Raw genomic sequence first — 288,358 nt, 5'->3', positions numbered from 1 at the left:
ACCTTCACCTTCTATGGGATGGTGCATTCCGGGGCGTTAAGATTATTTTCTGCGCTGCAGCGCCACCTGGTGGACGGCGGAGGAACTACCATCTTAAATCCCAGCCGGACCCGAATCCTGTGCAGAGAACGCGCCGCTGGATCGCGAATGGGCCGGGTAAGTAAATGTGCCCCACTATGTCTGTCTCTCTGTTTCTAGCCTTATCCATATTACCTCACAAATAAGCTATCTTATGCTCATTGCCTTTATTAACCAATCAAAGCTCAGAGCTCATATCATTGACCTGTGGCAAAATGTTATCCAGTCACCGCACAGCTTTCACCTGCCAGCAGACAATGGCTCCTGTATATGTTGGTTAATAAATGTATTTTGGAAAGTGCAGGGTGAAAATTTTGAAAACATTTTGAAAAATCTGTATGGATCTAACTAGCCATAAAAGCATGAATGAGCATTATGACATTGCACTGATGGGCAAAATTAAACAATGTTTGGATCTTATGACTTTCAAGCTCCATATCTCACCATCCACCAAAGCTTTGAATGTGAGACTTCCATCATTTTAAATATCCGACTTTCAAAACTGTTAGAATACTTCTTAGCATACTCTTAATCAGATTCAAGTATGTCTGATCCCAGGTCTCCTATACTCTTTTCCAATGTTGACTTTTGGGTATGAATACAATTTCTTTTAATCTCTATCCACACGTATTTGATTAGATTGAGGTCTGAGGACTGTGGGGACAAATCAAGCAACAATTTAATTATCATTGAACAATTTATTTGTAATTTTCCTACCCATAATATTCCATTTTAAGAACAAACTCACCTTGTAGGATCTGGTGTTACAGGTTAGCACCAAAACCATCATCCATACTGGTATCAAACTTCCTTTAGCTAAGAAACAACCCATATCATCAGGCTTCCTCCACATCAGGATTTCTTGATCCCTTAACCTCCTTTTCTTTTGAATCTTGAAGACACATATGTACCCATCAAAGCCTTTCATAGTTTTTTTGCAAACCGAGCTGACGATTCTTATGATATTGAAATCAAGGTTTCTTCACCTTTTTACAGGCCACCATTCGAGACTTGTTAAATTTGCTCTACATGGTGCTTGGATGTCTGTGATCTCACTATTACAAAGGATATGAGCCCCCATGCTATTGTTGGTCGCACCAGAACACGAGAAATGATAGATCTTGTGATGAGCCTACATGTTGACTCTCCACCTCTTGTCTTTGGAATGGATGGACTTAATTTTGTATTCTTTTCAATTTCTCTTTTCCTGGGAAATCTTCTTTAACCGGGACTAAACATTATTATATTTTTGTAGATTGGACATTTTGGAATGGAGAGAAACCTAACATGTTTATGATTTTTACTGTTTATTTATATACAGGGAGGTTAGGAATTTTTAGGTTTTTTTAAAATTTAATTTTATAAACTTTTTTTAATTGATTTTTTTGCTACTTTTCAGACCCGCTAGGGTACATCAACCATAGATTGCCTGATTGATTCTACCATATACTGCCATACTACAGTATGGAAGTAATTGGGGATTTTTCACATCTATTGCAATTTGCAAATCGCACATTGCAATAGATAACTTAAAACATGACAGCCTTAGGTCTTTGTGTGACAGAAACTGTCATAGCAATTAATTGCCGCTCCCTGATGAAATCACGGGGAGTGACGATCTGAGCCAAGATCTGAGCCAAGATCTGAGCCACTGGCTCTTTAATGCTGCCGGCAGCTTTGCCGGCGGTGATCGATGGGTTACTGGCACCGATCGCAAGTGTTTCCGGTAAGTAATATGTACCTGCAATATGCAACAAACACGTGAGCCCTCTCCAAACACTTTCAGCCAATGTGTAACATAGTAGTACATCAAGCGTCAGTAAGAGATTAAGGGCCATAACTTTTTGTGTGCTACAGTAAAATTTTTGCGTTTTTTTTCTGGGACACATAGGGCTGGTTACAACATAAAGGTTTAAAGTTTTCATTTTTAGTTTTATTTGGGGATACACATGGAAAAATGTATAGTACTGTATATATTTTTTAATTTTCAAATATCTCAAAATGAACATCATTAATGAATTACCTATTTTGATATATAATATGTATTGTCTCGGGCAAATGGCTTGACTATGGTGATGTTTTTTGTAGTATAGATAGTTTTTTTTATAATATATGTTTATTATTATGGGAAATGTGAAAGTATTTTTCTGAATATTTTTTAAAATATTTTTTTTTGTGTTATTATTTTATATGTCCCACATGACATGATAAAAGACCCCTGGGGGACATTTACACTATTTTTTTTTTTAATATTTACATTTGTTTTCTTTTCCCTTGTAACTGGGGCATCTATAAGAGCCAGTTACAGGAGGACGGCTGTGAATGGCTGATGTTGATCAGAACTGTACTGGGTCTGATCCAACCCAGCAGCTCTGATTAACCCTTTTAAACCTGGAGGTCATGTGATCGGGGAGTCTATAGAGCTGGCGGCAGCGCTTTTTGTATTGCGCTATTTCAATATGATGCAGTGAGGACTGGGAGAAGCGGTAAAAAACAGCATCTCCCTTCTCCCTAGGGTCTCTGGGTGTCTCTGAGTCAGAAATGAGTTAAGGATTGTGAAAACAGAAACAAAACTTGACGAAAATCTTCATAGCTAAGCATATGCCAAGTAGTTAGTTGCAAGTCAAATTTATATAAAAAGATAGCAAAGGTGCTTGTCTGTAAATGATGGTAGTTTCCCATTCAAAAGATGAAAGATCAAAACATTGTTACCTTTTTTTTTCCATCAGTGTATATACAGTGGGTAGATTCAGAAAAGTTTTGCTCATTAATGTATACTCTGCACCCCATTTCGACATACAAAAACAGAAATATATTTTTGCTAATTTAACCCCTTAAGGACGCAGGGTTTTTCGGCCGATTTCTCGCTCTCCAACTTCAAAAATCCATAACTTTTTCATTTTTCCGTGTACAGAGCTGTGTGAGGGCTTATTTTGTGCGTAACAAATTTTTCTTTCCCGTGATGTTATTTATTTTAACATGCCGTGTACTGCGTAGCTGAAAAAAAATTCCAAATGTGGAAAAATTGAAAAAAAACGTCACGTGCGTCACGTTCTTGTGGGCTCAGTTTTTACGACTTTCACTCTTCGCTCCAAATAACATGCCTACTTTATTCTTTGGTTCGGTGCGATCGCGGTGATACCAAATTTATATAGGTTTTATTGTGTTTTAATACATTTTCAAAAATTAAACGAATGTGTACAAAAAAGAAAAAAATTTTTTTGCCATCTTCTGACGCTAATAACTTTTTCATACTTTGGCGCACGGAGATGTGTGAGGTGTCATTTTTTGCAAAATGAGCCGACGTTTTCATTGCTACCATTCTGAGGTCTGTGCGATATTTTGATCATTTTTTATTTCATTTTTTATGTTATGTAAAAAGGTGTAAAAGTCGCATTTCGGACATTTGGGCGCCATTTCCCGCCTCGGAGGTCACCGCCGGCCGTAACCGTTTTTATATTTTGATAGATCGGGCATTTTGGGACGCGGCGATACCTAATATGTTTGTGATTTTTACTGTTTATTATGTTTTATATCCGTTCTAGGGAAAGGGGGGTGATTTGAACTTTTAATATTTTATTAATTTTTTTTATTTTTTAAACTTTTTTTTTTCACTATCTTTTAGACCATCTAGGGTACATTAACCCTAGATGGTCAGATCGCTGCTACCATATACTGCAATACTTCTGTATTGCAATATATGGCATTTTTGCAGCACATTCATTACAATGAGCCACTGGCTCATTGTAACGAATCTGCAGCTGCCAGATAGCCTCGTGTCAAAAGAAGACACGAGGCTACCATGGCAACCGATCGCCGCCCCCCGATGACGTTCGGGGGCGTGGCGATCGAAAAAAAGATGGCGGCGCCCGCGCGCCGCCGTCTTTTAAATGCCGCCGGCGACTTTGCCGGCGGCAACGGGGGGGTTAATAGCCGCGATCGGTGCTAGCACCGACCGCGGTTATTAGCGGTGGGGGTTTTATGCATTTTGTATGAAGAGGACTCAGCCCTTGAGCCCTCTTCATACATCCCTTATACCTCTGCGCCGTAGAGCTACGGCGCAGAGCGTTAAGGGGTTAATAAAGCAAGAAAAACTGAAACATCACATGGTCATAAGTATTCAGACCCTTTGCTGTGACACTCATATTTAACTCTTTATGTTGTCCATTTCCTTCTGATGTGCATTGAGATGGTTCTACTCCAGCTGTGTTTAATTAAACTGATTGGACTTGATTGAGTAAAAGCACCTTTTGAGCTAGTACAGCCATGAGTCTTCTTGGCAATGATGCAACCATTTTTTTACACCTGGATTTGGGAATTCTCAGACATTTGTCCTTGCAGATCCTTTCCAGATACTTCAGGTTGGATGGTGAACGTTGGTGGAAATCCATTGTCAAGTCTCTCTAGAGATGCTTAATTGGGTCTAGGTCTGAGCTCTGGCTGGGCCAGTAAAGAATGGTCAGAGTTGTTCTGAAGCCACTACTTTGTAATTTTAGGTCATTGTTTTGTTGGAAAGTGAATCTTCGACCTTGTCTAAGGTCCAGAGTACTCTGGAAGAGGCTTTCACTCATGATATCTCTGTCCTGGGCCACATTCATTTTTCTTTCAACTGCAACCGGTTGTCCCTGCAGCTGAAAAATATCCCCATAGCATGATGCTGCCACCCCATGTTTCACTTTTGGGACTGTATTAGAAAGGTAATGAGCAGTAACTGGTTTTCTCCAAGCATACAGCTTAGAATTAACACCAAAAAGTTCAAGCTTTGTCTCATCAGACCAGAGAATCTTATTTTTCATAGTCTGGGAGTGTTTTTTGTAAACTGTATGTGGGCTTTCAGATGTCTTGCACTGAAGAGAGGCTTCTGTCACACTATGCCATAAAGCCTTGACTGGTGGAGAGGTCATCCACAGTGATCTTGGGATTTTTCTTTACCTGTTTCGCCAAGGCTCTTCTCCCACAATTGCTTCGTTTGACTGGATGACCAGGTAAAGGAAGAGTTATGTTAGACCACTGTGCTCTTTCAAGCCTTGAGTGCTGTAACCTTGGCCAGATCTGTGCCATGCCACAATTCTGTCTCTGAGCAAATTGGGCAGTTTCTTAGACCTCATGATTCTCAGGTGCATTTACATGAACTATAAGCTGTGCGGTCTTATATAGACAGGTGCGTGCCTTTCCTAATGAAATACAATCAGTTTAATTAAACACAGCTGGATTCCAATGAAGGAGTAGAACCATCTCAAGAAAGTTCAGAAGGAAATTGACAGCATAAAGAGTTAAACATGATTATCACAGCAAAGGCTAAATGCTTATGACCATGTGATATTTCAGTTGTTCTTGTTTAATAAATTAGCAAAAATATCTACATTTCTGTTTTTTTCTATCAAGATGGGATGTACTGTAAGCAACAAATAAGAAATAGGCGGCAATAAAACAAATAGTGAAAAAATGAAGGGGGTCCAAATACTTTCCATAGCTACTGTACTTCTGGAGATGATAGTATTTAGTAGGGTTTGGATGTTAGATCAGTATTTTTTGACATATGGATAATCCCATAGTTTAATTTAAATCTTTCTCTTTTGCATTATAAATAGATGTTCTCTATGAATAGTATCAAAGGCTGCATGAAAATAATGCAAAAGGTATCAAAAGTTGGAAATGAAAGTGGAATTACAACTTGAAAATGCCCTTAAAAAGGATATTTTACCACCTTCACCAATTCACTCTTTGCATCCTTTAATATGCTCTTTTCCCCTTGATTCCAGTTTAGTTTCTTCTGTACTGAAAGGAAACATGATCCCTGTGAATATAGCATAAAAACAGACAGACATGTATATAAATATACAGATAAAGTTTTGGGGGTCTTTAAGAAACCCTAGCCTTATGGCAGCGTAAGACCAAGAAATTGCAATGCTGTAGTATATGAATTCTACTATCAATAACTTTAGCAAGTTTCATTTTCTAAAAGAAAAACCTCTCCTATCATACTAGAGAAAAAGTAGACAATCATTTTACCAGCTATTTCCCTTGACAAAACGAGAAATTTTCTCACAGGCATCCTGTGCAGTCTATGATAGGAGTGGGCTGCAAAACTGACAGTGCCTCAGCAGCAAAGAGAGCTCATAGAAAAAAATTGTGAGATGAGCACAACCTTTCCAATCCCCTACATGAAGCTGATAATTAATAAATGAACCACCCTGGGATGCCTCTAAAGCTTTCTCTGATGACATATCTGTCGTGAGCTCGGCAAAGCATTAAATGGCCATTTTCTGACAGAATGACTTCACTGCCTTGGAGCCTTATGACTTTGTGTGTAATAATTTTTTCTATGTTTTATTTTTTATTTTCTTTTTTTCTTTTTTTTGCTTTCTCTTTCCCTGGTTGATAGCTCTAGTTCATTTCAGCCTATTTAATTGGGCCCCGGATGAATTTAGTCGACAGGGCCATTCATCATGTGGCAGCCGCTAGCGGACAAGCCCAAAGGGAGCATGGCTGACAGCTCCACAAGCTTAGGATGCTGCCTGGCTGTGGAAGTTCACATATTTGGGCATTAGTGCAGCTATTAGTATAACAAGCTTCGTTTATCCTTGTCACTACCACTTCAGCATTTCATGTAATCATCTAAAATGTAGATTACTGCTAGACAAATGGGACCGAGCATGAGAATCCTGGAGGAGAAAAAAGTGACAAGGATTGCTTGTTAAAAGATCTTTTTTTCTCTCCCACTATTTTCAATCGTTTGCAATATGAACGCTTTGATTAACCTCATATTCACATTATTTCAATTGTAATGGTTTAGATACTACCCAACCAAAGATAGAAATTCTAAACCAGTCAATAGCAAATATTGAAAATATTACATAAGGCCAATCTTGCTTTCTTACATTTGTTTGTTTGAACATGAGTCTATATTAATGCTAAATACAAACCCCTTCAATTTTACTGTTCTTCCATTGGTACAGAAGAAGTAGTCATGGAAATAACTGAAACAGCAATCTGCTTTATAAAAATCATGGTCCCCTACAGTTTTGTCATCTCTCAAGTTATATCTATGATTCATATCATACATTTTGGGATCTGTCTTGCTGTCCCACCTGGCGGGAAATATGCCCCAGGAAATTAACTCTATCAGGATCCTCTGGACGCCATCAGAGTTGATTAAATTGATATTGCAGAGCCATCAGCTCTCTGTATTATCTATGTGCTTCTGCTAATGCTGTCTGTAGCAGAGCTGGCAGGTGTAATGATGTCATCACACAGCAGAAGTAGAGGAGAGAAGAGAAGAGCTGCTATGTGGAAATGGGTAGAGGTGAGTATCTGTGTTTATTATTTTTTTTCATTAAGAAGCCTCAAAGAAAGAAGGTGGTGAGGAACCACAATATCAGGGGAAGCACCTGTGGAGATATAATAGGAGAAGTTGCTTGGCAGTCACAATAAGAGGAGGAGCTGATGGGGGCACTGTTGAGAGGGACACAGTATGAGGGGCTTTAATATGAGGGCAACTTGTGGCACAATATCAGGGGGGCTTCAATTTGAAAAGGAGAAGGTTGCCACAATGTGACAGGGAGCTGGGGAGACACAATGGGGCACATGTATCATAGTTTCAGCTAGGTAAATTGTCTTTTTTTTGCGATTTTTCTCATTTTAGCGACTTTTTTAGCGACTTTTGTTGGCACTCTTCAAGTGCACCTCGGTCTGTACCTTTTGCAGTGTGCCTCATGTATCTTAACTTCCCTGATGTTCCGTGCGACTTTTCACCTTTTTTGCGACTTTTCTGCGACTTTTTAGGCGCAAATCTGCACCTGGTCCAGGGCCGGTGCAGAGGAAGTTTTTTTTCAAAAAGAAGCCAAAATTTGCACCTGTCAGGATAGGAAAAACTGAACATGTATCACAAGTAAAAAGACAGGATCATACATAAGGTGCAAAAACTAGCCGCCAAAAGTCTCTAAAATTCACCTCAGAGAGACCAAACTATGATACATGTGTCCCAATGTGAGGATGATATGGAGGGCACAATTTCAGGGGAGGGGTCGGGCTACAATGGGAGGAGGAGAAGGGGGCCACAAAGTGGCAGGGAGTTGGAGGTATACAATGAAAGGGGGGATGGCGAGCACTAAGGGGTGAATTATAGTGTGTAGGGTTGGAATACGGTTTGGAGCAAAAGGCTCAATTTAGGGTGAAAGTTGGTAGATGTGCTATTAACAATACAATAAATGGACACTGTTGATGACACTGAAAAGAGCATAAGTGTTTCCTTGGAAAAAGAAACTTAGGTCCTGGGTATCTATCTACATATTTACCAACCCATAATAACAGGAAGCAAGTTGTTGTACCATGTAATTTGTGATGCCTACGTGATTTATTCAACAGATGGATACTGGTTTGAAACCTTATTGTTTTTCTTCCATGTAGGGATGATCACCCCTGTTTTTCTTTGTTTTGTCATCATTATTTACGTAAAATTTAAGGTTATATTTTACCATTTGTTAAAATAAAATTCCCTAAGTGATTTTAGTAAATTTGTCAAAAAACATCTACCATCAGTTTTACAGATGGAAGATGTGTCCTACTACTAATAATGATGTTCCTCAGGACTTCTTTAATTATTACTTTATACAATGCGATTGCAGAAATATAGAGTTATAAAAATGATGGTACTCAGTTTGGGGTGCTCCAGCTTTGTCACCAGAGCGCCAAGTCTTTTAATTAATTTATAAAACCCCCCTTTCCGATACAAGTCCTGCCCATCCACAGAGCAGGTGTCGGGTGGGAGTATCGGAATGGGGAGAGGAAATAAATTAAAGACATCTGTCCTCAGGAACTTTGCAGTTAAGGAAATAAGCATCCTGGCGGTCAGTTCAATTAAAGTCAAGCAGAAAATATTTATATCTGTATCCACCTGTATCTGATGCTAGTTTCTGCTTTTATTATTGCGGTTTAAATTTGTGCATTTGCTTTACGTATAAAGTAATCTTAGGAGATAACTGACGATTTCACATTATATCTACAAGCCCAGCACCACATGAAGATTCAAAAAGGTTACCCAAAGTAGCAAAACCAATTTTGCTGCGTATTCTAACATCTCAAAGGGAGTTATGTTAGTTGGATGCATTTTCTGTTAATTTTTTTTTCATGCAGGTGAAGTAGTTCACCGGTACCGGTAATGTTTACCTCTTATTTATGTTGTCACTCAATTTACTATTGGATTGCATTAAAAATGTTGCAAATAAATTAGCAAAGGACTCCACTTTCCTCCTGGCGTTGGTTAACTAGTAATAAGATCTGACATTAGGGTGCAACTCAAAAAGTCACAAAAACACTGCAGACTAGAGATGAGCGAACATACTCGTCCGAGCTTGATGCTCGATCGAGCATTAGCGTACTCGTAACTGCTCGTTGCTCGGACGAGTATTTCGCCCGCTCGAGAAAATGGCAGCTCCCGCCGTTTTGCTTTTTGGCGGCCAGAAACAGAGCCAATCACAAGCCAGGAGACTCTGCACTCCACCCAGCATGACGTGGTACCCTTACACGTAGATAGCAGTGGTTGGCTGGCCAGATCAGGTGACCCTGGGATAGACTAGCCGCTGCCCGCGCTGCTCGGATCATTCTCTGTCTGGATGCCGCTAGGGAGAGAGCTGCTGCTGCTCAGGGAAAGCGTTAGGGTGTTCTATTAGCTTACTGTTAGGCAGGAGTGATTCTAAAAGAACCCAACAGCCCTTCTTAGGGCTACAATAACGTTATAATTTTTTTTTTTTTTTATTTGCAGCTAGTACCATATTGTGAGGAATTAGCAGGGGGACTTGCTACCGTTGTGTTTAGCTCTTAGTGACACACATATCCACCTCAAACACCAAAGTGGGAAAATTTATTAGGGGTTTTAGTAGAATTAGGCACAGTCTGCCAGTTTCTTTTTATTTTACGTTTATTTTTTTCATAACTCAGCGTCATCTCATCTGGCATAGTAGTGTGCTGTAATACTTGGCTAGAAAATAGCCATAGGAGAATACAAACGTCTTAATTACGCCTACAGTAGCGTTATATATATTTGATTTCTGGTTGATCTGCTGGTGGCTGTACTTGCTGCAGTGCATCTACTATCAAATTGGGAGCAATTTGGAGTCAGACTTGCGACCACTGTGTTTTAGTGACGCACATATCCATCGCAAAGACCGAAGTGGGAAAATTTATTAGGGCCCGGGGTTGTATTTCAATTAGGCACAGTCTGCCAGTTTCTTTTTATTTTACGTTTATTTTTTTCATAACTCAGCGTCATCTCATCTGGCATAGTAGTGTGCTGTAATACTTGGCTAGAAAATAGCCATAGGAGAATACAAACGTCTTAATTACGCCTACAGTAGCGTTATATATATTTGATTTCTGGTTGATCTGCTGGTGGCTGTACTTGCTGCAGTGCATCTACTATCAAATTGGGAGCAATTTGGAGTCAGACTTGCGACCACTGTGTTTTAGTGACGCACATATCCATCGCAAAGACCGAAGTGGGAAAATTTATTAGGGCCCGGGGTTGTATTTCAATTAGGCACAGTCTGCCAGTTTCTTTTTATTTTACGTTTATTTTTTTCATAACTCAGCGTCATCTCATCTGGCATAGTAGTGTGCTGTAATACTTGGCTAGAAAATAGCCATAGGAGAATACAAACGTCTTAATTACGCCTACAGTAGCGTTATATATATTTGATTTCTGGTTGATCTGCTGGTGGCTGTACTTGCTGCAGTGCATCTACTATCAAATTGGGAGCAATTTGGAGTCAGACTTGCGACCACTGTGTTTTAGTGACGCACATATCCATCGCAAAGACCGAAGTGGGAAAATTTATTAGGGCCCGGGGTTGTATTTCAATTAGGCACAGTCTGCCAGTTTCTTTTTATTTTACGTTTATTTTTTTCATAACTCAGCGTCATCTCATCTGGCATAGTAGTGTGCTGTAATACTTGGCTAGAAAATAGCCATAGGAGAATACAAACGTCTTAATTACGCCTACAGTAGCGTTATATATATTTGATTTCTGGTTGATCTGCTGGTGGCTGTACTTGCTGCAGTGCATCTACTATCAAATTGGGAGCAATTTGGAGTCAGACTTGCGACCACTGTGTTTTAGTGACGCACATATCCATCGCAAAGACCGAAGTGGGAAAATTTATTAGGGCCCGGGGTTGTATTTCAATTAGGCACAGTCTGCCAGTTTCTTTTTATTTTACGTTTATTTTTTTCATAACTCAGCGTCATCTCATCTGGCATAGTAGTGTGCTGTAATACTTGGCTAGAAAATAGCCATAGGAGAATACAAATGTCTTAATTACGCCTACAGTAGCGTTATATATATTTGATTTCTGGTTGATCTGCTGGTGGCTGTACTTGCTGCAGTGCATCTACTATCAAATTGGGAGCAATTTGGAGTCAGACTTGCGACCACTGTGTTTTAGTGACGCACATATCCATCGCAAAGACCGAAGTGGGAAAATTTATTAGGGCCCGGGGTTGTATTTCAACTAGGCACAGTCTGCCATTTCCTTTTTTATTTTACGTTTATTTTTTTCATAACTCAGCGTCATCTCATCTGGCATAGTAGTGTGCTGTAATACTTGGCTAGAAAATAGCCATAGCAATAGGATAGCATCGTTTGGTTTTAAAAACTAAAAAACACAAAAAAAAAACAAAAAAAAAAAAAAAGGTAAAAAAAAAATACAAGTTATAACTCTCATTTTCAAAATGTTTAACCCGAGGGCTAGGGGTAGAGGACGAGGGCGGGGACGTGGGCGTCCAACTACTGCAGGGGTCAGAGGCCGTGGTCCTGGGCGGGGTGAGACACCACCTGCTTATGAGGGAGCAGGGGAACGCCGCAGAGCTACACTCCCTAGGTTCATGTCTGAAGTTACTGGGAATCGTGGTAGAGCACTGTTGAGGCCAGAACAGTGCGAACAGGTGATGTCGTGGATTGCCGACAATGCTTCGAGCAATTTGTCCACCAGTCAGTCTTCCACGCAGTCCACCCATGTCACCGAAATCGGCACTCCTCCAGCTCCTGCACCTCAGCCTCCTCCCCCCCAGTCTGCCCCCTCCCAGCAAAATTTGCCATTTGAACCGGCATACTCTGAGGAACTGTTTTCTGGACCCTTCCCACAGTCACAAACCACTTGTCCGGTTGCTGCTGAGCAATTTTCCGATGCCCAGGTTTTCCACCAGTCGCAGTCTGTGGGTGATGATGACCTTGTTGACGTAGTGGAAGAAGTGTGTAAAGAGGTGTCCGACGATGAGGAGACACGGTTGTCAGACAGTGGGGAAGTTGTTGTCAGGGCAGGAAGTCCGAGGGGGGAGCAGACTAAGGGAGCGGAGGATGATGAGGTGACAGACCCAAGCTGGGTTGAGAGGCCGGGTGAACACAGTGCTTCTGAGACGGAGGAGAGTCCTCGACCAGAACAGGTTGGAAGAGGCAGTGGTGGGGCCAGACGGAGAGGCAGGGCCAGAGCTGGTGCATCAGCGCCAAATGTGTCAACTAGTGAAGCTCCCGTGGCGAGGGCTCCTGCGGCGAGGGCTAGATTTTCAGAAGTCTGGAGGTTCTTTAAGGAAACACCGGATGACCGACGGACTGTGGTGTGCCACATTTGCCAAACCAGGATCAGCAGGGGTTCCACCACTACTAGCTTAACTACCACCAGTATGCGCAGACATATGAATGCTAAACACCCCACTCAGTGGCAACAAGCGCGTTCACCTCTGGCCGTGCACAACACTGCTCCTTCCCCTGTGTCAGCTGATAGTCAGCCCCCTGCCCAGGACCCTGCCACAAAAACCCCATTGTCACCTCCACGATCCTCCACAGCATCCACCAGCGTTCAGCTCTCCATACCCCAGACGCTGGAGCGGAAACGCAAATATAGTGCAACCCACCCGCACGCCCAAGCCCTTAATTTGCACATCTCCAGATTGCTAAGCCTGGAGATGCTGCCCTATAGGCTAGTAGAGACCGAGGCCTTTCGCAGCCTCATGGCGGCGGCCGCCCCTCGGTATTCGGTCCCCAGCCGCCACTACTTTTCCCGATGTGCCGTCCCAGCCCTGCACCAGCACGTGTCAGACAACATAATCCGTGCCCTGACCAACGCCGTTTCTGACAAGGTCCACCTGACCACGGACACGTGGACGAGTGCTGCCGGGCAGGGCCACTATATATCTCTGACGGCACATTGGGTTAACTTGGTGGAGGCTGGGACCGAGTGTGACCCTGCGGCTGGTCATATACTGCCGACGCCGAGGATTGCGGGGCCTACCTCGGTCCAGGTGTTTGAGGCCTACTATGCCTCCTCCTCCTCCCACCCCTCCTCCACCTCCTCCTCCGAACGACCATCCGTGGGCATGGCGCCATCAGTCGGTAGCTCTAGGCACAGCAGCAGTGCCGTCGCTAAGCGACAGCAGGCGGTGCTCAGACTGCTGAGCCTAGGCGATAAAAGGCACACCGCCCAAGAACTATTACAGGGCATCACGGCGCAGACTGATCTGTGGCTGGCACCGCTGAACCTGAAGCCAGGCATGGTTGTGTGTGACAACGGCCGTAACCTGGTGGCGGCTCTGCAACTCGGCAGACTGACACATGTGCCATGCCTGGCCCATGTGTTAAATCTGATAGTTCAGCGTTTCCTCAAGACATACCCCAATCTGTCTGATTTGCTCACGAAGGTGCGCCGCATCTGTGCGCATTTCAGGAAGTCCAGCACAGATGCTGCCACTCTCAGGGCAGCGCAGCGCCGCCTCCAACTGCCCGCTCACCGACTGTTGTGCGACGTGCCCACGAGGTGGAATTCAACACTGACCATGTTATCTAGAGTTTACCAGCAGCGCCGAGCGATTGTAGACTGCCAGATGTCAACTTCCACCAGAACTGGTAGTCAGGTCAGTCAGCTTCCTCAAGTCTACAATGAGGAGTGGACGTGGATGTCTGATATCTGTCAGGTGCTGAGTAACTTTGAGGAGTCAACACAGATGGTCAGTGGCGATGCCGCCATCATCAGCCTCACCATCCCGCTGCTTGGCCTGTTGAAAAACTCTCTGGTCAGCATGAAGTCGGAAGCTTTGCGCTCCTCACAAGAGACAGGGGAAGAAGATTCCCTTGTTGAAATCCAAAGCACCCTTAGGTCTGTTTCTCAGCGCATATCGGAGGAGGTGGAGGTGGAGGAGGATGAGGAGGAAGAGGAGGAGAATGTTGGCGAGACACAAGAGGGGACCATTGTTGAGTTCTACACTGTTGAGCGTGTATGGGCAGAAGAAGAGGAGTTGGAGGAGTTGGAGGAGGAGGAAATGGACAGTCAGGCCAGTGAGGGGAGTGAATTCTTACGCGTTGGTACTCTGGCGCATATGGCAGATTTCATGCTAGGCTGCCTATCCCGTGACCCTCGCGTTCAAAGAATTTATTCCAGCACCGATTACTGGGTGTTCACTCTCCTGGACCCACGGTACAAGCAAAATCTTTCCACTCTCATCCCTGGAGAGGAAAGGAGTGTGAGAATGCATGAATACCAGCAGGCCCTGGTGCACAAGCTGAAACAGTATTTCCCTTCTGACAGCGCTAGCGGCAGAGTGCGTAGTTCTGCGGGACAAGTAGCGAGGGAGAGTAGGCGAGCAGGCAGCTTGTCCAGCACTGGCAAGGGTACGCTTTACAAGGCTTTTGCCAGCTTTATGTCACCCCAGCAAGACACTGTCACCTGTCCCCAGTCTCGGCAGAGTAGGGCTGATCTTTACAGAAAGATGGTGAGGGAGTACGTAGCTGACCATACCATCGTCCTAAATGATCACACAGCTCCCTACAACTACTGGGTTTCAAAGCTGGACATGTGGCACGAACTGGCGCTCTACGCCTTGGAGGTTCTTGCCTGCCCTGCCGCTAGCGTCTTGTCAGAGCGGGTTTTCAGTGCAGCTGGTGGCATCATCACCGATAAGCGTACACGCCTGTCGACTGACAGCGCTGACAGGCTGACGCTTATCAAGATGAATAAAGCATGGATTTCTCCTAATTTCAAATCTCCAGCAGGTGAAGGAAGCTCAACCTGAATAATTTATCCACTCCTCCTCCTCCTCATTTTCCTCCTTCTCCTCCTCTTTCTACAGTAAAGCAGAGGAAACTGGCTGTTTTTTGACAGGGCCCACTGGCTCTAGGTATAGTACTTTATGCATTTAATTTTTCTGGAGGGCCACCGACACGGTCCTCTGTTTTAAACAATTTTTGGGAGTGCCACATACAGGCACTCAATCTATTCAATTTTTCTGGAGGGCCACCTTTCCGGTCCTCTGTTTTAAACAATTTTTTGGGACTGCCACATACAGGCACTCAATCTATTCCATTTTTCTGGAGGGCCACCTACCTGCTCCTCTGGTTTAAAAACTTTTTTGGACTGCCACATACAGGCACTCAATCTATTCCATTTTTCTGGAGGGCCACCTACCTGCTCCTCTGGTTTAAAAACTTTTTTGGACTGCCACATACAGGCACTCAATCTATTCCATTTTTCTGGAGGGCCACCTACCTGCTCCTCTGGTTTGAAAAATTTTTTGGACTGCCACATACAGGCACTCAATCTATTCCATTTTTCTGGAGGGCCACCTACCTGCTCCTCTGGTTTGAAACATTTTTTGGACTGCCACATACAGGCACTATCCAAATTGAATTGTCTCCATAGCAGCCTCCACATGTGTCTCCATTGCTACCTCCAAAAGTCGTCCATATAGCTGCCTCCATACATCGTCCCTTTATCAAATGAGGTTTGTCAGGCCGAAATTTGGGTTGTTTTCATGGATTCCACATCAAAGTTGTTAACTTTGTCGCCACCCTGCTGTGTTATCCACAAAATACACTGGCAAACTTTTACCATTTACGGATATTATTTCAGCGCTTCTTGCGCATCTGTTTACATTCCCCTCACCCGCCATATCCTAAACTTATAAGAACGCTACTACACTTGATCTTATACAAAAGGTTCTTAGAAGTGCTGTTTGGGGAGTAGCCTAGAGACAGGGGCTTGGATTGGCGAAAGCTCGCCTAGCAGCGGAGCGCCAGCTCCATGCGCATCATGCGCTTCTTGCGCATCTGTTTACATTCCCCTCACCCGCCATATCCCAAACTTATAAGAACGCTACTACACTTAACTTGGTGCAGGCTGGGACCGAGTCTGACCCTGGGGCTGGTCATATACTGCCGACGCAGAGGATTGCGGGGCCTACCTCGGTCCAGGTCTCAAAGGCCTACTATACCTCCAAATCCTCCCACCCCTCCTCCACCTCCTCCTCCTCCGAATTACCATCCGTGGGCATGGCGCCATCAGTCGGTAGCTCTAGGCACAGCAGCAGTGCCGTTGCTTAGCGACAGCAGGCGGTGCTCAAACTGCTGAGCCTAGGTGATAAAAGGCACGCCGCCCAAGAGCTATTGCAGGGCATTCCACATCAAACTTGTTAACTTTGTCGCCACCCTGCTGTGTAAGCCACAAAATATACTGGCAAACTTTTTTCATTTACGGATATTATTTCAGCGCTTCTTGCGCAGATGTTTACATTCCCCTCACCCGCCATATCCCAAACTTATAAGAACGCTACTACACTTGATCTTATCCGAAAGGTTCTTAGAAGTGCTGTTTGGGGAGTAGCCTAGAGACAGGGGCTTGGATTGGCGAAAGCTCGCCTGGCAGCGGAGCGCCAGCTCCATGCCAAGAACCAACTAACATAGTTTTAACTGCAGCACCTTTAATCTACTACTAGTTCACTGCCTCCATACATCGTCCCCTTATCAAACGAGCTGTGTCAGGCAGAATTTTGGATTGTTTTCATGGCTTCCATGTTAACTTTGTCGTCACCCTGCTGTGTAATCCACAAAATATACTGGCAAACTTTTATCATGTACCAATATTATTTGAGCGCTTCTTGCTCACCTCCTTTGGTTCCTCTCTGCTACCCATTGGTTTGAAGCCTGAGTCCATTTAGGGTATGTCGCCATGCCACTCTCTAGCCTTCCGCTGCTGCCGCTGCCTCTGCATGCCGTCCCCTATAGTGTCAGGGTCAATTATTGGATGTTTTAGATGCTATCTAGCTTCATTCTGTCACTCTGTCATGGCCATGCTGTTGGCCATAATTTTGGCATAATGGTGCATTTAAGCAGCCTCAGAGGCATCCATGCATGCTGCCCCTGCTGTTTCCTGTCCATTTCCGTGGTGTTTCCATCCTTTTCTGAGGTTCCCAGGTGTTTGGCCAAGCTTCCCTGTGCAGAGCCTTGGTCCCCTTGAAAAATGCTCGAGTCTCCCATTGACTTCAATGGGGCTCGTTACTCGAAACGAGCACTCGAGCATCGGGAAAAGTTCGTCTCGAATAACGAGTACCCGAGCATTTTAGTGCTCGCTCATCTCTACTGCAGACCATTAGCCAGATTTATCAAGATGTCTAAGCCACTATGATCAAACTGGTGTACAGAAGAGCTCCTGAAACACTCTAAAAGACTGGTGCACAATTCCAGCCTCATGATAAAAACACCACTTAGTATTTTAAAAGTGCATTACTTTCCCTTCACAAAAAGTCCATCCTTTGCTGAAGTTTCGAGGTTAAGTTCCTGAAAGAATTTCTAAGGACATAATGGTAACATACTAATTCTGTTTTATGCATATTATAAAGTTTCAACTTTTTTCCTTTTCTTTAATGTTTGCTCTTCATGTCTACAATCTAAAGAAATGGGAACAGTGCAATGACTATCATACATTTTGAGCAAAAATAGGTCAGATGAAGTCAACTGCTTTATACAACTGGTTGAAAGTAATGAGACTGCAAGCAAAGACCCTTGAATTAGTAAGTTGAACAGCCCACATCACAAAGGAGACACTTTGTGTTAAAAAACCCATAAAGATCATTTTATCTTTACTAATAGATTAATGCATATGAGAAAGCAATGTGACATTTTTCACATAACATCAAACACCTCCAACACTTTCCTTTCATGCACAACTGAGCAGAATAGAGCAGAGTTCTAAAACCAAATTCCACTTAATAAAATAGTAGATTTCATATTAAAAATAAAATGAAAAAATCTTTGTTACAATGATGATGTTCTTATTATTATAAAAAGTAGCAAAAGTGACACAATGTTACAAGGACTTACATATAAGATGCATATTATAAACAGTATGTTACTTCCACACTGTAATAACCTTACTGTAAAAATAACTTCCACATGTTGAAAGCATGAAAGGCAAACGCTAACATGCTGGTTCAAAGGTCAGTAGGCCAGGATTGGACATGATACTCTACCAGAAAAACCTAAAAAACATGGTTATTATTTACCCGTAGCCACAGGGTTACAGATGTACTCATTTGAAACCTTGTCACTTATGAGATCCCTATGATATATCAGGGGCCACCAAGATTATAAATAACACATGATAGGTGGTGGCCTATAAAGGTAGTTGTCCAGCACAAAAAATTGGACCAGCTCAGAATGGGACAAAATAACAAAAGGATATAAGTCTGATACTAATGGTCATTTTACGTTGTTTGAATTTCCTGTTGCAGTGATGACCTTCCAACACAGGTTCAACCAATCCCTGGCTGGAACATTGACCACTGTTAAAACCTCCATAGTCGTGTTTTAAACTGTGCACATTAAATAAAGTTAATAGTGAAAATCCCAAATGTTACTGTTATAATAGCAATCAAATAATATACAAAGCTAAGACTGAGAGAATCCACCTAGAAATGAACATAAAACAAAACAAAAATAGAATGATACAACAGTGGCATATCTCATTGCTGAGGCAACGCCTTAAGAAAATCTTTAGTATGTAATAAATAGACCAGCAACATTAACAACTTTTCCATTCATGAATTTCCATCCCCTTTAACTGAGGGCCTTCCAGGCAGGTGGTTATACCAATCAAATTACTTAGTAACTAACACTTACTTAATGTCTGCTTTATGTTGGCATGATTATTTCATCAAATCTTACATTTTGAGTGTAATGGTCAGCATTCAAGTGACTTTGAGAGGTCTAAATAATTGATCAACCCTTTAAATTTCCACATTATACAAACTATAACCCTCAATGTATGTGAGAGAACTTTTAAAAAAAGAGTTTACCCTTTGGGTGTTTCACCATTAAAATAATAGTGGTGCCATTTAGAAAAGATAATGTTTTGGAAAATACATTCATTTGCCCCAAAAATGACACATTAAAGAGGACTTGTCACCCATAAATTCAGCACTAAGCTCCTAGTGTTTAAACAAAAGCCACAGTATTAAAATGATAGCGTTATCGGAAACCTCGGCGGAGTACAATGTAAACGCTGGACCTTTCTCAAAGCGGTCCGACGTATTCATGGGGGAGCGGGATTGTGGGCATGTTTAGGGGTGGTGACTGCCACATGACGCATGGCAGTCACCTTCGGCCTATGGAGCGTGCAGGGCGGTCCGGAGAAAAGGTGGTCCAGAGAAGAATCATCCTTTCCCCACAAGGTGAGATCTTGCCCCAGAACAAGGAAGATTGATGGTCATCTAGTATTTCTTCTATATTCTAATAATTGTGTGAACAGTTGTTGTCTTCTCATCAAGCTGCTTGCCTACTATCCTGTATCCTATCGAAGCCCTGTGGAGGTATACAATTTTTCCCTGGTATCCTTAGACAGCTGTTTGGTCTTGCCCATGGTAGAGAGGCTGGAGTGTGATTGATTAATTATGTGGACAGGTGTATTTTATACAGGAAACAAGTTCAAACAGGTGCAATTAATACCGGTAATGAGTGAAGAGTAGGAGGAGCTTCTTAAAGAAAACCTAACAGCACTGGGAGATCCAGAATTCTTGCTCGTTGACAGTGGATCAAATTCTTTATTCATGCAATAAAATGACAAACTGTCTCTTAGAGTTGAAGTTTACCTGAAATAAAAATTACAGACCTCTCCATTCTTTGTGGGTGGAAAAACTTACAAAATAGACTTGAGATCAAATATTCATTTCCCCACTGCATATACAGGGGTTTATCTTCTTACTATTGTGTTTTATGATACTAATTAAAGGTATGGTTTTAATCCTGTCCCGACGCCCCCCGCCGTTATAGTACAGCGCACAGCGTGTCCCGATGCATGGAGAAGGCTCACCGGCTGAGCCCTTTCCATAGCCGGTAAGTCTTTGCTGCATATTGCATATCCAGTCAATATGCGTAGCTGCTGGCGCTGCCATCATGGTGACGATCATTGTTTCCTGTGACATCATCGGGGAGCGGCGAACGGTTGCCATGACATCCTCAGGTCTTCTGAAGACCCGAGGCTGTCTCGTTTTAACCCATTCATTACAATGTGCAATTTGCACATTTTAATGAATGAGGTGGAAAATACCCATATACTGCCATACTGTAGATCGATCAGACAACCTAGGTTTAAAGTACCCTAGGCCAGTGGTTCACAACCTTTGTAATGCTGTGACCCCGCAATACAGTTACTCATGTTGCAGTGACCTCAAACCATGCGATTTGCAGTAAAAACACAATAAAATCGTGTCTCCAAAGGCTTTAGGCGACCCCAGTGTTTTGATCGTTCGACCCCTGCTGAGGTCACGACCCACAGGTTGAGAACCACTGCCCTAGGGGATCTAAAAAATAGTGAAAGTAAAAATGTAAAAAAGTTTTTAAAAAATGATAATAAAAAAAAAATGGAAAAATAACAAACAAAAGGGCCAGGTTGTTAAGAGGTTAATATTGATTAAATACATTTCCCTGTTTGAAATTCATATTTCATTTTTTGGGTGAAATTGGCTGGGAATCCACAGAACCAAACTGTCTTTATTATGCTGTTAGATTTAGGTTATAAAATTAGAAGTTTCAAACTCTTTATCCAGAATGACTAAAAGTAGAACATATTAAAAACATTAGCTTTCTGTCAGCGATTCAACTTCCATTTAAAATGATAGGATGTGCTCTTGCTAGTAGCAAGAATTAATAAACTACGAGGTCATGGAAATTTCTTGCTCTTTGGGGATTGCAATTCTCACTTCATTGACTAAAAGAATCCATTTGATTAGCTGACTTAAAAAGGTGTTAAGCTAAATACATTTAGTATCCTTGCTTGAAGGATTAAGTCATGTAAGAGCTTGAATTTTGATCAGAGGTGAAAGGAAGTATGACAATGTTTGAATATTGATATTTAATCTTACTCTGTGCTGCATACATGTATACAAAATAGATCCCAGTTTCAGTGTATTCTAAGTAGTTTTCTCAAAGAAAAGGATGGACTTAGTGTTAGAAGATAGAAAGAGGTGCATCTGTAGACAATTATATTACAGAACAACTGGTAATTTGTGACAGATGTGTATATGACATTTATAATTATATAAAAGAGATTATAGAATCTTATTTTTTTTAAAGTAAAAAAAAAACACATCAATATAAAGCAGCAGCAATGCATCAGATTTATTTAGAATTTCCATAGAAATCCCTTTATTTTGGTGATATTTTTCCATAAGAATTGGTTTATCTTCAGCCAGCCAGGAGTTTCCAGTGAAAGGCATCAAGCTTTGGGATCAGACCCCTCAAAATACAGTTATTGCAGCTGTGTCTCCAACAAGCAAAATACTTGCTTGTTCAGTGTTTTCACATTTAGCTTGCCTGGTTTAACAGGAAGAAGACCCTGAAGATCCTGGAACTCCTTGATTAATTTGCAGGGGTTGAAAGGGTGGAATAACTCCACCGATCCAACATCTGGAAAACTGGCACCAGAGCCAAATACGCAGGACTGCAGATTAAATGTGTCCAAGAACAACAAGGGGGCACACATCTGCTCTGAGTTGAGGACTAGTTTCAGATTCATAAGCAGAATGACCACCTCTTTATATTCAGTTCAGAATTCCTTTACAGCTGCCAACTCAGATATAGACATGGCCTCAGGCCTAAGGATTCTCTTCTTGGACCAAATATCAAAAATGCATGCTTTAAGCTTAGTCAGTCTCAGACCAGACTGCTGACTATGTTAATATGTTAAAAGATCCGGCTCTTTTGTCTCCCAGTTAAAATTAGAATATCTTTATTGGTACATCTTACACAGAAAAAACATCAGTCAAGAGGCCAACATGTTTCTGGTGCTTGCAAGCGCCCTTACTCATGGCCATGAGTAAGCCATGAGAAAAGGTACTCCCACGCGCCAGAAACACATTTAACTTTTGACCGATGTTTTTCTGTGTAAAATATACCAATAAAGAATACTACTTTAAACAGGGAGATGAAAGATCTGGATCTTTTGACATGATTTTCTGATTTCTTGACCATGGCGATATGGATTGATCCGTGGTCTTGGCTCTATGATCGGAGGTGAGTTGGTTCATTTTGCCATTATACTCAGACTACTGACACTCTGAATGTTTTTTCCTTTGGCCTGGATATAGTGGTCCAGCCACAGTGTTCTACAGTATAGTTAGGGGTGACCACCCAGCTATGATGGGTCCACCAGGCACAACGTGTTGTTGCTCTCTGGAAGGGATGGTAAGGCGTGGTGCACCTCAATAGGAAATAAGTCCAGGGAGTCAGGTTCTACAGTGAACAGCTTCCTTCTTTACTGAAGAAATTCGGATGCAAAGCAATGCAAGAAAATCAAAGAGCTGACTGATCTCATCTCCTCCCTGAGAAGAAGGGTTCTACTCTGAGGAAAGGCCTGTCCATCTCTTCCTCTGAAACCTGGTACCATGGTCAAAGGCTAGGAACCCAGGGTCTATGACTGCAAGACACTAACTGCAAGACCAGGAGAGGAGTGGTTACATTTCAGCACAAATACAATGACAAAGTGTTCTCCCATAGACTTCCATTGAATCCCCATAAAATTCCATGCTAGCAAATTCCTTAAGTGTAAGCACCTTTCCAGACAGCACCTGTCATTCTAAAGTTCAAGATGTCTGCTTTTCTGTAAAAAAGTTTGTTTTATGCTGAGGAAAATTCCACAGTCACTTACAGTATAATGGCACATGAATAAAAACTGTGTCCTTATTTATATATTTTTTATTTATATGAAGTAATGACATTCCTCAAATAGTTAATGTTCAATATAAATATGCAGCACTAGCACCCATTCATTAATATTTAGCAAAGCAGTACCCTCATTAAGTCTGGAGTCCACCATTAATCAAAGCAGCAGCACAGCCTTGCTCACTAATCTTTGTGTAGTCAGCAGTGCCACCCATTCATTAATACATAGCATGGCAGCCCCATTATTAATATAAAGTTAGTAATAATAACCCACTTATTAATTAATATAGAGTTCAGTAGCCCCTCAGCTTCTATTAATGAATATACTGTGAAGCAGGCCCCCTTATTAATATACTGTCCATCAGAAGCTCAATTAAATATGTACTGTTCAGCAGGAGACCTCCTTTATTAATATACTAACAAGCAGCAGTCCCCCCCTTACTAATATACTGTCTGGCAGCAGACAGGCCCCAACCTTATTAATTTGTTGTTCAACAGAAGACAGACTCAAACATTGCCACCAACTGACTAAAAAGTGTGTCCTGATGATAAATTGGTTTCTCCACCTTCTCTCAAAGTGTAAAAAGACCCCGATTTTGAAGTGCTTGCAAGGGTCTAATATTGTGGTGATCCAGTAGTCGTCCCTCTGTCAATTGTAATTATTCGTTTGTCACTATGAAAACAAGGCAGCAAGTGTCTGTCCATTTCTACCAGGGAGTTGGAGGGAATCCATATCTCCTTTTCCATGACATACTGCCAGGGTGTGGCAGGGCCATTTGCCTGGTCTTTTCAATTTCCCTCCATCTTCTCTTACCCTTTTTCCTGTCCCATGAGTTCATTAAACACCTCATTGTACTCATCCTTAGCCAATAAAAGAGAAGTAACTCCAGAATGCATAGTAACAGAATGACATAAAATAATCATCTTTCAATGGTTGAGGTCAAAGTTACCAAAGGGGCTACTCCCTACATCATCAAGAAAACAGTCATGGGTTTCAATGCTCACATAACTTGTCCAACCAGTTCCACCAGTGGTATGTTGCCTATGTGCCAATGTAAGGGTTCACCATTTCACTTCTGCAGGTCATGAAGTGGCTAAAGTGCATGCAGGAGGACTTCAGTTTAAAAACCCCTGCACCATTCAGGGTTCATGGGTAAGCTCCCCTTGACATAGTGTAGACAGAATGTTGCTCCCAATGTCAGTCAACACAGTTACACTTTCTTGTAAGGAGTCCATCACATGGAAAGGGAAAGACTGCAGGCTTAGCATCTTGGCCAAGTGCACTTTCAGCTTCTATGCCATTGGATGGGTGTACTTATGTTTCCTAGCAAGAGTAGTAACAGATAGATGCAGGGAGTGAAGTAGCCCTGACTGAGAGGTGCAGCACATTCTGCCTCAGTCTGCACCACTACATCTTTGCCAAGGTTTTCCTAAGCCATTGAATAGTGTCCCAGCATGTGTTGAAACAGGTAAGCTAAGCATCCTGTCAATGGCTCCCCTTATGAGCACAAACCCTATATGTTACAAAATTTGAGTCCTCAGTTGACAATGAAAAATTTCCACGTTGCATAATAAGGAATTTTACCCCCACTAGTGTTTAAGGACCTCCAGCCACTGCCCCAATGACCTCTTGGTTTGGCTACAGGGAGGCTCCAGTGTAGAACGAGGTCTAGCCCAGGCATGTTTGACTTCAGCTCTGCCACCCTTCTGGCTTACAGGTGTGCTACCACCCTCACCCCTGATGATGATCAAGAGGCACCATCTTGCCTTGACATCCCTATGCGGTCTGCAACATCATCATAAACAACAAAGAACTTTCTCCCTCAGTCTAGTGACACTGTCTCTGAATGCCTGCTCTTAGGCTTGAGAATGCCTTTATAGATAAGGCAAAACGTTGCATTGATGGTGGAATAAATATTTAGTTATTACTACTTATGGAGTGCTGCTTCATCCTCTCTCATCGTTTATAACTTAGAGGCAGAGTGAGGGCCCAGAATCTTTTCCTGGGCATTCCAAGTAATTGTGGTGTCTGGCTCAAAAGTCACTTGAGATGGGGTGGAAGACTGAGCCAAGCACTCCATAAATGCATCATTGGTCACCAGGATACAACTGCTCAAGGAGTCTGACCATAAGGCCTATTGCTATAGCTCTTATCAACCCCCCTTCTTTTCCTGTTGCTTCTGCTGGCTTTATCAACCTCCTTGCCCTCCCTGTCTCTTTGGAGGACCCAGCAGCCTGTCTGTTTGACATATTAGACTGCCCCAAAATATATAATTATGTAATGGTAAACTGCACCCAGGCAGATGGATATGTCCTGGAACCAGATTTCAGTAGGATGCTAGATGCAAAAACTCTGAATCCTGGTAAATGACACTGTGTCCAGGAGACAGGGAGGGATCTGACCAACCCAAGTGCATGACAGCAGTTGCTTGGATGATCCCTGCTAGACAGTTTACCAGGGTCGGCTCCAGGTTTCAGAAGGCCCCTGGGCGACAGAGCCTGGACTTGCACTTTACCTTCAGATGGCTCCTCTGCTATTCTGGCACAACCTGTTTCTGGTAACTCCAGCTGGTGCCAGCTGCATTTTTGTGTGAACCTCGGCCAGACGACCAGTGTGCCATGAGAGTGCCATAGGAGTGTGGACATTTGGCTGGCATGACCAGAGCACTTTCAATTTGGGAAGCTGAATGTTACCTGTCCTAAAATTGGATAATATCCTGATGGTTTCCGACACTGTTACTAATCTTTAATTGATGAACTAACTTTACTCACACTTCCAATGTTTCCATCACTTTAAGGCAGACTTATTGCAAAAAATTACTGTATATTACAAGTTAAATGTATCTAAACATTGTCAGAGCCTGTGTGGGACTTTATAATAATCCTTATTGTGTCACATTTGTGTGAACTGGGATCTAGTATTAAGTAGTACTAAGTACTGTTTGAGCTGGTAGGGGTAGTAGTGCTCCAGAATTGAGCCTGTATGGGTTCTAAAACTGAAGGGGAAAGGACTGTTTCTAAAGATCATTCACATGAAAACAATACTCGCAACTATGAGCCAAATCAGCAATGAATAAGGGCCAAGGCCGGCTGCATGTGGTCAGTATAACTAACTGTCTGTATTCCCCTACTAAAAAACAACATTGATAAAATTTGTGATTTGCACAGTGGTGGTAGAGAACAGACTAGAAGAATCTGAGGATACCCCTACTACTAAAGGAAAAACTGTAAATAATTTATTGAAAGTTTATTTATTACAGATGAAAAATTTACAAATCTGAGTTGCAGATACAGAATAGCAAAATCAGTGTAACAATTTGTAGACAATAGGCTTTCCAGAATATGATGAATACCAATCAGATAGCCCTGTTCCTGTACAGATCCTAGCACCAAAACAACAACAATAATACCAATGGGGGTATATAGGACAAAAGGTCAGTCCACAATCACAGACCAAAAGCTGCTTATTGGGAATAAAATGTCAACAATCTTTATTATATACAAATTACAGCAATCAAGACAACAATTATTTAAAAAAATTACATAAAAGATTCCACAAAACACAAAAAAGAGTGTGGTGGTGGTCCCAAAACAAGTCAGTGTAAACATATATCCTCTGTAATGACCAAGTATACAAGCCAGTTATTATGCAAATTCATATTACCCACCCGGGCGTGACATAATGCAAAACTGCGGTAGAAATGCTTGACCACCACCACAGCACCCCGACGCACGTTTCGCCGTTGCTTCTTCCTGGGGGTGTCCAGAATATGTGTTCTTTTATGGAACAACTCAAGGGCGTAACTTCAGCTGTAGAAGCCATAGCAGCTGCTATGGGGCCCGCAGTGTTAGGGGGCCCTGGCATCCAATCTGACACTCTAAAGAATAGCAGATGTGCACCATTATGCACATATTATGCTGCATATTGCACCATGGCTACATTTATGAGAAATTATCTTCACACAGGAACACTTTTTGTTAATAACATCCAATTGAAGAAATATTCACATATGGGAAACGAATTAAATTAAATGTGAATGCCCAGATGGGAATACCCCTTTAATATAATATTATTCAACAAGCAATGTTATCCAGGCAGATAATGCAGTCTAAAAGTGATGCAATATAATATTCAACAAGCAATTGAACACCGGCAGATAATGCAGGGCAATTCATACTAACTTAAAGGGGTATTCTCGTCTGGGCATTCACATCCAGATTAATTAATCTACCATATATAAACATTTCTTCAATTAGATGTTATTAAAAAAAAATGTTCCTGTGTGAAGATAATTTCTCATAAGTGTAGTAATATGGTCCCTTAGAAACAAGACTGTGTCCCTAGATACGACCACGTCTGCTGGAGGGATTGCACAAATGAACAAAAAGTTTTTGTACATGAAATGTCCGGGAGTTACTGCGTGTTCCGCAGCCGTCCTGTAGTAATGATTGCTGAAGCCAGGTGGTCAGGCAGGACTGAATAGCGCATGTCTGGCCACTGCTCCTGGAGTGTGACGTGGTCGTAACCGAGGAAGCTATCTCGTTTTTAAGGGACAACATAATGAGAAATTTTCTTCACACAGGAACATTTTTTTTAATAACATCCAATTGAAGAAATGTTTATATATGGCAGATTAATGAAACTGAATGTGAATGCCCAGATGAGAATACCCCTTTAAGGGGAAGGTGACCCCAATATAAAATTATTCAATGATCAGTTGCACTTAGGCAGATATTGCAGTGTATTTCACACTAACCGAAGGGGAAGGTATCCCCCAAATAATATTATTTAACAAGCAATTGTACCTTGGCAGATATACACTCACCGGCCACTTTATTAGGTACACCATGCTAGTAACGCGTTGGACCCCCTTTTGCCTTCAGAACTGCCTCAATTCTATGTGGCATAGATTCAACAAGGTGCTGGAAGCATTCCTCAGAGATTTTGGTCCATATTGACATGATGGCACCACACAGTTGCCGCAGATTTGTCGGCTTCACATCCATGCTGTAAATCTCTCGTTCCACCACATCCCAAAGATGCTCTATTGGATTGAGATCTGGTGACTGATTTGTAAAGCGCTACGGAATTTGATGGCGCTATATAAATAACGATTATTTTTATTATTATTATTGTGGTTATAAAGGGATGGACATGGTCAGCAACAATACTCAAGTAGGCTGTGGCATTGCAACGATGCTCAATTGGTACCAAGGGGCCCAACGAGTGCCAAGAAAATATTCCCCACACCATGACACCACCATCACCAGCCTGAACCGTTGATACAAGGCAGGATGGATCCATGCTTTCATGTTGTTGACGCCAAATTCTGACCCTACCATCCGAATGTCGCAGCAGAAATCGAGACTCATCAGACCAGGCAACGTTTTTCCAATCTTCTACTGTCCAATTTCGATGAGCTTGTGCAAATTGTAGCCTCAGTTTCCTGTTCTTAGCTGAAAGGAGTGGCACCAGGTGTGGTCTTCTGCTGCTGTAGCCCATCTGCCTCAAAGTTCGACGTACTGTGCGTTCAGAGATGCTCTTCTGCCTACCTTGGTTGTAACGGGTGGTGATTTGAGTCACTGTTGCCTTTCTATAAGCTCGAACCAGTCTGCCCATTCTCCTCTGACCTCTGGCATCAACAAGGCATTTCCGCCCACAGAACTGCCGCTCACTGGATGTTTTTTCTTTTTCGGACCATTCTCTGTAAACCCTAGAGATGGTTGTGCGTGAAAATCCCAGTAGATCAGCAGTTTCTGAAATACTCAGACCAGCCCTTCTGGCACCAACAACCATGCCACGTTCAAAGGCACTCAAATCACCTTTCTTCCCCATACTGATGCTCGGTTTGAACTGCAGGAGATTGTCTTGACCATGTCTACATGCCTAAATGCACTGAGTTGCCGCCATGTGATTGGCTGATTAGAAATTAAGTGTTAACGAGCAGTTGGACAGGTGTACCTAATAAAGTGGCCGGTGAGTGTATTTCAACATGCCAGAGTCAGATGCCAAAAGACATAAGCCAGACACCCCAACAGAAGCTAGAAGGGATTATAGACCCCTAAAATCATAGGCAGCAGCTTCAGCAACAGCAAGATTGAACAGCCTTTCTTAAAGGGGTATTCCAGGAATCACCATAATTCATATACAAGTGGGCACTCAAAATATAAGCTAATGTGTAATTAGTTGTTATTTAAAATTTTGCTCCCCTTAGATGAAAAACCTGATGACATAGACTGTAATGAAGAATTAAAATGCTACTGGCCCTTTAATCAGTCCGTTAATTTCCTCTGCGCGGTCCGTTGCAGGACAGAAGATGGCTGCTGGTCACATGTCCACATCACATGTCCTGTACCTGCCTGGGCATGGTCATGTGATCACCACTACGTTTGGCTGTAGTGGGTTGGTTGCAGTGCATCCAGTATGGCCGGTGTTGTTGTGATGGCAGTTACACATCATTACTATGGTAACAGTGCAAGAAAACCTGTTATATCATCACTGGGAGCAGAGCACAAGTGGTAGGAGGAGTTACTGAGAACTAAAGGATCATGGAACTTGTAGTTTCCAGTAGCAGCCATCTTAGTGATAACTCCACCTACTTTAGAGAGGCCATAAATTTTGTAAATCATAAAATCATATTATTTTAGCTCCGTTTTGTGACTAATGACATTCAGTATTGTTGTATTCATTTATTTATATCATCATAGGTTTTTGTGTCAGACGTTCATATTCCCGGAATACCCCTTTAACCTTGATACTCTAGTTAGTGCAGGTGTAATGATTCTTTACACAATGCAGTGCTCTGCCAGTGCAAAGACAGACACTATGGGGGTCATTCACTAAGAGCCGATTCGCGTTTTCCCGACGTGTTACCCGAATATTTCCGATTTTCCCTGTATTGCCCCGGGACTTTTGCACATGCGATCGGATTTTGGCGCATCAGCGCTGGCATGCACGCAACGGAAATCGGGGGCGTGGCTGAATGAAAACCCGACGGATTCTGAAAACCCGCCGCATTTAAAAAACAAAAAGTGTCGCGGAGCTTGCACTTACCTTCACCAGGAATAGGCCGGTGTACTTGAGTGCATTTCAGCAGACATCAGCGCAGCAGCGCCACCGTGTGGACGTCGGAGGAACTACCTTAGTGAATCCCGGCCGGACCCGAATCCACCGCAGAGAACGCGCCACTGGATCGCGAATGGACCGGGTAAGTAAATCTGCCCCTATGATTTTTTTGGCATACTTTAAAACTGTTGTGTTCTACCTTCCACCCTCTTAGAGTCTAAACTGTGTGCCACAATGTGGTGCAAGGCGTAAAAATATTTGGCGCAATGGCTATTTTCCTTCTGACCATGCCCCTTTTTTGGGAGTCCCTTTTCACAGGCCAGGACCCCTTAGTTAAACAAGTCAGAAAAGTGTTGAAAAGGTCTAAAAGCCTAAAAAATGTGGAGGAAAAAAATTTCTTGTGTAGACTCCAATAGAAATCTTCATACATTTTCCCCAATGTGTTCATATCCACGTTCTCGTTTTCTTTTTTTTCAATGATTTTTAATTCTACATGAAAATGTAACTTTCCTTTTATGGGACTTTCATTTTAATATATTACTTATGAAAATATGTACATTTTTGCATTTATTTATTTGTTGATGTTTTTGTGACCTTAACCCCTTCCAGTACCTGAACTGTATGTGGGGGTAGTAAACAAACTTGTAAAAATTATGATATTTTCACATCCAACTTCACAAAAACAGGATAAAAAATTATTATTTATTATTAAAAAGTAATATTTATCTACATATGATACCAATAAAAAGTACACTAATCTCTAAACAGCTATGTAAACCATTAATACATGGTGACACAAAAACAAGCGAATTTCTCAGTTCTGTAGTCTGCTTAACAATTCAACCATTATAAATAGGTTATCGCCATAGCTATGGTGACCCTCAGAATAAATATAACATATTGGGGCACATTTACTAAGGGTCCAAATCGCGTTTTTCCGGCGGGTTTCCCGAATTTTTCCGATTTGCACCGAATTGCCCCAGGATTTTGGCGCACGTGATCGGATTGTGGCGCATCATCGCCGGCTTTTACACGACAGAAATCGGGGGATGTGGCAGTCAGAAAACCCGATGGATTCGGAAAAAACAGGGAATTTAAAAAAAAAAATTGTGTCGCAAAAATAGCACTCACATACACCGAGACAGAGGAGGTGGTGAATTCCGGCAGACTTCAGCACAGCAGCGACACCTAGTGGACAGCAGGCGCACAATCTTAGTAAATCCCGGCAGAACCCGAATCAGCGTCGGAGAACGCGCTGCTGGATCACGACTGGACCAGGTAAGTAAATGTGCCCCATTATTGGTATGGTGAATGACCAAAAAATTAATGATTTTCTTAACCCCCACCTGGAAAGAATTAATAAATCAATTATAGCTATTAAATCCCTCTGATGTAATTGAAAAGTGTCTCTCATCCCACAAAAAAATAAGCCTCCATATTTTATTGCCTATTAAATGTGACAATGCAAATCTGCTCTGAATGATGCTCCTTCCATATGCCCTGTAGTAGGCCTATACAACAGTTTACCAACACACTACAGGGAAATTGGGTATCAAACTTTTGTCATTTAATCTTTTGTGAATGTTTAATTTTTGGCCAAAATTAATGGATTGTCTAAAACAATTGGTAAGACAATTTGTCATACGTTGAGGGCCTCTCAAATCACTTAAAGCAAAACTGTAAAGTTATTTGACAAAATATATTTTAGTACAGCTGGAGGTAGCATTTCTGATAGCTGATAGCTATTTGTTAGAATTGATGGGAAGCACAAGCAGAGTGAAATTAGTGGTTTTTAGTGGTTTTCTGACAGGAGAAGAGGAGAAGGAGCATCCGGAGGAGGTAGAAGACGAGGCAGATGACCCAGAAGCACCGTGGCAGTATACAGTGGAGATGGAGGCCGGGAGTCCCTCAGAGTCACTTGTGCAGATGGCTCGCAGCATGCTGCTTTGCCTAACTAGTGACAGATGAATAGTCAACATCCAGCATAGGCTCTCCACCCACTTGGACCCTCGCTACCAGTCCAAAAGTGAGTGCTTTTTTTCCAGCTGCGAGAGGGAGGAACAACTGGCATACTATAGAGAAATACTGTGCAGACAGTTGGCCACTGCCTATGTGCAACATTGTGCATCCTCTGTCAGATCTGACCAGGCGATTCCTGGCAGTCATCACTCACGTACTACTGCCAAGGCTGCTGTGGGGAAATTTGGGGTAGTAGCTGTAGCAGTTTCATCAGCAGCAGCTTAAGTCTGGAGTCTTAACCCGCCAATTGAGGAGGGTAGCCGCAACCAGCAGCAGCGGGACTAGAGCAAAACCTGCACCAGCAGGTTGTGGCCTACTTGGTCTGCGTTCTACCACCCCAGGTAGAGGATCCCCTGGACTACTGGGCAGCCAAACTTGATGTGTGGCCGCAACTTGCGGAATTTGCAGTAGAGAAACTGTCTTGCCCGGCCAGTAGTGTGGCATCAGAGCGGGTGTTCAGTGCAGCAGGGCCATTGTTACCCCAAGGAAAACCCACTGGATTTCAACACACCAATGCCTTATGCATTAGATCAGCCATGACGCCTCCCCCAAACGTTGAGAAATGAGTCTGGATTCTAACTACCTGCCTCAGCCACTATTCTGATGCTGCCACCACCCTGATGCCACACATCTGCTGCCAGTTGCTCCATCTGCCTCCCACCACCTTTGCCAGGTACTGGAATTGTCACCCACCTCCACATTCTGTCATTGTGCCACTTTCTGACCTCCTGCTGCTGCCGGCACCTCCACACTCTGTCATTGTGCCACACTGTGGTCTACCATGTTGCTGCCACCACCAGAATTTGTCATTGTGCCCCTCTCTGGTCTCATGCTGCTGCTACTGCTGCAGCCCACCTTTACACACTGCGATTGTGCTACTCTCTGACCTCCTGCTGCTGCCGCAACCTCCACATTCTGTCATTGTGCCACACAATAGCATACCATGTTGCTGCCACCACCAGAATTTGTCATTGTACCACTCTCTGATCTCATGGTGCTTCTGCTGTCTCCCCCGCACTCTGTCATTGTGCCACTCTGTGGCCTACCATGTTGCTGCCACCTTCAGAATTTGTCTGGAGGTCTCCGACCTCATGCTGCTGTCGCCACCTCCACCCTCTGTCATTGTGCCACACTGTGGCCTACCATGTTGCTGCCAGCTCCAGAATTTTTCGTTGTACCACACTGTGACCTCATGCTGCTGCCACCACCTCCACACTCTGTCATTGTGCCACTCTGTGGCCTACCATGTTGCTGCCACTTCCAGAATTTGTCATTGTGCCACTCTCTGAACTCCTGCTGCTGCTGCCACCACCTCCACACTCTGTCATTGCGCCACACTGTGGTCTACCATGTTGCTGCCACCACCAGAATTTGTCATTGTACCACTCTCTGGCCTCATGCTGCTGCTACTGCTGCCGCCCACCTACACACACTGTGATTGTGCCACTCTCTGACCTCCTCCTCCTGCTGCCGCCACCTCCAAACTTTGTCATTGTGCCACACTGTGGCCTACCATGTTGCTGCCAACTCCAGAATTTTTCATTGTGCCACTCTGCGGCCTACTCATGCTGCTGCCAACTGACCGCTGTCTACCTGGAAAACCCTGTGATTTCCATAACTCTGTTTTCACCCTCCACCCCTCTATGACGTTACCACTATGTAAAGCGGACACTGACGTCAGTGACGTCAATGCAAAATTATTGCTGACACCCTCTCCACCCTTTTGGAAGGTTTCTACATGTATCAGCATTTAACAGAGTAGGTTCTGTCGTAATCTATGGAATCATCTGATGACAGTTTAAAAAGAGTGCACTCTTTGATGTTATAGTTGGGTCTTGGCACTCAGCTCAGTCCTTTTGAGCTAGCACAGATGTTACCTTGTTAGGCTGCGTTCCCGCTTCACTTATTTGGTCCAGTTGGCCCCTGTAAGTGCTCATGGAATTGAAGAGTATAGCGATTCAAAGATTGACAGCTGTCATGTGTGTGTCATACTAAAACACAGCATTGTTTGAAGACCAAACCACGCTACCTATGCATATTTGAGCATGACACAACGTTCTACAACATCCTAGAGGCTCTCTGCAGCCAGGAAATACCTGTTTTTTAATGTGATTCGCCATGATTTGATTCGGGTTGAATCGAACTTTGTCTGAAAATTCTGCAGACTCAGCGAATCAAATTTTTGAAAAATTCGCCCATCTCTGGTCACCTTGCTTGTTTTTAACTATTCATGAAATATGATGTTTTAATTTTGTAATTAATAATAATGTGTAGCTTTTTATACTGGAATTTCCTCTATTTGTATTCTGTGGTTAAATGTATGTCTTTGAGAATGCCACGTAGGGCATTGGCATTATTATATAGTATTGATTAACGAAGATGTAACACCAATGTTGGTCTTGTGTTGGTGTATTATATCTGCCTGAAAAGCAGAGAATTTAGAACTTTGAAAATGTAGAATTTAAAAACAAATGTTGCCAAATTTTTTTTTATAATTTTTCACAAAAGATATTACCCAAATTTTTCAACTAATTTAAAGTACAATGTGTGACCAGAAAACAATTGAGTTTACTGGGGCTATCTATATATTGAGGGGGGCATGTGCTAGGGTTATCTATATACAGGGGACAGGGACTTCAGGTCCCTGGGAGGGGGACCCAAATAATATACCCAGCTAGGGGCCCCAAAGGAGTGCAGGTCAGAAAAAGCTTGTATGCAAGTCAGAAGGTGACTGGAGAGGGATCCTGTCAATCATAGTGGGTTTACTTTTAGGGGCACATGTATCAAACTTGCCTTGCCTTTTTCTTTCATTTTTGAGACTTTTTATGGCATATGGCATCTCCTTTCAAAGTTTGCCATTGTGTAGTTTTCTGCAGTGTTATCACCAGAATCCAGATGTGAAAGTTGTTAAAAAGGTGCAAAAAAGTCGCAAATCTACAGCTGCCCCTGACCAGGCATAGAAAATAGCTTAAAGCCAAATGCAACTTTTTGTGACTTTTTGCAACTTTTGATTTAAAAACTTGCAAATTCACTTAAGACCAAATGCCACATCAACAAGAAAAACAGTAAGATACATCTGGCTTCAGAAATCCAAGAAAAGTCCCAAAAAACAGACGGACAAAGCCAGACATATGCTACATGACCCCTTAGAGAACCACAGCAGGGTATGCAACAGACACAGGAGTGTGGTAGTGTTCACACTAACAAAATGGAGGAAATTTTTTTCAGGTCAATAGGGAAACGGTGACATGACAGCACTATGGGAAAAATATATACCGTAAAAAAATTTTTTGAGGGGTATTCTTAGTAAAAGAATTAGCACATAAAAAGAACACAGAACAAGCTAAATAAAGATCTGTCATGGACCAACAAGTTCAAAGTGGAATAGGTGGCAAAAGGCCATAGATGAAAATGAAGAATATGTATATACTAAACATAGCTGGAAATTATACTACAATGTTGGGGAATTAAATGTTGGCGGTAGAAAACTCGCAAACATTATTAAAAACCAAAGAGTGAGGTGTATTTTAAAAGATTAAGGTAGACAAAGAGCATTCTGTTAGAGGTACTTAAGTAGTAAAAAAAAGTATTACTGGCCCTTTTTTATTAAAGGGAACCTGTCATCAGCAATTGGCCAAATTAGCCAGTACCAGTATATTGTCAAACAGCGTAACACCTTCTAGCTTTTGTTTCTTTCATGGCCAAGCTTGGTGACATCATCGATAAAATAAACTTTGAAGTGAGATGTAAATTGTTGTATAAAGTCAAGGAGGCAGAGATTGTAACACTGAAATCAAGGTGGGGAGCTATGAATGTCTGTGATTGACGTCATGCATAAGACTTCTGGAGATCTGGTTAGTGATATCTATGGATGCAGGACCTTTTATTACAGTGAAGTGGGCTTTCTGAGAAAGAGAGTGCCTGACTTCAGTGTTAATATCTCCCCCTCCCTGACTGTATGGCAGAGGACATATGATACTCTAGGAGCCCTAACACTGGCACCAAGATTTTGAGAATCTCCTCCTTCATATGAATCTAAAATTGTGTTTATGGTTCCAGAAATCCACAAATATTCACATTGAAATTTACCCCCCCCCCCCCCCCGACGGTCACTTTAACAGTTAATATCTTCCCTTCCCTGGCACCTAGAAACATAATCCTGGATTCATATGAAAGAGGAGATTGTAGGTGTCAGGGCCAGCTTGTTAGCCTTCATGCTGCAGGTAGAAGCTGGAGGAAGGTGCGTAGAGGATCTTCTCACAGCTCACATATAAGTAAATATTGACTTTATCTTTAGCTAAATTTTGAAAAGGGATAACTGATGTTCATGTTATTAACCCCCGTCCCCCACCCTAAAAAATTTGAACACACTTGCTTATTGTCATGTATGAAGTGATTATTATGGGGTTTTTTTACACAAAGGAGGGAAAAGATACAAATGACATTCTCTTCCCCTAATGTGGTTACAGATCCAGAACCTGTTCAAAAAGTTACATGTACCACGAAAAACTCTCACACATTCAAAGGTTTTACTAAACACTATTCCTCCAGTATCTATACCTAAGTTATGGTGTTCTCATTCAAATTTTTATGAAGCATGTAAGGTTCCATTATTGAGCTGCTAATACAATGGCACACATATTACACCCATATTTTCCATTTGAGTTACCCAGTGTAAGGAAGTGTACAATAATATATTTATAGAAAGATCAGTGCAAATTTCTTTAGAAATATATATATTAACTCTAAATCTATTACATTTAGGAGGTGTCAAGCAAATATTTTCTAGCTTGAGGCATATATTTTGCCATCAAAGTAAATTTTTGTGCATTTTTTTTATACAATTTTACACTTTTAATCAAACTTGCATGAAGGTGCCTATGTGTATAAACTTCTTAAGGCAATTTTGAAAATGAGGCAAGTGTCTGCTTTCAGACAATATATGGGTTGTTGGGGTTTGGTAAAATTCTTTATGCTGTAATTTCAGTTTTAAAAATTAGATTTTGATTTTTGAAATTCAAAATGTTCTACTTTTTCCACACATAGTCATAACAGCAAAAAAAACTTGATAACTAACATTAACCCCTTAAGGACGCAGCCATTTTACAGCTTAAGGCTCAGCCCGATTTTTTGGATTCTGACTTGCTTCGCTTTATATGGTTATAACTTTTGAACACTGTTACTTATCAAAACGATTCTGAGATTGTTTTTTCCCCACATGTTGTACTTCATTTTAGTGGTAAATTTTGGCAGATAAGTTTTGCGTTTATTTACAAAAAAAAGAAAATATGATAAATTTTTTGAAAAATTTGCCATTTTCGAAATTCTAAATCATTGCGTTTCCAGGCAGATAGATTTACCACCTAAATAAGTTGCTGAATAACATTTCCCATTTGTCTACTTTACATTTTCATAATTTCTGAAATGTCTGGATAATTTATTTTGATGTCACGCGGCTTACAAAAAGAATATCGCTTTTCCGGATTTTCAGAATTGACTATTTTGGGGATAAATACAGTTTTGAATGAAATTTTACATATTTAGCATCAAAACCCCCTATATAATCTACCCATTTTCAAATCTGCACCCCTCAAGCTATCAGAAACAGCTTTTACGAAGATTGTTAACCCCTTGAGATCTTCATAGTAATTGAATCAAAATGGAGGTGAAATTTAGAATGGTCATACTGTTCCCTTATACGTTCATTTAGCACTAAAATTTACACATTTCCAAAATATAAAAAGAGAAAACCCACCATACAATTTGTTCTGCAATTTCTCCTGAGTACAAAGACCCCCCACATGTGGCTGTGACTTGTTTTATGGGCGCACAGCGAGACGCAGAAGGGAAGGAGAGCCCTGCAGCTGCCAGGATTTTAGTTTCCTCATTGGCCCCTTTTGAAGGCTATAAAATTTTCGCTTTTTCGTTATTGGGGCCATGTGACGGCATTTTTTTTGCGGGATGAGATGCTTTTTCCATTGTTACCATTTTGGGGTTGGTATCACCTATTGTTGAAAATTTAGGAACTTTTTTTGAGAGCAGGAGTAGAAAAGCATCAATTCTGTACTGGATTTTTGACTTTTTTTTTTTTGGTGTTCACCGTATAGACTAATAATCCTGTTATCTTTATTCTATGGGTTGATACGATTACGGGGATACCAGACATGAATATATTTTCTTACGTTTTACTAAATTTGTCAAACAAAACCCTAATGTGGGGAAAAATCTATAATTTTTGTATTGCCATCTTCCAAGTGGCATAACTTTGTTACGTTTTTGGCTACGGAGCTGGTTGATGGCTTGTTTTTTGCGGGACATGTTGTAGTTTGCACCAGTATCATGTCTAAGTACATATGGTTTTTTGGTCGCATTTTATAGCATTTTTTGTGGGATTGAAAAGGTAAAAATCATAATTTTTGGAGGGTTTATAACAGTTTTTTTTTACGGCGTTTATCGTGGGGGTTCAATAATGATTTACTTTTATTCTACGGGTTGTTACGGACGCGGTGATACTATATATGTGGGGTTTGTGTTATGATTTAGACTTTTTTTTTGAGTTATATGTCTCTTTATATGTTTTGGGGGTTTTGGGCATTTTTAGTGATTTATGACTTAATTTTTTTATTGAATAACTTTTTTTTTTACTTTTTTACTTTTATACCATGGTACATGAACAAGAAATCCTCTGATTGCTTGTTCATGATAATATTCTGCAATACTGATGTATTGCAGAGTATTATCAGTGTCAGCCTATGCACTTGCATAGGCTGGCACTTTGCCAGTAAGATGACGTCACAGACGCCATCTTACTGGCAATTCTTGCTAGTAACTCTGGGGTCCAGATCGGACCCCAGAGTTACTATAGCAACGATCGGCGCCCCCCGAAAACGGTTCGGGGGGGCCGATCGTGGGGGAAAGACACCCCAGATGCTTGTTAGATGCCGCGGTCGCGCTGACCGCGGCATCTAAAGGGTTAAGCACCCGCGATCGGAGACAACTCCGATCGCGGGTGTTACACTGGGGTGCCGGCTATTAGTTACAGCCGGCACCCCGTGTTTCCCGATGCCGGTTCGGCTCTGATCCAGAGCCGAGCCGGCATAGGCGCCGTGGCGGATATATCCGCCACTGAGCGCTAAGTCACTGCGCTCCGTGGCGGATATATCCGCCGCGGAGCGTGAAGGGGTTAACCGAATGTCTGGTTTATGTCTCCATGGCCTTTTATGCATCCTCTCATTTTTGTAAGATGTTATGGGGCTTTGAACTTTAGGTGCGATTTTTCACATTTTCATAAAAAACACAAAATAAAAAAAACACATAATCATAAATTACCCCATTATAGAAACTTAACCGCTTAAAATATGTAAAACAACTTTCTTGAAGTTTGTTAACCCTTTAGTTGTTTTACAGGGGGTAAAACAAAATTGTGTGCAATTTTAAAATTTTCATTTTTTTGGCTAAATGAATGTGTTTTTCAAAAAATGTACAAATTCTCAGTGCATAAAATACCAAAATGTTCCACAAAGTTTGAGACCCAATTTCTCTTGAGTATACCAATACTTTTTGGCAATACTTTAAGGGCTTATTTTTTATGTTTTGAGTTGTCCTTTTCAGTGGTACCATTTTAACTTTTTTTGATCACTTTTTGGAACATTTGTGTGAAGAGATTTTTTGAAAAATGTATATTTAAATGACATTTTTGGCAAGTTTTACTGATTTATTGTACCGATTGTTACAGACCCATACCAAATATGTGGGGTTTTCTCATGATTTTGTGTTTTTTTGTACTTTAATTACTTCTTTTTATTAAAAAATGTGTTTATTAAGTGTTTTAAATGTTTTTTTACTTTACAGGTTGTCTTGAATAAGCGATGCTTTGATTGCTTGTTCAAGCTATTATTCCTATAACACTGTGTAATACAGATGTATTACACTGTGTTATGTAGCGCACTAAGCATGCTCATCCTCATCTGTACTTTATGAGCAGAGGATCACATGTTCACATACGTAAAAAAGTATTGGAACCCAGGTCTGGTGGGAAAGAGGCAAATATGTTTTCCAGGTTGGGATCAGGAAAACAGTGCCTCTTAGGTACCTTGAAAGGCACCCTCCTTTTTCAGGAAGCCAAAGCAGTATATCTATTCCTTATGGAACACATTCTCTCTCAGGGACCCCTGGGCTCCCTGTAGTATCTTTCTATTAGACCATGTCAGACAGTGTTGTACCTATGCAGTGCAGTGCATTATGAAAGAGATCAAGTGATCTCCAGTCAGTGCCTTCTTGTGGGGCAAAGTATCATGAACCCCAAATACGAACAAATAAATACTACAAGTCTTAATACAAAAAATATGCCCACACACAGCCACAATAACAAATTGGCAACAAATTCCAAAAGTGGTGACTTGAAAAGAGGAGTTATAGCTTGTAATAGCTTGATGAAAAAAATTAAAAATCGCCTGGGCAAGAACATGGAAAATAGATGCGGATATACAAGGTTAAACACAGTCCCTTAATTTCAGTGGCTCAAAAACCGTGCCGTACAAGTGTGGTGCTGTGGGACCCCTGTTACTTGAGCTGAAACGTCATTGGGAATCATTGGGTGCCAGCTCTGATGGCAGGTGTTAACGGTTTTATTCTGCAAATTTAGTCAAAAATTTAGAACAAAAACAAATATCAAAATATGGTATTGCCGTAATGGTAATGACCAATAGTATAAAGGTAATGGGGCACATTTACTAAAAATAGTGCAAACTGCACTAGGTGTAGTTTGCCTATGTAGTGTGCAGAGGACTCCAGATTCACACATTGTGGCGCCCATTCTTCATGAATCTGATAATAACTGCACTGCCTTGACATAGTGCACTAATATTTTTTGGTGTCTTCTTTAACATAGGGTGTGCAACACATTTCTATAGGACTTTGCATGATAAATGTGCCGCACTGTCTGACTGTGCACTGGAACGTCCCTTTTGACGAAGAATAGTGCAGCCACTACACAAAAGGGTCGCGTGCCGATATTTCTTAAACACATGTGCAAGCAGTTTGCACATTAAAGAACGTGCAAAGTCCACCAGAAACTGGTGTAAGGTATATAGTAAATGTGCCCCAACTTGCACTCAAACAAAATTTTCATCAATAGGACATAGCCACACCAAATTATTATCACTGAAAAATGCATCTTAATCTGCAACATGGTCTTCACATGGTGGCTTTAATGGAATAACAAATATTTTATAACAAACGTACACCACTGAAGAAATTAAAAACAGCTGTATCGTGTAGGGCAAAAATGGCTGCTGCATAGCCCTCCTTCTCTACTGTGCCTTGCTGTGCACCCATACAAGTAATCTCCACATATTAGGTGTCTCCCTACTTGGGAGAAATTGCATAACAAATTTTAAGATTTGCTTTCTCTTTTCATCTTTTGTGATTGTGTAAATTTTGGGGCTTAAGGAATATATTAAAGACAAAAAAGAACATTCAAAACGTCACCTTTATTTTGTTTTAATTATTATGAAGATCTGAAAGAGTTAACAAGCTTCCTAAAAGTTGTTAATAGTTTGAGGGGTGCAGATTTGAAAATGGGGTGATTCATGGAGGGTTTGTAATTAATATATATTTAAAAAATGTAAATTCAGAAATCTCCTTAAAACCAATATTTGATTTGTAAGCAGTCTAACTTCATAATAAAATATAAAGACATCTTAAATATGATGAAAACATGAAGAAGACATATAGGAAATGTAAGTTAGTAACTAATTTGGGTGGTTAAATTATCTGTCTGAAAAGGAGATAATTTAGAATTTTGAAAATGGCACATTTTTCAAAGTTTTGCCAAATTCTAGTTTTTTAAATAAATAAACACAAAACATATGAACCAAAATGCACCACTAATATGAAGTATGTGTCACGAAAATACAACATCAAAGTCACGTTGGTAGGTTAAAGTGTTCAAAAGATATAACCATTGTGGGAGATTTGGCCCAGTAGAGACCGTGGTAGCGGGGTGCTGTGATGCAGTTCACGACAGTGACACCAAGGTACAGTCCAAAACAGGTCTAGCCTGTGTTTATTTCAGCAGGAATCAAAATAAAACAGCCTTCACATTCAGGCATCAAAACAAAATAATATCCTACCCGTCAGGGTACTAACTAAACAATGGTTCTCTGACTCACCACTAAGAAAATCACTTGGCTGCTCCAGGCACAGAGGTCAAGGCTGCGTGCTCTCCAGCCTCCTTTCAGATAGACAACACTCTCAGCACTGCTCAGCAGTTTTATGCAGGCTGATTAGGTTGTTCCCACCACCTGTGTCCAAGGTGCTGGACAACACAACCTCAGCACTAAGGCCTTGCATTATAGGAAAACCTAGGGGAAACATACCGCCCATCCACAGTTAACCCCTTCAGTGTCTCACATACCCTCCCCCTCTGGTTTGACCTTGTGGGGGCGAACACTTTTCAGACTCAACTATACTATAGTTCTTCCCAGGGGGTGTGAGCTTGTGGCTCAGGAATGTCACAGGATGTTCCTCACCCTCCACTAATTGGGACAGGACAGCCCGTAAGCCCACGTCAGAAGCGTCAGTCTGCACAATAAATGTTTTGGTGAAGTTAGGGGTGATCAGTACCGGTCCCTCCCACAAAACCGCCTTAACTCGCTGAAACGCCCCCTCAGCCTCTTCACTCCACTTTACCATTACCGACCCGCTACCCTTGGTCAGGTCAGTCAGGGGTGCCGCTATTGTCGCAAAATCGGGAATAAATCGGCGATAATAGCCTACTATGCCTAGGAAAGCCCTCACTTGCTTCTTGCTCACAGGTCGTGGCCACTGCTGTATCGCCTCCACTTTATTTACTTGGGCTTTGATGACACCTCGCCCAATACGGTACCCCAGGTAACGGGTGCACATTTTTGGGGGTTCGCTGTCAACCCTGCTGCCCTCAGGGAGTCTACCACTGCTTGTACCTTGGCTAGATGACGCTCCCAATCGTTACTATAGACTATGATGTCATCCAGGTAGGCCGAGGCATATCTCCGGTGAGGTTTTAGCGCGAGATCCATTAACCTCTGGAATGTGGCGGGAGCCCCATGTAGCCCAAAGGTGTGTACCACATACTGAAATAGCCCATCAGGAGTAACAAAAGCCATCTTCTCTTTAGCCCTGTCAGTAAGGGGTACCTGCCAATACCCTTTCGTCAGCTCAAGGGTGGAGAAGAACCTAGCCTGTCCAAGTCGTTCTATCAACTCGTCAACTCTGGGCTTAGGATAAGAATCAAATTTGGATACCTCGTTCAACTTCCTAAAGTCATTGCAGAACCGTAGGGAACCATCAGGCTTGGGAATCAACACAATAGGACTCGACCAGTCACTTTTAGACTCCTCGATAACCCCCAGGTCTAACATCTGCCTGACTTCTTCGGATATGGCTAGCCGGCGCGCTTCAGGGACCCGGTAGGGTTTTTGGTGTACCCGGATGTGGGGTTCGGTTATGATGTCATGCTTGATGACTAAAGTACGAACCGGTAACTTAGAGAACACATCAACGTTTCGGAGCACAAACTCCTTTGCTTCCTGAATCTGGGCCCTGGAGAGGGACTCCGAGATCCGTACTTCAGGCACCTTGGCATCAGGTACACCTACCTCCGGTGTCACCTTCTTGGGGACAGACTCTTTTTCTACTCCCACGGCTATCAGGGACTCTCTTTCCTTCCATGGCTTTAGGAGGTTCACGTGGTATATCTGTTAGGGTTTCCTCCTCCCCGGCTGAGATACCTTGTAGTTAACCTCCCCCACTTTCTCCATGACCTCATATGGACCTTGCCATTTCACCAAGAACTTACTCTCAACGGTTGGCACCAGAACTAACACTCTGTCACCTGGGTTAAAGGCCCTTAATCTGGCTGATCTATTGTAGACCCTACACTGGGCCTCTTGTGCCCTTGTCATGTGCTCCTTTACAGGGGGCATTACTGCCGCTATGCGGTCCTGCATAAAGGAGACGTGTTCAATCACACTACGGTGGGGGGTCCTTTCCTGTTCCCAGGTCTCCTTAGCTACATCCAAAAGCCCACGTGGGGAACGGCCATAAAACAGCTCAAAGGGTGAGATGACTAAAGTCTCCAGAGGTCCCAAAACACTGGTAAGTCTCTACCGATAATAGCCTCATGAGACAGGGTCCCCATCACCCCCACTTGATAGGTAATAGTACCACAAGGTGTATGTAGGTTGATGACAGCAGTGGGATATTCGCGAGGGTCCCCATGTATACACAACACTCCCACTTTCCGCCCACTGTATAGTCCAGGATCAACCAAAGTTCCCCACACCAGGGTGACCAGACTCCCTGAGTCTAGCAAGGCTTCCACTGTGTGACCCCCGATTGTGACCATACACACTTGAGGTTCTGCATCCGTGACCGACTCAGCTGCCAGAACCGGCCGGGCAAACAGTGACACTCTCCGGGTCTGGTTGCAGTCCATTGGCTCCACTGACAGTGGACAGTTGGCAGCAATATGGCCCATTTCATGGCATCGCCAGCACTGGATAAGGCTATGACCTCTGTCACGAGCCTCACTGGGTTTCTGTGTATCCACGCCCCCCAATGAACCCCCTCCCAACCTGACCTGTCTCCCCTTTTCCGCAGTAGCAGTCTTACCAGATGGTTTGGTGACCCTGTCACTGGCACTGCTTCGTGTGAGAGAGGTAAGTAGAAGATCCTCCGTAGCCCGATATCTCTCTACTAGGGACACGAGTTCCTCAGCATTTGTGGGACTGGCCTGTCCAACCCATCGCTGGTGCAGAGAGGGCAGAGAACGGGTGAACTTGTCAAGAACCACTCTCTCTACCATCTGTGCTGGGGTGCAGTCCTCTGGTTGTAGCCACTTCCGGACAAGATGGATCAGGTCATGCATTTGGGAGCGTGGGGGTAGCTTTTCTGAGTAAGCCCACTGGTGGACCCGGCTGGAACGATCTTGAACGGTGACCCCAAGACGAGCCAGAATCTCCGCCTTTAGCTAGGGGTACTCACGGGCCTCCGTTTCACTCAGGTCGTAGTAAGCCTTCTGCGATTCGCCTGTCAGGAACGGTGCCAGGATATCTGCCCACTGCTCAGCTGGTAACTCCTCTCGCTCAGCTACTCGCTCGAAGACAGTGAGATACGCCTCCACTTCGTCGGTCGCCGTCATTTTTTGTAAAGCCTTTTGTACTGCAGCCCGTGCGGAACGCTGGACAACCGGGTACCCTTGCAAACCAGTATGGGACCCTTCAGTAGTCATCGCTTGCGGTGCTGCCATAATGCCAGAAAACTTTTCCATCATGAGCTGGAACATGGTTCGGGACTCTTCCTGCTGCTGGCGGGTCCTCTCCTCCTGCAACTGGAACATGGCTTGCTGCTGGTGGGACCTCTCCTCCTGCTGCTGGAGCATGGCTTGCTGCAGCTGTCGATTAGCCTGGGACTCTTCCTGCTGCTGCTGCCAATTAGCTCTGGCCTCCTCTTGCAGGTATTTAATAAAGTCTTCCATCTTGGCTGTATCCTGCAATTTGCCTGCTGCTTTCACCCAGGCCATGCAATGTTGCAGGATGTAGCGAGCCTTTCAGGTGTGTGTCTTTTGAACTGCCAGCATCCTCCACCATATGTGGGAGATTTGGCCCAGTAGAGACCATGGTAGCGGGGTGCTGTGATGCAGTTCAAGACAGTGACACCAAGGTACAGCCCAAAACAGGTCTAGCCTGCGTTTATTGCAGCAGGAACAAAATAAAACAGCCTTCACATTCAGGCAACAAAACAAAATAATATCCTACCCGTCAGGGTGCTAACTATACAGTGATTCTCTGACTCACCACTAACAAAAAAATACTTTGCTGCTCCAGGCACAAAGGTCAAGGCTGCTCTCCAGCCTCTTTTCAGAGAGACAACACTCTCAGCTCTGCTCAGTTTTATGCAGGCTGACTAGGCTGTTTCCACCACCTGTGTCCAAGGTGCTGGACAACACAACCTCAGCACTAAGGCCTTGCATAATAGGAAAACCTAGGGGAAACATACCGCCCATCCACAGTTAACCCCTTCAGTGTATCACACCATATAAAGTGACACATTTTAGATTTGGAAAAGTAGGGTTAAAAGCCATACGTTATCCATGGTCATACAGTTTCATGGCTCACGGCTCACACAGATCTGATTACTGTGAAATCACATGACAATGGATGGATTTTTATCCGCTTGGAGTAAATGATGAATGACAGCAAGCAGATATCTAAAAATAAATTAGATTATATTATCAAATTAATAGAGACAATACTATTTGCTAAAGGAAGGAGGGCATTACACTATGTAGGGCACTAAGAGGATAGGGTAAATTAACTAAATTAATTTTAATGGAGGTGTAACTGTACATCGTAGTGGCCAGTATCTTTGCACACCACCGCATACAACTTGAGGGGGGGCCTGCCAAAGTTTAGCTAATGGGGCCAATCAATCAATTCTAGTTATACCCCTGGGGGATGTCAAAGTCTTTTTGCCTGAGTTCACTACTGCTTTCTTTATTTTTCAGAATTTACCAAATTGTAGATTTCAAATGATTTTTTTCTGTTTTGTAGCTTAAGTATGGCTTGTTTCACCTACATGGAGAGTAGTCAAGCACCACACCTCCAATCCACTCCAGGATTATTATTATTTTTTTATTTTTTACTATGAAGAAGTCCTTGCAGCCCAGAAAATGTTCTCGCTATTTCAATAGAAATTTTTGGTCTTAATTTCTTGGTTTGGTTTTGTGGTAAAACTGACCTTAGGGTCCTAAGACTTGGAAGTAGGCATCCCATGTACTGATGTTTCCAGCAATAACTATGAAGCCCACATGGTTACAAATTTAGAATATAGCTTTCTACTAAGTCGTATTTACAGAGTATTAAACACATTTTGAGTATTTACCAGAAATATCACTTATGAATATTGTATAGAAAAAGTGGTTTACAATATACTGATAGATTTTATAATAAAGATCTTAAACTGAACACAATCAACTTTAATGAAGCAAGTAAAATAACTCTTAATTTTGTTGCCTTCAGCTTGATTTTCTGCTTGACTAGTTTTCTTTAAGACCTCTGTAAGGATGCCAGCTCATCAGCTTTTATTGTTAATCACAAACATAATTTTGTAAGTCCAAATCATACAATTCTTTATTGTGTTGAATATGATAAGCAAGTTAATGAAAATTTTGCACTTAGGAGCTTTCCCTTGTGTCAGAATGCACGTTAAGACTCTTCCGTAAATGACTCCTGAAATCATGTGGTTTCCTTTCTGTATTTAATGTAGACTATGATTATGTATGTACTTGTTGCTTACCCTAGAAGGCTGAGTATTGACAAGGGAATATTATCAAACTCTTTCATTTTAGCATTTAAGAAGATACAGTAAGTCAGTAGAGACAACATATAGTGCCACCGACATTTCTCATTAAATCTCTATGACCTTGAAAAATAATTCTTCAGGGTATGAGATTTTTAAGGATTGTTTAACATAGTTATTTACTCAAAAATATAACTATGGATAAGATGATTTGGTGTAGAAACACACTTTCAAAATAATTTCAACGTTACTCAGTGTAGCATCATGATTAGAGATGAGCGAGCACTAAAATGCTCGGGTACTCGTTATTCGAGACGAACTTTTCCCGATGCTCGAGTGCTCGTTTCGAGTAACGAGCCCCATTGAAGTCAATGGGAGACTCGAGCATTTTTCAAGGGGACCAAGGCTCTGCACAGGGAAGCTTGGCCAAACACCTGGGAACCTCAGAAAAGGATGGAAACACCACGGAAATGGACAGGATTTATGGGCAACAGCATGGCCATGACAGAGTGACAGAATGAAGCTAGATAGCATCTAAAACATCCAATAATTGACCCTGACACTATAGGGGACGGCATGCAGAGGCAGCGGCAGCAGCGGCAGGCTAGAGAGTGGCATGGCGACATACCCTAAATGGACTCAGGCTTCAAACCAATGGGTGGCAGAGAGGAACCAAAGGAGGTGAGCAAGAAGCGCTCAAATAATATCGGTACATGATAAAAGTTTGCCAGTATATTTTGTGGATTACACAGCAGGGTGGCGACAAAGTTAACATGGAAGCCATGAAAACAATCCAAAATTCTGCCTGACACAGCTCGTTTGATAAGGGGACCATGTATGGAGGCAGTGAACTAGTAGTAGATTAAAGGTGCTGCAGTTAAAACTATGTTAGTTGGATCTTGGCATGGAGCTGGCGCTCCGCTGCCAGACGAGCTTTCGCCAATCCAAGCCCCTGTCTCTAGGCTACTCCCCAAACAGCACTTCTAAGAACCTTTTGTATAAGATCAAGTGTAGTAGCGTTCTTATAAGTTTGGGATATGGCGGGTGAGGGGAATGTAAACATCTGCGCAAGAAGCGCTGAAATAATATCCGTAAATGAAAAAAGTTTTCCAGTATATTTTGTGGCTTACACAGCACGGTGGCGACAAAGTTAACAAGTTTGATGTGGAATGCCCTGTAATAGCTCTTGGGCGGTGTGCCTTTTATCACCTAGGCTCAGCAGTTTGAGCACCGCCTGCTGTCGCTTAGCGACGGCACTGCTGCTGTGCCTAGAGCTACCGACTGATGGCGCCATGCCCACGGATGGTAATTCGGAGGAGGAGGAGGTGGAGGAGGGGTGGGAGGAGGAGGAGGTATAGTAGGCCTGAAACACCTGGACCGAGGTAGGCCCCGCAATCCTCTGCGTTGGCAGTATATGACCAGCCCCAGGGTCAGACTCGGTCCCAGCCTGCACCAAGTTAAGTGTAGTAGCGTTCTTATAAGTTTGGAATATGGCGGGTGAGGGGAATGTAAACAGATGCGCAAGAAGCGCTGAAATAATATCCGTAAATGGTAAAAGTTTGCCAGTATATTTTGAGGATTACACAGCAGGGTGGCGACAAAGTTAACAAGTTTGTTGTGGAAGCCATGAAAACAACCCAAAATTCTGCCTGACACAGCACGTTTGATAAGGCGGCCATGTATGGAGGCAGTGAACTAGTAGTAGATTAAAGGTGCTGCAGTTAAAACTATGTTAGTTGGTTCTTGGCATGGAGCTGGCGCTCCGCTGCCAGGCGAGCTTTCGCCAATCCAAGCCCCTGTCTCTAGGCTACTCCCCAAACAGCACTTCTAAGAACCTTTTGTATAAGATCAAGTGTAGTAGCGTTCTTATAAGTTTAGGATATGGCGGGTGAGGGGAATGTAAACAGATGCGCAAGAAGCGCTGAAATAATATCCGTAAATGGTAAAAGTTTGCCAGTGTATTTTGTGGATAACACAGCAGGGTGGCGACAAAGTTAACAACTTTGATGTGGAATCCATGAAAACAACCCAAATTTCGGCCTGACACACCTCGTTTGATAAAGGGACGATGTATGGAGGCAGCTATATGGACGACTTTTGGAGGTAGCAATGGAGACAATGGGGGTCATTTACTAAGGGCCCGATTCGCGTTTTCCCGACGTGTTACCCGAATATTTCCGATTTGCGCCGCTTGTACATGAATTGCCCCGGGTTTTTGGCGCACGCGATCGGATTGTGGCGCATCGGGGCCGGCATGCGCGCGACAGAAATCGGGGGGCGTGGCCGAACGAAAACCCGACGTATTCGGAAAAACCGCCGCATTTAAAAACCGAAAATGTGTCGCTTGGGGAGCGCTCACCTTCACCTTCTATGGGATGGTGCATTCCGGGGCGTTAAGATTATTTTCGGCGCTGCAGCGCCACCTGGTGGACGGCGGAGGAACTACCATCTTAAATCCCAGCCGGACCCGAATCCTGTGCAGAGAACGCGCCGCTGGATCGCGAATGGGCCGGGTAAGTAAATGTGCCCCAATGTGTGGAGGCTGCTATGGAGACAATTCAATTTGGATAGTGCCTGTATGTGGCAGTCCAAAAAAGTTTTCAAACCAGAGGAGCAGGTAGGTGGCCCTCCAGAAAAATGGAATAGATTGAGTGCCTGTATGTGGCAGTCCAAAAAAGTTTTCAAACCAGAGGAGCAGGTAGGTGGCCCTCCAGAAAAATGGAATAGATTGAGTGCCTGTATGTGGCAGTCCAAAAAAGTTTTCAAACCAGAGGAGCAGGTAGGTGGCCCTCCAGAAAAATGGAATAGATTGAGTGCCTGTATGTGGCAGTCCAAAAAAGTTTTCAAACCAGAGGAGCAGGTAGCTGGCCCTCCAGAAAAATGGAATAGATTGAGTGCCTGTATGTGGCAGTCCAAAAAAGTTTTCAAACCAGAGAAGCAGGTAGGTGACCCTCCAGAAAAATGGAATAGATTGAGTGCCTGTATGTGGCAGTCCAAAAAAGTTTTCAAACCAGAGGAGCAGGTAGGTGGCCCTCCAGAAAAATGGAATGGATTGAGTGCCTGTATGTGGCAGTCCAAAAAAGTTTTCAAACCAGAGGAGCAGGTAGGTGGCCCTCCAGAAAAATGGAATAGATTGAGTGCCTGTATGTGGCAGTCCAAAAAAGTTTTCAAACCAGAGGAGCAGGTAGGTGGCCCTCCAGAAAAATGGAATAGATTGAGTGCCTGTATGTGGCAGTCCAAAAAAGTTTTCAAACCAGAGGAGCAGGTAGGTGGCCCTCCAGAAAAATGGAATAGATTGAGTGCCTGTATGTGGCAGTCCAAAAAAGTTTTCAAACCAGAGGAGCAGGTAGGTGGCCCTCCAGAAAAATTGAATAGATTGAGTGCCTGTATGTGGCACTCCCAAAAATTGTTTAAAACAGAGGACCGGGTCGGTGGCCCTCCATAAAAATTAAATGCATAAAGTACTATAGCTAGAGCCAGTGGGCCCTGTCAAAAAATAGCCAGTTTCCTCTGCTTTACTGTACAAAGAGGAGGAGAAGGAGGAAAATGAGGAGGAGGAGGAGTGGATAAATTATTCAGGTTGAGCTTCCTTCACCTGGTGGAGATTGGAAATTAGGAGAAATCCAGGCTTTATTCATCTTGATAAGCGTCAGCCTGTCAGCGCTGTCAGTCGACAGGCGTGTACGCTTATCGGTGATGATGCCACCAGCTGCACTAAAAACCCTCTCGGACAAGACGCTAGCGGCAGGGCAGGCAAGAACCTCCAAGGCGTACAGCGCCAGTTCGTGCCACATGTCCAGCTTTGAAACCCAGTAGTTGTAGGGAGCTGTGTGATCATTTAGGACGATGGTATGGTCAGCTACGTACTCCCTCACCATCTTTCTGTAAAGATCAGCCCTACTCTGCCGAGACTGGGGACAGGTGACAGTGTCTTGCTGGGGTGACTTAAAGCTGGCAAAAGCCTTGTAAAGCGTACCCTTGCCAGTGCTGGACAAGCTGCCTGCTCGCCTACTCTCCCTCGCTACTTGTCCCGCAGAACTACGCACTCTGCCGCTAGCGCTGTCAGAAGGGAAATACTGTTTCAGCTTGTGCACCAGGGCCTGCTGGTATTCATGCATTCTCACACTCCTTTCCTCTCCAGGGATGAGAGTGGAAAGATTTTGCTTGTACCGTGGGTCCAGGAGAGTGAACACCCAGTAATCGGTGCTGGAATAAATTCTTTGAACGCGAGGGTCACGGGATAGGCAGCCTAGCATGAAATCTGCCATATGCGCCAGAGTACAAACGGGTAAGAATTCACTCCCCTCACTGGCCTGACTGTCCATTTCCTCCTCCTCCAACTCCTCCAACTCCTCTTCTTCTGCCCATACACGCTCAACAGTGAAGGACTCAACAATGGTCCCCTCTTGTGTCTCGCCAACATTCTCCTCCTCTTCCTCCTCATCCTCCTCCACCTCCACCTCCTCCGATATGCGCTGAGAAACAGACCTAAGGGTGCTTTGGCTATCAACAAGGGAATCTTCTTCCCCCGTCTCTTGTGACGAGCGCAAAGCTTCCGACTTCATGCTGACCAGAGAGTTTTTCAACAGGCCAAGCAGCGGGATGGTGAGGCTGATGATGGCGGCATCGCCACTGACCATCTGTGTTGACTCCTCAAAGTTACTCAGCACCTGACAGATATCAGACATCCACGTTCACTCCTCATTGTAGACTTGAGGAAGCTGACTGACCTGACTACCAGTTCTGGTGGAAGTTGACATCTGGCAGTCTACAATCGCTCGGCGCTGCTGGTAAACTCTGGATAACATGGTCAGTGTTGAATTCCTCCTCGTGGGCACGTCGCACAACAGTCGGTGAGCGGGCAGTTGGAGGCGGCGCTGCGCTGCCCTGAGAGTGGCAGCATCTGTGCTGGACTTCCTGAAATGCGCACAGATGCGGCGCACCTTCGTGAGCAAATCAGACAGATTGGGGTATGTCTTGAGGAAACGCTGAACTATCAGATTTAACACATGGGCCAGGCATGGCACATGTGTCAGTCTGCCGAGTTGCAGAGCCGCCACCAGGTTACGGCCGTTGTCACACACAACCATGCCTGGCTTCAGGTTCAGCGGTGCCAGCCACAGATCAGTCTGCGCCGTGATGCCCTGTAATAGTTCTTGGGCGGTGTGCCTTTTATCGCCTAGGCTCAGCAGTTTGAGCACCGCCTGCTGTCGCTTAGCGACGGCACTGCTGCTGTGCCTAGAGCTACCGACTGATGGCGCCATGCCCACGGATGGTCGTTCGGAGGAGGAGGTTGAGGAGGGGTGGGAGGAGGAGGAGGCATAGTAGGCCTGAAACACCTGGACCGAGGTAGGCCCCGCAATCCTCGGCGTCGGCAGTATATGACCAGCCGCAGGGTCAGACTCGGTCCCAGCCTCCACCAAGTTAACCCAATGTGCCGTCAGCGATATATAGTGGCCCTGCCCGGCAGCACTCGTCCACGTGTCCGTGGTCAGGTGGACCTTGTCAGAAACGGCGTTGGTCAGGGCACGGATTATGTTGTCTGACACGTGCTGGTGCAGGGCTGGGACGGCACATCGGGAAAAGTAGTGGCGGCTGGGGACCGAATACCGAGGGGCGGCCGCCGCCATGAGGCTGCGAAAGGCCTCGGTCTCTACTAGCCTATAGGGCAGCATCTCCAGGCTTAGCAATCTGGAGATGTGCACATTAAGGGCTTGGGCGTGCGGGTGGGTTGCACTATATTTGCGTTTCCGCTCCAGCGTCTGGGGTATGGAGAGCTGAACGCTGGTGGATGCTGTGGAGGATCGTGGAGGCGACGATGGGGTTTTTGTGGCAGGGTCCTGGGCAGGGGGCTGACTATCAGCTGACACAGGGGATGGAGCAGTGGTGTGCACGGCCGGAGGTGAACGCGCTTGTTGCCACTGAGTGGGGTGTTTAGCATTCATATGCCTGCGCATACTGGTGGTAGTTAAGCTATTAGTGGTGGAACCCCTGCTGATCCTGGTTTGGCAAATGTGGCACACCACAGTCCGTCGGTCATCCGGTGTTTCCTTAAAGAACCTCCAGACTTCTGAAAATCTAGCCCTCGCCGCAGGAGCCCTCGCCACGGGAGCTTCACTAGTTGACACATTTGGCACTGATGCACCAGCTCTGGCCCTGCCTCTCCGTCTGGCCCCACCACTGCCTCTTCCAACCTGTTCTGGTCGAGGACTCTCCTCCGTCTCAGAAGCACTGTGTTCACCCGGCCTCTCAACCCAGCTTGGGTCTGTCACCTCATCATCCTCCGATCCCTCAGTCTGCTCCCCCCTCGGACTTCCTGCCCTGACAACAACTTCCCCACTGTCTGACAACCGTGTCTCCTCATCGTCGGACACCTCTTTACACACTTCTTCCAGTACGTCAACAAGGTCATCATCACCCACAGACTGCGACTGGTGGAAAACCTGGGCATCGGAAAATTGCTCATCAGCAACCGGACAAGTGGTTTGTGACTGTGGGAAGGGTCCAGAAAACAGTTCCTCAGAGTATGCCGGTTCAAATGGCAAATTTTGCTGGGAGGGGGCAGACTGGGGGGGAGGAGGCTGAGGTGCAGGAGCTGGAGGAGTGCCGATTTCGGTGACATGGGTGGACTGCGTGGAAGACTGACTGGTGGACAAATTGCTCGAAGCATTGTCGGCAATCCACGACATCACCTGTTCGCACTGTTCTGGCCTCAACGGTGCTCTACCACGAGTCCCAGTAACTTCAGACATGAACCTAGGGAGTGTAGCTCTGTGGTGTTCCCCTGCTCCCTCATAAGCAGGTGGTGTCTCACCCCGTCCAGGACCACGGCCTCTGACCCCTGCAGTAGTTGGACGCCCACGTCCCCGCCCTCGTCCTCTACCCCTAGCCCTCGGGTTAAACATTTTGAAAATGAGAGTTATAACTTTAATTTTTTTTTTAACTTTTTTTTGTGTTTTTTTTTTTTGTGTGTTTTTTAGTTTTTAAAACCAAACGATGCTATCCTATTGCTATGGCTATTTTCTAGCCAAGTATGAAAGCACACTGCTATGCCAGATGAGATGACGCTGAGTTATTAAAAAAATAAACGTAAAATAAAAAAGGAAATGGCAGACTGTGCCTAATTGAAATCCAACCCCGGGCCCTAATAAATTTTCCCACTTCGGTCTTTGCGATGGATATGTGCGTCACTAAGCGCAAAACACAGTGGTCGCAAGTCTCACTCCAAATTGCTCACAATTTGCTAGTAGATGCACTGCAGCAACTACAGCCACCAGCAGATCAACCAGAAATCAAATATATATAACGCTACTGTAGGCGTAAGTAAGCCGTTTGGATTCTCCTATGGCTATTTTCTAGCCAAGTATTAAAGCACACTACTATGCCAGATGAGATGACGCTGAGTTATGAAAAAAATAAACGTAAAATAAAAAAGGAAATGGCAGACTGTGCCTAATTGAAATACAACCCCGGGCCCTAATAAATTTTCCCACTTCGGTCTTTGCGATGGATATGTGCGTCACTAAGCGCAAAACACAGTGGTCGCAAGTCTCACTCCAAATTGCTCACAATTTGCTAGTAGATGCACTGCAGCAACTACAGCCACCAGCAGATCAACCAGAAATCAAATATATATAACGCTACTGTAGGCGTAAGTAAGCCGTTTGGATTCTCCTATGGCTATTTTCTAGCCAAGTATTAAAGCACACTACTATGCCAGATGAGATGACGCTGAGTTATGAAAAAAATAAACGTAAAATAAAAAAAGAAATGGCAGACTGTGCCTAATTGAAATACAACCCCGGGCCCTAATAAATTTTCCCACTTCGGTCTTTGCGATGGATATGTGCGTCACTAAGCGCAAAACACAGTGGTCGCAAGTCTCACTCCAAATTGCTCACAATTTGCTAGTAGATGCACTGCAGCAACTACAGCCACCAGCAGATCAACCAGAAATCAAATATATATAACGCTACTGTAGGCGTAAGTAAGCCGTTTGGATTCTCCTATGGCTATTTTCTAGCCAAGTATTAAAGCACACTACTATGCCAGATGAGATGACGCTGAGTTATGAAAAAAATAAACGTAAAATAAAAAAAGAAATGGCAGACTGTGCCTAATTGAAATACAACCCCGGGCCCTAATAAATTTTCCCACTTCGGTTTTTGCGATGGATATGTGCGTCACTAAGCGCAAAACACAGTGGTCGCAAGTCTCACTCCAAATTGCTCACAATTTGCTAGTAGATGCACTGCAGCAACTACAGCCACCAGCAGATCAACCAGAAATCAAATATATATAACGCTACTGTAGGCGTAAGTAAGCCGTTTGGATTCTCCTATGGTTATTTTCTAGCCAAGTATTAAAGCACACTACTATGCCAGATGAGATGACGCTGAGTTATGAAAAAAATAAACGTAAAATAAAAAAGGAAATGGCAGACTGTGCCTAATTGAAATACAACCCCGGGCCCTAATAAATTTTCCCACTTCGGTCTTTGCGATGGATATGTGCGTCACTAAGCGCAAAACACAGTGGTCGCAAGTCTCACTCCAAATTGCTCACAATTTGCTAGTAGATGCACTGCAGCAACTACAGCCACCAGCAGATCAACCAGAAATCAAATATATATAACGCTACTGTAGGCGTAAGTAAGCCGTTTGGATTCTCCTATGGCTATTTTCTAGCCAAGTATTAAAGCACACTAATATGCAAGATGAGATGACACTGAGTTATTAAAAAAATAAACGTAAAATAAAAAGAAACTGGCAGACTGTGCCTAATAGAAATCAAACCCCTAATAAATTTTCCCACTTTGGTGTTTGAGGTGGATATGTGTGTCACTAAGAGCTAAACACAACGGTAGCAAGTCCCCCTGCTAATTCCTCACAATATGGTACTAGCTGCACTACTAGTGCCAGCAAGCCCAGCCACAAGCAAATAAAAAAAAAAAAGTATAACGTTATTGTAGCCCTAAGAAGGGCTGTTGGGTTGTTGTAGAATCACTCCTGCCTAACAGTAAGCTAATAGAACACCCTAACGCTTTCCCTGACCAGCAGCAGCTCTCTCCCTAGCGGCATCCAGACAGAGAATGATCCGAGCAGCGCGGGCAGCGGCTAGTCTATCCCAGGGTCACCTGATCTGGCCAGCCAACCACTGCTATCGACGTGTAAGGGTACCACGTCATGCTGGGTGGAGTGCAGAGTCTCCTGGCTTGTGATTGGCTCTGTTTCTGGCCGCCAAAAAGCAAAACGGCGGGAGCTGCCATTTTCTCAAGCGGGCGAAATACTCATCCGAGCAACGAGCAGTTACGAGTACGCTAATGCTCGATCGAGCATCAAGCTCGGACGAGTATGTTCGCTCATCTCTAATCATGATACTTGATACTAAATAATACTTTGCCTACTAATGAACCCCCAATCAAAAATATAACATCCTTTCATTGTCTGAACTTAAAATTTTTGAACACAAAAATTGGAATCAGAATTCAGCCCCCTGTTTTTCTGATTGCTGTGTCCTGGAAGTCAAACCCTTAGAGATTTGACATTGTTGGTCAAAATCTGTATTGGAATGCTCCGTGGTAGTTTTTGGCACAGTTTTTGACAAGAATTTTTCTAGTTAAAGATTTCTACTTTATTTATCCCCTCAATGTTCTTTGAAGTACATGTACAGGATGGAGATTTGATTATGAATGCTAAGTGCAGTAGATGTATGGCACAAAGCTGATGCTGGTTCAGCTCAATAATGGAGGTGAACTGGCATTGGTAACTTAGTGTACAGTGAAACATGTTCAACGTGACTGTGGCATTTAAACTGGATTCTGGGGTATTGTTCTCTAGGAGTGGTTGATCATTGCTATAGCAATTGTTTGTTCATGCCCTATAGGGGACTAATTAAAAAGTTATGTTTTAAAATACATTTTAAAAATGGATAAAAATGCTCAAATGACCCCTTTACTTATGAAAGTTGCATATAATAGGAAAACTGTGAAAAACAAAACACAGACCAGAAATATTTAGTATCACTTTGTCTGTAACGCCTTTTTCAATAAACGTAAATTATTATTGAGCCTGCATAATAAACAAGACAAAAAAAGACAACCATACCTATCTCATCCCCCAAAAAATGCAATAAATAGTGATAAAAATGTATCTACTCCAGAGGGTACTGGTGTAAAGTAAAACATGTCCTACAAAAACAAGCCCTCAACCAGCTCAGTAGACAAAAAAATAAAGGTGTTATACATATTGAAAGACAGCATGCAAAAACTAGATTTTTCCCTACATTAGGTTTTATCCTACAAATTTAGTAAAATGTAAAGCATATCTAAATATGGTACTGCCTTAATCTTTCCCAAATATAGAGTAAAGGTATTATATTAAGCTATAGGGTAAACACACAAAAAAATTTAAATCAGTTACCCTCGCATGGTCACATTAAGGGAAAAACTAATATTTTATAGTTTACAAAAGTGCATCATTAAATAAATAAAACACTATATATTGTAGGGCAAAACTGGATGCTGCATGGCACTCCTTCCCTTGTGCACTCAGCTGTGTGCCAATGTAACAAGCAACATCCAGATATAGGGTGTTTCTGTACTTGGGAGAAATTTCATTAGACTTCTGTTAAAATCCAGGTCCAATATGTCTTTTAAATGTACCATAACAGTCTTCCTCTATATCACTGTGCAAAGTATGTGTAAAAATTGGAAAAACACACTGTTTTTCTGCATTGTAGTTTGTTGACTACACCAACAACAGTGAAGAAGGCCTCAAGGGGTGTTGGAAAGGTGAGTATTGAGGTATTTTTTTTGTGCTGGGCATACTGGGGGCAGGCGCTAGCTATATACTGGGATCAGGGGGCTGCTATATACTGAGGGGCATATGTTGGCTGGCTATATACTGGGAGGCATATGCTGGCAGGCCATATACTGCTGGAGGCATGGACTTTCTATATACTGGGCAGCAGGGAAATGGCTGGCTATATACAGCGGGCATGTGCTGGCAGGATATATATTAGGGGGAATGAGCTTGCTGTATACTGGGGGGCATGGGCTGGCTAGCTATATACTGGGGGAAAAAGTCTGGCTATCTATATACTGTGGAGCAGAAGGCTGGCTATATACTAGGGGTATGGGCTGGCAGGCTATAAACTGGGGGGCATGAGCTGGCAGGCTATATACTAAGGCCATGGTTGGCACGATATATAGTGGGGGCATGGGCTGGCAGACTAAATACTGGGGGCATGGGCTGACAGGCTATATACAGGGGGCATGGGCTGGCAGGCTATATACTGGGGGAATGGGCTGGCAGGCGATATACTGGGGGGCATGGGCTGGAAGGCTATAAACTGGGGGACATGGTCTGGTAAGCTATAAACTGAGGTCATCGGCTGGCAGGCTATATAGTGGGGTCATTGGCTGTCTGGCTTTATACTGGGGGCATGGGCTCGCTAGCTTAATACAGGGGTCATGGGCTCGTTGGCTATATACTGGGGGTATGAGACCAGTGAATTCCCCACCCTAGGCTTATAATCAAGTCAATAGGTGTTCCTAGTTTTTTGTGCTAAAATTAGGTAACTCAGCTTATACTCGGGTAGGCTTATACTCGAGTATATACGGTAGGTCTTGAAGCAGCTCACTGGTTTTATGAGGCATTTCTTGTGTTGCACCTTGGTAATGCTGATATTTTCACTTAGTGGCAGGATTGCTTTCTAGTTCCATACTTCCCTGTATCATCGGACTTCTATAGCTTGATTTCTTTTTCACTAAGGATGGGACAAATTTTATGTCAAGAGTAGATTTCATTTGTGAAGCATTGCAATATGTTTTGACACATAATACATTCAGACATAATAACTTGTGGTACAGCCAGAAGGTGGGTTCCACTATGGGGATACCTGTCTCCTGTATATATGCGCACCTCTTTATGGCCATATTTAAAAACAAATGTATCTTTTCTAAAAGTGTACAAACGTATTGGGGATGACATATTCATTGTATGGAGAGGATCAGATAGATTGTATGAAGAGATGGTCCACTATCTCAGCACAGAGCATGATATGAATGTGCTTTTAACTTTTAACATGGGTGGAAACTGTTTGGAATTTTTGGACGTTTTAGTCGAAATACAAAAAGAGAAGTTGGAGACCCGAATGTTTAGGAAAAATACCTTAAAAAATGCATTACATCGTTTTCAAAGCTACCCTATGGTGAATTTATTAGACTAAATCCCAAGAGGGTTTTCTTGTACAATACTAAATTGGATATGAGCGACTTTTTACAGACTGTACCATGAATTAGAGCCAGATGAGAGAAAAAAATGGTAAAAAAAAGTTACAAGAAGGGTCCTATTGATATATTTGCATTGTCTTTAAATTATGAATTTAGAAGTATATAGTAGATCTAATATCTCCATTTTATACACCTAGGTATGCATCACCTGCTATCTTTTTCATAAAAGCCCCATTATAGCCTTTTTCATCCTAGCCAAAAAAAAAAAATAATGTTGTTGAATGTTTTTAAGCTATAAATAAGGATGCACTCCTGAAGAACTGTGTTACCTACATTCTGGCCCCAATTTCACGCCTTAAGGAAGAGAGTATGCGTGACTCGGCCCCCCTACTGGAGACGGACCTGTCACATCTGCCGAATGCGCCGCTGCCATCTTGGTAAATGCAGAACATCGTCAGCTTACAATTAAGATGGATGTGGGGCAACGGAGTAGCGATATGATAGATAAGGAGTTGCACACCTATCAGCTGTTTAATCCCTTGAGGATGCAGCCATTTTGTAGCTTAAAGGAGTATCCCCATTACAGCTAATTATTGTTATTGTTTGTATTATTAAAAGTTATACAACTTTCCAATATACTTTCTGTATCAATTCCTCACAGCTTCAAACAGCACTTCTAAGAACCTTTTGTATAAGATCAAGTGTAGTACTGTTCTTATAACCAGAGGAGCAGGTAGGTGGTCCTCCAGAAAAATTAAATAGATTGAGTGCCTGTATGTGGCAGTCCAAAAAAGTTTTCAAACCAGAGGACCAGGTGGGTGGCCCTCCAGAAAAATTAAATACATAGAGTACCTGTATGTGGCACTCCCAAAAATTGTTTAAAACAGAGGACCGTGTAGGTGGCCCTCCAGAAAAATTAAATACATAGAGTACTATAGCTAGAGCCAGTTGACCCTGGCAAAAAATAGCCAGTTTCCTCTGCTTTAGTGTACAAAGAGGAGGAGAAGGAGGACAATGAGGAGGAGGAGTGCATACATTATTCAGGTTGAGCTTCTTTCACCTGTTGGAGAATGAAAATCCAGAGAAATCCAGGCTTTATTCATCTTGATAAGCGTCAGCCTGTCAGCGCTGTTAGTCGACAGGCGTGTACGCTTATCGGTGATGATGCCACCAGCTGCACTGAAAACCCGCTCAGACAACACGCTAGCGGCAGGGCAGGCAGAACCTCCAAGGCGTACAACACCAGTTCGTGCCACATGTGCAGCTTTGAAACCCAGTAGTTGTAGGGAGCTGTGTGATCATTTAGGACGATGGTATGGTCAGCTACGTACTCCCTCACCATCTTTCTGTAAAGATCAGCCCTACTCTGCCAAGACTGGGGACAGGTGACAGTGTCTTGCTGGGGTGACATAAAACTGGCAAAGGCCTTGTAAAGCATACCCCTGCCAGTCCTGGACAAGCTGCCTGCTCGCCTACTCTCCCTCGCCACTTGTCCCGCAGAAGTACGCCCTCTGCCGCTAGCACTGTCGGAAGGGAAATACTGTTTCAGCTTGTGCACCAGGGCCTGCTGGTATTCATGCATTCTCACACTCCTTTCCTCTCCAGGGATGAGAGTGGAAAGATTTTGCTTGTACCGTGGGTCCAGGAGAGTGAATACCCAGTAATCGGTGCTGGAATAAATTCTTTGAACGCGAGGGTCACGAGATAGGCAGCCTAGCATGAAATCTGCCATATGCGCCAGAGTCCCAACTTGCAAGAATTCACTCCCCTCACTGGCCTGATTGTCCATTTCCTCCTCCTCCAACTCCTCTTCTTCTGCCCATACACGCTGAACTGTGAAGGACTGAGCAATGCTCCCCTCTTCTGTTTCGCCAACATTCTCCTCCACTTCCTCCTCATCCTCCTCCACCTCCTGCGATTTGCGCTGAGAAACAGACCTGAGGGTAGTTTGGCTATCAGCAAGGGAATCTTCTTCCCCCGTCTCTTGTGACGAGCGCAAAGCTTCCGACTTCATGCTGACAAGAGAGTTTTTCAACAGGCCAAGCAGCGGGATGGTGAGGCTGATGATGGCGGCATCGCCACTGACCATCTGTGTTGACTCCTCAAAGTTACTCAGCACCTGACAGATATCAGACATCCACGTCTACTCCTCATTGTAGACTTGAAGAAGCTGACTGACCTGACTACCAGTTCTGGTGGAAGTTGACATCTGGCAGTCTACAATCGCTCTGCACTGCTGGTAAACTCTGGATAACATGGTTAATGTTGAATTCCACCTCGTGGGCACGTCTCACAACAGTCGCTGAGAGCGGGCAGTTGGAGGCAGCGCTGCACTGCCCTGAGAGTGGCAGCATCTGTTCTGGACTTCCTGAAATGCGCACAGATGCGGCGCACCTTCGTGAGCAAATCAGACAGATTGGCGTATGTCTTGAGGAACCGCTGAACTATGAGATTTAACACATGGGCCAGGCATGGCACATGTGTCAGTCTGCCGAGTTGCAGAGCCGCCACCAGGTTATGGCGTTGTCACACACAACCATGCCTGGCTTCAGGTTCAGCGGTGCCAGCCACAGAACAGTCTGCGCCGTGATGCCCTGTAATAGCTCTTGGGCGGTGTACTTTTTATTGCCTAGGCGTTAAGTAGTTTGAGCACCGCCTGCTGTCGCTTAGCGACTCCACTGCTGCTATGCCTAGAGCTACCGACTGATGGCGCCATGCCCATGGATGGTAATTTGGAGAAGGAGGTGGAGGAGGAGTGGGAGGAGGCATAGTAGGCCTGAGAGACCTGGACCGAGGTAGGCCCCGCAATCCTCAGCGTCGGCAGTATATGACCAGCCCCAGGGTCAGACTCGGTCCCTGCCTCCACCAAGTTAACCCAATGTGCTGTCAGCGATATATAGTGGCCCTGCCCGGCAGCACTTGTCCACGTGTCCGTGGTCAGGTGGACCTTGTCAGAAACGGCGTTGGTCTGATGATGTTGTCTGACACGTGCTGGTGCAGGGCTGGGACGGAACATCGGGAAAAGTAGTGGCGGCTGGGGACCGAATACCGAGGGGCGGCCGCCGCCATGAGGTTGCAAAAGGCCTCGGTCTCTACCAGCCTATAGGGCAGCATCTCCAGGCTGAGTAATTTGGAGATGTGGACATTGAGGGCTTGGGCGTGTGGGTGAGTTGCACTGTTTTTCCTCTTGCGCTCCAGCGTCTGGGGTATAGAGAGCTGGACGCTGCGCATGGAGACATTGGTGGATGCTGTGGAGGATTGTGGAGGCGAAGGTGTGGTTTTTGCATGGGAGGTGTTTGGGCCGGGTCCTGGGCAGGGGGCTGACTAGCAGAGGCAGCAGATGACACAGGGGAAGGAGCAGTGGTGTGCCCGGCCGGAGGTGAACGGCCTTGGTTCCATTGAGTGGGGTGTTTAGCATTCATATGCCTGCGCATACTGGTGGTGGTTAAGCTGGTAGTGGTGGAACCCCTGCTGATCCTGGTGTGGCACAGGATACACACCACAGTTTGTCGGTCATCCGATGTTTCTTTAAAGAACCTCCAGACTTCCGAAAATCTAGCCCTCGCCACGGGAGCTTCACTACGTGAATTATTTGGTGCGGATGCACCAACTCTGGCCCTGCCTCTCCGTCAGGCCCGACCACAACCTCTTCCAACCTGTTCTCGTCGAAGACTCGCCTCCGTCTCAGAAGCACTGTGTTCACCTGGCCTATCAACCCAGCTTGGGTCTGTCACCTCATCATCCTCCGATCCCTCAGTCTGCTCCCCCCTCGGACTTCCTGCCCTGACAACAACTTCACCACTGTCTGACAACCGTGTCTCCTCATCGTCCGACACCTCTTTACACACTTCTTCCACTACGTCAACAATGTCATCATGACCCACAGACTGCGACCGGTGGAAAACCTGGGCATCGGGAAAGAGCTCAGCAGCAACCGGACAAGTGGTTTGTGACTGTGGGAAGGGTCCAGAAAACAGTTCCTCAGAGTATGCCGGTTCAAATGACAAATATTCCTGGGAGGGGGCAGACTGGGGGGAAAGAGGCTGAGGTGGAGGAGCTGGAGGAGTGCTGATTTCGGTGACATGGGTGAACTGCGTGGAAGACTGACTGGTGGACAAATGGCTAGAAGCTTTGTCCGCAATCCACAACATCACCTGTTCGCACTGTTCTGGCCTCAACAGTGCTCTACCTCGAGTCCCAGTAACTTGTGAACCTAGGGAGTGTAGCTCTGCGGCGTTCCCCTGCTCCCTCATCAGCATGTGGTGTCTCACCCCGCCCAGGACCACGGCCTCTGACCCCTGCAGTAGTTGGACGCCCACTCCAACGCCCTCATCCAATACCCTTACCCCTAGCTCTCGGGTTCAACATTTTCAAAATTAAAGTGAAAACTGTAAATTGTTTTTGTGCATTTTTTGTATTTTTTTGTGGATTTTTGTGCATTTTTATTTTTGGTGGTTTTTGTGTTTTTTTAATGTTTTTGTATTTTTTTTAACAAAACGATCAGAAGAAATCACACAGCGAACAGAAGATGATGATGATTGCTATGGCTAGTTTCTAACCTACACTGACAGCACACAACTGAATTTTGTGCTTTGCCTGTGATGACTTTTAGTTTTGAAAAAAAATTTAAGTAAACAAAATTCAGCAGACTGTGCCTAATTCAATCAAACCCCTAATAAATTGTCCCACTTAGGTGTTTGAGTTGGATATGTGTGTCACTAAGAGCTAAATAGAACGTTCGCAAGTCTCCCTGCAAATTCCTCACAATATGGTACTAGCTGCACTACTAGTGCCAGCAAGGCCAGCCACAGGCAAATAAAAAAAAATAAAATATATAATGCTATTGTAGCCCTAAGAAGGCCTGTTGGATTCTTGTATGGCTAGTTTCTAACCTACACTGGCAGAACACAACTGGATTTTGTGCTTTGCCTGTGATGACTTTTAGTTTTGAAAAAAAAATTAAAGTAAAAAAAAAAATTGGCAGACTGTGCCTAATTCAATCAAACCCCTAATAAATTGTCCCACTTAGGTGTTTGAGTTGGATATGTGTGTCACTAAGAGCTAAATAGAACGTTCGCAAGTCTCCCTGCAAATTCCTCACAATATGGTACTAGCTGCACTACTAGTGCCAGCAAGGCCAGCCTCAAGCAAATAAAAAAAAAAAAAAAATATATATATATATATATATATATATATATATATAACGCTATTGTAGCCCTAAAAAGGCCTGTTGGATTCTTGTATGGCTAGTAGTTTCTAACCTACACTGACAGCACACAACTGGATTTTGTGCTTTGCCTGTGATGACTTTTAGTTTTGAAAAAAAAATTAAAGTAAAAAAAAAATCGGCAGACTGTGCCTAATTCAATCAAACCCCTAATAAGTTGTCTGAGATGGATATGTGTGTCACTAAGAGCTAAATAGAACGTTCCCAAGTCTCCCTGCAAATTCCTCACAATATGGTACTAGCTGCACTACTAGTGCCAGCAAGCCCAGCCACAAGCAAATAAAAAAAAATATATATAGCGCTATTCTAGCCCTAAGAAGGGCTGTTGGGTTCTTGTAGATTCACTCCTGCCTAACACTAAGCTAATATAACACCGTAACGCTATCCCTGCAGCAGCAGATCTCTCCCCGACGGCATCCAGACAGAGAATGATGCGAGCAGTGCGGGCAGGGGCTAGTCTATTCCAGGGTCACCTGATCAGGCCAGCCAACCACTGCTATCGACGTGTAAGGATACCACGTCATGCTGGGTGGAGTGCATAGGCTCCTGGCTTGTGATTGGCTCTGTTTCTGGCCGCCAAAATTCAAAACGGCGGGAGATGCCATTTTCTCGAGCTGGCGAAGTATTCGTCCGAGCAATGAGCAGTTACGAGTACGCTAATGCTCGAACGAGCATCAAGCTCGGACGAGTGTGTTCGCTCATCTCTAGTCAATACCATTACGGGGATATCACAATTTAATGGGTTTTTTTTGAAGTTTTACTAAATTTGGCAAACAAAACCCTAATTTGAGGAAAAATCTATCATTTGTGCATCGCTGTTTTCCAAGTGGCAAAACATTTTTTATTTTTTGGCTACAGAGCTGGTTGATGGCTTGTTTTTTGCTGGAGTACATAAGTTTTTTGATCACTTTTTATAGCATTTTTTGTGGGATAAAATAGGTAAAAATCATAATTTTTGTAGTGTTTTTAACAGTTTTTTTTTACAACTTTCACTGTGTGGGTTCAATAATTATTTAATTTTATTCTACAGGTTGTTATGGATGCGGTGATACTATATATGTCGGGTTTGTGTTATGATTTTGACTTTTCTTTGCCTTATATGTCTCTTTATATGTTATGGGGCTTATGGGCATTTTTATTTATTACTTTATTTTTTATTGAATAACATTTTTTTTCTTTTTTTTTCCTTATTATTTCCACAATGGAATATGAGCAAGCATTCATCTAATTGCTTTTTCATGATAATACTCTGCTCTACTCTTGTAGCTGTGTAAGCCTATCCACATGCAAAGGCTGACACTGTGCCTTTAAGATGAAGTCATAGACGGCATCTTTCAGACACTGCCTGCAGACAGCCCTACAGCCCTGGGGTACTGATTGGACCTGAGCTGGCATCAGCTCAGCGTCCAATATATCCTAACCGCGCTCAGCATCCGATATAGCAGAAGCAGAGAGGGAAGGGTTTTTTTTTATTTTTATTGATACTACCATACAGTATAGGGCACATACACCATTTATTTATTTCTTCATGTGCTCCTGTATAAAGTATATGCTGTAAAAGTTAATTCTACATTTTTGGCTAGCAGGTCCTAACATCTTTAAAACAAAGTCTGCTACATGAATTTGCTACAACCATCTGAGGAGCCAATGGGGCAAAACTACCATCTGTGGGATTATAACCATCTTAATCATCTTACGTATGACATAAGTCTGTGTAAGTAGTGTACTGACCACAAAGTATAGTAGAAAGACCACTTTGGGACCCTCACGGACCATAGATAACTTACCTAAATCACATCCACTACATTGTAACTGTACATTTCAGCAGCTGATTACAACTGTTTTGAGATGGTGGACCAAGAGTTCTTATAGTTAGATGTGCAGTAGTCACAAGACTGTATTATTAATAATAATAATAATAATAATAATAGAAATAAGTTGTGATCTTCAGTGAATATTTAAGTTATATGCCAAAATTAGTCAACATTTTTTACACATTTCAATTCTATTTATTATATAATCCATACATAATTTGGCACATTTTTGTGAAATTGTGTATTTTTCACAACTTCAATTTATTGTGAGCTGTTCAAAATTTCCTTTATTAATAACTTTTAGATTTTAAAATAAATATAGAAATATACATTTTAAACAACATCCATTAGGGTACTTTTATGCATATACACACTCTTATTTTTTTTCTACATTTTACTGATTGTAATAATATATACATTAATATTTGTCAATGTGGTAAAAACCAGTCGGCACTTGGCTCCTTTCCCTCGTGCTCGTGGATACACTTTAACAATATGGAAATTAAAAAATCCCGGCACCTTGAGGTGAAAGAAAAATTCCTCCTTTTATTTTGTGGAGCATGTAACGAATCAAGTCAGCTGATGAAGGCTCAGGAGAGCCGAAAAAACGCGTTTTACTGCATGACTTGTATATACTTGATTTGTTACATGCTCCGAAAATAAAAGGAGGAATTTTGCTTTCACCTCGAGGTGCCGGGATTTTTTCATTTCCATAAATATTTGTGTTAACTAGGCCCTTTTTTACTTTTACAAGCCCATTAGTTCAACATCTCTAGGGTATATTATAGAGAAAACACCACACTATACCAAAATGCTGCATTAAAGCAAACCAACCATTAGAAATCTACCTATTAAGGTAAATCTTATTGTGGGTTCCTTGTAAACCTCTAAACCCTAATCTCTATTTCCTAATCATATGATAGTTTCTAAGCTAAACTACACATTATCTAGCTAATATGCAAATTATGAGCAGAGCCTTTGTTCCCACTCCCCGGAGAGGCTATTCAACACCCCAGTAGCCTCTGCTGATAATTTGCATATTAGCTAGATAAAGCATAGTTTATCTTAGAAACTATCATATGATTAGTTAAAAAGAGATTAGAGTTTAGAATGTTACAAGGAACCTACCTTCATGAGTAGATTTATGATTTTCAGTTTCCTTTGCAAAATGTATCACTCTATCTATATAAAATAAAACTGTGAAAAAGAGCCATACAATTCTCTTTGCTACAAAACTTTATGAGTAAATTCAGCCTAAATGTGTAACGCATTATTATTATTAATTATTAATGTGATAAATAAAAACTAAAGTGATTATAGTTAACTTTGCCTAATACTTTATCAAGGATAGTATCTCTGAACTGTTTTCTTCTCCTACAGTGAGCAGTATTTATGAAAGTCTTTTCAAGTCTGTTTACAGCATACAAATATGCCCGTGAGCCTTAAAAAAACTCTTTTATAGACTAAGAGAATATTTGACTTTGTATGGAGCTTCTACTATCCAGTAACTATATAGGGATAAGTCCCATTTTCCTCATCTTTCCTTATAAATCAACTGTCAACTAAGCTTAAGAAAGGGAAGAAAAAAGGACACAGATTTTTATTTTCCACAATCAACCTTAACAATTATGATAATAGTGTGGAGATCTCCTGGGAGTGTCACCAGAGCCCCTCTGTTACACTGTCTCACCCTCCCACCTCTGCTCCCTCAGCACTTCACCCCTCCCTCTGCTTGATGTGATCTACAGCAAGAAGGGACTCCTATAATACCCTTCAGTAGCCCTTTAGCCCTTTAGACTAGCATAATTCTAAAAGTTGATTTTAGAAGGAAGTCATGAATAACAAATCTAAGAAGATTACCAGTCACGGTGCCTGGATCTATGAGTAAGTGTCCCTGGTTTATCTTGCTTAATTTTGATGGTAGATTTCCTTTAAGTATATTACAAAGTTTACTGTTATCATGTGCGCTATTTATGCATGGAATTTGGCTTAAAATTTTAGCTACTTTAACATTTAGTTAAATTAACACTTGATCTAGACAAAGCAACAACTGTATGTCACAAGGACATCTGATTGCTTCTCATAGAGGAAAGGTCTTGGAATTGTACAAATTCTAGTGATGGTAGAGGTAGAATCCAGTTTACATACCAGATAGGTTCTTTAGGTTTGTACTTCAATTGAGTTTTTACACCTGGGCTGACATTGCACTGTAATATCATGAATACCTATGGTATTCTTAACTATTTAAATGCTTATTTCCTTTCAATGCTAGAACAGAACAGAGTAGGCGTTTGTGAACTTAAAAAATTACTTTTATTTTCCGAACCAATAAAATTATGGTAAATATTTACAAATAATTATCTCACATAAAGATTACATAAATTCCATTGTTCACAAGTAACAGTCACTCCATTGGAAAGACACACAGATATAGAATCTACGCCAATCTTATTGCATGTTTTTTAAACTAATCTAAAAAAGTTGCAGTCAACCATTTAACTTAAATAAATTCACAAATTTACAGACAAAATAACCTGGTTAACAAAATTACTGGCCATCCCAATCCATAAGATAAAAATAAACTGTAAAAGTGAAACATCTTTGGCAAATTGGCACTGCTGTAAATACATTCAAATATACACACAAAGCAACGCACAGCACAAAAAAATGAAACACCAAAATTTAAGTAAAATATTTTTCCTACAGTAAAAAAAATACAAAACATCCACATTTTAAGTAGAATTCTGTATTTTTGCAGGGATAAATAAAATCCCAAAGATTCAAAGGCATATGTTTTTTTTTCTTATTTTCTAGCCACAAGTAAGCTTTATCTTTGCAGCTATGGGACTTTTGAAATTGGAGATCCTTAGTTTAAATGAAAAAAAAAAAAGAGAAGGAAATTGCTTCCCAATAAAAGAATTCCACAACAAAAAATGGTAATACATTTTATATTTTGAAGAAGTTTAAGAATGTACAAGGCCACTAGAAAGTGAAAACCAGGTTACAATACTCTCATTATGAGGCTTGATATTTAAGGAATTGTACAGGACTAGAAATCATATCGTCCACTGTTGTTTAACCCTTCTTGAAAAATATGTAGAAAGAAAGCAAAGCTGCAATATGCCAATAAATAGCCTGTAGATGAGAGTGGCGCAGTTGCAGGGGAAAATATTTTTTTTTTCTAACCTCATTAACCCAAAATTAATAATAATGTAAAATGTACATATTGTAAATATAGGATATTCAGCTATTATTGTATTAACAAGAAGGAGCCATAGGCAATGTGTTCCTAATACTTTCCTATGGGTTATTGCACAGATTTTTTTGTTTTGTGATTACAAACATACCTTGTGCCATGATAGTTTTAGAAGTGGGAGTGATACTCTATATACAATGAACAATTTACAAAACAAATACACATCTCCGAAACTTTGCAGGTATGATTGACCGAAGGAATGAAGGAATGGCTTGACGATTGAAATTTGTCATTTTTGCAATCAGAAATGAAAATTGTGCACTATATTGGTAGATGTTTGTTTACATTGCAGTGGGTCTTATACAATAATCACTTTATATATTACATTACCATTCTATATACTTATTTTTGGTAAAATCTCATTAACCTTTTCTTACTGTAAACGGAAGCAGTTGATTATAAAAAAAATCTTGCAATTTTGACACGTCCTCTGATTTTTTTTACCTATGCCGCTCTCTTGTCATGGTTATAAATTTAAGAATTTAGCATTCTACCACATCATAATCATCATCTGCATTAATCAACTCTACGACCCTGTACAAGGTACCACGGCCTGTCCAACATGTATAGGTTTGTAAAGATGCCATTGTATAAAAACAAAATAATACTTAATAAATATCTTAAATGGGACATTTACCTACTCCAATTCCAATGGATGGTTTTGGTTCAGAGTTGCCCTTGATGATTTGCATCTGCCCTAATATGAAATATTATATAATTAACCTTTAAATAAACCTATAAATATACCCTGTTCTTGTTCAGGCCTTTATATGAAAAGTAGGAATAAACTGTTCAACCCGCTCGAGGCATGCACAGCATCATGTATCCAAAACTTTTTAGTTTCTATGAAAAATTATAAATATGAGAATTTGAAAGATATACAATTAAAATTACATTAAATTATCATTTGTGTCAGAGACTTAAGCAGAATATAGCCTATCATTTAATATATGCCTGGCTGTTACTGATTGTACCAGAGGTCAGCACTAAAGAGATTATTAACCCATCAAAACTTTAACATACAGTAGCAATTCTTAAAGGGGCTGTCCACTTTTTAGCAAATAGATCTTATTGTTGGTATAATAAAAACTTCAACGATTTTTCTATGTATCAATTCCTGACTGTTTTCTCTGCTTGCTGCATTTACATTACTTCTAGCATATAAAAAGAGTTGTGTGTTTTTATCAACAGGAAGTAAACAATGAAGCTTCATCAGCAAACAGAGATCTAAAAAACACTAAGGAATTAACATCCCTTTAAGTGTTGAATGGAAGGTGAATTACAGTATTTTATTGATTGTTTTTAATCATAAAAACTTTGGAGATATGGCCACAATAAATTGAGCTTGTAAAAGGGCTGGAGCTCCGTGCACCTTGCTTGCCTTGGGGAATGTGGCCAACACATGTGCCATGTTTCTTAGCTGGAAAATGGCCATCTGAAAGTGGCTTAAAATGTGGTTTGACAACAAAATTTTTCAGTGTATTACTAGAATCAAATCTGTCAGATGTAACATTTGTTTGAACAAAAACTGGACTGTTGCTGTGCCAACACTGATTGGTTCTTTTCAATGTATAGTAAAATCTATCATTTCATAATAAATCACATATAATACTGTATTCTCAAACATTTAACAACTGCAGGTGGCACAAAGTCACAGGTCATGAAGTCAAAAGTCATGATAAATGCAGATTTATCAAAGTGTCTGCTGCTAAATGAGAAACATGCCCCATAATTCTGATGCATACTAATAATTTTGGTGCCATGCCCCATTTTATTAGACCTTGTCCCTTTTGCAGTGCTAGTCATACAGATGTCTAAAAACTGTCTAAACCTTTGCAAATGTGCTGCAAGGCTTTTTAGACTTTTTTGATGCAAAATAAGACAGATTTTTAATAGTAAGGTTGCACTTTCATGTAAAATAACACATATTTAGACATTTTCCATCTGATTTTGGATGCTCTATGAACCTATTAACCCAATAATCATTCTTAGGTAATGGAAGCTTTTGGATCTGTATGTCATTCACTTTTCTGCTTATGAAAGTGGCATTCAAACCAACCTCCAGAAATCTGGATGTGAACTGTATGGAATGTAATCTTTAACACATACAATATTTCTGACTTATCCAATACCTCCTAAACCTCCACAATTGACAGTGCATAATATCCGCAGACAGGAAGTCGGTTTTTGTATGTATTACTGTAAGACTCACATCAAACCAACCTTATTAAGGAATATACAAATTCACTTGCTGTCCATATATAAGACATTGGAGTTTGGCACATATGTCTGTTTGGCACATCTGATGACGAAATGAGTTTATAGAATATCATGAAATTTTCTAATGGGTTCATAAATATTTTCATATTTTTTGTGCTTGTTTATAGAATGGTCATACAGGCAATACATAGGGGTCATTAGCTTATGACAAATTCCCTATTAAGACAACAAGGATTCTATTTGGCATGGGGTCTCAGCTCATTGGAAAATGTTATGAACAGTGATAATGTGGCCAGTTACAACTCATTATTTCTGATGGAAGACTACTAATTTTTTTCTGTCAGATTCTGCCCATAGTCTTACAGTGATACAGTAAGACTGTCTAAACTTTTATGGATCCCCCCTCTACCAAACCAAGCCAAGAGGATGAGTTGCAAGCATCGGGTGTACAGGGAATACCTGTTGTTAGACCTCCATGTTCTCAGCATTAATTTTGGTATCTTAAAGGGGTCATCCAGAGGTTTGAAAATATGTCTGCTTTTTTCCTAAAACAGGTCCTTGCTTTCTTCCAAAATCAGCTCCTCTCCAACCATAGGTAGTGTATGGTATCACAACTCAATTTAATGCAGCTGAGCACAATACCAGCATACCCATGGTCAGAAGTGGAGCTGCTGTTTACCCATGTAAACGGGTATACCCTCTTTAGACATGTGGATATTACCTCTGAGACCAATGTAAGAATAACTCTAAATAAGCTACACTTAAATATAGGGACTGGAAGAATTGGCTATGGGAATGTCTATTTCTTCACAGGGGGGTTGTGGAGGGTTATGTTGCAGCATAACTGGGCACATTATAATCGTTTATACAAATATTTCTTCAGCTGAACTGATTGGTTTCTACTACATAATAAACTGAAATATTGTAATGTTTGCATTTCATAACAATTTATTAGAAAGTCATTAAAGAATAGGTAAATACAGTAGAGGGTTTCCTATAAACACTTTAGTATAACAAGCAATCTTCTGCATTTGAGACCATGTTTGCATGTTTCAATGTAATAGACCTTTCTCCTGTTCAAATATCAGACATCTCTTGGGTCTTCACCCACACTCTTTATGGGAAGCAGCTTCATAAAAATAAATAATCCATTTAAATCCATTCCATGCTGCTTTTTATCTACATATAAATAGATAGGAGCTCCGGGATTTGACCTCATATGTAAGCTAACTAGATGCATTGTGTGGTGTTTTGTCTCTATTTGCAAATTCATTATAAAAGCAGGCACCTTCACAATGGAAGAGCAAGTGGGATTTTTACAATATAGTTAACGTGGAACAAAAATCCCATGCTGCAGAGCTTTCACAGGAATCACTGCACAATGCGATGCCCCTTTCATGATATTAGGACAGACTTAACCATATACAAGATAAGGGTTTCAAGGATGAACACAATACTGGAATGCAGACTTTCTTTTACTTCAGTATTAAATCCTTTATCTATTATTTGATTAGCGGGAGTGTGTCACCATTTCTTCTATTTTTTGCCTCTCATTAGGAGAGCTGCCATCTTGTCTGTGCTTTTTCTCTAATGTGTGAACAGCATTTGGTGATATGCTTCACAGCAGCCTCATGGACACTGGAGCTAACTCATTAAGGTCTATATGGCAATAGTTTCCTAAAATTTTTCTAAAAACATGCCGGACATAAAAAAAATTTGTTTAAACAAAAAGGCTTCTTAGTGACATGTTCCCTTTAAATAAAGAATTGAATTTAAGGTGATGTTCCCTTTACATCAGTTTTATGTAATTCATGTAATACGGATTCATTTTGGAAAGTCTTAAAATACGATAGTGGCCTGTTTATATAGCACAAAAAGAACTTTCAGGCCCATGAGGCTCCATATGAAACTTCTAGTCAAACCCCTACAGTTTTTATCCAGACACCCTCAGAAGACATAGTGCAGAGACAGCAATAGTGGACTAAACATGCCATTTTAGATAAGACTTATTTGTCTTCCATGTTTGATTATGCCACATGATGGGAAATATGTGTTGTGCATTCATTTCTGTGATTTAACCCATTAGTGTAGAGGGACATTTTGTAAAATGGAACTTGCAAAATGTTCCCTTTCTATTACAAAACATAGTTTTGCACTATATACGGATGTAATGAATGTTTACAGATTTGGCAAATGGTTGCTAGTAGGAAATTTCATAAATTATGATAGATTGACAATCCTTTCATGACATAAATATTATAAATTCAAAATATGGTTGACTGTGTGGTGCAGTGATTGGACAACCATATTATAACACAAATATTGGGATATCAGCCTCATATGTAGCCATGATGCTTGGTAACCTGGTTTAATGTTGGAGTTTAAAGCTTACTGAATTCTGTGAATCAGTGCAGCATTGTATAAAACAAACACATTAAGTTACAAAGTGTATCGTATCGCAGTGTATGCTAAGCCACTCTCATAAATTACACAAATGAGCATGTTATTTACAATGGTGCTGTATATGTGATTATGTCTTTCTAGACCAACGACGCATAGTCTCATGTTGAAATCAACAATATAAGCAAGTTAATTGCTTAATTGTTTTCATCCATCTCCGTGTAGCAAAATCAGGATATCATTCCAATATTCATTAGGCTACACATAGTTCAGTGAAGTACAGAAAAATAGAAACAATTCCAAATAAATTCCTAAGAAAGAAAACAAGGATGGAAAATAAATTATTGGGTAGTCCAATGTGTCGGTTCTGGTCCTTCTTCTCTTCATGAGATATTATAGTAATTTCGTTAATATGTTACAATTCCTACAAATGGTGTCATAAGTGCTTATGTTCCCAACGCATTCTGTCAGTGGCGATCATAGGCAGTGGCAGCAGCAGGGGGCGCTGCTCCTCTTGCTGCACTGTAATAGTATGGAGAACCTGAAAAATATGTAACAAAAAACACAATGATTATTGGGCAGAAAATGACAAAATAATAGTGGGAGGCAACCAGATTTAGACTTTATGGACCTAACAAACTAGTCCCACTATTGTTGCAAATTGTACTGTTTTGCATTTATCCTCATTGTTATCAACTGTTATCCTTATTTTTTCTTTATAAACAGAGTACAACAAACTTGAACATTATAAAGTCCATAATCGAGATCTGTTGCATATTCAGTAGCAATAAATGTGACCAAACAAGATAGTATTGAATGAAAGACATTATTTATAACTTCAATTCACCAATTTGGATATTGTAAAGACAGAAAGACCTCTGAATTACCCAAGTGCTGGAAAATACTTTGAATTAATGATTAACTGTCCCAAAAAGATGTCAGTTTCCAGTAAATAGTTACATACTTTGTTATTGAATATAAGGATCGTGATTGATACATTGCATTCTTCCCATAATTTACAGTGCAATTACTAATCAATAAGTGCTCAGCCATAGTTTATTAGAGCATCACACCTACTGAAGCATTTTCGACTCTCTATATAGTTTTTCAGGGCAAAGGAATGTCGAGGTCAAAGCTATATTCTTTTTTCAAAATTCCATTAGAAAAGTCCAATTGAATAAAAGGTTAAATATTCAGCTATTAACTTTATTGACTCTCTGCTGCAAATCATCTACATGGCAAAAAGACTAACATAAAATTAGCTTATTGCCAGATAGAGAGGATGACATATAATAGGTGAAAATGTAATGCTAAAGTTAAAGTAAGAATAGGCAAAAGGGAGACTGACAAGTCAATTAATAAAACCTGAAACAGCACAAAATATAATGCCCTTGTTACAGTTACTATAATTGTTTTATTTATTTTTATTTATTTTGTATTTGTTTTTCTAATTTGTTTCTTATTACACCAGCAAAAAAAGAGGTAACTGCCAAAATTCAATATAATCTGCAGGCAGTATGTTATAGAGCAGGAGAAGCTCAGCAGATTAAAATATAGGTATGCAAGAAAAGCTAAATAATAACTTGCAATTTATTTATTGAAACATCTGCTCATTCTTTGGTTAGTATTCAGAGGAGGGGTCCTGATCAGTGATGACAACCTTCCCTATATGGCTGTGCATACATAGATAACTGTCAATTATTAAGGATCGCCCACTAGGCTAATAAGCTAAGAATGAGCTGGATATAAATAAATGTATAATTAACACGTTATTGAGTTGTACTTAACAAACTATAAATTAATCTTAGATAAATAATAATGAATCTGTATTTATACATACATTAAAAAGTTATAACATAATCAGATTAAACAATTGGAGTGAGGGCCCTGCTCGGCAGAGTTTATTATCTATTACAATCTTTTCAGCTCATCCCACTCTGTAACATGTTGTGTGCAAAGATAACTTCATAACCAATTAAAAAACCCCATGGCTCTGTCTAAAATAATTATCTAGCTATTTTGCTGTTGCTGAGCTCTGCATATGGACAGGGTTGGCACTGCTTGTGTTTCTTCCCTACACAGGAAAACAGACCCCGGCATTGCACCAGTTGTCGGGTAAAGCATACTCTAGGAGAGTCTGGTTTCCAGGGCAGTGGACAATTCAGCACTAAAAAACAAAGAATAGGCAGGCAGCAAACCGAAAAATTCCAGGTAACAAGCCAGAAGTTGCTGTAGGAAGCACACAGACACAGAGTCAGAGCAGGGGGGTCTGTAGCAGAATACAGAGCCATGGAGTATAATCCATTCAGGAAGCGGTGCTGGGGTCAAACAAAGGAGTTCAGACACAAGCATTATTGCATATCATCGGTGGCCACAGTAGAACCCCAACCATCAGGCACCTCCCAATGGGGGAGGGTGCCTTTTATCTCCAAAGTGGTGCACAGCTTGTTAAAGGAACAAATTTGATGCATGCTCACTGGCCATTTAAGTATCAGGAATGACACACACTCGCCATTATGACCCAGGAACCACTCCTATGGCACACAGATTTATATTTATGGCCCAGATGTCTCCTCACTTCTAGCCAGAATTCCAAAGTGTCAGTCATATCCTCCTTTTCTAAAACTCAACATGGACAAAACAGAACTAATAATCTTTCCTCCTTTCATAAGAGAATTATAGATGCACCAAATTTATAAAAAAAAGAGTCAACTTTTATGCCACTTTATTAGTGGAGTGAATTGTATTGCTATATCTGGTGTAAATAGGTTAATTGAACCCACTGTTCCACCAATATTTTGAAAGTGGAGTGAATGATGTAAAAGTTGCAAAACAAGTCCTAGAAAGGCACAAAACCTTATTTCTTACTGTTAGTAGACAGTATTGTGGAGTGCAGGGATTGTTACCAAAGACAATCTGAATACAAAGCAATGATTTATTGGTAACACAAAAATGTTATGCTATAGCTACCACCATATGTTCTTTTTTTTAATGCAGACTTATATGTACGTTGCACCATGCTAGTTTAATCACCATTTAGGTATTATTTGTTACACATTTTGCAGTCCACTACTAACTGGTAGTGGGGCCGATCTATGACATTTCAGACGTACATCATGCCCAGTTACATTTACTGCGAAGGACAGAAACATTTTATCAAATGAAATCTTCTATGTTAGACATCAAGTTGGGAAGTAATGAGTGGAATGGTAAAAAGGTTCTTAGAACAAACCAGCATGAAATTGAATCATTTTTCTTCATTAGGCAACACTTGCCATTATCTAGGTTCAGCATGTGTGTTAACCAGCCTTAAAAATATCCCACAGTTCATGACTGAGCTTCCTATCAGAACACTACCAATGTACGCGAAGGCTGCAGGCGTCCTGCAAGAACGTCACCTTAAATCAAGGCTTTTCCACACTTCAGCAACTTAAAGTTTTACTTACATCAGTAGCACCTGAAGGATTTGTACCTTTCTATATAGGGTTATTTTACAGAGGAAGCATTTATTGTCACATAAATAAAATACAAATTTCTTATGGTTTATAATGTGTCATTGATGACCTTTTTGTATGCTAATATTAGCCTCAATAGGAGGCAAAAATTCTTTAATCTGTCAGTAACAATTTAAACCTCATTTTATATGTTTTATATTAGAATTGTAAAAAGCCTGATAAATAACCCCCATAGCATTGAATGGTATTTTTAACATCAGTACTACCTGATATAATAGCAAAGGGCAATTTATCAGAATAATGCATAAATTTAAGATGAAATATGTTCCTAAAGGACATCTGTCAGGTATATTTGGGTCTCTATGTCCCACTGTTAAAATTTAAAAATATATTGACCTCCCAGCTTACTGTTGCAGCGCAGTTGCACAGTAAAGCCAGCATACTTCACTGCGGCTTCACTGTGCATGTGTTGTTGGTATACCGCTTGCACAATAAAACTGGAGTGTACTTTTCCCGGCTTCATTGAATTACTCTACAGGCGTAGCGGGCACCAGCGATGGGTCCAATGTGCCTAATTAGACTCATCTCTAGGTAACAGAAATCAGGTAAGTATAAAGATTGTTTTCTAAAGCAGGCATATAGACTTGCTAAAGGGCAATTTGGGACACTAAACCACCCATCTATGAAGTCTATAGTGACCTGATTCAACTCGACAGGTCCTCTTTAATAATTACAAACATAATAGTACAAATTTGAGCTTCAAAGAGTCACCCAAAAAACTTTTTCAATTTTTGGGGAACACTTGCACAAACATTTAGCAATGATTGCATATTTACACCACTCTAACAACTGAGACATTTTTAAAAAGCCAAACAAAGTCCCGAACATTGTCTCATTGTCACTCCAAGACAAACATAAACCACATTTATCATACCGTTAACAAATTTGACACATCTTGAAGTCAGCACAGTCTCCAGTAAAATCAACTTTAAAAAGGGTGCCTTCAAAAAATTCTCCCATTAGAGTATTTTTTTCTTTCAGGAACAGATTCCTAATTATTTACTTTTTTACTGATTTAAAATATAATTAAAAATTAATAAAAAATACACTTGATTTACCCAAATTAGGTCACATAGTTTTTGTCTTGCTATAAATCTTTAAACCTCTTAGGCAATAATAATAATCTAGCAGAGTGATGACAATTAATTGGAATTCTTACTTATCTCATTTGTGAAAATTATGCTGAAAAAAATCCTAATTATTTTATGCAAAGTCAAAGTGGACTAATTTTTGACAGTCGTGTTAAAGGTGTTAAGCGTATTTTCCTTTGATAAGTGTTAAAGATGTCTCAACAATAAACGCTTGTGTGGCAGTAACTGTGAGAAGAGGTTAAGGTTCACTCTCTAAATTCAGGCTTTCATTAACAACATATTCATGCACCTTGAACAAAGATTCTGTCTGAACATATGCATGTCGACATTTCATTACCGTAAATGTATAGAGGTATAAGTAAAGATACATTTTCAACTCTAAAGGAATTTTCAGAATGAAATAGCAACATTATACTAACGAGAAATAAGAAGTTCTATATTTCATATATTTATTATCTGGAAATTTTCACAAATAAACTGAGATATATTTAAATTTCCGCTTAATGAGGAAATTAAACTCAGGGGGTATTTATTAATCAAATAGGATTCCAGGTGGCATGTAAGAATCTACATTTGCCATCTGCTCTGTAGAGCATATATGGTTTTTGTACTGCTTAAGAGATCCAGCCTTGTTCCTATTGGACAACTCAGCTGCAACATGGTGAGGCATAATTAAATATTGAATTATGCATCTTATGAATGAATGATTGATACTACAGAAAATTAGCAAAGGCTCATGAAAACAATGGCACTTAGAAAATTAATCCTGGTTGCAGTTATTGATCCTTTTATTTTTTTTTTAGTAAAGCAGTTTAAAGATTTTAAATTCAACGTATGTTTTTATTTCGATATCTATGGAAAAAAACCTTATTACACAGTTTTCTAGTTGATGGGGATTTCCCCGTTACGAGAGTAACATAGTGACCTGTTTTATGGAAATATCCATTGGTATAATATATAATGGTATCAATTAATATTGACAAAATTCATGAAGGAATATTGGATGATTTAAATATACAGTAGATTAGTCATTCCAAACTTTTAAACTATCACAAATCTAAATTGCTGTAAGTATATAGTAATAAGAGCACATGTATTTCCTGGATGAAACCTGTCAGCTAAAATCTCACTGGACAATGGATATTTATTTTTAATCATGATGAAATAAAGAATTAAGAAACATTTTCAACTACAGTGATGGGAGAAGCTTTTGTGACTTGAAAAGAATAAGTAATTTACCTGAATTTTCTTTTCACAATCTTCTATATTACAAACCAATTATCAGATACCTTAAAGGGAAATCCTATACCGAAAATCAGGGTTGCAGCTATTTCCATGAACTACCATAGAAGTCAAAAGGGAAAGCAATGCATTTACAGCCATCTTTCTTCTTCCTAGAGCTAGACAATAGCTGTCTTTGGACAGCCATTCCAGAAATACATGCACATCCTAGAGATGGCACTTAAATCCATTGGACTTAAATATCTCAGATAGGAAATCACTCATGAGGTTGAGGAAGGGCATCATCACCTATAAACAATACATATATACCTATACACCCTTTAACAACTTTAGTAAATGTAATATATATGTAATGCATGTGGTATTACATTACATGTGTATCATCAAAAAGATGATGTAGGGTGGCCAGTGTCATCAAACTGATCAAATCCAGTACATATCCCATTCAATTCAACGCTGATCCAACTAATTAAAGAAAACCTGTCATCTGCAACTGGCCTAATAATCCACTACCAGTATATTGTCAAACAGCATAACACATTTTAGTTTTTATTTCTTTTATGGTCCAGTGTGATGGCATCATCCTGAAAATCAACTTTGAAGTGAGCTGTAAATTGGTTGTATGAAGTCAAGGATGCAGAGAGTTTAACCCTGAAGTCAAAATGGGGCGCTCTAAATGCCTCCTCCTCTGTGATTGACATCAAGCATCAGACTTCAGGAGATCTATTTAGTGATGTTGCTAGATGCAGGACCATCAATTACAGTGAAGGGGGCCTTTTGAGGGAGAGAGAGATGGACTTCAGTGTTTAATCTCCGCCTCCTTGACTTTACACAACCAGTTTAGATTTCAATTCGAAGTTGATTTTCTAGCTGATGCCACCACACTGGGTCATGAAATAAACATTATCTGGAAGGTGTTCAGCTGCTTGACAACTTTCTGGTAGTGGTTTATTAGGTCAATTTCTGCTGATGGGTTCCCTTTAAATCCAGCTAATAAATTAAATCAAATAAATCCAACTATTTATAACATACAAGACACTTAAGTGTTTCACATTTGTTTATAAAGATTGTCAAAATGGCTGAGCAGCATAGTGAAATTGGATGTTTTATAACCATAGATGTTGTCGCTTGGTGCTGTCTGAAGAACTGGACAATCTGCATGTCCAGAATAGTACATTTTATAGTCCTATGAGATATCTACACTTGCTAAGACAAAGACATATTGGAAAGTTTAGTACATACCTAATAAACCGGGATTAGGGAATCTCCATGAATCATTATATGATGAATACTGTGGATGGCTGTATGGACTTCCAGAAAAATCACTCCCTACAATGTAAATGGGGAAAAAAAATATTTTTCTCAGACACAGGAAAATCAGGAAAAAAATTGCCAAATTCTGTTAGTATTATAACTAATTATATAGTAAAACATAACAAACAAAATATAAATAGTAAAATAGGTTTTTGTTTCATGTTCTTCATATTATTATTTTGCAGATACAGAACATATTGTGAATCAAAAAAATTAAATGTACAAAACAGAATAAAAACAGAAATCAGTCTAAAACAGGTGACCCGAATGTTGCTGCTTGAGAGACCAATGAGCGCTGCTATCACTGGTGGCACCGCTCATTGGTATAGGAGGCTGGGCAGCGGTAAGCACGTTAGACAATGTCTACTCTGGGGGTCTCCAGTATTATAATCTGCTCAGATGGCCTCATTTATTATACGTCTGCTCTAGGAGTTTCCTGTATTACAGGTCTGCTCTGTGGGTATCCATATTATTATTGTCTGGGACCTATTAGTTATTGTACAAATTAAGTATTTGGTTTCTGGGTGGCATTTGTAGTGGTCTGTGGTTATTGGCACATCTAGGGTCCTGGTTACTAGTGCAGCCCTGCTTTAAAAGTTTCAAGAGAAAGCAAAGTCATCTACTGAGCAGCATTGGAGATGCTTAGATGAGAAGCTATAAGGGTCTTGTACCAATATATTTAGAATCAAAATAGGGACCTAATAAAGTTTAATGCCTTTTGAAGTTCAGTTTGTTAGGTTATGTACATACAGTCTTTGATAGGTCTGTCTTCTTGCTTGATCCTATTACTTGATCAGAGAGTGCATGAGTGATGGACGTTTTGGATACTCAAAGCTGTCAGTGCAGTGATGGGGAAAGTAGACCTCGTTTAGTTAACCTCCATCCATCCTTTGACACATACATAAGTTTGTCTGTAGTAAGTCTGGCTCTCCATAGAGAATATGAATTTCTAATGAGTATCCTCCAAGAGGACATAGATCATATTATCATTTCTGGATTTTTGAAGTTCTACCACTATCTAGACTTTTATACAAAATCAAAAGCCCCTGAGGTTGCTATTGTTTTAAGCCAAACTTGAGTAGTGATAATATTTGTATAAACAGATATACAGTAAAAGTACGGTAGGAGTTCCTCTCACACTAGGATTAGTTTTAATATTGGAGGGGATAAAAGAAGAGATGATAAGGAATTTTAGTACATAGGATTGCATTTTTTACACCCAGTCTGGTAGATCCGGATAACCAGCACTGGGTTCTCTATACACGTGGTATGGATGCAACCCTGTGTTTTTAAATCACACTTTTTTGTTCATCATTTATTAATCTGATACTATTTTTACTCCTTGGTTATGGTGCCTTAGGGCTTCTTAGCCCCCTCTTGTAAAGTTTCAAAAATAACCTACCAATTAGAGACTTCCCACTCCTTTTTTTGGCTTCACATAGGATTGCATGACACCAATACCTGCTCAATGAGTTTTACAATCAAATCTCCCAATAATACATGACCTGAAGTATATTGTTAAGTCATAATGAAAGCTTAAATAGGAAAAAATACACTCCCATATGCATAGGTTGGGGACCAATGGCTATGTACACATGTCTTCTGTGTTTTTTTATTCCATTTTTTATAACAAGATGCATTTAAGTACAAAGCGTAGTTTAGGAATTATCCTTTTCAAGTCTAAACACTTCCACATGGACATCATTTCAGACAGGCTTGTATTTCACTGTTCAATCTCCTTTTAACTTCTGTACCAAATTTCCCCTCACTGACTGCTTCTGCAAACACACATTTCTAGCTGTCTCTGGGGATACTCCATTGCCTGACAAGCTGAGGCTTCCAATTCTCTAGTTTTTATGCCTGAGTAGTCAACTGTCAGCCTTATGCAGTGTGGGCTAGCCAAAGCCTTAAGGAGCATTCAGCACCAACAACTAAGCAATTCTTCTGCCTACACACCAGCCGTTTCTTACCATACACTCGCTGTTCAGTGTTTTTATTCAATGTGAGGCTTGTAAGAAAAACTAGGGGTTTCCAGGGTTAATAGTGAAGTGTCTCGTGCACAAAATATAGCAACTATAAGCAATCTACAGGTAACAGAATGGCACCTAGAAACACAAAACATGGCAACATGTTATTAATCTAGATGTGGCCTGTAATTCAAGACTGAAAGACAAATGATATTTATATTTAACCTACGCAAATGTAACTTTTTGAAAAAGTCTTTCAGGTATAAAAGTATTTTTCAGTTAAATGATAAACTCACATTATTCACATACAAAACAATGAAGAAGGGGGGTTATTATGGCTTGTATAGCTGAATACCGGCTACTATTCTGCCCTCTGCCATGTACCTGGTTGGACAGGGAGCGGGTGGTGCCAAGTCATGGTATAGGCCTATGTAGGGTGCAGGCTATAGCACAGTTTTAACCAGGTGTAACCTGATATAGATCTAAGATGCCGGATCTAGTGTGGGCCTAGGGGTGGGGCAAACATTAATAGCTGGCGTACAAAGCATATATATCTGCTCCAGTATCTTCAAATAATTTAAGGCTCAGAATTTTGTAATTTATGACCATATTTAGGACATCCCAGTAATAGCTATGAAATCTAGCTTGTATATTTAAAAGTTTCTTAATATCTGTTTCTTAAGGGAAGAGCTGTACCCCTCAAAAGCTCACATCACCTATTGATACAGCAACAAAGTTCATTGCCAGGTTCTTAAAAAATTAGTGGCACCGATCCAAATACGTTTTCCCCTCAGTAAAATGTATCTGTATTTTCAAAACATATTATTGATGCATCTTTTCTAACAAGACAGTTTAGATACAGCAGCTTAGCTTTATATATAGTAGTGGTATCCATAACAGTTCAAGGCCAGACTTAAATAGTTAACTCATTATAAACTCATTATGAATTATTAATGCCCCCTCTCATTTTGCCCCCATTTATAGTGCCCCCGGTACTTATGCCTCCTTTTATAATGACTCCTCTCATTAGGCCCCCGCTCTTTATGCCCCCATTTATAATGCACCCCCATTATTCCATTTATAGTGCCCCCTCTCCTTATGCCCCTTTTTAAAATACTCTCTCCATTATGCCCCAATTTATAGTTCCCCTCTTCTTATGCCCCTATTTATAGTGCTCCCTGCATTATTCCATTTACAGTGCCCCCCTCTCTTTATGCCTCCTTTTGTAATGCTTTCTCCATTATGCCCCAATATATAGTGCCCCTCTCCTTATGCCCCCTTTTATAATGCTTTCTCCATTATGCCCCAATTTATTGTGCCCCTCTCCTTATGCCTCCTTTTGTAATGCTTTCTCCATTATGCCCCAATTTATAGTGCCCCTCTCCTTATGCCCCCTTTTATAATGCTCCCTCTAATATGCTCCCACTTATAGTGACCCCTGATTCCTATGCCCCCTTTCATAATGCTCCCTCCATTATGCCCCAATTTATAGTGCCCTTCTCCTTTTACCCCCTTTTATAATGCTCATCTTTCTGCTCTCTCCCGTGGCAGATGTCTTGCAATAAAGGCGTGACTTGGGAGCAGTGTATTACTCCCTGCTCTGCCTTGGCACAAGCTACAGGCAAATGCAGTAGTGCCCCACACTCCTCGCTACCGCATCCCCTGTGGCGGGCACGCAGGCGCAATAGTGGTGGGCACGTGGGCTGCTCCAAGTCACTCAGTGGGCCGCACATTGCCCCGCTCTATAATATTAGTTGCATATCTGATAATACAGTAAGAAATGTGACCACGATAACAATCAATATTCATGTAAATAGGAAGAAGCAGCACTGGGTCCCAGATAATATTGAGAGACATTTATATATTTCCTTATTTTTTATACAATTTTTCAGGTTTTTGTAATATACTTAAAAAGGCTTTCCTGCAGAATTTTAAGATATCTGTTGTCATTATGGATACAAGCAGAACAAATGACCTGTGTTTCAGTTATATTCTAAATTCAATATGATTTTCCACCAGATTTAACGGGAATACCACTGATGAATATGCAATCTAAAGAATGACTCTTAATTTACACAAGAATCTGTAGACACTGTAGCACTTTAAATCCTGTGGGGTACATTGCATGGACTACTGACAGAGTAACTTGAATCTTATCATGGGAAGAGAGGGCAGTGTGAGCAAAGTATGCAATATTTTACTAGAATGAAGTATAGAATTTTTGGTGCATAATTTGCATAATTTTTGGTGAAGTTGAAGACACTGACCTTTCTCCATGATGCTGCACCCTTTTTACAAGGCCATTACTCTTTTCTGGTACAATAGTAGTAAAACTGCCTAAAAACTGCATAATTTATTATTTTTTTAATCAAACAACGCTTTATTGATGCTTATATCACAGAAGAAGGTACAGTGTCACATTATGAAAATATCGCAGTCAAGTATTTTACCAGAAACAATTAAAGCAACATGTTCAATCCCCCCTTCCCCTGCAAGCATAAAAGTTATTTTAGTCAATTTTGGGCATTTAAACAGATTGAGAAATGTACATTTTTCTTTTAGGTGTTATTCTTTGTACTTTTATTACACATTGCCTTTTCTTTTTTATTTAAAGTAAATCTATCAAAATCAAGCATGATATACCAGGGACTCTTACTCATAAACCTGGGCACTTTGACTACTCTTAATACTCTTATTTTTGTTATCATGGCCTCCTTCCTTCTGAAATCAGCTTTTAAAATTATGCCAATGAGCCAGAAGGTAGAATGTTACTGTGTAGGAGCATAATTCCCCCTTCCCTTTGCTCACTCAGCACTTCATCCTGCCTCTGCCTGCTATAATCTCACACAGTGGGAGGGGGGAAGTGTTCATGCATAGAAACGAAAAGTGTCTTTTTAACAGGATATTCCTAAATGTAGTGCTTCAAACAATAATTAAGACAGACTTTGGGAGCGATCATTAACATTGCAGATTTATGAGATTCTGTCTTGAAGATGTCTAGGTACTCTTAGTGCCACTTACGGTTTATTAAATATTGCACAATAGTGTATCCTTCTAGAATTTCTAGAATTAGATGACTTTGTATTTGCTTTCTAACATTTTCCTTTGTAAAAGTAATCATACGGACCATAAATTTGTTCAGCAATTTCCAATAACAATCATAATCTTGGGAGTTAAGTTATGCTTGAGTGAGTGGAGAATCAAGCTAAACAGTGCACTTAGCAACTAAATTTACAGAAGCAGCTTGTGTATTACATTAAAAAGTGCATAAAGAAATAGCTCTTTAATGTTCAAATATCTGCATCTATAAAAAGTGCTATTTGCTGTAAAGCATGACATAAATTATAGTCAAACATTAAATGTCTATTCTCCGAACAAAGCGCTAACTACACTAAACACTAAATTGCCAATGTTGTTAGTAAGGGAACTATAGCTAATATATGAAATGTCATTCATTTGAAGATGTCCTTAATTAGTGTTTGTACTGTATATGTAAATAGGGCAGTTACATTCAGCTCTATTAAATGTAACAAGACAATCCTCTCCTTAAAGCATAAGTATATAGATCAGTATAGCCCAAGCATATAGTGAGTTTCTAAGTCTAAATATTAGACAGCTGCTATATTTACAATTACTACCAATAATAATTGTAATAATAATAATAAAATACCCATTTTTGTTATTAGCTCATGAATTAAATGTTCATTTGATCAAAAAGAATTTTAAAGATTTACTGGTAAAATATCTCTATTCCATCCTAAAAATAGAAAAAAACAGCAGCACAGCAGCTGATGGTCTGGATGGTATCCCAAGGAGTAATCCAGAAATCCTCTGTAATATAGCAGAAAGCAGGCAGTACTCCAATAGATATGGTGAAACAGTGGCTGTATTCCCCTATACAGCTACGTTTCGGCCGTTTCAAGCCTATTCCAATTACAGAAATCTTATGTACAAAGGGACCACTATTCATTCACACATGTATGGTATATACTCTGTGCACAGAGTTGCATGATGGCTTGTTTTCTGTGTAACAAATTGTAATTCCGCATACTGGGAAGTACTTTCCATGTACTGAGAAACGGAAGATAAATGTTATATGTAAACATCCAATATGTGGCCATGAATGATAATATTTTAAGGTTGGAGTTGGCCTATAAAAACGACCCCCGCCCATGTGGCTAATGAAAAGTAGTCACTGATATTGTACAGGAACCAAAAGAATGTCAGCTGATTTCCCCACCAAATTTCATTTGAAAATCTATTGATTTCTTTAAACAGGATAGCCAGTAATTATTATAGAATTCCTATCCCGTTTATGCAACGCCAAAACAGCCAATCATTGTGTTTTGGTCACTGCTGAATCAGAAACTATCTTGAGGGTTGGACATCATTCAACCCCCCCTTCATGAACAACTCATTTAAGCTTAACATTTACGGGTGATAGTTGAAATGCTATGAACAATATTGGTCATAGCAGGTTGGATTTGATGAAGTGATGTCTTTTTCTGACCTTATTTACTATGATACATCCTATATCACTTTTGCTGTTGCACCAACAAATGTCTTCAGAATGTACTTATTTGCTTGTAATATACATCTCAACAAGGAAAGCACAAATAAAAAAAATTGCTAAATATCTCTGTAATTTTTATGCAATGTATTAAATGTGCATGAATATCTTTACATTTAATCAACATTTATTGAAAACAAAGAAAGTAAACAAGTAATTAATGACACAAAGCTGATCAAGCAGGATCAGGCAGGTCAATCAGAAAGGCAACATATTGGAGGTAGATGCACGAATTTGCAACTTGGAGCATGAAGTCGAGATATAATAAAAAGCCTTCGCAAGTAGGTGACCATTACAATTATGTCAGTATATTAGCAAAAAAGATCACAAATATAAAAAGAAGGGAGGCGGGAGAAGACACAGGAAGGAAATGGGAAGCACAGAAGGTTGGGGTCCTGGGGGAATGATATAAGGAAAGCCAATGATTTAAGAAACAGGTCTTGAAATTTCTGGGAACATTGAAAAGTTTCCAATGGAGTCCATGTCATAATTGTCTTACCCTCTTACCAGTAACCAGATGGTAGACATTAAAGACCTTACTCCAGAAGGGTTGGAGCATAGAACAGCTCCACCAAATATGAAGCAGGGTACCCACCTTCGCACCACACCGCCTGCACACATCAGACACCTGAGGGAAGATTCTATGAAGTATACCATCTGGACAAGATTTTATAACTCTTTTCCTGGGCTCTACAGGCTAGTGGCATCTTATGGGAGAAAAGGAAGGATTTTTCCAACTCTACGTCTATAATTTTAACAGAAAGTGCATCTTCCCAAGCCCTAAAAAAAGCCAAGCCTACCTAGGGTAGCATCCACAATACACATTACACCATATAGGATTGAGAACGCATGGGCTTCCAAAGCTGTAGGGGAAGATCCAAAAGCATTGCGATATGGGCCAGCAGATATGTAAGATGTCAGCTGTCTATGTTCCAGCCACAACATGGGAATGTCTTGGTGAGAAGTCTGCATAGTCTCCAAAGGAAGGGCAGAAGAGCCATCAACAATCTGGCCTAGTCTATTGTCTGAGGTGGCTTCCAAACAGTGAGATCTCTGCCTACCTACCCTGGGAGAGAAGGCTGGGTTGTGAAACAGCGGAGTCATGGAGCCTCTCATCCTGAAAATAACATTTTTGGGAACTAGCTTGTCCCAGGTGGAGAAGGAGTAGGGAGAAAACAAGAAGTGGACAAAGTCTAGAGGTGGCAGTTTTGAGCTGACTTTATCTCATAAAAATGAAAGCAAATTAATCAAATTTACATTCTCACTGTCCTACCCTATGTGTACAGCAAGCAGCAGAATAATTCACTATGACTTTTTTGATGTCTAGTTTTCAGTCCCTCTGTATCCTCTTTTGGTCCACTGACCAGCAGGCAACGCACACGTAGCAATTGTGCGGCTCATCGATCGCCCTCATCAACAGGGCACGCAGGGCTGAATCTGTGATGCTCTAAGCACCCCATGTTCGGATTGCATGGACACAGTCGTGATCCATTACATTCTACTAAAGTGCATTTGCACTTTATACCTGTTTTTTCAATACTTAGGGGTGGCTTGGGTATATTTTGCCCATTCAGGAGGTGTCTTGTTTCTGCACCAACTACAGTGCACAACATGGTAGAGAATTGTATGTACTTCGGTACAATTTTAATTGATTTTAGATATGTGTTTGTGTTCAGTGTTTGATACAAATAAAATTTGTTATGTTTTTCTGAACCCATTATGTCAGTGACACACTACTTTTTCTGGCTTTTTGATTACTTGTTTTGAGTGTGTCGACCATTACTTTTACCTGGCGTTACACTTTGCTGTGCAAGGTTCATTTTTCTTTGATTGTCCATTACATTCTACTCTCATTATTGCTATGAGATTTAGTGGTCATTTATCATACCCCTGATGAGCATTTGTAGGCAAAACTTGGCATGTAGAGTACATATTGACCTCGTACTAACACTTCTGTGCATATCTGACCCCCAATTTTAGAATCTTTGATCCCCATATGGGCACACTATTATCTCTGTCTCTCTTGGTGCTATAGCCTAGGGATAGTTTGCCGATTCAAGGGACAGGTTGTGGTCGGGGTGGCAGCTGTTTAGGGCTGCAGCTATGAGGTTAGGACTTTTAAGGCAACTCAGGCCCCAGCCACTACTTAAGGGTCTGTTTAGGTTTCCACCCACATTATCTGTTCCAATGAACCCCGGAGCTTACATGTTATACACCCCGCCATACTGTCTCTCCTACCCACTTTTCACCAGACCACGGTCTGCATTGCACCTCAATCTAGAGTATTGCCATACACCTGCATTCCTGACCTCCTGAACCTTCATGGGCAACATTGGACATAACCCACCAGGTACGTGTTCTTACTGGTGATTAGCTGTTGCAGCATCAGGTTGATTGTGCCACTGGTCAGACAGTTTTCTCTGTTGCTGGTTTGTTAACTGTTTTTAGGAACTCATTATTAAAAGTTAAGTTTTATGAATTTTGAAGCACCGTTTGGATTTTGGCTCTTGCATCTTGTGGCGTTGACCAGGCTGGGGGTCTACACCACTTCCTTTTTGTACTTTTTGTATCCTCTTTTAAAGAGAATAACGTAACAACAAAGTTTATAAAGCTAAAAAATATATATAGCCATTCAGTTCAGCTTTATCATTCTAAACTCTCACAAGCTGTTGCATAACCAAATCAAAGCTGATCTCTGGTTTGGTCAAAATATTTATTTGCAAATCATCCAGGAAAGTAGAGAGGGGCTGGTGACTGTGTTTTGGACTGTAAAACTCAAATACTTGAAAAGTTAAAATACAAACCCAATACAGAAATAAAATTTAGCCCATTGAATCCTGCATCATCTCATTAGAATTCCTTAAAAAGTCATGTTGCATATTTCTCTTTTCTGATCCCTTACAGCTGATCAAACACTTATAACCTACTCTGTGGATAGTAAATAAACTGCGATTTAGGTGGAACCTATAACCAAGCTGCCGGCCATGTAAAGGTTTTCTGACTGCTAGATCTTCCAACTTAAAATTCCCCCTGGGGCACATCATCAGGGAGTGACGATCCGTTCCCATGGCATCATGGAGTCTGTATGGGAATCCAGGATTGGGCAGGATCAATAACACTGTGCCAGAGGCATAGTGTTTTAGATCCATAGCAGATTCTCTATATACTGCAGTATTGTTGTACAGTACTCTGGTATTTTGCAACACATAAAAATGTAATAAAAAGTGATCAAATGGTCATAAAGTCTCCAAAATGGTAGCAATGGTCCCACAAAAAAAATTACGACTCATAAAGGTCTGTATGCCAAAATATGAAAAAGTTATTAGCGTCAGAAAAATTAAGGAATTTTAAAAAATCTAATACAACATAACCAAACCTATAACTATACCTAGAAATTCGGTATCCCTGTGATTGTACAACCCAAGGTGGACACAGTGAAAGCCATAAAATCTGTGTCCACAAGAAAATTGCGCAAATGTGTTTTTTCCACAATTTCATTACTTAATTATTTTCCAGCTTCCCAGTAACCGGCATGGAATATGATATACTGTCCCTAGGAAGTACAGTTTGTTTCACAGAAAACAAGCCCCAGTTCTTTAAATGGAAAATTAAAAAGGTTATGAAGGTGTCTAGTCAGATTCAGAATTCCATAAAATAAGGCAAACCTACCACTTTAAAATAATGACAGGCTGTATTTCATGTGGAATGTCTTACATAGATATGGATATAAATATAACATAGACTTTATTATTATTAGTTTATATTATTATTATTATTATTTGAACCAGATCAAATGAAATGTAAAATAATTATAATTTCCATAATGCAATGAGAGGGAAAACTATAAAGCAAACTATGCAAATATTAAAAATACTATTTTTAGTATTTATATAATGTTTTTTTACAGCTAGAGTTATGTGTATTAGAATATAATGAGTAGGTTTCTGGCAACATAATTGTAAAAGTTTTAATACTGCTTTATTGTTCAGTAGGCATTAATGCAGAAAATGTCACTTATGAGTAATGAGTTGGAAGTTATGGAGGATATACCTTGCTGTGAATTTGCTTTGCTAGTCTTGACCTGTATGGCCTCATATTAAAATTTAATGTTGCCTTCAACATATTTTGTGGTCATTGTAATGAAAACTGTACAGTATACAAAAATAGCTTTAGTATTAAACATGAATACAAAAAATTAGCATTTAAGGGTAATATATGTTTCACAATGAACACAAGTACTATAAATATGCCATATGTGTATAAAGAATAAGGAGATCATATAACCTAGTATCACAATATATACCTTCACAAATAACTAGGAATTATGAACAGGTTATGGGTACTGACCTCTGACATTTACAAAGGACTACTCCCAAAATCCCAAGGTCTGTTACTTACTATTGACATAATTACGACAAATACACAACCTGTTGCTCCAGGATTATATCTGCTCTTGCTGCATACTCAAATAGAACCCGTCAGGTACATTAACCCTCAAAACTAAACATATTTTCAGAAACTGTCTGTAAACTTACACAATCAAGTAAAGCTGCATACAAATCACCTGAGATGAGTCCAATGAATCATTATCATATTCAGCTTTCCAGCTTATGTGTGGGATGCACAGTCACACCCCCTAGTGCTGTATAATGGTGTGAGGTATAATGGTGTAATGTCTCCTCCATGTGCTTCCTGGTGCTGACGGCCACACCCCATGCAGCCTGTGTGTATGGGATACTCCATACACATGACTGACAGCCTGTATAATGGTGTGATGTATAATGGTGTAATGGCTCCTCCATGTGCTTCCTGGTGGCCATGCCCCCTGCAGCCTGTGTGTATGAGATACTCCTATACACATGACTGACAGCCTGTATAATGGTGTGAGGTATAACGATGTAATGGCTCCTGCATGTGCTTCCTGGTGCTGGCGGCCTCGCCTCCTGCAGACTGTGTGTGTATGAGATACTCCTATAAGATATATCAGTGTGTGTTTCACACGTATGGCAAACTGTATGTCAGGGCACAACAGCGAGTCACCTCCCGATCTCACAAATCCACAAGATGAAGATATCAAGATGAAAATGTTTTATGGAAAACATTTTTTGCACAAAATTCAAGTATTTACCTGTGGAAAGCAGAGAAAATGTGAAGTATGAGGCAGTGGTAGTAATTGCTTGTATTGACTATGAGATACTCCTATACACATGACTGACAGCCTGTATAATGATGTGAGGTATAATGGTGTAATGGCTCCTCCATGTGCTTCCTGGTGTTGGTGGCCACGCCCCTGCAGCCTATGTGTGTATGATATACTCCTATACACATGACTGACAGGGGGAGGAGAGGGGAGGGGTAAAAGTGGTGACATCACTGCCTCTGACCATGTGACTAGCCTGATTAGATAATGAAGAAAAGATGATTTCACAATGATTAATGTATGAATTGACTAGATAAAGGCTGGAATCTTTGTGAGCTGCTGTTGTGGTGACATAAATAGTGACAGAGACCTGATAACAGTTGTTCTTTAAAGGGGTATTCTCATCTGGGCATTGACATTTAATTTGTTGATGTGTTATGATGCTTCATTTGAGTGCAGGTCACTGCTGAAGCCAATAACGGGTTTTGCAGAGCCCACAAACAATAGGTCACTAATTGGTCTTAGCAGTGACTAGATGTTTTTGAACAGGTCACTGCTTATAATATGTATTTTATATTATTCTGCTTTCTATACTGGAGCACATATCAAAACTTCACCGACTCAGGGGAAGTACCTAGCAGAGCTAGTATCCTGCTTACAGAGGAAGCTGCCCACCACAAACATCTGCAGTTAAACTTCAACAACAAGATGAACTCCTCCAGATAATAGAGATGGCTATGACATTACATTAGAAAAGTACAGAAGGGTGTTACTAATTCAGCATCAAACAACACAAGACATATGCTATTCGTTTAAATATTATGTGATATCATACGTAATAAAGAACTGTATACATAAGACAGTTGTGCAGAGAGTGTTTTTCTTCATAAACACTTGTGTGTCTGTGATAATCACATAAGGCTGTGGCCGTTATAAATTGGACTCATTTTGGGTCAATATATTTTAGGTCTGCTTCAGACAACCCTAACAAAGGCATATTGCATTTTATCAGATTGTAGATGTAAGAGAAGCAATGCTTCAGCTAAAAAAAATTGGGCAATTGTTTTTTTTTTATGACAATGCATATCATGATACCACTTAGTGTACAGCATATATTTAAAGGAAACCCACCACTTCCGATGGTGGTTATAAGCTGCAAATGCCATGCACCAGCTGAGGGTGAAACAAAATAAGCAAGGTGAATACAACTATTCACTGAAATCTCAAATATAATACAGAATATTGATTTGTATGCAGATGTTGATTATGGAAAAAATCCAATCTGATAAGTTGAGATGCCTAAATTCTGCATATTTAATGTTTACAATTTAATGAATTTATCACATTAGCTGTAGAGAATGGTATTGTTAGCAGAAGAACTAAACGTGCCAGTCCCTTGGGGACAGTGCTGCAAAACCAGTGGGTCCATTTATTTAACTGTGAATGATAACCCCTTGTAGAGATAACAATGCTCTCATATAGTTGACTGATACAAGCTGAGCTGTCATTCATAAAGTGTCCCCTGCGGCTTCTCTCGATGAGAATTCTGAAGGGTGGGTTTTCTGGGCCACTTCTGTCAGAATCTCAAAGGAAACATGGCAAAGAGTGTGGGTCTGACAGCTCGGCTGCTGAATTAGGACCATTTGCATGCTAATTTTCACCATGCTTAGCTCCCTGGCAGATCTGGAGCAAGGAACGGCTTCTGCATGTTTAGAACAATGCTTGACTGATCTAGCTGCGTTAACGAGCAAATTATGGTAATTTTGTTATTACAAATGCATAGAGATTTCCAAAGAGTAGAGAAATGCACTGTTATTCTGTTCTTCCTTCCTCTCTCTTCTAAGCACTGAACCTTTTGTTTATACACACTTTGCTTTGCTTACTTATGTTTAGATTGCTGTAATGCTTTACAAAGCTATGGGTTTTTTGTTCTAGTATATTAACTGCAATGAACATTCATAACTACAAGAAACTTACACCACATTGATTCACTCTTTATTGACCAAAAAGGGAAAATATTGCCATTATAAATAGAATTTGTTATATTAATCCAAAGGTCAAAGGATTTGTGTGAGGGCCAATGGATAAAGACATGTTATTTGTTCTACTAGAGAAATGCGTTTGGATCATAAATTGGGAATCAGTCATTATAGAGGTCAAATAATAAATCAATGAAAATGTTTCCTAGATACAGTGCTTGGCCAGGAAATCAATAAGATCAATTGAAAGCTTATTCATTACTATTAATGACCGCTACAACTGTTATTCAAGATGATACTTAAAGGAAACCTACCACTTGAAGTGGCCGGTATAAGGGGGAACTACCGAGCACCAGCTCAGGGTGATCTGGTGCCGGAGCTTAGTTTTGTTACTGTTTTAAACCGCAGTAACCGCACCATGCGCGCGACGGTTCTCGGTAGTTCCCCCTTATACCTTTAATAAGTTCCAACAGTACGTAATTCACTTCTCAGAAACCTGTAAGAACAGATATGGAACCTTATAGTGCACCCACTTAATTGGCTACACCAATTTACCAATTTACTTTAAACAGTTTTCTGGGATTACATTGTTGATGATATATCAATAGATACTCGGTGTATCACACTACAGATGGAGCCAATTGCAGACAGTTCTATCTATAGTGTTGTGCAGCCCCCAACAGTCACCTACTAATGACTTATGTATATAAGATGGCGGCTGATGGCTGGTTCAAGCAGCAACATTTTTATTTATTAAATTATTTGTTCTGTTCCCTTATAAAAATGGCTGGACCACCATACAAACTCTTCCTCATCCTCATAGACTGTAAGATATTGTTCCATATGACTGTTTGTACTCTGCAATGTAGTATTTAATTCGTATATGTCTCCTATGATTTGTAAAGCGCCACGGAATATGATGGCGCTATACAAATAAAAATTATTATTATTATTATGGAGGACCACTTAAAACATCTGTTTCCTTAATAAAAATAAATGTGATCCTAACAACATATAAACCACACTCCAACCTTCCCTATGTATAAACATAAGTCATATACATATAAATATATATATTTAGCCTCTTTAGCCACTGCCAAAGAGAAATTTTTCATATGCATAAACAGTTAGGAGCCGAATCTTCAAGATCCTCTTCAACAGAGAGTGGTCCTTCTTCTGACCCAGAAAAGATCTGTACCATCCATTTGGTGTATATACTGTTGATGCATATGAAAAATTTGTGTGCCCTAATAAAAGAGGGTGTGGCTTCTGTGAAAGAGGTGTGCACAAATTATAATGCAAATGCACCAAAAAAAGGCACAATGTTTGGAGTTAAGAGTCTTAACCTGTGACAGAGTTATGTTCCAGCATCATACACTTTCATAAATCTAGTATAATTTAAATCCGTCCAACTTTTCAACAGTTTCAATAAATATCTCCAGCATTATCTTGTTCTGGTCAGTTCCATACTGTAATGTACAAAGCACAGAAATTGTATGGAAGCCTATGCACCATACAAAGAAACCAGTACTATAAGCAATACATTATAGTGAGAGGGCCTTGTTTTGTTTCTCTGTCCTACAGTGCCGTACACACCCCTAAGTTCCAGAAAAATTTTGTGTTTTTAAATGATCTGTAAAAACATTACTTAGAACCTTTTTTTATTTTTTTTTTTACAAAGGTCCCATTATGATACAATAGGGTCCCATGAAAGTGTTTGAGCTTTGCTTTACATCTTCTTATAAAGTGGAGGTTATTTAGAGCTATAATAGAGAATGATGCAGAGCTGTGTATTAATAATGGGATTTTCATAGGTTCTTACTTTTTGTGTCCTCTGGTTTTTTATAATCATATGGGAAAACAACTATTATCGACTACAGGCGATATAAACATCTCTGCCCACAGACTGACAGCCAACAGTAGCTTGCAGGTTACCTCATTGAAGGCTTGTCATTATGGTTTACTGAACAGCTGTCATCAGCTATGTTGACAACCTTTCAATGACTTCAGATTAGATTCACACTTCTCCTGGGGGCCAACATAAGTGAATTGTAAACTAGCATTTCTTCTGCACCTATGCCAAGATTCATGGCCTAGGAAAATCTCATAGTAAAATATTATTCTAATGTGATGTTCCACTTTCAGGTGGCAGATCCAACTTTATTTCTCGTATTTTGGTATTGTGTTACAAATGATTCAATTCAGAACTGACATAATATAAAGTGCAGGTATTTTGTTGTGCAAAGCTTGACTGTGTCTTTTTTTAATGTCTGGATTACAGACACAAACTCTAGATAGTTTTACTGAATTCTACAAAAATTCAATGTTGCAAAACTTGCTATTGGCTTGTAGTCAGAAGTGTGCTCGGTACAGATCTTACAGTATGTTAAAATATGGCCATTTGACAACCCTCTGAGCATACCCGCTGGCAATGACTTATATGACCTGGACAGGTGGATAATAATAATTATAATCTTTATTTATATAGCGCCGTCATATTCCGTATCACTTTACAAAGCAAGGGGACATATACAAATATAATATTGTATTACAAAGTACTAACTGTCATATGGAGTGAGGGCCCTGCTCGAAAAAGCTTACAGGATCAGGCAAAACAGAAAGTTGAGACACTTTGATACACATCAGTGTTATGGTTAGAAGTCCCAAATTGGTGCGTTTTGGCCAACATTCATTTAATATACCTGGACACCTTAATAAAACTCTACAGTATCAGTAAATACAAATCTCTATGATTCAAAGGCCTTTGACACTGCTATGGAAAATATATGTACAACTATTTGGGAAAATTATTCATTTGTTAAAATTTGACTACATATTTACAAACTATGACGTGTTGCAACTGCTACTTTTTTAGAACCACCACACCCCATACTACTACAAAAAAAACTTTGATTGTCTTTATTCAATGCATCTATAGGATTTCTATGAATGATTGTTACAAAATAAAAGAAAAGTGTGATACAAGAGTTCCAGTCATGAATGAAGAAAATGATGAAATGATTTGCCTCAGTCCTTCAGCATGGACACATGTCATATTATTGAGGCACTTTGCTTTGAATTCAAATTTTTCTCCCTTGCTTAAAAACATACTTCTCAATATAACTTGTTACATTGCTACATTTGTTATTGCAAACTCACCAGGCACCATTCCTGTCAGCGTTGGAGCAGAATAGCTGCCCTGTCCAGCAGGGGGGATGTGCGGAGGGTACCCAGGGAGGGTTGTGCTTGCCAAATCACGACCTAGAGAATCAAGCACAGCAAATCACAATGCGAAATCTCACAAATGCCAGGCATGCTTTTAGATCTCCCTTAGAGCTGTGAGCTCTGCCAGCACATTTGTCATCAGTGCACAGTGTGAATATCAAGATATCTTGATATTCCTGGTAGGAAAACACATTACTTTCTTTGTATCTACAATATTGCTGAAAATGTGTTACATAGTACATTTGAAAAACGATCATTGGAAAAAAGTATAGGCCACTCACAAGTTTCTATTTTTCTACTGGATGCATATTGGCTAAAGAGATGGGATGTATGTGATGCAGGCTTGTAATATATAAGCAATTTTTTCATGTAGCAAAAGCCCATAATCTTGATACACATACTACAAACAAGGCAGAGACAAGCAGCAAATTTGTAAACGTGTAATATGAAAAATATGACATTAATATAAATATTTTACTAGTTTATAGTTTGCTTGGACAAAGACACTCCATAGAGCTACATGGCGCACGGCGCAGTATTACGGCCGTATATACGTCCTCCATACGGCAGTGTGAATGTAGCCTTATACTGTAATTATATTTAATTAAATTTTGTTATTTTGCTCTGTAAGGACATAGAAAGGTATTGAGGGGTGGTATTGGGGTGTGGAGGGTTGTATGGGGGTGAGGATAGCTCAGTCGAACCTCCAGTGCAGCCAGATACATGAAGAGGCTTTGTAACTCAATGGTACAATTTAATGGTAAATTTTGTTTAATGGGGTGTCTGCTTTGAAACTGCAATTCAAAGAGCCTATATGATTGGGGGCTACAGCTATAGAGGGCCTGTCAATAAAACTGTTAAAATGAAAATTAGTGAAACATGCCATTTAAATCATTTAGTTATAGTGTATATTATTTCCAGTCATAATTGATTGTGTATTTTATAAGATTGTTATAAAATCTTAATGTCAGATTTAATGAAGTCTAAGAACAGCTTTTTGTAGATTCTTATAATAATCTAGGTAGTAGATTTGCTTTCTCTGATTAAATCCTATATTGTCCACAAATAGGATAGCTTGCTTTGGACATAATTAACAGTAGCCATGAGCAGTATGAGAAGTAATGACTTTGGGAAGCACTGGACGCACATGCTGATTGGGTGCCAGCTATACTGAAAATGTATAAAACTATGAATATAGTTTACTCACCAAGATCCTACTCTCCTCCCAATTATTTTAATGCATAGCATAGATGGCACAAAGTCCATTTGTAACAATTTTGTTATCTTAATTAGTCTCCACCATGTTAAATCCGAGGGCTTTGTGCCCGTTCTATGAGCAAGGTAATGCCACAGGTGTGGGCATGAAATCAATAACGAGGCATGGCATTCGCAGAGGGCATATGGGTCAGGCAGAACAGGCCTTAAATTAAACATTGATAAGCAGAACACAATTATCCATCACGTTTAAGTGACTGCATGAAATTAGCAGCCAGGAGAATGTGTCAACCGGAGAAGAGAATTTGCAGTAAAAATTGTGCGACTCAGGATGTCCACTGTGACTCTTGCTTAAAAAAAGCGGCAAGTACCTTAATCTTTTATATAAGCCATAAAATTCAGATTAGGAGAACCACAATAATGTTGTCTCCCCAGGAGTTGCTCTCCACATCCACATTTTTTTTCTCTGCAGCTTTGCTATGTGTAGAACACAATGTACAAATCATGCATAGGTAAGTTGTAGCACAATGGAGGGAGTTGTCATTTGCTTCATGTCTCAGTCCTGAACCTTTAATACATCTTTTTCTTTCCAATATGCAGTAAAATAAGCCAAGCACGTCACATAAAATTGAAATGCCCATGTTGTTAGATTACAATCAGTGAGTGTACAGTGAATAACACCTGCAGGGTGCACATGGGGAGACAATATCTACCTTTTATTTTTATGACAATGGAACTGTAAGTAGATCTCAGTATTCTGCTCCTTGTTGTGATAGCCTTTAGCTTAGTAAAACTGTAACATTCTCTAAAATAACAATTTAAGAGAGCTGGTAATAGACAGCTATAGATGTCAGCACTGCAGGTTTACATTTAGAGTGCATTAGCCTTATGCTTATGCATGTGAACATCAGGACAAATCACAAAGTTATTGAGCAAATATTTGGTTTATGGAATTTAGCTAAGTTCATCTATACATATGGGAAGTACAGTGAGATAGAGGAAACGTACTATACCCCTTGGGATATAAAGGAACAATTTCTATTGCAGAATATCTGCTCAAGTTTAGGGTTATCCTGTAAAATTGTCCATTAAAAAGATTTTGCTGTATTTATAATGATGTGGAGCTGATTTACTGTGGTGTCAGAATTTTAGTGCACTGTGTCAAATCTGTTATGCAGATATGTATAGATTATATATTTATAGATTACAAGGCATATTCTTTATAATAGGAAAATAGGTCTAATTACTGTATATTGTAGCAAAATCTATTGTCATCAGAAAACCAGACACTTTGAATAAAGGGCTTAAACGACAGAATGTTATAGAGCAGGAAGTATCAACTCAGATCGATACATATTTTAACATATTTATTCACTAATATTTCTGTGCTTTGACAGTTCTACAGTCATCCAGGCAGGGGGCAGTCATATTTGCATGCCTAGTCTTACATAAAAGGCTGTCAGTCACTGGTAGGATCCTCCCCTGCACAGATATACATATTTCCACAAATCTTTATATCAAGCTGCTCAGCTTCTCCTAGTCTATGACATACTGTCAGATTTTAGAGTATTTTTGTCTGAAAGCAATGTAAGGCTCCGCTCACATTAGCCAATTTGAAGAAGGTTTTCTTTCATTCTTTTTTACTAAAAAATCATGTGAAGCAATAAAAAGAGTTTCACAATCTTTTCTGCCATTTTGTGTTTTAAAAAATCAAAAACTGCACCAAACTACCCTGTATGAACAAGGTCTAACAGGTACAATTGATGTCTAAAAATTGGATACTATATAATGTCAGCTACAATACATGGAAATTGTAGTTCCATTTTCACTTATATATGTTTCTTTTTAGGATCTATTATGGATCGGTAAAATGGCCAAGTAATTGAGGCCTTAGTATTAATATTCAGACTCTTCTACCAAGTACAGAAACAAAATTGGGCATATTTACTTACCTGTCCCTGCGCGATCCCCGACGAGAACGCACTGCATCCACGATTCACTTACAGCGTGCGCCCGATATCCTGCATGTGTTGCTTCCCTGATCAGGTCCGCTGGAGTTCATCTTCTTCCAAGTGCAAAACAGTGCAAAACGGAAATCATCAGGAAACCCGACGAAAATGCAGTCCAAGGACCCTTAGTAAATGTGCCGCAATGTGGACATACCCGGTACTTACCCGGTCCTGTCGCGATCCCCAAGTTGCGGTCTCTGACAAGGATTCGGGTCTGCCGCTATTCACTAAGGTCGTGCGTCCAATTTCCTTCATGTGTTGCTTCCCCGCTGAGATCCGCCGGAGTTCACCTTCTTCTTCCTGGTGCTTGATCTTGCGACACAATTTTGTTTTTAAATTCTGTGTTTTGTCCGATGCGCCACAATACAATCGCGTGCGCCAAAAACCCGGGGCAATTCGGTGCAAAAAAGAATTATATTCGGGAAACCCGACAGAATCCCGGTCCGCGGACCCTTAGTAAATGAGCCCCAATGTGTCTATACACATTGGCCCAGATTTACTATGCAGTCTTCGCAATATTTGTCAAGACACAAGCTGCCAGCCTGGCTATCCTATCCTGGTTCTTAGACAATTTAGTAGAGTATACTTGCCATGGCAATACATGATTTTATGTAGCTTAGGCTTGAATAAAGTACTATGCTAAGCTTGTGTATACTTTTCTTCTTAAACAAAGAAATGACTTTTTATTAGATTAGTCAAGCTGAAATTTCTCCCATGGAAGTTAGTCTTAAAGAAATTGTTTGATCACTTTTTAAAATTACAGTATCCAGGGTGAGGTTTTGTGACAGGGAAAGTAAAATTTTAACTTTGCAGGACGGCCGCTTCTTGATGAATAAAGCTTTGGAGATTTTAGGCTCCATTTACTCCTCAATCTAATTTTGTCCTTCGATGCACATTATGCCTGAAATGAGATCTCATGTGGCTTGATCAGTGCTCCAGCACAGGCAGAGGCAAAGCACTCACCTCTACTGTTGTTGTCTTTCTAAAGGAAAGCAATACTTTCATAATAGAAACACAGCAGGACCTAGAATAAACTCACTCTTGCAATTATCCAGATAGATGTTAGTTAGATAAGAACAGAAACTGACTATATTTTATCTATGCATATCATTTACTATATTGGAATACCTTTATAACGGTGTGATTTATACAAGAAAAATATTGAAGCCATAGTCATATATTGGTGCAATAAGATCTAAGAATAAAGAGAATATTCATTGTTCAGGACAAAATATTGAAATGATTGATTAATGATCGGATCAATGCAGAAATATTACATAAACCTATCAAAGCTCACTGTGAGGTAGGTAATAAGTTGACACAGTACTATATGTTTCACCATATTTCCAATGTAATGCTTCCTGTGATATCATCAATTCCAGTGTTTCAAATATGAGTATCTTTTTGTATTAAAGTCACAATGCTTGACAAAACCTTAGTTGTTTGAAATGCATAGCCACAGGATAGCCTAGAAGGATAATGGTTAAATACTGCATATTATCGCAGAGCAATCTTGGATGTTGGACCCCCACAATTGGAAAAAAGGGTGACCACAGGATCTCCATATCAGCTCTGGACTTTGGTGTGTTCTGTTAACTGACTGCAAGCCCTATAGTGAATGGAAAACAGAATGGAGATCTGTCCTGTGCTCCACAGACTCAACAAGGATGACCTGACTGTAATGCCATTTTATTTTTCCACATACAGATTAGATGGATAAGCTTATGATAGAATAAAGTGTCAAATATTATATGACGAAATCAATGGATCCAAAAGTCACAATTGGAGGCAAAACTGTCCAGATAAGACTTAAATATAATCTCTAATTGTATAAAAAGGAAGAAAATCAGTCTATGTTGTTTAACTAATTCTACTGCATGGACATCTGGATAATCCTTTTACTCTTGAATTAAATTAACCAAACTGAGCGGTTTGACAATCTTCATTATAACCTCCATCCTACTCAGCCGCAGACATTGAACTACGCTGCCATAAAAACTGTGCTTCATACTTTTTACATAAAAATAAAATACTTTAACCAAAGTGCTACATTAACTTGGGCCATTTAAATTCAAAGTCTAGATCGATTACAGCACAAATTTATTTCCTAATCCAGGAGGCATTAATGTGCAAATGATACGTTCTTTAAAAAAATATCTTGGCTTGAAAGCTAATAATGAATAAGAATTGCCTTCTTGCAAAAAATCTATAGAGCATACAAAGTTGGTGGGGCAAAACTGAAGGAAAAAATTCACTTTGTTCCTTTTTTCAGAACTAATCTAGCATATAATGGAATTACACAGGGGTTTATTGGTCCATTTTCTGTAAGTGCTGACAAGTCTAGTTGAAATCTGCAACTTAAACTTGTGCAGTTTAGCAGAATAGAATTGCAGAGAACACATCTGATATCTACTTGTTTCACATGTTGAGCAACATTTGAAAACCATCCATCCAGATATTCTCATATACTGTATAATCCAAAATTGGCCAACTGGCCAACTTAGTATCTTAAAATACTTGCTCTTGGAAGACTCAATTGTGTTTTTGGGAAGCAATTAAACATGACAAATATAAGTGACTTGATTTTACATAAAACATTTTTACTATATTTCATTGTGTCTAATAAGCCACTTGTAGCTCTTAATAGTTTTGGGTAATAGTGGTACCAGGGAAGCAAAAACATTGCTAGAGCATGGGACAATGGTCAAAAACAAAATGACTTAACCATTTACTTGATAAACTTCTAAACAATCTAAAAATATTGGTAATTCCTCCTTTAAATATCAACCTTTTAAATCAACCTAGATTACTTTCTGTGAAGTATTCTCTCCTTAACACAAATTATGACAATTTAATACCATAAATAAAAGTCTAAGAATTATGTACGAATAAACTGGGAAACATCTAGTGAAAATAATTTAAGGCACCAGAGACTCTTATTAAATACACTATTATGTTGTATCTCATCATTAAGAAGCAATGTTTTCACAATACAAACCAAGACAAAAGCAGAGTTTTGTCTGTACTTCAAATTTAAAGGGGTTGGCCACTTTTCTTCATGGCATGTGTGGGACAAGATATTAGGTAAATTTACCAAAATACATCTATTAAAAGTTATGCACCGCTTTCTTGATGTGTAAATTTAAGCCTCCTGTCTTTTACATCATCAGTTGGACATTCCTGTCACTAAAATGGCCGCAGATGGAAGGTCATGTCATTTCTAACTGTCCACGAGAAACACCCTGCCAATACCTTATGATAATATTCATAAAAATAAAATTAAGGTCCTGGCAGGGTGATTTCTGATGGGCAGTTAGAGATCAGATTGGGGCCATTTTATGGACAGGAATGTCTGATAAGGTAAAGACAGGAAGATTCGCTTTACATTTTAAAAAAGGGGTTCACAACTTTAAATAGATGCAGACTGGTAAATTACCTAATATCCAGCCCAACACACGTACATACACATTATAAAAACCATGTGATAAAGTGGCTAACCCCTTAAAGTCCCCATGGAAGATCTCCACTTTCACACATCAGAAAACTCAGCTCACCAACAGGGTTCACGTACGAAAGGGACAGTCCTCTCTATGTCCCACGATATTAGAGGAACAACTAATGCTGTCTATGTGACAAATAAAGATGGATGCCGATTTTGCAAAGACATTGGAGTGCCCACCTTTCTTCTCGACAACCCGGACAGGCTGGGTCCGACCTCTAAGTTTATACAGAAACAATCTCCACCAGGTCAGACCATTTAAACCAGGTTTAGATTTCAGCTATGGTCTATGCCGGTTTTCTGTTGTGCAGTTGTTGAGCAGATACTTTTTTTTTTTTTGCTGTGTCTGTATATGAGTTATTGGTGCACTCTTTAACATTTTTTCTACCACTATATAAGTTCTATTACAATTTTCATAGATGAAAACACCAGGCAAATTACTGTATATAGAGTATGCTGTATTGAAAAAGAGGCAGTCCACAGCCCACACAAACTTTATATTTTATTAAATACTTTTTAAACCACGATCATTTCAGTGTGACCAGTTAAAACACACTTCAGACACAATTTTAAGCTATGGGCTCATTTACAAAATGAGGCACTGCAATCCATAACAATCTCAGTGCAGTTATTTTTTCACAGCAATTTAAAAACAAAAGCTGAGCTTTGATGGGCTACAACAAAAAGTGTAAGCACATATTTGTTGTTACAAACCAACAATCACGATACCATCACTTACTGCTCCAATAAAGATCAAAATCTGAATTCCCTTTAATAATGTATTTGTATGTATTGGCCAGTATTCTTTTTTATGAATTTTTATGGCTTTTACATTTATATGTTTGCAGCTACTATGTTAAATGACTTTGAATAGTTTTTTATGGCCTGGATTCTCAGTCCTGTCCCCCTTTTTGAGTTGCAAACATGGAGGCATTGGGACCACCTACAAACTGAGTGAAGATGTTGCCTTTTGAAACATTGAAACCATGGCTGCCCTAGTGCTTTAAGAGTATAATACTAACTGTCCAATAATACCACTGTTAGTTAATATTTAGTAAATTCTAAGTATTTTTATTTTAATAAAACAAATTGATAGAGATAATATCTGTGATACCTACATTTTATCTGCACAAGGAGGTTACCCTTTGGATATCACATTACAGTATTACCATTTCATTGTGTATTCCAAATACACATTATATAATAACATACAAACATAGGTTGAAGGGCAAGTGGCTATCTGAGTTTTCTCGATTTTGGCTACAAGTCAGTGACGTCAGGATTTATAACTGTATTAAACTGTATGACAGTCAGCCATGATAAATCAGTTTCCCCTTCTTCTCAAATCACAGACAATAAAAGGTTTAGCAGTGAAAGCCATTCATCATAATAAAGACCACAGACTTTGTAGTCATCAATTTCACTCACATGCTTAATACACTGGAGAGACTGTTAGAGTTTTAGCAAAAGGGAAAAAAGCAACCACGAAAAAAGATTGATACAGGAATAATTACAAAGGTCAAACAAAGATATCCTTTAGGAAGCAAGTTTTTCTTTGTGGTACATAAAAGGCCCATCACAAACTTAATATGAGTGTGAAAAATAGACTTTTCTACATTATACAACATTGTGACCTTAACTAGATAGCAAATAAATATTTAGTGCATATATCTATAAATAATCATCAAGATATAAGTAAATAACAAAAAGAAATAGGTATAAACATTTTGGGTCCAAGGCTAGAAACCTGACCATAAGCTAAAATATACTTTCTGGGTGAATATAGTATCAATTTTTTTTCTTTTATTTCAAAGATATGAAAGAGGAAGCCAAAAACCATTGGACGATCCAAGACGAGGTCTACAATGACAAGTCACAGCAATCCACTGTATTCCTATAGGTTGGAATGCTGTGAGTGAACATCTGTTTGGAGCTGCTGTGTATTTTCTTGCCTTTTAGGGGTGAAGATTTTTTGGACTTGCATTACAAAGAAAAGAGAATAGCGAACAGAGCACATCCTTCTTGTCCTGAGTTCACTATTAGGGGAGCTATAGTTTTTAGTGTAGGGTACTTTCTAAAAGAGGTCACCTGATCATGAGAGAAAAATAGATAGATTTCTGTAGGTCATATAGTAATTCTAGTATTTGTTTGACCAGGACGTATGAGAACCAACACATACCCATAAAATACATAGGGATTCATGAAATAAGGGAGGTGTGAAAGTATAAGACAGTAAGTGACGTGTCTTTTATCAACCAGACACAAAACAAGCTATTAAAATTGTCAGTTGAGCCAGTGAAACCAATTAAGGTAATGAAAAAGATTGCTCATGGCTGGAGCAGCTGAAACTTTGCTGCAAATTCTGATTCATAATCCAAAATTGAGAACATTCTAAAATTGTCAACAGAGTTAACAGGGTTAACTGCTAGACTATTTTGAATCTTTTAACCTTTTACTGTTTTAGAACTAAACTAAGGGGTTCTAGGTGACAATAACCTCCACAGTGTAACTGCCCACAGGCTTTCCAATGTTCACTCTACTGCAATTATACTATTGTAGGTGTAGATGTAGGTGTAGATCTCACTTATGCATCGTAAGCCTAGCAAAGTTGCAGATACTGGCGGAACCATGCATTAGGAAGTTGATAATCTGTAAGTCACTGTTCAAAGGCTTTAAAATATTCAATTTGAGCATGTAATATCCCCTCAGGCTTCCCAAGGAGAGAGGCAAATGGAAAGATTTCTGTTAGGGCTTAATTTCACCAGAGGGAGATTAGGGAGTAAATGTGGGAATACCAAGGGTATGTTTGGCTTTGGACCAGAACTTCTCCATAAGGACTAGTGTGGGAATGAGGCTAATAGGACAGTCCTCAAAATTAACTTCCAAAGCATAGGTTGGGAAACCCATCCTCCCTCTTAGTAGTAGGTCAGTGGAACTCATTGTGTTTTCTGTTCCCCTGTTAACAAGATGAGAAGCCAGGAAAACCATGGATTGGGGAACACACATGTCTTTAATAGGCAAGGTGTCACATTACTCCCATGGTAAGCAAGACGCCTATGTGGGTCAGGATTACTTCCTGTCATGCCCACAGCTCACATCATGCACTGACTAAAACCAATGGTTAGTGGGGGTGTGCCTCAACTTACCAAGTATTGAATAATGCTAAGTATAAGACTATCTAGTCTAACATTATACATTGTATTAGAAGTTCACACTAGAACAATGCACCAAAATTCTGGGGCAGATTTACTTACCCGGTCCATTCGCGATCCAGCGGCGCGTTCTCTGCGGTGGATTCGGGTCTTCCGGCGATTCACTAAGGCAGTTCCTCCGCTGTCCACCAGATGTCGCTGCTGCGCTGAAGTCCGCCGAGGTCCGCCGGAGTGCACCATCCTATACCTGGTGAAGGTAGGCGCAAGTCCCGCAACACCATTTTTAAAAAAAAATGTGGCGGTTTTTCCGAATCCATCGGGTTTTCGTTAGGCCACACCCCTTGATTTCTGTCGCGTGCATGCCGGCGCCGATGCGCCACAATCCGATCGCGTGCGCCAAAATCCCGGGGCAATACAGGGAAAATCGGCGCAAATCGGAAATATTCGGGTAACACGTCGGGAAAATGCGAATCGGGCCCTTAGTAAATGACCCCCAATGCTTTTTACACAGGTTGCCCCAACTAAAGTTATGCTCCTTTTCCTGAGAAAACCATGACCTGTCTTTTAAGTCATAAAAGTGTCTGAAAACAACGTAAAATATTTGTTGAATGCAGCACAAAGGGGTTTTTTGCCCTAGAATTCTGGTATATCCCCCACTGTATTTTGTCAGCACATAAGAGAACAACCTAAGGACTTTATTATTTAAAAACTGTGTTTACGCCATTGAAGAATTACATTTTTCACATTTCATGTTTCAAATTATGAGCTTATAGTTTAAAAATACAGTTAAAAAAATTAAAAAGAAACATTTTTATTGAAGCTTTATGAGGAAAATGGCAGCAATCTAAATCGTTAACTATTAGATGTATGACTCAATATTGTCCAAATTCCACCATATGTAGCCTATTATAATGTCTTATTTGGTTTAAATTATGCAATTTAATTCTAATTTATATAATTTCCTAACAAATGAAGAACAGGGCAGAGAAAACAAATCTAAATTAGACACATTGAAGCTCTTGAGTGTTTTTTCAGACAACAAAAGACAAAGCAAAGTAGCCAAGGGTAAAAAGGGCAGAACAGACATAAAGTATGAGCAATAATATTTTGGAGGCTCCATTCATAGTATGCTAAATAGTTATAAAATGTTCTGCATACTTTGACACCTGAAAACTCCCAATAAATGAGAGGGCATGTATCAAGACTGGGCAGGATATCCTTCTGCTGGTATCGATTTAAGTAAGCTTTCACACCAGTTTTCTCCACTGGAGGACAATGACCCCGTGTATTTCCCACTATGGCACTATGGTTGTGCCCTTTTTTTAAAAAAAATAATTATGAGGGTAGTGAAAAACCTCCATTTGCACAAAATGTTTTGCAGAACTGAAGGAAAAAAAGACACAAACCCATACATAAATGCATTCTAAGGGCTTATTCCCAATTTTTTTTTCTCTTGCTGGAATCAGTTATTTTCAATGGTGCCTTATTGAACCATTATTTTCTATGTGCTTTTTCGCACTTCAGATTTTTTTCCAGAACAAAGGAGGCATAACAGATGTGAAGAGAGTATAAAACTTGTTTAGCTAGGAAGAATGAGATCCAACTCTACCCATGAACTACATAGTGATTGTCATGAAATATGGAAACTGAAAAAAAACAAAGACATTGGGGGAGATTTATTAATCTGTCTAGGACAGAATTCCATCGTAGTTTGCACTAAAAAACTGTTTGTACCACATTTCTAAAGGATTTTAGACAGTTTTCTGGCTCTCCTACAACTAGCTCGATGAAAGGGGCATGACACCAGAAAAGGGGGTGTGGCCTCGCGCCATAAAGGTACGTGCGCCAGAAATACTGCTAACCTGGCAGAATTGTGTCATAATTTTCTGGCATAAAGTAAGCCAACTAATAGGAGGTGCAGTGTATGACCAGACAGTCTAATACTAGGACAGATTTATCATCCAGCACCAGACACTTATATAAATCTGGTGCAGAATAAGACTATCTAGTCTAACTCTGTACTGTCTAAAATTAGGACACTTTTAATACATCTGCCCCATTATATTAAATAGAATAGACAGATAGCTATTAGATACATTAATACATGAAAATTAAAACAAAACATCACTAAAATATTGTTAAAAAACTATGGACAGCATTTACAGTATAATACAGTAATTCTTGAGGTTGCGTGAGGTGAAATAAAATTAGCTATTCACTATCATGTATATTATGGGCCTCTATGGTGATAGGTCCAGGCCCCTAATTCTCCTTTTTAAACAGAGCTTTTATTATAGATATAGATATTATTTTAGATAGATAAAAACCACTGCCCTTATAGAACCTGGCTTTGGGGTGGTCCCAAAGCTACTTTGGGTCCTCTGGACACCATTAAAGGACATCTATCACAAGGATGAAGGATTGTAAAGCAACCACACTGATATACCGGTGTGTACCCCTTCCGGCAGGATCCGCTCTTCTTTTAGCTTCTTATGTCCTTGTTTCCAAGAAAAAAAGTTTTAAAAATTATTCAAATGAGCCTGAGGGGCTTCAGGCTCCATTAACACCTATGGAGACTGGATCCCCTTAGGCTTGTTTGCAAAATTCTGAAAGCTTTTCTTTGTAAAAGGGTGGAGAGTGGGAAAGGCAAAATAGGAATCACGGCATCTGCATTGGCAGTTAAAATTAGTTCCTTTATTCAATCGTGTTAAAAAAAATAGATGCTTATCCATAAAGACCGCCTACTTTTTGTCTTGTTCCTGTGAATCTGCATCTATTTATTAACATGACTGAATAAAGGAATAATAATGAACTTTTACATTTTTAACAATTATTTGTACGATAGCTGGATGAAACTATATACCACATATTTGCTACACCCTGTTCTATTGGTAAGATCTACCCATTCTTTTTCAATATTGTTTACCAGCATCTTCCCAAGTGGGTGCAGTTTTTGTCTTTATTGTCTTTAATGGCATAAATAGCTTATTTCATTTTTACCTTGCAATTATATTAAAAGTTAATAATCCAAGCTCTGTGCTTTGGACTAAGCTTCTTGATGTATTCGCCGCATCAGTGGGGGGGGGGCGTGGCTCAGTGTATGATAAATTCCCCCAATAGTATATATATATTAAATTAATAGAGAATTAGATGCATACATAGTAAAAAGATAAATAGACAATTCTAGGTCATACATATAATGGTAATTGAGGTGCTGTTATGAAATGTTTATTTAACAGTATAGATATTTCCTTGTAAAGAACAATCACCTCTGTGGTATTATAAAAGTGAAAGGTACAGTATTTAGCTGTGCGTAATGATCATCAAAAATGGGTCATAAAAGCCACAGGTCATATGAGGGGCTACTGTTCTAAAATAAATTGCCATTACAGAACTGCAGTACTTTGGCTCTTTCCCAGAGGGTATATCAGGGTTAAAGAGAACAGATCATTATCTGGCATGTTAAACTTTTTTTTATCTACGTGGATAGAATTTTATAGAGTAATTCTCCTACATTCAGGAATAGCTTATCACCATAAACAGCCACAGTATAAACATTTCTAAATATACAGTAAATTGTATTAAGCAGGTGCAAACGACATCTAAAAATCATCTGAGTGCCATCCATTTTTAGAAAGAACAGCACATAGCTGCATTAATATCAATACTTTTCAACGAATCAGTGCCATCCATTAAAATGTAGAATATGTCCTAGTCAGATGCATTCACAGATCACTGATAGACTATTGTTTATCAAAAACGGTTGCCAAACTGATGGAAATTGTCCACGAAAAACCGAAGCTAATGAAATTCGGCATATTGATGTGTTGGTGTGTTTCAGAATGTTGACTCTAACTTTGCACACTTTATTTTTGGTGCATTTGCACCTCTTTTCTGGAAGTCTCACACTCTTTGATTAGGACACAATGCTTTGTTGTACTAGTCATAAAACTGCCTAAAATCCTTGATAAATTATGCACTTCAATTTTTGACAGGTTTCTGTCCTAAATGGATAATGTGGTTGTGAGTAACATTGGAGCCCCGCAGGGGACTGTTCTTGCCCCGTTTCTATTTACGGTTTACACTGCAGATTTTCAAAAAAATAGAAGTGAGTGTTTCCTGCAGAAGTATTCGGATGACACTGCGATAATAGGGTGCATAAAAGGGGGAGATCTGTCTGAATATTGGTCGACCATTGACCTGTTCTCGGAATGGTGCGACACAAATGGCTTGGAATTGAATCTATCTAAGACCAAGGAAATGGTAATCAGTTTCCGAAAAGAACGTGATACCGACGGTGAGCCTACAAAGATTAGGGGTGTCGCAGTGGAACGTGTCACAAACTATAAGTATCTGGGTGTTTATCTGGATGATAAGTTACTGTGGCATATAAATTCAGAGAAATTGTATAAAAAGGCGACCGGGAGACTGTACTTTTTAAGATCGCTCAGGTCCTTTGATGTGGACCGTAGGATGTTGCTGTCCTTTTACCAGTCTGTAATTGCAAGTGTTTTATTTTATGCAGTGGTTTGTTGGGGAAATAACGCTCGCACGTCTGACTTAAACAAATTTAAGAAACTGATTAGGAAGGTGGACTCAATTGTTGGCACTAAGACAGAGAATTGGGAGTCAGTCTTGTGGGCTCGTATGCTCTCCAAATTTAAGTCCATTGTATGTAATGAGAAAAACCCATTACATAACACACTGATGGGTCAACGTAGCACATTTAGTGATCGGTTTCTGCATATGAAATGCAGAACGAATCGTTTTAAAAACTCCTTTATACCTAGGGCAATTGTATTGGTTAACATGGGCAAGTAATTAATATCTGTAACCATGGTGTTTTTTCTCCTTTTTAACTTTTTATTGACTTTTTTATAATAATTGTTATTAATTATATGTATGTTGTATCTTATTGTTTTGTATATGTGTAATTGTGATGATGAATGGAGGTGTTGCTGCTGTCGTTGTGACAAGTCAATTTCCCCTATGGGGACAATAAAAGTATTCTATTCTATTCTATTCTATAATGTTGAGCACTTTTGTGTGCAGGTGGCCTTTCAAGTCTCTTGTAGTATCAATGCTATATGGTAAAAACCAAGAAGGACCATACATTTTAGATTTGACCAACAGCTATCTTACCTGACCTCCCGATATATATACATTCTTTAATTAGTCAGTCATTGAATGTGACTTGAACAAGGAGAGGGGGTAACTTCACTACTAAACAACACTAGAAGTGGCTTATCTACCTGTTTGTCCAATACCCCACCAATGAAGAATAGTCATGAAGCTCACATACACAATCGAAGGTCAGCAGCCCTTATCATGCTCAGGAGTCTGGCCAATACAAATGTAGTATGTATGGCTCTTTAAAAAATAGTGTGAATTTTATGTATACTTAGCAACTCTGAAAAGCAGTGTGACATGGGAGTGAAAAGGAGATGATGGATACAAGGACTTATGTTGATACTCCATGTTGATGGTGAAGAACAGAGATTCACTAACAAATAAACAACCCATCCATTGTTTACATGGTTAACTATTGTTTTTTGTCAAGAGGACCGTCCTATTCAAAAGGACCAAATCTCTGTTCACTTTTTAAAAAAATACCTCTTAAATCCCTATGATCTATCATCCATTGAGTCTAAACTTTCTTTCTGTGCTGTAATACATGTATTGTGAAATATTCTTGTAAAAGACATAGACAAATACTACAAATAATAAAGAATTATAAGTAAACTGCTATTGATCACTAGCCGGAATTATTAATACAAAGAAGTAAAAAGTATAATACTGTGAAGGATAAGGGAGAAATAGCCGCAGGGAAAAGCAAGGAGATTCTTTAAACTGGTAATAAATCCCAGTCTGGAGGCTTTTTTCTGTTGAAGGATTTCTTGAAATTTCCTTAGAGTATCTTGCTTTAAAAATGTTGGATCAAATTCTGATGTCCCATAAGAGTGCAGTAATTTTCTTCATTAAATTCTTTAATTGAATATCCATGCTGTTCATTCCGCGCACCTTTGTCACATTCAATTCTTAACTTTATATAAATCTGTCACTACTTTTCATATCATGACGATCCGCAATAAAGGCAGAATTAGTATTATCATAAGATGATATAAGTGATCAATTTCCCATACTTCATTGGAAATGGGTAAAGACACTAAAAGGAAATGGGTAGAGACCTTTTAGTGTATGGTATGTCTCATTTCTCTATCTTGACCCCAAACCTGTGAAGCTTTGTATCCCCTTTATTGTTAACATAGAAATAGCAACTTATCTGCATGCACAACTATGCTAAAGTAAAACTGAAGGGCCATGACCCCTTAATTTTGCCTACCCAAAGTCTAAGTCACCATTGTTTATATTAAGGAAGACCTCTGTTAATATGTCTTATTTCACATAATAAGGTTTGGTTTGTGGGAAAGGCATATTGGACAATGAGTCAAGGTCCCTACAACTGCACCTACTGAATCAATCATAAAAGTTTACTAAGCCCTTGCCGTCTATGGACTTTTACCATCTTGTATTTCCATTTTTCACTCCCCACCATCAAAAATCCATAACTTTTTATTATGTAAGGAGCTTACGGGGGCTTGTTTTTGTGTACCAAATTGTACTTACTAGTGGCATAATTTTTATTCCATGCCATGTACTGGGTAGTTTGAAAAAAATTTCAAATGCGGTGACATTTTCAAAAAAATGCATTTGCGCCATACTCTTGTTGGTTTGTTATGGCTTTAATTTTGTGCTCCAAATGACGTCTCTACTTTATTATTTGTGTTGGTATGATAAGGAAGACACCAATTTTATATAGGTTTTATTAGGTTTCAAACCGTTTGTATGAAAAAATGGCCTTGCTTTGCCATATTCTGTCTCCTATAACTTTTTCATACTTCAACATGTGGAGTGTAAGGTTTAATTTTTTGTGGAACAAGCTGATGTCTTCATTAATACCATTGTGGGGACTGTATGACCTTTCGATCATTTTTTAATTATTTTTATGTGTTGTGAAAAAATGGTTCAATTACGGGGTTCAACACCAAGAATAACTGTTTTTATGTTTTGATAAATTGGGGCTTCTGGGGCACGATGATACCTAATATGTTTATGATTTTACAGGATGTCCCCTAATTAAGGACACCCAACTTACAGACTCTGCCCACTGTGACTTCTGGTGAAGTTCTCTGAATGCTTTACTTTAGTCCTAGACTGCAACAATCAGCTGTAAGGTGTCGGTAATGAAGCTTTATTGATAATCCTTGGTCCAATTACAGCAAAAAATTTTGAAAATCCAATTCTCACTGGAGAAAAAATGTTTTGCGTCTGTATCTACAATTACAAAATATACAGTTTCGACTTACATACGAATTCAACGTAAGAACAAACCTATGGACCCTATCTTGTATGTAACCTGGGGACTGCCTGTATTTGCAATTTAAACTAGTTTGTTTTTTTACTTTATTTGTATTTCTGCTAACAGCAGACCTCTTTCACAGATCCTGCTATGACAGCCATGGGACCCTCTTTTAGGGTCATGGCTGTCATAGCAACTGCCCAGCGCCCTCCGATGATGTCACAATGGGTTTCGGCCTGATCATAGATAGCAGATAGCAGATCATTTACACCCTTTATGTTTGCAGTGGACTCAGCTTGTGAGCCCACTCCATACATCTTTGACAGGCATGTGACGTACAGATACGTAACATGTCGTTATGTTAAAGGTGCACTAAAAACAGTTGGTGCTCTCTGTAGGAGCATTGCAGGAGGTGCCAGATTCATGAAGAATGTGCATCACTTTTTATGAATCTATCTATCTATGAGTCTGATTACTTTTGGCCTTACAAGAACCTATAACTTGAGTTCTTATGGCTCTGTCATAACCTACTACAGCATGAGGTTAGAGATTGACTCAGGCAGCCATGTGAATAGTCACTGATGTCATTACCACAGGTCAAAAACTTGTATTTGTTTAATTTAATTTATTTTTTTTTTTACCATAAAACCTCTTTAAATATGATTAAGTTGAGGAACCTGATGTCGACTGTGGATTAATATTACTAAATTTCTAAATCAAATTTTCTTATAAAGTCATTTACAGATAAATATTTTTAACACAGTTTTGAGAACCAATAGGTAATTTCTATGTTTTGGACTATCCAGTCACTTTCTCTTAGTGTTGTCAAACATTACTCATTTTAAAAGGTGTAAAGGTGCCTTAAAGCCTTGAGGGATATGCAGAAAATGTAGCCTTGTTTAGGTGCAGGATGATAACACCTCAGTGGTATATCTCATTAGCATAATTGCAGTGCAATCTCCATAATTATTCTCGCATGTTTTCTGCATGCATATGATTTCAATGAGACTTTATCTTAATTAACATATGCATGTCTTCATTGGACCACTACTGTCACATTGTGGCAGGAAAGTGATTGTAGGTTGTGTTAGAGGTCATTCCATCAAGGCATTTTTTATTTCACACATGGAAACTTCACACCAGCTTCCTTTAATATGGTGTAATTGCTATAGGTCTATTGTGTAATTATGTGTTTACTACACTATCACAATAAGGTAAAAAGTGCAGTTCCTGAAGAAGACTCAAGCATTTCTATTCAATAAAAGAAAAATGGATTAGCTATGTTGTGTTTTTTGTAGGACCTGAGGCAACAGTGCATGACACTGGAGGGTTTATTCATTTTCACAATGGGATGAGATTTCAATATTGGGGAAAAAAAGTGGCATTCTCTTCTTTATAAAAGATTAGGTCCTCAAAGCCGGCAAGAGATTTTTATCTGAAGAATTTAAAATGCAAGGAAAATCCCCAAAATACTCACTCAACCTACAAAGGGAAACTTCGATTCCTTCAACTTTAATGGTTTCCTCACGTCTCTTCATACATGAATACCTAAATACGCCAGATTTATCTCTGTGATAATAATTCTAGAACAGTGTATGAATATCGAGTCCTACTTTAGAGTGTTCATCACAATGTGGTACACATTCTTTTTTCTGACCCAGAGAATATTAGCACCCTTTTCCAGACACTTGCCCCTTATTTTTAGAAAAGGCATAAAATCCTTGATAAAAATGGGACAAGGCACCATTTTAGACTTTTTTATTATGCCAGACGTCTTGCAAAAGTGAGTTAATAAATTCCCCAGTTTTAGGCCGGTTGTACTGACATATGATGTAAGGACTCCCTTTCACTGGCAGAACTGGCAGACTGTCATACAGGGATTCCTTGCATCATATTTCGGTGTCTAGCCAGCCATAACCAGAATCATATTTCAAATTATTTTCAAATATTAAATGGCCATTCACTTACTTTGCTACTGATGCTGTTTTCATTCCTCTATTGAAGAACCTGAGTATTTTGCATACTTTTGCCCAGTCACTACTACTACCACTAAAGATCCATTTCACATGAATAATCAATACTTTTCAATAGGCATTTGATATCAGTATTAATAATTGGTATCTGTATGTTGCTGTTGGTCTCACAGTCCTCAGACATCTATGCTCTTGACCTGGCAAAAGCAAATGTTATTGTATGTTTTTCAGGCTCTGCTAATTCACAGTGACTGGGGATATAGTATACACTTGGGTTTCTCAATCTCCGCTGAAGTAGTTCTGTGATAGTGTCAGTTCCGTTCCCTCTCTGTCCTCTCAATGTGATAAGAAGCACGCTGAAGTCAGCAAGCTGCGGCTGGAAATGCATCTGCAGGTAATTAATAACAATCAAACATCTTGGAAAACTGCTGACTGTGGCTGTAATGAAGTGGGCTCAAGTCATTGCCTTGCAAATAGAGAGCGCGTTTATGAACCGTGGCAGCAAGAGGTTTTTTTTCTCACTCTCCCCTTTGTAACTTAATATTTAATGAAGTAGAAAAATACAAACAACATATAAAGTTCTTTTAAAATGAACTTTTTACCAAATAGGAAGTATTTGATGACCAAATGAAGGAGTAGCAATTGGAAAGAAATGTAGATTTTTCTGGATAAATCCAGAAAAACAATTATACATATACATTTTTCATCAGTTTGCAATACAGATTTGTTATAAATTGCAACAAAAACTGTCTGGATGCTTGTAACACATTTACCAAAAGTTTTAGACAGTTTATAAAAGCTTTTCATACATGGGGCATGGGGTTTTCCATGTATATCCTAAGTTGAACCATACCCTATAGCACAAGAAAAATAAAAAAGTGGCGTTATTTAGACAAAAGTCCACATAGAGGCCCACTTTTATCAAAAATAGTGCAAACTGCATTATGTGCAGTTTGCCTGTCGAGATTAGGTACTCCAACAGAGCATATCAACTTTTTTTTTGGTGCACCTTTAACATAGAGTGAATTCTGTCGGACACTGCATGATAAATGTGTTGCAAACTTTGACTATGCACCGGAATGTGCAGAATTTTGTGTAGCTTCAGATATAGTGCAGCCGCAACACTTTCTAAATACATGTGTAAGGAGTATGCACTGAAAAGAATGTTTAAAGTCAGACAAAAAAACAGGGCAGGGGCTTTAATTAATGTGGGCCAGATGATGTGTAAAGCTATACTAGATGATCTAAAACCTAGATGGATTTATCATCCAGCATTAGACATATTGGAGGGTGATTTATCATTGCTTGTACACCAGTTTTCTTGCCCTGTTCCTGCGCAGTAGCTATAGCCTGGGGCAAAATATTGCCCTATAATCAAAGAGAATGGCAAAAATAAAATTACATTTAAACAATGATTTCATTTTAGTTTTAAGGAGTAAAAAGGAAAAAAAATGTTATACCTTTCTTTTAACATGGAAATGATTTGACAGGAAGGCAGGATAAAATTCCTGAAGATTTTAAGCATGTCTTTTTTGTTAAATTTATGAGGAAGTATCAAATATGTCCACAATAGATGATTCCAAAATAGATGTTTTCTATGTATACAATGTCATCATCGTATTGCAACCATTTAAAGAAAAACTATTTGTTTAACTGGTCCTCTGCCCAGAAACTGTGATCCCCCACCTTAATAGGATACCACTATGCAGTAATATAGCAATACTGAGTAATCAAATATTAGTTGAGTGTCTAAACTGTGCTACAAAAATGACAGCTATTATTTAATTGGTTTCTATGGGTAAATACTTGTTCGCCCACTGTGCCACATTATTAAATGAGCCTCTGTATTATCTAAGGAACTAAAAGAATTATCCATTAATTAAGCCAACTATGTTTAATTACTGTGGACTATCTTGTCAGTATAACTACACTCTGGAAATTGCTACTGCTATTCTTTCTCTAAATAAACCAAATTGCCTCTTCATTCCCAAAGCTACAACATATAACATTTTTCATGGGTAAGAAACTGAACATGCCAAAAGAATATGGCAAATATGGTATCATATTTTGAAAGGGATTTCACAGATAAAATATTGGTAACCAATTCACATGTTAGGTCATCAATGTCAGATAAGTCTGGGGCCTACATTAGTTACCCTATAAATCAGCTGCCTCTGATCCCAGAATAAACAGAGTCAAAAGTACTATACAGTTCCATTTGTTGTATTATGACCAGTCCCCAGAATTTCTGCCACACACCCAATTGAGTGAACCACACCTGGAATCAGCTTTTAAAAGCGCGTCATGAGTGTTCTGCCCCACTGATCTGATATTAATTACTCAATAAATATCATTAAGCTGGAAGACTTATGTACTGTATCACCTGGCCCATCTATCTTAATTCACCCTACGCTAAATGACCTAGTAAAGTTGACTTTATGGTTGTCATAGTCATTTACTTAGGTATCGAATGAAAGGCTATCATAATCAGCTGGACTTTTGAATTACCTGTTACAATAGGGTATGATTGGGGCCCAGGAACAGTTCCTCCTAAATCCCCTGAAGGTGGACTTGTTAGACTGGATTTCATTTCATCCAATCCACCAGTTAGAGATGTCATGGTAGAATAATCTGTTGTCTAAAAAACAAAAAGAAAGAGGAACTTAGTGAAACACAAAATGAGAGAAAACTAACAGAAAGTCATCAACCTATTCATACAAAGAAAGTTATTAATTATATAAAGATCTGGTTTGGTAAATATTCACATAGCTCAAATATGTTACTGCCATTCAGTTCATTTCATTTGAATGAAGTTGTTTGGATGGTAAGTATAAATTTGAGCAAGGCTCGAAATTTAACAGAAGCATATGTTTCTGCAACAAATCTGTTGTCTGAAGTTACTCTGATGCTACACAAATAAGTGGAGAGTAAAAGCTTAAATTATAGTACTAAGCAGCTTTCCAATCCTCTAGTCGTAGCACCCATTTAAGTAGGTTTCCTGTGCCAGCTTTACGATGAGTTTAGGAGCTTTTGGTAACTCAGATTTATCATTGTGAGTTTAACAGCTTGATAAAAGTGGCTTATGAGGTCTGTATTGGATATGAGACTTTTGTTGAAAAGTCACAGAATTTAGTGCAACCCAGTATTTCCTATGCCAGAAGGAAACTGGAGTGAATTTGTGCCTAAATTTGCTACTTTTTGAAGACACACTTCATCTGTCTACCACAGCTGGATTCACTTGATAAATCTGGTGTAAGTAGGCTAAGTGAAAAGTAGAATAGATTGGCAAAAGTTGCAAAAAAGTCCCAGATTTTTGCAATTGACAATTGTATGACAGAAAACTGGTGTATATAATAATGTTATATAATTTTATAATGTTATTTAAAAATAACTATGCTTAACAAGTGAAGAAATCAAGCACATTTCTATTGTCTTGTTTCAATTCAGTCAGAGACAAAGACCACATGGCACAATTGAATACAATACTAGAGAATGGAGTCATGTCTATGGAAGGTGTGAATCACAAATTAGATGCAGAGAGGAGAAACAGAAGTTCCCACTGGGAGGTACAACAAAATGTACAGCAACTAAAATACTGACTGCCAATCTCAAATTAATTTAATTCAATTATACATTTTTAATAATATAAGAATCGAATACACACGAGTGCCTGCCTTAGCCTCAGGTTTCCCTAGCCAGTTTTACTATTAAACACCAAATCCGTTCAAAGGTTAATACTATACGAAATGGTCCAGAGCAAATGAATATTACAATATGAAAATATCCCACACATACATATTTCTATAGAAAATAATCAATGACATTTTACTGAAACGATAAGACACATAAGGAAAGGCTTGTAAGATATTATAAATAGTGCATTGTACCTATCCAGTTTGCAATACCACATTATTATTTTTTTTAATAGTAGCGTATACACTTGAGTACAAGCCAAGTTTTTCAACAGTAGGCTTATACTGGAGTATATTAAAAAAAAAAAAAAACTTAGTACTATGGTGCTTTCCGAAGCTAATCTTCCTTTCAGCTTCCAGTGCAATAGTGTGGTCAGAAATGTGTCCATGCACTCTGCCCACGCACACTATGATGCAGTGGTGTTGTTGCCTGATGACATCATAGTGTATGCATGGGCATAGCACATGGACCGGTCTCTACCCGTGCTGTTACACAGGAGGCCAAGAGGGTAGAGGAGCTGCAGGGAGCACTGGAGGTGAGTAATACGTTTTTATTTTTATATTATGAGGGTAATTGCAGGGCATTTCATTACTGGGGTAGGCTGCTGGACATTTAATGAATGAGGGGAGGCTACTGGACATTTAATTAGTGGGGTAGCTTGCTGGGCATTTCATTATCGGAGGGGACTGCAGGGAATTTCATTACTGGGGGAGGCTTCTGGGCATTTCACTAGTGAGGGAAGGCTACTGGACATTTCATTAGGGAAGGAAGGATGCTGGGCATATCATTAGTGAGGGGAGGATGCTGGGCATTTCATTATTGGGGGAGGATGCTAAGCATTTCATTAGTGAGGGAGGCTGTGACCAATGCATTTCCCACCCTTGGTTTTTACTCAAATACATTTTCTCCGTTTTTTGGGGTTTAAATTAGCGACCTTGGATCATATTCTGGTTGGCCTATATTCTAGTATATACAGTCGAGACATCAATATCTGCCGAGTGGGGGTGGGTGATACCTGGTCCCAATATCTGACCTGGGACTTCTAGTTCCCACACAGAACGGTTGCCCAGAGGGCTCACTTCTTATTGGAAGCCAGTTGTCACCCACCCACCCCCATTGATCAGATGATTGTGGGCTGTGTATATACATGCTTGACAATACCAGTTATTACAGGATAAATATTTTAAAAAAATTAATTCCAACTTTTTACAATTACCGGGAAAGCACAAGAATACATAGCTAATATCTTCTACAGACAACCAACATGATTGGTGTATAACTATATTCCACTTTTCTACATCTAGATAACAGAATATCCCTATTAGCCAATGAAAAACATTTGCCAGCTTTATCAGATAAAACTTGATGAGATGAAGATGAAGCAATAAGCACCAACTGTATGACACTTTGCAGAGATCCTTGTTCTAGGGGTTTGGTGGATGGGGACTTCAGATATGTTGTAAAAATGACAAGCAATAACTCTAAACATATAGAATATCATTTGACCTTTTTAAACATTATACCTATATTACTTTTTATGGATTACAATGTATTTGTATAGCATTTCCATATTATATAGAGAGCGAATTCATAACCATACCTTATAAGCATGTATTCATTCACTGCCAGGTCATTGTGTTTCACTATTTAACCTATGATTATGTTGAAGAACATAGGCCATGATGATAATTCAAGCCAATGAGAGTCTTTAATCCCACTTACGCTATTGCTGTTGATGTTACTATTCCTTGTCTATTTGAAAACATGGCATCCTTATGTTACAGCAGAGCCACCATGTTCACAAAGGTTTTTTTTTTTTGCCGTTAGTCAAAGTAACCTCAGATTACTATGAAAATCCAACTAGTACAATCAGACCTCATAACTCAAAAGGGGATTGAAAATAAAACCCACTGAAATTGCCTCAAAATATACCTGCTCTAGCTCCTATTCTTCTAATATTATACATATAAATAGCTGTATTTCCATCCTCCTTTTGTTTCTCATTTGTGTTTAATATCTGCATGTAAATGTCTGAAAATAGCATCTGTAATTGAGGATTATGAAGTATAGCCAGCTCCTGACAGGCTGCTAAGGAAGATGGATTATCCTCATTTTTCTGTAAATTTTGTCAATTTTGGAATTCATAAGCTATCAACACTGATCAAAATGTTACTGCACAGCTGTGTCAAAAAAGGGAGAGAGAGAGGGAAGCGAAAGTGGTGACGTTCGCTCCCTTGTTCACTGAGAAGATTGGTTCTCCTTTCTACTTAAATACCAGCCCTCCCTTTCACCCACCCACCTTTCCCTGCTTGTTTAATGCATTACAAACTGGATGGGAATCATTCCCAGCGACTTGTTATTTACCTAAAAAAAGCAAATAAATAAAATATATAAAGAAATTGAAAAGAACGCAAATACTCTGCTGTGCCTATTCAGATCACAAAGTATAATTTATTACATTTTCTCCCCTCTTTATTTATTCCTAAGTAGTAAACACAATTTCTATTCAGGGGGTTTATTATGTTCAACTCCTACCAGACAATCACTGCACACTAGAGGCAATTGTTTAGACTCTTCCTCTCAATTTTCCCATTACTGGGAGTAAGTACTGTTGGGACTCTTTAATAGCCCGACTGCAGCCCATATCAATAACAGATGAGGTTTAATCGTCCAACACAAAAATTATTTAGGCTCAGAAAGGACATTCAATGTCATTTGCATAATGGCATTGCTATCCCGCGCACCTAACCCGTCGTGCATAAACAAGGCCCAGGGACCATAAATAATAATAAATCATGACGTCCCTGCGTCTCTGGCTGTAATAGGAGCCACTCTTCGTTGAAATTATTTCACTAGAAAATGGGCACTGTAATTTTTAAGACATGTGGCATGCCACAAGGCAGTAAATCTCTAGCAAGCACACACATATACGATGAAAAGACAGTCCTGTGAGCACAAAGCTGTGTGAATGAGAGATGGAAAATATTTGCATTTGCAGTTTAAATTGGCTTCCGTGAATCAGGGCACAGGAAAGAAAAAAATAGAAAAGGAATTGACAAAAGTGGTGTGCGTTTGATGGTGTTATGATGTGACATTTGCCTAGCTAAAGGATTCATGGCAAGTCTTTTAATTTGCAAATGCAATAAACAAAAAGGAAAATTACGGATACAAAAATTCACAGAGGGGCATTTTGCTGCATTATTATTAAGTAGGATTAAAGCAAGAAAAATGGTTTCTTAAAGAATTTAGGATTAGAAGTCTTTACTGGCCCATGGCTAACACATTTCAATGGCATTAAAAATACCATGCTAACGTTTGATATAAAATGGATTTTCTATCAAAATCTTTTTGCCCTTTTTGCAAAAAAGTAACAATCCCTGGGGATAGCTCAGTGTAGGGAGATTTACTGAAGAATGATTGAATTACTTTATCAATCTTTTTTATAGGATGACCCACTGATGTAATAGGTAAATGAGCTAAAAGCTAGTGTCCACTTTGTCTACAGTGCCCCCACTGAGGAAAGTGAGTATCACATGAAGCAAAATGAAATTATTGGCTGTCCTTGTAATGCACAGACATGGTAGATATATATATATATATATACACTCACCGGCCACTTTATTAGGTACACCTGTCCAACTGCTGGTTAACAGTTAATTTCTAATCAGCCAATCACATGGCGGCAACTCAGTGCATTTAGGCATGTAGACATGGTCAAGACAATCTCCTGTAGTTCAAACCGAGCATCAGTATGGGGAAGAAAGGTGATTTGAGTGCCTTTGAACGTGGCCTGGTTGTTGGTGCCAGAAGGGCTGGTCTGAGTATTTCAGAAACTGCTGATCTACTGGGATTTTCACGCACAACCATCTCTAGGGTTTACAGAGAATGGTCCAAAAAAGAAAAAAACATCCAGTGAGCGGCAGTTCTGTGGGCGGAAATGCCTTGTTGATGCCAGAGGTCAGAGGAGAATGGGCAGACTGGTTCGAGCTGATAGAAAGGCAACAGTGACTCAAATCGCCATCCGTTACAACCAAGGTAAGCAGAAGAGCATCTCTGAACGCACGGTACGTCGAACTTTGAGGCAGATGGGCTACAGCAGCAGAAGACCACAACGGGTGCCACTCCTTTCAGCTAAGAACAGGAAACTGAGGCTATAATTTGCACAAGCTCATCGAAATTGGACAGTGGAAGATTGGAAAAACATTGCCTGGTCTGATGAGTCTCGATTTCTGCTGCGACATTCGGATGGTAGGGTCAGAATTTGGCGTCAACAACATGAAAGCATGGATCAATCCTGCCTTGTATCAACGGTTCAGGCTGGTGGTGGTGGTGTCATGGTGTGGGGAATATTTTCTTGGCACTCTTTGGGCCCCTTGGTACCAATTGAGCATCGTTGCAACGCCACAGCCTACCTGAGTATTGTTGCTGACCATGTCCATCCCTTTATGACCACAATGTACCCAACATCTGATGGCTACTTTCAGCAGGATAATGCGCCATGTCATAAAGATGGAATCATCTCAGACTGGTTTCTTGAACATGACAATGAGTTCACTGTACTCAAATGGCCTCCACAGTCACCAGATCTCAATCCAATAGAGCATCTTTGGGATGTGGTGGAACGGGAGATTCGCATCATGGATGTGCAGCCGACAAATCTGCGGCAACTGTGTGATGCCATCATGTCAATATGGACCAAAATCTCTGAGGAATGCTTCCAGCACCTTGTTGAATCTATGCCACAAAGAATTGAGGCAGTTCTAAAGGCCAAAGGGGGTTCAACCCGTTACTAGCATGGTGTACCTTATAAAGTGGCCGGTGAGTGTATATATGTATATAACAGAGTTTTAGAACTATTTAAGCATCCCATCTTATATCAGTCATTCAACAAAGCTATGACCGGTCAATTACAAGTGACACATTACCCTGAACCCCTGAAATCTTATTTTTCTGATGCTGTATTTAGGCAAATGTCATTAAGGAGCTTCTTATAACCATGTGAGGTCTTTACCATCCGCCTGTTCCCCTTTACTAGGTATTGATTCAGGCTAACTCTTAAATGTGTATTCCCACAAAAAATACTCAAGTTAACAAAATAACACATGCTCTAATTCACTGTTATTAACAAAAATACAGCATTTCACAGATATAAGTCCAACATGTCTCTATCAGTTCTGGTGTACACAATTTCAGTCGCCCCTGGATACGACCCTAAATCTTCTGCAGCCATCTTCAGCAGCCATCTTCTCTGAGGCTTCACAGACCTTTTCTCTCTCTGCTCCCTCTGCAAGGGCCCCTCCCCTTGAATTCCAAGACAGAGCTCTCACTGATACACAGACACTATGTACACAGCATGAGGAGAACGACAAGCTACAGACAGATAAGTTCTTTATCTGGGGAGTGGAGGCTCATCAGATCTGATAGTATGTGTAGCAAGAGCTGGAGAGTGTCAATGTGTGTAATATGCATCTCATGGATCTCATCATCTCCCATCTCTGATCTGTCTCATCTCTCTTTCTATGTGTCAGATACTAGTGAATGTTCAGAAGGTAAATGAAAGTGTATATAAACCTGAACCCTGATAATCTAACCACATTGTCAGCTCATAGCACTAGATGGATCATAATGGGGCTTATTTACTAAGGGTCTGCACGACACCCTTTCATCTGACTTACCAACATTTTTGGGTTTTGCATGGCTGTGACAGGTATTTAACAGGGGTATGCACTGGCATTGTGTTGCGCGTTCGGATTTTGACGCAGCTGTGCTGGGTTTCATGCGAAAATTGGGAGGCATGCTGTCAGACGATCTGACTGATTCAGACTAAGCATGGGATTTAACTTTCAAATCATGTCACAAGACAATGCACTTACATGCACCACAAAGAAGAAGGTGAACTCTGTCGGACCTGAGCGGGGAAGCGACACATGCAGGATATCAGGGGCACAATCTTAATGAAACGCAGCAGAGTGCATTCTTGTTGGACAATGCAGTTTCAGGGAACTTTATGGGACAGGTAAGTAAATGTGCCCCAATGTGTCTGCTTAAAGAGTTGCTGCACACACACTGAAATTTTACACTGACCATCACTGAGTGATAGGAGCTAAAACAGCAATAGAACTGAGTATAATTGTTAAGTAAAAGGTTTAAAATGATCTTTATTGTGTTAAGATTATTAGGGGATTTAAATTTGAGAATTTTCTTTCATGGGCAAACCCCTTTAAGGAAAATATCAGATTCTCAGATTTTTCTCTTTTGGCTATTGAGTACTATTTTCCACCGACAGGGAAATATTACTCTCTGGCTTTTCCTTAGAAGTATACTGAAATTACAACTTAAAACCTGTGTCAAAAGTTCTTTTTTTATATCAAGCACAATGTGCAAGCAAAATAAGATTATTAATTTTTTTCACAAGCAATTATATGAAGAGAATTGTGAATACTTGAATTAAACAACTTCAACAGGTTAGATCTGCAGTCTGGTAAACATAAAAAAACAGCTAAAAAATATATCACTTTTTAAAAATGGATTCTGAATGCTCATAATGAGATTCTCATAAAGCTGTGGTTCCCCTTCTTACGATCTTCGTTATAAGAATCAGTATCATTCCAGAAAACACACTGACCATGCTAATGATAATATTCCCATATGCTAATATTGTAATTAAGTATGGTTATTTTATATTTTAGTTTGATGCCTTAGGGAAGCAGTTTGCCAAAATACAAACATTTTGTTGCCAAAAAATTAGAAATGCTAAACCACTTGAGCTTTCCTCATGTTCAGCCCATAACGACATAATAAAAATCAAGCCTATCAGCATTGCCATAATTAAATGTAGTTATATCATTGATGGAGGTTGAAAATAGGTCCAGCAATTCCAACCTTTAGCCCTACACATCCAGAGGAAAGTCAAAGCCCTAGTAGGGAGACACAATAATGTCTAAGGGAGACACAATAAAGCCATATTGGAGTACAAATTTTCTTACTGCAAGTATAAAGTGTAGAACCAAATGACCACCATAAGTGAGGGTTTTGTAATTGTTTTTGATGGTATGAAGTCTCTCTATGTTCTCATTTTCCAATATAAGCAGTTTTGACAATTCTGGCAGTAGCTAGAATGTCAAAAGTGTAAACACACAAAAGTATTTGCACTGTGCTCAGCTCCGTATAAGGGGCTTGTTTAGTCGTTATAGGCTCTTTCATTATTTTTACATATTACACTGACCATATGGTTTTTTATATTATAGAGGTTGTGAGCAATTACAAAAAAGGTATTTTCTCTCATCCAGGAAGAACGCTCCACTTGTCCATTAGTTACGCCTGGTAATAAAATATCAGATACACCCCATTGACAAGAGTGGTGCCATTCCTGCTAAGGAGAAAATCGTAATACAGTGCAATATACATACATTGCCTGAGGCATTAAATTGTAATAAAACAAATATAAAATAAAACCAGATGTTTTAAATGAACAATAGTTCAAAATATGCTATGTACAATTTATCAAATCTCAGATTTGTATTGTTTCTTCTTTAGTTAGATCTTGAACTGCAGCCTTCCCATGGCTACCTAACCAGTGGTCTGCATAATTTATCCTCAAGAGATTTTATAAAATATTTATAAAATACATTACATTTGTTAACAATACAACCAATAACAAAGAAGGAAATACAAAAAAAATTCAATAAAATTGCCCTTGTTGCTTAAAGCAACCAATAAGAGCTCAACTTTCATTTTTATGCGGCAATAACTATAAAGTTATAATGTATAAAGTTGCATAAAGAATAATGTTGCAACGATTCTATCATATGCTCTTGACCTGAATACTAAATGACTAAATAACCTCACTTAACAAAATAATAGCAATCTTAATAGCATCCTAAATATAAGAAAAAACCCACTAGAAAGGTACATTTACATTTCGATGCAACACAAAAATTCCAAATCTGAACAAGTAAGGATACAGTAAGTACCCTCCCAGCTCACTTGTAAGAGTATGTGGACTTACCGAGGTTCGGCTGTTGGGCTCATGATGAAGAGCTAGTCGAAAATCGCGCCACTGAGCTGTCGAGCCGCCAGAAAACTCAACCTGTTCCAAACGAGGGAGCCAACGGACCTGCTGAAACCATAAGGTAATGTTCAGAACCAGATCACCCCACTGTGATCGTGTTCTGATCGTGTTCTTATTCATTTTTTTATGGGAAATCCTACACCGAAACATTTCATTTTGTGTTTTTTGTTACCAGAGATCACATTAACATTTTTCTAACAAATTGAGTCATGTTGTGGTATACATGAAGCTTAATACTAAACATATTCAAACTTAAAGAAGCGCTCCGAGTCATAGTTTTGTCATTTGATCAGGAATCAGACTCTGCAACTGACACAGAATTGTATGTGTGGATAGGAAGTTAGTTTCTCTATTCATTTCTGTGATGAATATAGGAATGGACTTCTTGTCCATAAATAAGGTGCAGCACCAGTTGGAGAATATGGCTGTTGGTTACATGAGAAAAGATTACACCGCCTAGAGTGCTTCAAAAGTGTTGCATTGTATTGTAAGTTTAAATAAATATATAATTTTAAACTCACTATGCATGATTATTATTGCATGTAGCTCTGCATAATAATATCAAAGGGTCAACAGTGACTTTTAGGCTTCTTTTGACTAATAATACATTTCATATTTTGTCAGTAATAGGGCTCACCAATAAATTCATATGTACATAAAATAAGCAACACATCGAGTAAATGCATTAGGACCAGAAATACTGACTTCTTTAAAGTCAGTTCCATGGCATACCTAATATTAGGAAAATGTTCTACAATATCCAGGCACCATGCTCTGGATATTTCCCTTCTTCGTGATTTTTCTTGAGAGTTTTGCACAAATAACAAACTTTATAATGTATTTGACTCCATGAAGATCCTACACTTAGCAGGAATTATTTTAATATGGCCATAGTTTTATGAATAGGGTACACATAGTAATAGTCTTTAGGAGTGGCAAGTCATCCATGAGATCACAATCAATGAAAATCACTAAGAGACAGAGATAATCGCAGAGTATAAATGCGCCTTTAATGGGGACATAACCAGGCTAAGTGCCTAGGGCAGTATGTAAATAATGCCCTGGGTGGTTGCAGAAGGGTTCAGAATCATCGATTGAAAATTAGAGTTCAAGATGGAAATTAACCTGATGAGGGATTGTAGGGCTGGAAGTATCAGTAATATAGGAAGTATTAGTTCCTACCCTATAAACTCAACACATGAGACAGCAGCTCAAACAATAGTTTATACTTGGGGTTTCCAGTCAACAAATGTAATAGTAACACTTAGTTTGCAGTTTATCATACATTTTTGCACATACAAACAACCTCAACCTTGAACCTGGATAATGTTTAATATTTGCTGTTATACTGCAAGTTATACTGTTATACCCACTGGTTGAGCTTAATGGAACAAATGTGACCATATAAGTTGCAAATAATTCAATGTTCAGTCTTCAAAGAATGTGTATGACTTGTGTACATTTTTAGTGATGTGCTATCTAGGTATAAGCATTGTAGAATTTGAAGGCCATATTACAGTGTCCTATTTTGATCATTAGATATGCTCACAATCAAAATGTTAAAAATCTAATTAGAAATCAATTGTTATCACAAACAATGTATAATACAGCAACATAGGGAACCAGGGACTCTGACTAAAAATTAACAGGTCCTTTTTTTAAGTCTGCAGTTCATTAAGCAAGTTAGCAGGCCTGTAAGTTTTGCAATAGATTTATCTATTTTTTTTATTTATATTTAAAAAAACAGCAGGAGGCAAGTCAATATTCCTTCTTCAGTATCTCAATATCCTTACTCCAGTCTTTTCAGAAATGAAAAATATCTAATTGTTTACAGCAGCTCCTCGACCTTTTAATTTGCCTTAGAATGCATAGAATTGCAGACCAAAAAGCTTAAACCACAATCTATTAATATTTCATCTACTGTGTCTATTGAAATGCAATGCTATTCTAAATAAAGCTTAACAAATCAAATAATCCCTTCAGCTAAACAATATACATATATTACTGGAGATTGTTTCTGTGCGAGGCACGCTTTGCATACAGCAGTATCAGCTTTCAGCAATTTGTTAGCATATCTATTGGACATACTTCAGTTGTGTGTCGCTTAAGACTAGATCGCTACAGAGCCATGCCACTACTTTGCAGGTCACATTCAGCACGATTCATTTGACCTACTGTCAATACCATTTGAAAGCCATTAGAAGGTCTACAGCACATTAGCTGGTGAAACGGTCCATCTCATGACATGGAGAGAAATCTTGGATTACAAATGAGGTGTCAAAGCAAGTGTCTTCTCTTACATGACTACATTTTTGTGTGTTTCCACATAATGCTGATATTTAAATATTGGTCTGCTGGAATTCATGGCCTCTCTATATTTTTATACTACCTATCTACAACTACAAACTCTAGACTCAAGTTAATAAAATATAGACACATGTATCATAGCTGAATATATTATACGCTATTTATTTTACAGTCTTTTAAATTTATACAGTACTGGAGGCTACACAGAGGATCCCTGTGTCCACAAATAGGTTTATGAAGCTCCATATTTGGTATGTTTTCATGTTCAGTGGTATGGTATGACCTCATATACTCGTTACAAATCAGAAGACGCAATGTCACCATAGTGTAATTTATTTATTTTTTTACGTTTTGCAATTATCTAAATATCATAGTAAATAAGGTTAGAAAAAGAGATCAGTCCATCAAGTACAACTTATTAATTATAGATTATACCATGTTGATCCAGATGAAGGCCTGCAGGGCTGATGCCCATTGGCCCAAAGTAGGGAAAAATTCCTTCCCGACCCCAAATAATTCCTTCCTGGATCAACAAAAACTACTTACAAAAAGATTTATTCCCATAAGATGTGATATTATTGCTCTCCAGAAAGATGTCCAGGACATGTTCATTTTAACAACCATTATAACCTCCTTCGGCAAAGAGTTCTAAAGTCTCGGTGCTCTAACACTAAAGAATCCCTGTATATGGCAATGGTAGAACTGCCTCTCTTCTTGGCATAGCGGAGGCCTCTTGTCCTAGCCACAAGCCAATGTATAAAAAGATCTTTGGATAGATCTCTGTACGGCCCATTCAGATACTTATGCATTGTTATGCGGTCTCTCCATATTCGTCTGAATAACCCCAATCTTTACAACCTGTCAATCTTGTAAGTCCCTCATTCCCCTAATAATCTTTGTTGCTCTGCACCTGTTCCAATTCTTTTCATATACTGATGCCCAAAACTGTACACAATACTCCATGTGTGGTCTGACCAGTGATTTGTATATGGGCAAAACCTCTGGCACTGATTACTAAAATTAGGTTTATTATCCACCAATGCCCCCAAGTCATTTTCTCCTTCAGTTTTACCAAGAAATTTACCATTTTAAACATAATTATTATTTTCATTTCCTCCACCCAAATACATTTTCTTACATTTATCTACAGTAAACCTCATTAGTCATTTGTCAGCGCAATTTTCACAAAACCCTCTGTAATATTATAATATCTGCTTCTGTATTAATGTACAGATTATAGTATAACAAATATTAAAACACTACTGTTTAAACCCTCTATAAGGTAATTAATAAAAAATATTAAAAAGAAGTGGCCCCAATACTGACCCCTGTGGCATCCCACTGGTAATTTCATTCCAATCTGAGGATGTTCCATTAATGACAACCCTTTGTTTTCTCTCCTTAAGCCAATTACTTACCCAAAAACACAAATTTAATCTGCCAACTTTTTATATGGCACTCAAATGCCTTGAAAAGGTCCAGATATATAACATGTTCAGCTTCACCAAGGTCCAGTATAGAACTTACCTCCTCACAGAAGGCAATTAGATTAGTCGGACTTGACCGATCCTAAATAAACCTATGCTGATGCTGTGTTATAAAGTTATGTGAACTGAGATACGAGCATAGCATCTCTCAAATATTTTCCCCACACCTGATGTTAAACTCACAGGTGTGTAGTTTCCAAGATTACTTTTTGACTGTGTTTTAAATATTTGCACCACATTTGCTATGAACCAGTCCTGTGGAACAGAAGCTGTTCCTTTTTAAAATCTTAAAATTTTAAAAATAATGATCCTCACAGTACATAATTCATGCAGTACCCGGGGGTTTATCCCATCTGGGCCTGGAGATTTGTCTTAGCGGTTTTGAGGTGGCACCGCACGTCTTCCTGCCTTAAGCGGCAGACATTTAATGGAGGATTAACATTATTCTTCCTCATGTCATTTACAATAATTTGGTTGGAGTTACACTTACAAAATGCACCTGATCTGCCTCAGATACAAATTCAACATAAGAACAAACCTAAAGCCTAAAGAACCTACCGTATATACTCGTGTATAAGCCGAGTTTCTCAGCACAAAAAATGTGCTGAAAAACGTCCCCTCGGCTTATACACGAGTCAAAAAGTCATACATATACTTAAAAAATATTTTAAAAAATAATGAACTTATATACTCACCCTCCGGTGGCCCCGACGTGCAGCGCTGCTCCCCCAATATATCCGCGCGGGTCCTCTTCTGGCTTCCGCGCCCGTCTTCTTTCTTCTCTAACTTCGTGCTGGGCGCCGCCATGTTTTTCTCCCAGGCGGCACCTAGTATGATGTCAGCGGCGCCCAGCACGAAGTTAGAGAAGAAAGAAGACGGGCGCGGAAGCCAGAAGAGGACCCGCGCGGACATCGGGGGAGCAGCGCTGCACGTCGGGGCCACCGGAGGGTGAGTATATAAGTTGTTGTTTTTTTAATGCTGGGCAGGCTGGGCTGTGCTGTATACTACTGGGGGCAGTGCTGTATACTACTGGGGGCAAGCTGTACACTACTGGAGGCAGTGCTGTATACTACTGGGGACTGGCTGTATACTAATGGGGACTGGCTGTATACTACTGTGGGCAAGCTGTATACTACTGGGGGCAGGCTGTATACTACTGGGAGCTGGCTGTATACTACTGGGGGCAGGCTGGCTACATACTGGGGGAGGGTCTGTGACCAATGCATTTCCCACCCTCGGCTTATACTCGAGTCAATAGGTTTCCCCAGTTTTTGATGGTAAAATTAGGGGTCTCGTCTTATACTCGGTCGGCTTATACTCTAGTATATATGGTATATTGTACCTAACCTGTATATATATATGCCCCATATATATAGAAGAAAAAAGTTTTGGGTTCCAGCACACAGGAATCGGCCAAGTCTTTTGTATGTGTATACAGGCAGTCCTTCTCGAGTTACATACAAGAAAGGTTCTTTAGGTTTGTATATAAGTTGATATTGTATATATATATATTATAATTGTAACTCCAGGTTTTGTCCCTATGACTATTGGATTTTCTAAATTTTGTCTCATGGGAACAAGTATTATCAGTAAAGCTTTATTATAGGCACCTTACAGACATCCATCTGCAACTAGGGGTTGTGTGTACCCTGTGTTGTTGGATGTCCGGGACCCCCTGTATGTATATAAAGAATTGAGGTGTTCAGTTAAGACAGTACACGTATCTACTTGTAAAAAGTTGCAGGCTAGGCATATTGAATAAGAAAAATAGGTTATCTATATTAGATTGGTGGTAACCTGGTCTCACTTCCATCCTTTCCACCAGTATGATATTAAGGATTAATTTGATACAACATTTTATGCCAGAAACCCCTTATGAGAAAATGTTAGCAAACAACATCTCCTAAACCAATATACTGGAATGGAGTGGCACAGGTCTCAAAATTTGCTAAGACATTGCTGCAGACTCCCGTCCCAGCTGACGTGGGCGGTAGGCGTCAAGTTAAAGTAAGAAACTGCACTAAAACTAAACTACATCAAAACTTACCAACTTCATCAAAACTCACCACTAGCTATCATACTTAATATAATATTTACATTACAAAGTTATGGTTATTTTAAATATTCAAATTTACAACTTATTTAGGACTTCATAAAATTAGCATAGACATTCTCATTTAAGTGCAGAAGCAGCATGTGCCACATGGTACGAAATCCTTTAACCTCTCTTGAAGGGCCGAGGTCAAGGGCAGAGCTGACATGATGAATGAACAACTCTGGTCTGTTAGAGAAAAATTACTTAATCCCTAAAGACAAGCCGGTTAGACACATGCATGATGAGCAAATGTCACTGCAAGTCCACACAATCGCTGCTAGAAGATGACACTGTACCACTATCACCTGCCACAAGCCAGCATCTTAATGTGGACGCATTCCTAAAAAAATCTGTGCTGTTTAACCCTTGTTGACCTATGAACTTGATGAAAGGTCATGTTGATGACACAATTTTCCCAGCTGTCTTTCTGTCTTTGTCTATCCAGCTCCAGACCTCAAGCCCTTTCTATCTTGTAGCGTATTGATCTGTTGGCAGCAAAGGGCTGGATAATTAGCCAGGAATTAGGGTTTCTATTACAGGCAGGAGCTGCCCCAGCTGATTTATCACCTGAATAATTTACTGTGATTGAAAGGAAATTAAAATGAACTCCATTTGACAACTGTGCGCCTTTATGGGCTTTAGTGAAGACTCAAAAGCCAAATTAATAGCCTGTGTTGCTTAATAGTCTACTGAGAGTAAATATGGAAGGATTCCTCGCTGCTAGCTCTGTCTCGCTCGCTCTCTCTCACTCTTGCCGGGAATAAAAGGATTTTCTGTAGAATTCCAACAAATTAGCAGCCAAACAAAACAGTTTATTTGTGTGGTCAGATACAGAAGCCACTCTAATTAATACAAACAGCCATTCTGCTCAGTAATGGCAATGCCCTGAGATGATGCCCAGTGGTATACTCAGGCTACCTTAGATGTAACATAGATTGCTAATAACACAACTGTAGGAAAAGTATAAAATGATATCATTAGCAAGTAATGATATATCAGCTATTCACTAAGTATATATAAAAGGATGAAAGGCTTGTAGATTGTACAGTGATCCAAACTATTCTATGAATATTACATAATGCCATCATTATAGGGTTGTACAGAACAATTTTCAACATAAAGAAGAGCTGACTTGAGGGCAGTCACTAAATACATATTAAAAAGTCACACACAAATTTTATTCATCAATAAAAACTCTGACTGGAGCTCTTTCTTATTCAGTTCTTACAGTTCATTATATACATATTCTTCTCTAACGCATGCCACCTACACTATATACCAGTGATGGCGAACCTTTTAGTGGCCGAATGCAACCCAAAACTCCCCTTATTTATTGCCAGGTCCCAACCAAAGGCAGTAACTAATTGTTACTTGTTCTTTAAAAACTTTCGATCATATTGGCCTCCACAGGACAAGATGGAAAATTTGCATCATTTTAGCTTCTTTCCAGTGTCCCTTTGTACACAGAGAATCGTGGGGCCAGCAGGAGGTCCTCCAAAGATATTTTGTCCCTTTCTACTCATTCTCCCTCTTCCTACAGTCCCAAGTAACATAGTAAGTATCACTTTTATATATGACTGAAAGCAGCATCTTTTAAGTTGCTTTGAACTGCAGGAAGATTCTTTGAGTCCTGCCTGATGTGCTAGGGCGATGGCCCGGGTGTCAATAGAAAGGGCTCTGAGTGCCGCCTCTGGCACCCGTGCCATAGGTTCGCCACCACTGCTATATACAATCTGATCATCTCGTTCTGCTATTTAACATGCTGCCTGAAGGTCAGTCTCTATGTGCAATCTGCTCAACTCCTTCTACTATATAACATGCTGCTTGCAGGTCTGTCACTATGTACGACCTGATCAGCTCATTCTGCTATATAGTGTGCTGCCTGCAGGTCTGTCATAATGTACAATCTTATCACCTCCTTTTGCTATATAATGTGCTGCCTGCAGGTTGGTCCCTACATACAATCTGATCAGTTCCTTCTGCTATATAGCATGCTGCCTGCATAATAGGGCACTTCAAAGAATATGCTCAGTTCCTCCTGCTCTAATGAGCTACATGTAGACAGGACACTATGCACAGACACTGGACTCCATTTTCATGGTACCATATTACATTTCTACACATATCATCTAACACTTCAAAGAATTTCACATATGACTATATACTCACCATGGCTTTTAATATGTCTCTAGACTATACAAAGACAATTAATTTTTCTATGTATAAATATTCAAAGAGGAGAGGGGTAACATGAGTGACATCACTGCCTCTTACCATCTGACCCACATCATTTGCATAATAAAGAAATGATGATTTTGCAATGATTAATGTATGAAATAACTAGATAAAGGCTGTGATGGGATCCTTGTGAGCTGCTCCAAAAGGTAGTGGTGACAGGACAAGTGACACAGACCTGATGACAGGTGTCCTTTAAAATACAATTTTGAGCACAACAGTTCTGAATGCACCTTCCTCATACTTAAGGAGGATTGGTGAATGGAAATGGGGTGATGTGGTGTAATCATTTACCAGACACAGCTATATACATTTGGCACTGGATTTGTTGGGTATTAATATATCACTATTAGTACTATACACATGAATGGAACTGGGAAAAATTCAGGGCAAATGGAAAATCTACAAAAAAAAGTAGGAAATGACACTATAGTGCCTTGCTTTGCCACCCTGTTCTATGGCTGACATGAAATAGAGATTTGCTTAGTGAGTGCCGCTTTTCTGGTCTTTTTTACTATTTTTGGATGTTCTTTTCTTCTGAAGCTGAGCACCACATAAAGTCTTCTATATACCCAGTGATTTCAAGTGCCCTTGCCATTGAACATTGTTCACACATCTAGTAGTGCCGACTTACCACTGAAAATGGTAGATCTACCAGCTTTGAAAACTGACTGTTCTGGTTTCACACTATTCCATTAGTTATGTTGTTGTTTATTAGTTATTCCATAAAAATGTAAGTAGATGATTATTCATAGAGAACAAAATAAGATGTAGTTGGAACCATGCTTTCTCACCATAGAATAATTACATTTTATCCAGAGTCTATTAAAGTTGCTGGATAACATTTGCACTATATCTCACACATAAAAATCAATAAAAAGAAATCTTACACGTGTGTTGAAGGATGTGTAATCTTTAAACTGTCATCTAAAATTGCTTGGTTTAAAGTAAGCCACAGGATAAGTTCTTGAGTCTCTATTAGGCCAAGTTGGATTAAGGGACGAGACTTCAAGGTTTTAGGTTTAAGCCATTTGTAGTTTATATCAATATACTCAAAATACATTTGCTATTGTGCAGCAGATATGTATCAGCAAAAACCAATCTTCTATGAGGTGGGCTTAATGTATTTTGTAAATGTTTACTGCAGATTGATAAATATTAAATGTATATCTAAATATATACTATATATAAATTTATTGTACATAGATTAACAATTAAAGTCCTCAAAATTCTTATTGTAGTATAGTTAACCGAATCAAACTATGTGTCATAATGATTTCAATTTGTCAACATCATAAACTTGTCTTATCAGACTATAAATTTGCATTCTTTTCACAATACCTTTGAGCAAAACTAAAAATTCCATCTTAATACTGCAACAAGGTATGGCTACTCACATTGAACATAGTAACTGGAGTTTCAGTATTTATGCATGGTTTATTGTAATATTGGCATATCTGGAATCATGAAGGGATTTTGTCCCTAAAATGAGAAAATTGCCTTATGCCTTAGTGAGAGAGGGTAATGACTATTGAACATTGCAAGAAGACAGGCCAAATACACTGAATGATGCCTTTTTTTGTATCTTTATAAACTGTGGTAATACACAAATGTCATGGGCCTTCCTGATCTTTATCTATAAATCTAGCAATAAAAAAAACTATCCTGTTCCAACCCAAACAATGATTAAGAAGTGTGCTGTTACTGCAAGCATACTAAACCTCGGATATTAATCAGTTATATTGTTTAAGGGTATTTTTACACAGTTATTGTCAGCTGTTTAATCATATTAAAGGGGTTTTCCGGAAATTAAAAAATACATTTTATATATGGTTGGTAGGACTGTAAAATTTAAAGTGGTTGTGCACCCGCACAACTGCTACAGCAGGAGTTTCAGGCAGTAGCAGGTTCACTGCTGTGGTCATGATGTCACCACCTCTGTATACAAACAGGTGGTACTAGGGATGAATAGGAGTGCAGAGAGAGGTGAGCAGAAGTGGTTTATTATCTTCACAACCCCATGGTGGCCCCTAGTTACCACCTACAGTATTCACTTATGTTAATTTGTGTCTTTTCTATGTTATCCTTTTCCTTTGTTATTCCTTCTAGTAATTTATGAGAAGGTAGCCAAACGGGTGTCGACAGTGCAAACACTGTAAGACAAATGGTGGGAATTAAACAATGGGGGTCATTTACTAAGGGCCCGATCCGCGTTTTCCCGACGTGTTACCCGAATATTTCCGATTTGCACCGATTATACCTGAATTGCCCTGGGATTTTGGCGCATGCGATCGGATTGTGGCGCATCGGCGCCGGCATGCACGCGACGGGAATCGGGGGCGTGGCCGAACGAAAACCCGACGGATTTGGAAAAACCGACGCATTTTTTTAAAAAAAGTGTAGCGAAAATTGCACTTACCTTCACTCAGCCCGGCTCGGTGTATTCCAGTACGTTCCGATGCTCTTCAGCGCAGCAGCGCCACCTGGTGGACGTCGGAGGAACTACCTTAATAAATCCCAGCAGGACCCGAATCCACCACAGAGAACGCGCCGCTGGATCGCGAATGGGCCGGGTAAGTAAATCTGCCCCATTGTGTGATGATAAATTCTGGTGCGGTATAAAACTGTGGGCTCCTTCTTTAGACCTAGTTTAATTTGGTCTAAACTGTGCAACAGAATTTTTGTTGCAATTTCCAATGGCCAAGCCACTTTTCAGCAAGGACACCCCCATTTTCTGAAGGTCACACCCCCTTAGTCGGACAAGTAAGAAAAGTTTTAAAAAATGTGACGCATGGTATTTTAGATGGATATTTTGTGCAAATTCAACAAAATTCTGCGACAAGTGTGTTATTATGTTACCCCCAATGAATTGCTAAACACTCATCATCATAAATTACTAAATGGGATAAACAACACAGCATATAGTTTTATAGTGTTATGTAATATAAAGTTATATGAAAAGATGATCCCGAATTCTTATTCCTTGGAAAATACAAAAACAAAAAACAGACTTGTCAGGTGAGGTGACAGGTGACATATATAGGTACTGGTGAGGCCTTTAGAATTCTTTCCTATGGTGAGCCCAAAAACCCCAGTCTAAGATTTTCTCAATCACCTCAGATTATTGCATAAAGTGCTTGCATATCTCTTATTCCTGCAAACTGTTTTATACCTTTCTTCAACAGAATTGCTACTTCATTAACAAGACATATGGTTACAGACTAGAAAAAACTGACTAGTGAATGTTACAGTAGTAGTGACAAGATCAGTTGAAAATTTGACCCGCTTCCTACTCCCATCTCAAGAAAACACAGATTCAGACAGAGGCGAGCGAGGGCAGGTTCATGCAGTTTGATAGCAGCAGAAAGCAGCAACCTGTCAGCAGCTTGATTCTGCCAGAAAGTGGAAGAAAATTTACATTTCTACAAATTCTTAACCTACAGCTAAAAGAATATTGGATGATTAATATGCTTTCTTCATGTACCCCGAACACAGCATTTTATAGCTGATACATTTTATTAAGAATGCCATTATAGCTTTTCTTCCAGATGACTATGTTAGCAGAAATAATTTGTCTACATATAAAGATGTATTATAACAAATAGCTTTCCAAGTCTTTTCAGTCATCAGTATCAAAGCCTTGAGCAGCTACACAAAAGATGGAGATTCCGGAAATCAAACGGATAATCAATAGATATTGATTCTGTAGGGGATCGCTTTGCAGCAAGACATATAGGTATCCAAGAAAACACATCTATAGAAAACACCATTATTTCCTCCATTACTGTCATTAAATGATGTCACTGCTTACTCGATAACTCTTCTATAGACCTCAGAAAGTCAGTTTAAGTGCATAGTAGTCAAGGAGCAGCAGTAGAGCATATTACTAAATGCTGTTACTAGAGCTCAGGCAAAATGGCAGCCCCTATAATTTATTACATGTACCTCCAAAGCAAAATAGCCAAATTTGCGAGGATTTACCCTGTTTTCAATTTATTTTTGAATTTTGGGATGTAAAGAATCTTTTCCCCAAAAAATTCCACATTTTCATTTTCAGTATTTTCCCCCTGTAACACTACTTCAACAAAAATAACATAAGATAATTTTCAAGTGGGTTTTAAATGCAAGCCCGCTTGTAAATTTATCAATTTAATCCATGTCGGTGATCTCTCCTAGGAACAAATCAAGTTGTTAATCTCATAGTTCCGCTTAACAAGATATATTGATGTCGCAATAAATAGGAAACATTTAACCATTAATTTTTCATTTTGCTTAAACAGACTACTACAAAGCAATGGACCTCCGAAAGAGTTAAATTGAAGAACTGAGAAGATTATTCAAATGTATGCGATTATTTTGAGAGAAATAATAAAAATAAAATTGTGGACTCACTTCTTAGGTGAGTATTGGGCAAAAATGTATACCCCTGATACCCCTGCCAGTGTTACTGGAATAATATGTTGGGCGCTAAGAGTCCTAGCCTAATCTCTATAGGTAGTCAGTGCAGTCAAGTAGCAGTAGCTTGCAGTCAGGGTATAATATATGTTATAGATCCAGGGTACAGTGAGGATTAAACCAGTTCCCCTATATTTCTAACTAAAGCTGAAACTATATATAATTTATTTGGACAAGAATAAAATTTTATAATCAAGAATCTCTTGGAGCTAAGTACAGGCAGTCCTGAGTGTACTACAGGGATGTTCGATTTGTAATACAGGGACAATCCCTTTAGTCTAACATTAATACATTAAACACTGAGACCCCCTATTTTACTAGGCATCTGTCCTGTAATTAGTAATAAGCACATCCGAACTTAAAGTCCGGAGTTCAGGTGCGTTAATATATCTGGGTGACACGGGATGCAAGCCCACCCTGGTCCCAAACTTAAGTTCGAGTCCATGGTTTGGTTTGGCACCCAAGCCTGTAATTTTATACACATTTTTGTACAATGCTAAAAAACAAAGTTTATTTTAGCTATTGAATAATAATAAAGGTCAAGTTTTATAGCACCAGATATGTGCATTGTCCTTAACTTTCAATAATTGTATTTGAATTTGTTCTGTGCTGTAACATCTTAGGCAGCCTGTGCACCGCAGTGCCATCTACAATTCTGGAATGTGCGTGCATTTTCACTGTCCTACAGCTAATAAAACACACAAAATGCTTTGATTACACAGCTCTCCAGCGACAAATCCTAAAACTGTCTACAGGGAGCATTGTAGTGTGAGGAAACATCCCTCAGTATGGAGCTGGGGAATAGTGTCAGGGATGTAACATGGAAATTTTCCCTCACTAAAGGGTCAGAATGATTTTACAACCTCTGCTGCCACAACAAAACTAACCCTTACAGCAGCCCTGAATCTTTTCAAAGTGTCTCCTTATTTTATATGCTATGGTTACAGCTATGTTGACATTGCACACAAGATAAGCAGGAACCGATGGAACTGATAGCATGAGGTTGCTAGTGAATGTCATCAGAAAAGGGGAGGGTACTTGTGGGTCCTTTTCAACACCCATAGCATTGTAGGATATGTGGCTTTAGCATGTACTGTCATCTAGCAGCCAACCCTAGACATTTGGTATTTTCTCACAGGTCAAAAATAATGTAGGCCAGATTTGTCATATCTGCCCAGTGGCGGATCTTCATAGAGGGGGTATAGGCAGGCGCCCAGGGCCTTTGGCTTGCGAGGAGCCCATACCCGGGTCCTATATGAAGATCTGATATGAGTATTTTTTTTTTTTTTAAATCTATACCTACCTCCGGCTTCTTCTTCTCACCCCTGTGGCTCAGTCTTCTCCTTCTGGCCTGGGCAGAAAAACTATGTCGGGGCTGTGTCACGGCCGTGTGACGTCATTGTGTGCACGCGCTCCACACAGGCAAGAAGAGGGGAAGACAGAACCATGGGGCTGGGAGGAAGAAGCCAAAGGTGAGTATAGAGGTTTCTTTTTCAAGAGGGCCTTTCTGTGGACATTTCATTAGTGTGGGGCATCTACTGTGGATATTTCATTAAAGGGGAGATCTGCTGTAGACATTTTTTAAAATCAGCATCTGCTGTAGACATTTCATTAACAAGGGGCATCTGCTGTGGACATTTCTGTAAAAGGGGCATCTGTTGTGGACATTTCATTAACAGGGGCATCTGCTGTGGACATTTATTTAATGGGGGAATCTGATGTGAACATTTCTTTTAAAGGGACTCTGCTGACGACATTTCATTAAAGGTGTCTCTACTGTGGACATTTCATTAAAGGGGACTCTGCTGTGGACATTTCTGTAAAGGGGAGCTTTGCTCTGGACATTTTATTAAAGGGGCGCTCTGCTGTTGACATTTCATTAAAGCGGGCATCTGCTGTGGACATTTAAATAATAAGGTGCGAACATTTTACTAAAATAGCGGATGCATTTCCTACCCTAGGTCTTATACTCAAGTTAATAACTTTTCCCAGTTTTTTTGTGGTACAGCTAGGAGCTTATACGTGAGAATTTACAGTATGAGGAAGAGTTCAGCTGCATAGAGCACAGAGGCTGGACCAGCCAGGGGCAGCAGTCCACATCTCCTACACTATCTGGGAGATCTGGTCTGGACGGTAGTCCGGGTGGATGGTTTCATGCAGTTAGGGAACATGTTTGGCTTTCCTAGATATATGGATTATAAGAGCATGTTTGAATCATTAAATTACTTTTATGAACAGTATAAGATAAAGAATATAGAGGATATAGAGTATATAGGGGAATAGAATAGTACTTAAGTCCTAACATCTGGACACATGTGGGTTTAGTTGCTGGCCCTAGTCGTGTGTGCAGCGCAGGGCCCATGGGACACTTTAAAAATAAAATATTTTTCAGTTATGTTTTTTATTAAAAACAAATGTCATCTTTTTCTGTTAAAACATGCATCTTATAACAGTAAATAAATACGTAGATATCTAAATAAATTGCTTTAAGATACTTACTATTAAGTCATAATGAAAAAAAGATGAAAAAGCAAAGGTTCATGTAAAAGCCTAATGATATATAAATCTTATATTTTAAAATTAAAATCCAGTAGACAACACCCAAAAAATCAGCCATATAGAAAAATAATTAAATGGCACATAAAAGCAAGATATATTTTCAACTAACAAGTATATATTGGGAAGGTACATTGTAAATTGGCATTTTACAGGACTTAAACCATGGTGATATGTTTTACAACATGGTTACTTTTTTGACTCTACTGTTTTTGTGCTTAACAGTCTCTGTTGTTCATATTTCCATCTTTCTGTGTAATTTAATGAATTTAATGTTTTAAATGTATTGCTAGAAATTGATTGTAGATTTATTTATTTTCATGGTTCATCAGGGAGTCACACCCCCGGAAAAAGATGGAGAGAATATAGAAATTGTTATTAAAATAGATATAATACCTGTTCTGGTTTGATGGGTTCACTAGTAAAGATATCCGTGTAATGTTGCCTTTCAAATACCCGATCCAACACTTCTAATTGTTGTTGAGTAAACAGGTCTCCTCGCATTTGTTTTCGGAGAAAGTCTCTTCCTGGGAGAGAATGGCCATTTGGTACTGGAGATTCCTGAATGCCTAAAAAAAAATAAATATTATTTTGATATTATTGGACCAAAAACATACCATCACCATTTCCACATGGGGTTATTTTTGAATTTTGAATTATTCAGGAAATTCATTGAATCAATCATTTTGTACTGATTGTACTGAGGTGCAGAATAATATAGACATAATCAGATTGGGTCTAGGGCGTGCAATGTGATTTACTCACACCCAACTCATGTGCTAAGCATTCTGCCGGAGTGCTTAGAAACTGGAACTGAACTGATATGCTGAGGCCAGACATTCAGACAAGCTTACGATGTGAGTTTGATGCAAGTAAATCACATCCCACTCAATTGTGGGAAAGGCCTAAGACAAGCATAAGCTAAATGAAACCATGATGTACTATTGTACAATTCATTTAGACAAGTATCATTTAATTGTCTTAGCTAAATTGTTGTCTTAATATGCACAATTTAAACAAACAAATTGGAAGTGGAAATAGGTGGAGAATTCATTATTGTAATATATAATAGACATTTTATTATTGGAATGAATTGTTTGTATTACCAGGAAGTCTCTGTCTTTATGTACATTTAGATTTTTTGTATAAAATAAAGCTCTGCAGATTTTTTGTATAGTATTGATAATGTGCCATACACCTTAAATTGCTGTCAGAAAATGCTCATTCAGCAACCGCTATTACTAACTAATTCCCAATTTACATGTACACTCAACCTCACCAGCAATGCAGGTGCCATAATTTGGAAGAAGGAAGTAACCCAAAAACCAGACCCCACTGGGGTCGGGACTTGCTCGGTTTTTCTTCTCTGACCTTAAGAAAGTTCCAAATATAGTTGGAAAATGGGTTTTGTGCTGGCCAGTCCATCAAATAATACATGCACCACATAACAATCCCCATAAAAAATCATCAACAAGAGGCACAAAAACTAACTGGTCCACCCCACTGTGCGTTTGTTGAAAAGTGCAGGCCTCCCAGCTTAAATTTGAAAATCGTTCCCCAAACTTTTTCTGCCTTAGTCTATGTGGACTCTGCACATTGCTGTGTGTGGGATGGCCAGAAGATCTGCAGTTTCTCACAAAGCACTCACTACTAAATTAACAATGCAGTGAGATGGACAGCATTCTGGTAAGTACAGGAAGTGGACAGGAAGAGGGCTTCCTGTCTACTTAGGGTGAGATATGAAGATACACGGAGCTGTCAATAAAAAGGAGTTGTAGTTCACTAGCCTGGAGAAACATTACTCTTATCATATCAGAAAAACGTCTGTAATTAAGATACAGTGCCAGACAATTTTAGGTGATATGTGGAGGACTTTACCAGCAGGTATTGCTGGTATGAGGGGTACATTTCTGATGACAAGTCTTCTTTAAAGTTAATAGCCTTCATGCTACATCTAATAGATTTTTATATGAATGCTTTACATTACTGTGGGGAATGACCTGCTCTTTAGTAACATCCTAGTTGCTGATCTGTGTAAAGTGTCACAGATAATGTGTAATTAGTGGAATTACCTGAGTAATTAGCACCTTCCTCTGTGTATTGTGCTCCGTGATTACATGTGCTTAGTGCTATCGATACTGAAAGAGATACAACTGTAACAACAAAGCATCTGTTTCGACTGTCTGACTATGAATATACAGAAAAAGAAAAAATTATCTGTATAACTGCAAAAAAATTGCTAAATGTTCTTGTGGAAATCCTTGTGGAAAGCTCATGTTCTAGTCATGGTAAAACTGCAGTGATCATGTGAATTTAAATGTAGTTAATTCTGTTTTTTAAATACTGGCAGTCCCTGGGTTACGTACAAGTTTGTTCTTAAGTTGAATTTGTATGTAAGTCGGAACTGTATATTTTAGAATTGTAACCCCAGACAAAATGTTTTGGTCTCTGTAACAATTGGATTTTAAAAATGTTGGATTGTCATAAGAACCAGGATTAACAATAAAGCTCCATTGCAGACACCTTTAATAACTCTTATAGGTGTTTGTTGCAGCCCAAGGCTAAAGTACAGTAAATTGGCAACATCCAGAGGTCCATTTGTAAGGGGTCATCTGTAAGTCGGGTGTTCTTAAGGACCACCTGTACTTCATTTGAATGTAAAATTATGATCTTAAATAGTTAAAGTGATGCCTGCTTTTGCATTTAAGTCTTTTGGAGTATCTGAGGTTTTTTAGATTTTCTTTGAAAACCTTCACTGATTTATGGTCATGACTGCCACAAGGCTGTTGCAGCCAATTAGTTCAAATTTGATTATTTTTCCAACAAATTTCAAGGATGCCATACATTATTGTTGGAATTTCTTTACAAAGTTACACACTGCCTCAAACCAAACTTACAAGCAAAAGTGATTTTTTTGTAACAATTTAAGGGGTTATATGAGTTTTAAAAAATGGTCTAAGGGTAGAAATAGAATAAAATACCCTTAAGTTACCTATTAAATGCCCCTCAGTTCCAGAGTTCACCACTAGTCCTGCAGTCATGATGTCAAATATATAATTCCTGTAACTGGAGCAGGCAATCACTGGCTTCAGTGGTCACCACTACAATGTCTTCTATATAACAACTTTGCTTCTGAACCAATGGCGACCACCAGACGGGCATTTGGTGGACAAGTACCAGCTATTGTAAAATTTACTGGTCATAGCCTATTTTTCAAAATACATTGCAACCCTTTAAAATTTCAAATATTGAAATAGTAGATCTCAGTTTTTTTCCTGTATATTTGGTGGCTATTCCAAGAAACCACTTTCTGTAGTATTAGGTTTAAATCAGTGTTTAACACACTATTAACTCAGTACAACACACATATGAACATTAAATCATCCTAAGGACACATCACATGTTGAAAGACTCTAATACCAATAGTCTCCAACTATATTACTTTGAGCCTCAGATAATTGCTTTACTTCACCGGAATGTGCCGACTAATTAAGATGGATGCTACCTATGCCGTTTAGAACCTTAAAAAAAGAAATGAATTATTGCAAAGAGCAAAAAGGGTATTTTGGAATGAGGTCCAATTTAATAGGAGTAATTTGCTTTAACTGTGCCTTGAGATGTTGTAAGATCATGTTCCATCACAGTAATAATTACATTGTGCTATATGTGTATATTTCACGATTTCTTCCAAACAAAGAGACATTCGGCTCAAAGTAAGAAATTCCATCTTTAGAAATGTAAACTAAACACAGAAAAATAGGAATTATTCCTGTATATGGAAAGTGGGTGAAATTGTGTTTCTAATAAAAAAAAATCTATTTAGGAAAAATTGCCTACAGTTACAGTGGTGTTTCAGTACACTAACAATGAATGTGGCACCATAATATGAGATAAACATAACAGATACATTTATAAGATGAGGTTGTCCAACAGTGGTTACCAGGGGACCTGTAGGTGTCTTGATTGGTAAGTTAAAAGGAACCTGTCAGGCACATCTAGCCCTCCAAACCAAATGTTCTACCTTATTTACTGTAGTAAGTTGCTCTGCATGATGATATTAAAATGAGATAGCGGCTCATGTGATTTATAAAATAAACCCCCTCCCATACCCCTCTGCATTGTAATCCTGTGATTTGAGTCGGTCAGGTGTTCCTGAGCTGTCCTTAGTCGGGCTGCAACACCCCCTTCTTCCTCTGTCATACCCCTTTCTGTGCAGGAGGGGTGCAGGAGGCATATTTACAAGAGGACAGAGGAGGACTCAATTCACAAGATTACAATTTAGAGTGTGGAGGGGGGGGGGCATTTTATAATTCACAGGAAACAATGACTCATTTCAATATCATCATGCAGAGCAACTCACTATAAAAAATTAAGTTTGCAGGGATAGATGTGTCTGACAGGTTCCCTTAAAGATTTATTATTTACTCAATCAAGTTAGACATCAACATTATGATACCGATTCCTGTGTGCTGTCTTTTGATTACAGGTGGTAAATGTTTGGAGTCCTCAGCACAACCTAGCCTCTATCTTCTACCATTAAAATCACATATTTCTGAATCAGTGGTCTGTAGTGAATTGAGGCAGCAGCACTACACAGACATTTCTGATCCTGGCAACCCAGCAAGTCAGTCCTGCCCTCATAGGGGATTGTCTCCCCCTGTAACAGGCTGTTATAGAGGTTCCAGCTACACTTGGAAATTGTTTATGTCTTCCAGTTTAGTATATTAGGAAATACATATGTAATTATAAAATATGAAATCATAAACAATGTTAAAAAATGAATCCAAATGTAAAAAATGAATACCCACAATAAAGCAAAACATCAGCATAGCTTCCCCAAACTATTATGTATAAAACAACTTTACTACAATAGGGAATCCATTTGTAAAATGCACTGTTTCAAAATTTGCTAATTGATGACAAAATAAAGTGATAAATAGCTGCCATTCTACTCAAACACTAGATTATGCAAGGCTACCCGCAGGCTTACAGGCTTAAAAAAGAAGACTGTGTATCATTGGGTATGTGGTCCACTCATGCACCAATGACAAGAGAAAAGGATTGCCTGCAAACATGAGCAGGAATAGGTTCTGCTCGATAATTTGTGGCTTGGGCAGTCGGCTCATGCACAGGGCAATGGAATCCATGGCTGTGTGTATGAGCCCACAGAAGTAAAGGGGGATTTGTGCTAGCTGTTGAAACAATGGAACAATGGTTAGCACACGTGTGCATGCACCCTAATGGCCAAATCATTTCCTTGCCATTTCTCTCATTGTTTTGCTGGTCAAAATAGGTGCAGGTGGTGCTTAGTAAATATGTCTAATATGCCCTGTGCAAATATCCAAATCAAAGAAGAATGCAATATGCAACATCTATATTCATGAAACTAATTTACTTACAGTCTGTAAATAGATTAAATGAATAAGAATGACGTGCTGCAATTTTTTTGAAAATTTAGAGTCTGCTAATTTAAGCACCTTAAAATTAAACATTTTTGTTTTATTTTGTACAAATTACCGCAAAGAAAACTTTTTTTTTACTTCTGACAAAGTCTTTTTTTATAGTGAGATATTAATACTTTTGAGATGCCTTCTAACATTTTATGGCATACAATATCAGACTTATAACAAAGAAGTAGGCCGGGGCCAATGAAACAGTTAAAATGTTTCAAATTCCAATATAAAACTAATGTGTTTGTTGCAATCGCACAAATATTTTCAAAATAAATTACTTTGTCTCTTTGAGATCAGTGCGATTTGTTGCAGATCAAAGAAAAAAGAAACCAGGGAAGAGGAAAAAAACACAAGCTATATCATCAAAAATACTTTTCATTTTGAGGTGATATCTCAGCTCTTCAAAGCCACTGATAGAGTTTCAGCTCATTCTCTTTTATCCATTGAAAGCAGCCGGAGCCAGCAGCAGACTGTACTAGATTGTATTCCCCATAAGATGGTCAACGATATATATATATGATCTTCAACCTCTATTGATTGACCAATTTCACAAGCAAAGACTGGTGAAATGAAGCTGAAATGAACACCTTGCTTTAACTCATTGAACCTATCAGGCCTGAGTTAATCTCACTGCCCAGTGTCTCTGATAGAATTCAATTGATCAATCATGTTTTGGTGATAGTACCATTTCACTGCTTTATTGCTTCTTCATTTCTAGGCTTGACCTGTTATATATATGAGGACCAGCTCTACACCTAAAAGATGTACACAGATCATTGTCTGTGTGTCAGGAGTGGTTGCCTATCCATGCATATCTGAACCCTATGTTAAAAACAAAAAATGAAAGCAATAAAATTAATTATGGCACATGTTCATGCATCAATCTACAGTAGATGTATTTTGTGTTAGTTTAATACACAGTAATTCTTGTTACATTCTATGTAATAATTTTAAATACTCGATTATAAATATAGATTTCTTTTTGTTCCATGACAGTCAGTCTTAGTGAAATACAAAAAATGTATCAGAATGCACATAGGCATAATAAATGTGGTACATAGGAAATCATATTTACACCACACTTTCAGTATCACTTGTCACTTTTAAAATCTGTCACAAATTTCAGCACAAATCTGCAGCATTAGCATCTTATGAAATGTTCTGCTCTATGGTCTTAACTTAATTTTATCAAGCACCACACTCCTTTTGGTAAGTTTGGCACAAATTAGTCCAATTATCTTCTTTACTACCTATGACAGCTCAGTAGATGTGGAACAATGGGGCCAATGTATTAACACCTTTAGGGCTCTTTCACATTGGCGTTGATGTTCAGCTTCAGTTGAGCATCTCTTCCATTTTATCTCCGCTGTGTCTTCATTTTTCTGAAGCTTTAACGTTGCTTTGAAAACATCACACTTGGTTTTTCAGCCTCATCAGTGAAAAAAACAGATGTTGCATCTGTTTTTTTTTAGTGGGACCCATAGGGGCACATTTACTAAGGGTCCGCGGACAGCATTTTTGTCGGGTTTCTTGACTTTTTCCGTTTTGCGCCGCATTTAACTGGGGTTTTTGGCACGCGCGATCGGGTTTTGACGCCTTAACTTCCATGCGACACAAATCGGGGGTGTGGCTGTCGGACATTCTGACTGATTCGTACTAAGCGCAGGATTTAACATTCAAAATTGTGTCGCGAGCCATGCACTTACATACACTGGGAAGAAGGAGGTGAATGCAAGAATTGGCCGCACGATCTCAGTGAATTGCGGCAGCTCCGAATCCTCGTCGGACAACGCCCCTCGGGGATCGCGACGGGACGGGTAAGTAAATCTGCCCCATAGACTTGCCTTCTATGATCCGCATCAGTGAAAAATCAGGACATGTTTCATAATTTTTTCCTAGGACAACGGATGAGTGAAAATACAAGCCTATATTAAAACCCATGGAAATCAATGGCTTTGTGAGGCATTTGTGAAAATCACTGAACCACAGACTTGCAAAACATTGCCAATGTGAAAGATCCATAACACCACAGCCATATCCGTTTTTGAATATCTGTTTTATGACCACCAAAGGGTATAAAGCTTGAAAAAAAAAGTCCAAATGTTGTGCAATTGACATAGTGTAGTTTCATAATTTTTTAATAGAAATCTGTCCAGAAAAAAGTGAAAGTAAGTCTTTAAAAGGGCGATAGTTCTGTGATTCGAGTTGTCTCCAATCAGAAACCATAATCCTGAGTCTCCAAGGTGTGCCCATAGCATCTGCCCAGCTACTGAGGGGCTGGCATTTTTAAACAAACTATGACCACCATACATGTAAGTCTAGGGATTAGGTGTAGTGTGTTAGGCTTAATAATCACTTATTCTGGCATAGCTTTGTCAAAATTATTAAATGGTGCACACATATAACAATATCCATGCACTAGAACACAAAATCTATGACAGATAGGAGTTATCATAGATTTAATCTGTTTTATGCCCGTTTCCTGGCCTATCCATATTTCTATAAAGTGGCATGTTGTAAGTAAAGGCAAGGGTGTTAATGGGGCTCATTTACTTACCCGGCCAACGGAGTTCACCAGAAGTTCATTGTCTGACCGGAATGCACTGTGCCGTGATTTATTAAGATCGTCCGCCCATTATCCTGCATGTGTCGCTTCCCCGTTCAGGTCCACCGGAGTTCACAATCTTCTTCCTGGTGTATGTAAGTCTTTGATCTTTGAATGTTAAATCCCGATCTCAGTCCGAACCATAAGGATCCTCCGACGGCACACCCCTGACTTCTGTCGCATGAAAGCTGCCACAGATGCACCAAAATCTGATTGTTGCGACACAATCCCCTGCTAAATACCTGTCCCAGTGGTGGAAATCCCTAAAACTTTTGGAAGTCCGACGAAAAAGCGATTAGCGGACCCTTAGTAAATGAGCCCCAATGTCTCCGGTGGTATTGCCAAATGTCTGTTATCCCATTAGCCTACTGTAAAAGTTCTATAGAGCTGGATTTCTCTGCCAGAGACTGTACTTCCTTTTGGCTCATTTAATACCACTTTGTTGTCTGGATGTTTTGTTGATTAGACTCTTGCCAAGTTCTAGATTATAGGTTTGTCCTTATCAGCGAGGTTAATTCAGTGCAGACATGGCTCTAGTCTGCAGGGATGTCATAGAGTATATTTTATATTGCTTGCTTAATTTGACAGTTCACACCAAGTCTGCTTGTGGTTGTTCCTTTTACTTGAATAATTTCTGACAGTATCATTGCAGCCAGCCATTGTCTTTGTAGTAGAAAATTAATATTGTTAACATGTCCATAAAATATGTTCTCAATGGTTGGGGTCCACACCAAAGATAAGCTGTTATCAGCAGCTGAAGTTGATAATCAGACAGTGGAACAATAAGCAGGCGGCTCTATCCACTGTATAGTGATGAGGACAGGTCATCAATACTAGAAATACTCATCTAACCCCAGCCACTGGAACTTACATGAGGCGGGGTTCATATACTTATCCTGCCCCACCTTTCATTGGGCTGGATGAAGGTACACAGGGATCCCCCATCCATAATCAGTGGTGATATTAAATGGCCAAGGGAGAAACAACATGAGAGTGATGCTGCATTTCTCGAGCCAAGATATGGAAATATATGCAAGGGATATATATTTGATATAATGATTTCAAAATGTTAAGTAGACATAAATGGTTAAAGACAGATTATTATTATTGCCATATTCCTCTATGACTATTATTGTTGTGGATATACCTTTTTTTATAAACTTGGATCCTCTGGTCCTTTGCCCAGTCTTTGACTGCTGGGCTCCACACTGAAACACCTCCCTGGAGTTGTTGAGAAAAGCTGGCATCCGTTGTAACCATAACAAACACAATTGTTCTCAGCAGTGCTCCAGCAAATAGAGTCATTAATTACGGTCTCGCTCTCTCTCCAGCCCGCCGTTGGCTGGAATGGCAATCAATGCGAAGCCGCTCATTGCCTTCTCTCAGGGAGTGGAGACAGATGCCATGAAAACTAACGGCAGACCAACAAGAACCCTGCCAGTAAGGCAGCAGTAAGCTGTACCTAGTAACAGCCATCATGCTGCTTCTGTGTGTGTGGCTACATTTATTTGGGCTGCATCAGCCATGGGGGAGGGTATCCCATTAAGCGATTATTTTTATCTTATAACGTCAATTTACTTATACTGATTGGCTTCCTGCAGCCAAATATCAATTAAATTGCAAATGCCTGAAAAGCCTTATTTTCACTCTCCTTTTTTTCCAGCTCTGTGTTCTAACATAATTTAATTCATATCTGGTTCTATATCTGAAAAGGAAATCTTCTGAAATGCCATTTGCCCTCTGCTCAGGCTAGCAGTAACTACATGTTCTCCCCCAGATGCTGTGCACACCACTGCGGCCAATGTTAGCATCGCTCAGCTGCTTGGACTAGGATATTTGTAATTTGGTTCTTAAATAACATCCCATATTGTTGTGCATTCATCTTTAGCTCATTAACTCACTATCCTGTTAATGTTCCCTCCCTCTTCTTATACTTCATTTTCTAAGGATTAGTTTATTAACCAGATACACTTACGTGATCCCCAGAGAATGACTTCTAATTTTTCCCAATTTTTTTTCCTGTTTAAATTGATCATCAGTGCACAATGTAATGTGTTCTAAATGATGTAAGTAGTTGTAGGCAATGGAAAACTGATTCATGTATATGTTGTAGGGAAAAAAGGCAATCAGAGCTACATCTCTTAATTACAACATACATTCATTGCCAGTACTGACTTTGATGCTCAGGTCGGCAATAAAATAGTAAATAAATACATTACAGTACAAAGAGGACAACAATCTTAGAGGAAATAACATATTATTTCATCATTAAGAATTGAGATTAGGTTTGGTCATTTGTATTCTTATTTATTCTTAAGAGCAAAAAATGGTCAATGAGAGGACAACATGTTCTTGAAGGATACATTTTTAACTCTCTGGAACATTATGTGAATTCACTTCTATAAAGTGGAGGAAAAAAGTTTTGGGGGATTTTTTGAGCCAGGCGCCAAAAGAACGTGTGCACAAAGGGGGGGGGGGGTTTGTGGGGGATGTTGTGGTGGAGTTGGATGGATGGTGGTCCAGATAGAATATGAGGCAAGGAAGGAAAAATGCGGGGTTGAATAGATAGACGCGCTATGTCCAAAATAAAGTAATAAGGGTTTTATTAGTACTAATACTACTAATACTACTAATAAAACCCTTATAACTTTCTTTTGGACGTAGCGCCTCTATCTATTCGACCCCACGTTTTTCCTTCCTTGCCTCACTTCTATAAAGAAGATAATGGGGGATATTTATCATACGCTGGCGCTCGTGCGCCAGCGTATGATAGCCCCGCCGCTGCAAATTCGCAGCCCGATTCATGATGAGGATTCTGCCTCTTCATGTATCGGGCTGCCAGCTGCGCAACCGCTGACTTTTCACGTATGAAAAGTCGCCGGCAGCAGCGAGTGCGCAGGCGCGGGGACAGTAACGCCCCGCGCCGGCCGACTCCAGTCCGGCCGCGCCTCCCGCTCGGCCGGCCGCGCCCCCCCCCCCTTCACGCCCCTTCACGCCCCACTGGCGTGAAGGTGGCGGATAGTGAAAAATAATCGCAAAAGCTAGCAATAAGCTAGCATTTGCAATTATTTCAGGGCCTCTGCGCCACTGGCGGTGCGCGGAGGTCCTGATAAATATGCCCCAAAGTGTCCAATAGACCTATATTTCACTATGTCTATTGTGTCCAATAGACCTATATTCATATATTAGGCAGGCCTGAAACTCATAATGCAGGCTATAAAGACATATACAATGTGTAAGATGAATCCATTCCATTCAGTTCATACACTGTCCGAGCACCACCTATGTAGGCAGTGCCAACCACAGAACAATCTTCCAAAACATTGGCTATATAAAGTCAAGTTTGTGGTACATGGATATTTGAGACCTTGTATGGTTCGCTTTATACTGGCTAGAGGTTTTTATTATTCAGTTTTTAGTGAGCATTAAATCTATTGAATATGGGCAATACACAATGTCAAGGGTACAAAATATATGAACATGTGGTAACTGCATCTAAAGACGTTACTATAAAACGTTACTCTAGGTCATGAAAACATTAAAATGATTGCATTAACTAAATGTTTTACCAATTAAAACCAGAAAGTGAAATTTATGGTTATTGACAGCTATTTTTAACATAATTTAGGATTTTTTGTTCAAAACGTCCAACAAATTTCTTTAACATAAGTTTAAGTTCAACCTGATGTTTTATTTCATTGCATTAGAAATGTTCTCGATTATTAAAGTAATAAAATGATCTATTATCAAAATTAATAATGACAAATATACTCAATATTCTCAATATATTCTCCATATTTATATTAGTTGAAATTATTTTGTTGCTAAAAGTGTAAAGACATCTTTCATCTCTTCTAAACTAGATTTTGTGGAAAATTTTTATACAGCAAAATATTTTCACTACTTTTTCTTAATGACGCATTTATGTGAAACGTTAATGTTTACCTAATGCCATGTTGAATTGTGTTTCGCAAACAAACACTATCCAAACATTTCATCTGTCTATTGCACCTTCCCAAGTGAGTTACAGAGCATTTGACTAGATTTCCCAGTGGGCCCTCAATATATACCACCAACACCTAATGAACCGTGTAAATCAAACAGAAAGTCTAAAGACTATGCTGAGAACTGTCATTCCAAATACAATTTTACATAAAACAATATACACACCAGATACATATACTCTGTAATGCTATTGATTCTATGGGAAGACCTACTAACATTAGAATGCATTAGGTGCATTAAATTATTGGTATTACTAAAGTTCTTTCAGTGTTAAATAGATTTAAATTCTAGATTTCTTCCAAAAGTATGATCATGTTGTCCCATTGAATTTGTGTTTTTAAAGTCTCATGTATTATTAAGAGCACATTGATGCTAAATTAATATATATGTAAGTACCTTCCACCATTCTGCATCTTTCAGAGATACTCTACCCAGGTCCCTTCCGTTTAAATAGCTTCTCTTAGTTACTGCCTCTTTCATGGTCATACTTGCACAGATACTTTGACTTTTGATTGGCTTTGTTGAGTTATCCAGAATGTCCATTTGAAGAGCATCCACAATACTGACAACGGGACCACCATTACTATAACCATCTTGAGGAAAACAGTATGTACCAACCTTACATTGCATGCTGTTGTCACTACAATTACACAAACCTTCATAAGATGCAAAGTGATGAACCTCTCTATATTGCACAATTATATAAAACCAATGTAATTCGGGTTTTGACCAAAACAATAATAAATGTTATCACTTTTTCTGGTAGTAGTTTATTCCCTTCTATTTCCTTTCCACAATTATTGAGGCTGTCATGGTGCCTGAGCTCTACTAACAGCATTTTGTAATATACTTTACAGGAGCCAAATGGACCTAGGTAGCAATGGTCTAGTGTCAACCTATTGAGGTCTATGGAGAATTTTCTATGTATGCTCTGTGCAAATTAGCTGTGACATCATCAAATATTACCAATTGGGGATGTGAATATGGTGTTTTCTATAGAGGTGCTGTCATCTATCTGTAATATAAATGAGAGAACTGCTGTATGGAAACCCCCTACAGAATTAGAAAGTGTCAGTTCACTATAAGGCTAAGTGGGCAAAGTTAAAATTCCAGTATACTACTATTTTATAATGTACAGATAGTGACAAGGGTTTTCACCAGTTATACTATTATGTTTTTTTTACAAAGTTATTCTATTTTGTTTAGGTTATTTAAGACAATAGATTCTATGGGGCAGATTTATAAACGGTTAATACACATGAAAACCAGCATACCAGCCTATTTCCCCATTAGGTGGTAATGGACCTCCTAGTGGACCTCCACACCAAGTGGGCATGGAAGACCGTGAAGAGGGTGCTCCCAAATGTAGAGTGGGTACCTGCCCTGCACCTTTGCACTGGCTATGGCTGATTCCCATTCAGGTGTAGGCAATGGTGCAATACCATGCCAGGCTGGGCCTGACATAAATCTGCCTGCCAGCACAGCCATCTGTCAGAAATATTAGGAGCGTAGAACCTCCTGATTAATCCAACAGATGCAGGGGGCATACTAAACTTGTGCACCAGCGTATGATAAATGTGCCCCTATGTCTTAAATTTTCTAATGACTTGAATGTACTTGTGAATTGTAAAATACTGCCTAAGATTATCTCTAAAATATACATCAAGGTTCCATGTAACTGCACCAAATATAACATACCATATTATGAAATTCTATCCTTCCAGGAACAAGATGATTTTGTGTGGATTGTATTTGGTTTTGAATTAAACTGAATAGAACTGAATATAATTTTAGTGATCTAGATTGGAGATTAATTTTGACACGGAAATTAGATTTACCACTGTTCTTACTATCTTTCTGACATTTAGTTATTCATTGGTGTGTGCACGTAATGCACCCAATAACATATCACATTATTCCATTGTCATACATATTTGTATTGCTCTATCTTATTAGATAAAGTAGACTACCAATCCATAAGAGGTAAAAGTCAAGTCTTATCAGCCACATCTGAAGTGGAGAGCATTTATGTTTCATGAAAGATTTGTGTTATCAGAGAGGTGAAAATATTATATGGAACTAGAATAATCATGAACTGACAAATATTACAACTTCCTCGCTGCAAGGTATTGTATAAACCATATTTCTATTTCTCTCAAACGACAGCAAATTGCTATCAATTTGATAAGATCTGATTTAATTTCAGTTAGATCTTTCACTGAGACTAGAGTAAATAAAATCTTAGTATTAGAAAGGAAATTGTGTTTTACATAAAGGTTTTTTATTTTTACCAACAATCAAGTACCTAGAATAGACTGTCAATGTACAAGGGAGTTTTTTATTGTAATGGGAAGAGCAGTAGCGTCTAGATATCCAAAAGAAGCATCAATCGAGTTTTGTAGCAATTAAATCTAGAGTTATAGTTTCATTGTAGATAAGGTTGGTAAAAGACACATGTCCATCTAGCCTAACCTACAAATCATAAAGTTTTGATTTAGAGGAAAGTAAAAAAGAAATACAAAGCTGTTGCCAAATGGCCCAAATTAGGAAAACATTCCTTACAATCTCAATGTGACAGTCAGAAAGATTACAAATTAAATTAATTAAATGTTTTGTTCCCATAACATGTGATATTTTTGCTGTCAAGAAAGGCATCCAGGCCCCTATTGAGAACACATTCATAGTATCAGCCATCACAATATGGATAACCCAGCCATTCTTTTTAACATATGGACAATGTTTAATTTATATAGTTATTGAGAACATTAGTTTGCATTAGTATTTAAACATCTTGCCTATTTTTGTAAAGGTAAAAGAGCACTTACAGATAATGGGGCACATTTACTTACATTCCTGACAAGAATCACAAGTAAACGTGTCTGACAAGAATGCACTGTGCCATGATTCACTAAGATCGTGCGCCCGATATCCTGCATCTGTCACTTCCCCGCACTGCTCCACCGGAGTTCACCTTCTTCTTCCTGGTGCATGTAAGTGCATTGTCTTGTGACACAATGTGAATGTTAAATCCCGTGCTCAGTCCGAATCAGTCGGATCGTCCGGCACGCCCCTAAATTTGTGTTGCACGGAAGCCAGCACAGCTGCGACAGAAAACGCGTGAGACACAATCCCAAAGCAGATACTTGCTAAATACCTGTCCAAGCTGTGCAATCCCCGAAAAAAGACGAACAGTGAAAATGCGATCAGCTAACCCTTAATAAATGAGCCCTGATAGATATTTCCAATAGGTATCAAAGGTATTAAGGTTTATACCACCCATTTTCCAGCACTTAAGCTACTTACAACCTATCAATAGTATAGTTCATTATAGTTTATCAATGTTATACACCAGTTGCAGCCAGAAGAACAGCATAGTTCTTTTCAAAGTGAACGAAGGTTAAACCTCAAATATGGCTGGGATCAATATTACAAACAGTGTTTGGTTCTTTTAGCTCCAGCCATAGGGTATAATTGTGTATCTACCAGAGTGATGGGTGTTGCATCCCCAGAACTATTAATGATCTTCTGAAATCTTTAGGTTAAATGTTTTGTTTTTCTTATTTGTTTTAGGTATTTCAAAGGGCAAGCTCAAAACACACAGTATTAACAGGAAGTTCTAACATATTAATGTTAAACGGTGACGGCCCCTCCCCTCTCCAACGCAATGCATGGCGCACGGCGCCATAACACGGGGAAAGATAAGACATGTCCTATCTTTTACCCATGTACAGAGCAGTACGATGCCACATGTGTGCTGCACCGTTTCGCTCCATGTGAATGTACATACATATATGTACTATATGTATATGTGCTGCGGTATATATGTCCCCCAATGGTCGTGTGAATGTAGCCTAATTGTGATTCAGGGAAGTCAGAGAAGTTGCAGCCGCATAAGAATGCAGCTGGTTACAATCCCATAGTACATATATATATTTGCGAGCCAGTAAATTCTAATATATATCTGCAAGCCCGATAAATAAAGCAAAATATTTCTGATTATAATCTCTATCTTTGCAATACAAGCTATTGTATAATGCTGTTACAAATATCATAAGGACATCAGTCATGGTTTACTAACACATAACAATATCTGAGGTAGGAAAAATATTCCAACCATCCCTTAACCATTTGGTGTGAGGCAACACTGGAGAAGAAGCAAATAAAACACATATCTCCCATTGACAAACATCATTCTTTCTGGAGCTGATCCTTTTTCATGATCACTTTATCATTTAATGGTAGTTTTCTTGGCAATTCCACAGAAGGCAGAATCGCAATTGTGTGCATTAGCACTCTCATAAAGTGAAGATAACGGGGGATGGAGTAACTGGCGAGCACCTGGGAATCATCCAGGAAGATCAGGAGGCTTTTGTTTGTTTTCTATCTATCTTTTACCTCCCCAGCCTTCACATCAGCTCTCATACAGTTTTCTATCCTACTTCTATTTCCTCAAATTGCCATTACGCTTGCCATAAATGAACATCAAGAAGCCAACTATATACTGGAATAAATAAAAGAACAAAAGATAGAAAAGAAGCGGTGAAGACATTGAATTATCCAGATCAATATCCTTTCTCTCTCTTTATATATATATTGCACAATAGCTAATTCATTGCTACTGGAATGAGGTAAATATTACCAGAGAATTACGGATCATACTGCCCTTTTTTATGGCTGATTTGCTTCAGTCTGGTGTACATTTTTCATGAATGCTGACAACCCCTTGTCTATGAGAGACAATGGCACTTTCTTTTGCCATACTTAAAAAGTTTTATATATTACCAAAACATAATAAACATATTGTAGGCTATAAGTGCTAAACATCGATATGAAACTCTACAAGTAAATACTGTAAAATCACCATTTGCATTTTCTTTAAAGAGGTTGTTTACAACCCCAAGCAGCAAAATGAAAATATGAATAAAGAATCATTGCTTACCTACAAATTATCCTGTAATGCATTCATGTATGGGGCCACTACATCTAATAACTGACCTTAATGCCAAACTATACACAAACAACCTTGGAAAGTTCCATGGCAGCGGAGGATAAGTCTGCAGGAAATGCTAGTAGAAAATGATACACTCATGATGCACCATGCACATTCTTCCCTATTTGTTTATTTTTACTATGACAAAAGTTGAAATCATTTTTTTATTTTAAGCTATAGTGAGTACCCCACCAATGAGGCGCAGCACAGCTGCACAATGGGATTTATCTGCAGGCTGAAGCCCTGTATGGATGTGTATATGTTATGTGTACATGCTGTATATGTGTCTATATAGTGTATGGTGTATGTACACTCACCGGCCACTTTATTAGGTACACCTGTCCAACTGCTCGTTAACACTTAATTTCTAATCAGCCAATCACATGGCGGCAACTCAGTGCATTTAGGCATGTAGACATGGTCAAGACAATCTCCTGCAGTTCAAACCGAGCATCAGTAGGGGGAAGAAAGGTGATTTGAGTGCCTTTGAACGTGGCATGGTTGTTGGTGCCAGAAGGGCTGGTCTGAGTATTTCAGAAACTGCTGATTTTCAAGCACAACCATCTCTAGGGTTTACAGAGAATGGTCCAAAAAAGAGAAAACATCCAGTGAGCGGCAGTTCTGTGGGCGGAAATGCCTTGCTGATGCCAGAGGTCAGAGGAGAATGGGCAGACTGGTTCGAGCTGATAGAAAGGCAACAGTGACTCAAATCGCCACCCGTTACAACCAAGGTAGGCAGAAGAGCATCTCTGAATGCACAGTACGTCGATCTTTGAGGCAGATGGGCTACAGCAGCAGAAGACCACACCGGGTGCCACTCCTTTCAGCTAAGAACAGGAAACTGAGGCTACAATTTGCACAAGCTCATCAATATTGGACAGTAGAAGATTGGAAAAACGTTGCCCGGTCTGATGAGTCTCGATTTCTGCTGCGACATTCGGATGGTAGGGTCAGGATTTGGCGTCAACAACATGAAAGCATGGATCCATCCTGCCTTGTATCAACGGTTCAGGCTGTTGGTGGTGGTGTCATGGTGTGGGGAATATTTTCTTGGCACTCTTTGGGCCCCTTGGTACCAATTGAGCATCATTGCAATGCCACAGCCTACCTGAGTATTGTTGCTGACCATGTCCATCCCTTTATGACTACAATGTACCCAACATCTGATGGCTACTTTCAGCAGGATAATGCGCCATGTCATAAAGGTGCAATCATCTCAGACTGGTTTCTTGAACATGACAATGAGTTCACTGTACTCAAATGGCATCTACAGTCAGCAGATCTCAATCCAATAGAGCATCTTTGGGATGTGGTGGAACGAGAGATTCGCATCATGGATGTGCAGCCGACAAATCTGCGGCAACTGTGTGATGCCATCATGTCAATATGGACCAAAATCTCTGAGGAATGCTTCCAGCACCTTGTTGAATCTATGCCACGAAGAATTGAGGCAGTTCTGAAGGCAAAAGGGATTCCAACCCGTTACTAGCATGGTGTACCTAATAAAGTGGCCGGTGAGTGTATACTGTATGTGTGTATATGAGTTTATAAATGTGCGTGATTAAATAAGCAGGAGTTTACATTTTTTTTATTTTTGGGGAAGGAAGGGGGGGGCATGCAGAAGTCTGCTATGGACCCAGCCTCTCCTAGTGTTTGCCATCAAATCAAATCAAAAATGCCACCCACCCCTATATACTGAATAGGAAAAGAAAAACGCAAATCTGTGATGAAAATAAATCAATTTTTTTAGAAGCTACATAGTATTGGTCCATAAAGTGAAGTGACTGTCCATCGAATAGACCATATGTATGTGTATGTGTGTAAGAGATAGTGGGGGAAAGACAAAGTGGGAACAGGTACAGAAAACTGGCTGCAAATTACTCTATAGGATATGTTATTTTAAAAATAGTGTAAGAGGAAATAAATCAATCTTTGGGGGACTCTGGTTAACCAATTATTGTATTTTTTTGCACATATTAATAGTAAATTTAGTTTATTGTGGTGCTTCTCAGAATGGCAGTTCCTCTTCCGATCTGCAGTCAATAGTTTATTAGCCTTCATGCATAGGCCATTCATGGCACTTTCTCTGATTTATACCTCAGTGACAAGTTATTTTTTATAAGCCTTTCTAAAAGTACTCCAGAGGAAGTGTTCATTCACGACCATCTTGTCAGAACAAAAACAACATATAATATTATGTACATTTTATTGGCGAGAATAAAAATGCTTTGTTGAATAGGGATATTTAGACAGAAGCTATATATAATGTCAGTACATGAGGATTAATACCATGTTTATCTTTCATATTTCATATCACACGGTAATGCTTTGCTAAAGCAGAATATGTTACACTATAAACATAAAGAAGTGACACTCTTGGTGGACATATGTAAGGTGACAAATTCATATGGGCTTAATCGAAAAATTGTCCAATAAGTGACCTCCCTGACATGTCACTCTGTTTATCAGATGCAGAAACTGACATTCAGAGGGAGCATTTTACAAAAGAGATTGATTACTTCTGAGCCTGTGCCAAACATGAGTTGGGTATCAGGCTTCTGTGCGCAATGGAAAATCTATACCTCTCCTATAAGTTAAATGTATTAGTTTAAAGGGTTGTCCACTTTCAGCAAATAATTGTTAGAGTTCATCCGTGTGTCCATCACATGAACATGGACAGATTTGTATCCATAGAATCTTTCTATAAGGCAGCAGGCAGAATTCTAGAAAACTGTTAGAAAATGTTATAACTTTTCATTACACAAACCATATGAATTATTTTCTAAAAGTGGACAACCCCTTTAAATCACTAGTCTCTTAAGGTTGATGGGCCTGGGTGAACTCCCTCAAGTTTGGCACCTGAGATGATCACTACCCAGCTCTGCTAACTTTATCAAAGTATGAAGCTGGTGGGCAAAATCACAAAAAACAGGGTGTAGAATCTCACTTTCCCCTAGCATGCAAGGCATTTTATTAGTCTCACAAATCTTTTAATGTCAATTTGCCAGGTTCTATTTCTGATTGTCCGGAATTGTATCCTCTAGAGAACTTGATTCTACGTGTGTGGAATATAGTTACTGTAAACTGTTTAGGACCTCATCGTGGAGCAGAAGCATCTCTGCATTCATCTGTAAATTTTTCAAACAGCTTTCCACCAGTATCTTAATGTATATTTCTTTATGAAAGTTACATAGAGCTGTGAAAATCAATCAAAAAATTATTCAAAAAAGTAAAATTCTATGGTAGCTTTTGTAGACACTGTAATGTTTTGCCATTTTTTGACAAACTTACTGTGCAGACTTCATCCGCCCCCTATGTCAATCTTCCATTATGTGTCCTCTCTCAGAAAATAAAAACAGCTGATCTCCCACTAAGTCACATCTGCTCTCAGTCCATATTATAACAGGAGAAAAAATGACACCCTGAACCCTATAAACCAATAAAGATTGTACGATTTGGTTTGCCCCTGTTGTTACCAAGCAGGCAACCCACTGGGTTAAAGGCTGGTGACATCTGTTTAAAAAATGCCAGGGGTTAGAGGAACAAAAAGGTAATAAATCAACTCTATACAAGTCGCTCTGAGGAATTCATAATCTTTTCCACTCCAGCGTAGAATGTGTATACGAGTATAGTAGCAAGTAGGAAAGCCTGATGCTTGCCTGATCCATGCTCCTGTTATAATAATATTAATCTTGCCAAAAGTAAATGTTCAGTATAAAGAGCTATACGGCTAAAATTATATTAAAAGCAATATTACCAGTCACAAAATTCACAGAACAAGCACAACAGTAAAAATGTACAATATTTAATGACAAGAATGCTAGTGGGTCAGCCTATTCTAAAGATTAGGTACAGAATTTGTGTAGAAAGACTGCATTCAGTATCCTGATTTCTGATTGTATCTGTGTTTGAGAAACAATTGTTGAGTATTTGAGCACAAAGCTCATTCAGGAAGTCTTTACACTCAAAAAATAACCTGGGCAATTAAACTTTACTGCCCTCTGAGGTCATTATGAGCCCAATTACCCTTATCTAGCTAATAATAAGGTGTATGGGTAATGGGCTAAAACTTTCAGATCTTTTGGTGTTTAAAATGGTTACTCCAATCTACTTTCAAATTACAAGGGGCATAAAATTTCTTCAAATGTAGTGAAATATAATTTTCTGTACTCTGCAGGACATGTATCTATATTTCTGCTAGTTTATTTGTCCCATTTTTGCAACTTTTGCTGTCGTTTTTCAAGTACACCTTGGTCTTGTGCAGTGTGCCTTATGTATCTTTATTTTCCAGATGTTCTGTGGGACTTTTCACTTATGTATCACTTTTTTTTTGTGACTTTTTAGGCTTAAATCTGGACCCTGTTTACAATATGTATGCATTAACACATTGTTAACATATGTGTTAACACATGTGTTTGTTAACCCTATTCTAACATGGGTGTTAACATCCTGTACATTTTGTAAACGCCATGTTCACAGCAATGTAATTAGACAAATCTCCTCTTTTTAGCTGTTGTGGTGTGTTTGAAAACGCATGTGTTAACACCACGTGTGACCGCAGCCTTATATGTCGTCATCTCCCTGGGGTGTGACTAGAGTGCTTACCCCCTTCCCGCACCCTGACGTAATTCTAAGTCATAGGATGCGGGTAGTTCCCGCACCTTGGCGTAGAATTACGTCATGACGATTGCCTGGGCTCAGAATCAAAACCCATGCAATAACCACGGGATTCCTGCAGTACGCGGTAGCCGGGATCCCGCAGTAACAGCTGGGATCGTGATTATCGCTATCCTGTCTGTTTAACCATATAGACGCCGTGGTCATAGTAAAACATTAAAGAGTGAATATCACCCAAAAAAACACAACATATTTGGTATCACAACATCCGTAACAAACCGTACACTAAAATAACATTTTCATTGAATCCGTACGGCAAATGTTGTAAAAGAAGACGCCCAAAAACTTCACAAAAATTATGAAATTTTCACATCTGAAAGCGCATAAACACTGACCAAAAAGTAACATTACCCTGACATGATACTAAGAAAGAATACAGCTTGTCCTGCAAAAAATAAGCTCTAAAACAGCTCTGTAAAAAAAATACATATAAACGTTATGCCCATTGTTACATGGCGATGCAAAAACAAGCAAATGAGTTCTATATTCTGCAAAACGAATTAACCATAAAAAAGCAATACAAATCGGGTATCGGCGTAATCGTGATGAATAATAACACATTAAGAATTAATTATTTTTTTAACCACCACCAAGAAAGAGTTAATATAATCTGATTATAAGATATTGAAACCCTTGTAAATGAAGTACCTGAAAACTGGATCACATCCACACAAAAAAAATAATCCCCATATGCCCAAATTAAAAAAAAAAAAAATTGTAGCCTGTAAAATGTGACAATGCAGATCTGCTCTGAATGGCGCTCCTTCCATTCTCTGCCCGGCCGTGTGCCCATACAGCAGTTTACCAAGACATATGGGGCATCCTCATACTCAGGAGAAATTGGATATCAAACTTTGTGGAGTTTTTCATCATTTAATACTTTGTGTATTAATATAATGTCTAAAAAAATTACAGCTTGTAAAGCACACCTCCATTTTGTTTTAACCCCTGTGAAGCATCTAAAGGGTTAACACATTTCTTAAAGTTGATTTTTCACACAGTGAGGGGTTTAGTTTCTAATATTACATACTTTATGGGGTTTTACTGATATTTAGGACTCTGAAAGTCACGTAAACCTGAGCAGGTGCCTCTAAATAAGGGTTTTGTCAATTTTCATAAAAATGAGAAAAATTGCATCCAAAATTATGAACCTCCTAACAACCTAGAAAAGAGAGAGGATCCATAAAAAGCCATGCCGATATAAAGCAGACATTTGGTAAATGTTAGTTATAAAGTTACTTGGGAGTTATGACCATGTGCCTGAAAAGCAGAAAATTTTGAACTTTGAACATTTATAATTTTTAGAATCTTTTGCCAAATTTCAATTTTTTTACTGAACACAAAAGATATTATCAAAAATTTTCTATTACTTTGAAGACAATCTCAAAATCCCCTTGATATGTTTAAGCTTAACACAGGGCAAATTTAAAAAATCAGGCCTGGTTCTAAGGCCCTAAAATGGCTCAGACCAGAAGGGTTTAAAAATGCAAGACATGGCCTCAAATCTAAAATCTACAGTAGTGTCCACTCCTGCATATAACCCCTCACACGGCTTGTGTCCATATGGATTTGAGACATTTGCAACAAAAAGTCTCAAAAAAAGCTAAATGTTGCGCCTTCCAGGATAGGCAAAACTAAACATGGATCACAAGAAAATGACATGATCATACATAAGGTTCAAAAAAGAGTTGCCAAATGTCTCAATTATACACTAAAGAAAAAAAACCAAGACACAAGTCCCCCCCTTGTGTTCTGTTTAATAACTAAATATACCATTTTACACCTTTTTTCAATGAGCAGTAAAATGTAGCTCAAAATGATTGGTCCCAAAAACAAGACACACATTGATTCCCATACCTCAAATTACCTCAAATTCTATCATAACTCAAATTTTGTCTATTCACTTTTGGGAATATTAGATTGCTCCATTTACCAGGACATGGTGAGGGGCGGCTTATAGGACATCTACCATCAGTTTCACTGATGGTAGACTAGTCCTACTAACAAGCTACTGATGAATCATTCTTCTCAAAATGTCTTTTATTAAAACCCTTGGCAATACAGAGTTATAAAAACTATGCTAATCAGTATGAGTTGCTCTAGGTTTAGGTCACCGAAGCACCATATTATAATTTGTTGACTCCCCCTTTACTCTTCGAGTCCTGGCTAGAAAAAAAGTGCTATAAAAGTCTTGTTCATGACTATTTATTTGTTAATCAGTAACCCTGTATACCATTTTGTTCTCAAGACCAGAAAAAGACTCAAGCCAGTGATAAGCTGCAGCGATCACATGACACATCAGGCCGCACAGTGCGAGTGCACAATGTTGACTTGACCTCAACTGCAGACTCTCTGTACCAACAGAGATAAGGGATGAAAGGAGCCATCACATTGAACCATAGTGGAGAACAACATTATTTATAGTATAAGTTCTTTTGTTTTTTTTTACAAAAGAATTAAGAATTTAAAATTAATTATAATGGAATATCTCTTTGACCTAAACCACACTAAAAATTAAATGGTCCCCAGAGAAGCTCTATAAATATGAACCTCACAGGCTCAGTATGTATCGTTCCATGTCTATGGTTTAAAAGTGCCTATACATTGTGCATGCCAGCGGTGGTAAATGCATGTGGGAAACAACTAATGCCAGGATGTACCTGCTATTTTACATAAAAAAAGAACAAAGGGCAACTTATGTTTAGGTGCATTGTGTACAGGCACTGTAGTATGTAGAAGGATATCTACAATGTTCTCTTCTTGACCATCCTAACAGAAGAGAACTCTGAGAGGTGTGATACAAAACGCAATGCTGAATATTTTTCACTTGTCACTCATTGTACACCTGGGCTCTGTGACACTGCATCTCCTTGCTGGATACCATCACATTTAGCCACATTGTTTTTACAGTTTCTGAGAATTGTATTAAGTGTCAATTTCACATACAGTAAGAATAGTTAAATAGGAAACCCCCGGTAGCCAAATGGTGTGAAGGAAAAAGGTGTGTGATTCTTTTTTCTTTGTACAGTCAGAAATAACACATACAGTAAGTATTTCATATTTTGGAATATGCAACAGGAACTAGATAAAATGAACACTGGAAGATCAAAAAATTCTATGGTGATATTTTCTTACGAGAGACTTGAGGCCAGAGCCTCAGTTCAAAAAGGCAAGGGCCAGTTCACATCTCAGTTATTTCAACAGTTATGGTAGTCTTATCAGTTCTTTTGAGAGAAACCATGAAGTAATCAAACACTTATAGAAGGTGGAAATCTAATCAAGTGTAGCTACTGAGCTCTGATCTGCCCTGGCATTGGATTTCTACACACATTTTCTAGACAAATAATATGTGTATTTCAAATAATAGAACTGATAGTGTGTATATGATATGACTATACTGTAGCTGAGGAAAGATGTATGATAATCTCCCAGGACCATACATGATTACATATCTGTGTAGGACAGTATGAAGGAGAATTAACTCCATGTAATTTTTGTGTTGTGGGAAATACTTTTTAAAGGGGTTTTCTGATATTAGCATTTAATTAATAGTTACTAAATAGATGTTTCATAAAACATAGTCCCCAAGGATAGCCTAACTGGTGTTAAGAGATCACTTATCAGTTCCTATGTCTCATCTCTATAGATGAGACATCTATATGCAACACCTACTCAGGATGGGTTGTGGTGCGATTAGTCAGTATTGATGACTGAATAGGGAAATCCCTTTAAAGGGGTATTCCCACAAAGACAAGATTCTTAAATAAACTCAAGATAACAAAATAAAACATTCTTTGATTCACTGCTATTAACAAAAATATTGCATTTCTTAGATATAATTCTAACCTGTCTCTATCAGTCCTGGTGTATACAATTTTGGTTACCCCTGGATCTAACCGCAAATCAGAAGGCTAGGGTTGGATGGCAGATTGTTCTCCTGTATGACTCTGCAGTGAGCTCCTCTCTCCATCGGCTTCTCCCCTTGCATTCCAAGATGAGCTCACACACAGAGACTTCCTGCTGGCAAACAGCAGCGTGAAGAGAGACAATCTACAAGCTACAGACCGGTAAGGTGTTTACTCAGGGGAGGGGGCAGAAGGCACAGCAGAGCTGACAGTGTATGTTATGACTGAGATAGCAGAACTGAGAATGTCATAGTGTGTTATATGAATCTCACAGATATCATCATCTCTCATCCCTGATCTGTCTCATCTCTCTATTTCTATCTGTCAGATACTAGTGAATGTTCAGAAGCCAGACAAAATTGTATATAAACCTGGACCCTGATACTCCAAGCACATTGTCAGCACACTCTATATCACAGCACTAGAGGGATCATGAAGCGTCTGCTTTAAGAGTCCCTGCCCACGCTCTGGATTCTTACACTGACCATCTGAGTGATAGGAGCTAAAACAGCGATAAAACTGAGTAAAATTGAAAAGTAAGGGGTTGAAAATTAGCTTTATTGTGAAACATCACTAGGGGATTGAAATTTGAGAATTTTCTTTCATGAGGAAGCCCCTTTAGGGTAGAATTGTGATTAATGCAGGCCAATTTTGCACCACTTGGGAGCTAATAAAACTCCATGAAAACACCACTGTCCACTAAATAATGTGCCATTTTTTAAGGGATTTCTAATAGGTCATGATAAACCTGATAAGCATGACATGCATTTTTACTGATCTGTAATAATCATGATTGAATACAAAAAACTTTTTTTTACCTTCATCTCTCTTGCGTTTGTTACTTTCTGCATTGGATGATGTAATTCCCAGAATTCCACTGATGGAATAAGAAGAACCTGCTGAGTCTGTGCTTACAGAAGAGACCTGAGTCACTGAACCAGTTGAAGCTGCAATGAGCAAAAAATATGTTAGTTTGGGAAGGTGAACAAGTTTATGGTGACTATGCTTGACAGAAAAAAATGTTTGTACCTAAAGGGCAGTCTAATTTTATCAAATATGAGCATTGGTTCAGAAAGCATTCTCATGTCTGTAGACAAGGATTGAATAAGAACAGGAGAGTAATGCTTTCAATACCTAGAGAATATTTCACTAGATGATTCATCTCTGTAAAAAGATTCGACTATCCAGTGATTGTCTATAAATAGTTAAGTCATTAGAACTTTATCAGCTTCTCCATATTCATCAGCTGTCAGCCTGAATATGGACAGAAATCTGATTTAGATGAACTGCTTAGCAGAGGGAGAAAGGTAGGAAAGAAACAGGAAAAAGAAAAATGTTTATTTAACCCTTTCATGGACGGTCAACGTAAATATACATTGGCTGGTCATAAAGGGGAGTATGGAGCAAGCTCATGGACTGAGGCATCTCCATATGCTGTTGGTGTCAGCTGTATTACACCGTTATTATCACAGATGTGATACTAACGGCTCATGCACCTGCATGTCCATCGCATGATTCTATCCATTGGAAGCAAACATAGAAGCTTTCAATAGAAGACAGCAAGCGTAGATCTAGAAAACTGTGAAGAATTGATACAGAAAGTATATTTGAAAATTGTATAACTTTTTCTTATGCAAACAATATCAATTATTTGCAGAAAATGGACAACCCCTTTAATTAATGGGAATCCATTCTCTGGATTATTGGGGGGGGTTGTCCGTTCTCATGGTTAGTGAGGGTTGCAAACTAGGTACTACTCTTTTTATAAAGGATATTTCAAATGTTACTATTCTTGTCTGCACTATTCATTTATGCAATCTGGTAAGAAAGTTTTGGTTACACTTGTAATGAATTAGAAATCCTCAGTGATACTCGACTTTATTGTGGAATGTGCATGGTATTTATACACAGCCCATGCAGTATACTGCCAATGTAAATTGTTGCTGGGGTAACTCAAAAACAATGTCCCTGTGGCTATGCGGAAATCCACCTTGTGTGTCCATGGCATGATACTACACAAATTACAGAGTTCAGTTTCTCTGTCCTAATTTGCATAGTCCATTATTTCAATAAAAATGCTGTGCCATGTATGTGTTGGTATTTGTCATCAGGAGCAACTTTCCACAGCCAAAAGCTTACTAAAGGGAAGCCATATTCTGTTAGGTGAGGATTGCTACATACATTATTCAGCTTTCATTTCACATTATTTTTGAGACAAGTACAAAAGATAAGGAGGTATATAAAATAAAACATTGTATACCTAGAAAGTTCAACCCAAGTAGTGTCCTTTTACCAGCTTGTGCTTAAAAGGCTCCACAACTGATTATATATCAAGTTGGTATCAGAAATGGTAGAGATCTTCAATCAGTAAACACTAGAAGGAGAGCTAGCAGGTGGAATTTAGAAAGTAGCAACAAATGCCATTTTTCTTTTTGTGTGCAGATCTTTGAGTCAGAGGGATAACTAACTAAAGTATTGCTTCAGTGAACCCTTTGTATAAAACTCCTCATTGCTGACCCTGGTTCGTCTCCAAAGGGAGCAGCAAATAAGTCTTTGGCACAACACAGAATGTTAAATAGGATGAAGGTATAAATCCTCCATCCTTTTGGGGAAACCCTTTTAAGAAGGATTACCGAGACAAGACTGCATTGTACTGATGTGTGATCATCAATTTGCATCTATAAAGAGGTGTAAAGTTAAGAGAATATCCAGCTTCTGCCTAATCTTTCCGCAATTCTATTGCTTTGGCAAACTGTTTTTTTTTTTAAGATTTGTTTAAAGCAACAGCTAATATGTCAATAAACACTGCCCACAGCTTCATAGGGCACTGCCATGCACGCCTATAATATGTGCCGCATTACTAGATGGAACAGCTGGTTAGGTATAACATATACAGTATGTCCAGACATTCCATCAGGCAGCCATGACTTTCCTCACAGTTTATAGTTAAAGAGATGCTTTACATAGGGAAATACATTACAGAGTGTGATCAATTGTTTCCTAGGAGGGGGCAGCATAACATAGAGACATCTCAGTAGCAATCATTCCTCTGCCTGTAGTTTCCAGAAGACAATTAAAAAGTCTAAATGCAAACAAGTGCAGATAGACATGTTACATTGCCGATCAACATTCGCCCACCCTTCATCAGACAAATAAGTAGACCCTTATCCTTGTAAACTATTAATTACAATTTCAACAAAGAGTAGTGCTCATGCTCTCACACTTTGTAATCCAATTTAATGTGCAGAATGTGTTATTAAGACATACGGTGTTAGAAAAAAAGCATCAGTGGTAGTCTAATCTGATTTTTTGGTTCTTTAAACTAATGTTGAAGAAGCTATAATTGGTACTGCACACAAAAAAGAATGGACCAGTAATGTGTATGTGAATTACATTCCCATACAATCCAATGGCAGGATCATCCAAAAGCTGAATGTATATGATGTATAACACATTTTGATTTCCAGGGGTGTTAAAATACATGTAATCATTTTGGAAGCCTTGTTAAGATACATGTACCAGAATTCAGAGTCAAAAGACTTTGTGCTACTCACTTTTGACAAGTGTCTACAATATTGCACCAATATTCCTTAGAAAATCGGTGTAGAGTACCGTAAGTTAAGCAAAATGTGGTGTAAAGAATAGAAAACATGTTTAGTCAACTTTGCCAAATATATTACACAATGTGAGCTTCTGTGATGCAATTTTGCAATTTTAAGACACTACTAAGAAATCTCTCAGATTCCTTCCATATTATATGTCTCCAATTTTTGATAAATATTTTTTGAACATGGTAGCCATGAAGACTTAACGTGAATTTAATCAGTATATGGGCTATGGCATATCTAGATGTAAAATGGTGATGTACATGTGCCTTTTTGTATGTTCAAGTAATATTTATAAAAAATTGAGACATATAATATTGATATACGGTATATACTCGTGTATAAGCCGAGTTTTTCAGCACAAAAAATGTGCTAATAAAGTTATATGTTTAGAAATGATTGAGTGTGGTAGTGCATTCAACCTATCATATACACTTATAAAAATAATATATAAAAAGTGTTTTTTAATCAGCATGTACAGTAAATGGGAATTTTAGTGGATGGGACCCCAGCTTCTAAACTTCTTGTATCCCTGGCCTCATTATTTACATTATATTTTTTTTATTTTAATATCAATATATAATATTCCATATATCTATTAATATTGCTTTCTTTTTATTGTAATGTATCATTGTTTTGCTGCACTATTATATAATAATCTTAATTGTCCAATATTTATGCTGAAGTTCGCATATCAATTAAATCTCTACATAAATACTGCTAACAACAGTTTAATCTTAAAAATGTTATAGAAAACTTTTCCCACCTCTCTACTCAAGAGTCTAAGTGCAAAAAGAACAGGGATGAATAAATGATGGAGAGGGGAGAGGAACGTATTTAAACTAGTTACTGGCTAATGATGCATAAAATGTTATGAATAAGTATGTATTTTTTGATTTATTACTTTAATTATCCAACATACTATGGTCCCCCGTTAGCGTTTTTGGTGTAGATTTCAATTTTCTGTCCCAGGGTAAAATCTATTTATCATAATAATCAGTAAAACACAAAACCCTTTAACAGTATTTATAAAATTAATTTACCATGTTCAGCCCCTGGAGGATGACAAAAGAGTTTGATTTCTGGAGAATGGGTGTGTAGCCGGGTTTTATGTAAAATGATCTATCCATGGAACACATATTCTCCTTAGAGTAGCACTACAGGTTCTTACCTATGCTGTGGTTTGAAGGTGGTACTTGCTGGTTTGTGGGCTGCTGAACTTTTGTCCGGATGATCCTGTATTCAAAGGAGAGATATCATTTAAACTTTTTCTTGTAAAATATAGCAAAATAGCTAAAAGATAGAAATCTACTTTTTCACTCTTTTTTTCCTGTTGCTTAAAGAACACCAACATCTACTGTAGTAGTAGATGCAGTAGACAAAGAGCACACAAGTGAAATTCTTAATTTCAGACACTCAAGCTCTAAGGTCCTTTTGCTGTAGAAGCTAGAAACTAGAGTAAAACAATTCAAACACTGGAACTATGTAAACTCCACGTATGTAGATGTGGTCCTTGGACAGATTTAAACACAGAACCCTAGTGCCCCAAGACACAGTATGAACCACTGCAGCAGTATCGCCCATAATAAATGATTACATCAGGGTCGGTTTTAGACAAAGTGGGGCCCTAAAATAAAACAATTTTATGAACAGTCACAGTCAGTAAGAGGCTCCCTCTAGCCCTGCACAATAATAACACTTTCCAGTATGGTAAGGCAATCTGTAATATGGGACTGTAGGAGATTTTTTTAGGAATTAGACATATGATAGAATTGAGTAGTATCTTTATTTGATGATAGAAGATAAATATGAAAGATGATATAGATTCATAGATTGATTTGGAAATATAAACTAGAATATATATTGATAGCTAGATAAATGATATAAGATATATAGGTAGATAACTAGATAATAAATCTAGATTAATAAATGGTTAGATAGACAGATATATAGATAGGGAATAGACAAATTATAGGAAATTGATAACTTGACAGATCAATGCTAAATGTATATAGACAGGAGATAGATGATTATCATTCAACCAAGGGGTATTAAAATAGCAATAATCCTCTGACTACAAAAGTACCAGGGGTCCCCCTTAGGGCATGGGGCCCTGGGCAAATGCCCAGTTTGCCATCACCTAACACCGTTCCTGATATTAATTAATCAAATAATATATTGAATGTTAGAGAGCAGATCACTGTTACAAGACTACCATCATGAATATTTCTCACATATATTTTGAAATATTACACATGACTTCTTGTCATCTAGTTGTGACCTCCCACGAGTAATTGGAGGGCTGTCAGTCACTTGTTGGATGATAACCAGGGCTATTCAAAAGCAGAAATATAAACATATCTTGTAATATTTTTTCCTCACAAAAACACATGGTAATCTGCCCAGGTCTTCCTGCTTTATAACATGATGTTTATAACATTATGTTTCCCTATATTTCCATTATGAACAGTTTGCTTTTATATTTTATCAAAACAAAACAAATACTGGAATATAAGTAATGGTTAAAATAGTGGGTACCATAGCACGATATATTTAATTGATATGGTGTATTAGTGGGTAATATCTTAAACTGAAACTAAAAAAACTACTGGAAAGAATGACATTTTTTTTGCAATATGATTGTAAGTGTGGGGACAGCATATTAGGTAATTTACCAATATAAATATATTAAAAGTTTTGCCATGCTCTCTTGATGTGTAAAGTGAAGCCTCCTGTCTTTTACCTCATCAGCCAGACATTCCTGACCAAAAAATGGTTGCAGATTGAGAGACGTGTGATCCGTAACTGTCCATGAACAATCGCCCTGCCAGGACCTCAATCTTATATTCATGAATACTTTTCAGGTCCTGGAAGGGCCTGTTCATGGACAGATAGCGACAACATGACCTTTCATTTGCCGCCATTTTATGGTCAGGAATGTCTGGCTGATGAGGTAACAGACAGGAGGCTTCGATTTACATATCAAGAAAGTGGTACAGAACTTTTAATTGATGTATATTGGTAAATTACCTAATATTCGGCTCACCACACTTACACACACATTACAAAAAACACGCGGTAAAGTGGCCAACCCTTAAGCCATTGTTTTTCAAATTTTTATGATTATAGAGTAGAAGGGTGTACAGAGTTTAGTTTGTGTAGTTTTTTCTTTAGTACTTTCACATAAACAAAAGAGTAAGATATATTATGATCAATATAACTACTGCATTCACTTTTCAAAAATGTGGTTGATAGCTATGGGATCAACTCAAGCATAAGTCCTTTCTAGTTTACAGACACAACATTTTATTATCGCTGTGCCTTCCATCAATTTGGCGTTTCTCTCCTAATTCCATTCATCCATACATGGGATGTGGCCCCTGGGACTATATATAAATTAGCTCTTACTTGCCAAGGAGGCGGTTACCTTGTATTTTCTCTGGATGTGAGCTGTAGGAAAAGATAAGATTTCCAACTCTTGGTAAGTATAAGCACTTATAAACCTCTGAGGGCCATATTTTTGAAGTGGTGGGCAGATATAAAAAAAAAACAAACAGTATAGGATGCCACAATAATGACATGAGATATAACAGGCAGTATTTGTACGTAGTGGCTGGTCCACTTTAATAGTCATCAGTAGTGTGGTGACATATATACTGTAGACAACATGATACATGTAGTAAAAATAAAACCTACACAAAGGAGTGGGAAGAATCATTGCAATACACAATATTATATTATTTCCAGACTGAAATACACTCCTAGACATGTTTGTGGTGGTAGATGTATGTGGGTTTGAAATACATATTGATTGATTGAAAAAAGATACTGCATTTATATTGTAAAGCATATATTATTTCCATTGTCTGGTCTTTGCCACTTACAGGCATCAGTATAAAGTACAAAGTCTGGAGGGCACTATGCATGAATTTATACAATATGATTGTATGCGTTACTAAAGAGTGGGATTCGTTTGTTCCCTTTATGGTGTGTATCTAAAGAATTGTGCAATGCATTTCTGCAGTCCTATCAGCAGGGTACACATACTGTAGAATCAATTTAGGAGTTAGTTCCACTTAGCAGTTGTGGTTGAGTGTAAAATCATGTAGAATTTTGCTAAAACATTATATGAATAGAGTGCATCTAGATCCTTGATGCAGTGAAACTATGAAAATCAGCTTAAAAATTGGTTTGACAGCAAGCAATGTGTAATTCCAGGATAAAAAAAAACATTTATAGAAAAAGATATAAAATATTTATATAAGGTTCTACAATGATATGAAAAGATTTAATATGACACTATTAAACAAGGTAGATGTTTATTGTTTGGGTTGTTTTTGTTTTTTTTTTTGTCATGGAAAAGGGTTCCCAGCATGGTCTCCCTCTAGTGTTAAATACTGTGTACTACAGTAATAGGTGAAACGGAATAGCTAATTCAAAAATACTGCCATTTAAAGATCCAACTTTTAGGGAAAAAAACAAAGGTATTGATAAAATGACTGAATAGAAAGAATAGGGAACTGAATATATTTGCATTAGCATTGTCAAATATTCTATAGTTAATGTGCAGCAGTAAGGTTTATAGAGGGGTTCTTGGATAAAATGGTAGACGGCTGTTCTCTCTGAAATTAATCCTTTATCTTTTTGTGGTTCTTGTGTTTACCTGTGTGTTTTGGATTGTTGTGGACGATTTACTGATGCTGTCTAAAAAGTTAGAGGGGGTCTCCGAGATCATTTTCCTGTACTGCAAGTATATTATCTCACAAATACTTTATTTTACTTTGTAACAGGTTAATTGTGCAAAGGAATTTTTGAAGAAATGGTAAAAGGCATAGTCAAGGTTTTAAAAATGTATAACCCATCCTTAGCTTTATTATTTATCCACTCGTCATAGGCCAGTTATGTAACATAGGCCCCAGCACAGTGTCAATTAAGTTAATGAGCTGCAATGCCACACACAGCCACTATAATGTATATGGTACTGTACACTTGGGTCTCTTCACTAGGAAATCACTGGACACCCCCTATTAGTGAATAAGTGCCTGAGAGATTTACATATGCATTTCCATGTTTAAAATATTATTGCAAATTGCAATATTCCTATAAGACATCTTTTAATAGTTTAGTATCAATTTAGGATTTTAGCTAATGCACTTTGTGCATTTTAGATAATAGCATCAACATCAGTTCCCTTATATAGCCCTATTACCCAAATCAGTACCAATACCATTCAGGTGATAAGAGAGCGAAGCTACAGCAAAATGAAATCCCTTGCTCATGCTTTTCAAGGTGTTGACAGCAGTAAACTGCATTTGTGTTTTGTGCATGTGATGACATGTCAACAGCCATCACAACAGCTCCCTGCTTATCCCATTCACAGAATATGAGAGCTAAGGAAAGATGAGGCACCTGGAATTATTCTAGTATGCATTTATTTATGCTTGAATGGGGAGTATTAAGAAAGTACTTTACATAATGTTTATGCCCAACCTATCAGGTTGTTTCTAGAAGAAGGAAATAATAGACTGACAGAACCTTATCAGTGCGATATATAATTTTAAATATTCTGGACTAGGATTGAGTTCAAATTAGGACTAACATTGTGACAGAACTCAGTCAGAAGAGTCAGTAAGAGTCCTGCTTACACGCCCACAAACTGTGACTGACAGCTCTCCCTGTAACAATGTGTTAATGCAAGTGTTAGAATCCTCTGTATGGATTCTGGCTGCTCAATTTGCTGAGCTCTCCAAGGGCTACTCTGCAGAGAGGCTTTGTTATCTGCTTTGCAGAGTTGTTTGCTCGGTCTCTGTTCTCATGAAAGTTGGGTGGTGTCATTCTGTAAGCTTTCTCTGTTTCTCAGATAGGCCTAGTTAGTTAGTTGCTAGGGGTGGCATCCAGGGTCTGAATTCATTGCTAATGCTCAGTTCATTCAGAGCTGGTTATTGTTTCTTCTGTGATCTGTGGTCCTCCTGTCTGTTTTCCTGTACCCTGTGTACTCCCAACCTAAGCCAGGACCCTGTATACTCCCAGCCTGAGCCAGAACCCTTTGTATACCCAGCCTGGGCCAGAACCCTGTGTACCTCCAGCCTGAGCCAGAACCCTGTGTATCCCCAGCCTGATCCAGAACCCTGTGTATCCCCGGCCTGGGCCAGAACCGTGTGTACCCCCAACCTGAACCAGAACCCTGTGTACTCCCAGCCTTAGCCGGATCCCTGTGTACCACCAGCCTGAGCCAGAACATGGTGTACCCCAAATCTGTACCTGACCCTTTAACCTGTCTGTGCTCCTGCCTGTTTCTGGAACCTATTCATGTACTGAACCCTGTTCTGGAGTATGCCAACCATAAGTTCCTGACCATTTGTATTTGCAACCCTGCACCCCTTACTGTACTGTTACAAGAAGGCTGTCAATCATTATGTGTGGGTGGAGAAATCCAGACTGTTTCTCAAAAACCCTACACCAAATCATATTAACTGTGATATCACAAAGCTAAGCCTCTCTTTTTAGTTAGGGTTTCAATATAACCTGACAAAATTTATTTACAAAGACACAACAAAACATCAGATGGATGTCATTAAGACAACACGATTGGAATAGTCTATACATTTTTGACCATTTCAAATTCCATCTAAAACTAGAGCTCAGAATCCAGATGATGTTACTGATGATGCCCAAGCAGCTTTCTCCAGTTTCCCCCTGTATTCCTCTTGTTATATCATAACTGTCTGCTTTAGAGAAAATCAGAAACAAGAAAAGAAGGTTTTTACCTGTTAATAGAGCTGACACTGGGCACTGTGTCATTGTCACACACTCGTTCTGCTAATAGCCTGTCCCTGATTTCCCATGCAAACATTGTGGGATTTTGCCTCTTATATTCTGCAATTTTGTCTACTACTTTGGGTGTTGCAACCTTTGGTTTTGATCCTCCAATTACGCCCGGTTTAATACTCCCTGTTTCATAATACCTGCAAAAAGAAAAATGACAGTAGACTTTATGCAATGAATGAGTTAACCGAGGAATCCGTCATTTGAAATAATTTATAGTGTTAAACAAATACACATTCATTTCAGGTGATTTCAAAGCTCCCACTTTATATAACATATAACATGTAATGTGATGTCATTCTGATAGATGTCCTGTCAGATAGAATGATGGAGATCAGCACAGACTTTCTTATTGCTATCACATCATAAAAGTATAAGCATGTGAAAGGGCTAACAATTAATCAAAAGTAGTCACAGGAAGCAGGTCCTATCCAATCTCATTTTATGTTGACGTCCCTAAGTGCTGCCTAGAATGGTTCCTTTACTGATGGAGTGTTTACTGACACTGCTATTCACGTATTATATTATGTTTTCAACAGATGAAAGTCCTTTGTTTATTTAAAGTGAAAACATACCAGTAGGTACCAGTACAATAGGAAATATTGGGGGTATCAAAGGACGCCAGAAAAATACAGGCCGGTATACAGTCTTATTCATAACAGTCCATATTTTTATGGAAATATTAGGACAATTTAGGTTACTTTCAAATACATTAAGATGTGGGGGTAGTATGAACGATGGTGCCCACTATAAATAATATGCAGAGGATGTGAAAATCAGTTAAAGGAATTCTAGATGTCAAGATGGAATTCTTAAAGAGATGGTCACTGTATTCCCTAATTGTCCTAAAATGCATTTATATTCATTAACATATTAACATCTTAAGAATATTGTTCTATATGTTCTATAGAGCAAAGGGGTACATGCACTATTGCAGTTAGACACATGCTTTCTGAGCTGAGTGAACTAACCAGGAACTGTCTGTAAAGAGTTAAGGCATTAGGCACTTTATCAGATTCCTTTATCTCTGAGCCGTGAGTGGAGAATAGGACAAAAAGTTGATTAATACAAAATGATTAAATAATGGAGAAAGGCAGGGGGAAAAGAAGGACACAGGGATATATTTTTTTAATAAAATATATTGCAAAGTTTATCAGCAACAATATTGATTTACAAAATGTTGTCAAAAGTTTATTTATGCTTTAAGGACAATATACATGCTAGAAACATATTGTAACATATAAAATTGCTGCCAGTTAGAACAGTAAAAGTAAATCTGCCCAAAAGAAAAGTGTAGACAAGGTGAATGAAAGTTAAAACCTCCAAAGATTCCATCATATGATATGTTATATGATATATGGGAATAAGAATACAGCAGGTGTTATTTAGCCAACTTGTGTATGTGAAGATTGGGGGAGTTAGCTGCTGATGAACGTTCTGGCAAATATGTTAAAGGAGCTGGTATGATGAAAAGTTGTCCGTGCACCTGTGTGACATCACATGACCATGGAGAGATTTCTATCCAATGGCAGTAAACATGGAAGCTTCCTATAGAATAACAGCAAGCACAGATTTATATAACTATAATGAATAATAATTAATAATAATTAGTTAATACAGAAGGTGCATTGGCTCTTTTCATTACTCAAATAATTACATATATATATATATATTTATTTGCTTAAATGGGAATACACCAGCAATGTATACAAGCATTGCTTCGGTTCAAACTAAGGGCGTGTGTGTAGTTGGGTTATTTGTTTTGCTATAGGGTCCAGTGATTTCTTGCTAAACCTGTTAGAGTCAGAGCTATACTATATCAAAGAGGATGTATGCAAGTCCTGGACATGAGTAGATCTGAGTTTACAAGGTCCAAATATGAACTTTCTTCAGAATTCAAAACATAAGGCTGTAATGTGGCATGTTGATTAGGAAATCAATTCATTTTGTAATTGCATTCATTTTTTTACTGACATCTCTGATTACAGTGCCATATTATTTGGTAAACTAAGACAGGGTTCCACTGTAATTAATATTTATCCAAATAATGAGCTATGAAATTCCAATTTATTGTTGACAGTCTAAATGAAACAAATCAACATGCTTAAATTCAGGATGCCAATATATATAAATGTAACCATTACTGTCCTGTGGACTTTTGTTTGGGCATGCAAAATTTGGACAGAGAAATATTGTCCTGAGCATTCAAGGATATTACAAAAGTCTATACGTGTATATTAACCAAAACTATTTAAGATCTACCACATTTACAGTAATCAATATGACCTAGCCACTAGGGTATTAGCATAAAGTGGACTTTTGATTGTGGATGGTCAAGAACGCACAGTTAAAGGGTTGTCCCTCTATTGTATTTATCCCCTATTCACAAGGAAAAGATACAGATAACTGGTGCCTCCACCACATCGACTCCCAGTGATGAGGAGAAAGTCCCAAATTTAGCCTCAGATGTATAAAATGTGCCAAAAAAGTTGCAAAAAAAAAGAGAAAATCCTAAGATAAATAACCCCCATAAAGTAGAATATATAGCACAATAGTAGTAGTAAATTTTCATCAGAGACACTGTTACCTGCCGAGAATTTTGCTGACACACCCGTGGCTGACTCGTAATTGCCTTGAGATGTCACACGGTCGCACACCTTGATGGGCAAGTTCCACAATTCTTTGACGAACAACATCGGGAAGAGGTCGACCATTTACAAACACTCCCCCCAGCTGGTTCACTCCTCCATGTCCTGCAAAACATAGAGGGCAAAATAAAGTGGTAAATAGCTGCATTGTTGATTCTCACCATCGGCAGCCTGTGAAGAATAAGGGTTTTGTGAATGTCCTCATCTCACTCAATGCATCCAGCCTAGCCAAAATAGTTAATGAATTACGCAAAAGACATCAATTTGTAGTGTTAAATGTGTTAGGATTTATTATTTTATCAAAAACTCTGATTTGCCAGTACAAATGTCATACATGGGGCTTAGTTTTCACTAATACCAAAAGGCATTCCTTCATCATACAGAACAGTATTGCTAGAAGTAGTACTACTTTGAGTCTTTTATTTATTTATAATTCTTCATTGTTCTATTTTATAGAAACATTAGCCCATGAACCTTAGAAAATATGGAGGCAAATTGTTGTTACTCATAAATAAAGTCTTGACAAAAAATGCCATGAGCATTGAGCAATCACCCTGCCAGGACCTTAATCGTATATTCATGAATATTATCATAAAGTACTGGCAGGGCGATTGCTCATGGACAGTTAGAGATCACATGACCCTCCATCTGCAGCCATTTTATTGACAGGAATGTCTGGCTTATGAGGTTATAGACAAGAGAGACCTGCAGATACCAATTGCACCCTTTCGCCTATGTAATATGCGATAACTACATATGTCTCTTGTTACTCATCTTTATTCAATAAACTTCTATTGAACCCTAAAAGACAAGAGGCTTCACTTTATAAATAAAAAAAGGCGTGCACAATTTTTAATAGATCTATATAGGTAAATTACCTAATGCTGCCCTCACACTTACACACACATTACAAAAAACATGAGGTAAAGTGGCCAAGACCTTTAAGAAACTGCATTTATTAAAAATTTGTCCCCCATGGCTTCCTTCACAAATTGCAATGAAAAATCTGATTATTCTACAATTGTACATCCAAGGTTTAAAATAAGACGTTGTGTCACTTTATTTTCATGTTTCTTTTTGTATAATTTAATTAAAGTTACTTTTGTGGTCAAAACAAAAACTATAAAGGTAATTTATTAATGGATTTCCACCAATTCTTTGGTGGATGTTTTTTTTTTTTTTTTGCTGCTGCACCACGTGTGCTTTATTTATTATGTGTTGGGGCTAAAAATAAGCTTTTTTTTACGTTAACGACATTTTTTTTTGTAGCACAATTTGGACACAGCATTTGAATTCTGACACATTTCCAGCATGTCTAGTTTACCAACACCATTTTATGGCACATTTAGACGAACAAAAAGCAAATCTACCAAGTTCTACGTTACCTTCATAATGTGGAGTTATTTTAGCCACTTTCTGGCCTACACCAATTTATTCAGCCCTTGTGCAACAATAAAAAATCACAGTCTAATAAACCACCCAGTTTGTGCGCCAAATAATGGACCTTGAAACACAATGGACACAATAATGGACCTTAAATGACCTCCCTTGTGACTAATGATCCCTAACAGTGAATTTTGTCTTACAGAAACAAAGAAGATGCCCCTCTACTCGATTCAAATTAATTATAGTTCTGCAAGCACATGTATATAGGAATTCTACAAGTACAGTAGAATCTCACTCCAAGAAGAATTATTTTCAGCATTTTCAACATTTTGGTTTCAAACATCAGCCAAAAATATTACTAGATGTATTCCTGTTTAAGACTTTTCAAATATAGAAGTAGTATGGACCAAACTGGGAATCAAAAGGTACACACATGAGCCGATCAATATGGATCGCAATGGATTAAACACAGTAGAAAAATGGAAGCAAAAAGGAGAACCTTTTTTTGTAAATACCCTTACAACTAATGTTCTAATATAGGACTTACAGGCACAAGGAACAGTAGACATTTGTTAAGTGCATGACAGGAAGGTCAAATACATCTCAAGTCAGTTGTTTAAGCATGAATAATTATGAGAGACATTTATTCGATGAGGTGAACACTCTACAGGGATCTATTAACCGAGACGAAGAATGGTTACAGAAATATACATACATGTCTATAAAGTTGTACAAACTACGACAATTAGCGAGCAGTAATATGCAGATGAATAATGTTCAGATTTTGGACATTTGTCATACTGCCGCCTTCTATTAGTTTAGCTATGCTAATTTTAGCAAGAAATGAACAGTTATGAAGGAGACATGTTCTTTCAGGAATGCTTTTCCTTTTAAAGCTAGAGTTCCATAGTGACTTTAAGTCATAAAATAAAATAATTTGTTCACATGTCTCATGGATTATCTCATCTACCATGTCATCTTTATGTAAACATATGGGTAAAGATAATGGATCAAGAATTCCAAAATCATTTTTCCCCTACAGGGAGATACTGAGACTATGTACAGTTTTAAAATATTTTAAGTATTTTTTTTCGCACTCTAAGTTGTGGTTGAGAAAACTAATGCACTAACTGAGACCAAGTTTTTATAAGATTTTTTCTTAAAGTAAATGGAAATGTCTCTTTGATATAGTATATAACAGACGGTACTTACTCTATTACCTCATAATAAAATCCATGTAATAATAAAGATGGTTTGTTCTGGTTTATACTTGCTTTTTAGTAATAGCCTGATTTAGACCTGTGTCTGTATCTCGGTCTACTTTACTGCAGTTAGTATTGTCAGGCTGAGAAGGTGCTGAATTCCATCTGGTGCTTTTCAGTCTGTTGTCTGAGCAGTGCTCTATTTTTTGGACTGCTGCCTCTCTGCAATCCTTGCTCTGAACTAGCAACTTTTAAGGATCACACACCTTCAGAACCCTGCCTCTCTCACCTGGAGCACCTTAATATAAACCCTGTGTGCACCATCCTCCTTTACCAGTCACACAGTTTGTTTACTAGCTTTCTGAATGGGCTTCTTCCTATTTATTTGTATTCTCCTGTCTATTTGATTATGTACTGTACATGTTATTTTGTTGTGACTCGGATTGTAAACCTCACCCTTGTGCTATTTGTCAGTCTTGCTACATCCACACTGTGGCATGGAGGGACCGATGCCCAGTTATTTGCCACTGTTCAGGGTAAATCAGTAAGCAGGCATGAACTAGTTGGTGTGGTTCAGAATTAGGGCTTACTCTCCTTGTCCATATCCTGCCCTTAAAGTGAAAAGTGAGTAGAAATGGACCGTGCTGACAAACCAGAGGAACTGGGGGCTACATGTGTGAAGTGGTAGGCCAGTCCATAAGAATATAAAGAAGAAAATGGAAAAAGAGAGATTCTACCTAAAAATAAGATGAAATTACCGTTTAGTGTTTTCCTTACAGCAGTCATGGGGGTATAAGTGGTAAAGATTCAGAGACAGGTGCACATACGGAAATTGTGGAGGAGGTTATGGATGAGTTTGAAGAACCACTGACAAATCTATATATTATATCAAACATTTAATATTACACATATACAGGAGCTATCACTATCAATGATTATCGATTGTCGAGACAGTTAGATATATGATGGATATATATGGTGGATAGATAGACAAATAGATAGATAAATAGACAGATAGATAAAAACAGGGCAAGATTTATCAGAGTTCACGCCCAGTTACTGTGACTATTTCTCCCCACCTCCACATCAAGTGAGAGTAGAGGGGCATGAAGGGGGCCTTACAGTTCATACTCCGTGCCTGTGCACTAGCAATAACTTGCACCAGGAACCATAGTTCAATTCTACACCTGACTGGACCTGGCATAGAATTGCCTGGCAACACAACCACCCACCAGATATGTCAGAAGGTCAGAGCCTCCAGATTAATCCGACGAGTGCAGGAACTGCTGCAACTTCTTTTCATTCATTTGGAGGATCTATGATCTAGTATTGGCCTGCATTACTGGCACCCAACACACTTCTGCTGCTGACTATTGTTTTATCCCGTAACAAAAAAAGAGTGCCCAGTCAAAAAATGCCAAAATTGCCATTTTGAAAGATTTTGAAAATGTTATCAAAAATTGCAAAAAATGACACCCTACACAGCTTCATACACTATGAAAAAGTTATTAGCGCCAGAAGATGGCAAAATGAAGAATTATTTTTTCATACAGGAGGTTTTAATTCTTGCAAATGTATGAAAATATTATAAAATAAAATTGGTATCCCTGTGATCAAACCGACCATGTCATTTGGGGTGCATAATGAAACCAGTAAAATACAAGCCCACAGGAAAATGGCGCAAATGCATTTTTTCACCAATTTCATTACATTTGGAATTTTTTTCCAGCTTCCAAATACACAGCATGGAATATTAAATACCGTCACTATGTAGTGTAATATCTTAGGCAGAAAATAAGCCCTCATACAGCTCTTTACATGGAAAAATAAAAAAAGTTATTGATTTTTGATGGTGGGAGTGAAAAATGAAAATGCAGAAACGAAAAGGTCCTGGTCGTTAAGGGTTAATTGTATCTGGTTGGCATTTAATAGGATAACCTAGCTATAGTGCAATAAAAACTCAGTGCCAACTCATTTAAAATATAATCAATGCAAGCAAAAAGTTGTAGCTGGAGTTAGGAATATCCACTGAGCATTTGCATTACATACAGTTTCTTCACCTGGGAATATTGTCTCTGTTAAGCTTGAATTGACATAAACTGCATTGACAAAGAGCAGGCTTTCTAATTTGCACTTAATTGGTACCAACTTACTTGTCTAGTACTTCTGTTAAAGGTTTCCTTTTCCTAAAATAGGAGCCATAATGAATAAATAATGACGAGATAAAAGATAAATGTTATGAAATTATGATATTCTCCATATTATACCACAGAGTAGGTGATTTGTCTAATAGAGCATCTCTCACCACTCAAGAGGGACCCCTATGAATCTTCAGAAGAGGGGTCCCCAGTTTCTCCATATCCTTTGATTACAATGAGCAGAGGCTATAATGGATTAGTGGTCAATCAAAGAGTACAACAAGCCACTTCACCAGTTCACCGCCTTCCAAGACCACCCCACAAGTGCACAGACAAGACCAGTGGCCATCTATATGTATAAAGAGCAAAGAAAAAATCCAGCACTTGTCCAGGACGTATCTTTAAAACTTCAATGCTTTATTGTCTTTCTTAAAACACCATGAGGTACAGAAATAAGATTATCCCGTTTCCATAAAGGTTTTAGTCACGATATGGTGGAACAACACTCAGCTATTATTTTTAGTCAAACTCCTCTACACTGGTTTTGTAAAGTAAAGATCTCATTTCTTGTCATTGATTTAGCTCCTTTAGATTTAAGGCCCTCAGTGATGGGGCATTTATTATATATTCTTATAACTTTTGTAAAGTAACTGAACTATATACTTTTCCTTATAGTAGCTTCTAGAACTGGACGTTACGTAATGAAATGCCACCATTGTCAGCCATATTAGCTGATCTTCTCGCTTACGGATGTCTTTGGTAACACAACTCTCCATTTGCATCCCTAATACACACATAAAAGACACATTTCATTTTCTTAACTGCAAAAAGAATGTGAAATATGACCTAGTACAGGACCCAGTATATAAGGGTTGTGTCAAGTGCTAGTGCAGCCACCAACATTTATAATACATGAACTTACAGATCTGGGATAAACAAAGTGTGTTAAAAATGAAGCATGCTGGGTATTGCTACTCAATATAAACCTCAGTACAAAATTAGGGAACAAACTTCTCCTCCTACTTTGATTTAAAAGAAAAACTCTATAAAGCTGCCAGTTTGTGATATAGCTGATTAAAAACAAAGGTATATATTTTTAGCAGATAAAAATACCCATTTTATTTTCCTTAAAATCATGTGTCAGTGTTTTCAGTCCTAACATGATCCTGAAATAAAATTCTGCTAGAAAAGAAGTTTAAATCTTTTTAGCCTTTTGCTATGGTTATCAGATTTCTGAAATATCCCTAACTTCTGTTGGACTGTTAAATCTGAAGTTGGCATAGGGGTATTCTTAAAGCTGCCAATGATAGCTGTGATGGTTCATTTCATAGTTATAGTCACATGTATCGGATTTATTAAATATTCTGTAAATGTCTTTCAATTGGGTTTTCAAAATAATTCTATAACCTTATTCAGATCTATGGAACACGTTTTCAGACATGGACACTTAACTCCTTAACGCTCTGCGCCGTAGCTCTACGGCGCAGAGGTATAAGGAGTGTATGAAGAGGGCTCACGGGCTGAGTCCTCTTCATACAAAGGTGGGGGTTTTTGCAAAATGCATAAAACCCCCACCGCTAATAACCGCGGTCGGTGCTAGCACCGATCGCGGCTATTAACCCCCCCGTTGCCGCCGGCAAAGTCGCCGGCGGCATTTAAAAGACGGCGGCGCGCGGGCGCCGCCATCTTTTTTTCGATCGCCACGCCCCCGAACGTCATCGGGGGGCGGCGATCGGTTGCCATGGTAGCCTCGTGTCTTCTTTTGACACGAGGCTATCTGGCAGCTGCAGATTCGTTACAATGAGCCAGTGGCTCATTGTAATGAATGTGCTGCAAAAATGCCATATATTGCAATACAGAAGTATTGCAGTATATGGTAGCAGCGATCTGACCATCTAGGGTTAATGTACCCTAGATGGTCTAAAAGATAGTGAAAAAAAAAAGAAAAAAAAAAGTTTAAAAAATAAAAAAAATTAATAAAATATTAAAAGTTCAAATCACCCCCCTTTCCCTAGAACGGATATAAAACATAATAAACAGTAAAAATCACAAACATATTAGGTATCGCCGCGTCCCAAAATGCCCGATCTATCAAAATATAAAAACGGTTACGGCCGGCGGTGACCTCCGAGACGGGAAATGGCGCCCAAATGTCCGAAATGCGACTTTTACACCTTTTTACATAACATAAAAAATGAAATAAAAAATGATCAAAATATCGCACAGACCTCAAAATGGTAGCAATGAAAACGTCGCCTCATTTCGCAAAAAATGACCCCTCACACATCTCTGTGCGCCAAAGTATGAAAAAGTTATTAGCGTCAGAAGATGGCAAAAAAAATTTTTTCTTTTTTGTACACATTCGTTTAATTTTTGAAAATGTATTAAAACACAATAAAACCTATATAAATTTGGTATCACCGCGATCGCACCGAACCAGAGAATAAAGTAGGCATGTTATTTGGAGCGAAGAGTGAAAGTCGTAAAAACTGAGCCCACAAGAACGTGACGCACGTGACGTTTTTTTTCAATTTTTCCACATTTGGAATTTTTTTTCAGCTACGCAGTACACGGCATGTTAAAATAAATAACATCACGGGAAAGTAAAATTTGTTACGCACAAAATAAGCCCTCACACAGGTCTCTACACGGAAAAATGAAAAAGTTATGGATTTTTGAAGTTGGAGAGCGAGAAATCGGCCGAAAAACCCTGCGTCCTTAAGGGGTTAATAATAATAATTCTTTATTTATATAGCGCACACAGATTACGCAGCGCTGCACAAGCATGTCAAATATGTCCCTGTCCCCATGGGGCTCACAATCTAAACAACCTAACAGTATGTTTTGGAGTGTGGGAAGAAACCAGAGTACCCGGAGGAAACCCATGCAAACACGGAGAGAACATAAAAACTCTTTGCAATGGTAATGAAGAAAGTAGCAGCACTCCATCTTCCAATTCAGGATATTTTTATTCACATGTGGGTACAAAGCTTTGTGCTTTGTACAAAGACCGAGTGCTACTACTTCTACATTACCATTGCAAAGAGTTTGTATGTTCTCTCTGTGTTTGCGTGGGTTTCCTCCGGGTACTCCACATAGTCGGCACCAAATGGATTGAATCCTTTTTCTCACTGTGCTGCCTGTTTGAATTTTTTTTTCTTGTCACAAACTCTTTGCAGATGTTGACCTAGGTGGGATTCGAACCCCTTTTTTGATATTTGAGGAATACACCACTTTTCAGTCATTTGCTAGTATCTCCCTATCCCCCTAATAACTATGTCCATACAGCCCCTCTACCAGTTCCTTCACCCCTAGGAAAGAGTATAGAAGTACAGTATATCTTTCAAGTCAAATTCTCTTTGCTATTGATAAAACTATTGGCATCACATAAATGATAACATTAACTCACAATGAATATAAAGTAATATTTTAGGTAAATATTAACATGCTCTACGTACAAAACTTTTGTATGTTTTTTTTTTATAAATTCTGTGTTTAAGCCATTGAAGATAAACACCTTTACATAATGGGTGAAGGTATTATTTTTATCTAACCTTTCCTATTTTTATTTTAACTTCATTTTAATTGTCCCTGTAATGTTTTCACATTCATTTTACCTAATTCTGCTGATTTTAAAAGAAACCAATTTCCTATTTTCCGTAACGTACTTTTTCATTTTACCTTTGTTGATAATTACCTCTATAACTGGAAAAGTTTAAGGGGCATCCAAAGTGTGAATCCCTGATAAAATGTCATTGCTTCAATTTAACCTCCAGCATGGAGGTTTACATCTCAGGACTAGGTACAACATTCAACTGATCCCTTTGTATTGTATCTTTCATGTACTGATACTGTTATTTGAAAGTACCATAAAGCTGAATTTCTGTATATTAAATGCTCCCTTATCTCCACAATATACACAGAAATAGATTTCGGACGAATCATACAAAACATACATAACACACAGATGCGCCAGCCAGCAACCAATTTCTGGCCTAGTGTATGGCAGGCTAGCGGGTCCCCTCAAGCCGTTCTGATAATGAAGCAGGACTACAACATGAGTCTGCCAATGGCTGAAGCATAAATACAAAATAGAAATAAGATACACTTGTCCCTACTATATACCCCACCATCGCTAAGGTTTGCTTTTTCATATTTCATGTGATATGCACATTATAAATATGTGTCTACAATTTGTTGACATGTTTCCTAGTGGGAAGCATGAACATCCTTCATGCTTTAATCCATTTTGTTTTATTTGGTTTTCAGTTGTTGCCTTCATCATTACTAATAATAAAAACTAGATTGAAAAAAAAATTACTTGGTTGCCCATAGCAACCAGTCATTTCTTAATCTGCTTTAGAAATACTGAACACTGCTCTCTGATTGGTTGCTATGGACAACCAACCTAGTTTATTTCTCTTTTGATTTATTCCGCCATATCCTAAGGCATATGAAGGAACCATATTAAAGAAATAATCATCTCTTGTCTGAAGGTCTGCCCTTCAACCAATGGAAAATGCAGTTGTTGTGTTTTATACTACATATACATGAATACAATTCTAGTGAAATTGCACCTAGAACACATTTTCCTCATAGGATGAATTAATTCTCCCCCCTTTACACAAATATTATGCAGATATGAAGCATGGATTTAGTTTACAGTAGCCATTGCAAAAAAGTTCCAGCATTATGTCTGCATCTCCTTGTGTAGTATGTGCACTGTACAGTATTGCTCATAATACAGAATGTACAATCACAAAAGTTTACTGCAAATATATTTCTACTATGAGGGTCACTGATGATAACATCAGAAGCATCAGAATAAACTTAACTTGTGCCAGATGATTGAGGAAAGTTCAGTGGTCAGTATTGATCATCAGTATGGGTGAAAGAAGAAGTGGAACCAACAGTGTTATACAGGTGGTCCCCTACTTAAGAACACTCAATTTACATATGACCCCTAGTTACAAACGGACCTCTGGATATTGGTAATTTATTGTACTTTAGTCCTAGGCTACAATAATCAGCTGTAACAGTTATCAAATGTGTCTGTAATGAAGCTTTAGTGTTAATATTGATTCTTATGACAACCCAACATTTTTAAAATCCAATTGTCACAGAGACCAAAAAAGTTCTGGCGGGGATTACAATGATAAAATATACAGTTCCGACTTACATACAAATTCAACTTAAGAACAAACCTACAGACCCTATCTTGTATGTAACCCGGGGACTGCCTGTAATGGAAAGATCTGTACATTTTTTGAGTTTAGGATATATTTTTTGTTTTAGCTTCAAAATACTGAAGCAAAATATTGACTAGAATAGTGACATGAGAAATTAGCCTAATGTGTAACAAGGTTAAACAACTATCACATGTGTAATACTAATGTGTTCTTATGTACAAAAAGGTCATTGATCCCTTTACAGCCTCGGGCCTGGATGCAACTGCCTTGTAGTTGTACTTCTAAAGCTCACTAACATGAAGTGTGATGACATTAGATTTAGAGGCCTAGACTGTGTCTCTGACACTGTGGCCTAGACTTGGGCAGCAAACCTATCTGTATTAAGTTTCTACTCAGATGTATTCAAGCAAGTATTTATCAGATTATACTACACCTCAAATATGCTAAATATATTGACTGAATATTTTTGTCTCTCCATGTACCTAAATTCTCAGATGGTAACGTGGGTGTCCTTCTGAAAGTACCATGATCACCACCATCAGAATTAATGAATTACCCCCATTGTGCAGTCTTTACAAATGACCAATTATACAACAGTGAAATGTCGTTTGGGATACCAAGTGACACAAGGCTTTGTTAAAAAGTCAATAATAATGAGCTGTAAGTCTTTATTCAGAGTACTTTAAATTCAGCTTACGCCATTAACTTCTACTTAGCTTCATTATATCTCAAACGCTTGTGTAAAATAGGTTGGCCTTTTAAAAACATAATTTACCGTAATCCTTCCACTACCAAGCGCAGGGGAGAATGGGATATATTTTACCTGCGTGCACAGTAATATTACACTACATATATATATATATATATATATATATATATATATATATATATATATATATATATTAGTATAGTATTAGTAGTATTAGTATAGGTCTGTAGGGATAAGCTAGCACTGCTTGTAAGTTTCTTTATGACTTACCCTAACATAAGATGCGCATCAACAAATTGATAACAACTCCAAAAGAATATTCAGAGCATTCAGTACAGTACAGTTTCTCAGGGTACTATGAGTAATATCCAAATTTGGATGAAAGTGAATCCAAATAGGTGAGGTGGTCTTCTGAATAATGCTAAAATTCGCTAACCACTGCTATATAGTATTTACAAACCACTACAAAAAAATGTTTCAATAGAATACTCAATATTTTCAGATAACGGAATGGTAACAAAAAAATATATCAAATTTATAAGTATTACCCACTTCACTTTATTATTTTTTTTTCTTGCATAGAGATGATGTATTGTAGAGTGCAGACAAAGCAAAGAGACTACTGGATCTATGGTTTTAGAAGAGTCATTGGGCCTGAAATTTTTTAGATGGTAAATTAAAGTGGAAGCCCTCTCTATCTTCTATAATTGAACTGCTTGTTGTATTATTATGTTATATTTATCTTCTTACCCCCATTAAAATGGACTTGGGAAGATGGTGGTGCTGTATGAATATCAATAAAAATTATAAATAAAAAAGTGTTTTATTTCCACGACTTATTTTGTTGCTTATTACTATATCATTTCATGATACTTTTACCCGTTAGCGTAATAATAATTTGTCACACAGCAATGCATTTATATGCGTGTGTTTTAACATATTGCCGCTGTTTATATCCCATTTTGGCATGGTGTATATGCTGCTTTTAGCCTACAATAAAAGTAGACATGATTAGAAATCTTTATGAAGCCCAAACAGATATCTGCCCTGTGAAAGCAGATCTGTACCTTTAACATAACTTCGGCACTGAGCCACACAGCAGATTGTATAGTATGAGACAGTGACCCAGCTGGGGAAAGATATTATCTGCAGCCGTTAATCATGTAAGGTTCACCTATGTTGCACAGTGAATCACATTAAAACAAACTAATCAAGTGTGATTAATAGCATTTAGAGTTGATTCAATATTGAAGCGTATTTTATGCAAAACCAGGGAGAGTTTCTATTAAACAGGAACTCAATCAGCATTGTGGTCATTTAAATAACTATTTCTTAAATAAGGACAAGGCCAGGGGCTGAATTAAGGAGGGGACATCCACGGCTAGCAATAGCCCTAAACCTTCTGCCTTCATTCACGTTGGTTTAAAATAAAATCTTATCACAGGGGCAAATGTATCTGTTCCAAAGGAACCAGGACACATTCTGGTGCAGGTCATCAGAAGCTGAGAACATTAGCTTATGCTCCCTTTGTCCTGCTCCATGCCTTACCCTAGAGAATAGCCAATGGGTGCATTGTTGTGTGAAAATAAGACTATGCTGTGCGTTTTATGATATAGTATTCAATTATTTTCTGAATGTTTTTTTAAGAAGCCTGTTTATATTATTATACTGTGGCAGCTACAGTCTATGTACGACTGGTGGAGTGGAGTCTGCCCATCAAGTTGCAGTGTTTTCTATATTGTATACACATGTAGTTTCAATTCACTCCTTTGCTGCTTTTGTCATTTTTGACTCTCATTAAATCATTTATATTTTATCAAAATGAATGTAATATTATTTAATAAGCAAATGTCCTATTCATAATCAATTGTGCTATCTTGTTCATATTTCTGATAATTTACTAGTACGAGGTCTTTTTTACTTATTTTGTATTACTGTTGGCTGAAAGCAATCGTAAATGAGTAATAAAGCCCAATACAGTAAAATACATTTCAAACATACAGTAAGTTTTCCTATAATAGAAGTGACAATGAATGAAACTAATCTTGCGTGATTGCTTTATAGCTTATGATTTTAACTCCTTGTTAAAAAACTAACCATAAGTCTACAAGAAACCCATGCAGCTTTCACTTTGCTATCTAGTGCATTGTAAAGAATCATCTGAATAGGAATGTATTCAGGTCTAATGTTTAACTGAAATTGACAAATAATAAAGATGCAAGAGGGTTATGGGATCAAGTGATTAAGTAAAAATCAATATTTCCATGAGAAGCCCCTCTACTGTGGCAGTTGCTCTGTTGGATACAGTAGAGAGATTTTGATTAATATACTAGAAGTGAAATCTAAAGCGAATATATAAACAACAGTGACAGCTGTTGGGATGTGCCTGCTTGTGGCAGAGGGCACAAATCAAATGTGAGACCCTTTGTCTGCCAGTGATTGGTTCCATCCTAATGGAGGAGGATCATTTAATATGGGGTTTATCTGTTGCATATGGAATACAGATTCTGTCTCTGCTTATAAAACATTAGGATAGGTATTTTTTGAGAATGTGAAATACCAGTGATAAAAGTAACTATATTAATTATATTAATTAATACTCTTAATAACAGTTTCAATAAATAACTTACTAAAATAACTTCCATAGGTAAATTGAAGTTTGAAATAATATAGAAATTCCCAAAAAATAAATATTGCATACCTTAAGTCATGAAGTAATGAAAATTAATTTTATCAATTTACAATGTTGCATATGGTAAATAACACTATTATATATTTTCTTACATAGTCAGCCTGTACATAAAACTACTTGTTAATAGAAAACAAAGTAAAAGAAATCAATGACTATTTTGGCTTTTAGAATATCAGCAAACCTAAAATACCATTTCATAGTCCAAAATCACAAACTGTTTTTCCTCAACTTTTGCTCCCTAAATGTACCATATACATAATCATTTTTTATATATCTGGGGCATTTGGTAAACTTCTATTAGAGCTCCAATTCAGCAATCTCTGCACAAAAAGCCTAGTGTTTTAAAAGTGGAGTGGTTCACGTGAAAATATTATACTATTATATTATATTGGTGCATTATATAATTATGTATTAAGTAAGATCTAATTAACAACTCAAAATACAATTAAAAACAAATCTATACTATAATACATGAAAATAGATATTAAATATGATATAAATATTTATGTATATATATATTATATTACTTTAACTTATTAATAATATAAATATTTATATCAGATAAAATGATTCATTGTGTCAAACATTTTTCCATTTATAGAAATGTAAACATAATAGGTATACCAAAGTGAACTAGGTGCAAAATTATCTATCTATATGTCTTTATGTATAATATGAAACCCTGTAGCTGGTTAGCAATGTGCAGAATGAACACATGAGTACAAAGGTGGGGGCTCTTCATGTGCCACTGAGCAAGAGGCAGTAAATGTTGATGTATCTGTTTCTAATAAACCATGGCCAGTGTCCCCTCTGAGTATAATACAACCTCTTCACATAGTGATACCTGCACTGTATTATTTGCAAATTTGCTGCCAACAAGTATATAAGTGTACCCGGACTACAAAACCATAAACTGCTTTCATTTCACAAGTTGCTTTGCTAGGGCCCTGTGTGTGCCAAGTGCTATTTTCAGGGGTGTCAGGAAACATAATAATATCAGCATGGACCTATAAGAAAACCAACGGTTTAATGCTACTCCACATTATTTGATATGATGGTATCACGATCTATAACCAGTTATCATGTAATTTGGTGGCAATTAATATTGTTCCATGTTTTTATCTAGGACTGAAACAATTAGGTTTATATTGTAAATACTAGCGACTTTATTATTCCACTCATTGTTCCTTTGTTAATTTATGATGATGATTTATGATGGGTTTGATTCTTAATGCTTACAAACCCATAGGAAGTAAGAAACATTGATCTTTTCTATTGCACAGTGTGATGTCAGCAATGTTTGGGAGACTACAAGGCAATGGAAACAAAATGGCTTGCTCGGATCAGCTGGATGTGTTGCTTGAGTGACTCTCTAGTCTGGTATTCTGGCCACGGACACTGAACACAACTTTTGCAGTTGCTTCCTGTGGCTACAGCATTCACAAGCCGTATACAGGAGACAAGATCTGTACATACAGATGTACTATACATACAGCACTGCCCCGGCTAGACTCACACAAACTCTAACTATAACTCAACATACAGTATACATTACAATAATGGAAACTGCCTCGAAGACAAGGACATAAATAGATAAAAGATAGATAGAATTTTGTTTTACAGCTGCGTAAAAAATAACAGATTTAATTAAATTAATGAGGTTACTATATGGAGGGGGAATATTTATAATTATTATTTATATATATATATATATATATATATATATATATATATATACACACATTTAATTTAGCACTTATACACACAGACTATCTACCGATACATATATATATATATATATATATATATATATATATATGCATCTCTCTCTATCTCTCTCTCTCTCTCTCTCTCTCTCTCTATATATATATATATATATGTATATATATATAGATATATGCATATATATATATATATATATATATATATATATATATATATATATATTACAGTAAACAGAAAATACTTCCATATTCCAAATGTGTCTGTATATGGATGTATACTAGATATAAACAGACTGCACATGTTGTTCTTAGGCACCTTATCTAGTGCCGAGTACTGGATTCTATAGCATTTCTAGAATCGTTTATGATTATTCCTTTCCTGTAAATGGAAGAAGATAATGATAAAGCCTGTGTATTACAGTTTATATTGCTATTAATGCCTACAAACCTCTCGGATGTATTTCCTTAATAACTGTGTAACACAGCAAAGAATAATTTAAAATTATTTACAATTTTAAAAAAGAAACATTTTTTAATACAAGTGGCTAAATTATATTATTTACAAATGTGCAAATCTAAATAAAATTGTCTTTTTATAGTAAAACCTTTTTTTGTAGCTTCTGGCAGTAAAGCAGTACAGAGCGTATGGGGAGCAGGTAGGTAAGTGGCGGGACTGCCAGCACGGCAGGTAAGTGAACAAGCAGCCTACTTACTATGCATTGCTGCAAACGGGTCGTGCTTACAGTGTATTTCCATGGAAGCGATCCGGGGATGGCAGAGGCAGGTGTCTGTAGTAATCTCCTCAGTAATCTTGTGGATCCAGAACAATGATCCAGCCCCAGGTCCGATCCCAGAAGTAGGCTCTCCTCAGCAGCAGAATCACCTCCTCATAGCAGAGGCTGGATCTAGTCATCTAGAATTTGTTTTTTCCACTAACTATCTTCCAGCTGTACAATCCAGTGCAAACTTCACCAGCAGCAGCAGCAGCTGTGTCCATCCATACAGGGCGATGCTAGGACTGGGCTCGTGCCACCTCCTGGGCGCTCATCATAGGCGATAAGATCCCAGTTTGTTAGATATCACATAGATGAGATGGGTGGGAAGTGCTCCAGTGGGATTCCAGGGGACACTGAGGGGGAGAAGAGGAAAACTTTCCTGGAGACCAGTGATGGCTCCGCAGCCTCCGGGGCTCCTTAGGACAGTGAAGGTATGTGCTGCTACTGCAGCTATGGCCACGGCTGCTGCTCTGTAGCGTGTGCGGCGCCTTTCAGGACCTGCTTCATGTGGACAGCGCTCGAGGCTAAGCTGTGCCGGCAGGGGGCGGGGCTTACCGCGAAGCGCCACGTCAATCATCCAACAGCTGTCATTCACTAAAGCGGAATGTGGGCAGCGCTCTTCGCTTATTGGATTAAGACAGAGGGCGTGAGGCTAACGAATGTCCATTGGCCAATAGCGCGCCAATAAGAAACGCCGAGGGGCCGCTGTTCTCGACGTCACGTTCATTGACAAACGACTGGAAGTGTGGAGAAGTTGAGTGTAGCATAGCGCGAGCCCCGTGCTCCCCATGTGGGGAATAATGCCGCCAACACCTTCCCCGCCCTGCCAGAGCTAATGAGGGGGCGCTGCTCCAGCCTCTGCACACCCGCGCTCCTAATCGATTCCTCGGCTGTGCTGGCATTTAGGAGCGACTAGTCTCACATTATGTATGTACATAGTTTATAGCGTTATATATGTCCTGTGCTAATCCAGCGCCCTGTAACATCATATATATTCAATATATAGATCTGCTATCGATAGCATACACTATGAAGCATCCGATCTGGGAGGAAAAGCTCTATATTTACCTTAACGCTACATAATCCCAAATGTGCTGTGCGGCCATGGTGAATTACAAGGAAGTGCCTGCAATCTGAATCCCAAACCAAGCGTGCAAAACTCCAATACATTTATCCCTTTCTTCCCATACAAGAAATCCCCATGATACCAACTACTAGAAAATCGTCCGCGGCCAACACGTCTAAATGAATCAAATACACATGGGCTGGATCCATGGCCGACACTAATAGTTTTATGGGGATTTCAAAGATCTATCTGTCAGGCTCAAGCAAAGAAGTGCCCCAATATTCTGCATATATTCCACTGTGTACAGAAGCTGAATAAATGTGGATACATGCTGATAGGAACAGCCAGACTACATAATAATACTAAGGATATGCTAAAACTACATTTACATGATCGATCAATGCCATAGATCAGTAACAGAGAATTATATATATATATATATATATATATATATATATATATATATATATATATATATGAGCTAGATGATAAAATAACAGATATATGTGATGAAGAGAGAAAGATCGATCCATATTAGTTGGATAATAGAAGGCTTGAATATATGTTTCCACTGTAGAAATTGTTCATCCTAGAGGTAGCTTGCTTTGACGTTGATCTATATATCAATTTTACACTTAAATCCTACAATAAACACATTATACTTTGGCTGCTTATGATTTCACTGTATCTAATGGTACACATGGAAAAATCACAACCTTAACTAACATAGTAACCACATGCCACATAGCGCAGACTCCTGGTAAATATGCAAAATAATCGATTTATTCATCATATATTGGTGAAAAGTGTGGTTTATCAGTATGTAAGCTATGGAAAACCACAGCTGGTTAGTTACTTATAGCAGCACATAAACGACAGCAGGCGATTGCAAATATGTAATAATATTAGAAACAAATATTATTTTACTTTATGATCCCGGCAAGCGACCAACCGAGCTGCTTCTATATTATAGCCATATAGCCCACAATCCATATTAATGCCTCTACCAGGCTGTAGTAAAACCCTAACCATTTCTTTCCACGTGCAAATTAATGCTATAATATTTATCCAAAATACAATAAGACAAATGCAAAAATAAACGAGGTCTAACAAAGTTGGCGTATTATTTATCTATTTTTTTTACAATGTCTATCTTTCTATAGTATCCCATCTATCGTATAAATCTTTGTACAGTATCTATTTATCTATCCATGTTATATTGTATTATTTACGTAATAAAATACATAGACACCATTCAGACATATGTTTATCTAAATTCTCTTGAGAATGTTGTATCGCAATGGAAAAATATCGGCGAGACAGTGTGATAGAATAGTCGATGTAGCTCTGTTTAATTTCTCATAATATATATTGTTTGTATCTCTATCTGTCTATACAGTGTGTGCTTTTATTTGTAAATTGATCTCATCTTTGTAGTAATTTATTTCATATATTTTTACCCGTTTCCGGCTCTCACCCACATTCAGTAAATAACATTGTGCCATGAGCACGTTAATAGTTCACCTTACAGGAAACAGACCTCACACTATATTCACCCAAGAGGCTCTTGTGACTCATCTGGTAACACACAACTTCTTATACTTCCTCTTCCACTCTTGACATAAAAATGTCCTGCAACTATTGATCCAGGAGTGGCACATCTGTGGGCATTTCATCTCTCATCTACACTGCAGTCATAGGCTCTGATTTGGGCCATATGCCATTGCCACCAGCTGAGTAACATCTATACATAATATCCATACAATGTAGTAGAAATAGTCAATATTAATAAGAACCCTTTACAATAAACAATATTATAGACAGCCTGATCATTCCATACACGTATATCAATCGATATACATATAGAAAAATAATAATCAACAAATACTTTATAGCTGCCTTAACAAGAAGGGATGTAGTTTGGCCACAAAACGCCAAGAATTGTAAAATGATCACCAAGAATTCCGATGTGAGCACAAAAAATATAGTTACTTAGTTAATAGCTATCACTAAGTCTCCATACTAAGATAAGTAAATTATAGAAGCAGATACATTCATTTTTTAAAAAAAAGCTATTTTATGCTTTTTTTTAAAAATTCTTACAATGCAAAACTCGTGATGGATGGATATTGTAATATATATATATATATATATATATATATATATATATATATATATATATATATATGAAATGTTTGGACATTGGCACTTTAAATATCTATTATACATATTCATAATAAATATGGTACCATACACAGTAGTTATATTGTTTCCACGTATTTTCCGTTTTGTCAGTTATACCAAGCACACATAATATATATTATATTGCAAATAAATACATACAGATATTTTTGATATAGAGAGGGTTGTATAGATAAATCTGTGTACAAACACACATATTCAGGCAGAAATGGAAGCTGAGTTGTCCAAGAACAGAAAACTGCCACTGGCTTTTTAGTCTGTTGTCATGCTTGCTTTTCATATATTCCATATTGTGAGTAAACTACAGAGATTATGGAGGCCACTGTTGATTTTATTGCCTATGTGTTAGGGTGATGTGGTTTAATTTCAGCAGCAATGTGCCCTACAGAGCCCAAGGCTACATATCTTGTCACAAAGCTATTCACTGTGACCTGCAATTCCTTCAGCAGACTTTAGGGGGAGTTCATACCAAACTTGAAGGTCAAGGTAGGCAAGGCACAAGATAAAAGAATTCCATGCTGCCTCTCATTTTCCCTTCTTCTGCTCTACTAGAGTTAATATAACAGGAAGTGATTACAAATCACTGCACAGATTACTAATCAGCGCCCAGGGAAATGCACCAACTCTTCAGCCATTTCTGTTTGTCTTGACTGTTTACCAACAGTCATTTATTTGAATTTATAAACATTTTTATGCAAAACTAGAAAAACAGTTACAACAAATACATTTGTGAAATAAGAATAGCAATATTTTGTGAAAGAATCAAAGGCTTATGGACGTATTATCATGTGAACTAAAGAGGATTTCTTGGCTATCACCAAAAAGTCTGATACACTTTGTATAGATCATAAAAAATAAACAATGTTTGACATTTACATTTTGTATACAGTTTATAGTACTGTGCTTATTTGTGTGCTGCTGGAAGTACTGTGGAGGTACCAATAGAAATCTCTTTCAAAATCATTGCCTCATCATGGCAATATACCTTAAGGGGTATTCTCATCTGGGCATTCACATGTAATTTAATACACCTAACATATACATACATCTCTTCAATTGCATGTCTTTAAAAAAATTTAACCAGTGTGAAGATAATTTCCCCTAAACGTAGCCATGTTGTCCCTTGGAAAGGAGATTGTTGTCCTTGCATACAACCACCACCGCACCCTGGAAGTGGTGGTCACGCATGTGCTATTGAGCCCTGCCTGACCACCTGGTTCATTACCACAGGACAGCTGTGGGACATGCAGAAACTCCCAGATATTTCATATGCAATTTGCTTCTTTGTGCAGCACTTTAGTAGTAATGGTCATATCTAAGTACAACAATATCGTTTTTAAAGGACAACATGACTACATTTATGGGAAAATAGTTTCACACAGGTTATTTTTTAAATTCTTCAATTGAAGAATTGTATGTATATGGGAGATGAATTCAATTAAATGTCAATGCCCAGATGAGAACCCTTAAAGGAAAGTAGGGACCACAACAGCAGCCATAACAGGAACAAGAATACTAACTCACGGCAGACTTTGCACTCAGCAGACACAATGGGAGTACAGTACATGGATACAAATAATGTTTTAAAATGTTTTAATGTTTTAAACAACTAAAGACATGTATGAATTTTCTGTTTTCTTGAGGGCCTGCAATGCTTATTTCTTCATATGATTGAAAGGGAGGAGCTGCAGTATTAAACAGATTCTCCTAGACCAGTTGTTAAAATTAGTGCCAATACAATTAGAGGCAATGGTAAACTCCTTGCTCAGCCTCCCCACCCCACCCCCACCGCAGAATGGTGCATAAGAACCCCCACACACTAATACATAAATTTGCATGGGGGTCCAGAAATGCCAAAACTGCCCTTCCCCATATCAGCTATAGATTTGTATGGCATAACAGGCACTCCTAGAATCTTCTCAGTCCAGCTTTCTAAAATCAGAAATGGAGTCTACTAGAAACATATACAGGGGCTTATAACTAAGACAAGACATAACTAAGATAAGACAAAAACCAATCAACTTCATCCCCATTTACTTTCATACCTGTTTTACCTTGCACCAACTTTCATTTATTGGGGTAATGGGATAAATCCTTCCTCCATCCCCACAAATAACAGTCGTCCTGCAATATTAGACTGCTATCCTCTCATCATGTTTGTCCACCTATAGGACACACATGTGTTGTTGCTGTTTTCAAAGCATTCATGTTTTTCTAATGCAAAATATCCTCTTAAAGAATAGAGATTTCAGTTATTCTCAGTACTGATGTTTCAGTTAGTTTTACAATAGATGTTATTCAGGCCTTCTTTACTATTTCTATAGCAGGTTAGTGTCTATTGAGCCACAGTACCTAAGCTCTCCCTACCTGCAGTCATCATTACCCCACAGGAGCCTGGATTTGTTAGCATATTTTATTATTATTCATTGCAGTAATAACAGTCAGGGAGTTGTTGATTATATAACAGTGGCAAAACTTCACAGACGAAGGGTGAGCACACACTAAATACATATACAAAAGTTTATCACTCTATGACCAATGTCTTACAAGTACATATCCTCTTCTTTAGTGAATTAAATAGAAAAAGAATCATAGTGCAGCAGATATATTAATCTGTTTACCATATAATTCTGTCCTAATTTCTACAAACTGTCTGCACCAAATTCATTAAGGTTTATTTATTGAGCTTTTAAAGGGACTTCCCAGATTTTTATTTTATATTAATGTATGGTTTGGGGACTTTAAAATTAATAAGAGGGTATACCTACTTCTCTCCTGTATCCCATACAGCTGTGATGCCACCTGTCACTGTCAGATTTTTGTGTGCCAAGACAAGGCATCAGGCCATCCCGGAAAGGCCCCAAAAGGCCCGATCTACTGGAGCCCTTTCTGGCATGACCTAAACCTTGAAATTCTCCCATGACCGTTATTGCCAGACCATGCTGTAATTGGCATGAGGAAGTGGGTTGCACAAAATTCTGGTTTTGGAACTACAGTACTATAAATCACCAGGAAATTCATGAATGAAGAATCACATTTTTCATGATATTTGGATTGATTTTAACTTGGTCCAATACTATTTGCTCATCTTTAGTCTAAATCCCTTATAAACAATTACAATTATTTTCATATTTTCAGAACTTTCAATATTTGCAGGGTAAAATGTAAAAAGCAAATTCTGCAATAATTTTGTTGGTAACTTTTGCTAAGTGGCAGCGTTACTTCAAATGTCATACTTTTACTACACTAGAAGTTCATAGCATGTGCTTCAGTAAGGAAAGAGAATTCTCATTGTACTAGCCACCTATCTCCCCATTCAAATATCTGGTATGTGTAGGATCCTTTTTAATGCCCAACATCCTGGCCCCATATTGTACACTGAACACTGGCCCCTAAACTTTATAGTGACCCAAAATTATGATTCCCATAATGGGTCCCACACAGTACATTACACCTCTTTCTAGTAAGGCTACATTCACACGATGTATGCCCGCAGTACCGTAGTACGGCGGGCATACATTGGCGCTGCGGAGAGGAGCAGGGGATGAGCGCTGCTCACCCCCGCCCCTCTCCATGGGAAGATACAGCGCACGGCGCCGTATTACGGGAAAAGATAGGACATGTCCTATCTTTTCCCGTGCTACGGAGCGGTACGGTGCCGCACGTGTGCGGCACCGTACCACTCCCGTACAGGGCCGTGAGCTCATAGGAGTGTATGGGGGACGTATATCGGTCGTATATACGTTGGCCGTATATACGTCCCCCATACATGTGTGTGAATGTAGCCTAATAATGCCCCCTCATTGGGGCCCCATACTAATGCTTTCAGGACTTCTTTTTCATATATAAAACTGAAGCCTGATGAATGGGGACCTTTTTACATTGAAGTAAACGTGGAAATTAAAAATAAATCATAACAAGCTGAATGAAACTGGTCATTTTAAACATCCTCTGAAATCAACAGGCATTATAGCCAATTCTGTTTTTCCCTTCCTCTAAAAGAACAGAATGCCTAATTACAAGGCGTATTTGAATTTCATTTTTTAGTGTTCGTAGGAGACCGAAACATTCATTTATCTGATACTATATACTGGAACACTAAAGCATAGAAGGGTTTGGCTTCAGCGGGATCCAACTCTTAAAGGACATCTACCACCAGATTACTGTTGGTAGAGTATCCTAATCAGGCTGCTCGTTCCATCTAGGGGATGGGGGGACTGTTTTTTTACACATTTTCTTGCATCTTTAATAAAGAAATATTAACTTTGTAAAACATCCTGAGGTGCTCAGGATGACAGCACCTGAGCGCCTCTTGGCTTCCACAACGTTTATGCATGCCTCCCCCCCACACTGCAAGCCTCCTTCTGCTGCTGGCCGGGGAACTAGAAAACTGGGATAGAGCACAGCACCCTGGCTCTGACATCACCGGATGGATCCTAATTGCCGGAGGAGGCTTGCAGCAGTGGGCAGGCGTAAATTTAAAGCTGGGAAAGCCTCTGGTTTTAGAAAGCTCATATTTTGTAATTAAAGATTACGGAAAACTTGTAAAAAACAGCCCCCCCACCCCCTAGACGGAATGAACAGCCTAATACGGACACTCTACCACCAATAATCTGGTGGTAGTTGTCCTTTAAGCCCTGCCTTACCATATTGGCAGACAAACAACCCTTTTTAAAGGAAAACTGCTCTTCACCCTATGATTGTGTGGTAGTGGAAGGGTGGACAGTCAGAAAAAGAGGTGACCCTGTGGATGCTATGGCCCATATTATTATTAATATGATGCAATATCAATAATTTATACAACATAATTCAGGGCAATTCAGGTACAAGTTTATGTAAAAGTTTCCCCAATTTGATAACATTGTAAAATTGAAGGTCTTAACCATCATAAACTTGAATATATCTTATTGCTCCCTTTACTGTCCTACGCCTCCAGGCATTTTTGCATAGGGCTCCCAAGAATGTGTTTATTTCCCATAGATAAGTGAGTGTGCTTTGTGCAGATAGCATTCACAATATGTATTTCCATTTCCAGCTAAAATATTTACTAAGTACAAAAAGAAGAAAAATTCAGGGAACGCAGTCAATTACACTATAGTGGAATTGCATCTTTGATATTTTAATGTACACAGGACAAAATAAACAAAAATCTCAAAATGTGAGTTTTTTTTTCTTAAAAATCTAGTTTCAGTAAATAATGTTAGGATTGTCAAGATGTCGATGCTATATAACAAATATTAGCATCATTAACATTATTATTTCAGATGTGACATACCATATCTACTTAACTGTATTAATATGTAGCATTTGGTAGAAAATACATCTGTCTAAACTTCAAGAATTTGTCCAGTGCAATCCAATAATCACTCAGGATTAAATCACAAATTTTCCACAAAAACCGCAACTAGTCACATGCAGTTAGCACCAGTCCGATCTATGCAGTTCAACGCAGTGACTTAATCAGGTCATAAATAAGACGAACCGCGTCAAAATGCGTAGACTGGACTAGTGCCGCTAACTGCATGTGACTAGTTGCTGTTTTTATGGAAAAACTTGTGATCTAATAGAGAAGAAATTATTTTATCTCCAATCCCGAGTCATTATTGGATTGCGCTGGAAACAAATTCTTGAAGTTTTGGCATTTCTACCCATTGGCTGCGGTTTGTCCGTGGATGCAATACCATTATGGGACTGTGAGTATGTTGGAGTTTGGTTGAGTTGAACTACATTTTGTTTTTTCATATACAGGTGGTCCCCTACTTAAGAACACCTGATTTACATACGACCCCTAGTTACAAACGGACCTCTGGATGTTTGCAATTTACTGTACTTTAGCCTTAGACTACAATAAACAGCTATAACAGTTATCACAGGTGTGTGTAATGAAGCTTTATTGTTAATCCTGGTTCTTATGACAATCCAACACTTTTAAAATCCAATTGTCATAGAGACCAAAAAAAATTTGGCTGGGGTTACAATGATAAAGTATACAGTTCCGACTTACATACAAATTCAACTTAAGAACATACCTACAGACCCTATCTTGTATGTAACCCAGGGACTACCTGTACATCTGTCTAGATCTGCCTAAATCATGTAGTTATTTTCAATGTAGCACAATTTATCAAATTTACCTAACACTGTATAATGTGCATGCTTTTTATTTTTCCATTTGCGCTCTACAGTGGATCCTTGAAACTTAAAAAGTTGTTGACTTATTATTCTTTCATTCTATTGAATGAATTGATAACACTGGAAACATTCATTTTGATGCTTTCAAAGTTAGAACAGCCTTAAATGTATGTTTGGGGCCCTGATTCTGGAAATTACACCTGTTTCCCCTATCAACTCTACTTTTGGACACCTTACGAAGTATATACTGCTCAAACTAGTCCTCACTCAATATTGTACAGCTGGATGCTCCTACAGTAATCACCGAAAGAACCATAGTCATAAGAAAGGGTACTCATTGCATCAACTTCTCATAAACTAGAGCTCTAAAGAGAAATGGAAGGTATTTTCAGAATCAGCAGCTCAAAAATACACATAATCAGGTGAAAAACTCCAATAACCATGAAAAACTATATTTTTGTTCCCAACATAATTGATTCTTTAACTAGAAAACATAACATACTGAATCTGTAGATGTCCTAATGGAACACATAAATGGTGCTATAATGTTCTTTTAATAACATACAACTCTATCACCAGATTTTCGCATAGATAGTCTTATTTGAGCATACATGTTTATTTCAGTGGTGAAAGGCCATTGGTACACCTGACAACAGTTTGTCTCCCAGCAGATCAATCAAGAAACAATGAAATTCAATGGGCAGGATTTGTCACTACACGGTAAATGGGTTATGGATCCTATTATAACAAACACTGAGAAATTGATGTTGATTCCTTTATGTCTGCAATGTTCAATTACATATGTCAAAATGTACTATCCATATGGTTACCAGTCTTAAAGAGGTAATCTCATAAAAAAAATTCACATTTTATTTCATATATATGCTATATATACATACATTTATTCAACTGGATGTATCTGTTTGAAGATAATTTAAAAAAAAAGTCACATGGTCCCTTAGAAACGGAGGAAATTATTTTTGCATATATGGCCAGGAGTTACTGCATGCACCCCAGCTGTCCTGTAGTAATAAAATGCAGGTGGTAGGGTGCCTCAATAGTGCATGTCTAGTCACCACTGCAAGAGTGCAGGGGTCGTATCAAAGGACAGCTATCTTGTTTCTAAGGATCAACATGACTACATTTATGGTCAATTATCTTCACACAGGTACATTTTGTAATAGCAATCAATTTAAAAAGAAAATGTATGTTTATGGCAGATGAAGAAAATTTTATGTGAAGATAATCAGAATAGCACTTGTGATGCAAAAGAAACATCCTTTATTTACACCAGAAATTCTCCTGGTTGTAACTGCTGGAAGGGCTGCTGCTCCATACACACTTTGGAGATAGGAAGGGGAGATTATGGGATGATCTCTGTGTGTAGCTGCCAGGAGAGTTTTGTGCTCTATGGATGCAGAACTCTGCTGCAAAGAAAAGTGAGGTAGAAGGATTCCCTATTGCTTATCAGTCCCTTCAACCCAGTCTGTGATTCTGCATAACTATCTATATCTCTCTGGACTGCAAGCTGTGTCATAGACTTGTAGTAACTCTCTCCCAAGCCTTTGTTTCCTTCAGTGTTCACACAGCACACACTATACATAGTATGTAACTGTTTCACTGGAAGGTTCTACTAATTATTCCATGTTCCGACTGCTCAGCTCAGGGCAAAGACAGGAACAGATTAGTCTCCGCCCACTTCACTTTTGGTGAGGATAGTTTCTGACAAGCAGATTCAGAACAGAAAATGATATAACTCTGGAAAGGAGAGTACCATAATATATGCATCATTCTATTCATTTTGGAAGCGGAAACACATGACAATGTAGAAAAATCATTATGAAATTGAAAATCAGTCACACTTTAATTACCTAGCCGGTTTGGTGATAAAGCTTTTAATTTCTGGTTTGTTTATTCTTACCCAATGAGAGAAAAATTTTTTGTTGACACAAGCATATGAGGGCTTGGTTTTTTTCATATGGGTTGTATTTTTAGTTTCAACAAGATTTTATTGAATTAAGAGCATAGCAGTGCCTTACAAAAGGTCATGGCATAACATATGCCCCTCCCAGGTGGATCTCATTGAAGTTATTTTAGAGTGATGCATAATCAGCAACTATATTGAACAAACTGAACAAGTGAATGGGGAAGGAGGGTGGGGGAGGGCAAAGGGTTGGGGCGGGCTGGATTAACCTGAGAATATTGTTAATGGGTTGTATTTTTAAAGGAACCAAGTCTATGATAAAAAATAACATACTAATAAACTCTTTCTTAGGGGGAATGAAATAAAACAACAATTATGTCATTTATGTTTGTATTCAAAATTTTGCACTACTCAGTTTGCAAAATAATTAGCATGTTAATTCTTTTTGTTGGATCAGTACAAATTCAGTGATATTAAATATGTATATGAGTTGTTTTATATTTTATTACTTATAGAAAAAAACATATTTTAACAAAAAACTGTGTTTTCATACTACGAGGTTCATAACTATTTTATGCTTCTTTTGAATAAGCTGGGTGAAGGCTTGTGTTTTGAGGGACAAGATATATTTGATGTTTTATGATGTTTTTATTGGTGCTATTCTAAGTGACTTTTTCATCCCTTTATTCCTTTGTTGTTTAATGCTTTGTTGTACAGGATGCATAACTGCAACTTTGCCATAATCTTGTACAGGTAAAATAGTGCAATAAATAATTATGATTATATGTCTTTGCTATTCAGCACAACTGGTCAGTACTCTAAAAAAAATGTTGTTGTTTTTTTCTTTACTTTTATACAATAAAAGCAGTTTTTGATTTTTACAAGCCATAACTTCTTTTACTTTCTATTGAAGGAGTTTCATAAGGGCTTATTTTTTTTAGGACAGTATTTACTCTTGATTGATACAATTTTTAACTGTATATATGTATTAATTTTTATTCCCTTTTGAAGTCACACTGGGGAAATTAACCATGTTAAATAATATACTGAAATATTTCTGTATTGAAATGTATTATAACTGTTAGCATAAGAAAACATCTTATTTGGCATTGCCTCTGGCAGAACTTAACAAGCACACACAGCTTGCAGACTAAAGAGCTAGAATTCTAGCTGCAATGTAAACTAGTCAGCAACTTATGATTGTGTAGTGGAGCCCTCATGCTTTTTCTACCTTCTTTCTTTCCAGTTATTGTTGATATTTAATGCAGCATCGTAGGAGCTACACTGGTCCTAAGAACTAACACCAAAGCTAACATCACAACAGCCCTGTCAATGATTGGGAGTCTATTTTTTGGAAAAGATTTACCATATATATTTGGGTAGAATTTTTGTGCAGAAAAAGACCCACTGGGCTTATTGGGTATATAAAAAATAACCTCAGTACTCTCCTTTCCAACACCCCCCGCAGGTCCACTACTTGATTCCTGTGTGCGGACAGCTCTGTTTGTTCAGGCTGCACAAACACAATGATGTCATCTGCCCGCTGTGTCAATGCACATGGACCTGTCTCTGCCCACCCACACACTATGATGTCAACAGCCAGCTGACATCATAGTATGTGTGTGGCAAGCATGCACGGAGCTGTCGCTGCTTGCGCACAAGAATCAGGAAAACGACCTGGGTGGATGTCGGAAAGGTGAGTACTGAGATTATTATTTTTATGTGCTCGGCATACAGGAGGCTCTCAGGTTATATAATGGGGGCATGTACTATATACTGAGGGCAGAGGACCGGCAGCAGTGGGCTGGCAGGCTATATACTGGGGGCAGTGGGATGGCAGGCTATATACTGAGGGCAGGATGTTGGCTGGCTGTATAGTGGAGGCAGGAGGCTGGCTATACACTGGGTGGCAGGGAGCTAATTAGCAGGGCTGTAACAACAGCCGTAACAGCCGTGGCCTGTGGCACACAAGGGCCCAGGATGGATGGAGAAACCAAATTAATACCCTCCTCCCGGGCCCTTCGCTCCCTGCTGAACGTGCTGAACAGGCACACCCGCCCTCCCCCAACCCTGGCTGATGACACAGTTTACTGCCCCGTCCCCTCCCCCCCCAGAGATGGTGCAGCCAGCCGGCTGACAGCACAGCCGTGTACCCCAACCCCCCAGATGTCACAACCGCCTGCTCAATGGCACAGCCATGCACCCCAATCCCCCCGATTTCACAAACACACGTGCCTACCACCTGCACAATGGCCTGCCGACACATCTGACCAGAGACGTTTCGTTGTTTAGCACCTTTTTCAAGCAATGAAAAACACTGAAATGTCGCTGGTTTTGGAATAAACACTTCCTTCTTTTCATCTTCACTTTGGAGTGCTGCCTCAATTTTTTTGATAACTTATATGCATGTAAGTCTCCTACCAGGACTGCTGAGTCTCTGCACCCCCCCTTTTTAAGGGTCTTTTTTGACATTGTGCTGCTGTGGACTTTTTTCTTTTCCTATATATATATATATATATATATATATATGTTGGTGTGTGTATATATGTATATCTCACGGAGCGTGGCAGCACTCAAGATACGGCTGAGAACAACCACATACACCAAAAAACGGCTAGACACATGTGTGAATAAACGAGTACGTTTTTTGCCACATTTTGAATCTCGGAGTGCTGCCATTTTTTCGTGTTTATGTGTAAAGTGCCGAATTTGATGGCCCTATATAAAGATTACTATTATATGCCGTATATACTATGTGTATATGCCAAATGTATACGCAGTATGTGTGTATATGCTGTATATATTATATGTGTGTATGTATATGCTGTATATGTGTATATAGTGTGTATAGGTGTATATATGGTGAGTGTATACTGTATGTATAAGTATATGATATACACTCACCGGCCACTTTATTAGGTACACCATGCTAGTAACGGGTTGGACCCCCTTTTGCCTTCAGAACTGCCTCAATTCTTCGTGGCATAGATTCAACAAGGTGCTGGAAGCATTCCTCATAGATTTTGGTCCATATTGACATGATGGCATCACACAGTTGCCGCAGATTTGTCGGCTGCACATCCATGATGCGAATCTCCCGTTCCACCATATCCCAAAGATGCTGTATTGGATTGAGATCTGGTGACTGTGGAGGACATTTGAGTACAGTGAACTCATTGTCATGCTCAAGAAACCAGTCTGAGATGATTCCAGCTTTATGACATGGCGCATTATCCTGCTGAAAGTAGCCATCAGATGTTGGGTACATTGTGGTCATAAAGGGATGGACATAACACTCTTCATTAAGGAACTCCCAGTTAAATGTTATACAGTATAATGCTCTTTGTGAATTCTCACATAATGGTGAAAAAGTATTTCTGCAGTTATAACAATTTTTCTAAATCACTAGCCCAATAATTTGTTAAAGCCTTTTTAACTCAGAGATATTATGGCGCAAATCTGAGTATTAAACCCTTTTCATGGTACAGTCTTAGAGGTTCTGAGTGGTTCTCCTCACCGTGTACCTGCTGTGATGGGGAGAATCTTTTCTTAAAAATACAATATGTAAAAAAAGTTAATTTTGTTGCAATTACAATGACATGTAATAAGGATATAATAACCCACATAATAAATGTGAAAAAGGTTGACATCAAAAAATGCTGTTTTATGATGATTTGCAATGGCCCAAAAGTAGCAATGAAAAATAAAAGCTGTTGGATATTTTCATAATTTCACTATTGCACAGGATAAAAGGTATATGATTTAAATTGAAAAAGGAAAAAGGAAAAGTAAGGCTAAGTTCTCATTACTGTTCAAATCTCTGTTCCTTACCTCACGGAGGTTTAACGCATTAATTAAAAATCCCATTGATATCAATATAAATTATATGTCATCCGTTATATGCAATTAGGCAGGTATCTGTTATCCATGCATTTTTTCAAACGGAGGAAAAGTACAGCAGCCACTGTAATTTTTTATGCCCAAAAACGTATGGATAACGGATACCTGCCTAAGCAAAACATAACGGTTGAGATAAAATTTACATTGATCACAATGGGATTTTTAATTTATAAGTTAAACCTCTGTTAAGCCATTATTCTTTACTTTTTTAAATAGAGGTAAGGAATGGAGGTTTGTAGTGTTGTGTGAATTTAGCCTTAGGGCTCTTGTTTTTCACATCCATGGCTCAGTGATTTCCACAGATACCTCACAAAGCCATTGATTTCTATGGGTGTTTTCACATTGGCTTGTATTTTCTGTTGTCCGTGGAAAAATTAATGAAGCATGTCCTATTTTTTCCACAGTTACAGATCACAGAAGGCAGTAGAAGTCTATGGGTCCGCAAAAAAAACGGATGAAATACCAGGTCTGATGTTTTCAAAGCAATGTTAAACTTTCAGGGTTTTTTTTTGCAGACACGATGTATTACAGAGACAAAACGGAAGAAAAACTGAGACACAACGAAGACAAAACACAACGGATGCACAACTGAAGCTGAACATGATGTATTTACATGTTCTGTGCCATTATTCTGATATTCTGAATGAAAGCGCCATTTAAAATAATGATGTCTCATTATTATATGTCTACTACAACATTAAATCTACCCCATTACTACCATTAAGGGGATATTTTTTTGAATACAGTCCTTTTCATTGTTTGTTCATCACCACAGATCTTATGATAAGCTATTTCATTTGAGCTGTACCCACTGAGGCAGATTCATCATAAGGCAGGCATCTTACTTCAGGGGGGGGGGGGCGTGTTTAGAGATATTTTGATGTATTTTGCATATCAGATTTATTATAGTGGCGTAGACAGCTTGATAAATGTTGTTTTATTTTGGCACATCAGGTGTTAATGTTTGGAGTGGATATGCAACTTAGAGACTAAGGTCACAAAAGAAGGTACAAATACTTTCTAAAAAATTTCCTGCATTGCTGAGTGTTGGACAGGATTTCCAATTTGAAACTCTGTCTACCACATATGGACTCACATGATATATCTGGAGGAAGTTGTTTGAAGTGAAAAATGGAGGGGAGCCGATAGGCAGAAGATCATAAATTTGGCACAAGACTAACGATGCAATAATTTTGAGAGATTTTGAATTCAGAAAACTGACATTAATGCATTGATACATCCTCAACAATGTTCATAAATTCATTTATTTTTTTGCGAGATAACATTAAATATGATACATGTGCCAATTATGCTCATTATGCAAATAAAATGTACACCTACAGGACCAGCTAATGAAAAGATTAATATGTTCATTTGCCCACTTTGGGGCCTAATATAATTTGAGTTGTTTGTATGACAAATTTTTTAATTGAGATGCTATGTAGTATTAAAAAAAATTATTTGAGTTTTCTCATAGGATTGTTTCTAAAAATGCTTAGTCTATAGCAATTTTAAGTGGGTAACTATGCAGGTGTACTACAATTCTGTGTTATGCCTTATGCATTGTGTGATTTTTTTGGGGGGGTCTTTGACTCAATGTTTTAGGTTATATTTAAAAAAAGATGCCACACAAATATATAATAAAAGTAACACTTTGTTTTATCACTTTTTTATATTGGGGCAAGGGCCCTACTTTAAACAAACTAAAAGAAGTACACCCAAGGAAGATATGAATGATATATGATTAAATATTGCAAAAATTCATACATAGGAAAGTAAGCCCAATAAATTAAGCACATCGATAATGGAAAAATTAAACTTGGAAAGGCAACTACTAAAGTAGCATCACACCACTAAGAGAAAATAAATATCAGTAAAATATGATTTCATGTTTGGGCTCACAAACAGTCCAGCAGACTAATGGATGGCATCCATCACTGGTTGAAGACTTGCCTGAAGCTTTCCCTTAAACCAAGGAGACAACAATTATGTTCCATTACTAACTAAAAGGTTACAATCAGTATGGAAGAACTCTCATACCATAAAAACACCATCATTTGAGTGCAGAAATAGTCCTATGGTGAAAGTGCTGCTGACAAGGTATTCAAATACAATTAAGCTTGGCTGTCAACAAGGAAGGCAATGGAGATCTGACATTAGTGATATCACAGGCTCCTCTACAGATCATTATTTTCTGCTCTTGTACATGTTTTTGTGCTTGGCTTAAACTTGAGTACGTAGTAATGGCAGCATGAATAGATCATCACTATTTTGTCAGACAGACCTAGTATTTCAAATTGTCTACTTTATCCTCAGAATGTTGTCCTATTTACCCGTCTGGAGCAATTCAAACCTTTATCCTATAGTTTCAGCAGATCAACCTTCACTATTACAGGGAACACTATTATTTAATGAAATAACCCTACTAGCCTTTATATATGAAAATATGGGTTTAAGGAATGTCAATTGACTAGTCTCCACTGTATGATTCCCTATTTGTTATCGAGAGCAATAAAAGGTGAGCATTGTAATATCAATGTGCATAGAAAACAAATACAAGAAGCACCAATCCAGACTATGTAGTTATTGATAGTAAAATGTATACATCAACTGGCAAGCAAGAAAATGTAAGAGTCACAGAGGCTAAACGGGAAACAGGAGGCACCCACATTAACACTAGTAATCTATGGCAGAGACTAGAGCAATAGACACCTTGATCTGTTATGTAGAATGGATTTATGCATAGAGGCCCCAGATATAACTTTGATTGGGGTCCCAAAATGTCAAAGTTTCCCCTGCTGGTCCCTAGATACTATGACTAGGGAGAAGTGATGATGTACTCAGTGTTCATCTGTTTTTTTAAACTTAGGAATTTTTAAAGAAATTAGGATAAACACATTGAACCCAGCAGTAAATTATAAACCACAAACAGTTAAACATCTTAGTAGGGTCCTAAATAACTTAGCATGGCCTTTCAGGCACCATGGTTGCATTCATTCCACTTCTTGCTTGTTACACTACAATAAATACACTATAGGCCCAAAATCACTTGCTGGTATGAACTGCTGTGAAGCAAAACCCGATTTGTCTACTAGGAATGTCCTGATAGCAGCTCCCTTGAAGGTGATAACCCTGGAGTTTTCAAGTTTAATGATCTGTAGAAACGTGTGTCAGACACCACTACTTTGAGGTTAGTTTTGTAAACTTAAATCACAAACCTGAACAGAGGAAAATCTGTTGAAGCTGTTGTCTGCATGTTGATGGAAAAACCTTGGCTAAAATAAATGGCACACATGCCCCATCACTAAATGCCAGTACAATGCTTAATATCAGCATGACACAAGAGAACTCTATCCTCTATCTCTAACAGAACTATTCACAGCTTACAGTGCTTAAACTACTTCTTTACAATGTTTTAATATTACAGGAAAACCATATTTTATTGTTATCTAGTATCCCATTATCTTTCTAAGCTTCAAATCCCAAGCCAGCCTAGAAACTGGTAAACACAAGTGTAAAACTATAGAGCAAATATACAGCGGCTTAAAAAAAACTGGGATTAGCTGAAATCTTAGTTTGGATATTTTATTATCAGTAGGCTTTAGGAAAATATTAACAAAATACTGCTTATCCATGTTTTCTCCATACTTCACTTTATAGAAGCACTCAAAGGGTTGATGAATATGATGGAGTGGAGAGGACTCATCAGTGAAATATTATGGGCTCTACCAGCTTGAGCAACAAAATCTAACTGGCATATAAAAAATATGAGACACAGTTACTAAAATGAATGTATAGTAATTTTATTTTATAATTTATGATTAAAACAATGTAGAACATTTAAGAAAACCCATCATCATACTATTGCCCACTACAAGCAGCCTCCTTGCAATGGCTGTTTATATTCTGACATTGTATAAAGGGGAAATGAGAGAGGGTGTTTGATTATAAGATCTCTTATTTTTACCACTTTGTAGGAATAATAATTATCTGGAACCTAATGTGATTTATTCTAGGTTATCACTGGATGTTTATTAACTATGATGTCCAAGACTTGGAAAAAAATTTTTGTCAAAGCTAAATGCAATATGTGAGATGAAAGTGTTTAGTTCAGGAGGGTTTATTCTGTTTTATAGCACACTTAGATGTATGTGCTGATGAGAACAATCCAAGGTCTTTTAAATATGTAAAAATGCATCAAAATGGAATGTTTTCAGTATATTCACACTTGGTAAATTTTTGCAGATATTTCTCCAACAGTCCCATTTATCTAAATATGCTTTGTAACAAATCCTTGCACATGCTGTAGAAACAGCCCTATTTAGATTCATGGAATGAATTTTCTCCAACAAATCTGTCATGTGTGAACACAGCCTTATAAGGCATTTCCTAAGACAAATGACCGATTTCCAGGGATGTGATTCAGAAAACTGCATTTTTAACTTGTGGATGTTCATAATGTGGCTAAACAAGATATACTTGTTACTACCTAATAAAGTTCCAACATCATTTGCATAGACAAGGCTACAATTGCATTACAGATTTTTTAAATTCATAGTAATGATGAAGCTTTATACTACATGATGTTTCTGCATACCACTGGTGTCTATATGGGGGTTGCATACTTGATTTATTGGTGTCCTGTGATATTGCCACAAGTGTTCTTGAGATCCTTTTGTGTACTGGCATGTGGAATATGTCATCTCTATTGAGTAATAGATGATAAATACATTGATTGCATAGAAAGTAATCACAATATACATCGAATGCAATATAAAGTCCAAATATAGTAAATATAGGATTAAAAGATCAGGCTCAAAGACTTTCTTGCTATAGATGACATTAAGGAAATGACTTATTCATTTGTGGGAGCATTGACAGCAACACATCTCTACAGCATCTCCGTAGTGGATTGTAGTATGTGAATTTCTAGATAAATGACAAGGGACATAAGCTGTCTAGCTATATGTGCATGAGAGAGGAGTAGTGGGGTGGGGTGGGGTGGGGTGTGTATACGTATTGTATGTGTAGAGCCACTTGAGCCCTGATTGTCAGGATATGATGAAGCAGATGAGTGGCACTCTGCAGAGGAGAGGGCACGGTGTAGTAATAAGTGTGTATCCCACGTGTGTTGTACAATGGAGTGTTTGACAGTGTGATCGGGGCTAAGAGTAAACAATTGTATAGATTATTTCACGGGTCACAGAGGGGTAAAGCGCCTCCTCCACTAACTCTCTATAGTCTATGCGCCCTGTCATTCACCATATTGTCATTACATGCCAGGGGACAGGGGCAGCGCTCTGCCTAATGCTCAGTACACAGCTTCACACTCACTACTACCTCCTCTTGCTTGTAATTCACTCGATTAAAGGGGGATGCCTACCTCTACTAGAAGAGCTCCATTATATACAGCAAGTAGAAGGATAGTGCTACAGAACCCTTAATAAGCATGTCCCATAGTGGCAATATGACTTTGAATGGACACTTTGTAATTTATTTAGTTTATTAAAATTTTAAAATTGTTATGATGCAAGCGTGATTTGCCTAAACAAAAAAATGTATATAAATAGACAAATAAAAATAGTTTAAATATTTACACACTGTTTATATATGTTATAAAAGTATAGGATTATCATTTAGACAATATATGAGTATTATACTGTAAATAAATATTTGTTGTAAATGAAACTACAAATCTTATGGTTCAGTGGAACAACCCCATGAAGGTTAATGATAACAATTATAAAAAAAATGAGTGTAACAAACAATAATAATGCCATTTTTGAGAGGGTAATGCAATTTATAGATCCTTTGCTGCAATTGGCTAAGCTAAAGAAATTAATAGACCACCTGCTGGGTCTAATATTAATGTTGCTGCTCTATGTCTGTCTGTCTATGAAAATGAGTACACCAGGGAGCATCAGATGTATGCACAAAAAAATAACAAGCTGTGGTAGAATGATAGATGGGAAAATAGATAGATATTTGAGAAATGCACAGCATTCTTCTCATGGAAGAAAGGGTATTTTTAAGTGTTTTTACGTTTGTGAAATAGAATAATTTATGTGTATTGGAGCTGATAAGATACAATAGAATCTCTTTGCTTTGTTTTTACTATATAAGCAAAACTCGCAGATTCTCTGTATAAGTAGGAGAAAGTGGGATATATACATGCAAGAAGGAGAGTAAATATTAGCACACTGGTATTGACCTGAAAAAGGATTGTGTACATTAAACCACACAGGATAGTTAGATATCCATATTAGAATGAGAAATGTATGCAATATTATACACAACATTCAGATTTAAAGTTGGAGAATTTCAATTCTGATTGTATAGCAAACATTCATTTATCACAAAAGCACACATTACATATAAATATATATATATATTTTTTTTTTTTTGAATGTTAAAACATTGCAATAAATTATATTATATCCTATATTATCGTTCAATTGGGTGTGATGGCAGACAAGTGCCCTATGACCCAGTGTATGCCCCCTCCCCAGTACATTACTAGGTATGTTTCCTGCAGGTGTCATTAGCCCTGGGAATCAATGGCCTCCCCCGCAGTAATGGCCTCACATCAGCCTCACGCTCCAAGGAATCAATACAAGTCAAGAGAGGAAGGATCAGATCTCATTTTGTTAATCTAGTGGGGCCACTTTCCCTTTCTAGTATTTAAGCCTTCACCTTGTACATGTATGAAATTGTTTATCGATTAGACGATTATTCACGCGATTAGACTAATAAAGTGAGACATCGATCTGCGGGGACTAGTATGAATGTGAGCATACATAAACTAGATCATTGTACAGCGATAACATGCCACACATATAACATACATGCTTTGTACTTTGACATCGCCACAGTATCCGCTATAATTCCTTTCAGCCCCCCCCCCCCCCCCCCCACAGGTAATATCCTTCTAACTGCAAGAATGATGGAATCGGCATAGCAACAGAGAAGAAAACAAACAGAAGAAAATAACTAAAATGACAAAAAAAATTCACGGTGGATGCGGCTTCACCAAAGAAAAAAATATTATACCATATGCGATAATTCAAATAAATGTTCATCAAGACGAAAGAATACAATAAATATATTCGTTTTGTTTTTCTTCCTAAATCTAAGTCGCTGCTGAACCTGCTTTAATTATACAAATATAAAATAATATACTGTTATGACATTCTAGATGTAAAACATTTATTATGTTGTACATAGATCGAGATTGATATAGTAATACTTCCTATGTTTAGAAACTCCATATAATCTAAAATATAGTATAGTACAATATATAAATATATATATATATATATATATATATATATATATATATATATATATAGTAATGTAGAAAATATTTAAAAAAACACTTATGAGACAACATGCCATTAAATAAGTGGGCGTCTAAAGTGGATCATGTATGCAGTATGTGTGTAGTATGCATGTACTATGTGTGTAGTATGTATGTAGTGGGTGCATGTACCTGCCCTGGCAGTCCTGGGAGTCGGGTAGATCTTGTCTAGCTCCATTCTGATGGCTCACGACTTGTTGATGGGGAGAGAGTGAAAAAAAAGTTGGTAGTTTTTGTTGTAGTTGTGGCCTGGGGGCTCCTGGCAGCCTGGGATAATTCAAGCCTTCCGCTCCCTGTCGTGCTCTTTACAGCTGATCACTGAGCTGAGACTAAACGTTTTAGGAGAGGGAGAAAAAAAACCCTCCGAAGGAACCGTGAAATGATTAAGGAACTAAAGGGCTCTTCTCCCCATGTGAGATCATGTCCTGTTCTAGAACACATCACAAGATGTCCCCACATGCAACCAAAAGCCAGGCACTGCCTGGCATCTGCCCTGCTGCTGCCCACACACCGGCAGAAACTTCCTGCTTCTCACTACTCCACTGTTATTATTATTATTATTTTTATTATCATCGTAATGTACAAGTGTATGATGTCAGCTATTTATGGTATTTACACATATTTGGTTAAATAAAAAAAAATAAAAAAAGATTGAAGGGAAGTGCACAAGAATCTTCAGCAGTTTAACCCCCTGCAACGTATATGCTATTACAATATTTCCCTATCTATCACTACCTACAGTTTCTATCCATCCATCCATCCATCGTGTCTATTATCTATCTTTCATTATATATTCATATTTCTACAGTATCTATCTATCTATCTATCTAATACTATAGAAAGACTCCTTAGAAGGAGGCTTGAGAAAGGTGGTCATACACCAACGTTGCCACATCCACAAAAAAACTCACCTTTAAGAGATCTTTGGACTTTGGAGTGCTGCCTGCAATCTATGGTACATCTATCTATCTATCTATCTATCTATCTATCTATCTATCTATCTATCTATCGTATCTATCTATATGTAACTATCTACAGTGTTTACCTATCTAGCTAGTGTCTTTTGTCAATCAAAACATATTAATATTTCTACAGTATCTATCTTTATCTTTATAATCATTTATCATCTATCATCATCTGTTTCTCTTTCTACAGTATCTATTTATCTAGCTATCTGCATATAGTATCTAACTATGTGCAAATTGTAAAAAAATAATAAAAAATAAAGGTATACCTTTAATTGACACCCTTAAGTTCTATGTGTTTGTCAATTTCAGTACTATTTGGCTCATTTCATAGTGTTTTTAAAGATACAAAAATCAAGGTACATACAAAAAAAATACAATTTTATGCTATAATTTTTACTTATGTTGTATTGTGTCATGAGACACTTAATACATCATAAATATTATGTTTTATCTTAGATTTAGCATAGATTTCTTCAACAGTGACATTGACTAGTATTTTTTTGAAATTATTATAAACTTTTCGTTTCATTTTTTTGTAGTTTACTTGAAATAGTCAATGTTTTAACAAAGATTATATGTAGAATTCAAACACAAATTTAGAGTCCGGAAAACAATTAATACATAAGTTTTTTTGCTTCCAGTTTGGGATGTCAGTGCACAATTTAAAATTACAGAATTTCTGCAGCAGAAACTATCACACAGAGTGGAAATCCAATTGGATAACATGAAATCAATTTCCCCGTGTATAATCTGCTTTTATACTCTGTACAAATTCACCTTTGGGGTATTTTACACAGCTTCATCCTTAAATTGAAAACCCAGCCTTATAAAGGAGCATTTTGAAGTTCCTTTTTAATTGACATAACACAGACTAATTTTCTCATTGCTTTCAGTGGTGTTCTGCCTCAAGTGAGTTTCCATATATCAGTTGTTTACAGTCAGAAGTTTTATGTTGGAGTTGGACACAACTGATGGCATTTGGATGCCCTGGATTTTTCATCATGGAGTTGAATCAGAATACAGCAGAATCAGAATTTTGTTGGACCTGCATCTTTCTGACTTTACAGTGATTCTGTTTCTTTCTTTTTCTTTTTTTTACAATGAGACAAAAGGAAAATATGGAATTATTCTGGCAAGTTTCCCGCTGGCATTTCTTACCTCTGCTAGTGGGAAGCTAAAAGGGGGTGCTGACATATGTGAACATATGACACTGACTCTCTTTGAAATCAACTGGAGAATTTAATAATTAGGCCTGCATAGGTGTTAACTCGGTGAAATATTTGACTGTATGTGGGCTATATATCCCAAGATTGACCACTTTGCACGGACCCAGAATTACAGCATCCTACTATGGGCATAAGGGCCTACTAGTCTGCATTGTAGCCCTGATTCAGTATGGGGCAAAAGCGCGGTGGTGAGCAGTGACAAAGTGTGAATTAAGTACCCTGCACAATGTTCAGTGTTATGGTTTTGTGTATAATAAAATATATTAATAAGGCATTGTTGTCTTGCAATAGTTGATAAATTAATACAAATATATGATATTTCTTATTTTAATGGTATGGTCACCTCCCATCCTAGGGGACATTAATCAGGGCTTCCAAGCAAGGAAACTGGAATCAGTTCCGAAAAATCGCAATGTCTTGCGTACCACAAGGCATTGTTGTAGTTGTCTCAAGTGCAGCAAAGCCAAGGTATACTGCGGCAGGTTTGAGTTAACCTTTCACCATTAAAGGGGTTGTACCATGTCTCATTGTGCATTGGTGATAACAATCTGATTACGTGCAGTTGGACCTGTTCACATAACAGGTAATAACAAACCCCCAGTGATCACATGAAAAACGTTCAGGTTTTCGCTAATTGATGGTAGGCTCAGCATGCATCTTGTCTCTTCATTCAAAAATATTATGGGAGTGCCAGAAATAGCCGACACAGCGCTTGGATATCCACAACACTCCCGTTTACCTGTCTATAAAAGACTAGAGATAGTAAGGAATTTTTTTTTTTTTTTTTAATTTTTTTATTTATACCATATAATCTTACAAACCTTCTTTTGCGAAACAAAATCCATAATTCAATGAAACATTACATGACATGATATAGGTAACATCCTATACAAAAACTACCTTCTACACATCGTTAATGTCTTATCGCAAAAAAAGGGTAATGTCCAAATATCAATACATATAATCCCCCCCCCTACCTCCCTCCCTCCCACCCTCTGCCGATGCTGGGGATGCTGCATGGACACGGACAGTTACACAGTGGACTACAAAGAACCCTCTATGCACTCCACTGATTCCAAATATCCTTAAGTCTGTTGCCCTTCCTATAACGTTTCTCAAACGCACACTCGTATGATTTTATACGCATAACTAAGTTGCTCCATTCATTCACAGAAGGGGGATTCTCATCCAGCCAGTGTTTCACTAATACTAATCTGGCGAGGAAGATAATCTTCAGGGCCAGATCACTTTTTAATCTATCTAACAAGATCGGGAGCAAGCCCAAAACCCCAAAAGTAGCAACTCGGGGGAACGAGCATCGGAGCTGATCCTCTAATTTCTTAAATATCTCCTCCCAATAGGTGTTAATCTTCGGACAGTTCCATAAGACATGTAGAATATCGGCTTGTGGGCAGTTACACCTCCTGCAATTCGAATTATCCCTTAAACCTATTTTAAACATTAAATCTGGTGAAAAGTATATTCTATATAATATGTATAATTGTGTGCATCTGTGATTTAAATTGATCGTTGATCTTACCACGTTCTTGTAAATATCACCCCATTGTGCCCTAGTGATAACCCCAACCTGGTTTGCCCATTTCAGTTGAGTTACATGACTAACCTTCTGATCTATAGTTTTCCTCAGCCAACCATAAATTCTTGATAAATTAATTCGTGAAACCTCTAAATCCAATAGATCCATAAATTTACCCTCTGAGTGAATCTTAAACCTATCGTGCTGTGACTCTTTTCTATATGCGTGCTCAATTTGACAATACCTGAAGAAATCCCTATCCACCAACATATCCCTAAAACACCAATCCTGAAAGGAGGGCAATGACCCATCTTCTTCCAGCTGCTCCAAGCATGTAATTCCCTTTCTTTCCCAGAACCCGACATCTTCCATTTTGGCTAGTTCTGAAAAATTAAGATTACCCCACAGCGGAGTAAATTTAAAGCCCCCCTTGATACCAAATAGGTTCCTAAGATCCCTCCAGGTATATTCCAATAACCGAGCCAGAGGAAATCTCTTAACATTCAGACGCTTCAGTTGACCAGACTCTAGTAGAGCCAGAATTGAGTCGAATCTGCGCTCTACCAGCATGGTAAGCGCATAAAAAATATTGGTCTGTCTATTTTCCAAAATAAACTGGGTCTGGGCTGCCAAAAAATAATGATAGAATGATGGGAGCGACAAACCGCCCCTCTCCTTATTAAGCGATAGAGTTTCTTGTTTAATACGAACCCTTTTTCTCCCCCAAAGTAGTTTATTTATAATCGCCCGTATCAACCCGAACCATCTCTTCCCTATCCAGCAAGGAGCGTTAGTCAATACATATAAAATTTGAGGAAGCAATACACTCTTTATGAGTATAACTCTCTCTGCGCGATTTAATGGTAACGTGTTCCATGTATTCACCTTGTTCTTTATTTTTCTTAATAATGGAGCAAGGTTCAAAATGATATAGTCATCGACCTTGGCCGTAATCTTTAACCCAAGATATTCACATGACGCGGAGACCTTAAGATCAAGCTGCGGGTAATTGGAGTCAGGGTCATCATCTAAAGGGACCAAGATCGACTTATGGGTGTTTATCTCAAATCCTGAAACCCTGCCATACTCCTGAATGACCTTTAGGGCTTTTAGGGCCGATGTATCCGAGTCTTTAAGAAAGAGAAGGACATCATCGGCATACAGCATTAACTTATCCTCAGGCCCGGCTAATCCTCCCCCCTCTATCTCCCTGTCAGCCCTGAGTTTTATTGCCAAAGGTTCTATAAAAAATGCAAATAGCAGCGGGGACAGCGGACATCCCTGCCTAGTACCTCTTGACAGTGTAAAGAAGGGGGAGAAGTCGCTATTAACCCTAATACAGACCCTCGGGGACTTATAAAAAAGTCTGACCCAATCTACAAACGGAACACCCAACCCAAATCTATACAAGACCTCCCAGAGGAAGTCCCACTCCACCCTATCAAAGGCCTTAGAGGCATCCAATGATAGGATGGCGCGAGACCTCCCCCGGCCCATCTGCAGCCCCGCGAAAAGCCGCCTTATATTGGTCTTACTCTGACGGCCTGTCAGAAAGCCGCATTGGTCTTCATGTATCAGTGCTGGAGCCAACTCTTTCAATCTGTTTGAGATTAATTTGGCCATCAATTTAGCATCTGCATTAATAAGCGAAATCGGTCTATAGGATTCCGCTTCCAGTGGGTCTTTATTTTTTTTTTGAATCAGAACTATGCTTGCTTCATACCATGAATCAGGCAGTCTTCCCTCCCTTTGCGCATATTCCCAGGTCTCCACCATAACAGGAAGAAGAATAGAGCCAAATCTACTGTAAATTTCTAGAGGGAGCCCATCCAAACCGGGGGCAGAATTACGTCTAGAAGAAGAAAGGGCCTCCTCAAGCTCTATACTCGTAATCGGACGCGATAACGTCTCTGCTCTTTCCCTCGAAAGAGAAGGAATTTGGATATTATCTAGAAATATTCTTATATCATCCACTGACGCCTCCAAATCTGAAGTATAAATGCCTTGAAAAAATTTTGAAAAGGTATCTCTAATCTCCTCAGCCTTAGTAGTTATGTCCCCAAAATTATTTTTAATAGCAGTTATCCTATTTTCTTCTTGTTGTTTTTTAACTTTCTGCAGAAGCCCCTTTGTAGGAACACCACTCTCACAATGTGCCCTCTGGTCCAAAAAAAATAATTTCTGCGTCGCCTTATCTGCCATAAATCTATTGCATTCCTCCTGTACCCTGATAAAACTATCATGGCGCTCTCTTGAACCATTCTCTAAAAAGTCCCTCTCTTTTTCTTTTATCTCCTTATGTAAGAACCTCTCCTTTTTAGCCCATTGCTTACGCAGATATATAATTTCTGAGTTTAATATCCCTCTAAGAAAGGATTTCAGGGCGTCCCACATTAGGCCAAGATTACCCCCAGATCTGTTCGATATAATAAATCTACATAGCTCTTCCTTGATTTTATCCTCATCTGGGAGTAACACTAGCCAATGCGCATTAAGCTTCCAAAACTTACAGGGAGCTTTCCTTGATCCAAAAAGCTCCATCACCAACGGGGAATGGTCGGAGATAGACCTATTATCATACCGAATTTTCCCCACAAGATCTATAGCCAAATCATTAGCCAATGCTAGATCAATCCGGGAGAAGGAATTATGAGAGTGATTATAACATGAGAATATCTGTTGTTCGCCCTTTAAAGTTCTCCACACGTCTCTCCAGCCCACTTCTTGACAGAACCTGGCGAAGGGGGTGACTCCCTTTTCCATACTTCGCAAGTTTTTTCTCCCTCTACGGTCTACCTTATCCGACATCACAGCGTTGAAATCGCCAAGGATAAAAACCGGGCAGTCACCCACCTTTTCCATGAACCGCAGTAGACTTATCAGGACATCATATCTGAAGGGGGGAGGTATATAGACTCCTGCTACAACACATTTAATGCCGTCTAGAATACCTAACAAAAATACGTATCTTCCCTCTGGATCACATCTTACATCTAATACTTGGAAGCCTACGGATCTATGGACCAAAACAGCAACTCCTCTGGAGAATGATGAAAAGACAGAATTATAAACCTGACTGGCCCACCTCCTTTCTACCAGGGCCACAGATTCCTTATCTAGATGTGTCTCTAACAGGATAACAATTGCAGGAAGTTGTTTCGCAATATAGTCAAAAATAACGCAGCGTTTCAAACGGTCTTTTAACCCTCTTATGTTCCATACTATAAACCTAGTACCCATCTAAAATAAAAAAAAAAGGCACAGCACCATGTTATAACCAGACAACAACCCCAGCATCGGCTCAACCCTCCCCCCCCAGATCCCCCTACCTGTTCTACCATAGTAAAACTCTTCCTACTTCAGCCACTTTCCCGCCCCCCCTCCCCCCCATCCCCCCCCATTGCTGACCTGAAATCAGATATAATGGCCTAGCAACTCATAATCAGAGACCCTTAAGATCCAGCCAGTCTGCGACTTGTTCTGGAGTGCTGAAGAACTGAGACTGGCCTTGAAAGATAATTTTTAACTTGGCCGGAAACATTAAAGAGTATATAATTCCCTTATCTCTCAACCTCTTCTTCACCTCCAGAAAACTCTTCCTCCTCTGGAGAGTGTCCTTAGAAAAATCCGGGTATATTGCTACTTTAGTCCCTTGTATTGTTAGCTCTTTTAACTCACGTGCTCGTTTCAGTATCATATCCCGATCTCTCGAGAGTAACGTTTTACATATGAGAGTACGGGGAATATTCCCCGGAATATAGGGGCCTGCCGGGATTCTGTGGGCCCGCTCAATATCGAAATACGGGGAGAGATGCTCCTTCCCTATTTCCTTCAAAAACCATTCTTTAATATAGCTTACAGGGTTTTCCCCCTCCGCTTTTTCTGGAACCCCTATCAGCCTTAGGTTAGCTCTTCTTGAGCGGTCCTCCATATCCGCAATTTTCCCTTTCAGGGCCTTATTCTCTACCTCCAACCGGGAGGTGACTTTTTTAAGAGTACACACCTCCTTCTCAATATTAGTGATTTTATCTTCTGTCGTTTTTTGCTTATCTCTTAACCTATTCAACTCCTCTCTCATAATAGAGACGTCTCCTCTCAATGCCCCGACCTGCTCTGTCAGACCCAGTATTGCAGAATTACAGGTTTTTATGGAGTCTAAGATCTCTTTTAACATTTCATTTTCACCTCCCATGTTTGTCTCGGCCCCATCCTGTTCCTCACCCTCTACCATGCCCGATCTCGGGCCCTGTGGTTTATTTTTGGGGTCTGTAACTTCATTTTCCAAGTTTTTCTGAATACCTGATCCTGTACGTGTTTTAACTGGGGGGGATTTCCATAATTTGTCCAACTTTGTGGCGTTCTCTCCTTTAGCCCCTCCTTTCTCTTTCTCCTTGGGGGAGGATGTCCCCAGGGACTTCCTTGCCGCATTTTTAGGAGGCATACTGAATACAATAAATACACCTTAAATCACAATATTAACATGCTGGAAAAAAAGTCATAGGCTCAAATTTGAGCATCCCAACTCGCATATGCTGAGCAGTTGTCAATAAACCATATTAACTTGTTTTCATTGGGCAGGATACAGGTCACAAACAGTAAACGGCAATATACCTAACTAACACACACCCATGAAATAATATGCCAGCCGAAAGGGCCGCTACTAATCAGTGGACCTAGCCAAAAACCAGGCCCATTCACCCAATAGGATACAAAAAAAAAAAAAAAAAAAAAAAAAATTGCGGCACACTTGTATGCCGAATCAATATATCACAGGTATCGCATATTGGTTATTGACATCTCCACCCCGTTCTTGATCAACGTATAATAAACGGAATTGAAATGTCACAGATATTCAGTAGGAAGTATTAGCTTATCTTCTGTAGTCTTAAAGGCCTATTGTCCCATAAAGACCAGATTGTAGATATATAAATTGCACACAAAGTTCCGACAGTTAGATAACGGCTTTGGAGTAGGAAGAGAAAAATGCAATCCGATAACGAACACACAGATGACAGGCCGATGTTAATATGGTTAGGAACAAGTCAAAGTTAGTATCGTATACGGAGAAATGTCAGACCAATATTAACACGGTTAGCAACAAATCAAAGTTAGAACCTTCTGCAGACAAGATAGGACATGGGGGAGGAAGATTAAAGCCAGGTACATCTCACCCATCCAAGCAGACTTTTACGAACGGCGGGGTCATCTGGCCGTATACAGGTACATCTCACCCATCCATAAAGACGGCTTCTGAATATATCCCTCTCAATCTTTAAGGCGCAGGTACCAAACACCACGATCTTCTTGAGGCCTATGTCTCCGGTCACTCCGACTTCCAGTATGGCTCTCCAACCACGCCGCCTCGGCAGCGATCTCAGAGTGCCCACCTCCGGGTCGACGCGCCTCCGGCACCAGTCTTCATCCAATCATTGGATCCCCACTCTACCTCCCCGCGCTGCCGCCTTACAGGATCAAGCTGTTTTCGGCGCCCGCGCGCCAGACACGCGCCAGAGCAGCGCCAGGAAGAGTGGAGACGGCCGGGCTCTTTCAGCGGAGAGCGGCGGCCAGAAGAGAAGTAGCGGCCGGTAGCGCCACTACCGCCGCCAGGCGAGGTGTCCCGGCTCCGTTCCCTCCTAGTCCAAGACAGGTCCCACCATCGGATCAGGTCAGCGTGGGGAACGGGGGGTTAGGAGGCCGGCGTGCAGCGCGACGTGCTACGTCATAGCCGTCATGCCGTTACGCTCCTTCCGAGATAGTAAGGAATTTAACTTTGCAATTTCCAAGGTTCCCATAGTATTGAACTGAGCTGCAGGAGACATGCTCAGCTTAACCCCCCCTTTCATTAGTGAATATGGGTCTCCCTTGGGGATAGATTCTCTTGATCGGTGGGGATATGATTGTATCCCTATCCTGTGGATATATATTGTTCCAAGTAGTACTAAATTTGGTAGGTTCCATTCCGCCTTCTATTGTGAAATATCAGAAAATATTGTGCAGCAGCCATTGTCTTTTTCCCAGCTATTATAACGAAAGAAAACCTGCTGTACATTAAACTCAATGGGGAACGGAATGTAAACAGGCGGAGACTTTAGCAACAAACATCACTAGTTCTGATATGGTCTAAAGATCAGAATTGATGGAGTTTGCACCCATATTCAATACAATAAGAGGCCTCTTAGTGAATATCGCTGCAGGACTGCGGCATTGGTTAAGAATACCAGTCTTAATGAATTCCCCCCAATATGTTATTCGACAAAGTGGGGAAAGACTGAACCCAAAATGTGTAAAGTAGTCAGTGAAAGGTGGTGGAGGAAGTCTCTTGGTTTGGGGAATGTACTCTGCAGCAAGAGTTCAGGAGTTGCACCTCTCATACAGCTACATGGCAGAGTGAAGGCAAGTGCGTATCAGAAACAAGTCTGTGAATCCTTCCTTATGTTTATCACTCAATCAGCAGCCAATTTTAGTGCAGGCCAATGTTCCCTGTCACACAACAAAACAGTTAACAGATTATCTTAAACAAAAAACATTGAAATAATGAAATGACCAGCCAAGAGTCCTGATCTAAACCCAATAGAAAACCTCTGGAAAATCCTTGTTTTTGGCCAAGAAACCCACAGCAGTCACAGAACTGTAGACGAGACTGGAGGAAGAGTGGACCAAAATGTACCCAGAGCAGTGTGAGATACTGTGGCTGCAGATGTGCTGAAGTAATTCATAGCAAAGGCCTGTACACTTCCTACTGATGGGGGAGTATTGTAACCTTCAGAAAATGTAACTTTAATCTTTCTTTGTGCTTCAGTCATTGATGTTCTCTAATTAGGATCATCATGTATTTTTCAAAATAATGGTTTTATGTTGATATACTTTGGTCATTTTGTTATTTTGGTCATTTGGTCATGCTGTACAAAAAATCTTTAAATGTTGATCACTGTAGATTACATTATTTCTAAGCAAACAAGTGATACATTGTTCTGTAATTTTGATCTCCAGTGTACACTCACACACACACATAAATAGGCAATAAATATAAGAGACCATTCTGTGAAAGTGACTTGTGTGGCTGCTTTAGAGATTATACTATAGAGTAACTTCCTTGCAAGATTTCCCTCTACGTACGTGGTTCATTTATCAAAGCAAAGTGCTTCTATAGACCAAATAACAGGATTAGGTAAATGAATCCCTCACACTGGAGAAAATCTTTACACATTCATGTTATAGGGATCACTTTATACATAACTCTGGCCATTTATGTGTCCAGCTCTGTCCTCCAGCATCAAGTATGTTAAAGGCAGGGGAAAAAATGTCACATATTCATTGATGATTTGTTTTTCTTAAAGCCCTTTTACAAATAACACCTCTACGTATTGTACCATTGCAGCACTAATAATGGCATATACAGCAGCTTCTGCAGATGCATTATACACTAGGAGGGATTTATCCGAAGTGTCTGAGGTAAAACTGTTCAAGTTACCCATGGAAACCAATGAGAGCTCAGTTTTAATTTTATAAACAGCTGTGGGAAAATGAAAGCTGAGCTCTGATTGGTTGCCATGGGAAACTGGAACAGGCCTGCTCTCAAACACATCTGATAAATCACCTCTACATATTTGCCTTTATGTGTAAAACAAGTATTTATTGCATTTAACACCTTAACGACTCGTGACGTAACAGCACGTCACGGGTCGGTTGTGGGTGCATAGAGAGGGCTCATGGGCTGAGTCCTCACCATAGTTGGTAAGTCTTTGCTGCATATCACAGCAAAGACCTACCAATTACACCCACAATCGGTGCTAGCTTCAAATAGATGGTGGCACATAGGCGTCGCCATCTTGTTGGGAAACGTTGCTCCCTGTGACGTCATCGGGGAGTGGCGATCCGTTGTCATGACAGCCTCGGGTCTTCCGAAGACCCGAGGCTGCCTTGTTTCAATCCATTGATTAAAATGTGTGATTTGCACATTGTAATGAATGAGGAGGAAAATCCTAATATACTGCCATACAGTAGTATGGCGGTATATGGTAAGATCAATCGGACAACCTAGGGTTAAAGTGCCCTAGGGAGACTGAAAAATAGTAAAAGTAAAAAAAAATGTATAATAATAAAAAAACTAAAAATTCAAATCACCCCCTAGAACTGATATAAATATAAACAAACAGTAAAAATAACAAACAAATTAGGTATTGCCGCATCTGAAAATGCCTGATCTATCAAAATATAATAATGTTTTTTAAATGTGTTTAACCCCGTAACAGAAAATACCGCCCAAAGTTGGAAATGGCACTTTTTTTGCCATTTTGAGAAATATAAAAAACCAATAAAAAGAGATCAAAAGGTCGTACAGTCCTAAAAATGGTAGAATTGAATACTTCATCAAGAGCCACAAAAATGACACCACCCACAGATCCGTAAACCAAAGTATAAAAAAGTTATTAGTGCCAGAAAGTGGCAAAATAAAAAAAAAATATTTTTACACATGTTTTTAATTTTTGTAAATGTATGAAAATATTATAAAACCTATACAAATTTGTTATCCCCGTGATCGCACCAACCCATATAATAAAGTAGATGTGTAATTTGTGGCGCACAGTGAAAGCCGTAAAATCCAAGCCCACAAGCAGACGGCGCAAATGCATTTTTTCATCAATTTCACTGCATTTGGAATTTTTTTCCTGCTTCCCAGTACACGGCATGGAATATTCAATTCCGTCACTATAAAGTGCAATTTGTTATACAGAAAACAAGCCATCACAGAGCTCTTTACATGTAAAAAAAAAAAAAAAAAAGTTATAGATTTTTGATTGTGGGGAGTGAAAAATAAAAATGGAAAAAACAAAAAAGGGACGAGGTCCTTAAAGGGTTAAAAGGTTAAGCAACTTTACAAACAACATTAAATAGAATGGGTTTCAGCTTATTCTACACTTTTCGGGTTAGTGATTTTAGACACAAGCAAAAAGGACAGTGACAATGACATTTTCCACTGGCTGCAGTGTAACCTGATGTTTTAGGATTTTAAACTTGAAAAACATTTTTTCACAAGTACAAACTCTTATTGGCCCATATGTATGAAGCTTATTAATGCCACTTGTTGGTGCATTATTTGTAGACATGATGGCATCCAGTGTGTGTGCTTCTTTTGTGTGCTTTATGCAGTTTGTGTCAGAAAGAATTTTCGCCACATGAACCACTTTGTGATCCATGTAATCATACAAGGACATGCTTAGAGGTAGAGGTTGCCCTATTTAATCCCCTAATGACATTGGATGTAATACCTTTGCATGTTGGGACGTGTTATCCCGCAACATGTAGAGAAGTAAATTTTAGAAATTCAGAAGTTAAAGATAACAAATTTGGGACATAAAACCAACTACACTTTAGTGTCCCTAGTACAAGAGCAGTGAAGCCTTTGTGGCATGGCAGCTTCTTTGCCTAACTGCTCATGTGCCAGGGGCTCCAGACCAAGGTAAGTATACAAATTCTTTTTTTTTTTTTGCAGCCCAGAGGAAAAAACTAATGGGCGATTAGGGACACTAAAACCACCAGTCTATAAGGTCCTGTGGGTTATTCAGTGGCCCTAACAGCCCTGACAAGTTCCATTTAAGCTCCCTTGAAGTAGCATCAGAGGAGCAGATTAGGTGGTGATCGTCACTAACCTCGATGAGCACTGATCAGCGGCTTCTTGCTGTGCTCATTTTTTTTTGCAGTATTTTACTTGGTATAAAAATATAAACATTATTAAAAGTAGTTTTTTCTACTGAAGTAACATTTTATAGTTTTTTTATTTCTTTTCTGTGTGTGATAGTAGAAGTATAGGACAACAGTAGTTTTATATACACTCACCGGCCACTTTATTAGGTACACCTGTCCAACTGCTCGTTAACACTTAATTTCTAATCAGCCAATGACATGGCGGCAACTCAGTGCATTTAGGCATGTAGACATGGTCAAGACAATCTCCTGCAGTTCAAACCAAGCATCAGTATGGGGAAGAAAGGTGATTTGAGTGCCTTTGAACGTGGCATGGTTGTTGGAGCCAGAAGGGCTGGTCTGAGTATTTCAGAAACTGCCGATCTACTGGGATTTTCACGCACAACCATCTCTAGGGTTTACAGAGAATGGTCCGAAAAAGAAAAACATCCTGTGAGCGGCAGTTCTGTGGGCGCAAATGCCTTGTTGATGCCAGGGGTCAGAGGAGAATGGGCAGACTGGTTCGAGCTGATAGAAAGGCAACAGTGACTCAAATCGCCACCCGTTACAACCAAGGTAGGCAGAAGAGCAGCTCTGAACGCACAGTACGTCAAACTTTGAGGCAGATGGGCTACAGCAGCAGAAGACCACACCGGGTGCCACTCCTTTCAGCTAAGAACAGGAAACTGAGGCTACAATTTGCACAAGCTCATTGAAGATTGGACAGTAGAAGATTGGAAAAACGTTGCCTGATCTGATGAGTCTCGATTTCTGCTGCGACATTCGGATGGAAGGGTCAGAATTTGGCGTCAACAACATGAAAGCATGGATCCATCCTGCCTTGTATCAACGGTTCAGGCTGGTGGTGGTGGTGTCATGGTGTGGGGAATATTTTCTTGAATACAGAAATGGAATCTACCTCTGGAAGATATACGAGGAGAAATCTGTATGCTGCACATATGCAAATAACAGATTAGAAAAGCACGAGAAACATATGTCAAGCAGCCAAAAAAGATATGATTAACAATATTTGATTATGTTGAAGTACAAATATACACGGAAAACTCAAAAGGACAAAAATATAAAAACATTTAAAACACGAAAATGCAGGTCAACTGCCTTCGTGACTGCACATAGCAGGTGATGCCATGCAATAGTGGCAAACCACCTGCAACAGGGCCCCCCAGAACACACCAAAGGATGAAACAACCTAATACCACATGCTGCACTCAAGCTATAACAAGGAATATACTACACAGTGTAGAGGTCTAAGCAGGAGAGGACCAGGTGTAAGTCAACTCCATATAACGCCACCAGGGCAAAAAGCGGTCGGCCCTGACGGTGTGCTGTATGGTCCGCAGAGTGAAAACTCACTCAAAATAACCAAATCCAATGTAAGAATGAGCTAAATCAATAAAAGACCCAGATGGCTATGGATAAAGCTGAGGCAGAATATTACCGAGTGTGTGGAGGTGGTCCAAGGGAGCCCAGGCAATGCCCAATTATTTTCTTGGCACTCTTTGGGCCCCTTGGTACCAATTGAGCATCGTTGCAACACCACAGCCTACCTGAGTATAGTTGCTGACCATGTCCATCCATTTATGACCACAATGTACCCAACATCTGATGGCTACTTTCAGCAGGATAATGCGCCATGTCATAAAGCTGGAATCATCTCAGACTGGTTTCTTGAACATGACAATGAGTTCACTGTACTCAAATGGCCTCCACAGTCACCAGATCTCAATCCAATAGAGCATCTTTGGGATGTGGTGGAACGGGAGATTCGCATCATGGATGTGCAGCCGACAAATCTGCGGCAACTGTGTGATGCCATCATGTCAATATGGACCAAAATCTCTGAGGAATGCTTCCAGCACCTTGTTGAATCTATGCCACGAAGAATTGAGGCAGTTCTGAAGGCAAAAGGGGGTCCAACACGTTACTAACATGGTGTACCTAATAAAGTGGCCGGTGAGTGTACATCTAGGGGTGCACCTAGCTTCTTTGCTGCCTGAGGTGAATTATAGAAAGATGCCCGCTCCCCCCCCCCCCCGATCAAAGAGTTATCTACTGCACTTAGTTGAAATAATCAATTGGGGTAGCCATGGATCATAAAATTAATAGAAAACCCAGTCATACATGCTCTCTGCCATATGATGTGCCATTTCTAGCAGCCCTTGGTCTAAAGTTGTCCCATTTTCTATAATCCCTCCTGATACTATATAAGAAGGGGGCTACAGAAAAGGGACACTATAATACCCCTTTTTCTATAGCCCTCCACAGACCTATAATATCTTATAATTATGTTTGGCATCTTAACTAGGAGGAAAAAAATATATACATACTGTATATTCCAGTGTATAAGCAGAGGCATCTAATTTAACTACAAAAAAAGATAAATGGGAAAAGTTATTGACTCGAGTATAAGCTCCAGGGTAGGAAATGCAGCTGCTACTCCTTAAAAAAATGTCCAGCAGCATCCACACCTCATTAATGAAATGTTTGCAGCAGAGGCGCCCTTTAATGAAATGGACTCTGCAGAGCCCGCAGCCCCCCTCCCCCGTAAAGAAAAGACCACAACATAACCCCCCTTTAATGAAATGTCCACTGCAGAGCCCCCCTTTAATGAAATGGCCACAGTAGAGCTTCCCTTTAATTAAATGGCCATAGCAAAGCCCCCCGCCCGCTTAATGAAATGGCCGCTGCAGAGCGCCCTTTCATAAAATGGTCTCTGCAGTGCCCCCCTTTAATGAAATGGCCACAGCAGAGCTTCCCTACAATGAAAATGCCTTAGCAAAGCCCCCCCTCTTAATGAAATGGTTGCTGAAGAGCCCCCTTTCATAATATGGCCTCTGCAGAGCTCCTCTTTAATGAAATGTCCACTGCAGAGGCCCCCATTACAGAAATGCCCACAGTAGAGCCCCCCTTCAATGAAATGTCCACTGCAGAGCCACTTTTAATGAAATGTCCGCAGCAGAGCCCCCCTTTAAAGAAATGGCCACTTCAGAGGATAGCTTAATCCTAGCTCAGTCCCTCCCCCATTAATAAAATATCCAGAGCAGAAACCCTTAAAAATAAACAACTGTATACTATATACTCTACACCTCCAGCTTCTTCTCCCTGTTGCTCCGTCTTTTTCCCTGCCGGCGTACGCACATTATGATGTCAGGCAGTTGTGACACCATGTGATGTCATAATGTGTGTGCAAGGGCAGGGAAGAAGCAAAACCGCAGTGTGAAGATGCTGGAGGTGAGTTTGGGGGGTTATTTCACATTTAAGCACACTTTGCCTGTGATATTTTACCAACAGGGAGAGGGGAGCAGCACTGCTCCAAGATACCTCTTCCTCTCTCAACCAGCATTCCACGCTGCCCAAGGCAACTTTACTTTTTAGACTGCATCTTGGCATCCAAAAAATACATAGGAGAAGTTAATCTTTTAGATAAATAGCATAGTCTTATGAAAAAGCAAAGGTGTGTAACATAAAGCTGTCCGTGCACATGGTACAAATGGTGCTTTATAACTCCTATGTGCTATCATACATAAAGTACCCCAAAGTACCCACACTTCAGTTACAATTTCTTTAACCTGGTTTACCACCGCCTTATACCCATCTGCAGTCAACACAATTTACATATATACTTTAAATCTCTGAAAATTTCCTTTAGGGGTATAAATTCCAAATTTGGGTCAAAATTTATGGGGGGGGGGGGGAACACTTATTATACAACTTTGTCATTTAATCTAAAGTGAATGTGTAATTTTTGGAAAGAATTTATGTATATCCCTTGTTTTCTCTCCTGTGAAACACCTAAAGGGTTAACAAACTCCATTAAATTTTTTAGTTTGACATACTTGGTGGGGTACTGTTTCTAAAATAGTAATTTATGGTGTTTTCCTATTACATATGGCCCTCGAAGCTACTCGAAACCTGTGCTGGTCCCTAAAAACATAAGTTTGGTGATTTTTATGAAAATCAGAAAAATCATGTTTATATATTGTGTTATAGTTAAAATAAGAGGGTGATAAAAAATGGGAACATAAAGATGGTGATATTCATTAAATGTTAGTAATCATAGGTGGTATGACTATCTGCTATTTAAAAAGGGGAAATCACAAATTTTTCCAAATTTTCACCCAAAATTTTCAACTAACATAGAGAACAATGTGATGAAAAAAAAATCTAAAAATCACCCATCAACATGTGAGAAAAGTGACTTCTGCAGTAAAGGGTTAAAGAGTCCTACCAGAAAGATAGATGAAAGGCACACGGTCCCTGTTTCACCACTGTACTAGCATCACTTCAGGTGGGGTATGATGAAATATCCTTTAAAGCATTCCCTTTTTTATTAAATGTTGCTGGATGACCTAAAAAACAAATCATCTCCAAAGTCGAGTTGAAGACATCACTTCAGATGCTGCTGTGTAGGCTACATTCACACGAACGTATGGGCGACGTATATACGGCTGACGTATAAACGGTGTCTATACATCCCCCATACACTTCTATGGCGCCATACGGGAGCGGTACACGTGCGGCATCGTACTGTTCCGTAGCCCGTAGAAAGATACGACATGTGTCCTAACTTTCTACGGAATACTTTCTATGGAGGGGTGGGGGGAGAGCAGCGCTCATCCCCTGCTCCTCTCCCTGATGCCGATGTATGCCCAACGTACTACACTAAGGAAGAGAAAGTGGAAGATACATTTGCTTATATATATGCTTATATATAAAAAGCATATTTCATAGTCCCCCCCCCCATAATCCTCCCCTTCCCCCTCCCTCCTAACCAATATGGTATTCTAGAGATGTAGTGAACCCTAGAATGCCTTGGTGATGTTGGTTCTCTTCTATTTCTATCCTTGCCGTTTTCCCCTTTTCTCCCGTCTTTCTTCTCCCTATCTCTTTTTGCTTCCACCTCGAATTCCACCTCTATTCCATTTCTACTTCTTGCAGTTTTCCATATATTTTTTTTGCCTGTTCTAAAGTCGGTGGTTGTTTGTCTAACCAATGTATCAAAATTGCTTTTTGGAAGATAACAGTTTTTTCTTTAGTTACGATAAGAGTTTAGATAAATATTTTATTATTTTATTTAGATTTATATTATCGACTATGTCTGCCCAAAATCTTGTCAAAGAGGGGCAAGCCCATAGGCAATGATAGATTGTTTACCCCAATAAGATCACATTTTGGGCAGGTATTTAATTTACTTTGATGTCTCTCAGCATTGAAGGTCCTGTAAGCCCTATGGATGATTTTAAACTCGCTTTTAGAGATGAGCGAACATACTCGTCCGAGCTTGATGCTCGTTCGAGCATTAGCATACTCGAAACTGCTCGTTGCTCGGACGAATACTTCGCCCGCTCGAAAAAATGGCATCTCCCGCCGTTTTGCTTTTTGGCGGCCAGAAACAGAGCCAATCACAAGCCAGGAGACTCTGCACTCCACCCAGCATGACGTGCTACCCTTACACGTCGATAGCAGTGGTTGGCTGGCCAGATCAGGTGACCCTGGAATAGACTAGCCCCTGCCTGCGCTGCTCGGATCATTCTGTGTCTGGATGCCGCTAGGGAGAGAGCTGCTGCTGGTCAGGGAAAGCGTTAGGCTCTTCTATTAGAATAGTGTTAGGCAGGAGTGATTCTACAAGAACCCAACAGCCCTTCTTAGGGCTACAATAACGTTATACATTTTTTTTTTTATTTGCAGCTAGTACCATATTGTGAGGAATTTGTAGTGAGACTTGCGACCGTTGTGTTTAGCGCTTAGTGACGCACATATCCATCGCAAAGACCGAAGTGGGACAATTTATTAGGGGTTTGATTTCAATTAGGCACAGTCTGCCAGTTTCTTTTTATTTTACGTTTATTTTTTCATAACTCAGCGTCATCTCTTCTGGCATAGCAGTGTGCTTTCATACTTGGCTAGAAAATAGCCATAGGAGAATCCAAACGGCTTACTTAGGCCTACAATAGCGTTATATATTTTATTTCTGGTTGATCTGCTGGTGGCTGTCCTTGCTGTAGTGCATCTACTACCATATTGTGAGGAATTTGTAGTGAGACTTGCGACCGTTGTGTTTAGCGCTTAGTAACGCACATATCCATCGCAAAGACCGAAGTGGGACAATTTATTAGGGGTTGGATTTAAATTAGGCACAGTCTGCCATTTACTTTTTATTTTACGTTTATTTTTTCATAACTCAGCGTCATCTCATCTGGCATAGCAGTGTGCTTTCCTACTTGGCTAGAAAATAGCCATAGCAATAGGATAGCATCGTTTGGTTTTAAAAACTAAAAAACACAAAAAAAAAAACACAAAAAAAACACAATAAAAAGTAAAAAAAAAATTAAAGTTATAACTTTCATTTTCAAAATGTTTAACCAGAGGGCTAGGGGTAGAGGACGAGGGCGGGGACGTGGGCGTCCAACTACTGCAGGGGTCAGAGGCCGTGGTCCTGGGCGGGGTGAGACACCACCTGCTTATGAGGGAGCAGGGGAACGCCGCAGAGCTACACTCCCTAGGTTCATGTCTGAAGTTACTGGGACTCGTGGTAGAGCACTGTTGAGGCCAGAACAGTGCGAACAGGTGATGTCGTGGATTGCCGACAATGCTTCGAGCAATTTGTCCACCAGTCAGTCTTCCACGCAGTCCACCCATGTCACCGAAATCGGCACTCCTCCAGCTCCTGCACCTCAGCCTCCTCCCCCCCAGTCTGCCCCCTCCCAGGAAAATTTGGCATTTGAACCGGCATACTCTGAGGAACTGTTTTCTGGACCCTTCCCACAGTCACAAACCACTTGTCCGGTTGCTGCTGAGCAATTTTCCGATGCCCAGGTTTTCCACCAGTCGCAGTCTGTGGGTGATGATGACCTTCTTGACGTAGTGGAAGAAGTGTGTAAAGAGGTGTCGGACGATGAGGAGACACGGTTGTCAGACAGTGGTGAAGTTGTTGTCAGGGCAGGAAGTCCGAGGGGGGAGCAGACTGAGGGATCGGAGGATGATGAGGTGACAGACCCAAGCTGGGTTGAGAGGTCGGGTGAACACAGTGCTTCTGAGACGGAGGAGAGTCCTCGACCAGAACAGGTTGGAAGAGGCAGTGGTGGGGCCAGACGGAGAGGCAGGGCCAGAGCTGGTGTATCAGCGCCAAATGTGTCACGTAGTGAAGCTCCCGTGGCGAGGGCTCCCGCGGCGAGGGCTAGATTTTCAGAAGTCTGGAGGTTCTTTAAGGAAACACCGGATGACCGACGGACTGTGGTGTGCAACCTTTGCCAAACCAGGATCAGCAGGGGTTCCACCACTACTAGCTTAACTACCACCAGTATGCGCAGGCATATGAATGCTAAACACCCCACTCAGTGGCACCAAGCCCGTTCACCTCCGGCCGTGCACACCACTGCTCCTTCCCCTGTGTCAGCTGATAGTCAGCCCCCTGCCCAGGACCCTGGCACAAAAACCCCATCGTCGCCTCCACGATCCTCCACAGCATCCACCAGCGTTCAGCTCTCCATACCCCAGACGCTGGAGCGGAAAAGGAAATATAGTGCAACCCACCCGCACGCCCAAGCCCTTAATGTCCACATCTCCAGATTGCTTAGCCTGGAGATGCTGCCCTATAGGCTAGTAGAGACCGAGGCCTTTCGCAACCTCATGGCGGCGGCCGCCCCTCGGTATTCGGTCCCCAGCCGCCACTACTTTTCCCGATGTGCCGTCCCAGCCCTGCACCAGCACGTGTCAGACAACATCATCCGTGCCCTGACCAACGCCGTTTCTGACAAGGTCCACCTGACCACGGACACGTGGACGAGTGCTGCCGGGCAGGGCCACTATATATCGATGACGGCACATTGGGTTAACTTGGTGGGGGCTGGTACCGAGTCTGACCCTGCGGCTGGTCATATACTGCCGACGCCGCGGGGCCTACCTCTGTCCAGGTCTCAAAGGCCTACTATGCCTCCTCCTCCTCCCACCCCTCCTCCACCTCCTCCTCTGAACTACCATCCGTGGGCATGGCGCCATCAGTCGCTAGCTCTAGGCACAGCAGCAGTGCCGTCGCTAAGCGACAGCAGGCGGTGCTCAAACTGCTGAGCCTAGGCGATAAAAGGCACACCGCCCAAGAACTATTACAGTGCATCACGGCGCAGACTGATCTGTGGCTGGCACCGCTGAACCTGAAGCCAGGCATGGTTGTGTGTGACAACGGCCGTAACCTGGTGGCGGCTCTGCAACCCGGCAGACTGACACATGTGCCATGCCTGGCCCATGTGTTAAATCTGATAGTTCAGCGTTTCCTCAAGACATACCCCAATCTGTCTGATTTGCTCACGAAGGTGCGCCGCATCTGTGCGCATTTCAGGAAGTCCAGCACAGATGCTGCCACTCTCAGGGCAGCGCAGCGCCACCTCCAACTGCCCGCTCACCGACTGTTGTGCGACGTGCCCACGAGGTGGAATTCAACATTAACCATGTTATCCAGAGTTTACCAGCAGCGCAGAGCGATTGTAGACTGCCAGATGTCAACTTCCACCAGAACTGGTAGTCAGGTCAGTCAGCTTCCTCAAGTCTACAATGAGGAGTGGACGTGGATGTCTGATATCTGTCAGGTGCTGAGTAACTTCGAGGAGTCAACACAGATGGTCAGTGGCGATGCCGCCATCATCAGCCTCACCATCCCGCTGCTTGGCCTGTTGAAAAACTCTCTGGTCAGCATGAAGTCGGAAGCTTTGCGCTCGTCACAAGAGACGGGGGAAGAAGATTCCCTTGTTGATAGCCAAAGCACCCTCAGGTCTGTTTCTCAGCGCATATCGGAGGAGGTGGAGGAGGATGAGGAGGAAGAGGAGGAGAATGTTGGCGAGACACAAGAGGGGACCATTGTTCAGTCCTTCACTGTTCAGCGTGTATGGGCAGAAGAAGAGGAGTTGGAGGAGTTGGAGGAGGAGGAAATGGACAGTCAGGCCAGTGAGGGGAGTGAATTCTTGCGCGTTGGTACTCTGGCGCATATGGCAGATTTCATGCTAGGCTGCCTATCCCGTGACCCTCGCGTTCAAAGAATTTATTCCAGCACCGATTACTGGGTATTCACTCTCCTGGACCCACGGCACAAGCAAAATCTTTCCACTCTCATCCCTGGAGAGGAAAGGAGTGTGAGAATGCATGAATACCAGCAGGCCCTGGTGCACAAGCTGAAACAGTATTTCCCTTCTGACAGCGCTAGCGGCAGAGGGCGTACTTCTGCGGGACAAGTAGCGAGGGAGAGTAGGCGAGCAGGCAGCTTGTCCAGCACTGGCAAGGGTACGCTTTACAAGGCTTTTGCCAGCTTTATGCCACCCCAGCAAGACACTGTCACCTGTCCCCAGTCTCGGCAGAGTAGGGCTGATCTTTACAGAAAGATGGTGAGGGAGTACGTAGCTGACCATACCATCGTCCTAAATGATCACACAGCTCCCTACAACTACTGGGTTTCAAAGCTGGACATGTGGCACGAACTGGCGCTGTACGCCTTGGAGGTTCTTGCCTGCCCTACCGCTAGCGTGTTGTCCGAGCGGGTTTTAAGTGCAGCTGGTGGCATCATCACCGATAAGCGTACACACCTGTCGACTGACAGCGCTGACAGGCTGACGCTTATTAAGATGAATAAAGCCTGGATTTCTCATAATTTCCAATCTCCACCAGGTGAAGGAAGCTCAACCTGAATAATTTATGCACTCCTCCTCCTCATTTTCCTCCTTCTCCTCCTCTTTGTACACTAAAGCAGAGGAAACTGGCTATTTTTTGACAGGGCCCACTGGCTCTAGCTATAGTACTTTATGCATTTAATTTTTCTGGAGGGCCACCTACCCGGTCCTCTGTTTTAAACAATTTTTGGGAGTGCCACATACAGGCACTCAATCTATTCAATTTTTCTGGAGGGCCACCTACCTGCTCCTCTGATTTGAAAACTTTTTTGGACTGCCACATACAGGCACTCAATCTATTTCATTTTTCTGGAGGGCCACCTACCTGCTCCTCTGGTTTGAAAACTTTTTTGGACTGCCACATACAGGCACTCAATCTATTAAATTTTTCTGGAGGGCCACCTACCTGCTCCTCTGGTTTGAAAACTTTTTTGGACTGCCACATACAGGCTTTCAATCTATTTCATTTTTCTGGAGGGCCACCTACCTGCTCCTCTGGTTTGAAAACTTTTTTGGACTGCCACATACAGGCACTCAATCTATTTCATTTTTCTGGAGGGCCCCCTACCTGCTCCTCTGGTTTGAAAAGTTTTTTGGACTGCCACATACAGGCACTATCCAAATTAAATTGTCTCCATAGCAGCCTCCACACGTTGTCTCCATTGCTACCTCCAAAAGTCGTCCATATAGCTGCCTCCATACATCGTCCCCTTATCAAACGAGGTGTGTCAGGCAGAAATTTGGGTTGTTTTCATGGATTCCACATCAAAGTTGTTAACTTTGTCGCCACCCTGCTGTGTTATCCACAAAATATACTGGCAAACTTTAATGATTAACCGATATTATTTCAGCGCTTCTTGCGCATCTGTTGATTACACTGCTGTGTAATCCACAAAATATACTGCCAAACTTTTACCATTTACGGATATTATTTCAGCGCTTCTTGCGCATCTGTTTACATTCCCCTCACCTGCCATATCCCAAACTTATAAGAATGCTACTACACTTAACTTGGTGGAGGCTGGGACCGAGTCTGACCCTGGGGCTGGTCATATACTGCCGACGCCGAGGATTGCGGGGCCTACCACGGGCCAGGTCTCAAAGGCCTACTATACCTCCTCCTCCTCCCACCCCTCCTCCACCTCCTCCGAATTACCATCCGTGGGCATGGCGCCATCAGTCAGTAGCTCTAGGCACAGCAGCAGTGCCGTCGCTAAGCGACAGCAGGCGGTGCTCAAACTGCTGAGCCTAGGCGATAAAAGGCACACCGCCCAAGAGCTATTACAGGGCATTCCACATCAAACTTGTTAACTTTGTCGCCACCCTGCTGTGTAATCCACAAAATATACTGGCAAACTTTTATCATTTACCGATATTATTTCAGCGCTTCTTGCGCATCTGTTTACATTCCCCTCACCCGCCATATCCCAAACTTATAAGAACGCTACTACACTTGATCTTATACAAAAGGTTCTTAGAAGTGCTGTTTGGGGAGTAGCCTAGAGACAGGGGCTTGGATTGGCGAAAGCTCGCCTGGAAGCGGAGCGCCAGCTCCATCCCAAGATCCAACTAACATAGTTTTAACTGCAGCACCTTTAATCTACTACTAGTTCACTGCCTCCATAATAATAATAATAATAATAATCTTTATTTATATAGCGCCATCATATTCCGTAGCGCTTTACAAATCATAGGAAACAAATACAAATGTAATGTAACAGAGCACAACATTTGTATGGAACAACAGGAGTGAGGTCCCTGCTCGCCAGAGCTTACGGTTTATGAAGATGATGGGGTAACATGAGGTAAAAGAATATTTAATGGTCAAGCCATTCTTCTTAGGGAATAGAACAAAATATAATAAATGGAATTGCTGTCGCTTGAACCACTCAGCCATCATCTTATACCAGGTCCAGGGTGAATGGGACTGCAGAGAAGTCTGGTGCCTGTTGGTTGCTGGATAACAGATGGGAGGACGACACAGGACGGGTTAGTAGAAGAGTTAAAACTTCATGCAGTTAATGAGTGTTATAGGCTTGCCTAAAGAAATGGGTTTTAAGAGCACGTTTGAAACTTTGGAGGTTAGGTATTAGTCTGATAGTCCGGGGCAGAGCATTCCATAGAATTGGTGCAGCTCTAGAGAAGTCTTGGAGACGCGAGTGGGAGGTCCACACTATGGTAGAGGTTAATCTAAGATCACTGGCGGATCTAAGAACACGGGTTGGACGATAGACTGAGATAAGAGAGGAGAGGTAGGGGGGTGCAGCATTATACAGAGCTTTATGGATGAGGGTTATTATTTTAAACTGTATTCGAAAGGAGACTGGCAGCCAGTGCAGCGACTGGCATGAACTGTAGGCATACATGGTCCCCTTATCAAACGAGCTGTGTCAGGCAGAATTTTGGGTTGTTTTCATGGCTTCCACATCAAACTTGTTAACTTTGTCGCCACCCTGCTGTGTAATCCACAAAATATACTGGCAAACTTTTATCATTTACCGATATTATTTGAGCACTTCTTGCTCACCTCCTTTGGTTCCTCTCTGCCACCCATTGGTTTTAAGCCTGAGTCCATTTGGGGTATGTTGCCAAGACACTCTCTAGCCTGCCGCTGCTGCCGCTGCCTCTGCATAGTCCCCTATAGTGTCAGGGTCAATTATTGGATGTTTTAGATGCTATCTAGCTTCATTCTGTCACTCTGTCATGGCCATGCTGTTGCCCATAATTTTGGCATAATGGTGCGTTTAAGCAGCCTCAGAGGCATCCATGCATGCTGCCCCTGCTGTTTCCTGTCCATTTCCGTGGTGTTTCCATCCTTTTCTCAGGTTTCCAGGTGTTTGGCCAAGCTTCCCTGTGCAGAGCCTTGGTCCCCTTGAAAAATGCTCGAGTCTCCCATTGACTTCAATGGGGCTCGTTATTCGAGACGAGCACTCGAGCATCGGGAAAAGTTCGTCTCGAATAACGAGTACCCGAGCATTTTAGTGCTCGCTCATCTCTACTCGCTTTCCTTCCATATTTCAGATTTTATAGCTGTTGTCACCATATTCATCCCTAATATCATTTTCTGCCATACTTCTCTACAATCCATATCGTCCATAAATCTCTTTTCTATTTTAATAATGTCCCTTGCAACATTTCATTATCTTTGTTTTTTTCAAGTCTGTATAACTTCAGTATACAAGTTAGATAGCTCTGTGATTAGGAGAATTGTCTAATTTGTATTATTTTTTGCTTCTAAAACATGTCTTTTGTGAAATTTGTTTTTTTTATGGTGGCGGTTAGCTCCCCATAATATAGGAAGTGAAAGTTGGGTAGGTTATATTTTTTCTATATGTTATCAAATGGTTCCAGCTTTGAAGATCTGATGGATTGAGTCAAGACCATTCTTTTCCCAGGAGACCAATATCTCATTTGGTAGTTGGCTTCTAAGTTTTTGTATCACTATAAATGCACAGCTGTTTCTAAGGCACGAGACTCAAAGATCCAGGGGCTGTGAGGGAATAGGCTGGCTATAAGTTTTCCAAGGTGGACAGCGCCAATTAGCAGCTCACTGGCCCTTTACATCTTGAGAAGCCGGCGCGTGCACCGTAATAGGCAGTACCGCACATGCCAGAATTGTGGGAGGCAGCACAGGAGCGCGTACAGGTGAGTGAGCCTGCCGCATAGCTGAGGAACGTCGCATGGAGCACCCGTGACATACAGCATATACACATTACAAATACACACACATGCAGCAAATGCATACAATATCATATACAGACACACAGCAAATACACACACATACCGTATAGACACACAACACATACACACACATACAGTACCATATACATGGTGTATGAGCCCTTATGTTGTACAATGTGCAGCATAACATGTATATCATACTGCTCATTCTCTTTTCTTTAGTGTGTCAGGCCAGATGCTGGGACCCCCTGACACTGTTGGCCCCATAGAAGCTGCTGTGGCTTCTAGCACTGTAGTTACTCCCCTGTCTGATATGAGTCACACCTATTAAACAAATTGCTATTACTATCAATAACTAGAAACTGCTAAATAAAAGGAAAACATATGGGATTTACAAACTTAAAAGCTTGCTCCTAATGGTCTAAATGAAGCCATCAAGTCAGTTTGACCCTTAGTCAGTTAGACAGACCCTTAGCTTTAGCTTAGAGTCTTCGTGCCTCTCAGTTTGAGAGCAAGAGTGATTGGCCAATTTCAGCCTTTATAGCCGTCTAGCAATCTTCGGCATTATTTAATTTCCTCCCTCTTTTTGAGTATATTTTGACATTTCGTTTCACTGTGTACTATTGTATTAAATAGAGCTTTTTTGTACATTTATCCAGTTGTGGTCCCTTTTTTTGTCTTCTGTTTCATCGGTTTACTTCACATCTGGTCAACATTGGATGTCAGGGCAATTCTGACATCGGTTTGACAGATCTACTTCAATGCTCTTCTCTTCAATGCTGCTTTCTTCTACAGATTTTTCTAGTGTGTACAACTATACTAAATATATTTTTTCTGCTTTGATCTTTGATTTATTTCACTTCCTATCAACATATGTTGTTCAGATCTTTATGTCCATCTACATAAATATGTACAGAGGTTTGGATATTTGTATCTAGTGGTATTTGAGTATACCTTTTGTTGGTTTTTATATATTGACTGTCACTAAAGATAGAAGTGTATGTATCATTCTGTCTTTTCATTCGATTATCAGTTTTTAACTGTACCTAATAAAGGCTGATGAAACAGGTGTTTTATGAGCAATAAATACATAACCTGTACCTGGGGGAGTTCAGCTACCTGCACATCAACTCCGCAATGGTTAGGGCTGCGCTCCAGTGTCTCTACCATTGCATCAACTACATAAGGTGAGCCTTTTGGACTTTAGGTCAATAGATATTATCCACTTTGCATCCCATCAGAGCATTTGAGTCTGCGTTCCTCTTTTCCTTCCAGAGTTCCATGGAAGTCCACATGGAACACCTGTGGATCAATGTTCTGGTCCATTTCGTCCTCTTCCAGCTTTCATCTCTGTTTGGCTATAAATTATTGTAGGTCTATAGGTATGAGAGGCTAAATGATATTTCAAATATATAAGTTATTGGTTGTCTATAGAAATCCCTTTAGTGGTCATTTGAGTGGTCTGAACATATTTACAGGGTCTGGTTTGGAAGTCTTTCAGGAAATGTGAATATTTCTTGCTGTTTCAGAGCCATTTCTGCAGCAAGGTATTTTGGCAGACTCATACTTTACTAGGAAGGATTTGGTAAACCTAAAACCTGTGGTGCCCATAGTGGCCAGTCACAGAAAAGATCTATACAGCTATCAATGATAGTATAGCTTTCATTTTTCAGAAGCATAATGTGAAATAAAAGCTGTACTGAAATTATAAACCAGTAGAGGCGAACCTATGGCCCAGGTGCCAGAGGTAGCACTCAGAGCCCTCTCTGTGTACACCTAGGTGCCAGAGGTAGCACTCAGAGCCCTCTCTGTGTACACCTAGGCCATCAACCCAGTACAGTGTTCAGTGGATAGGGGCACATGTATCATAAGTCCGCATTCTCCGTCTGTTTTTTGGGACTTTCTTTCTGCTGGTCAGATGTAATAGAGTTTTTTCCTTAGTGATATTTGATTGTTTGCACATGAATCTATATATCCTACCTTATTCCACTCTTAAGATATTGGGGCACATTTACTAAGGGTCCCGTGGCCGCATTTCCATCAGGTTTTGCAAATTTTTGCTTTGTTTTGCGCTGAATTGCCCTGGGTTTTTGGCGCACGCGATCAGATTGTGGCGCATCGGTGCAGACTTGCATGCGACATGAATCGGGGGGCGTGGAAGTCGGACAACCCGACTGATTCGGACAAACTGCGGAATTTAACTTTCAGAATTGTGTCGCAAGCGTCACATGCAGGAATTTGGACGCACTATCTTAGTGAATCGCGGCAGCTCCGAATCCTCGTCAGACATTCCAGATCGGCGGCGTCAACGGGACAGGTAAGTAAATGTGCCTCATTGGGTTTGTCTACTTGAATTAGCATTTTCCTTATTGATACATGTGAAGTTTGGTCTTTAGTGAATTAGCGACTTTTTAAAACAAAAGTCGCAAAAACTCTCCAAAAGTTCACTTCCAAGCTAATTTCTTTGCCTGGTCAGGGGCAGCCATAGATTTATGCCACAATTTGAGACTTTTTAAAAGAGTTGCAACTTTCACATCTGGATTCAGGTGATTACTCAAGGAATACTGCATAAAACTAGACAATGGCAAACTTTGAAAGGACACTGTTTTAGGCACAATCAAAGTCGCAAATGAACACAAGCACCATACAAAGTCTCAAATCTTAAAGAAAAAGGCAAGGAAAAAGTTTGATAGATGTCCCTCAAAAATCTTTCTGCATCCCCAGGCACCTTAGGAGACATTGCTCCCAGTGCTATTTTAAAATGATGCAACCTTGGCTACTTGGGACTGCAGGAAGGTATGGAGAGGCATCATTTCATCATCATCTTCTCAGGTCCTTATGACAAATTTGACCCCCTAGAGATCACAATTATGCCACCACACTGATGATTATCATTTATGCCCCCCAGTAGCCATTAGTCACAGAGAATGCCCCTAGTAGTCACAGGGATGCCCCCTGTAGTCACAGGGCTGCCTCCAGTAACCTAGGGGCTGCCTCCATAGTGCCCTCCTCTCCTATTAATATGAGACAGTGCCCCCAATAAATTAAAAAAACAGACAGTGTATCCTTTAACATTGGGAACATTTGTGCCCCAGACTGTGCCCCCCATAAAAATTGAGAGCGCTCTCCAATTCATAATATCATAAATAGTACAGGCCATTAACCACTGCCTTTCTCCCACTGTAAAATTTATATACTATGCTCCCTAATTATTATTATTACAAATACCTCCAAGTGCAAAGAATAAAACAATAAACTCACTTACCTTGCCGTGGCTCTCCCACAGTGACCACCTCCTTTATTCCTTCATCACAGGCTCCTGTGCTGGCCCTGCTCCTCACTACACAGGTCGGACAATGACATCATTGTGAGGCCTGTGTAGTGGAGATTAACAAGCAGAGACAGAAGCATCTGCACTCTATCTCTGCTTTGAAGAATTGTACCCACGGCTTTAAGGCTAGATTGGAAAAATTGATCCTGGTAACTAATTGGCATCTCATTGTCTTTGATGACTAGCACAATGAGGTGCAAGGTTGTAGGGACTAACTGACATAAATATGGCACAAGAAATGCCATATCTCCTGATTGTCCCTTGTGGCTGTCATGGTATTCCTCAGAGTTGCTTCAAGAGGACTTGAGATTGTTTTTTTCGGTATTCTTAATACTATGTTACAGTTTTCACTTGCGACGTCACCTTAATAAGCCTGCATGGTATTGCATCTCTGCACTATGGAAATCTCCTCACCCACTTTCTTTGGCTCCAGTGGGAGGTGTAAACTAGATAGTTTACCAAATATATTCTAACCATTGATTGTGTCAGTTGCAACACCACTGTAAGGCTAACGTATGCCTGCCAGGCCGTAGCACCGATGGAGAGGAGGAGTGGTGACCCCTCCCCTCTCCATTGCGATGCATGATGAATAGTGCCGTAACATGGGGAAAAATAGGACATACCCTATCTTTTCTCTGTGTACGGAGTGGTAAAGTGCCGCATGTGTGCTGTACTGTACCGCTCTGTGCGCCCATTGCTGGCCTATGGAGGACATATATACGGCCGCAAGCTTGTGGCCGTATATACCTTCCCCAACGGTCATGTGAATGTAACCTAAGAAGGCACAAGGTTGTCCATGTGCCAGAACTAAAGTTTGAAAAGTGTCAACAGTAATAAATGTGGCCCAAAAGAGTCAATCCAGCAGATAGTTAAACTGTAAAAAAACAATTATTTCCACATGTCAAAAAGTAATGTACATGGTGTTAGTGATATATTCCCCTACAGCGGCCATCTTGGACCAAGAGAACCAAACAGCGGCCATTTTAGTATTAGCGGGGGGTCATGCCGGGGGTCAAGCACTGTCCAGCTAATGTCATGATTCAAACTTCATTTTTCATGTTTGCTCGCCTGCCAGCTTCTCCTTGACATTTAATGAGAGGCAAGTCTGTCCTTCACTCTTGGCCTATAGTTTTGCTCAAGCACCTGTTTATCTTATGTTTTGGCTTGCCTGAGTCTTCTTCTCAGGGAAATTAGTATAAACAAGGCCTCGGAGAAGAAATAGTTAACCTTTTCGGAGAATGTCCTGGTAAAATTCATTATGGCCAATAGCATTGCAGTATTATATCTCCTTGTCACGCCCACTTTTCCTGATTACTCTGTATTTGATATATGCGGCTGAGTGCACTAATAAAGGGGAAGATTCTACATTCATTAGGAGACTGGTGTGTCTTGGGTTTGTGCTCTCGTCATGGTACCAGGAAGCCACTTTTGGCCATAAAAGAGTTAATTTGAAAGTCACCTTTACAACTGATAAGGACTGTTTTGAGTCCTAGATAAAAATCCCTATGAATGCTAGCAAGACCTATACATTTCAAACCTGACATATCATTATTAATAACCGATTCCCACATTTGAAATACATAGATGTACTACAATGTACGTTTATTTTTTAGATAAAGAAGTTTGAGGGTATGCTGGGTTGATCCATGGATAGCACTTACTATGCAATGCCATATTTCCAATGTTATAATGTACAAAAAAAATATGAATGAAACAGACATATGAAAGTAGAAATCTAAAACGGAAGAGGAGTTTGACTAACATGCAAAATAGTTAGTACTTTGCCTTTTACATCAATAGCATAGTTAAAAAAATGGATAGGTGGATTTCAAAATGAAAAATACTTTGTAAGCGTTTCAGACACCTTGGGGCACATTTACGAAGGGCTGTGCGCCAGTTTTCCATCTGACTTTGCACATTGTTTCTAGTGCAAACTGCTTGCACAGGTATTCAAGAAGTGTCTGCACCACAATTGTGTCACACACAACCCTTTTTGTGGCGCAGCTGCACTAATGCAACACAAATTAGGGGGCGCTCTGGTGCTCAGTCCAACAATGCGCCAGATTTATTGTGCAAAGTCTGACAGAATTTTGACACAAGCCCTATGTTAAAGGTGCACTCTGTCAGGGCAGTGCAGGGAGCGCCGGATTCATGAAGAACATGACCCAGAAATCCTGAATCTGGTGCACCCTGCAATATACACAGGCAAACTGCATTAAGTACAGTTTGCCCAATTCTTATTACATATCTTTACTCTTTATTAAAAAAACAAAATGTTATTCACGTAGAAAAATCTTGCTAGAAAAATTACTAGAAATATATATGTTCAGATTTTAGATATACAGAAGGTACGGAAAGCATTCAAACCCCTTTAAATTTTGCACTCTTTGTTTCATTGCAGCCAGTTAACTGTAAATATTTTTTGCTAATGTATTAAACACGAAAAACTGTAATATCACATGGTCAGAAGTATTCAGACCATTTGCTCAGTATTGAGTAGAAGCACCTTGAGTAGAAGGACAGCCATAAGTCTTCTTGGGAATGATACAAACTTAAACTCCCCCGGTAGTCAGCTCCAAACTTCTCCAACCTGACAGTGGACTGGCCAGCGGCGCTCGGAGTGCACAAGGCAAAGGCATATACTTGCAGAGAAGAAAACTGAAGAAAACTCCAGCGCAGGCTCCTTGGTCTTTATAAAATCAACTTTTCTTTATTCAGCATACAGCATAGACGTACATCGGGAAAAACATAATAGGTTCTGATCTACGCGTTTCGGCTAAAAAGCCTTAGTCTCTGAACCATCAGTATTGCAGAGTATTATCATGAACAAGTAATCAGATGATTGCTGGTTCATGTCCCATGGTGGAAACTGTAAGAAAGTTAAAAAAAAAAGGTTATTCAATAAAAAATGAAGTAATAAATCAATAAAAATGCCCATAAGCCCCATAACATATAAAGAGACATATAACCCCCAAAAAGTCTAAATCATAACACAAACCCCACATATATAGCATCACCACGTCCGTAACAACCCGTCAACCCGTAGAATAACAGTAAATAATTATTGAACCAGCACAATGAACGCCATTACAAAAAACTGTTAATAACCCACCAAAAATTATCATTTTTACCTATTCAGTTTTACAAAAAATGCAATAAAAGTGATTAAAAAAATGCGAAAAAATGCCATCACATGACCCCAATAACGAAAAAGCAACAATTTTATAGCCAACAAAAGGGGCCAATGAGGAAACTAAAATCCTGGCAGCTGCAGGGCGCTCCTTCCCTTCTGCGCCTCGCTGTGCGATCATAAAACAAGTAACGGCCACATATGTGGGTCAGAATCCAAAAAATGGGGCTGAGCCTTAAGCTACAAAATGCCTGCGTCCTTAAGGGGTTAAAATAAATCCATTTAAAAAGACAACATACACAGAAAAAGTCCAACAATGGTCAAAATAACTAAATATACATAACAAATAAATCACAATAAGCTTGTATAGAAGATATAGTCCCAAGTAGTAAAGGGATTTGCTTACAAACAAGAATTGCACATTACCCAAAGGAATAAAGAGGACAAGGAACACATATACAGGTATATATAGACCAACACATGTTTCTCCTTGCTTTGCCTGATATGTGTTCTTCAATGCATGACTTGAATTTGTGAATTGTAGAGCCTGCATATTGGCATTGACAGTCTGTACCAGTAAGAGTACATTTTGCGATTTATACCCTTTCTTCTTGAGTCTATTTCTTAATCTATTTCTTAATCTAAACTCACCTATTGGTAGACTCTGACATAGGAATGATGATAAGAATAATAGCATTACCGTTTTTGTGTATACGAATTAGTACTATATCCAGAAAAATTATGGATTTCTGCTTCACACATTATATGCTCAACAAACTTGGAAATATCTGTCTCAACCTATTTCAATACCAATATAGGGAATGCATTTTTTTAAAATTCTGAGAAACTATAGAAAACTAGGGGAAAAGGAAAACCAAGTGACAAGAACTTAAGATGTTTCTTGTTGGATCACCAGAAAGTTTCATACAAACTGTAACATTTTAAAGTGTATAGCATTTTCTATTCTGAAGCTACTAGACATAAAATCTTCCTCAGCAGCACTGAAAAGGGCTAACCTCTTCCTGTCTCTGCCCTAAAAATTAATCAATAAGCTGCCCTCACTTCCCATGCTGCTTTGTGTTCTCTCATGAAGCAATTTTAAAAAGAAGTACATAACTCAGATGTAACAGAAATAATTCAGCAAATCCAGGAGGATTCCTACAAGTAAATCCACTGAGCTGAGTGTATTTTGTACATACAGGATCTATATAATGACTACTCTGGTAGCTTTCATCACATGGAGGAGCATGAATCATTAAATAAGTAGTAGAAGTCAGTAGAGAAAAAGCTACAATTAGCGTATAGCCACTATTTGGCCACTAAGGGTTCTCAGCTTCTCTGATGTGTTGATAGTGTTCAGAAATCAGGAAGCTGAAGGGATTGCTTGCTGCAAAGGAGTGTATGACACAACTTGAGGTACAAAGAGAAAATGTTCTGCAAAAGGGATGGAGGGACTGATAGTGAAAGGGGGAGATCTTTTACCTTATTATGTTGTTTAGAAAATGTCTGCATTCACAGATCTACAGTTTTGAGAATGTCACAAATATTATATTTTCACATGATCGGTTGCCCTCTGGTTTTTATGTGTGTTTGTCAGATGTTTTTATCACATACAGAAATGCAAGTGAAATCATATTATGAGTAACAAAAGCTTTTATTGACAGTTAGAATGAGTTAATGCAGCAAGTCAATATTTGCAGTGTTGACCCTTCTTCTTCGGGACCTCTGCAATTCTCCCTGGCATACTCTCAATCAACTTCTGGACCAAATCCGGACTGATAGCAGTCCATTCTTGCACAATCAATGCTTGAATTTTGTTACAATTTGTTGGTTTTTGTTTGTCCACCCGTCTCTTGATTGACCACAAGTTCTCAATGGGATTAAGATCTGGGGAGTTTCCAGGCCATGGACCCAAAATCTCTATGTTTTGTTCCCTGAGCCATTTAGTTATCACCTTTTCTTTATGGCAAGGTGCTCCATCGTGCTGAAAAAGGCATTGTTGATCACCAAACTGCTCTTGGACGGTTGGGAGAAGTTACTCTTGGAGGACATTCTGGTACCATTTTTGAGAATGCCAATCCCCTTGGCTAAGAAGCAACCCCACACATGAATGGACTGGTGGTATTGCTCACCTTGTCGTCTCCGAACAAGCAATTTTCCAGATGTTCCAAACAATCGGAAAGAGTATTCATCAGAGAAAATGACTTTACCCCAGTCCTCAGCAGTCCACTCCCTGTACCCTTTTGCAGAATATCAGTCTGCTCCTGATTTTCTGGAGAGAAATGGCTTCTTTGCTGCCCTCCTTGACACTAAGGCCTTGCTCCAAGAGTCTCCGTCTCACAGTGCATGCAGATGCACTCACACCTGCCTTCTGCCATTCCTGAGCAAGCTCTGCACTGCCGGTAGCCCGATCCTGAAGCTGAAACACTTTTAAGAGATGGCCCTGGTGCTTGATGGTCCTTCATGGGCGCCCTGGAGCCTTTTTGCCAACAATGGAACCTCTCCTCTTGAATTTCTTGATGATGCGATAGATTGTTGACTGAGGTGCAATCTTTCTAGCTGCAGTACTCTTCCCTGTTAGGCCAGTTTTGTGCAGTGCAATGATGACTGCAGGTGTTTCTTTAGATAACCATGGTTAACAGAAGAGAAACAATGATGCCAAGCACCAGCCTCCTTTTAAAGTGTCCAGTGGTGTGATTCTTACTTAATCATCACAGGTTGATCTCCAGCCCTGTCCACCCACACCTGTGTTAATGGAGCTATCACTGAAACAATGTAAGATGCTCTTTTTAAGGCAGGCCTGCAATGAAGTTGAAATGTGTTTTGGGGGAAAAAGTTAATTTTCTAGGCAAATATTGACTTTGCAATTAATTGCTGTTAAGCTGATCACTCTTTATAACATTCTGGAGTATATGAAATTGCCATTATAAAACATGATGCAGTAGACTTTATAAAAATTAACATTTGTGTCATTTTCAAAACTTATCGCCATGACTGTACACAGACACAGCTCTCCTGCTAGCTATGCACAGGGAGTAACACCTGGCTTATCCCAGAGTGAGTAGGGAGCAGCATCCCCTACCCTGCAGTAGTTGAAACCCATAGAAAATTTGTGTAAACAAAGGATGGTTTCACAGACATAAGCAGCACAGCCAGAGGGGACAACAACTTCAGTGACAGGCTAAACTTAGAAGGATAGAAACCGCTGGAATAAGGTAATGAAAGTAATATGCAAAGCAAGTTGTCCTGCATTCCAATAGCAATTGATTTGTGAAAAAAATATTAGAGTTAGGCTTTAATCATTTTCATCAAAAGTCAACAATAATGTATTCATACATGTCTTATTTATTTTTAATATGTTTCCCCATGTCATGCTTTAAAAAAGAAAAGTTTTTAACTGTTTTTATAAACTTCCTGGGATAATAGGAGGGTAATTAGTTAAAGCAACAGGTAGTCAATTGTTAACAGAATGTCAATAGACTAATACAGTCTATACAGTGAAATGAAAAGGTATGACCCACCCCTTCAGAGACCAGCGAGTGCAATTCATTCCTCAAGTGACCTTGGAAAGATATATATAGAGCATCAACTGTGTATTTCATACTCATATTCTACCTATAATTGTTGAATAGATCTGCAATTGACTTACTATTCCTCCAATATTAATGAAATGACTCAACAAGGTCATCATGTAGTTAACATGAAAACTGAAACATGTGTAATACTTTAATTTTATGGATGGTAACATAAAACATAATATAGCAAATATATATATTAGGTATATCTTTCTCTTATTTTTAAATTATATGTTACTTATCTTAAATTATAATGTAATTTGTTACATTCAATTAAAACTATTTATGGTTTATTTTGAATTTGCTTTTTTTCTTCAAACAAAATTCTAGTTATTTTAAAATTTAATTGTGTGCATCAAAGTGTTCCTTTTAATGATTATAATCTATATGCTTATTGAATCCATTATTTTAACACGTTTTTCCTAAACTTCAATTAGACACATACTTTCCCTATTTTTTGGCCCAGAATCTTTTTTTTTTTTTAAACAAAAAAAAAATTAAATGTCCAGTTTAAAATGTCGTATTCTTGTGAAAGCTTGTTCAGCTTAATCTGTTTCCATGGAAGATCTGATTAATTTTAAAATATTCATGCTGGTCTAAAATCTTACTTGTTCCACACGGCAGCTAAGCCACCCACGTTTCCTATCTGCTATTACAGCTGAACTGGATATCAAAATAGTTTCTTAATCTATAACCTTATTTTTTTCCCAGAAAAATCGGGGGATGCTTCAGTGATTGCCATTTCAATAAACCGAAAAAGGACAAGGTAGAAAAATTAGTAATAGGGGACCATATAAGAAATCAGTTATTTGGTACACTAATGCAAAATATTCTATTTTCATGCAGAAATGGTCCAAAGCTCTTGTGGGGCCAGTGACCAAAACAAAGAGTTATCCCAGTAAATTCAGAAAGAACAATGGCCTATATTATATCAATTAATATATGCATGATGCATTTCTATTTTCTTTTTTTTTATTTTGTTTATTTTTCAGTTTTTATTTTTACTTCTGTGTGTTCATTTTATCTAATAATTTAGATAATTGATGAAACTGAGATAAGACATGAAAGGATGGATAGAATGATAGATAGCTTTGTTGTGTGCAACAAAGTGCTATATGACTACTGGACAAATAAATAATACATTTGTATGCACATACTAATTTAAGAAAATAGAAAGTTATTCAAACTTTGTTCTATATGTTCCAATGAATTAAATAGATAAACAACATATATTTCTTTAACGAATATGTAATTTTCTTTTTCTTTTCAGAAAATGAACCCATTAACTTCATATTCTAAAATCCACCATGACTCCATGAGGCATAAAATGCAATTATTTTAATCCTCTTTGTTCCTTTATATTTTAACACTTTTTCATCCACCTGTAGCATGTCCACCTCAAATATGTGTATTTAAGAGATTTTTGTCATAAAAGAGTGATGTAAACAAAACTGCTTTTTAAAAGAAATGTAAATGTATTGTACGCCTTTGTCCTCTCTTTTTTCTACACTTCACTTAGATTTTTAAGGATATGCCCGAGTAATTCAACTTATTGCTGAGAAATTCTCTTACTATAACAAATTTGTTTTTTGTGATTTCCTCTGCATTGTGATTCAGTTTCAGTGTTAAACCGTTTGTTCCCTGTGATCTAACTCCCTGATCTTCTACCCTTCAAGTTGAAATCTTGCTGTGAATAGGATAAGAATAGATTTTCACAGATCAAAAGATTTCCTTAACGTTTTATCATTCCTTTTTGGTTCTGAAAAAAAGGCTGAACAGCTTTATTATATTACCTATTCCTACTTACATAACTTCTATTTAAAAGTTAAATTACCCATAAACAATTATTTGATACACATATGAGAATTCTCTAAATTCATGTCTTTTATCTATATAAGATAAAGAACAACAGTTAGGGCTTATTCACACATCAGTTTTTGTCTCAGTATGCTATCCATGATTTCAAAGGACAGCATACTCACTGTTGTTAGTCAGTCCATTTTGTGTCAGTATTGTATCCACATTCATTTTTTTCCAGGTCGTTGTTTTGATTCATATTCACAAAAAAAATTGATTGTCTACATTAATTAGAAGGAAAAACATCTTGTTCCCTATTATCCCTTTTAGTAAAAAAAAATGGCCATTTTTTTTGCTGACCCATTGACTATTGTCGTCAGTGAAAAAAATACCACAGCAAATGTGAAATAAATAGAATAGGCCTTAAATATTTTCCACGAACCACGGATCAGTGGAATAAAATGAAATGTGAAAAAGCACATAGAAAAGAATAGTTCTGGAAGGCATCAGTAAAAATCATTGATGCCTTGCTGAGAAAAAAAAACAGATGTGTGAGCCCATACTCATTTCAATGTTAACTTAACTGATTAAGTATGTTATTTATATGTATATTTTTCTCATTCCCAGTTGTAAAATATATCACTTCTTCCACTGCATATAGGACCTATGAATGCATTATAGTACAGTAGACTTTAAGCAGTAGATTCTTTTGAGATCCTCCCTAATCCTTGCCATTTATTATATAAAAGTTATGTAAGAGTTATGCTCCTCTCTTCTAACTACAAGTCAGGCGATTCATTCAATGTGAGTTGGCAGCTTGTCGGTTAAATCTGTTAAATTTATTTAAAATAAATTCAGATAGATGAAGAAAAAGGTAGTATAAAAATATAAATGCATATTTTCCAGGTCTTGTAAAAGTTGTTCAGTCATATATCAGGTAAAACTCATCCATGCGTCACAAAATCCATCATCGTGTTGTCCATGGGCTCAGGTGCTGTACACAAATCTATGTAGATTACTTGTTTTCCGCACACATCTAAGGGCAGTCATGTGATTATGATACCACTTTGTGTGACGTTGTAATATGACAATAAGGTCATGGGTTTAATAGAGTGTGACCTAAAACCATAATTATTGGTTGGCTCTACAATGCATTTGTTGGGGTAAACATATATAGAAAATCCATTTCATATTTAATTTAGTCCCTGTAACTCCAAATACGGGACATATTCAACAAAAACATTTAAAAAAAATATTAAGATGTTTTTAAGTAAAAGCCTTTAAAAATGCTGATTATACGTTTCATAGTCCCGGGTTCAAGTTAGAGACCATGAACATATAATGAGGACTAGCCAAGAGGAATCTTAGAGGCAAATACAGTGTTCTTTAAAACTCACAATTAATGGACTACTCTTTGTATAGCTTGGGCACCAGAACCTATTCCAAGGATAGACAATGAATTGTCAATCTAAAGGAACCCATTATAAAGTGACCATCCAAAGTTTACTTTATGCTGTTGGATAAAGATTACTGTATATATGAGACAGCTTTAGGTGTTTGCTGCCAAAGATCACGAGGCTGCTGTAAGGTATATGACCAAATGTTGCTTCTAGAGCTCATGCAAGATGGAAGCACGCAATATCATTGGCAGAAAATAAAAACAGATTACATTAAATTATGGTATGTGGTCATAATTTAAATTTGGCGACACATTCACTTTAAGTAAGTAAAATTTGTAGTACTGAAAATTGTCCAAAGAACACTCATTATGCTGCTTCATTAAATCACCCACCTAACTAAAATGACATCAGCTGTGTCTTATACCAACCAGCTCATTCCCCAGTTGCCATATTAAACCCTTTGGTCTTTCTGCACCGTGAGGCACCATTATTTTGCCTTTAAAGGAAAACTCAGTTTGGAGCCAAGTTCAGTTACCGATAGTATTTTCATGCTGATACTCAAATTTATTTTATTCTTCTCGGGAACCTGTAGAACAAAAGAGAAAAATGCTTTATAAAAATAATCAAAGTTTATTAACTATTAACATTTTTAACAAATTACTAAAACTTGATTTTTTATTTAAGCCACGCTTGGTTGTTCCTTAGCTGGTTGGTATCCATCTAAGACTTCAAGCTTTGCAAGATTGCACATCACAAATTTCCTATTTGGAGTTTTGTATAAGCAAGTATTGGCAATCACAGCCAAAATGAGATGTTTTTCAGAATTTCTTACTAGACAAGTCTACACCAATATACCGTACTGGTTGTCCAACTAGACTGGACCCCCAGCAATCACTTGTAATTTTTGGGGAAAACCAAAAGGAAATCAAACCAAGTGGATTTATAAGAATGTCTATGTTAATTAATCATTTTATTCCTTATAATATAGATCCATTTCTGGAGCATGTTTTCTAATGACTTTGCAATGTGTTAACAACTCTTTGTCATTAATATTATTTATTTATAAACCACAGGAAAAAGATTATCATATGTCCCTTCTCTGGTACGCCCTACTAAAACATGTCAGAAAGTCTCACATGTTCTAAACATTCAAAAATAGTCTGAAACCCATTAGTTTAGGATTGGCTATAGCATGCAATAACCCCACCACTATGCTCCCTCACCTAATGTCTCCTTCTACCCTCCCACATAGATTGTGAGCCCCCACCACAGGGGCCACCTTCAAGATGAAATAATGACTGGTCCTTAGAGATTTATATTTACTGGTGTTTGTATATTGGATTACAATTTTCTTGTTTTCATTGTAAACATTTTGCTTATTTTGTGCACCCCCCCCCCCCACTCTTCTTTTAATTTAATACACACACAACATCTAATTAAAAGGCCATTAGGGCAATGCTATACTATGTAAAATGGTAGTAAATAGTTACTTTATGCTGAATAAAGTTTTTTTCCCCTCATTATATAAAAGCTAATCTTTTGCTAACAAAAACCTTAACATTTTTAACAATGTATTGAAAAAATCTAAAGGTATGTAAGGAATAAAACTATATATTTTATATTCAATATAATGTAAAAAAAAATAAACCTTCATGCATTAAATACATGCTGAATATGAATTCCTTCATCATGACATTCATAAAATATTTTAGCCGTGTTCTTGTGCTTGGCATTATCAGCTTTTAAAGATTACACCACTTTATTTTCTCTCATAAATGACTGTTTTTGGTACCATATGAGGACAGGATGTTTTCATATATAACACAAATATGTTATTGCAAACACATCTGTTACAATTTCCACTCATAATGGGGCCGGTGGGTGTTCTTGGTTATCTTTAACTCTAAAGTATTTAAAAATATCTTTTGACCGTTTGTCTTTCTCTTCTGACCCCAACAGGTGTTTGAGTATGAATTCACTTTCACCACTTCACAGGAAATCACAGCAACAGCAGGACATGTTATAAGCTGAATTAAGATAGGATGTTATTCAACAAGCCTATGTAAAGTAGCTGTAATTGTAACATCTTGTGGGTGTATGGGTGAGAGGTTAGACCAGTGCAAAAGGAGATTAAAAAAATCTAAATGTCGCTCATCAGTAGACAAAACACTTTCTGTTGTGTCTGGACAGACAAAGCGTATAACATTATTATTATATTGCATGAAAAATATATCTGATTTCTGAAAACACTGACTGCTTATAAGAATAATCATTATAACATAACTTTACAAATATAAATAATGCTCCACGTGGGTCTACCCTGCTGTTTCAGATTGACCTACGTCCCCTCACCTGGTAAGAGATAAAAATGAAATATTACTAAATGACACTAGAGCATAAAGCATGCACTCATGTGTGCACACATATAACCAAGCATAACGAAACAGCATGGCCAGCACAGCAGGGGCAATAGGAAGGTGTTACAATAACATATCAGAAAACTCATCTCTAGAGATCACCCTGTTACACTTAAAGTATGGAGAACTGTGACACAGAAATAACTGTTTCTTCTTACTATTAGATTCTATTAGACTAGGAGAAAGCTAGAGTTAAATACAAATAACCATCCCATTGAACTATAAATTCTTTTGGATAGATATCAGTAATGTTGTACTTTGTGACTGTTACATTATGATTTGGGTATAGTGTTTTTAGGCTTTTGCTAAATATTGGTGCCGTTTAAAAATATACATAATAATTTTTTTAAATATTGCAACTTAATCTTATGTTTTTCCAGTTTGTATGTTTGTTATAGCAAGTTTGCATTTAATGCTGACCTCATTTTGCAATATTTGTTTCTATTGTACACAGCATTTTAATTACGGCAATCATTTTTGTATATTACTCTAGTACAGAAAATAAATTTTAAAAAATAACATATATATACAACCCCAAAATCCAATTTGTCTGGAGTTACAATTATAAAATATACAGTTCTGACTTACATACAAATTCAACTTTAGAACAAACCCACAGAACCTATCCTGTACATAACCCGGGAACTGTCTGTATATGTATATATATATATATAACTATCAACAATTTTTATATGTAATTGTATAATTGCTAGTGATTTAATAATGCTATTACAATAATTGGTCATAATAATCCAATACAATTGCATTCATGATGATAGTTATATGCATTTTTATAATTATGGTATAAAATGAACATAGTATTAATAACTATAAAACAAATATGAATATTTTGTGGCATTATAAACTCACTGTACTGCAGCAAGCTATTTTTATCATAATTAATTTTACCATTAGTGAGAATTAAACCAAATTTATAATTTTACTTTGAAAAATAATTGTGGTTTTTCATAAGAAATAAAAACAAACATAGAATCATTCCTAAACCATCAATAATATCCTCTATTTTTTATGAATGGTGAACAAAATTTACAAACAACTTGATGATAAAGGACATGGTAAAATGAGAAATAGGAAGGTAAGTGAGGGTGCAAATATTAAAAATGTTTTGTGCGGAACATTTAATTGGACAATTTGGTTCAATTTCTCAAGGCTTTGGGATTGAAGCACAGCAGGACTAGTAACTGTTCCAGAACTCATGTGGTGTAAATCAGTAAAATGTCAAATGAATGCTAGAACATAGGTTTTGCTACAGAAATGAAGAAAGGGAAAGATTAAGTCCTTTATGTCTTGCAAGGTGCACTCTCCACAATGAAATAATAAGATACTTTGACCTTCAGAATGTCTCTCCATTATACTCCAAGAACATTCCAAATGCTTCTTTCCTGTAATCAGCTGTCAACTGCCCAACAACTTCCCATTGCATTCATCAAATAATAGACAGACATACTGAGCACCAAAAGGTGTAAACCTGAGTGCACTAAAGATTTTTCCATACTTCTAAAATCAATGTAGTTACTAAAAGAGACCTTATACAATTAGCAACTCCTGAGTCTTGATCTTCAGCACATAGTAAAGATGTTTATTAATCAACCAGAATTATTAACAATATCATAATTTAAAATAAGCATTAGATGTTTTACTGAAATGACTGCCTTCCATTGTATTTCATGTTGAATATGAAATTTTACCTTTAAACATACTTACATGTATTCATTTGTAAAATACTGGGATATTTCAATAAATTTCTCAGGTACTTGTAAGCAAGATGTTGTGCACATTGCTCTCTCCAGCAGAGGTCTGTGTAGTGAGTCTTCATATGCTTCCCAAAAAACAATAGGTACATTCATTTTATCTATATTTTATTCAATTTAAAATCCAAATGGCTCTGACATATTGTGCTGCTTAGTTATTGAAAATATCTTAAGACCACATGACCACAAGAGTCAGAGCATCTTGGAATGTGGACACCATAACAGTCAATAGGATCTTATGGGATCTGTTGATGCAAAACAGCACTTCAATTGAATTTCTGGAGCAGAACAACAGAAATGAGGACTGGATATGTGAACATACTGTATGTAACCTTATAAAATGCTCCTTGCATTTATTGCCTTTATTGCTTATTTTCAGTAAATTATAATCAGTGAAAGTCATCTGATGGACATATTGGTCAACATACAGTATAGTTTACAGAATTACTTGCAACAAAAACCTGTTTCTACCATATGGCCCGGACAGATTACTATCCAATTTAGTATAATCAATGAAGAAATAGAAATTCTAAAATTAGAGAACAACACACAATTTCCTAAAAGTCAAGGTTATTGTCTAGTCTTATGTGAATATATCCTAACATGAGTAAAAACATGTAAATGTTAACGACACAGTTTAAAAAGAACACTGATAAAATTAGAGAACACTTTGGATTTTGAAGGAGAAAGCTGTTCAACAAATGCCAGTCACCTGTTGATTTGATGACTTTCGCTTGTTAAAATAAGCAATACCACCTAAAACCACCCCAAAACTAATTGCAATGCAGTTTTAACTGCAATGTGTGACTGCACCCTTAGATACCTGTAAGTTATTGGTGGTAATATGGCACATGGTGCTAATTTGCTTAATAAGCTTGCACTGACATTCCAAAATGACTGAGCCCGTCTGCCAGCAGGTTGTCCAGATGAAGGCCAAAGGGGTGACCTTATTAGCTATAGAAAGAGAAGTTGATTGTTCCAAGTCTGTATTTTCTAGAATATTGCATCTTTACAACATGACAAACTCATTCAAGTCCCCCAAGAAGGCCTGTCACCCTCAAAAGACAAATGCAAGAGATGGCTAGACTCATCTTTACTGAGGAAAATATTGTATGAAAAGAGGAAAAGTAAAAGCAAGTTTAAATTTATTTGGGCCTGTTGGGACACATTTTGTTTGTCAACTGAGGAAAGACTAAATACAAATTGTAAAGAAGTCAGTGAACAGGGGTGTAGATGTCATGGTTTGGGGAATGATTTCTTCAGCAGGAGTTGGACCTCTTATACTGCTACATGGCAAGTGAATGCAAATGTGTATCAGAAGCTTCTTCAACAACACATAGTTCTTTCCTTGCATTCATAACTCAATCAGCCAGCAATTTTCATCCAGGACAATGCCAGTCACACAAAAATAGATACCGAAGTTCCTTGAAACAGAAAACAATGAAACAATGAAATTGCCAGCCCAGAGTCCTGATCTAAACCCAATGGAAAACCTTTGGAAAAACCTTATAGGCAACCCAAAACTGAGAACTGGGGGAGAGACTGGAAGAAGAGGTCATTCAAAGCAAAAGCCTCTGCACTTCCTACTGACTGTTGTGACCTTCAGAAAAATAATTTTGAGTCTTTCTCTGTGCTACAGTCATTGCTGTTCTCTATTATGATCATCACATTTTTTTGTAAAATAAATGTTTTATGTTGATACACTTTGACTATTTTAAAAACACTGTTCTAGTAGCAGGTCATACCCCTTCCAAACAATCCATTAAATGCCAATCAATGGAGATTTCTGAAAAAATATGATCATCACCAATTTTGACCCCCAGTGCAAAATTGGATCTTGAGAAACCATGGGATGATTTGACATTGTTTACATTTACATAGCAGAAAAAATTTATATTATTGATTTACTGGAACTGAGATCTTGTTAACTCCTTCGTGACCAAGCTTATTTGTTCCTAGATGACCAAGCCCTATTTTCTTTTAAACTGACACTTGCCACTATAGGTGGGACCGGAATCTAAGTGGCACCTGGTCTTCACCAGAGCCCGCAGCAAAGCGGGATGGTCTTCCTGCAGCGGGGCGCCACTAGGTCGTTCCACGGGTGCGACTAGTCCGTAGTGGCAGCCAAGGTAGCAGTACAGAATCGTAGTCCAGGCGCGTGGTCAGAAGCAGGCTGGTTGTCAGGGCAGGCAGCAGAAATACAAGGTCAACGTACAGGTCCGAAGTCAGCAACAGGAGATCAATGCAGATGGGAACGGGAACACAGGAACACAGGAAGGAACAGGGAGCTTTCTCTTCTCGCAAAATGGCTCAAAGATCCAGAGGGGAATCACAGTGGTGAGCTGGCCCTTTAAATCTTTGAGTGCCAGCGTGCGCCCTAGGGAGCGGGGATATAATTTTCAGGTGCTATGACATGTTTTCAGAGCCCATGAGATACAAGTATTGTGGAAACCACAAACAGATTATCCTATTTTGGGAACTTTTCTACTCAAACAATATATCAAGGGGTATACTGTATATACTGGAGTATAAGCCGACACAAATATAAGCCGAGGCAGCTAATTTTACCACTAAAACTGGGTGAACATATGAACTCAAGTATAAGCCTAGGGTCGGATATGCAGCCACTACTCTCTAATAAAATGTCCAGTAGTCTCCCCTCATAAATGAAATGTTCACAGCAACCCCTCCAAGTAGTAGTAACATCCAGCAGAGTGCCCCATAGAGAGAATATCTAACAGAGTGCCTCCATAGATGTAACTTCCAGCAGAGTTCCCACATAGATGTAACGTACAGCAGAGTTCCCACATAGATGTAATGTCCAGCAGAGTGCCCCCTTTAAAAAAATAAACTTAGCATTCACCCTCTGGAGCTGACTCCCGACTTTCTCTTCTCCTTGCAGCATGTCTTCATCTGCAATCTGCTGGCACATAAACTATGACGTAAGCAGACATCATAGTTTGTTGATGTGCATCTGCTGGCCAGGCCAGGAACCAGAAGATGTGCTGCGGGGAGAATAGGACGCCGGGGTTAGCGCAAGAGGGTAAGTATTAAGTATTAAGTTTTTTTATATACTCAACTACAGGCGGTCCCCTACTTAAGAACACTCGACTTACATACGACCCATAGTTACAAACGGACCTCTGGATATTGGTAATTTATTGTACTTTAGTCCTAGGCTACAATAAACAGCTGAAACAGTTATCAAATGTGTCTGTAATAAAGCTTTACTGTTAATACTGATTCTTATGACAACCCAACATTTTTAAAATCCAATTGTCACAGAGACCAAAAAAGTTCTGGCTGGGATTACAATGATAATATATACAGTTCCGACTTATTTACAAACTCAACTTAACTTAAGAACAAACCTACAGACCCTATCTTGTATTTACCCCGGGGACTGCCTGTATAAGCCAAAAATTATGCTGTTTTATAGATGTTTCATTGTAGCCAATTGGTAGGATCAAAAAAGCAATTTTTTTGCTCATTGATATCATAAGTATTCAGACCCTTTGCTGTGACACTTCTCCTTAAGATAGTTCTACTCCTTCATTGGAGACCAGTTATGTTTAATTGAAATGGACTTGATTAGGAAAGGCACACACCTTTTTAAGATATAACAGCTCAAAGTGCATCTTAGAGCACATAAGAATCATGTGCTCAGAGACAGAATTGTGCCAAGGTACAGATCTGGACAAGGTTACAAAGTTTTTGTAGCACTGAAGATTCCTAAGAACACAGTGGCCCCCATAATCATTAAATGGAAGAAGTTTGGGACAACCACAACTCTATCTAGACCTGGCCATCCAGCCAAACTAAGCAATTGTGCAAGACATATGAAAGCCACATACAGTTTGAAAAAAAAAAACACATGAAGGACTCCCAGACTAAGATTCTGTGGTCTAATAAGGCAGAGATTAAACATTTTGTTGTTAATGCTAAGCGGTTTGTGTGGAGAAAACCAGGTACTGCTCATCAGCTGCCAAATCCCAACAGTGGTGGCAGCATCATGATATAGTGATGTTTTTCAGCTGCTGGGACAGGATAACTGGTTGTAGAAAAGTGGATTAGAGGATATAGGGGAACACAAAGCGCAGGAGACTCAAGTGCAGGTGATAAATATTTATTGGAAATGAGAAAGTAACATGCTCACCTTCTGATCTGGGTTATATAAGCATATAAATAGATGGTGTCTTCTTCAAAAGGAAGAGCAGCTTGCAGTGGCTGTGTAGTCACGCGGTAACCACGTCCAAAGGTGAGACCCGTTTAATAGTACAATCCAATGTGCAGCAGGCGAGGACAGTCCACTCTAGAAGCGCACCTTCCCGAAGTCAAAACGTTCTTTATTTTTTTGTTACAAAAGGTATGTAAAAGGTGTATAAAAACAACGCGTTTCAGCATTGGACTAATGCCTTCATCAGGTTGAAAACCAATATAAATAGCTAATAATAATATTGGTTTTTAACCTGATAAAGGCCGAAACGCGTTGTTTTTATACACCTTTTATGTACCTCTTGTAACAAAAAAATAAAGAACGTTTTGACTTCGGGAGTATAGCTGGTTGCAATTGAAAATAAGATGAATGTGGCCAAGTACACAGATATCCTAGATGACAAACAACCTTTTCCAGAGTGCTCTGGACCTCAGACTGGGCCGAAGGTTCACCTTCCAACAAGACAATAACAATAAACACACAGTTAAAATAACAAAACATTGGCTTCAGAACAACTTCTTGACTGGCCCAGCCACTGCCCTGGCCTTAACCCAATTGAGCATCTGTGGAGACACTTGAAAATGGCTGTCTACCAACCTTCACCATCCATGTACTAGCTGGAAAGGTGCTTCTACTCAATACTGAGTAAAGTGTGTGAATACTAATGATCATCTGATATTTCAGTTTTTCTTGTTTAATAAATTATCAAAAATATCTACATTTTTTTTTCTGTCAAGACGGAGTGCCGATGTACATTATTGAACAAAAAAACTACAACTTTTTTTGATCTTACAAATTGGTTGCAATGAAACAAATAATATAAACATCTGAATACTTTCTGTACTTACTATACGCCACGCCCGGGTTCATGCACGGGCATGGAGGGGCATGACAGCGGGTTCTAGGAATACAATATAAATGCTCCTCCCTTCAGGCCCTGTCCCATGCATTATTCATTGAATTAGCTTTGACTGGAGTGTTCCTTTAAGTCGCCACAAGTCCTTATACTGACATTTGTACAATCTTTATTAAAGGGGTTGTCCAGGTATATCATTTTTTTTAAATATGGCTGATGGGGCTTTGAAAATAATAAATTGCAGGCCGTGCACACAAGTCTCTGGCAATGCCAGCGTGAACAAAGCAACATACCTGCTGCAGCACTAGTTTCAGACTTTAGTAGGTACTATTTTAGTCGGGATAGCACTTCTAGCCTTTGTATACAAACTAAGATCCAGCAGTGACGACCAGAACCACAACTAATCAGGAACAGGGAGAGATATATCTATATTCTCTAATTTACTATAATTAGCCATCTGTAGCTTTTTAGCAGCTAGCAGAGGTTTTACCTTGCCCCCAGGCTAATCTCCTTTTGCCAAGCTTTCTAGTTGCCATGGGAAACCATATAGTACAGCTAAAGAGGACAGGAGGCTTGTTGAGAGGGACTATATGACCTGTAGTGATGTCACAACCATGTGACTCATCACATGCTTCAGGTCATCAAATCATAAACATGCTGTCCTGCATCATTTGATAGTCCTTAGTGATCTGGCAAAAGACCATCAGTGATGTCACAAGCATGATACTCATCACATGCTTCAGATCGGCCAATTACAGACACACCGTCCTGTTCTGGCTTCATTGCCCTGAGCTGTTGTCACAACCTGGAAGTGCCCACCCCCATCAGAAATAACTGAATCTAATGTTAAATATAACAGATATATTACAGGCTAGGAAGTAGCCTGCAGCATAATAAAGGTATCTTGGAAATTGTTATCAAAGGCTGTGCAAAACTATTTTTTGTCAGCAACTTTACAGTTAAAATACAAAAAAGGCCATTTATATCTGCTGAAAACCACAAAAAATGCTCTATGTAAACCTAGCCTCATGCCATGCCCTATTTGCTTCCAAGCTAGTTCTTTCTGCCAGCTGTGGGTAACGTGTAAACCCAGCCTAATTATACACTGGCAACTTCCTTCTGAATACATAATTATTTAATGATGGGAAGTCCCAAGGGTATTCATGACAGGATGTAGTTTATATGCAGGAACTTCAACACCTGCCTGCTGGCACTAAAAAGTCAATGACACTAACAATTAAAACAGAAGGTTAGCCATGGGTTGTGAATCTGTTGCTTGCAATTTCTATTAAATTATCATTTATTAGTTAGGCAGTTACATACAAGTTATTTTATGTACAAGATAGGTTCTTTATGTTTGTACCTAAGTCGAGTTTATATGTAATTCGGAACTGTATATTTTATCATTGTAACTGCAGACACATTTTTTTTTGGATTTTCAAAATTGTTTGCTGTCATGGGAACAAAGATTATCAATAAAACTCACAGACACTTTACAGCTGTTCATTGCAGCCTGGTACTAAAGTAAAACCTCCAGAGAGCTTCACCAAAGGTTACAGTGGGCAGAGAGGTCCATCTTTAACAAGGGGTCGTCTGTAAGTAGAGGGTGCTTAAAAAGGTTTTCCCATGAAATATCATTTTAACCCCTTACTTACTTTACCATTTTACTCAGTTTTATAGCTGTTTTAGCTCCTATCACTCCCTAGACTGGTCAGTGCAAAATTCCAGGGTGTGGGCGGGGACTCTCTGAGCAGACACATTATGATCCATCTAGTTCTGTGAGATACAGTGTGGCTAGATCAGGGTACAGGTCTATATACACTTTCATCTGGCCCCTGACATTGGACTAAGATAAAACAGATCAGAGATGTTGAGATGCATGAGATGACTATTACACAGATGCATGACAGACAGAGGCTGACAGACTATTACACTGTCAGCCTGCTACATATATGTTCTCACAGATATGTGCCTGCCTCCCCCTTCCCCCAGATCACTTATCTGCCTAGAGATAGTTTGTAGTTTGCAGCTTCTCTCTCCTCACGATGTGTTTGCTGACAGGAAGTGAGTGAGTGTCTGTGAACTCTGTACTAAACTGCAGGGGGGCAGGGCTACAGTGAAGGGAGCAGAGAGACAGAAATCTCATCAGCATGGCATCACACAGAAATCCAAGATGGTGGCCCCCAACCCTAAGTCAGAAGTTACAGGGTCGTGTCTAGGAGCAACTGAAATTGTGTACACTCGGACAGGTTGGACTTATATCTGTGAAATGCTTTTTGTGAATAACAGTGAATTAGAGAATGTGTTATTTTGTTTTCCTGAGTACATATAAAAAATAGTCTTCGTGGGAATACCCCTTTAATGCACCTTTGTGGCCATACTTCAAAAGAAGTCGTATATATGTTCCCCATACGTTTGTGTAAATGTAGCCTAATACAAATTTTGTAATCCTCTTCAACTAAAGATAACACTGAAATTAGTAGTTTTATTCAGAAAAAAGTACAACCTTTGGTCCTAGTAGTAACTGACAGTCCAGAACTGCCTGCAATAGCAGCAACCTGTCGAAATGGTGCCATCAATTGTACAGTATATATTGGTAGCATTGAAAGGAACAGTATTTTGCTGGGCCTATCCTCAGAATTGTTAGAGGCATCAGTCATGAATATGTACCTCTGCACCACATGGACTGCTCAGTGACCTTAGGTGTTATGATCATACTTGGATATATGTTAATTCTGGGAAATCTCTTTAAAGGGAACCTGTCACCATAGTTTACCAAATTAAACTACAAGCACCCAGTACTATAGAACTAAAGATAGGGACATCTGCAGGGACACTCTCCTGCAGCTTCTAAAAATGACTCTTTCTGGGCAAATAAGACGCTTTTATCTGTGAATTATGACTTGACTTTGGGAGTAGATTTGTAAAAAATGGTGAGATTTCACATTATAGAAATTCTAGAAATTATTTTTCATGCATTACCTGAGAGGGCTAGTAGTTTAATGGGGTAAAACCTCATGACAGGTTTGCTACTACACACTTCATATCACTTGTACTGAAATAAAATACTATGTAGGGTCATGAAAGTGTAGAAAAAAAATCTTAAAATTTCCTGGATTAGTTATAGCGTTCTAAAGTTATTACTGAATAAAGTGACATTTTTGAAAAATAGGACTTAGTCGTCAAGGCACAAATGGCTTTTACTATTTACTATTAAGTACTATTTACTATTAAAGAGGACATTTTTTAAAATCACCTGTGCATTTAAAAGGTGCTTATTCACTGATTCTGACGTAGTTGGAATTTTTAGTCTAGCCACCAAAGGGTTAAACAGCCGTGATCCCGGCTGCTTAACATTATAGATTCCATGGTCATCGTGACTGCAGCACCTATTGTGCAGTACCAGACGATCGGCACCCTCTGTGTCTGGAAATCTTTTATATGGCTTCCCTTTTATATAGGACCCCAGGCCTGCCTACAGTAGATTCCAGTGTGCCTGTCAAATAAATTATTAAAAAAAGAATAAAGTCCCCCAAGTTATAAAATCCTGCTCCAATGGTACAGGACACCTGAGACCCTGCACCATTTCTATCCCCAGGTACCTAATCTCTGCTGGAGATGTGGAGTAGGAGAGGGATCGGTGATACACAAAGTCCTTGGGTCTGGGCGCTCTTGGTGGCAGTTTTTCCCCCACATGATCGCCTTTCAACTAATTTGAAGTTCAATGTGTGACGAGAAAACAATCTCAAAATACTCTGGATATGTTAAAGGGGTTCAAAGTTAAAACCTCAGGGAAGAAATTAAAAAAAACAATCATGCTTGCTCCTCAAGCCTTAAAATGCCTTAGTCCTAAAGGGGTTAAAATAATGACCAATATTTAGGCTGCGGTTCTGATCGCAAATAGGGGTTTCCAGTGAAACGCATATGTGATTGTGCCAAGCCCTGCCCTCCATGCCCTGCCATTGCGTTGCTGGAGGTTATAGCAAAGCAGTTCCCTTGTACTGTATTGTCAGTCGCTCAATTCCTTGAAAAATTTCTGCCAGCTGTATTGGAATTAACCAATTACATTTTCTACAACAAACCTGCCTAGTGTAAATGTATCCTTGGGATGCACCCATATTATATACCCAACTCACTGATATGTTCTCCTTAGGTATCCCCCAGTCTATAGTATGTATACCATCACGCCTGTCTGCTTATAGACACATAGCACCCCCGTTGCTTTACAATAACTCAATTTGTAATCTCTCATTTGTGTAGCCTGTAAACTGTGAATGTGTGGGTATGTATCACTCTGATGTTTACACTGAATGTTACCCCCTGCTAGATACATGCTACAGAAACAGTGGTAGTTATAATTATATCATCACTGTTAGTGATATATTCCCCTACACTGGCCATATATTCCTCTACAGCTAATGTCATGATTCAGACATTTTTATGTAACCTGTTTGCTTGCCTGCCAGCTTCTCCTTGACATTTTATTACAGATAGTTGTCCTTCGGCCTGTTTCCTTCTCCTTATCTTATTTTGGTAAGCAAGAAGCTGTTGGAGCCATTCTCTGTACATTTTGTAGTTGGGATAATATAAACATATCTGTGAGAAAGGCCTCAGAGAAAAAAATAGTTTATGATTTATTAACCTTTTCGGAGAATGTCCTGGTAAATTCATTATGGCCCATAGCATTCTATCTCCTTGCGGTTGCTGACTAATAAACAGGAGGATTCTACATTCACTAAGAGACTGGTGTGTCTTGGGTTTGTTCTTTCATCCCGGTACCGGGTAGCCATGAAACAGTTCATTTTAAAAGTCACCTTGCAATGGGGGTGTTTGAGCTTCAGATAAAAATCTCTGACATTAATTGGACATTTGACCATCGAGGTGTCCTCCGCAGGAGTACAGGCGGCCAGTGACCAGAATTGACAAAGAGCACTCGGGGGAGTCTACTTCATTGTCTGCCTTGACTGTCACTTCTGTTTCACTGGCTGAATGGATTGGTTAAGGTAATTTCCTTGTGTGATATAATGTACTTTGCCTTTAAATGTCCATATATAACAGTATGCTCACTATAATTGTGGCAAAGAACCACTCGTAAGGTGACTGATAGTAACTGGACAGTGATGGATGGTCAGACAGTCTGTGATGTTAGCTGAAGCTGTGAGACAGGAAGGAGTAACCCTCAGATGTCCGCAATGCTAGAGTGGGAGTATTCTGTTGGTCATAGACAAGGATTTAGACCATACAAGATAAAAAAAAAACAAAGCAGAGCCGGCAGATTCAGTGTCCAGAGAGTTGTAAGAGAATTCAGCCCATGGCAGCAGAGTGGACCAGTCGTTCTGTCGGGCAAAGGGAAAATGGCGGAGATGGCAGCACAGGGCCTAATTAACCCTCTCAACTTGTCAATTGGACTGCAGATGGTATGCAGAGATCACCAGAAATGGGAAACAAACTGGCTCCCATGTCCCAGACAATGTGCAAGGAAGGTCCATGAAGCTGGAAGATGTGCAGGAAGAACAGGCTGGAAAGGCGTGGAGCCGATGGCAGACCCGGAAGAGGTCTTTGAGAATCAGTCGGTTTCCACCGAGATTACGGTATTACCGGAGGACGATGAAAGATCGGTGATAAAGTCCATTGCCACGTGAGTCCACGGGCAGCTGGATATCAGCAACAGGAGGAGGTTTAAGACTATATAGCTTGTTTCGGGCACGGAAAGTGCAGGAGACCACAAAATCTCATACATCCTTGACCAGATCTGGCCCCAGTAGAGCCGGGGAATGAGGGTGATAGAAAGTTGCACCCCAGAGTGCCCAGCCACACGAGAGCAATGTCCCCAAGTCAGTATCAGAAAGTTGAAACGGGAGAAGAAGAGAGACCAACGAGCCTGTCTCGGATTGAGATGCTGGGCAGTCTGGAGGTACAGGAGGTTTTTGTGATCAGTATAGATACTGAATGGATGACGGGCACCCTCCAGAAGATAACGCCATTCTTCCAAAGCAAATAGCCAGATGCTCCCGATCACAAATAGAGTAGTTCCTTTCTGCGGCTGAAAAGGTCTTGGAGGAGATCGGCCTTTGGGCCCCTTTTGGTTGAGAACGGCTCCAGTACCAACGGATGAGGCATCGGCACGCCCCGAAAGAAGCCGTGGTAGCGAAACCCTGGGTCGGGCGAACTAGCGAGTCTGGCGTCCACATGGTGGATTTTATATGCGCATGATTTTATTCTATTTTGTGAGTATGTTTTAATAAAATAAATTCCATATATTTGAACATACTACCCTATCTGCTGCTTAATCTCTTCTATAGTAGCTGTACACTATTTGGCTACAGGATGCAAGAAAACGCAGCTTAAAACTGTCTGAATAGCGATCTATTCCCATCCAAATACCGTTTGTGTGGAAGTGTACTGAAGAATTTGGAACATAGTTGGGAAAGGAGTGAAATCGTCGATTTATCAAAGGATATATAAAAGGACACACAAGGAGCTCCGGTCAGACTATTTTATTTTTACTAATTGCTAGATGTGGGATCCATCTGTGACTGTTTAGCAGCTCCTATAGGGGATAGTGTGCATCACAAAAACATTTTTTCTTTCATCAACCTCTAGCAGAAACAGTTTCTCAGTATCAGGCCGGGTGAGAACAGGAGCAGATGAAAAGGCAGACAGCAGCTTACTGAAAGCTTCTTCAGCCGCCAGAGGCCAGAGGTTAGGATTGGCGTTCTTTTTGGTCAGCGCCACAATGGGAGATACCAGGGAGGATAAATTTGGAATAAACTGCCGGTAGTATTTGGCGAAGACCAGGAATCTCTGGATAGCTAGAAGTCCCACTGGACGTGGCCACTGAAGTACAGAAGACAACTTTGCGTGATCCATCTGTGATCCTTCGTCTGAGATAATTTATCCTAGGAATGGGAGACTCTTCTGATTGAATTGGCATTTCTGGAGCTTGGCATATAGGCGATTGGCACCTGAGAACTTGCCGTACATGGGCCCAATAGGACTCAATTTGTCTCATTTACTAAGGGTCCAAATCGTGCACTTTCGTCGGGTTTCCCTACAATTTCCGATTTGCCCTTAATTGCCCCGGGATTTTGGCGCATGCGATCGGATTTTGGCACGTCAGGCCGGCTTTCATGCGACAGAAATTGGGGGCTTGGCCTTCGGACAACCGAAAGGAATCCAAAAAACCACACCGAGGAGAAGAAGGTGAACTCCGGCGGAGCTCAGTGAAGCAGCGACACCTGGTGGATATCGGGCACACGGACCTCAGTGAATCCTGGCAGAACCCAAATCCTTGTCTGAGAATGTGCCGCTGGATCGCGACTGGACCGGGTAAGTACATGAGCCCCAATGTCCGCAGAGAACACCAGGATATTGTCTAGACAGACCACGACACAGGTATAAAGTAAGTCTCTAACTATGTAATTGACAAACTCCTGGAACACCGCCAGTGCATTACAGAGCCCAAAGGGCATAAAAGGGTATTCGAAGTGCCCATCTTGAGTATTGAAGGCGGTTTTCCATTCAGCGATCAGGGGTAGTGGGTAGCGTTTTTTCACCGTGACCTTATTTATACCGTGGTAATCGAGGCACGGACGGAGACAACAGAATTGATGACGTGGATTGGGGTAGCACATAAAAAGACTTTCCTTGTGTTGTGCTCCGACTTGCAGGAGAAGAGGCTCAGTCTGGAACCGGACCAGATCAGAGAGGATTTGCCCACTGACAGAGGAGATGACCAGACGTTTTTCAAGGAGGACCACAGGAATGTGATGCTGGGAGACCAGAGCAGCATCCACAAGTTCCCAGCAGAACCGGAATCCAAGAAAGCAACGACCTGAATCTGGGTACAGGTGCTGAAGCTGAGGAGCTCCGGAATATCCAAGACTCTCCCACTCTCTTTCCTGTTAACACTTCTCTAGACGCCTCAGCTGGGCAGGCGTCTTTTTCCTGTCTCTCTGCCCTGGCCCCTCCATTCCTTCGCTTCTGCTAGTCCCCTCGCCAGCAGTTTCAGCCTCATGGCTTTCATCCACCAGGGCTGAGCCTCCATTAGTGAAGGAAAGAGGACAACGACTGCACGGGTGACTGAGATCACCACACAGGTTACACCTAATCTGCTCAGTATAGGATGCAGCGAAATGGCTGACACCCCCACGAAATGCATACTTCTGCATGGTGTAGTTTGCGCTGAAATGTGTGGAGTCACCGCACCTGTGACACATCTTAGGATGCTCCTGGTAGAAGATCAGGATACAATCCCCAGAAAGGCTGATGAAGGAATGTTGGCGACCAATTTACCTGAACGCCTCAATTTCACCATGAAGGTCCAGGCCCCTGACCAGATACCATACTCATCCAGATTTTTCTTGGGTACTCCCAAGACCTCACCATATCATTTTCTCCAGGTCAAGATGAAGCGATAGTTGCGCAAACTATCCTGTGTAACTATGTTCCTCTCCCTGTGACGCATGCTTTTTTTACGATGTAAAGAAATAAAGAAGATGATGTTTTAATATGTGGTGAGTACAAGCTTAGCTCTTAACAGGGGCCGCCACTGGGGGAGCAACCAAACAAACCCTTGTACCCACCACAATAACATTACCCACCTCAGCCACACCACCTTTACCACAAGTCAATCCTTCACTCACTTCCAAAGCTAGTAATGGATTTGCACCATTCACTCCACACACATTAACCACCACTCCATTAATGACCAATCACACTGGCTGGACTAATCACTATGCTGTGTGCCCACTATACACAGTAAATACTAAGCTGTGTAAACTAAAAACTCTAACTGCTAAGCTGCATGCCTAACAGAGACTGTAACCACTAAGCTGTGTGCCCACTTCACACTCTAACCACTAACGTGTACACCAGAGACTGTAACTACTACTACTAAACTGTGTACACCAGAGACCAGTGCCAGTGCCCAAGCCTGCTAGAAGTACTTTCGGCCACTGGTATGAATGATCATCTTCCGGGTCCTATCGTTTTCTTTCCCTTTGCTGTGCTCATTGGGAGCACAGCATCAGGGCACATTACAAAACTCATCTTTCCTAGCTCCCCAAAGCGGTCCTCCCCACTGTACGCGATGGTTCTGAAGCCGACACACATAATGATGTCATCACATCACGTGTGCCATCTTCAGATATTGCACATACAGCCTGTGCATGCTGAAGAAAGAAGGCGCCTGCTTCGGGGGAACAAGTATAGGTGAGTTTTTTTCCCACAGATTGGCTTATGGGTGGATGGACAGTGTGGCTACGGGGGTGGAAAGTGTGGCTTATGGGGGGACAGTGTGGCTCATGGGGGGTGGGACAGTATGGCTTATGGGGGGCAGTGTGACTTATGGATGGTGGGACATTGTGGCTTATGGGGGTACAATGTGGCTTATGGGGGGACAATGTGGCTTTGGGGGTGGATAGTGTGATTTATGTGGGAACAGTGTGGCTTATGCGGAGCCAATGTGGCTTAAGAGAGGGGTCCATTGTGCCCTTTGGGGGGACAGTGTGGCTAGGGAGGGGCAGTGTGGCTACTGCAGAGGGCGGGACAGAGTGGCGCTGGGACGTGAGTTTTCTGAAAAGGCTCTGTCGCCCAGAAGGGGCCCACTTAAACCTAGTGCCCTAGGCAGAAAAGGCACTGTGAGGTTGTGACCTTAAATAAGTGTATTTTAACTTCTTAATGCAGCAGCCCTTTTTTGCATTTCCATATTTTACTTGCCCTCTATTAAGTGCAATAACTTTTTATTGTTCCATTTATAGGACAAATTGTACTCGCTAGAGGCACCATTTAATTTCCAATATGGAGGTGCACATCAGCATTTACAGGGATCCTGATAGGAGGAATTGGCACACCGTATACTCAATGGTGTACACATCACATTTTAAAATTTACACATCACACTGTGCACAGTAAACAACATACAATACAGATCACAACGTACACATCACAACCTACACACCACACAGTACACCGTACACATTGCACAGTACACATCACACCATATATTCCACACTTACATTCCCACTGTAGTTCACCGAAAGTGCATTGCTCGACGATAATGCACTGTGCCACCATTCACTAAGATTGTGCGCCTGATATTGTGCATTTGTCGCTTCCCCGTTCACAGAGTTCACCATCTTCTTAGTGGTGCATGTAATTGCAACACAATTTGAAAGTTAAATCCCAAGCTTAGTCTGAATCAGTCGGATTGTCCAAAGACACACCCCCTAATTTGTGTCACAGCCAACGCACCTGCACCAAAAAAGGATTGATTGTGCCAAATTCTCAGAGCAGACACTTGTTACATAACAACGTATACACCACACCATACACAAAACATTGCACCCTATACATCACAGCACATATCACACCATACTCTCTGCGCTGTATATATCGCACATTACATACAGGCAGAGGGCAGAACAGTGTATACCTCTCAAACAGCATATACAGGAAGGGGTGGGGCTGAGACTACCTCTTATACAGGATATACAGGCAGGGGGTCGGGGCTTGGCTACCTCTCACACTGGATATATAGGCAGGGGTAGGGCTGGGACTACCTTTCACACAGGATATATAGGCAAAGGGTGGGGGCAAATTACCTCCCTAAACTAAATATATTTTCAGAAACTGCCTTTAGAAAGCATTGCCTCTATCCCTTCATTGTCCCTCTACATGCCTGTGAACTTAAGCAAAGAGGTCCTAAAGCCTTATGCAAATGACCTCTGAGATGTCCAATGAGTCATTATCATATTCAAGCTGTCCAGCTTATTCGTGAATATGAGGCACAGCCACACCCCCGGTGCTTGACTGACAGCCTGTATAATGATGTGAGGTGTAATGGTGTAATGACTCCTCCATGTGCTTCCTGGTGCTGGCAGTCCCTGCAGCCTGTGTGTATGAGATACTACTATACACATGACTGACAGTCTGTATAATGGTGTAAGGTATAATGGCTCCTCCATGTGCTTCTTGGTGCTGGCAGCCCCTGCAGCCTGTGTGTGTATAGGAGAGATACAACAGCTCCAGACAGCCATGTTATAGCAGAACATGTCAGATTCATGTGTAGTTGATGTCTGTGTCTCTCACATGTGTATTAGGAGGGAAAGCATGTCAGCAGATAAAGCATAGACAATAGCAATGCTTTACTATACATTACACACAGACATGAGCAGGGGGAGAAGAGAAGAGAAGAGGGGTCATTTAGATAATAAAGAAAAGATGATTTTACAATGATTAATGTATGAATTGACTACATAAAGGCTGGGATGGAGACCTTGTGAGCTGTTCCTACAGGTAGTGGTGACAGAAATAGTGACAGAGACCTGATGACAGGTGTCCTTTAACTTTCAAATTGTCTCGCAAGCTAATGCACTTACATGCACCACTTAGAAGATGGTGAACTCTGTTGGACCTGAGCGGGGAAGGGACACAATGCAGGATATCGGGCCAACGATCTTAGTGAATCGCGGCACAGTATATACAATATAATTTCGTGAACTCCAGCAGACGGGTAAGTAAATGAGCGCCACTGTCTGGTTCTTGACGCGCCAAATAAGATGTATTATAAAGAAGGCATCTGGAATGCTGGATATAGAGTCAGAGTCCAACTGATGAAGGGTCAGGGAGTTACCAGACATCTACCGCATGTCTTTTTCTTAGGCTCAGACAGGGGGATGTGCTTTTACTGTGGGCAAGCAAGACTTGCCTGCGTATGCCTGCTCACATGCTGAATGTTCTTTGTGTAGAGAGCTGGGGCATAGGAGAAACCCCTGCATAGAGTATGTGAGTTGTAATCTTTGAATGGATATGGCTTTCGGGATTGCCCAGAGTCACAACATAACAAGAACTGTGAGCCACCATGTGAGGATACTGCAGAGGAAGGAGGTGGTGATATATCTGCAGAAGAAGACCTCATCCAACAGGACTCCAAATTGGGCCCAGTAGGCCATAGCTCAGGTGATCATAACTCAAGGAACCTGGTATCTGAAGATGCCTCCATCAACTGCCCCAGCACTACTACCACCACAGAAGCTATCCAGTCTTTCAATGAGGACGGATTTAAGGTGGTAAACCTTATGTGGCATCTGGACTGGATGAACATTTATCTACAAGGGTATCGCCAGATTTGGAGATCTCTCCTGGGAAACTCCATGTCCTAGAGAAGAAGTGGGAGATAAATGTGATCCTGACATCCAGGTGCAGTGTGGAGGAGGTGTTTATGTTCTGTGGGTATTTTACTTGTGTGTCTAGTAATAGTGACTGCTCTATTAACACTGATCAGCTGAGATATAATGAGACTTATCTGAATCATATTGTCTAGTAGGCCGGCCTTGTGGATTGTTGTCGGCGTAATTTCCCTCTTAAGACATGTTAAACCTATCATCAGGGCAGAAAGGAAAGTAAGATAGTGTCAGAACTCACAAATTGGGATGAGGTTTCAGGCTTCTTTCCAGAAAACCACACCCAATGATGCCTGTGATTGACAGCTCCATTTCTGAACTTGGGAAAGCTGGGTTTGTCTTTGAACTTGTTATGTCTGCAGATGCAGTTTGAGTGATGGACGGCTGAGCCAATCAGGGCTGGAAGCAGTGTCCATTACTGCCTTATATTCTGCCCAGCCCCTTCATTGGGTGCTGGTTATTTCAGTCTCCTGTGATCTCTAGTGCTCTTGTGGTTCTTGCTATTCTGTGTATTGACTTCTGCTTTGCCTACTGACCATTCTAATTGCTATACTATTCTGTACCTTTGCTGTCATCTTGGTTTTGACCCGGTTTGTTTGACTCTGCTTGTCTGTCTGTATCTGTTGTTTGTCCCTCAGTATCATTTATCTCCTAGTGTGACCGCACTTTCCAGTCTTGTGTCGGTTTCTGTGTACCAGTGTGATCACTGGTTTATATCTGTATTCCGGTTACTTGTCCGCACCACCATGCAGCAGCTGTCAGACGAAGTGAGTTTTCCTGTCATCTTGTAGGGCAGTGATGGCGAACCTATGGCACTGGTGCCAGAGGTGGCACTCAAAGCCCTTTCTGTGGGCACTCAGGCCATCACCAGAGATGACTCCAGGTATCTTCCTGCAGTCCCAGACAGCCCAGGACTTGCTGTGCACAGAGGTATTTTAAAGTGACAGCTCTACCTGGGACTATTTTCTGCTTTATTGGTGTCCTCAGGGGCTGGTATCAATGAAAACTGTGACAGAGAAGGGAGTATAAATCACAAATAGAATTTCTGTGTTGGCACTTTGCGATAAATAAGCGGGTCTTTGTTGTAGTTTGGGCACTCGGTCTCTAAAAGGTTCGCCATCACTGTTGTAGGGTAACTCAGGGACCCTTAGTTAGGTTCCAAATAGCGGGTTTGCCATTTTCAGGGCGGTTTATCTGCAGCAGACAGGGCCTTAGGCCGGCGCCACACAGGGCGCTTTGTCTGCGCTTGCAAACGCAAACGCAGACAAAGTCGCGCCCACCGGGGCGGGCCTCGGCCCGATCGCATCGGCGTTTCTATGGAAACGCCTGCGATCAGGAACGAGCCGCCGGTGTTTTGCGTTAATTTAACGCGAAACACCGGCGGCTCGTTCCCGATCGCAGGCGTTTCCATAGAAACGCTGATGCGATCGGGCCGAGGCCCGCCCCAGTGGGCGCGACTTTGTCTGCGTTTGCGTTTGCAAGCGCAGACAAAGCGCCCTGTGTGGCGCCGGCCTTAGCCCACAGGGACGTTTCAGGGTGAGTTACCACACTTACCAAGTCTGACAGCTAGCACCAAGCCTGGTTGTAGTTGCACGATTGCTGGAAAGGTACTGACAGATAGACCATATAAACCCTGCTCAAAAAAGGGAACACTTAAACAACACAATATAACTCCAAGTAAATCAAATTTCTGTGAAATCAAACTGTCCACTTAGAAAGCAACACTGATTGACAATCAATTTCACATGTTGTATAAAAGGAATAGACAACAGGTAGAAATTGTTGGCGACTAGCAGGATACACTCAATAAAGGAGTGGTTTTGCAGATGGGGACCACTTCTCAGTACTTAAAATGTTTTGGTCAATTTTTATTGTTGGTAGTGCCTTCACACTCATGGTAGCATGAGACGGACTCTACAACCCACACAAATTGCTAAGGTAGTGCTGCTCATCCAGGATGTTTGCTGTGTCTGTCAGTGTAGTGTCCAGAGGCTGGAGGAGCAACCAGGAGATAGGCCAGTACACCAGGAGACGTGGAGGGCAACAGCCCAGCAGCAGGACCACTACCTATGCCTTTGTGCAAGGAGGAACAGGAGGAGCACTGCTAGAGCCCTACAAAATGACCTCCAGCAGGCCATAATTGTGCATGCGTCGGCACAAACGGTTAGCAACCGTCTCTATGAGGATGGTAAGAGGGCCCGACGTCCACAGATGGGGGTTTTGCTCACAGCCCAACGCCATGCAGAACGCTTGTCATTTGCCAGAGAACGCCAGGATTGGCTAATTTTCTACTGGAGTCCTGTGCTCTTTACAGATGAAAGCAGGTTCACACTGAGCACATGTGACAGACATAGTCTGGAGACGCTGCGGAGAGCCATCTGTTGCCTGCAACATCCTCCAGCATGACCAGTTTGGCAGTTGGTCAGTAATGGTGTGGGTGGCATTTCTTTGGAGTGCCACACAGCCCTCCATGTGCTCTAAAAAGGTAGCCTGACTGCCATTAGGTACCGAGATGAGATCCTCAGACTCCTTGTAAGACCATATACTGGTGCGGTTGCCCCTGAATTCCTCCTAATGCAGGACAATGTTAGACCACATGTGGCTGGAGTGTGTCAGTAGTTTCTGCAAGATGAAGAAATTGAAACTATGTACTGGCCCGCTCGTTCCCCAGACCTGAATCCGATTGAGCACATCTAGGACATCATGTCTTGCTCTATCCACCAATGTCACGTTGCACCACAGACTTCCAGGAGTTGGCGGATGCTTTAATCAAGGTCTGGGAGGAGATCCCTCAGGAGACCATCCGCAACCTCATGAGGAGCATGCCGAGGCATTGTAGGGAGGTCATACAGGCAAATGGAGACCACACACACATACTGAGCCTCATTTTGACTTGTTTTAAGGACATTTCATCAAAGTTGGATCTGCCTGTGGTGCGTTTTTCCACTTTAATTTTGTGTGTGACTCCAAATCAAGGCCTCCATTAATTAATAAATTTTATTTCCATTGATGATTTTTTGTGATTTTGTTGTCAGTATATTTAACTTTGCACAGAACAAAGTATTCAATGACAATATTTAAGATCTACGATGTGTTATTTGATTGTTCCCTTTATTTTTTTAGCATATTTACATATTTATTACACATACATATTTATTACATATAGCAGGTCTACAGCTTGGACTGTAAGGTCTCTCCTATAGAGTTCTCCATTGTATGGCACTTTCCACTAATGCCTTCTTCCATTTACTTTGGGAGAATAGAATGAATATTGTGAGAAGGAATGTCACCTACCTGTCCCGCAGTCATGGAGGTCTGGGGATGCTGTGCCTGGAGCTTTTTTTTAACACTTTAACAACTTGGCCATTTTGCACCTTCCTGACACAGCCCTTTTTTAAAATCTGACACGTGTCACAAGAAGTGGTCATAAGTTTGGAATTCTTTAACATATCCAGGTGATTTCGAGATTGTTTTTTCGTAACACATTGTACCTTATGTTGGTTGAGAGGAGAAATAGAAAACCGAAATGAAAAAATAAAAACAACCAACTACATCCCTCAAGGAAATAATCAAAGGGTATGGTGAGCATTTTGACCTAACAGTTGTTACAGTAATTCCTTTTGCCGAAATTAATTCACTACAAAGGTTGGACGTGAATGCGATGCGTATTGGGAGGTGGAATATACAGGGGACCAACCAACCGACCGCAGGTCTCGCAGGTCTTGTAGTAGTCCTTCCTTTAGAAGCAGACTTTAGGAATTCACCGGGAAAATGTTGCCCTGGCACAACATGGGGACATCTAATACAGTGGTACTAAATCACTGTCCTTCTTGTCCAAATATTAGTTCCATAATATCCACCTCTTGAAAATGGAGAAATGACACGGCATGACCAGCACATTGGAACAGTGAGAGTTGTTCAGCATCATCTGTACAATGTACACAGCCAGTGTTTTTGTACCATATCTCCGTTTTCTGTAGGGCGCTGTACAGTTACAGCACCTAATCTGACAGATCAAACTCACCCATTTATTTATTGCAAGCTAGAATGTCGTCTGGCTTGGGGCGAGCGGTGGTGGTACCGCGTTCATGGGTGAGGGTGCTGGAGTCCCCATGAATAGTAGTCAGAACAAGGACATCACTTTTGTCCTTATACTTGACCAACATTCTTGACCATGTTCTGATTGCTGATCTCCCCTCTTTCTAAGTGGCTGCCCAACAATGGATCCTCTTTGGTTTTTGTGTACAGCAACAATTGTCACCGTGTGTTGCTCCCATTAACCCCTGTGATCGCCATTGTGACAAATATTTCTGCTATTGGCTGGTCTGAATAACCAGTGAATAGCAGGGAACATGGATCGGGGGAGGGGGGTGTTTTGACAGCGAGAAACCCGTCTGGACCACGAGGCATAATGGTTGTCTGTCAGGAACAGCCGCCATCTTGCCCCGATCACCTTGTCTACAAAACCCTTCTGGTCCATGGGACAGGATGGATGGCCGTCAGAAGCAGCTGCCAACTTGCCCTGATCGCTGTGTCTGAACCGTGTTGCAAGTCACTTCCCACCGCACCGTTCCATGACGGCATATGTAAAGGGTTTATAGGCTATACAATCTTTCTCTTTTTTTCCCAGTTTGGACAAATCAGGGCTGATTTTTTGCAAGATTAGACGGTCTTAAAAAAAACCTTCAGTTTTTCTTCCTTTTTTCTTTTTTACAGCGTTCACTGAGCAGGTCCAATTACAGTAATGATTTATTATACAGATTGTTAGACGCGGCGATACCAAATATGTGGGTTTTTTTTGGGTGATTTAGTGTTTTTCTTGTACTTTATTAGATATATATAGGGAATTGTGGTGTTTGGGGGACTTCTCTTTATTTCATTATTTAATTTTATTTTAGAAAACTTTATTGCTACATTCCCCCCCAACCCCAACCCCTCCATGACACACAGCCTACAGCCTGCTATTGGCTGGTCTGAATAACCAGTGAATAGCAGGGAACATGGATCGGGGGAGGG

General features: G+C 39.4%; 1 protein-coding gene across 5 annotated transcripts; it reads right to left on the bottom strand.

Moving 5' to 3' along the window:
* Positions 1-72,947: 72,947 nt before the first annotated feature.
* On the bottom strand, positions 72,948-222,276 carry PAX5 (paired box 5). 5 transcript variants are annotated; one of them, XM_072155075.1, is made up of 11 exons: positions 222,026-222,276; positions 183,436-183,601; positions 180,791-180,988; positions 175,195-175,259; positions 171,237-171,365; positions 145,180-145,352; positions 129,586-129,696; positions 120,393-120,522; positions 98,611-98,712; positions 81,724-81,810; positions 72,948-75,174 (listed from the first exon to the last, which is right to left on the bottom strand). In XM_072155075.1, the coding sequence occupies exons 1-11, from the start codon at positions 222,069-222,071 to the stop codon at positions 75,101-75,103; spliced, it is 1,281 nt and encodes a 426-aa protein (XP_072011176.1). In that variant the 5' UTR covers positions 222,072-222,276; the 3' UTR covers positions 72,948-75,100. The 5 variants fall into 5 exon arrangements, with proteins under 5 accessions (XP_072011176.1, XP_072011186.1, XP_072011196.1 ...); XM_072155085.1 differs by lacking the exon at positions 222,026-222,276 and adding an exon at positions 199,250-199,803; XM_072155095.1 differs by lacking the exon at positions 98,611-98,712.
* Positions 222,277-288,358: the final 66,082 nt, after the last annotated feature.

This window comes from Engystomops pustulosus, chromosome 1 (genome assembly GCF_040894005.1).
Source record: "Engystomops pustulosus chromosome 1, aEngPut4.maternal, whole genome shotgun sequence".
Lineage (NCBI taxonomy): Eukaryota > Metazoa > Chordata > Amphibia > Anura > Leptodactylidae > Engystomops > Engystomops pustulosus.
This window is presented reverse-complemented; position numbering and strand designations above follow the sequence as displayed.

What these genes read in the sequence shown, in the direction of transcription:
- PAX5 (XM_072155075.1), bottom strand. Translation starts at nt 222,071, where the DNA reads ATGGAGCTAGACAAGATCTACCCGACTCCCAGGACTGCCAGGGCAG. An exon ending in GTCAGCAAAATTCTCGGCAG is followed by an intron (nt 180,989 to 183,435) that starts GTAACAGTGTCT and finishes TTCTTTTTGCAG; the next exon opens with GTATTATGAAACAGGGAGTA. An exon ending in AGCCCAACAGCCGAACCTCG is followed by an intron (nt 120,523 to 129,585) that starts GTAAGTCCACAT and finishes TTTGTTTTTTAG; the next exon opens with ACAACAGATTATTCTACCAT.